We start from the raw sequence: 242,856 nt of genomic DNA, 5'->3' as shown, positions 1-242,856 counted from the left end.
CCTCCCAAAGTGCTGGTATTACAGACATGAGCCACCGTGCCTAGCCAAATTATTTCTATGTTTGTAACCAAAATGTCTCTAAACCTTGACAACTGTGACTTCTTAGGCTAGAATTCTAATCAAACCATACAGAGAAGAAAAATACCCACCATGAAGTCTATAGTTGAAAGTATAGGTAGCTAAATCCACTGATAGTCTACTTTTTTTGGTAATTTGCTCTTGATGTTTGAGCAGGAAAATTCTTTGCAAGAAACAAGAGTTTGATAAGGTGAAATTCAGAGCATACTCTGCGTTGTTAGGTACAATTTTCTGAAGTGGAAACGTCTCAACATGAAAACACTTTACGCTAAGAAAAAAAAAAAAAACACTGCATAACTTTAGATTGCCCATTGAAAAAAGTTATTTGCAAGGGCTTTTTGAAAAGAAAAATCCATGTCCCAATATGTAAAAATTTCCTCTCTACATAGCATTACCAGATGTAAATTCCTGACACACAGTTTTTATCTTGTCCTTCTGCTCAAAAGCTTTGAATGGTGTCCTACTACCTAACGATTAAAGTCTAGTCCCTTCCGATGGCATTCAAGGGCCTTCATATTTTGTGTGAACATGTCACAATTTATTCACGCATTTTGTTATCAATAGATAGACATTTGGGTCACCTCCAGTCTTAGGCGATCATAATGCTAGTGTGTAACATCTTCTGGTACACATATGCATGCATTTGTCTTAAGTATTTATCTAGAAATTGAATTGTTTGGCAAATAATACCAAATGGTTTTCTGAAGTGACTTTACCAGTTTACCCTCCTTCCAATAGTGTGTGAGAAAGTTCCCGTGCTACTCTTCCTGATCGATATATGATATTAGGCTGGGCACGATGGCTCATGCCTGTAATCCCAAAACTTTGCGGGGGACTGAGGTGGGATAGTCGCTGTAGGCCAGGAGTTTGAGACCAGGCTAGGAAATATTGTAAGACTCTGATCCCCACTGTCACCTCTACAGATAAAAAACAAAAAATTAGCCTGGCATGGTGGTGCACACCTATAGTCCCAGTTACTCAGGAGACTGAGGCAAAAGAATCACTTGAGCCCAGGAGTTTGAGTCTGCCGTGAGGTATGATCGATGCCACCGTACTCCAGCCTGGGCAACAGAGTGAAACCCTGTCTCAAAAAATATATATATGTATATATTTTATATTTTCAGTTTATAACAATTTTAGCTATCTTAATGGTATGTAGTGACATCTTACTATGAGTATAACTTGCATTTTCTGATAGTAATCGTGCTGAACACCTTATCATATACTTAATAGCATTCGAGTTTTCTCTTTTATAAAGTGTTTATATAAACTTTTTACTTGCTTTTTATTGAGTTGTACATTATGTTCCATTGACTTGTAGTTCTTTCTATTTTCTGGATATAAATCTTTCATTGGATACACAGTCATGCATCACGTAACAAGGGGCATGTTCTGAGAAATATGTTAAGTGATTTCATTATTGTGTGAACATCACAGACTGTACTTATACAAACCTAGATAGTATAGCCCACTTCATACCTGGGCTATATGGTATAGCCTATTACTCCCAGGCTACAAAACTGTACAGCATATTTCCATATTGAATACTGTAGGCAGCTGCAACACAATGGTATTTATATATCTAAACAGAGAAAATGTACAGCAAAAATGTGGTACTAGAATTGTCTATTCATGTCCTTTGCCCACTTTTTGATGAGATGATTTGTTTTTTCTTGCTGATTTGTTTGAGTTCTTTGTAGATTCTGGATATTAATCCTTTGTCAGATGCATGGTTTGCAAATATTTTCTCCCATTCTGTGGGTTGTCTGTTTACTTAAAAGATGCTATACAAACAGTCAACAAACATGAAAAAATGCTCAACATCACTAATTATCAGGGAAATGCAAATTAAACCACAATGAGATACCACCTTACTCCTACAAGAATGGCGCTAATTTAAAAATCAAAGAATAATAGATGTTGGTGTGAATGTGATGAAAAGGGAAGTCTTTTACATGCTGGTGGGAATATAAACTAGTACAACCACTTTCAAAAACAGTATGGAGATTCCTTAAAGAATTAAAAGTGGAAATAGCATTCAATCCAGCAATCCCACCACTGGGTATCTACCCAAAGGAAAAGAAGTCATTATATGAAAAAGACACCTGCATGCATATGTTTATAGCAGCACAATTCACAATTGCAAAAATATGGAACCAACCTAAATGCTCATCAACCAACAAGTGGATAAAGAAAATGTAGCATATATATACCATCGAATACTACTCAGCCATAAAATGGAATGAAATAATGGCATTTGCAGCAACCTGAGTGGATCTGGAGGCCATTATTCTAAGTGAATTAACTCAGGAATGGAAAACAAAACATCCTATGTTCTCACTTATAAGTGGGAGCTAAGCTATGAGCATGCAAAGGCATGAGAATGACGTAATGGACTTCGGGGACTCGGGGAAAGGGTAGGAAGGAGTGAGGATAAAGGGCTATATTGGGTACAGTGACACTGCTCCAGTGACAAGTGCATCAAAAATCTCAGAAATCACCACTAAATAACTTATTCACGTAACCAAAAAGCACCTGTTCCCCAAAAACTATTGAAATAAAATAAAATAAAATTTTAAAAGTAACGATAAAACTAATGATAAAATAATTATAATACTTCTCCAAAAGTAACATTTAATACTTGCAGAATAATTCTCACTTATTAAGGAAATAATTTTCTTGCTTGTATTCAATAAATTAAAGATGATAAGAAAATGTGGGTTGGAAATGAAAAAAAAATAGTACTAGAATCTTATGGCACCACCATTATAAGTGGTCTATCATTCGTTGAAACTTTGTTATGTAGTACATGACTGCATATATTGCAGTCTTTCACACTCCATGGCTTCAATTTTTACTCTTTTGAAGTTTGATTTGGATGAATGAAAGTTCTGGATTTTAATATAGTCTAATTTTCAATGATAGTGGTTTTTATGCCCTATTTAAGGACATTTTCGCCTACTACAAAGTAAAGAAGATATTCTCCTATGTTTGCTTCTAGAAGCTGTTACCTTTCACAATCTACAATCCATATGAAAATTGTTGCTAAATTAGGCACAATGTCCTCTGTAGTTTTCACATGGACATTCAATTGACCCAATACCTTTTCTTGAAAAGACTACTTTTCTCAAGTTCATTGTCATGTACCTGTGCCAGAATTCAGGCACCCCAATGTGTATTCGTCTGTTTCTAACTGTTGAATTTATTCCATTGATCTGTCCACTCTGTTTTAGATACTGTGCATTTACAATGAGTCTTGATTATCTAGCGGCGTAAGTCCTCCAAGAGCTTCATTCTCAAGACTGACTGCTATTCTTGACCCTTTACATTTCTATATAAATTTTAGAACTAGCTTGTTCATTTCCACCGAAAAGGACAAAGGGATTTTGATAAAAATAAACTGTTGTCTGCTGGAAATGGCCTATGGTTTGGTAGACTGGGACATAGGGTTTGAAAACTGACCAATGGAAGAAGCTTTAAGTTTGACTGAAAGCTTATTTTTAAAAAACTTTGGCTGTCATTTAAGGAGTATGCATTTTATTCACTGTACAGTGGGGAACCATCGATCTTTAAGCACAGAAGTCAGATGATTAGATTTGTGTTTCTGAAAGATCACTAAGAGGTAACATCCATGCCTAATTCCTGTCACCTAAATTCCCAGATATCTACTCTAAATATAGACTTATATTCATACCCAGGCGCTGGGAGATGAGTTATTCCTTCTGAAACCCCAAAGCAGAGAAGTTGTTTCGTGCCTAGCTTTGCGGGAGAGAGACCTCACCATGGGATAGCGTAAACATAGCCAACCAGATACTTCTTTCTGATGCATCAACATTCAATCCAAGCTTTGGTTTGAGAGGCAGGAGAGTGCCCTCTCTGAAGTGGTTTATGTCTGCAAAGAAGACTTGTGATGTGCAAGAAGAGACCAGCAGATACAATGGCCCTGGTTGTTAAGCTGTGCCTGAATCACCCACTCTACACCTCACATCACCCCTTGCCCCCACTCTGATCCCCAGGCTGAAGCAGGGAACCCACTTAGCACTGACAGTGCTAGAAATATAATATATCCAGAAGTCATACTGAGGACCGTAAAACACAACAAAACAGCTTGTTAAAAGATATTCCACCAGGACTCAGACTCCTCACCCTCAAACTTCTGACCCAGATAGAAGGAGGGATCAGGCCAACGTGCAAATTGCAGATAATTCTCTTCCAGAAACTGGCTAGCTGAGCAGCTAATTTAAAATTTCATATGCATTTTTTTTTTTAGAACAAGAGTCAAAGAAAACTACTATTTGAGAAGGGAAAATTAGAATAGTAGTTAACCCAGTTGTCAAAAATAGCTGACAGAAACTATCTATTTAAATTAGATTTCATTTTGGGAGAAGAAGATCTCAGAGCCCTCCTTTCATTCCCACCCATCATCTATGGGTTCCCCAGAGGTGGTCTGGTGGCCAAGCAAGACTTGGACCATTTCACTAAGTCAAATCTATAGCCCACATTCTAACAATGCTTTTTTTATTTCTTTTTTGCTGTATGTACTATGGAATTCATTAGAGGTGTCAGAATATGAGAACACATATCTTCCCTTATTAAGTCTATACACCCATACTAAAGAATATTGATATTTGGCCAGGTGTGGTGGCTCACGCCTATAATCCCAGCACTTTGGGAGGCCGAGGCGGGTGAATCACCTGAGGTTAGGAGTTCAAGATCATCCTGGCCAACATGGCAACACCCCGTCTCTACTAAAAATATAAAAATTAGCCGGGCATGGTGGCAGGTGCCTGTAATCCCAGCTACCCAGGAGACTGAAGCAGGGAAAATCGCTTGAAACTGAGAGGTGGAGGTTGCAGTGAGCCAAGTTCATGCCTCTGCACTCCAGCCTGGATGACAGAGTAAGACTCCATTTCAAAAAAAAAAAAAAAAAAAAGATTGATATTCTGTCAACCATACCATAGCTTAATGTTGGTCCAGATCTAGGGGGAAACTTGGTTTTTTAACTCAATCTTCTTCCAGTGGCAGGCTCCCTGGCCAACTTGAAAAGGCCATGGTCAAGCCATGGTGTCCAACTTCTCAGAGGTACCTAGGCCTCATATCCAGGCATATAGAACCTCTTGGCCTTGGCCAAGTCTCCCTTCTTCTCTCAACTCGTCAAAGTCATTCTCCATCCAACTTTGTTCCATTGCTGGTGATGAGCTGCGTTCTTTTGGAGGGGGAGATGCGTTCTGATTTTTTGAATTTCCAGCTTTTCTGCACTGCTTTTTCTCCATCTTTGTGGTTTTATCTGCCTTTGGTCTTTGATGATGGCGACATACTGATGGGGTTTTGGTGTGGGTGTCCTTTCTGTTTGTTAGTTTTCCTTCTAACAGTCAGGATCCTCAGCTGCAGGTCTGTTGGAGTTTGCTTGAGGACCACTCCAGACTCTGTTTGCCTGGGTATCAGCAGCGGAGGCTGCAGAAGATAGAATATTGCTGAACAGCGAGTGTTGCTGTCTGATTCTTGCTCTGGAAGCTTCATCTCAGGGTGTACCCAGCTGTGTGAGGTGTGATGTGTCAGTCTGCACCTAGTGGGGGATGTCTCCCAGTTAGGCTACTCAGGGGTCAGAGACCCACTTGAGCAGGCAGTCTGTCCGTTCTCAGATCTCAACTTCCATGCTGGGAGAACCACTGCTCTCTTCAAAGCTATCGGACAGGGACTTTTTCATCTGCAGAGGTTTCTGCTGCTTTTTGTTTAGCTATGCCCTGTCCCCAGAGTCTACAGAGGCAGGCAGACCTCCTTGAGCTGCAGTGGGCTCCACCCATTTCAAGCTTCCTGGCAGCTTTGTTTATCTACTTAAGCCTCAGCAATGGCGGGCGCCCCTCCCCCAGCCTCACTGCTGCCTTGCAGTTAGATCTCAGACTGTTGTGCTAGCAATGAGGGAGGCTCCATGGGCATGGGACCCTCCAGACCAGGTGTGGGATATAATCTCCTGGTGTGCCGTTTGCTAAGACCCTTGGTAAAGCTCAGTATTAGGATGGGGGTTACCTGATTTTCCAGGTGTTGTGTGTCTCAATTTCCCTTGGCTAGGGAAAGGATTCCCTTCCCCCTTGCGCTTCCCAGGTGAGGCAATGCCTCACCCTGCTTCAGCTCTCGCTGGTTGGGCTGCACCCGTGGACCAGCATCAACTGTCTGACACACCCCAGTGAGATGAACCCGGTACCTCAGTTGAAAATGCAGAAATCACCCATCTTCTGTGTTGCTCACACTGGGAACTGGAGGCTGGAGCTGTTCCTATTTGGCCATCTTGGGCACCACCCCCTATTGTATCTAAATTATTAAATTTATTTAACAGAATAAAGTTAACAGATAAACAGAAATCAATTCATAAGTACTCTATACCAGGGGCCACATTGGGTATTTTAAGAAATTCAGAAGAGAAGATTCTGGTGATATTTACAATCTTATTCCAATTATCTTACAGATCAAAATCAAAGTATACAGCCTTTCCACATACAAAAGAATGGTACAGATTCAGTTCTAAGTCAAATAATACATATATACCATGGGAGTTCAGGAAGAAACACCATTTCAGACATAATTAGCCTGGAAAACTTCACAGGTAAAATAGAAGTTAAGTATGAAATCGAAATCAATGGATAGAATAAGAAGGACGTTGGGAGAAGAAAAATTTGCATGAGCCAGACACAGAAGAATAAATAACATTGAAGACCCAGAACTCAGGGCTGAGACTCATCTCTCTGTTAAAGAACCCTCACGTTCTTAAAGAATATTCAGTATTCATTTGTTTCCAACTAACATGGGACATAATGCTGAGCATTGGAAATAGAGATATAAAAAGACATAGTCTTCCCCTTCAAGGAGTTCTGAGCCCAGTAAAAAGCTAAGAAAATCAAGCTAGCATCTACAATAGTAATTAAAATTCTGAGCTTTCAAGTCACACTGATTACGTGTAACCCCTCACCCCTTCTACTTACTAGCATATTCTTAACCTCTCTGAGCCTGTTTCTGCCACTGCAAAATCTCTGATAATTAATGTGAGAATTAAATTAGACAGTATGCAGAAATCTTTCAGAAAAAAAAAAGTCATGCAGTTTTTTAACAGTTAAATATTTTAATGCTAATATTTTAGAATGCCTTCATACAGAGGTTACTCACTCCAGCTATTCAATTGAATCACCTGATTGCTTTAAAATAAAAAAAAATACCAATGTCTGGAACCTTCTGCAGATGAATTATATCAGGCAAGTGTCTGGACTTTGCTCCAAGTTCTCCCGGTGAGGCTTATGTGCCTGCTTTCTGGGTTGAGCATATAAAAGGAATAAGCAGCTCTGCCCGTTTGTTTGACAGGAGGGAGCGTGTCAAGGTGAAACCGCCTTTGCAAGATTATAACAGAGACAGAGAAAGAGGTCCAACTTAAATGATTCCATCTTGCCTCTAATCTCCAAGCTGTCCTGTTCATTCCTGGGTGTAAGCTGAACCAACTTTGGGAGGAACTTAGTTTAGAGTTTAGAGTTTAAAACAAAGATGATAACAGATCTTTCCCAAAACAAACCTCCTTCTTGCCTGGGGACCAGACTACTAACTTTAGCCACAAGATTAGAAATTATAGTTTTGGAGTCACGTAACTGGTGGCTAAAAGTTTCTGACCCTCCCTAAACTGCTCCTAAGATCAATGCTTAAGATGTTTTGCAGACTCTACACTTGATGGATCAACCGGCACTACCCAGATGGAGAAACCAGCCCATCTGATCTTGTACCCCACCCAGGAACTGACTCAGCGCAGGAAGACTGGGACAGCCCAGGATTTCACCTTCAACCCAACCAATCAGCACTCCTGACTCACTGTCCCTCCACTCCCACCAAAGTGTCTTTAAAAACTTTGATCCCCAGATGTTCCAGGAGACCGATTTGTGTAATAATAAAACTCTGATCTCCTACTTGGCCGACTCTGCTTAAATGACTCTTTCCCTATTGTGATTCCCCAGTCTTGAGAAATCAGCTCTGTCTGGGCAGCAGGTAAGGTGAACCCATTGATAGGTTACAAAGGGAGGCCTCCTGGAGTGGATGATTCCTGTCTTGTGTCACTGGTATCAGAGTCTGACAGACAAGAAAGGAAGAGGATAAGATGTGTACCAAACATTGGAGAGGTCAAGACGAGGGTTATAGTCAAATATAACTTTTATATATAGTCAAATACAGTCAAACAAATATATAGTCAAAATATAGTCTTTCGAGGGTCTTAAAAACGGTTTCCCTTTTGAAAACTCTTGGAGTTCTCACCTTAAAATCTGTTGTCTTTAAAATTTCTTTCAACCCGGAGCACATTATAAACCAGAAAATAGGAAAACCAGAATAAGCTGAAGAGAAACAGCTACCATGCTGTTTCAACAAAATTTCAACATGCTGTTTCAATTTTGTTGATTCAGCGATCAACAAAAATAGTGCTTTGAGGATCTCATGTCTCTAGCGTCTCAGAAAAAGCCCCCCAACCTGTGGGGCCCGGGGACACCTTCTTACTTTGTAGCTATCCTTAAAACGAGAAAGGGCATCCCTACGGCTGGAGCTGGGCCTAACACACAGCCATCAATCAATGGTCGGCTAATATAATTTCACGGGAGCAATCAGAGTGAAAGACACTTAAGTGTGAGCAGCCACTTAAATCAGCCTCTAACATCTAGCTTGCTAGAAATTCAATCCAATGCTTTTTATCTTCTTCACTGTGTATGAAATGGAAGACATGATCCGCAGACCAAGATGACCAGGAAAAACAAGCATTCATTCCCCTGGCCCACAGTTTAAATTCCCCGGTGATGTTCTCTCTTGGAGGGAAAAAAAAAAAAAATCACACTTGAATCAGTCTAGGCCAAATGCCATTGAGGAAGCAATCATGCCATCTCCAGTTCCCCGCCCTCTTGAGAAAACCAGCACAGAGGGCTTGAAACATTGATATGCAAGTCGCTCTCAAGCTCTGAGTCAGTTTTCTTCTCAAAGCAATTAGCAATTACCAGCATTTATTCAGCGAATGGGAGTCAGGCAAATAGACAGACACTGACAGTCTGTCATTATCGCAACAAAAGAACCACAGCTTTTATCCTCCGCAGAGGAAGTAAGACTTTAGAACTCTTCAACTTTCAAGCTTACACACTTCCCAGACCTATGATTTATTTCATGAACCTTAAAAATAATAGAAAGTTTAGCCATTTATGTTATTTTATTTTATTTTTTTGAGACAGAGTCTCACTCTGTCACCCAGGCTGGAGTGCAGTGGTGCGATCTCAGCTGACTGCAACCTCCATCTCCCAGGTTCAAGCGATTTGCCTGCCTCAGCCTCCTGAGTAGGGGGGATTACAGGCATGTGCCACCACACCAGCTAATTTTTGTATTTTTAGTAGAGACAGGGTTTCGTCATGTTGGCCAGGCTGATCTCGAATCCCTGACTTCAGGTGATCCGCCCACTGCAACCTCCCAAAGTGCTGGGATTACAGGTGTGAAGAGCCCCACCCAGCCGTATTTTTGAGGCACTACTTGGAGATGGACCTCCCAAGAATCATATGCGAAAGGAGGCCATTATTAATCATAGATGTACAGGTCAACCTACAGAGGGCACCCTGCCTACACTCCCTACCCTACTGATGGCCTGGCGGGAGAAGACGCCCTTTCTGCAAACTTCCTGCAGACTGCATCCTATTGGCCACTTCCTAACTACTCAGATGCTGTTTTTAATGTGGTCAAGTCCATTCAAGAGTTGCTTGTCACATGTCCATTTGAGGCCACTACTAGATACTATAGAAGCCAGACTGAACAAATGACTCATGTTTGGCCCAGCTCTTCAGTACTAGACTTACAGTTTGATCAGAGCCTCAGTTATGGAGCCAAGGCAAAACCGGAATTTTCACTCCCTGGTGGTTTCATGGTGAAGATTTGTCACTCTCAAAATGAATCAGATCCACCCCTAACTGTTATTGGATGCAATGCATTTAACTACTCTGAGCCTAGGTTTCGTTTTCTCATTCATCAGAAAGATAAAACCTACCTCACATGAAAGAGATAATGGGCACAGAGCACCTGAGCATCAGGCAGCGTGTGTTAGTTACAAATCACCCGCTTACCCCAGGCTTTACTGGCTGATGAGTGTAAATATTCTAATGGTTAGCTTACCCCGAAGTCTCAGTGCTCTATCCCCTAGATCCGCTGTGTCCAAACTCCAATCCTTTGCATTAATTTCCTCCCAAATTATTTCCTCTTGGAGGCCTTGATGGACGTAGGGCTGGTGGTATTCGCAGCAGCCCTGTGGTCCGAAGCTGGTCTGAAGTCAGCAGAGTTCTGTGTGAAGCCCGTAAATTTGAGACAGGTCTCAGTTAATGTATCAAGCTTATTTTGCAGAGGTTGAGTATGCGCACCCATAACACAGCCACAGGAGGTGCTGATGACGTGTGCCCAAGGTGATCAGAGCACAGCTTGGTTTTATACATATTAGGGAGACATGAGACATCAGTCAACATATGTAAAATGAACATTGGTTCAGCCCAGAAAGGCAGGACAGCTGTAAGTGGGGAAAGGGCTTCTAGGCCACAGCTAGGTGAGAGACAAGCTGTCGCATTCTTTTGAGCTTCCAATTGGTCTTTGCAAAGGAGGCCATCAGATATGCATTTATCTCAGTGAGTAAGAGGACGGCTGAGTACACTGGGAGGCGGATTTGCCCTAAGCAGTTCCCAGCTTGAATTTTCCTTTTAGCTTAGTGATTTTGGGGCCCAATATATTTTCCTTTCACATCTTCCAATCCACAAGGCTCAGTTCCCGCCTTGCCTTGTGCCTTTCATAACCAAGTTTTACACCAGCGGTTGCTAGTAGACCTGTAGTACTGGTATCATCATTGATGTCTCCTCTCCAGAGTGCTAAAGCATTTGAAAGTTGGAAAAGATGCAAATAGCCCAACTTTCATCTCTGGACCTGTAATCTGTCCCCTCCAACCTCTGACCGTCTCTGTCTCTGCCAGGCTTGTGTTACAGTAGGTAGCTCATCAGGCATGAGTGGGGCAGGAGAGGGCTCCCCCACACTCCACCAGGAAAGGCAGGTGATGGTCAAGCAGTTGTCACAATGTCCCTCTAAAATAACAATAAGTCGCAGCCAGTGCCAGGGAGAGGCAGTTTCCCCATAGATAACAACATATGAAATTGGTCATCAGCAGCTTCCAATATGATCTCAGGAACTGGGTGAGCGGGCTCTAGTATGTACATTAAGAGACAAAATAGGCAGTATGACCTTCCCGGGACATTCCACCAGAAAAGGGGAGAACACCTCAGGCAAGCATGCATACAGCTCCAGTAAACACACTGTGTACACTTGTCGCCCTGGGACTAGTAGGCCACTGCGCATGCAAGTGGCTGTCCCTGAAGGAAGAATCCAAGGAAAGGGGTGCTAGACTCCAGTAGGTGACCAGCATATAAAATCCTAGGTCCAAGTTCAAACGGGGCACTCGTCCTTCAAGTCTCCCACTTGGGCTTCTTCCAAGTGTACTTTCCTTTCTTTCATTTCTGCTCTAAAGCTTTTTAAGAAACCCTTACTGCTGCTCTGAAACTTGCCTCGGTCTCTTTTTCTGACTCCTCTGTCTCAGTCGAATTCTTTCTACTGAGAAGGCAAGAATGGAGGTAGACTTGCACGGATTCCTCTCCAGTAGCTCGGATACCTTCCACTGCTCACACTTGGCTTTCTAGCCTTGCAGTCCATGGTCTCGGCCACTCCTCTCATTCTGTAATGCAACCTCATCCAAGGTTCCCACAATTCCATCAAACAGCTGAGATCTATCTGAACCCCAAGGGAGGACCAGTTCTTTCTTACAATGCTTCCAGGTTCCGTACCAATCAGAGAGTATTTTGAACTCCCTGAACATTCTCTGCCTGGAGTAGAGGAACTCCAGCCAGACTAAAAGTGTCTCATTTCTAAGATATATATAAATATATATATATATAGTCACTAATATAGACATATATGCACATAAATGCACAGATAAATGTGTTTAATACAAGGTAGTTTAATATTATTTTGATTGCCTTTCTACAGTAAGCCAAATTGCTTATGTGTCTATTAATATACCTGGTATTTTTCTGAGTTCACTCCTCTGTCCCACTGGATCTAAGACTGGCATACCTAGTCCTTCTCTCATCACTCTTGCTCCATCTATACTAATACCTCAAAATGCAGCTCAAACTTCACCTCCTCCATGAAGCCCTCCTTGACCACTACAGCACACAGTCCTCTCTTCTTCATTTACATTTATTAAAATTATTGTTCATGATGTAATTTGACAATGAGTTTATTCTTCAGGACAAGAAAGATAGACAGGAAGCAAAGAGTAACAAGACCACAGAGCGAAGTGTAAGAATATAAATTGCCTTCTCTTGCATAAACTACTGGGAAAGGAGTTTGGAGATAGATAGATGCTATGGTTTGAATGTTTGTCCCCTCCAAAAATCCCCATGTTAAAAATGTAGTTGCCTTGGTTACAGTGTTGAGAGGTAGGACCTTTAAGAGGTGATTGGGCTATGAGGGCTTCACCCTAATGAGTGGGATTAATCTCACTTTAAAAGGGCAAGTTTGGTCCTAAAACAAGACTCAGGAATTTCCACTTCTGGAAAAATGGAGTAGATATATTTTTCCTTACTTCTACTACAAAATACCACACACACACACACACACGCACACACACACACACACACACACACAAATTGAAAACAGAAAAACAATACAGAAAATCACTAAACTAAAGAGGCAAAAGGCAATATAATCTGACAAAAGCAATATAATCGACAACCCTCTAGCAAGACTGACCAAAAGAGAGAAAGAGACAGAGAAAGGACACAAATTACCAATATCATAAATGAAACAGGGTTTTCAGTACAGACCTACAGATAGCAAAAGGATAATAAAGAAATACTATAGATAATTTAACAAAAATAAATTTGACAGCTTACATAAAATGAGCCAGTTCCTCAAAAATCATAAACTACCACAAGACACTCAATATGAAATAGATAATTTGAATACCCTATAAGTATTAATGAAATAGAATTTGTGATTTTAAAATTCTCAAAAAAGATGTCTCCAAGCCCAGATGATTTCACTGAAGGCTTCTACCAAACATTTAAAGAGTTTACATCAATTCTACACAACCTCTTTGAGAAAATAGAAGAGAACACTTCCCAATTTACTTTCAAAGCTACTGTTATATTGATACCAAACCAGATAAAGATAGCACCAAAAAAATTTACAGACCAATATTCATCCTGAATAAAGAAGTGAAACTTTTAACCAAAGTATTAGCAAATAAAGTTCAGCAACATTTAATAAGAATTATACAACAGGAGCCAGGCGCAGTGGCTCACGCCTGTAATCCCAACACTTTGGGAGGCCGAGGCAGGTGGAACATCTGATGTCAGGAGTTCGAGACCAGCCTGGCCAACATTGTGAAACCCCATCTCTACTAAAAGTACAAAAAATTAGCTGGGTGTGGTGGTGGGCACCTGTAATCCCAGCTACTGGGGAGGCTGTAGCAGGAGAATCACTTGAACTCAGAAGGCGGAGGTTTCAGTAAGCCAAGATCACACCATTGCACTCCAGCCTGAGCAGCAAGAGCGAGACTCTGTCTTAAAAAAATAAATAAAAATAAAAGAATTATACACCATGACCAAGTGGAATTTATTCCTAGGAAGCAAGGCTGGTTTGATATTCAAAATAAATCAAGAAACTCACCATATCAATAGTAAAAGAAGAAAACTCATGATTATAGCAATTGATACATAAAATTCATTTGACAAACCTTAACATCTATCCATGATGAAAACTCTCAGAAAAATAAGAACAGGTGGCAAAAGGTACTCCATCAACTAGATTAAAAAAAATCTACCAAAGAACTGCAGCTACAATTATATTTAATGGTGAAAGACTGGATGTTTTCTCCCTAAACACTGGAAACAAAGAAAGGATGTCCACTCTCACTACTCTTACTCAACAAAATGCCAGGCGTTCTAGCCAGTGCAATAAGACAAGAGAAGGAAATAAAAGTCATACAGTTCAGAAGGAAACAAACAAACAAACTTCTGTTGGCAGATGACATGACTGTGATTGTCTGTGTAGAAAATCCTCAGAAATCTTAAAAGAGAAAACCAAAAAACCCTCCTAGAACTCATAAGGGAGTTCATCAAAATCACAGAATTCAAGATGAACGGACACAAAAATCAATTGTATTTCTATAGACTTTCAACGGGCACATGTGCAGCCAAATTAAAAATAAAATACCACTTACGATCACTCAAAAAATGAAATAGGTGTTCATCTAATACAAACATACAGGACTCACATGCTAAAAACTATAAAACACTGATGACAGAAATCAAAGACATTTATGTAAATGGAGAGACATACATTGTTCATAGGTTGAAAGACTCAATGTAATAAAGATGTCAGTTCTTTCCAAATTGATATACAGGTTTTTCCCAGCAGTGGGTTTTATAGATGTAGACAAGATTATTCTAAAATTTACATGAAAGGGTAAGGAACTAAAATAGCTAAAACATTTTGAAAAAGAAGAATAAATTGGGAGGAAGCAGCAGTCTGCCCTATTTCGATACTTATGTAGCTACAGGAATCAAAGATGTGCAGTATCGACAGAGGGATAGAGACGTGGATCAAATGAACAGAGATAGAAAACCCAGAAATAGACCCACGTAAATACGACAGACTTATTTTTGACAAAGGTGTGAAAGCAATTCCATGAAGAAAAAAGTGTTTTCAACAAATGGTGCTGGAGCAATTGGACATCCATAGGCAAAAAAAAGGAAAATAAACCTTGATTCATAAGGTTTATAACCCTCACACTGTATTTAAAAAGTATCACACTGTCCTGGATGAAATAGCGCAACAAGAAGGCAATATTTGCACGGGGCATCTGAGCAAGTCAGTGGTTTTACAAAGAGACTTTTGGTTAACTTAGATATTTAAGTAAAGAAAGTGGGTCAGGTGCGACGGCTCACAACTATAATCCCAACACTTTGGGAGGCCGAGACAGGCAGGTCTCTTGAGGTCAGGAGTTCAAGACCAGCCTGGCCAACATGATGAAACCCCATCTCTACTAAATATACAAAAATTAACTGAGTGTGGTGGCGGGTGCCTGTAATCTCAGCTACTCGGGAGGCTGAGGCACAAGAATCACTTGAACCCGGGAGCCGGGAGGCAGAGGTTGCAGTGAGCTGAGATCACGCCACGGCACTCTAGCCTGAGCAACAGAACGAGACTCTCTCTCAAAAAAAGAAAAGAAAGAAAGTGGAAGAGGAAATCTACAACCTACTCTGATCAATAATTTCTAATGGTGGGTAACACTTAAATTTCAGTCAAAATTTTTAAGGTGTGTAACGGAGTACTTTGTGCATAACATGTAAAATCGGTATTTAAAATATGTTGTGTGATTGCTGGTGAATGATTCTGATATTCACTCATATTGGATGATACATTAAGGTGACAGGTTAAGGTAAAGAGCGTTTGCATTCTAGTTTCATTCTCAGGGCTGACAAACTATGGTGCAAGGAGAAATACAATATCATCCTTAATATGCTGTGCTTCCCCTGCGTACCCTTATGAGCATGGAACTGAAAGGGCTTTCCACATGGAAGAGCCATGCTGAGGGGTGGGTAACTGTCCTAGGTCAGGTTCCAGAGAAGAGATGGGGCCAGATATGGGGATTTTTGTTAAAGTGATGCATTGAGGAGGGATCTCAGAAGAAGGGGCATTGGGGAAGGAGGGTGGGGCATGGGAAGTAAGCTAATTAACAAAAGAGTCTGGATAGAAACTAGCTTCCATCTAGTCTTGAGGGCAGCTCTGGAGTCCACTTTGCACCACGGAGCTGGTTCTATGTTAAGATAAGGGAAATGGACTTTTGTACTCTGCATAAATTGGTTATTGGTGACTGGCTGCTGAGAGAGAGGTGGGGAAGGGGAGCAGAAGAACAATCGCTCCAGGGAGGCAGCTGCTATTCAACTAGAGGCAAAGTTCTGGAGGAGGAAGCAATGGGGAGTGGTTAGCAGCCACCATTCGCTGTAATTTGGGTCCCTCTGCCTGGATAAGGGGATCTAAACAGATTGCTGTCAACACCCAGTGGAGTCCATCTCTTGTCTTGCTCATGTTCTCTTGCTTTTCACATTGTTTGGAACTATCATGATTTCTGGGGAAAATTCCAAAAGGCAAGTTAGGGTGATGAACAACAGCTGTGTGGGACAATTGGTCCTAAAGCCTTCAGTGATACATTATCTCCCTCCTACACAACACGTTGTAGATTTCCCTTCACTTGCATTTCTGCTGTTTGGTGTCCCAGGCCCTCATCCCTGAGCTGTTTGAGCCCCTGCTCACCATATGCTTATCAGGCCAGTTGCTTCACTGGGCAAGTTATAACTGAGTGTGGGCATAGACATACCAAGAGATACCTTAATAGATCGTGTGAGTGCCAACCATACTCTTCCCTCTTCTATTAAGAAACAGCAAATCCTACCTCCTCATGATTATCAATAATCCTTTCCAGGTGGTAAATCCTTTTAGTGCCACCGATCTCCTAGCATCAGGAACCCAAAGGAACTAAGTGGCAGGCATAGGTTTACTGGAATTCTTACAGCATCCTCTAGTGGGAGCAGGACCTCTGTATCCAGAGAGCCTAAAGTTGTAGGGATGGGAAACACAAATCCCAGGTTGATCACTTGTAGCGATGAAGAAATAGTCCAGTCCTATTTTCACCCCTCGGTTCCTTGACCTATATAATTCAGCCAATTGGGGTCAGAGTACCATATAATGGCCAGTTTTTGTAAAGTATACTATATTCTGAAGGCTGATGCTCCATTCTCACAAGGTGTCTTCCACCGGCAGGTGCCTCACCTGCACCTTCAAGAGACTTTTTCAAGGCTCTTTCAGGCCAGCAGCTTCTGAATGGAACAGCATGTGATAGAACCACATGATCCCATGATTATGTGCCCACTGCCTCACTTCCTTGGCCATACAGTGGGATCCCATGCATAGATCAAACATTCTGTGAGCCCTGGAATATTAGTGTTGACTGAGACACTGTATCAAGGAAAGGCCAATCCAGGTGAAATCCTTGTCTTTCGTAGTCAGATTGAAACACTGCCTTTTCCCAGATTGAAGGGGTCCAAGCTAATCAACTTGCCAACAAGTGTCTGGTTGATGTCCCCAAAACATGATGCCATATTGGGGCTCTGCATTGACTTTTATTATTAGCAAGCAAGTCATCCAGTAGCAGCAGTAGCTTGCAGCCTTGGTGAGTGTGTGCACGTCTGGGGGCCATGGTGCCCCTCCATCTCTGCCACCACGTCTTCTCTGTTCATGAGTTCATGCACATGTCAACAGAGAAACTAGCAGACATCGCTGACTGACTCATCCGGCCTGTGTGCTTCTTCTGAAAGGGATGTTCTCTGGTAGGTATTTTCATTCAACATAAAGATCAGATCATCAACATTATGCCCACTCCCACAGGTACCTCCACAAGCCTCTCCCCAAGACCTCCTTGTCCACTATGTTCCTTGGGCCACTTCTCTCTCCACACAACATGGATGGCAAGATGTGTTACATGAAGCTTTGCCCCGTGGAACACTTTCCATTCACCACCGGCTTTCAGAGTCACCCATAAGAGAGGCTGTAGGGCAGTCGTAGCCCATTTTTGGCTTGAACTCACCTATCAAGCTGACCCATTGGTGAACTAAGTTCAGGCATTTTTTCCTCTGTTTGATGATGAGAACTTTCCCACAAGGTCAAATGTGTTGCAAGATGAGAGGTGACTATGTAATAGTGGCAACTAATATAGGTGTCTGGGTCACCAGTTTATGTGAATTTCTTGTGCCCTCTGCAGCTGCTTGAGCCCAATCCTGGATGCACCACTTCCATTTTATAATGAAGTGCTTCCAGGCTAACCTAGTCTAACAGTACCCAGCTCTTGACGGTTAGTCCTAGCTGCAATGTTAGCTGATAGCCCCTGGTTAGACACTCTATCATGGTTAGTGCCTACCAGGGCTACATAGCATGTCAGGATATATTTTCTAGTGGTGGCCCTTTCTCTGTTGCAGATGGCATGGACTTGCTCCAGAACCCTAGGGATCTGTCCTATGACTCCCTATTGGAGATTGCCAGGGACTCACGTTTCTTCTGTACTGTATCTACCTCTACTACCATGGGATCTGCTAAGCCATGTGGCCCTCAAATAGGACTACTTATACCACAACCTGTTCCCACTGTACAGCCCATTCTTGTTCCACCCAAAACAAGAAGCTTCCCATATCACCCAATGAATGAAGTCAGAACAATCTTCCTAAGTATAGACTATGTTGCCTAGAAAACTTGAACAGCCCCACCAAGTATAGTGCTTCTTTCTTACTGGTAGAAGTGCAAGGTGCAATAAATTGTTCTTTACTTTGGATGAGATGCCCTGGCTTGCCTTAGTCCATTGGACCTCTAACTACTTCACGTATCTGGCAGGCCCCTGAATCTTTATAGAGTTTCTCGCTCACTCTGGAGTTATTGTGTCTAACCATCGTCTTCAGAGTACATGCCACTTCTTACTCATCAAACTCTTAGTGTTTATTACATGATAACATCAATAGAGTGAACCAATGTAATGGTCTGTGGAATGTCCAAATGGTTTAGATACCTTTTGACTATATTGTGACACATAGCAGGAGAATTAATATAGCTCTGAGGTAAGACCATAAATGCATATTGTCACCCCTTCCATATAAATGTGAAATGTCTCTGATCCTCCTTCATGATGGTTATTTAAAAGAATGCACTTGGCCGGGTGCGGTGGCTCAAGCCTGTAATCCCAGCACTTTGGCAGGCCGAGATGGGTGGATCACGAGGTCAGGAGATCGAGACCATCCTGGCTAACACGGTGAAACCCTGTCTCTACTAAAAAATACAAAAAACAAGCCGGGTGAGTTGCCGGGTGACTGTAGTCCCAGCTACTTGGGAGGCTGAGGCAGGAGAATGGCGTAAACCCGGGAGGTGGAGGTTGCAGTGAGCTGAGATCCGGCCACTGCACTCCAGCCTGGGCGACAGAGCGAGACTCTGTCTCAAAAAAAAAAAAAAAGAATGCACTCACCTAGCCAAAGTCTATGCACTTGAGTCTGTAATCTGCTCTAGGAAAATCCCACATCTAGCACAGTAACTACAAGTGGAGCTATAACTTGGTTGAGTTTGCAGGAACCTACTGTAATTTGCCACATCCATCTGGGTTTTTCAGAGACCAAAGTGGTGAATTGAATAGGTATAAGTGGGGACCATTACACTTGTATTCTTAAAGTCATTAGGAGTGGCATTAATCTCTGCCAATTCCCTTAGATGTAATATGGATTATTATTTACTATCTTTCCTGAGAGAGGTAGCTTCAAAAACTTCTATTTGGCCTATGACTGCTATTATTGGTCAAAGAACCAACACGAGAATTCTTCCAACTGCTAGGTCTGGCTATTCCAATGATACATTTAGAAACCATTGAGAACAAAGGTCATTTATTACTTGACCTCTGTATACCCCTACCTTTAACACAGAGGCCATGTTATTTTTTTTTTTAGTGGTTCCTGGGAATTAGAAACAATGTGAGCCCTGTATACAACTTCTCTTGAAAGATTTATGTATGCCCCTTCCCCCACTGTACAGTTGCCCAAGTAAATGGTTATAGGTTCCTTTTGGAAGGACTAGGGGAATTACCTGTATCTTATCTCAGGGTGTATTAGTTCATTTCCACACTGCTGTGAAGACATACCCGAGACTGGGTAATTTATAAAGAAAAGAGATTGATTGACTCACAGTTCCACATGGCTGGGGAGGCCTCAGGAAACTTACAATCATGGCAGAAGCGGAAGCAAACACATCTTTCTTCATGGCAGCAGAAGAGAGAAGTGCAGTGCAAAGGAGAGCGGGAAAGTCTCTTATAAAACCATCAGATCTTATGAGAACTCACTATCACAAGAACAGCATGGGGGTAACTGTCCCCATGATTCAATTACCTTCCCCCATCCCTCCCATGACATGTGGGATTATGGGAACTACAATTCAAGATGAGATCTGGGTGGGGGCTCAAATCCTACCCATATCACATAGTGTTGTTAAAATCATCTTCCTCATGAGAAACAGCCTCCTCTTGAGGGTTAGGTCTCAAAACTGAACAAGGGATTGTGACTTTCTTTTGAGGCAGCTGGCTTCAACCTTCTGCATATCCACTCTGGATTGTGTGTGTGTGTGTGTGTGTGTGGAGAGAGAGAGAGAGAGAAACTTCCCATATATCTTGTCTTTAGAAATGCCACAATCTACTGTTCTATTAGCAATCTCCCAAGATCTTCCAAGACCCATATGGTTGGTCCCATATGGTCAAGACCCCAGGTTGCCATTCCAGCCTTGTGCCTGCTACAGGAGTTCTGAATACCTTGCTTATGACTATAAAGTGCTACCATCTGGCCTCTACTATTCCAGAATTCTGTCATCCCCATTGCTTCTAGATAGTTATTTTCCCTCACAGCATCTCCTGACAGCTCCCACCTCCACAGGACAGCCACCATACGCTTTTTAACGATGCTAATAGCCCCCTCACCATCAATTGCTTTGGCAAATGACGTCCCACCAAGGCACATTATCTGCTAGTGGGTTTCCTGGTTTAGTAATTCAATTTTTTTTTTTTTAGTTTTTCCCCTACTTCTCTGGGCACTTGCATCCCTTCCTCCACAATCTGCCTGGCAGTTCTGGCATCTCATCTTCATTAAATTTGGGACACCATTTTCCAGGCTTTCAAGGAGAGTCATTTCAGCAGCCTATTAGTCTCCCAGGACTTTTTCCCAGCATGAATTCTTGTGGCAGACAACACGGATGGTATATTAAGCCTATATTAATAACCTCTCCCTTGTCTTGCTTGATATTTTGTTCTTGCTTCCCTTGATCCAACCTTCAGGATCTACTCCCAGGCGTTGTGTCCTGGTTCCTGCCAGTGAGTCAGAAGGTTCTGCAGTTACCTGATGTATAAGTGCCTTCCTCCTTTAGTCGGACTAGCCCTTCCCCCATTGGCTAATGCTATTTGGTCCTACTGACAAATAGGCAGCCAAGATGGGGAAATTGGGAGACAGCTTAGCAAGGCCAGGCATTGTCTTATGAGGTCCCTGCCTCATGGGAACCCTCTGGGTAGTTTTCAAGCCTGGGGCCTTGGAGTCCTATGTCCCAACAAGGAGGAGTCCACTTCTGTTGCAGGCTCAGATATTTCAGGTGAACCTGGGGATTCACATTTCTCAAGCTTCTTTACCTGTGCATCCCCATTCCAAGTCTCAGGGCCTTGTTCCTTCTCCGTCAAGATCCTGACTTTGACATTGAAGACTGGCCCAGGCCAAGGGTTTAATCTTCTTTGAAATTCTGTCACTCTTGTACCTGATTTTCAGCTCTTTCTGCCTTCGGACTACAGAAGATTAGTATTAATCATTAGTATCTCTCTGAATGTTGCCCAAAGAGCCACTCTCCAATGCTTTGCTTCAAATTGTGAATAGACCTGAGCCTGTTATTCGAGCCTGTTCCTCTTGTCGATGCACCAATGGCACTCAGCGACTGTTTTCCCCCATACCTGTCAAACACCAGAGACATGGCCCTGGCTGGTCCACCCTCTTCCTCCCATGTTTTGTCTCTGGTCACCACAGGTAAAAGTCTCAGCAACCACAGACCACAGGAGGTGTTGTCCCAATTGGCATGCAGCTGGCTTTGCAACCAAATAGCGCCCATCTCTCTTATTCCATCCTTACAGTCTGTATCCTGCGTCCTTTCCAGTACTAACTGCCTTAGGCTGGAAGCAAAGCCTGAGAAATGGAGTCTTAGGACTGTGATTTATTGAAAGAATGCTTTCAGAAGGGAGTGAAGGAAGCAAGATAGGACAAGGGGGTGGGAGAAGCTAACCAAGGCTGTGACCTCAGTTGTGGACCAGATTCAGTCTGGTCCCTGGGGGAAGCCCTGGAGCACGCATCCTACCGCAGAATTGCTTCCATTATGAGACAAGGGCAAGAGGGGGGCAGGGCCTTTTACACCACATCTGTCAGTCATTGGTTGTGGCCGCCATGGTTGGGGATGGGGAGCATAACCTCCTAACCTGAGTGGTTTCCATGTAGCTGAGGGACATTTTCTGAAGAAGGAACATGCTATAAGCTGCAAAAACTCACAGCCACTGGGGAATGAAAGCTCTGGCCAGGTAAAGGGATCTGGGCAGGGCATCAACAGCAACCACAGCAAGAACCTTTGGCATGGGGACAATAACGTGCTAAATCTCCAGGCACCCTGTTTGCCTGGGAATTTTGTTCCTTCCCCACACCTCCTACCTCCTAGAAATGCCAAGATATGCTCAGAAGAGACTCCAGGGTTGATGTTGTGTTTATGCCTTCCTAGAATACGTGACTGGAGAAACAAGCAGACTGGCATCAAGGAATTAGCTATAGATCCAGGTTGGTTCATTTGTTTGAAGAGAAACAGCAAACAGAGGGCTGGGCGCGGTGGCTCACGCCTGTAAGTCTCAGCACTTTGGGAGGCTGAGGTGGGTGGATCACTTGAGGCCAGAAGTTTAAGACTAGCCTGGGCAACATGGTGAAACCCTGTCTCTACTAAAAATACAGAAAAGTTAGCCGGGTATGGTGGTGCAGGCCTGTAATCCCAGCTACTCACGAAGCTGAAGCACAAGAATTGCTTGACCCTGGGAGGCAGAGGTTGCAGTGAGCCAAGATCACGCCACTGCACTCCAGCCGACAGAGTGAGACTGTGGAAAAAAAAAAAGAAAAGAAAAGAAAAGAAAGAGGGAGAGAGAGAAAGAAAGGAAGAAATAAAGAAGAAAAAGAAAGAAACAGAAAGGAAGAAAGAAAGAAAAAAGAAAGAAAGAAAAGAAAGAAAGAGAAAGAAAGAAAGAGAAAGAAAAGAAAGAAAGGAAGGAAAGAAGGAAGGAAGGGAAAGCAAGAAAGAAGAAAGAGAGGAGAAGAAAGAAAGAAAGAAAGAAAGAAAGAAAGAAAGAAAGAAAGAAGAAAGAAAGAAAGAAAGAAAGAAAGAAGAAAGAAAGAAGGAAGGAAGGAAGGAAGGAAGGAAGGAAGGAAGGAAGGAAGGAAGGAAAGAAAAGAAAAGAAAAGAAAGGAAGGAAGGAAGGGAAAGGAAGGGAAGGAAGAAGGAAGGAAGGAAGGAAGGAAGGAAGGAAGGAAGGAAGGAAGGAAGGAAGGAAGGAAGGAAGGAAGGAAGGAAGGAAGGAAGGGAGGGAGGGAGGGAGGGAATAATGTTCAGGTTGTGGTTACACAGGTCAGCACCAATGAAATTCTGTATTATCCATGCATTTCAACATCAACATCCACTCAGAAAAGCCCCCTCACACTGTCGTGGGAGAAGAGCTACAGATTAGGTCAAATCCATTAGTCTGACATGGCACCAAGCAGATCATAAACCTAAGCTGTTAAGACCTACATTATCCTTTGCTTGGTGATACTTGATTCTCAAAAGTGATTTTGTAATGCTTTGTCTTTAAATGCAGGTATTGTAAAAATCTGATTTGTTAATTAAAATACTGTCCCCATTGCACCTGTGCACACATAATTTTTATTTTTGTTTTTATTTATTTTATTTTATTTTTTGAGACCAGGTCTTGCTCTGTCACCCAGGCTGCAGTGCAGTAGCATGATTATAGCTCACTGTAGCCCTGAAATCCTGGGCTCAAGGGATACTCCTGCCTTAGCCTCTCAAGCAGCTGGGACCTGGGACTACAGGCAAGTTCCACCACACCCAGCTTTTTTTTTTTTTTTAAGAGACAGGGTCTCATTATGTCAACCAGTCTGGTCTCAAACGCTTGGCTTCAGGCGATCTTCCCGCCTCAGCCTCCTAAAGTGCTGAGATTGCAAACATGAGCCACGGCTCCCAGCACTTGATTTCTTAAAAGCCAGAAATTTCTTGCTTTTCCCCTCATAAAGATGAATGATCTTTCCTATGGTGAACGTATCTTGAAGTCAAATTCAAGTTACATGGTCTGAAAAACGACTTTCATGCTTGTAGCTAAAACGTGGAATTCCTGGGATTTCTGGGAGGTGCTGCTGGTCCACCAGGGCTCAACAGGATATCTGAAATGGAGATTTGAGGTAAGCAGGACAGCGTCCAGGCCAGTGTCACTGGAACCTGTGTAGACATAACAAAGGGGAATTTAGGCTGCAAATTGACCGAGCTTAAAATAGATTCACCTGGATTATCCAGGTGAGCCCGCTGTAATCACAAGGGTCCTTAAAAGAGTCAGCCCCGGCCAGGACCAGAGGCTCATGCCTGTAATCCCAGCACTTTGGGAGGTCGAAGCGGGCAGATCCCCTGAGGTCAGGAGTTCAAGACCAGCCTGCCCAACATGACGAAGTCCCATCTCCACTAAAAACACAAAAAATTAGCCAGGCGTGGTGGCAGGTCCCTGTAATCCCAGTTACTACTCAGGAGGCTGAGGCAGGACAATCACCTGAACCCAGGAGGCGGAGGTTGCAGTGAGCCAAGATCACGCCACTGCACTCCAGCCTGGGTGACAAAGTGAAACCCTGTCAAAAAAAAAAAAGAAAAGAAAAGAAAAAGGAAAAAAAAAAGCCCCAGGAGGAGGCAAGGAGAGAAGGAAGGAAGGCACGAGGTGCAAGTTGCTGACACTGAAGCTGGAGGAAGAAGCTCAGAGACAAGCAAAGTGGGGCACCTGTAGCCCAGGGAGTGGGCAAAGAAATGGATCCTCTGCCAGAGCCTCCACAAGGAGTGCAACCTTCCTCAAACTGTGAGGACACAGATTTGTTGAAGCCGCTCTATTTGTGGTAATTTGTTATAGCAGCAATAGGAAATAGTATGAGATTGTTCCAGAAATCAGGAAACACATAGTACCTATGCCTTTTACTAATCACTTTGGTCTAAAATAATTTTTACTGCTTCCATCTAGGAGCCTAGAAATACTTGGTGGTGGCAGGACAAAGAAACAGAAGGCGAGCTTGGCTTGTGAGGTGAGAACTGGGAGAGAACGAGGAACAAAATGAAAACTCCGTGTATGTAGACAGCAGTCAAGGAGCATGAATGAGTTCAAATGCAGCCTGATTCCCTCTAATCAGTGGATCCAAAAGAAAGGCAATATATTAGGCTATTTCATTATTTTCTTTGTTCATTTTCAAATAAATATCTCACATGTTTTAAGGAGCTTGTGTATCACAGTTTGTAACTTTTATAATATGCAACTTTTTAAAATTTTTTGAACAAAATGTGGGTGCCTAGAAATAATAATAAGCAATATAATATGCAAGTCAAATTTAGTGGTCCAATGGCAATTTTTGAAAAATCTAAATATCATTGTATTAATAAACCTGGAACTTGAGAACCACTGGAAAAGATCACATCGGTTATTGTTTAAATAGATTTCCAAAATAATTAGATCTGTTATTTAAAAATAAAAACAAGTCCAGAGTCTAGAAGCTATTTTGATGACTGCCACCAGAGGGCACTGTAGCCTTTGTAGACGATCAAAACGCAGCCATTAAACACTTCCCAGCCACATGTTTATTTCTTGGAGAAGGCAACACTACAGGACAGAAAATGAACACCAGTAGTATATTTCAACATTTTTTTTTTCATGTCATTTTACTAGATATATATTGTTTTTCTTATTTTTATTTTTATCTTACAAGTCAACCTCAAAAACATAAAGCAGGAGAGAAATGAGCCATGCCTCTTTTTTCAGTTTAGAGGGGTAGCTGACACAGCATGAGAGCACAGAAAAACTTAAGCTAAGATTTCCACGTTAATATCTTGCCCCCAAACACCATGCAGTGCTAAACATCACATTCCCATCATGCAAGCACATTAAAATATATGGCGATTAAAACTCCTGGTTTTTATTTTACGGCATTTGCTGTTTCCATGGGGCACACTTCCTTTTTGGGCTAAAGGTAAAAAAAAAAAAAAAAAGAAAGAAAATCAAATACAGAGCAGTTAAGTATCCTTACAGCAAGAGAAATATAAAGCTTCTTTCAATGAAGAATCCATTTCAGTGTTTTCTAAGTGGTTCTGGGGTCATGTGGGGAAGAACTGAGATGTGCTGAAGAGGCAAGGGAATGTTTCCTGGCTCCACGACACAGAGAAACGTATGTCTGCTCAGTGTCTCATTCAAGGAGACGAGTGGCTTTCAGTGAGGAGAGAAATTACCCCCCTTCCACAGGCCATTTTATACAGGCTGCAAACATTTAGTTTCAGGGGCTTTTATTTTCAACTATGTATTACAAAACCCTGGGCAGGGCAGTCATCTCCCAGTTCTAGGACTCAGTTTCTCCTGTGAGGTATACAAAAAAAAAAACTGGAAGAGAAATAAATTGGAAATCCACAATCGGGTATCATATTCTTGTTAGACTGAAGAACAAATGCCCCTAAAACTTTATGTGGATACGGCAGCTTTTCTGTACTTAACATTACTCATTAAATCATGTATGTGGTTCTATCAAAATACTGTCTTTCAGCCGAGGGTGGTGGCTCACGCCTGTAATCTTAGCACTTTGGGAGGCAGAGGCAGGCGGATCACCTGAAGTCAGGAGTTTGAAACCAGCCAGGGCAACATGGTAAACCCCGGTCTCTACTAAAAATATAAAAATTAGCTGGGCGTAGTCCCAGCTACTCGGGAGGCTGAGGCAAGAGAATCACTTGAACCCGGGAGGCAGAGGTTGCAGTAAGCTGAGATTGCGCCACTGCACTCCAGCCTGGGCAATAGAGTGAGACTCCGTCTAAAAACAAAAGTCTTTCTTACTAAGAGATAATGTACCTACAAATTTAAACATGGCGTAAATTTGAATAGCACTTCTTTTCAAGACTTAAAAACATTTTTTCTTTGAATCTGTTTCTGTGACATTGTTTGTGACTGGAGTGCTACCTGAGTAAATTATCATGATTACATGAAAAGCAATTAAGAGAAGAAGGTCAAAGGACCAACCTCTAATCACTAACTTGGGTCTCTGACATCTGACAGCACATGCCTCAAAAAGCAAACAAAATAAACACTCTCCATTTCTTTAAATACATGTTTTTCATCCAAGGATCTCACAGCACTTCCCAAGTAGTCTCACGTACAGAAAGAAAGGAAAGGAAACACAGCATGATTAGGTGAAAACTCAATCCACAGACAGCCCGCCAGCAGGTTGAGGCAGGGCCATTAGGAGGAGACTGTGCTCAAGCACAGAGGGCCCCTTAGGTTTCAAACGGAGAATGTAGCCTAACAGCCACCAGGGCCGGCCCTATGCTGAACCCAGTGCAGTGAAACACACACTCCAAGTCAAACTTCTTGGTCTCCTAGTGGGCTGTGTGCCAACAGCAACTTAACAAGGTAACAGGTGAAGCAAGGTGGGGGGCGGAGAGAAGGGAAGGGGCACAGAGCCGCTGGGAGTCCTGAGACTCAAGTTCCCGCTTTACCACTTGGGGCTCTGGGCCAGGCACTTCACTGTAATAATCCACAATTATCTCACGTAGAGCGTGGGGCAGCGGGAGGGGGCTGAAAACACACCCATTTGCAAACTACAAAGTGCTGTGTAAATATAAGGCATGGGTTTCACATTGAAATCTGACTCCAGACACAATCTCTTTCTTAGGCTACCTGGAGTCTTTGTAATCCTATACTTTAGGAGTCTTTCTAGGCCTTTGATCCTATTCTGAGATTTCAGCTCTTGGGGCAAAGCTAAGAATTCTTTAAAGCAACAGAGGCCCTTCCAAAGCAGGGCCTAGCATGTCTATTTGCAATATATTAACCAGTGAGGGCATCCCATCAGGCTCCGTTCTGGATCTACACGCTAACAATAGAGGGAAAAGGTCCTCTTCACAACCCCAAAGAGGAGTCCTCTCCAAATCCTAATCTTTGGCAGGTGCCACAGATTTGGATCTACGTGTGCTGAGAGGTTCTCCACTTCCTTCCTGAACAGCCACAGTTTTCTCTCTCATTCCACAGCTCACAGACTGTAGAACTGGGTATAGGAGTTGGCCCTTGGACTCTATGAAACTACGCCATGCATTTCAGAGATGACCTAGTCTCAAGAAATATGCTGAAAGTAATCCAGTTTTCCCAATATTCTTTGGACCAGAAGAGTGGCATGAGGCCGAGAGAGAAGCCCAAGTCTTCCTACATTGAGTGTCATGGAAAGTGTCCCCTACTCTCCCTCTCACTCCTGTCTATCTCCCCACCCACGTCTTAGTGTCCACATCCTAGGCTGAGAACTCACAGAAGCAGTCCTACTTTGTAGCACAACCTGTTCAAAAGCAAAAGAATTTACAGGGGGAAAAACACGAATGAGCAGGCAATGGGGCTCCAGAAAGCCAGGTGCAAAATTGTGAAGTTCAGTTTTGCTTTCACTTTGGGACGCTCTGCAGTCAGCTTTAACTAGCAAAGCGAAAACTTCTAGGCTAACGTTCTTGACGTATCTTTGAAAAATAACTTTAAGCCTTGGCTAAGTAATCCCAGGGATCTTTTTTGCCTTTAAGTTTGAATGGTACTAAAGGAGTTTACATTGAAAGGCGGGGGAAATAGGTCTTCAAGAGAAGCCAAAGGAAAGCATTCGAAGGTGTTCACAAACCCTGCTCAAAAGTGTCTGGAGCTCTTCAATTTAAGAAAAACTGGAAGTCTACAGGTTGGTGTTGCAAACCACAGAAAAATAGATGGAAGGGTACTTTGTGTCACACTGTTATTTCTGCTATTGTTATTTGCCGTTCCTTCAATACTCTTTACATTGCCAATCCTAAATAATTTCCCTTCTAGTATCTGCTAATCACAGAAAGAATCAGTAGTTTTCAGGGCCAAAAGGTTACAGCACTGCTCTCCCAGACCAGGGCATCAGGGTGCAATCTGAGGATCCGAATGTTCCCTCCGTCAGGTCACCACAGGTCAAACTCATCTTCACTAGCTTCCCTAGGTGGAGAAGTACCCACATGTTTGCTGGCCAAACTGATTGGCCTGGCCTCTTATCTTAGAGAAGCTTCTAGTAGCTTCTTGTTTTTTATTTTTATTTCGTAATGCTAAGGTTGTTTTTTGTTTCTTTGTTTGTTTGTTTGTTTACAGAGTATGAAGGCTTCTTAGTAAAGCTTGGGGAAATAACAACTATTTCCATTTTGTTTGCAGATATAATTCGAGTGGTTTCTTCTGTTTGAATGTCAAGCTACACTTTGAAGCTATAAAACAAAATAGGTTATGTCAACAATTTGTTAAGGGTAGGCAGGGCCAACATGGGTACTCGGTGGGTTGTGGTTATTCCTATGATGAGAAATATTCATGGTGATTAGTAAGGGAAGACTTTCATATTGTTTCTCTATGAGTTCTCTTTACCACAATGATTTCCAAATTTCTATTAGTCTTTAATGAAAAGATGACATTAGTTGTGTTGCCTTTGATCTAAGGTTTGCAGGCATAAATGGCGCAAAGCTTAAAGTTTATTTAATAGAAAGGATAATCTAAGATGAAAATCCTTTTCTGGTTAAAAGAGTGACTGACAAGAGATAGAAATCTAAATGTAAGAGCTCATGGGGTTTGGGGTGGGAAAGAAAAAGAAAAATTATGAATGCATGCCCCATTTTTTTCCCACAAGATTTCCTGAGCATTCCTCAGACATTATAGTGCAACATCGTAACACCAGTGAATCAATAGTATTTCTATTTTTCTCAAGCAAAAACGTCTAGACTCATCAAATATATACTAAGCACAATATATAATAGTATATCATCTTTTAAAACACTAGTAATTTGAACTTCTATAAATATATTTAAATAACAAACATAGATAGCTATTCACATAGCACACAAGTGACATATAAACATACAAAAATAAAACCATCATGTTTAACTCTTTTGTTGTTTCCGTGGGTTGTTGTTTTGTTTTTGGTTTTTGTTTTTTGTGTGTGGTTTTTTTTTTTTTTGAGTAAAGATATTAAAACAATTCAGATGCCAAAGTCATCTTGTCAATACTGATCCTGGGAAATCTGGATATAAATTCACACTATGTATAGGGATCACAGCCAAGGACAAGAGCAGTAGACATTTTTTGCTGGACATATTACTATCTCCTACCGTTGAGTAGGAAAGTTCGAAGAGAGTAGAGGTCGCCAATTGTGATGAGATGTTTTCTCTAGCTGTTGTAAGGAAAGGAAATATTAATCAGATCCCCTAACCTGCACAAAGTGTGGAAACACTAAGCTGTCCTTTGAGTGAGTGGAATATGGAACACGCCTCCCCCTTCAGCTCTCCCACACGCCATTGTCTATTAAGTATTTCTCAACACGTGGAAAAGGCACCACCATTCTATACCAAAGGCAAGGAATTTTTGCTCTGCAACACCACGTTTGTCCTTGCAGTCACTGCTATAGAAAACATTCCTCCACTCAAAAAGTGATTTGGGCCACACAGCTTCCCAGCCAAGTGGCATATGTACATTCTTCTTTTGAAAAACAGAATGTTTCCATGGACAATTATTCCTGGTAAAATTTGATGTTTGTCCATAGCATTCTCTGGAGAGCAAGGAACAGAAGAGACATTTCTCACATCCCTCCTAGAGCTCTACATCACCGTGAGCTCCCAGTAGGAACACAAAAAACGCCTTTCAACTGAACTCAATCATTCCAGTCTCAATGGATGCGTTACAAATGGAATGAGGAGCCCTGCTGTATTTGGTGATTATCTTCATGTAAGGTGCATCTTTAGATGGGAAGCTGATGCTTGAAGGACTGGGATTCAGTTTTCCTTTTAAGGAAAAATGTAAGCTTTTACAATATCTTGAAGAGTTGCTCGTGATAAAATAGAAGAGGAAAAAACCCTGACTTTGTGTCTCAAATGGAATTTTCAACACAGGGAGAAGAAGGTGATTTCTTGAGTTCCTGGGGGGTGTCATCAGTGTCATCAGGGGAAGGCGAAGCCCGCTGCTGCTGATAGATGTCCTGGATCAGCAGGGTGTTCGTGACTTTCCACTCTCTGTATTTCCTGGCTGTCAGCTTCGGGTCATCCAGCAACTGGTTAATCATGGCCAGATCATGTTCTTTACACTGTGCGAGTAGAACAAAAGGGGAAGGGGGGATGTTGAGAGTGTCTTCATTTACATAAACCATCTTTACCAACTCTTTTACAAGTACACATGTACATTCACATAAAATTACCAAAGCATTTTTGCACGTTCATATTCTAATTCCCACATCAAGCCTAACAAATATGACATTTGTTTGCATATGCTAGCCGCAAAGAAGTGAAGTATCCTACTCAAGAGTTGGTGGAAGAGCTAGACATATAGCAAAGGTCTTCTATGGTGCCTTTCCCTGATCAATCCATTATTCCACACCGCAGTAACAATTCTACCTTGGTGTGGGACTCATGCCTCCTAAAATTATCACTGGAGGTGTTAGCATTTCATTGACTATTCAAACTTCGCTAAGTAAAATTGGAGCGTAACACTTTACCTAGGCCCTAAGGCAACATAAAATACATCTTTTAAGATTTTATTAAATTATCTTTATTTTCATAAATCCCATTAATTTAATTAATATACACAGACTAAATACACAGGTTATCTTTCTAGTCAAAGAAGAGGCTACTAACCTTCCATCAAAACAGTAGGTATTCCAGTAATATTAATAAACAACCTATTGGTGCTATTCCACTCTGCCTCCTCTGTAACCAATGACACACACTTCTGAAATGTCTAGCTCAGCTTAGAGTTTTCTATAGACAAGGAATGGAGTAAACATAAGATGTTCATCCTCCATCTTAAAAACAAATATTCAGCCCTGACAATTGTATCTCAAATCTATGCCTGTTTTCTCTATCCCTGACCATAGTCCTAAGAGTGGATATCCAGTTCAGTGTATCACACCTGATCTGCTGGCACAGCCTCCTGAGCAAGACCACTGCCTCCAGTGCCCACATCAACTCCACCTCCACTTAGCAGAGCAGGGAGGCATCGAGATGCCGAGTCCCCCTCATGGATCCCCTTACACCAAAGGCTCCTCACCTGCACTGGCACCATTTGTTGATACTCTGCTTCCTTCTGACTTTCCAGTCTAATGTACTGGCGTGCATTTTCTCACCCACACAACACTAGCTCACACCTCCGTGTCGTTGTGCCACATGGAGAATCTTCCTTGCCTTTCTTCACCTGATAAACTCTAATTTCTAGAGTTTCTTTTACAGAGAACACTTTCCAATTTTTCTTTACCCAATTCTTTTCTTTTTTTTTTTTTTTTTTTTTTTTTTTTGAGACAGTCTCACTCTGTTGCCCAGGCTGGAGAGCAGTGGCCTGATCTCAGCTCACTGCCACCTCCGCCTCCCAGGTTCAAGCAATTCTCCTGCCTCAACCTCCTGAGTAGCTGGGATTACAGGCATGCGCCACCACACCCAGCTAATTTTTCTATTTTTAGTAGAGACAGGGTTTTGCCGTGTTGGCCAGGCTGGTCTCAAAATCCTGACCTCAAGTGATACACCCGTCTCAACCTCCCAAAGTGCTGGGATTACAGGCGTGAGCCACTGCGCCTGGCCCACCCAATTTTTCATAACCCGTAAATCTTACTCACTTGAGGCATCACATTATAAAGGAAACCTCCCCCGCACCCCCAAAATTGGACTGATAAGCTTTTAAGTTTTTATGTTCTTGTGCCTTCCAGTGAAGCCCTCTGAGAACTTACCAATGTACGTTTAGGTATTTATGGATAAGTCATGGCCCCTCTTATAAAGCTTAAAGAAGATGACAAGAAACATTTCCTTCATCCCTGTATTCCCTGCACCTAACACAATGCCAAGCGCCATGTGGACATTCAATTAATGCATGTGATTGAACCATCCTTTTTGACTATCCCCAGGAAAGCATGTGTGACGCTAAAACTTCACAACCACTGCCAGCAAGTGGATTTTCACTACTCTCCAGTCATCACACTTTCACATCCCTTTTCTGGCAGTCTCCCAAATAACTATTTCAAAACCTCTTCTCATCTCAAACCCCTTCTCTCATCCTCACTCACAGCTGATGGCCTTGCTGTCTCTTTTTTGAGGAAACGGAAGCCATCAGAAGAGCACTTCTCCCAAGTTTCTATTGCCCATGAACTACATGGATGCAAATCTATGCTGCCTTCTGCCCTGTTCACAAAGACGGAGCATCTGTGCTCCTAGCAAAGCCCAGTCCCTCCACCTGGGTACAATGGCCCCCACTCTCCTACTCGAGAAATTCATCCCAGCAATTCTCTTCTCTCCTGTGACTCACCAACTTCCCAGATCCCCCCCAGCAGTTTCACTGGTATACATGTTCACTGTTATTTCTTCCATCTTGAAATTCCTCTCTGCCCCCAAATCCCTGTCCAGCTAATGCTCCACTTTCTCCCTGTCTCCAATGGCCCATTCTTCATAGATTCAGTCACACCAGGCTTTGGCCCCCACTGTTCACCAAAACTGCTCTTGTGAAGACCATCAGTGACCTCCATGTTGTTAAATCCATAATCCATTAAATCAATGTTAAACCAATGATCCATCTTCAACTTATTTATCAGCAGCACCTAAACCTATTGACTACTCCTCTTTCTTGAACACTTTCGTCATTGTGCTCCTGTGACACATTCTCCTGATTTTTCTTGTCCCACAATTGCTACTTACTCTCACCTTGGTTTTTGGTTCCTCCTCATCATGCCACCTCTTCTCACTGGAGTGTTCTAGAGCACCAGCTTGTATGCTCTTCTCTGCTCTATCTATGTTCATGCTCTTAGTAATCACATGTAATCTCTCCCACTCTCCTATGTGCTGAGGGTCCCAAATTTATATCTCTCCTTACTTCTCCCCTGGACTCCACCATCATTTGTCTAAACTTCCTCTTCAGCAGTTCCACATCAACCCCTAAAAGGCATCTCAAAAATAACATATCTAAAGCTAGGTTCCTCTTACTCTCTTCATCCCCACCCAACCCACTAACTTCCAATACACACCAAACCCTATTCCTAATGTAGTCTTCCACAAAGCACTTAATGTTTGCCCAGTTGCTCAGGGCAAACACTGTAGTCATTCTTGACTCCTTCTGTCACACCCAATCCACCAGCAAAGCCTGATGATTCTACATTCAAACATGACACAAAGCATGCCATCCCTCTGTTCAGAACCTTCCAGAGGGTCACTGTCTTACTCCAAGTAGAAGCTGGTGTTTGCAATGGCAATGAGGTCCTCAGTGGCTCAAATCCCCGTGTCCCTGGCACACTGTTACTCTCCCCATGCTCCATCCCCACTACATCACAGCTACCCTGACCTCCCTGCTCTTCCTTAAATGCCCTAGGCACACTCCTGCCCCAAGGTGTTTGCATTTTTGGCCTCAGAAAACCTCAAGCCTCATTCCCTTTCCTTTTTCAGATTTTATACCAATTATGTCTTTCAAGGAGGCCTTTCACGTCTTTCCTATTTAAATATCAATGCCTCAATATTTTATATCCCCTCTCTTTTCTATTCTTTATCAAATCTATCATCACTTATTATATTATAAAACTTAATAGTCAATTATGCTTGTTTATTCTCCTACTAAAACATAAGCTTCCTGAAGGCAGGCCTTTTGTCTGATATGCCCACTGCTATATAGCCCCAAGTGCCTGAAAGAATGACTGACACATGTAGACATCCGTGGAATACTTGTTGAAAAAATGAATATATAAAATAAGAAATAAATGAATAAATGAATTACCCATTTGCTTTTTATTCTCTTTTGCATTCTGGACCCTATTTGGAGTCTGAGGAAATCCTTTCCATTAAACAAATAAAGTAGATATAGATAGATTTATAGATCAATAGCTGAATAGATAGATAGGTAGGCCGTCAGATAGATAGGTAGGTAGGTAGATAGGTAGGTAGATAGATAGATAGATAGATAGATAGATAGATAGATAGATAGAGATAGACAGAAGATAGACATATAGATGGATAAAGATACGAAGCCTTCCTTCCAAAATGGAGAAAAAATGGTGCAGTAGGAAAGCAGAGGGATTGTTTAAAGAAAGTTAGACAGGGCCAAAAGAGCATATTTCTTCTCTCTGAGTTTTCAATATCTACGCTTCCAAAACAACTTTTCCAAAAAAAAAAAAAGCTTTCTTCCTCTGCTATCACCATAGTGCTATTAATGTAAAGTTATTTAAAGAGTTTTATTTTGTTCTAAAGAAATGTAGACATCTGCTTCAGAGGAAGATCCTAATTTTTTATATTAAAAAACTAAATAAGATCTTTGAAGGTTAATAAAAATCAGGGAAATTGACTTTGAAAAAGTAAACATGAATTAACCCTTCTTTTATATCTAATAAAATTTTTAGAAAAGGGTCTCTTCAATTTTGGGCATTAAGCTGACACTTCTCATGTGCTTTTGGCTCTAAGCAGTTCAAATTTTTTACCATTTGGCTCAAATCTGTGTTAGTTCTTTCACGGATGAAAGAAAAAAAATGTAGACAATAATACAGAAGAAGGAAATTAATGAAACAACAGAACCTTCCCCGCTCCTTCCGACACCGGGCACCCTGGGGCTGGGCCTCGTCCAGCAGCCCAGCTTCTCCTGGATGGCGCAGGAGGCTTTGGGAGGGCTTTGAACTGCTTTCACAACATCCGCTCTGCTTTCTGGCAGGCAAGCAAGGTTTGGCAGGGATTCCAAAAATATCATGAAAGAGAGAATGCTGTACTTTCAGTTTTTACTCCAAATAGTCAGTGCATGGCTTGACTCAAGACCTAAGCTTTGGAAATGTGTTCTATCAGAGCAGCTATGGGAAGAGGAGGTTCACCGCTCTTGTGACATAGGTCAGAGTAACTCAGAGAGAGTTTCAGTTGGACCCATTAATCATTCCATTAATAATTTATTTTAAAATAAAAACAGGCTTAGCCAAAAGTCAGTGAACGGTGAGCTGTTAGAAATTCCTAAATATCTGTATTTAGTGTACAACATAATACGATCAGCTTTTGCTCAAGGTCAACTTGGAAGTTTGCTCAACTTCCTAGAAGAATTTCCCTGAAGTGCGTTCATTCCAGCACCATTCCAGTGCAGGGATTTTTCTTATTTACGGAATGCGCCTATGGCAAATATAAACATTATTGTTAAAACAGTTTCCTTGTTTCTGCATGAAACTCTGTTGTCTTTGCTTGTCCACACTCCTACTTTGAAGCTTTTAAAAAATAAACATTTCCTCTGTGTATGATATATTCTCTGCGCAATATATAATACTCAGAGAGAAGTGCACAAATAGAAAAATTGTGCTTAAAGAATTATCACAAAATAAACACTTCCATACAACTACTACCGAGGTCACAGAAGGACCCGCAGCCAACACTCAGAAGCTCCATTCACAGCCCCTCTCAGTCCCATCCTCTCCTCTTCCTCAAAGGCAACCACTCTCTTGACTGCTTTGAATTTTAAAAACAATTAGAAATAATTATTATACCCTTCCAATACGAACATGCACACAGGTACCAAGTTCTCTCTCTCCTTTGAATAGGTTGACGTGCTTTGCTTTTGTTTGGCTTCTTCAGCAAGACCAATTTCCACATCAGCATATCCTCTTACTTCCTGAGGTTAATCGGACTGCATGACATGGGTCGTGTTGTATTTCATCAGCCCCCAGCACTACACTTTGGGGAAGCCTAAGGGATCTATGGAAAGAGCTGCTTCCCACAAATGTCCAGAGAGAGCAGTTCCCCGGCTGGGTGGGGCAGGCAGCCCTGAGCGGGCCCCTAATCTTCTCTGCTTCCTGGTATTCAAGGCCTTGTGTCATCTCCTCCCTGAAGACAAGATGACCTAATGACTTGCTTCTACTGAATAGAATGCTGCAAAAGTAATGTGATGTCATTACTGCCACTAGTTTATAACTCATCTCACTCACTCTCACTGTGTTGCTTGCTCTGAAAGAAGCCAGTTTCCAAGTTGTGGCCTGCCCTATGGAGAAGCCCATGTGGCAAGGAACTGAGGGTAGCCTCTGGCCAACAGCCAGAGAGCAACTGAGACCCTCAGTCCAACAACCTGAAAGGAGCTGAATCCTGCCAATGACTACATGCAAGGGTTTAGAAACTGATCCCTCTCCATGGAGGAATGAATGCAGCCCCACCTGACACCCTGATCACAGCCTTGTGAGAGACCTGGGGGCAGAGGCATTTCACCAAGCCACACCCAGATTCCTGGCCACAGACACTTTGAAATAATAAATGCTGATTGTTGGAAGTTGCTAAGCTTTGGGCTAATTTGTTACCTAGCACTGGATAACTGATACACTGACAGAAAAGCAAAAGCTGCTGAATTCACCAGTGACATGGTCATACTGCATGGAGAGCACAAGGTCACAGAGACCCACAGTGAATGGTAACACTAACTCTTTTCACAAACTTGGCCCCGCAGTGGCCAGGTGAGGGCATGGTGCCTGTAAAGATCTAAAATCCTGAGTCTGCTGCCCTATGGAAGGCCTGAGGCCACAGCCTTTTTCCTTCTACTAATGACTCAAACTGCACATGCTCTCCTTGGCCTCTACTTCCTGCTTCTCCCAACATGGATGACAGCTTATTATCCGTTGGCAGACGTTACACTTCCTTGAATATCCTTCTCTTGCTATTCATTTCTTCCTGACTCATGGACTTCGTGACAGTGTTTCTAATGCCCCCAGTAAGTCACTTTCCCCCTCAGGCCACCAAAGCACCCTGAGCACATCTCAATCGTAGTATTTTTGCACTTCATTTCAATCATGTATTTGTTTTCCTCTGTTTCTACACCCAGTAGAGTCCATTCAGTGGTCCCAGTCACCTAGAATAGTGGCTGGTACATAGTAACAGTCAGGAAACACTTGCTCAGTAAAAACCTTACTCACTCATATCAGCTATCACAGACAAAGAAGACAGTAAAATGTCAATACACGATGACATATTACATTGAATAATCAAACATATTCATCAGCTTTGTACATACTGTGAAATGGCGGCCAGTGATATCTTTTATCATCAATTAAAATGTTAATATTAAATAAGAGTGAATTTCTCTGCATTTGTATTCTCTTCATATAATTAAAATTCATTTTTCTTTTTCCATTCCAGCCTCATTTTTGCAGCCTTTTAGGGTGTTCAGATGTTCTACTGACTAACTGGGACGCCTGACTAAGAGCCACTCAGCCTGCCTTTGTAGCCTTGTCCTTTCAATTGCTGACATTTCTTCCTGGAAAATGACTCAAGTTCTTAATGCCAAAGGCCATAGACAAAACAAAATTCACTTACAGAGTTTATCAAAGCTTTTCAGATAAATCGTCTGCTAAATCAGGACTATTGGACAAAGTATCCTGGCCTCCACCTGTTCATGCTATAATCTAAATGTGAAAGCAGGACACTTTTGTTATGAAGAACCATTTCAGCTCAGGGAGGCCCTGAAAATAGCTTCAGTACTTCCTGTACACTGTCCCTTATTCCCATTGTGAAAACATCTGCTGGTCTATTACCACAGAGTGTGCACTTCCCACTGTCGGGCTCTCACAGTGCTCCTTGGCTGCAATGCCCACAGCTGACAATCACTACATCTTTGATGCAGCTGAAGTCAAGACATTTTCTTCCGGATGTAGTCCTGAAAAATGGCACCTTGCATGAATCAGATGAAAACTCGAGATCTTATTATACGACTGTTTAGTCTCACCAGTTGATGGTCTCTGTCTCTCATCAACATTTATTGAACCAGGTACTGTGCTAGGTATAAGGGTTACCAAAAAAATTATGCATGGTCCTTGTTGTCTAGAAGCTTAAAATTTGAAATTTTATATCAGAGTGAATGCAAAAATCAAGGCCTATTGTGAAAAACTGCCTTGGGCGCTACCGTGTGAATGTCCTAGTGTTTTAAGAATGTCAAGGTCATCTTACCCTATAAAGATTATATTTACTTTTACGGCCCTTCCCTGCACCCACACAAACACGCTGTGATGAGCAAGAATCTCTTTGCAGAACCAGCCATTCCTTGCCCCACATCCATAGAGTTCATCCACAATTTGAAATTTTGTTACCTTTAATGTGCTATTCAATGTTCGGATTTTGTGGAGTTTCTCGTTTATAGATGGATTTTTACACCGCTTAACAAAGGATTTTCTCAGCTCCTTTTTAGTCGAAGGCCGCCGGTCCCCAAGAGGAGATAGACTAGCTTGCTCTAACGATTTGTACAGCTTCTCCATTTCGTCATCTTCGGACACTTTTATCTCTTCTATTTGAAAAAAAAAAGAAAGAAAGAAAGAAAGAAAGCAATAACAATTAACCCAGTAAAAAAAAAATCAGAGAGAGAACATTCAATACTGTGGTCCTAAGGCATGGCCCTGCTGGCACCCTCATCTCAGACTTCTCTCCAGAACTGAAAGACAATAAATGTTTGCTGTCTAAGCCACCCAGTTTGTGACACTTTATTACTGCAGAGTCATGTTCCCTGTGAAGGCACCAGGGAAGGAGTTATTCCAAGCCTCTCTCCTGTCTTCAAATGGTTCAGATCACCTGAACTCAGGAGTTTGAGACCACCCTTGGCAACACGGTAAAACCCGTGTCTACTAAAATACAAAAAAGTAGCTGGGCGTGGTGGTGTGTGCCTGTCGTCCCAGCTACTTGGGAGACGGAGACATGAGAATCACTTGAGCCCAGGAGGTGCAGGTTGCAGTGAGCCGAGATCACACCACTGCACTCTAGCTTGGGCTACAGAGTGAGACTCTGTCACAAAATAAATAAATAAATAAAAATCAAAAAAGTGGAAAAAAAAAATATATATATATATATATAAAATCTAAACCAGGTACTGGTGAAACTCAGTGGGGGAGTGATTCATCCTGAGGCAAAATTCATCTCCATCTTTAAACCCATGCAAGTAGAAAAATATCTGCTTCTGAAATACAGAGCGTGGGACAAATAAGCCCTAGCAAATGATACCCATGCTAAAGTTTGAGAACTACTGCCCTAGATGATTGCTTAATGTCCTTCCCAGAACTGCCATTGGAGAGAAGAAACCTGTCTGTGGTCTGTGGTTTTGAGTAGAAAGTGATCATTCCTCATCTTGCCACACAGACTCCGTCTCCCTTCCTAACCACACTTTGCCAGCCTCGGCCCACATGACTGCAGTGAAGCCACTCCACCATAGGAACTACTGGGGACCATGTGGACTAGATGAGGCCAATGGCAGTTCCACCATTCTGGCCACAGTCACTGATTCAGAGATAAACATGTGTCTCTGGTCAGGCCATTTGGGGCCAAGGAGACTCAGTTCCAAGACTTTGGAGTATCAGATAAGTAATCTCTCTTTTTTCTTAAGCTGAATGTTGTGATAGTGTGAGCTGGAAGCTTCCAGGAAGCATCCCAAGAATAATGACATGGGAGCCAAAATTCTGAGACACAGATTGGATGATACCATTGGAGCCCTCTCAGCCTATGGGAGCTAATATGTTACCCATGTTAAGCTACCCCGGGTTTGCTTTTCAATCATATGCACCTGGATGGGCCTCAAATGATACAGAGGTTATTCAAAGAAAGTCTTCATCTTTTGATGTTGCTGTAATTTCTCACTAAAAATGTTAGTCTGTTATTCCTTTATTCCCGGAAAATAAGCTTGGGAAAGAAATACAATGAGATTTCTTTTTCCACCACATATTCCTTAATGTTTATATGTTTCACTTCCTGTCCAAAGAACCAGCCTGAAAGAGGACTCTATAGAAAGTATGGCATTAGAGGAAATGGAAAAACAGCCTCTCCACTGGGTAGAGAAAAGCATATAATGGTAACCTAGGAGCATCAAAACCAAGCAAACTTCACATACCTTAGAGTTTACTCCTCTATGATTAGAAATCTTTACACAAGAATTAGTTGCCCCCCATCCATCCCAGAAAGTCACCAATACACTTTCATAAAACAGAAAGCAAAGATGATGCACTCACTTCATAGTTGAGTTAAAGTGTTCGTCAGCACAGTCTCTTTTTTCTCTACCAAATCATCTCACAAAAGGGAAGAAAATACTCAAAACTACATTGGAAGACAACAAGATTTTTGGCTCAGGCCATGTGCAGACATCAAAAGCGGGTCTTTGTCAATAAGCACATGAAGAGATGCTCAATATCATCAGTCATGAGGGAAATGCAAACCAAAACCACCATGAGATGTCCCTTCAACCCCAGGGTGGCTACAATTAAAAAGACAAACAGTAAGTGTGGGTGAGGATGTGGATAAATTGGAATCCTCATACATTGCTAGTGGGAATGTAAAACAGAGCTGCTACTTTTATTTTATTTTATTTTATTTTATTTTATTTTATTTTATTTTATTTTATTGTTTAGTTTTTAAAGACAGGGTCTTGGTGTGTCACCTGGGCTGGAGAGCAGTGGCATAAGCATAGCTCATTGCAGGCTTGAACCCTTGGACTCACTAGATTCTCCTGCCTCAGCCTCCCAAGTAGCTGGGACTACAGGTGCATGCCACCATGCTCAGCTAATTGAGTTACCACTTTAGAAAATAGTTTGTCCATTTCTCAAAGTGCTAAACATGGAGTTTAGCATGTGCCCCAGCAATTCCACTCCAACATAAATACCCAAGAGAATTGAAAACATATATTCACACAAAAATTGTACATTGTTCACAACAGTATTATTCATAACAGACTAAACGTGGGAAGAGCTTAAATGTTCATCAGCTGATGAAAGGATAAATAAAATGTGGCATCTGCACGTGACAGAATAGTATTCAATAATTTAAAAAAATAAAGTACTCAATTGTCCACAATACTTCAACATGGGTGAACGCTGAAAACATTTTGCTAAGTAAAAGAAGCCAGTCACAAACAACCACATATTGTGTGATTCCATTTATATGAAATGTCCAGATTAGATGAACTCACAGAGACAGAAACTAGAATAATAATTGCCTGGGGTCTGGGAGGGGACAAGCAGGAATGGGGAATGGCAGTTAATGTGCAGGAATTTCTTTTCGTGAGGCTGAAATGTTCCAAAATTAGATTGTGATGACAGTTGCACAACTCCAAATATACTAAAAATCAATGACCTGTACACTTTCACGTGTGAATGTTATGATATGTGAGATATATCTCAATAAAGCTATAAAAAAAGTAGTCATTTATGAGATTGTCATGAGAGCTGATGCTACAAAGCAGAAATACTAAGTGTGGCCACAGTTCTGGGGTCAAACTGGAGACACTGGAAAGTCTTAAGGAAGTTAAGTGAAAAGAAATCTGACTCCTAAAGGGGGGTATTAGGATTGAGGACTTGGAGTTTTCAGTTTTAAGACACATAGTTATTTTACATGTCCTTTAAAAAAAAAAATACAGCTAACAAGGTAGCATTCTACTTAGATTAAAGCAAAAACACATAGTTTTCAATACTACAGTATTTTTGAGTTAAGGAATATATGTTGGCTGGGCATGGTGGCTCACACCTGTAATCCTAGCACTTCGGGAGGCCAAGGTGGGTGGATCACTTGAGGTCAGGAGTTCGAGACCAGCCTGGCCAACATGGCGAAACCCTGTCTCTACTTAAAAAGAAAAAATTAGCTGGGCATGGTGGTAGATGCCTGTAATCCCAGCTACTCCGGAGGCTGAGGCAGGAGACTTGCTTGAACCCCAGAAGTGAGGTTGCAGTGAGCCGAGATTGCACCACTGCACTCCAGCCTTGGGCGACAGAGTGAAACTCTGTCTCGAAAAAAACCAAACCAAACCAAAACAAAACAAAACAAAACAAAAACATCAACAAGCAAACCGAACAAGAGTATGACAAAGATAAATAGAATGGTTTCTTTACATTTCTCTGTGTTCACCAAGTAGCTACATTGTGCTACTAAAGACTGTGATAGAAAACAACTTACCAATTGAGCCACTAAAAGAAAAAAATATATTTTTGACTAAAACAATTTGTTTGTAATTATGTCACAGTAACAATGATTATCATTGCTTCCAAGATGGCTGAATAGGAACCACTCCGGTCTATAGCTCCCAGTAAAATCAATGCAGAAGACAGGTGATTTCTGCATTTCCAACTGAGGTACCTGGTTCACCTCATTGGGACTGGTTGGACAGTGGGTGCAGCCCATGGAAGGCGAGCTGAAGCAGGGTGGGGCGTCACCTCACCCGGGAAGTGCAAGGGGTTGGGGGATTTCCCTTTCCTAGCCAAGGGAAGCCATGAGTAACTGTACCTGGAGAAACGGTACACTTCTACCCAAATACTGCGCTTTTCCCATGGTCTTCACAACCAGCAGACCAGGAGATACCCTCCCATGCCTGGCTCAGCGGGTCCCACACCCATGGAGCCTTGCTCACTGCTAGCACAGCAATCTGATATCATCCTGGGATGCTGGAGCTTGGCAGGGGTAGGGGCGTTCACCATTGCTGAGGCTTGAGTAGGTGGTTCTATGCTCACATGGTAAACAAAGCAGCAGGGAAGCTTGAACTCGGTGGAGCCCACTGCAACTCAGCAAGGCCTACTGCCTCTCTAGATTCCACCTCTGGGGGCAGGCCAAATCTGAACAAAAGGCAGCAGACAACTTCTGCAGACTTAAACGTCCTTGCCTGACAGCTCTGAAGAGAGCAGTGGTTCTCCCAGCACGGCGTTTGAGCTCTGATAACGGACAGACCACCTCCTCAAGTGGGTCCCTGACCCCCATGTAGCCTGACTGGAGCCTCGCCTCCCAGAAGGGGCTGACAGACACCTCATACAAGTGGGTGCCCCTCAGGGATGAAGCTTCCAGAGGAAGGATCAGGCAGCAATACTTGCTGTTTTGCAGCCTCCGCTGGTGATACCCAGGCAAACAGGGTCTGGAGTGCACCCAAGGGCAAACTCCAACAGACCTGCAGCTAAGGGACCTATCTGTTATAAGGAAAACTAACAAACAGAAAAGAATAACATCAACATCATCAGAAAGGACAACCACACCAAAACCCCATCCATATGTCACGAACATCAAAGATCAAAGGTAGATAAAACCACAAAGATGGGGAGAAACCAGAGTGGAAAGGCTGAAAATTCCAAAAACCAGAGCGCCTCTTCTCCTCCAAAGGAACACAACTCCTCACCAGCAAGGGAACAAAACTGGGTGGAGAATGAGTTTGATGAGTTGACAGAAGTAGGCTTCAGAAAGTCGATAATAACAAACTTCTCTGAGCTAAAGGAGCATGTTATAACCCATCGCAAGGAAGCTAAAATACTTGGAAAAAGATTAGATGAATGGGTAACTAGAATAATCACTGTAGAGAAGAGTTCAATGACCTGATGGTGCTGAAAACCACAGTACAAGAACTTGGTGAAGCATACACAAGCTTCAACAGCCAATTCAATCAAGTGGAAGAAAGGATATCAGTGATTGAAGATCAAATTAATGAAATAAAGTGAGAAGACAAAATTAGAGAAAAAGAATAGAAAGAAACGAACGAAGCCTCCAAGAAATATGGGACTATGTGAAAAGACCAAATCTACATTTCATTGGTGTACCTGAAAGTGACGGGGAGAATGGAACCAAATTGGAAAACACTCTTCAGGATATTATCCAGGAGAACTTCCCCAACCTAGCAAGGCAAGTCAACATTCAAATTCAGGAAATACAGAGAACACCACAAAGATACTTCTTGAGAAGAGCAACCCTGAGACACATAACTGTGAGAGTCATCAAGGTTGAAATTAAGGAAAAAAATGTTAAGGGCAGCCAGAGAGAAAGGTTGGGTTACCCACAAAGGGAAGCCCATCAGACAAACAGTGGATCTCTCTCGGCAGAAACCCTACAAGCCAGAAGAGAGTGGAGGCCAATATTCAACATTCTTGAAGAAAAGAATTTCCAACCCAGAATTTCATGTCCAGCCAAACTAAGCTTCATAAGTGAAGGAGAAATAAAATCCTTTACAGACAAGCAAATGCTGAGAGATTTTGTCACCACCAGTCCTGCCTTATAAGAGCTCCTAAAGGAAGCACTAAACGTGGAAAGACACAACCGGTACCAGCCACTGCAAAAACATGCCAAATTGTAAAGACCATCAATGCTAGGAAGAAACTGCATCAATTAACGGGTGAAAAAAACAACTAGCATCATAATGACAGGATCAAATTCACACATAACAATACTAACCTTAAATGTAAATGGGCTAAACGTCCCAATTAAAAGACACAGACTGGAAAATTGGATAAAGAGTCAAGACCCACCAGTGTGCTGTATTCAGAGACCCACCTCACATGCAAAGACACACATAGGCTCAGAATAAAGGGATGGAGGAAGATCTACCAAGCAAATGCAAAGCAAATAAAGCAGGGGTTGCAATCCTGGTCTCTGATAAAACAGACTTTAAACCAACAAAGATCAAAAGAAACAAAGAAGGCCATTACATATGGTAAAGGGATCAATTCAACAAGAAGAGCTAAGTATCCTAAATATATAGGCATCCAAGACAGGAGCACCCAGATTCATAAAGCAAGGCCTTAGAGACCTACAAAGAGACTTAGACTCTCACACAATAATAATGGGAGACTTTACCACCCTGCAGTCAATGTTAGACAGATCAACAAGACAGAAAATTAACAAGGATATCCAGGACTTGAACTCAGCTCTGGACCAAGTAGACCTAACAGACATCTACATAACTCTCCACCCCAAATCAACAGAACATACATTCTTCTCAGCACCACATCACACTTATTCTAAAGTTGACCAAATAATTGGAAGTAAAACACTCCTCAGCAAATGTAAAAAAATAGAAATCACGACAAACTGTCTCTCAGACCCCAGTGCAATCAAATTACAATTCAGGGTTAAGAAACTCACTCAAAACTGCACAACTACACAGAAACTGAACAACCTGCTCCTGAATGACTACTGGGTACATAACGAAATGAAGGCAGAAATAAAGATGTTCTTTGAAACCAATGAGAACGAAAACACAACATACCAGAATCTCTGGGACACATTTGAAGCAGTGTTTATAGGGAAATTTACAGCACTAAATGCCCACAAGAGAAAGCAAGGAAGATCTAAAATTGACACCCTAACATCACAATTAAAAGAACCAGAGAAGTAAGAACAAACAAATTCAAAAGCTAGCAGAAGGCAGGAAATAACTAAGATCAGAGCAGAACCAGAACTGAAGGAGATAGAGACACAAAAAACCCTTCAAAAAATCAGCGAATCCAGGAGCTGTTTTTCTTGAAAAGATCAACAAAATAGATAGAATGGTAGCAACACTAATAAAGAAGAAAAGAAAGAAGAATCAAATAGACACAATAAAAAATGATAAAGGGGATATCACCACTGATCCCACAGAAATACAAACTACCATCAGAGAATACTATAAACACCTATACACAAATAAACTAGAAAGTCTAGAAGAAGTTGAGAAATTCCTGGACACATACACCCTCCCAAGCCTAAACCAGGAAGAAGTTGAATCTCTGAATAAACTAATAATAGCTTCTGAAAATTGAGGCAATAATTAATAGCCTACCAACCAAAAAAAGTCCAAGACCAGACAGATTCACAGCCGAATTCTACCAGAGGTACAAAGAGGAGTTGGTACCATTCCTTCTGAAACTATTCCAATCAACAGAAAAAGAGGGAATCCTCCCAAACTCATTTTATGAGGCCAGCATCATCATGATACCAAAGCCTGGCAAAGACACAACAAAAAAAGAGAATTTTAGGCCAATATCCCCAAAGAACATTGATGTGAAAATTCTCAATAAAATACTGACAAACCGAATCCAGCAGCACATCAAAAAGCTTATCCACCATGATCAAATGGGCTTCATCCCTGGGATGCAAGGCTGCTTCAATGTATGCAAATCAGTAGACATAATCCATCACATAAACAGAACCAATGACAAAAACTACATGATTATCTCAATAGATGCAGAAAAGTCCTTCGACAAAAATCAACAGCCTGTCATGCTACAAACTCTCAATAAACTAGGTATTGATAGAATGTATCTGAAAATAATAAGAGCTATTTATGACAAACCCACAGCCAATATCATACTGAATGGGCAAAAATTGGAAGCATTCCCTTAGAAAACTGGCATAAGACAAGGATGCCCTCTCTCACCACTCCTATTCAACATAGTAATGGAAGTTCTGGCCTGGACAATCAGGCAAGAGAAAGAAATAAGGTGTATTCAATTATGAAAAGAGGAGGTCAAATTGTCTGTTTGCAGATGACATGATTGTATATTTAGAAAACCCCATTATCTCAGCCCAAAGTCTCCTTAAGCTGATAAGCAACTTCAGCAAAGTCTCAGGATACAAAATCAATGTGCAAAAATCACAAGCATTCCTATACACCAATAACAGACAGAGAGCAAAATCATGAGTGAACTCCCATTCACAATTGCTACAAAGAGAATAAATACCTAGGAATCCAACTTACAAGGGACGTGAAGGACCTCTTCAAGGAGAACTACAAACCACTACTCAGTGAAATAAAAGAAGACACAAACAAACAGAAGAACATTCCATGCTCATGGATAGGAAGAATCAATATCATGAAAATGGTCATACTGCCCAAGGTAATTTATAGATTCAATGCTATCCCCATCCCCATCAAGCTACCACTGAGCTTCTTCACAGAATTGGAAAAAACTACTTTAAATTTCATATGGAACCAAAAAGGATCCTGCATAACCAAGACAATCCTAAACAAAAAGAACAAAGCTGGAGGCATCACACTACCTGACTTCAAACTATACTACAAGGCCACAATAACCAAAACAGCATGGTACTGGTACCAAAACAGACATATAGACCAATGGAACAGAACAGAGGACTCAGAAATAACACCACACACCCACAACCATCTGATCTTTGAGAAACCTGACAAAAACAAACAACGGGGAAAGGATTCCCTATTTAATAAATGGTGCTGGGAAAACTGGCTAGCCATATGCACAAAGCTGAAACTGGATTGCTTCCTTACACCTTATACAAAAATTAACGCAAGATGGATTAAAGACTTAAACATAAGACCTAAAATCATAAAAACCCTAGAAGAAAACCTAGGCAATACCATTCAGGACATAGACATGGGCAAAGACTTCATAACTAAACATCGAAAGCAATGGCAACAAAAACCAAAACTGACAAATGGGATCTAATTAAACTAAAGAGCTTCTGCACAGCCAAAGAAACTATCATCGAAGTGAATGGGCAACCTACAGAATGAGAGAAAATCTTTGCAATCTATCCATCTGGCAAAGGGCTAATATCCAGAATCTACAAAGAATTTAAACAAATTTACAAGAGAAAAACAACCCCATCAAAAAGTGGGCAAAGGATATGAACAGACTCTTCTCAAAAGAAGACATTTATGCAGCCAACAGACATAGAAAAATGCTCCTTATCACTCGTCATCAGAGAAATGCAAATCAAAACCACAATGAGATACCATCTCACGCCAGTTAGAATGGTGATCATTAAAAAGTCAGGAAACAACAGATGCTGGAGAGGATGTGCAGAAATAGGAACACTTTTACACTGTTGGTGGGAGTGTAAATTAGTTCAACCATTGTGGAAGACAGTGTGGCAACTCCTCAAGGATCTAGAACTAGAAATACCATTCAAGCCAGCAATCCCATTACTGGGTATATACCCAAAGGATTATAAATCATGCCACTATAAAGACACATGCACACATATGTTTATTGTGGCATTATTCACAATAGCAAAGACTTGTAACCAACCCAAATGTCCATCAATAATAGACTGGATAAAGAAAATGTGGCACATATTCACCATGGAATACTATGTAGCCATAAAAAAGGATGAGTTCATATCCTTTACAGGGACATAGATAAAGCTGGAAACCATCATTCTCAGCAAAATATCACAAGGACAGAAAACCAAATACTGCATGTTCTCACTCATAAATGGGAGTTGAACAATGAGGACACATGGACACAGGAAGAGGAACATCACACACCGGGGCCTGTTGGTAGGTGGGGGACTGGGGGAGGGGTGGCATTAGGAGAAATACCTAATGTAAACGACAAGTTGATGGGTGCAGCAAACTAACATGGCACATGTATACCTATGTAACAAACCTGCATGTCATGCACATGTACCCTAGAACTTAAAGTGTAATAATAAAAAAATTATTACATTAAAATCACATATCTGATTCAATACCTATTAAATCAGTAAAGATGAAAATAACTTTAGAATCTTGGGATAGCATGGCATATAATATATTCCCTATGTGAAAAATAAATGGAACTTCCTTTTGGATAGTTTTATCATTATTTAATGTATTTACATGAAGATATATGATCTTTATGTTAAAAATATCAAAGGGTATCTTCCTCCCCCTCTTCCATTTCTTTTTCTAACTTAAACTTTGGGTTGGGCAGCTATGTACATATAAATATAACTTGATCTTCTAATAAATAACTAAACTTTAAAATTAACAAACAGATAAAGTGAACCTGTTGCGGTAACCAGACATGAAAACAGAATTCATCCAAAATTTCATATATTATGTTCGAAAAAACGAACATCTTCTATTTAAATTCATCCAAAAATGAGATGATGGCAAGAAGTATGTATGTTCAGATAGGATTAAAGCTGTTCAAGAAATGAGGAAAAAATGAAAGGCAAATTATCACTCAGCTTCCTGCCTCTCAGCCATCCCTCTCTCCTCAGAGAAAGCCTGGAACTGAAAGACTGGGTGTCTGACCCCTAATAACCTGATTCCAGAATCACCCACAAGCATAAAACAGTAAAAATAATAAATGCTGGTGTTAGGAGTCAAGAAAATACCCTTATTGGCTGTTTTGTGTGTCACAATCTAAGAGGTCTACAACATATCACTAAGTACTTAGGGGATGCACCTGTGCCCCAGGTCCACGACTCAGTCAGGGACATTATATTGTTTTAATTGTTGCTAATGGCTGGTGCTTAGATCTTCACAGGGCCATAAAATGAACATCCAATTATAATGGAAGCAGGTGATAAGTAGGATCATAGGACAAAAACAGACCCAAAAGGTACAAGTGCAAAACAAAACACAGCTTGTACCTGACCCCAAAGCAAATGTGAGAATCCTTCTCAATTGCTATACTGAGACTACAGCAGGCTTGTCAAACCTTTCTGGCTTCCCTTGTACCTCCTAAGAGGCTTCTCAGTAAAGCAGTATTTTTAAAATTTCCCTTTTGTTTTTTATATATTTTTCTAAATTAGAATTTCATAGTAGAAAACACTACATTATTTCTCTGATCTTACAAGGTCATAAAGAGCGAAGAAAACAGATCGGCAGAAAAGATCACTTGTCTCTCTCCCATTGGAGACAGGAGCCAAATTAATTATTTCCACTCCCCTTATCTTCTGAAGCAAAATAAATGAATTTTGTCTGACAGTCAAGTGTTTCCAATGCAATTTTTATCCTTCCTTTCTAGTGTATATTTTAGTCTTCCTACATAAAACAGTAGGACTTTGATTCTGCCACAGAAGACACTTTAAATCCATCTTACCTCACCTCACACATGTTTTGTCAAGGAAGATGAAAACTATTTTTATTTTATGGATAAGAAAAATAAAGACTCCAGAAAAACAGTAAGTGATCTTTTCAAAATGCAAATTAGTGATGGAGTTAAGAATAAATGTTCACTTTCACACCGTGCAGAACTATGCCCTTCTAGAGCAGTCCTCTCAAACTTTAACAGGCACTCACCTAGGAATCTTGTTAAAATGTAGATTCCATTTGAGTTCATCTGGGATGGTGCCGAGATTGTAAATTTTTAACAAGCTCCTAAGTGATGCTGGAATTGCTGGTCCATGAACCATACTTGAGTAGCAAGGCCAGTCTGTTAGCAATTTTTTATGCAACGCTAGCCTCAGGTCATTGGAAGAGAAAGCGACTAGAGTTACAACTAGCATACTGAGATTTGTCCATAAAGCAGCACTCTGTACTATATCTTAATTAAAAAACCAGAACACAGAATGAAAGAAAATTTGGCTTTGCTCAAAGGAATATGTCCAAAATCCCTGCTTAAAAGTGTCAGTGCCTCATATGTTGAGTTGGTAGGAATGTGGGTTAATGTCAGCGACCCTTCACATTTGTTACACTAACTTAGAATGTCTCAAGGGGTCAGACTCCTAAACTTTCTTTAAACATAGGTCAGCTATCTAACTAGTTAGACTCAAGAAAGGAGATATATATATATACACACATATATACACACACACAATATATATATACATATATATATACTGAGCTAGTTTAACAACAAAACAACAACAAAACAAAACAACAACAACATATATATATATATTATATATATATAAATATAAATATATATATATATATATATATTTTAAACAAGATCCTTCTTGGTGACATTAGCAAATGAGACAAAACAACATTTTTAACCAACAGTTAGAAGTTCACTTCTTTCCAAGATCGTGCCAAATGAATGTGCCGCTCCCTTCTCCTCCTCCTCCATACCCCAGTCTATTGTCTGCTCTGACAGCACAGGCATGCCCCAGTAGGCCCGGAATTTGGCTGTCAAGAACACTGTATGCAGATTATCTCTTTAAATGCTATATTTTCAACTTTGCCTCCCCCACTATATTATTTTTGGTCTTTCCTTGTGCTTTCTAGAATGTGGCTGTTTATTTTCTACTCAGAACCTAAACGCTGGATTCAGAAGACAGGAGGGGAATTCATATGCCATATTTCCTATCAGAAATTTGAAAGGAAATTTGTTTCAGATTAGGAAAGTCTAAATGATGTTCCAGGGAAGATAATTTTAGTTCCCCAACATGCAACACTTGGAAAAGTTTAGGTAGAAAACAGCATTTCCTGTTCATATGCAATGTTCTAAGTGCCTGAGAAAGAAAAGACCGTGGAAGGCACTTGTCACTAAGAGCAGAAAAAACTATATAGTCATTTGGGTATTTTGCATACACTTTAAGGCTTTACAAATGTTATTTAATATAGCACCTAATGCCAAAAGATCAGAAGAATTGTATAGGCTTCCTCCAATTAGTAAATTTGACAACTCTACAACATAGCAAAAGATTTGAAATCATAATGATAGATTTAAATTATTTAATTAAGAAAAAAAATCTAGATAACTCATTTTAGTAGTGAGGACACTACTGACCAACAACATTGGCATAGTACAATTTGAGAGAGAAATCTATTTTTGCTGCTGTTGGGTAGAGATAACGATCATACATTGAGTTTTTACTATGTGACATGCACTGTGTTAATTCTTAGACCAACATTATTTCATTATCTTTTAACACTTCTATGAGAAAAGTATTAACCCTGATATAAAAGGCAGGATATCAAGACATAGAAAGATTAAAACTCTTTCACCAAATTCACAAAGAAACAAACCTAGGTTCTGACTCCAAAGCTCGTTTTCTTAAATACTATGCTATAAATTTACAAAGCTATACTATGGCTATGAATATATATTTGATGCATTCTTTTGAATAAAACTCAATGAAGACTATATATTTCCAATCAGGCAATATATAGTCCCTGAGATGGTAGTTGACTGAACTGGACAGACCAAGGCTCAGATCCCTGCTTGAACTACTGCATCTTCAAAGGAGGCAATCCCCACCCAGAGCCTCTGCTGCTGAGGTGCCCAGGTTTTGTACCTCAAATTCTGTCTCCACAAGGCCACAGGGCACGAGACCTGAGAGCAGAAAATTGATAAGCCAGCCAGCAATCTAGGACACAAACCACAAAATCAGATTACCTTCTTGGGGCCTTGAACTGGACACTTGGGGATCATGAACCAGTTGAATCAAAAGCAGAAGGTAATAATCATAAATGCATGTGTACAAGACTGCAACCATGTATTAAACAGAGCTATGAGTGCTCAGAAGAAGAGAATGTCAAGTTGGGAGAACACTCTAGTTGGGAAAGGTGAGGTGATTTTAAAAGATGGCAAGTTTGTAACAAACCTGCACATCCTGTGCATGTATCCCAGAACTTAAATTAAATTAAATTTTTTTAAAAAGATGGCAGATAAAATAAATTCCATGAGAAACTAAACATATTAAGAGAGAGAGAGAGAAAAAACACCCAGGTATAAAGCTAATGTTTTTACTTGTGCTCTCATGAATCTGAGACAATAGTAGTTTCACTTTGATTTCCCTCATTTTCCTCTATTTGTTTTACCTTCTCTGCCAGAGTCATATACGTATCTTCTCTCATGTGTTCGATGTTTCTATTAAGACAGCTCAAGACTCTTTTACTGTATTATTGCTTTTATTGATAAGAACAAACCTAGTCTATTGGGTGATCTTTAATGGTTGTTTTGTTGTTGTTATTACTGAATCTCGAGGCAATCGTTTCCTGAAATAATCTTAAGTTGACTCCATTGCTCAACTATCTGATTAAGTAGCTTTATATTCTTAAAACAAATATTTCATTTGTTTTTAAATTTTACTCTTCCAAATATATGAGCACCCAGGATAAGGCAAGATATTTAAAGTAGACATAAAATTACTACATTTGCTCATATGCTAAGAAAGCAGAAAACGTTGGTGTGCATACAAAAAAGATACTTGATCTTTTTTTCTCTTTTTAAAATACGTTAATGAGGTAGAGGCTGAATGAGAACAAAATGGTAGCAGTGGGTGGGAAGCTGGAAAATCACCTAAATTCTAGGATACGAATCCAATGCATTGTAGATAAACATGTCAGCTGTGGCCCCCAAACCCACTGGATCCATCAACCATGTGGATCCATGATGGGGACAAGTGAATAAAAGGGCAAAAATGAAAATTTTAGAAAAAGGAAAGGGATGAGGCTGGGGACACTTCAGGCCAAGAACTGAGAGGAAAGAGAAAGGAAGAAGTTAGCTTATCTCAGTTTCACTGGGCAGAATATGAAGGTTGGAACAGATAAATGCCATTATCTTTTTTTTTCTTTCTTTTTTTTTTTTTTTTTTTTGAGACGGAGTCTCGCTCTGTCGCCCAGGCTGGAGTGCAGTGGCCGGATCTCAGCTCACTGCAAGCTCCGCCTCCCGGGTTTACGCCATTCTCCTGCCTCAGCCTCCCGAGTAGCTGGGACTACAGACGCTCGCCACCTCGCCCGGCTATTTTTTTGTATTTTTTACTAGAGACGGGGTTTCACCGGGTTAGCCAGGATGGTCTTGATCTCCTGACCTCGTGATCCGCCCGTCTCGGCCTCCCAAAGCGCTGGGATTACAGGCTTGAGCCACCGCGCCCGGCCTCTTTCTTTTTTTTGAGACAGAGTCTCGCTCTGTTGCCCAGGTTGGAGTACAGAGGTGTGATCTCAGTTCACTGCAACCACTGCCTGCTTGATTCAAGTTACTATCCTGCCTCAGCTTCCCGAGTAGCTGGGACTACAGGTGCCTGCCACCACACCCAGCTAATTTTTTGTATTTTTAGTAGAGATGGGGTTTCACCATGTTAGCCAGGATGGTCTCGATCTCCTGACCTCATGATCCGCCCACCTCAGCCTCCCAAAGTGCTGGGATTACAGGCATGAGCCACCGCGCCCAGCTGCCCTTATCTTTTCAAGATGGCACTCTCATTCCCTTACTGCTATGACTATTATCTACTGCAATCTATGCACTTGCATAACATGACCTAACTAGTTAGATATACCATATTCATGGATGACTTAATGCTTTAAAGGTAGTACTTCTTGCCAAATTAATCTAAACATTTGAGAAATTTTTGACCAAAATCCAAAAATTATATTCTAAATGCAACCTGAAAATTAAATTCACAAGATTACCTGAATGATCATGCCAAGGAGAGGTACACTCTACAGAATACCAAAGAATGCTATAAAGTTAGATTCTAACTACCATACTGACAAAGTGATAAAAGGAAAGATTGGGCCGGGTGATGGCTTACACTTGTAATCCCAGCATTTTTGAGGCTGAGGCAGTCAGATCAGTTGAGGTCAGCAGTTTGAGACCAGCCTGGCCAACATGGTGAAACCCCATCTCTACCAAAAATACAAAAATTAGCCAGGTGTCGTGGCACGCCTCTAGCTACTTAGGAGGCTGAGGTGGGAGAATCACTTGAACCCGGGAGGCAGAGGTTACAGTGAAAAGAGGTCATGCCACTGCACTCCAGCCTGGCTAACAAAATGAGACCCTGTCTCAAAAAAAAAAAAAAAACAGGAAAAGAAAAAAATTGTTTTGAGCTCAGAACATTTAAGCAAATTTCAAGTATACAATGTAGTATTGCTGACTCTCTAGTGATTATGCTGTATATTCAATCCCCTGAGTATATTCATTTTATAGCTGAAAGCTGATACAGCTGCTGTTGTCGCTTTTTTTAAGGGAAAGTTTTCAGTGTATCTCAACATTTGAAGAATTGCTTGGTCCAAGGGCAAGTACACTTCAAATGTTGAAGTACACTGAAAACTTTCTCTTAAAAAAAAAAATAGCTGTATCAGCTATCTCCAAAAATAATAGCACTGGTATATAAACTGATACATATTAGAATGTTTACTGTAACACTCTGTAATAATAAAAAATTGGGAATCACCTAAATTTCCATCTTTTGGAGAATTAATAATACTACTATACTAGCAGTAGTATAATATTCACACCACAGAAAATGATGTAGTTATCAAAAATAACAAGGTAGAGCTGCATGTACTAATGTGGAAGGTTTATGTGGAAAAGCAAACAGGCTACAGATGGATATTTATCACATAATTCTATTTACATTTTTTAAAAAAGACCAATGGTATGTGTGTGTGTGCATGTGTGTGTATCTGCATTGGTACATAGAAAAAATACACTCCAAATGTTAACCAGAATGCAAGATCCAGGACACAAAAATTGTAGGCATAGTGCCTAGAACAGTTATTACCAAATAATAAAAGTACAATATTTTTTTGAATGAATGAATAGTAATTTTACTGATAAAGATATGGTAGCATTGGGAAAATGGTGGTAAAGGAAATCTTTATTTGTTCTTGGTATCTTTCTAGATTGTTTGAGATTTTATCAAGTATGTTATAATACTTTTGTGATTAAAACTTAAATACAGATAAAAATAAACTCTTGCCTACCCCCTTCAGATAATGTTATGATGTGTCACAAGAAACAAACACAGTTCTTGGTAATAAAACAAAATTATTTGTAAAGTACTACCAGGGCCAGACTGCCTGCATATAGCCCTTTTTCCTAAAAAGTAAAAAATCATCCTAAAGATTGCAGATTTCTGATCCTGCTACATGGCATGACTAGCTAGTCCTTCAGGTTAAAAAATATATTCATTGGTGATAAAGAGACATACTGAATATTATTGTCCCCTGAGCCTCTTATCATGATATACTCAGCTGTATTTGAAAGCATTTTGAGAAAACAGAGCCTAGCAAGGGGTCTCATGCCAATGGGTCCTGCCAAGGAGGAGGGTCTTCTGTATTTCCAGGGAGCAGCTATAGACATGGAGCTTAATGACTGCCTAGGTATTCAAACTTCCAAGGCACACTTCATTGCAAATAGGAGGACATTCACAATGTACTTTTCAAATATTTAGAAAATATTTCTAACAGGTACTTTGTAATTTTTAATGGCAAAAAGTTAGAGTTTAGATTGTGACTGTTCATAACTGCCACGTCTTGCCCTCAAACTTTACAAATCAGTTCAGTGTTACTTTACATAGTTAAAGGTCTAGTTTGTATGGCTGATATAATACATGATAAGTAAGTAAATATGGTCGTAAAATTGCTATAGATTTGGCTTTGATTTTAACACAAAATATGCCATAGGCTTATTACACATATTTGGTGTCAAGTTCTGTATTGTGATTACTTCAATTCCTCAACAGTCAACTTTTAATCCAGGGGTGTCCAATCTTTCGGCCTCCCTCGGCCACATTAGAAGAAGAAGAATTGTCTTGGGCTACACATAAAATACACTAACAATAGCTGATCGGCTAAAAAGAAAGAAAATCACAAAAAATTCTCATAATGTTTTAAGAAAGTTGATGAATTTGTGTTGGGCCACATTCAAAGGTGTCCTGAGCCGCAAGTTGGATAAACTTGTTTAATCTTGGCTTTTTGCTAAAAGCTAAAAGCATTTGGCTAACTGATACCTTTCCTGACTTAGCCCCCAGAATAACTACCCTTTTGGTTCCCCTTCTCCCTTAACAGGGGTGAAGTTTTGCTTGTATTCTTTGCAGTCTATCAATGTTGGAGCACCCCAGAGCTCAGATCTGATTTTTGTTGTTGTTGTTGTTGTTGTTGTTGTTTTGAGACAGAGTCTTGCTCTGTTGCCCAAGCTGGAGTGCAGTGGTGCGATCTCAACTCACTGCAAGCTCTGCCTCCCGGGTTCACGCCATTCTCCTGCCTCAGCCTCCCGAGTAGCTGGGACTACAGGCGCCCGCCACCTCGCCCGGCTAATCTTTTGTATTTTTAGTAGAGACGGGATTTCACCGTGTTAGCCAGGATGGTCTCGATCTCCTGACCTCGTGATCCACCCGCCTCAGCCTCCCAAAGTGCTGGGATTACAGGCGTGAGCCACTGCGCCCGGCCAGAACTGACTTCTTCCTTCTCTGTACTCTCTCTCCCCAGGTGATCTCAATTAGTACCAATTCTTCAAATACAACTATATGCTGAAGATCACCCATTTTTAAATCTTCAAGCCCTCCACTGAAGTCCAGACTCACATATCCACACAGACTTGACTTCTCTGCCTGGATTTCAAATTCAACTTCAAATTTTTGATTTATATCTCCAAATGGTAGGTCTTTTCCATCTCATGATATGACAACTCTATTCTTTTATTCATTCATGCTGAAAGTCTTGAAATCATCTTTGACTTGTCTTTTTCTTTCAAACCTCATGTCAGCAAATTCCATTGTCCCACTATAAAATATACACAGCGTCTGACCGCTTTCCATCTCAACCTAGTGTTTTCTTCCTAGCAACTCCCATCACCTCCACCTGAACACAGGCAGCAGTCACCTCGTCTAGCATCCTGCTTTCACAGATGCTCCCTCATGTCTGTGCATGGAGGCAGAGCAGCTCTTTCCAAACTTCAGTGAGATGGCATTGCTCCTCCCTGCAGCCTCCCTGCAGAGGGAACCCTGCAGCCGCTTCCCCTCCCACTTTGAGCAGAACCCAGAGTGCTCACCTGCCTACATGGCCCTATGTGATGGGATCACTGCCCACCTCTTGCACCTCTGCTCCTGGCCACACGCCCTCCACTCTATGCACTCCACACTGCGTCTTCCTGCTGCTAGTCTTCAATCACCTCCAGCACTGTCGGACTGCCCTTGGTGTGCTTTTTGCCTGGAAAACTCTTCCCCGAATATTAATTTAGTTCGCCCTCTCCCCTCCATAGTTTTCTGGTCAAATATCGACTTATGAGAGAGACTTTCCAGGACCACCAATGTAACATCACACACCCCACCCCATACCCCACCTCTGTCCAGTCTCTCTCTAACCCCCTTGCCCTGCCTCTTGTAAAAAAAAAAAAAAAAAAAAAAAAAAGCATGGCTTTTAACAACCACTGAATCTATCACACGTGCTGTTTCCTACTGTTTCCCTACCAGTCTCTCCCCTCAGTGTTAGCTCTATGGGACTGTTTATTTTGGCTTTTGCTTGCTTTTTGCCCAGCTCATGGCATGGTGCTTGGCATATAAAAAGCACTTGACAAATATTGTTGAATGAATGGAGTTCCCACATCCAGTGACATCATAATAGTATTTACATGCTTCTATTTCTAGCGTTAGGTGGGTGACCTGTACTACTCCACCAGTAGTTATTGAAAAACATGTAACATTATGATTGTCGAAGGAGAGAAATGATCTTAGTTATATGTGGCTTGGCTCACATCATGTCTAACTCAACCCTGTGTCTTGCTGATTACTCAGAATTATTCTTAGGTATTAAGTTGATTAGAATCTCAGGCTGTGGAGTCAAACAGAACTGCGTTTCAGATACAACTTTCACACTTACTAGTAACATGACTGTTTTAAGCAATTTACTTAATCAGTTTAAGCCCCAGTAAAATAGAGATATTTTTCTTCTTCCATAAAATAGAGGTGATGAAAAAGTACCTACTTCTAACTTGGTGGTAGAAGTGATGAAAAAGTACCTACTTCCGACATGGTGGTAGACTAGGAACACAGAAACCTTTCTGTCTGAGATCAAGCAACCACAAAAATGCCCATAATCGCTATTTCTATCAGCATTGTACTTTGGATCTACCCAAAACAAGAAAAATAAGTTAAAGATATAGTGTTTGGAAAGGAAAAAAGCAAAACCATTATCATTTGTAGAAATATGATCATATACACAAAAAAATTAGGATAATTACTAGAATTAAAATGAGAATTTAGAAAGCTTGATTCTTAAAAACGCATTTTAAAACCTAATTGCATTCACCAGCAATAGTTATAAAATGAAAAAGAGAAAAATTGATTTTAAAAATAGCATTTAAAAATATGATATATATAGCACTAAATCTAACAAATATTTTCAAGACTTTTAATAGAAAATATAAATTGTGAAATTTTATTATAAGATGCAAGAAAGACAAGTAAATGGAGAGAGTTAAAGAGACCAATTTCATGTACTGGAAAATTTTAGACTATAACAATTTCTGTTTCCCCCAGATTGAATCTAAAAATGTAACCGAATTCACGCCAAAGTCCCACAGACTGTGTGTCTGCATGCATGTGTATGTGTGTGTATATGTGGGTAATTTCACAGGCGATTCTAAAAGGTATATGGAGGTTAAAATGGTCAAGAGTATCCTAAACACCCTTTAAAAAAAGAACAAAGCAGGAAAACACGTGTTGCCAGATTTTAAAACTTATTTTGTAAAAAGAATGGTATGAGCCAGGGTAGAAAAAATAGCCCACTGGAGACTTACGTGGATGTTTGGGAGAAAAATGGCATGTACAGAAATGATACTAGGAAAATTATATGTGCATATGGAGTAAGATGATTTTGTATCTCATTCATGGAACACATCAAAATAATTCCAAGTGGACTAAAGTTTATAAAATATGGAAGAATATCTTTAAGATACCAGTGTAGGGAGAAATTTCTTAATCAATACCATAAAAAGCATTTAACCATAAAGGAAAGGATAGATAATTTTAATCACCTTAAAACTGAGTTCTACTTATTAAAAGATACTACTTTACAAGAAAAGTGAAGTAAAAAAGTAGAAAATATATTTGCAATATGTTAAACTGACAATGAAGGAGTATCCAGAATGTATACATTCCTAGAAATCCATTGGAAAAACAAAAATACACCTATGGGTAAAAAAGTGAAATAAACACTCCTAGATGTGCTAATCTATAATCAAGATTACCACCTGCCAAGTTTGCAAAGATTTAGAAACTCAACTTTACCAGTGAGGATGTGGGGCTTTGAGAGCGCGCACCTATGCTGAAGAGATGTATTTTGGTGGAACCAATTTATACAGCAATTTCATCTAGTAAAGTTGAAGACAGGCATACATCATGGCCATCAATTCCATTTCCAGGTATATACCCGTAGAGAAATGCAGGCATATGTGGACCAAAATAGATATGTAAGAATTTTCATTAAGAACATTTAAAGACAAGCCAGAGACTGAAAGAAAATATTTCCAAAACACACAAACAAAAGACTTTATAATAGAGAGACGATAGCAAATAACAATGTAGTATATAGTTCAAGATAGCTAGAAGAGAAGATTTTGAATGCGGTTACCACAAATAAATAATAAATGCTTACAGTGATGGATATGGTATTACCCAGATTTGATAATTATACTAGTATAATGAATATATTCATGCATTGAAACATCACACTGGGCCGGGTATGATGGCTGACGCCTGTAATCCCAGCATTTTGGGAGGCCGAGGTGAGTGGATCACCTGAGGTCAGGAGTTTGAGTCCAGTATGGCCAACATGGTGAAACCCTGTCTCTACTAAAAATACAAAAATTAGCTGGGCATGGTGGCTGTAATAGGGAGGCTGAGGCAGGAGAATCACTGGAACCTGGGAGGCGGAGGTTATAGTGAGCCAAGATTGCACCACTGCACTCCAGCCTGGGTGACAGAGTAAGACTTAGTCTCAAATAAAATTACAAAAAAGAAACATCACACTGTATCACACTAATATGTACAATTGTTTCAGGTCAATTACAGGTAAGAAATTAAATAAAAATAAAAAACAAACTATAAACTATCTTGTAGATAATAATGTATCATCAAACTGAATATTCTGCTCTCATGTATTTCCTATACTTATATTGACCCAGTTTGAATCTGGTCCCAAAAACTCACAAAATATACAACTGTCACCAACATCACATAAGCAAAAATCATTAACTTGTACATGTAGAATGATAAAATGACATTTCACGTTAAAAATATTATTCATATACACACATATACAAAGACTCAAAAGAAAACAAAAAGCTAATGAAAAAAATAGGCAAAAGATCTCAACAGATACCACGCCAAAGAAAGTATATACGAAAATTAATAAATTCTGAGCAGCCACCTTATATTAAAGAAAAGAAGGCATATAAATAGCAAAAAAGCATCTGAAAAGATGCTCAACATCATGAGTCATTAGGGAATTCTAAATTAAAACAATGAAATGTTACTACCCACCTACTGGCATGGCGAAAATCCAAAACACAGACAACACCAACTGTTGGCAAGGATGTGAAGCAACAGGAACTCTCATTCATTGATGGTGGGAATGCAAAATGGTACAGCCACTTTGCAAGACAGTTTGGCATCTCTTATAAACCTAAACATATTCTTACCATACAATCCAGCAATTGTACTCATTGGTATTTACCCCAAAGAGTTGAAACTTGCATCCATGCAATAATCTGCACCCACATGTTTCTAGCAGGGTTATTCATAATTTTAAAAACTTGGAAGCTACAAAGATGTCTTTCAATAGGTGAATGAGTAACAAACTGTGATGTATCCATACAATGGAATATTATTCAATGATTAAAAAGTAACCTATCAAGCCACAAAAGACTTAGAAGAAGCTTAAATTTATATTACCAAATGAAAGAAGCCAATCTGAAAAGGGTACATACCATATGATTGCAACTATGTGACATTCTGGAAAAGGTAAAATTAAAGAGGTAGTAAAAAAGATGAGTGGTTGTCAGGTTCTTGGAGGAAGGGTAGAAGGATGAATAGATGGAGCACAGGGGATTTTTTTACAGCTGTGAAACTAGTCTGTATGATACTGTAATAGTAGATACATGACGTTATACATTTGTCAAAACCCATAGAACTGTACAACATAAAGAGTGAACCCCATGCCAGGCGCAGTGGCTCACGCCTGTAATCCCAACACTTTGGGAGGCCGAGGAGGGTGGATCACCTGAGTTCAGGGGTTTGAGACCAACCTGGTCAACACAGTGAAACCCCATCTCTACTGAAAATACAAAAAGTATCTGGGCATGGTGGTGAGCGCCTGTAATCCTAGCTATTTGGGAGGCTGAGGCAGGAGAATCACTTGAACCCAGTAGACAGAGGTTTCAGTGAGCCAAGATCATGCCACTCCACTCCAGCCAGGGCGACAGAGTGAGACTTTGCCTCAAAAAAAAAAAAAAAAAGAAAAGAAAAGAAAAAAAGAAAAAAACCCTAATGTAAACCATAGACTTTAGTTAATAAAAAAGTATGAATATTTATTGCCAGTTGTAACAAATGAACCAAACTAATGCAAGGTGTTGATAATAGAGGACACTGTGTATGGAATGGAGGGGTACATGTAAACTCTGCACTTTCTGCTAAATTTTTTTAAAAATCGAAAACTGCTCTACAAAGTTAAGCCTATTAATTTAAAAAGAAGAATGTCCACAGCAGCATTTAACATAAGAGCCCACAACTGAATAAAAAAGTGCTCACCAATAGTAGATACATTTATTGTTGTATAGTAAAACAATGGAGTACTATAAAACAATGAAAGTGAATGAATTCCAGCTAGATAAAGAGGATATTACAAGGGGTTTCTGCCATTATGCCTGCATTTCTCTAGGGGTATACACCTGGAAATGGAATTGCTGGCCATGATGTATGCCTATCTTCAACTTTACTGGATGATGACAAATTGCTTTCTAAATTGTTTCCACCAAAATCTCTCTCTTCAGCATGGGTGGGCACTCTCAATACCCCACACCCTCACAAGTAATTTGCTGGTTAATTTATGTTTCATGGCCCAAATGGTGGCCACATGGTTATTGTTTGTGTGTGCATGCATGTGTGTGTATTTACGGGGCACTTTAGATAGAGAGAGAACACTCTTCTATGCATATGATACTTTTCAGTATAATTAACAATTTCCATGAAACAGAAGAAATGATGAAGCATATAAATATCAAGAGTCATGAAAAGAACTAGAAAACCAAGCATTTGAACTTAATTCAACCAAAAAGCTTCTGCACAGCAAAAGAAACAATCAGCAGAGTAAACAGGCAACCTACAGAGTGGGAGAAAATCTTCACAATCTGTACATCTGACAAAGGACCAATATCCAGAATCTACAAAGAACACAAACAAATTAGCAGGAAAAACAAACAATCCTATCAAAAAGTGGGCTAAGGACATGACCAGACAGTTCTCAAAAGAAGATATACAAATGGCCAACAAACAAGAAATGCTCAGTTAGTGATGGAAACCACTAATTGTCAGGGAAATGCAAATCAAAACCACAATGTGACACCACCTTATTCCTGCAAGAATGTCCATAATCAAAAAATAATAGATGTTGGCATGGACGTGGTGAGCAGGGATCACTTCTACACTGCTGGTGGGAATGTAAACTAGTACAACCACTATGGAAAACAGTGTGGAGATTCCTTAAAGAACTAAAAGCAGAACTACAATTTGATCCAGCAAATCCCACTACTGGATATCTACTCAGAGGAAAGGAAGTCATTATACGAAAAAAGATACTTGCATGCATGTTTACAGCAGCACAATTCACAATTGCTAAAATATGGAACGAGCCCAAATGCCCGTCAATCAATGAGTGGATAAAGAAATTGTGGTACATATATACCATAGAATACTACTCAGCCATAAAAAGAAACCAAATAACGGCATTCACAGCAATCTTGGATGGAACTGGAGGCCATTATTCTAAGTGAAGTAACTCAGGAATGGAAAACCAAAATTGTATGTTCTCATTCATAAGTGGGAGCTAAGCTATGAGGATGCAAAGGCATGATAAAATGGACTTTGGGGACTCAGGGGAAAGGATAAGAGGGAGGTGAGGAATAAAAGACTACAAGTTGGGTTCAATGTATGCTGCTGAGGTGATGGGTGCACCAAAATCTCAGAAATCACCACTGAAGAACTCATTGATGTAACCAAACATCACTACCTGTTCCCCAAAAACCCATGGAAATAAAAAATTAAAAATAAATAAAAATACACATCTATCTGCATATACTTTTACTCTCCTGCTAAGGAGTAAATAATAATGACACCAATAATATCAAAAAAGAAAGAAAACCAAGGATTTAATCAACAACAAGAAGTTATAAGAAAGAGAAGAAAAATTGAAGACCCCTCTAATAACTTTCCAACCCTCTACGCCACTAGATCACATGATAAGCAAAATAAACACTTCTGCTTTGGTACCAGACTGACAAGGAGGAGATGCCTGTGACAGGTCACTTTGGCTCAAAGCCACATCAATTTAGAAATGATCCCAGCATCAAACATGACAATACTCCCGATTTTTTTCTTCCAGTGCGGTTTTCCATACTCTATACAGACAAAAAGTGCTCAAAATATTGTTAACACACTATTCTAGTAGCATAGTATTAAAAGGGATGTCCAACATGACAAAACTTCAAAGAAGTATTTCTGTCATGACAGACGCAGTTTTCATCTGTAATAAATGTGGTATTCTGGGCAAGAATTTGTGCATGAGCAGTGGTACACCTAGCATACTTAACACCCAGGGCAGATCACTGTTAATACCCACTCTTCAATGTTTCAAACTGTTTTACATCTAAAATCATGGTGGCTCATATCTGTAATTCCAGCACTTTCGGAGGCCAAGGCGGGTGGATTACCTGAGGTCAGGAGTTCGAGACCAGCCTGACCAACATGGAGAAACCCCATCTCTACTAAAAATACAAAATTAGCCAGGCGTGGTGGCACATGCCTGTAATCCCAGCTACTCGGGAGGCTGAGGCAGGAGAATAACTTGAACCCAGGAGGCAGAGGTTGCAGGAACCAGGAGCTGAGATCGCGCCATGGCACTCCAGCCTGGGCAACAAGAGTGAAACTCCATCTAAAATATAAAATAAAATAAAATCCTCACCTCTAAATTTACTCATTTCTGAGTGGAAGATTCCTCTTACCTTATTCACATTCTATCTCCTCTGAATCTACTACCTTCCTTTCTCAATTATGACCTCCAACTCCTCAACCCCTCCTACTTCTTTCAAACTGTCATCGCCACTCTAAGCTTTATACCTCCAAATTCTAGACTACATTTGTCACCATCTCCCATACCTTTGCCCCAGTGACTTCCCACCACCTACCACTCATAACTCCTAGCTTCAGGAAAAATTGTAGGAAGTAGGATGAAAAACAAAGATGATGTAAAATCTGAGTACTATGAATGGCCTAGTTAAATCACACAAATTTGCAGGTAATTTAATCAGCACAACTTCATGACAAGTCATAGAGATCTTTAACCACATGACATAGGATCAGAGAAAGCAGGTGGTGAGTCACCCATGCCTGAGATCAATGCCATTGATGCCAATGATCATATATTAAAGGTTTTCCCAATATCAAATGATACTTCACAAAACAAGATTACTAGGAAATGTTCTAGGAACAAAATTAAGTGCTAAGGATACAAAAACCAAGATCAGTCTTCACCCTGATAGGCATGCTGCAGAACCTCTCATCTCCCCTTTCCTTCCTCTCTCCACTGCCACCTCAGCTGCTACGCAGGCTCCCTAAACCTTCTCATGTCGTGTCTACCCTTATTCTATTCTTCCCTGCACTCTACAGCTCAATAATTTTTCTAAAGCATACTTCCAACTCACCCTGATTAGAAATGGTCATCCATTAGCTATTGAAATTAAGGAACACCTATCCCAGTATCCAACCTCAACCAAATGTCCTTTCCATCCCCTTTTCCAGTGCCTACCTTCTCGATGTATAGATCTTGCCACTTAGATGAGATCTTGTCTTGGGTCCCTGCTCTCTTTTAAACCTCTGGAGTGCTTTGTATCTCTTCTGTGGCACCTGTTTTACTCTGCTTTCTTTTGTTAAATGTGTCTAGTTCCTCCCACTCAGCCCATCGGTGTTAACATTTTTGAGACCAGAATAGTACCTTGTTTACAATTTTTTTTTTTTTTTTTTTTTGAGATGGAGTCTTGGTCTGTCATCCAGGCTGGGGTACAGTGGCATGATCTCGGCTTACTGCAACTTCTGCCTCACAAGTTCAAGCAATTCTCCTGCCTCAGCCTCCAGAGTAGCTGGAATTACAGGTGTGTGCCACCACATCTGGTTAATTTTTGTATTTTTAGTACAGACAGGGTTTCACCATGTTGGCCAGGCTGGTCTCGAACTCCTGACCTCGTGATCTGTCTGCCTCAGCCTCACAAAGTGCTGGGATTACAGGCATGAGCCACCGTGCCCAGCCCCTCTTGTTCACATTTTATTCACTTCAGCACAAAGTACATCAGTACATGTATGTTAGGTACTCAAAAAAAATGATAGATGCACAATATAACAATGCAAAATTAAATGGAGTCTAGTTTTGGACTTATTTTTTATTACATAACTCACTTCCTGAGGAGGCATACTACATGATTCCAACAGCAACACTCAAAGTAGCTTGCTCAAGTACGGTTCACACTCAGATTGTGTATAATTTTGTTAATATTTTTTAAATACTAAAATCTGGCTCATTCATGTCACTTTCCTGAAATGTCCTGCATGCTCTAGAATGCTTGTCTCTTCTTTAACAATTTTTTAAAAAATTAAGCTTGTTATCTACATGACTCCCAGATCAATTCTGGCTGTGCTTGTACCTGATAGTTTGTTTGCATAAATTGGGTATTAGTTTTATTCGCTTATTAAATTGGGTATTAGTCTTATTCGCTGACATACAGCTTTTCAGCACCCAGAGTAAGGTTTCTCCGTTCATTAAGTAGAAGTGACATTGTCTCCGCATTGTCAGCAGGTAGTGTGTGTTGTACATATGTCTGGAGAGACACACTGTGTGACTTACTATCACACAGGCATAAGTCATGGCTCAAAAAATTTCTAACAAAAGAAATGAGGAGCACAGGGTAAAATTGAGATGAAATGAACATGTCATTAACCCTCTCACCTCTTTTCCCATTATGCTTTGTGAAATTCATCAGTGAATAATTCCTAGAGCTCTGGAATCTGGAACTCTCAGTGAAGAAAGGCAATAGGACACAATTAACACCCTGATTTTATTTTTTTAATAGCTTACACTACAGGAGGAAATGTCTAACAGAGTATTTAAATTCAGCATAAAATCCTAGCAACCACAATTTTAATTGCATACTGACTGCAAAAATATTTCTTTCATTGTCTAAATAAAAGGAAGGCTATAATACGTACTGTCTGCTTGTTTCAGGACTCAGCTATTCATCTTTAAGAATCTTTGCTAGGATGAAAGCCTTTTTCTCCAGCAAATGCATCTTGAGACCAGGACTTAATCTTTTAAAATCCTAACTCTTGTTTTGACCTATGTTAAGACTTCTATCCCTGATATAAAAGCACCTTGAACAATTTCAGACACAAGAATTTTAGGAATTTTTTATTAGTAACTCAGAAATACTACCTTTTAAAAGTCACAAAAACGAAAAGCTACCTTTGTCTGCAACACATAAACACACATGTAAAAAAAAATGCACAATATGAAATTTGATTACTCAACAGCAAGTCATCACAAATGCAAGCAAAGATTGGGTTGCTGTTTCCATAGAGATGACTTTAAGTGGTTCAGTCCTTCTGGGAATTTAACCAAATCCCCAGCAGCAGAAGAAAATCATCAGCGAAAATTCTGTAACATATGGCAACTGCCAACAAATCAATGAGAAACAAACAAAAAAAAAACTTTCATTTTCTTTTCCTTTTTAATAAGGGGAATACCATCACATTGAGCTGTTTGAAGGAGTATACAGATTTTGCTGGGCACTCTGTGTGTAACTCAAAACTAAATAATACCAGGTTGCTTCATTCTTACATTAAAAGGGCTGTTGGTATCCAGCCAGGCTCTACAGCACATGCAATCCTGGAATGACATTTAGCCAGGAACAAGGACTGTTGCATCTTCCCATGACTCTCTGGCTATGGTCCTAAAAGAAAACTCTCAACCTCCAGGGTTATCTCTTGGGAAAGAATGCAAATGGGATTTTATTCTCTAGTATGTTTTTAAAGCTATGCTCATCTTGGCGGGGGCAGGGGGTGTGTGTGTGTGTGAAATCTTTTTTAGTTCTACTTATGACCCAATGATTAAAGTAAGTGTTTGTAGGAGAAAAATAATAGATGTAGTACTTTTTATTATTTTCTTTAGTTCCACTAGTCCTATATCTTCTAAGTATCAAGGTAGAGGTCATCTAGTTCAAGATACTTAAACTATCTCTTCAGTATATCTTTTCAAGAACAAGAGTTGTGATCAATACACAATAGGCAATCAATATTCAATGAAAATGTTTGTCTCAGAATGAGTAAACAACTCCAGTGATAAGAAATGCATTACTTTCCAAGGAACCCATTCTATTTCGAACAGCTCACATCAAAAAAAAGTTATTATGCTGAGCTTCAATCTATCTCCTTTTGACTTGCACCATTGAACTCAATTTTGTGCTTCCAAGGAGATATAATTAAGCTCAATACTTTGTCCAAATGACAGCACCTCACAAACCTGAGGGCGGGTTCAGACTACTCTTCCTCACAGTCTAATCTTTAGTCCTCTCCATTCCTCAGTGACAAAGTTTCTTTTCTCCTCCCTATGCTACTCATTCACCTCTAGAAATAGGTTGGTTTGCCAATGACTTTATTCACTCCAGTTCTTCTAATGTAAAATAGACAGTTGGCCTAAGAGGGGAGGGGTATAAGAAAAATGCCATCAGAGGCCAGGCATGTCTGTGTAAAGCATCTTTAGGTAAGGCTTCAGAGAGTGGTGACAACTCTCGTAACCTGGAGAATTAGTTACCAGGCTGAGTATTCAAATTTACATACTTTTAAAATACTATACACACACACTCTCACACACACACACACACAACTTGGTCTGCAGTTGTGATCCTTGGCCAAATTACTCTGGTACCAAATATTAAATTAGCAGGGTACCCATCTGAAATTTGAGAACTTAAAGAAACATTCCCTGACTAGGCTAGAGGAGAGGGGAGAACAGTCATCTGTGTCATTAGACACGCTGGCAAGTGATTATGGGAATTTAGCAAGTCAACTTTCTCTCAATGGCACACCAAAAATATACAAACCAAACTCATCGTTCTTTAACTGCTCATTATCTTCCATCAGGTAACTATGTTTTACAGCAGAATGAATAGTGCACAATCAGAAAAGACGCGTCATGATTGAACAGTAATAAAAACAAGCTAGTCCTGAATAAACGATAAGGACCAGTTATCAGAGTATTTTTTAAACCTCATATTATCAACTTCATCACACAATTAATTATTTCCTTTGTTAAGACGTAAAATGTTTTTTGAACGCATAAGTTGTGCTCTCCTTTATATATAAAGGTTCTAATGCTGCAAAAAGTGCATGCAAATTGTCTGTCTTCCCATTAGCCACACAAGAACATTCAGAAGACGACGGGCTAAGAATTCGGTACTGTCTGGGGCACAGCCCAGGGAAAGTGGCTGCTCTAAGCTCATTTTGAACTATCCAGGTGATGTTATGAACACAAGACTACAAAATCCCGACTTAACCACCACAAGCTCCAGTGCATGGGACATGGGACCAAAAACAAAGAGGCAAGTTTTTTCTCCGATTGGTGGAAAAGTATCATTATTTTATGATCACGTCTTAGAGTTCTGAAGCAGTTGGTTAGTGACACTTATAGCAAGTAATTAGTGACCTAGTAGCTGGAGTTGTCCACATGCAAACTCCTCTACAAAGCAATCTCTGGGCATAGCCTCACTTGACTAATTATTGAATCATCGTGCATGAGTTTAACCATTCTTGTTACAAATTAATATCAGAGTTCCATACACACACAAATATTCACTCTCTAACGAAGAAAAAAGAATTTCTTGGTTTACCTTTGTCCATGATCTTTGATCCAGCAGGCTTATCCGGGACAGTAAGATGGTCATGATTGCTACTCAATGAAGAAGTATCATCACTAGATAAAGAGTTCAAAAATCCACTTTCTGATGTGACAAAGCTGTTTTCTGGGGCCTTGTGGCTGCCTGCCTCTGAGGGTGCAGGTGAATGAACTTGTACAGCAAACGTTATTGGTTGTCCCTCATCTTCAGCAGCAGACAAACTGTTAACTGTGTCGGGCAAGGACTGTCTCTCTTTAGATAAGGAGGAAGGAAAACTGCTGGGTGTCTTCATTGTATTTTCCAGGGAAGAGAAAGAACACAATGTTCCACTCAGGCTGGGTGAGGATGAAGATGCCTGCTGTGCAGCCTATTTTTTCCACAAATAAAACCAAAAAAAAAAAGAATAAAAGACATTATGATTAAACCATCATTCTCCACCTTTCATTTTCAATCACAGTGTCCCCGTGTTATTTCAAAAAGTGACCAATAATAAAACAGTCAAAAGGTAAAGGCATGATATTTATTTCTGTTTGACACACACTAGGATTTCATTCTCCAAAACTGATTTATATAACTTTACATTCACTGTTCTAGGATCTGAAAAAAATCTCCTTATCATGATTTGTCCTATTCTTCAACACTCCCAAGAAACTTAAAAGGCCTCTTTTGGAAATCCTTCAGAATACTGCATTACACTTTGAACAAAATATAATTTGCAATCTATCACTTAATTCACACTGATGGAACCAGAAAGGTAATTATGAAAAAGGAGAAGCTGGGTGCGATGGCTCACGCCTATAATCCCAGCACTTTAGAAGGCTGAGAGGGGCAGATCACCTGAGGCCGGGAGTTCGAGACCAGCCCAGCCAACATGTTGAAACCCCATCTCTACTAAAAATACAAAAATTAGCCTGGCATGGTGGCACGTGCCTGTAGTCCCAGCTATTCAGGAGGCTGAGGCAGGAGAATCACTTGAACCTGGGAGGCAGAGATTGCAGCAAGCTAAGATCATGCCACTGCACTCCAGTCTGGGCGACAGAGCGAGACGCTGCCTCCAAAAAAGAAAAAGAGAACAAAAGCTGGATCCATTCCAGAAACAAAATACAAACTTAAACCCTTGAACATCACTCACATATTCCTTAGTGCATTAAAAGCCTTGGCGACATTTTCATCATTACAGAGAGAAAACATCAAAGCAACATCACCAATGATATGGTTGGCTCTGTGTCCCTACCCAAATCTCACCTCAAATTGTAATCCCCACATGTTGAGGGAGGGACCTGATGGGAGGTGACTGGATCATGGGGGTGCTTTCCCGCATGCTGTTCTCATGATAGTGAGTGAGTTCTCATGAGATCTGATGGTTTAAAAGTATTTGGTAGTTCCCACCTCACTCACTCTTTCTCCTGCCACCATGTAAGATGTGCCTTGTTTCCCCTTCGCCTTCCTCCCTGATTGTAAGTTTCCTGAGGCCTCCTCAGCCATGTGGAACTGTGAGTCAATTAAAATCTCTTTTCTTTATAAATTACCCAGTCTCGGGTAGTTCTTTATAGCAGTGTGAAAATTGGCTAATATAACCAACAAGGATAGTCTTGGAAAGAACTTGATTTCTTCTGAGATTTTTGTCTTTGCTACATTTTGATGCTGAAATACATGCCTTCTTTTAAAAAAAGTGGTGACAGTACGTAAAAGCCTTTGTCTCTTTGGAGTTTTCTTTTTTTAACATCCTATGTGGCAAAATAAACATTCAGCAACTCTATCTTGTTCCTCCATTTTTAATTTTATTGACCAATAAAATCCAAAAATCTAGATTCCAGTGCTCTGTGGATCACCCTATATCTCCAACAGCAGATAAGACAGAGAAGGCATTTTATGGTTCAGTTGCATTACATCATCCTATGGGACATGCCTCTCATCATCAAGCATTCAAAACTCCAAGGAAGGCCAGGCGCAGTGGCTCATGCCTGTAATCCCAGCACTTTGGGAGGCCGAGACGGGCAGATCTCTTGAGGCCAGGAGTTCAAGACCAGCCTGGCCAACATGGTGAAACCCCATCTCTACTAAAATTACAATAATTAGCCAGGCGTGGTGGCTCATGCCTGTAATCTCAGCTACTTGGGAGGCTGAGGCAGGAGAATCACTTGAACTCAGGAAGTGGAAGTTGCAGTAAGCCAAAATCACGTGATTGTACTCCAGCCTGGGCAACAAAGTGAGACTCCATCTCAAAAAAACAAAAAAAAACAAACTCCAAGGAAGTGTCAGGAAGGTTGATAGAGAGAGGAAGCCAAAGAGCAAACTAGGATCCTCCTCAAAAACCTCAGAATCATTGCAACTAATTCAGAAGAGTTGACTTTCTTCCAAATCAATACGGCCCCCAGGCAATTTGTAGATTCTGAGCTCTGAGTTTTGATGGGGGAAGCCAATATTTACCCAATGTGTGCCCAATTAGCTCCATGCTAGACATGGATTGTCGGATAATCAAGAAATACACTTTTAAGTAGCATGACATCAAAATCTCTAGTTAAGATACTAACTAATCACACATATCTTCTCAATAATCATATAGTGGCATAGACATAAAAAAAATCCATTCAGGAATATGTCAATTATCTTGTAAACTGGTTACCTTATATCACTTAGATCTTTAATAACTAAGAGATCAAAGATCTGTAATTTCAATAAAACCCTAGTTATCTAGAGGAGGGAATGCACTACCCCCAAATTGTCCAAATAAATAGCAAGAACAGTTTACTCATTAGCAGGATCTACAAAATAAATATTAACAAAAATATCCATTCTGGCCCAGTCCCGACACCTTCCCCTATTGTGAGCTATTTTAGTAAAACTCAGCTTCTATGTGATCAACTTCCTTTTTTGAAACAACACCAAACATGAGCTTTTCCTGTTACTCCTGCTGACTCTACTTTAAATTAGATTGTAGCAAACTGGGCTGTTTGAACAAGAGACCATGTACACAGGTGCTACAGCACTGTCTGTAAGGTTTTTTGAACCTCAAAACTCTGCAAAGTATCAAGATCTGTTAAATGAGCATCAGAAAGATCTGTGAAGTGTCATCCTGTTTGTGGTGCTACTCAAACACAGTGCAAATGCTCTCTCAATCCATTTTCTCTAGGCACCAGGCACCACTTATAAATTTCACTTTTAAATGGAGAAAAGATGAATGAGGGGGGAAAAAAAAAGAAAGAGAGAGAAAGAAGAAATAAGAAGACTTGGAGAAGAGGAAAAGGCAAATGAGAAAGCGACTATATGTTCAGGTCGGGGGAGTTTTCATTGGAAAAGAGATTGACAAAATACAAATCAAAGTGAACCTGGAGTTTCATTTCCAAGGATTCAGTATGAAAACACACTTTATAGACCGTGTAGTGCTAAGGCATGGCTCATTATTTCTAACATTATGGAGAAACCAATAGCCAACATCAAGCATAGAACTCTTAGCTCAGTGTCTTCTGTGAACTATCTGTGCAATATACTCATAAAGCTCCCCAATGAAGATCACATGAAAGAAGAAGGCAGTACTAGTCTCTCCTCTCCGCCCCACCTCTATTGGTAAATATGAGCCCATCCTTCGTGTTGGTGTTGTTCAAACACCAACTCCTCCAGGAAGCCTTCTCTGATAGTCTCAGGTAGGTGCTTTGCCTGGTGCTTCTGGGCTTATTTCTATCATAATAGGTGGAATGTCATTTTGTGTATCAACTTACACAGTTGTCCCTTGAACAGTAGGGTTTCAAACTGCACAGGTTCACTTAAGCACAGATATTTTTCCAATAAATACAGTCGGCCCTCTGTGTCCATGGATTCCAAATCCACAACCAAATGGGGATGAAGACAGCATTTGCGGGATGCGGGATGAGCAACTCGAGGATACAGAGAGTCGACTTTTCGTGTAGGTGGGTTCTGCAGGATCCACTGTGGGACTTGAGTACGCACAGACTTTGGTCTCCATGGGGTTCCTGAAACTAAACCCCCACAGATACCAAGGGATGACTGGATTGCAACTACTGATTGACTGTTCATCTTTTTGATGAGCTACCTGAGAACAGGCTGGTTTTAATCATTTTTGCACCTCCATTTTTTGCCTCTTGTTTGACACATAATTGGTAACAAATTAATGACAAAGAATTGGCCAGAATCAGCTTTGTGAATTAAAGCACCCCAGAGTTATTCAGCTTCAGGGGGAGAGGCTCCCTGAAATCCTCCATAAAGTTGCTGAGTGATTTATCCAAATCCCAGGATCAAGGGGTTATCGGTGCCAATTACAATGCAAATAGCCTGACAAAATATTCTCATAAGCTCAAATGAAAGTATTATTTTATTTAGTTAGTGATTAATAATTGTATGTGGTTTCATCTCTTTCAGAACACTTAGGTATTAAGTATTTTACATTTAAATGAGGAAATTAAAGACATTTCAAAAATCTTAGTTCTAGTTAAGAGACTATGATATGATTACATTAAAAATTAATATTGATTTTCCCTATTTTCTGTATAGGATAGTTTTAATTCTTGAAGAAGCTTCATTCAAATGTTAGCCCTAAAATCTTTTTCTTGGAATTGTTTTTCAAACACAAGTTCGACATGGTAAAAAAAATAGTTTAAAATGGCCACCCAAAGCCCGTAATTAGGCAGAAGTGAGTAAGCATAGAAATCTTAAGGAGTCAAAGTACATGGAAACAAAAAAGTCCAAACAAAACAAAACAAAACCAAAATGAGAAGAAAGGAAGAAAAGTACACAGCTTCCCTTTCCTTATATTGGCCATATTAGCAAAAACAAAAAATAAACCAGTCAATTGTTGTCGAGCCCCAGAAGTATCATGTTTGCATTCCTCCTATATGCCAGGAGAAGCATTACCCTAAATACCAAAAGACCTTGTAATAGTATACCCCTTCTCTGCCACTGACCTTCTGCATGACCGAAGATCTACTCATCACTGTGATCCTTAGTATCCAAGTAACCTTGAAGAAGTCATTTTACCTCCAAGTACCATTCTACTGGCTTCCTGCCTTATCACTACTCCCCACCCCACCCCAGTCCATCCTCCAAACCACAGAGTATTTCTAACACATACAAAAAGTTCACAATATTCCTCTGCAGAAAACCCTCTCGTAACTGCCCATTTTAATTAGAATAATATCCATAGTCTTCATTAGAGCTTAGAAGGTCCACATGAACCCCTAAGGACTCCTCCCCCTGCGTCTCCTCCCTCCTTCTCCACTCCTTCCTAGCCACACTGGCCTTCTTTCTGTCCCATCAGCACATCTCTGGTCCCTTTTGCCAGAAAGGCTTCCCTGTGGATGTTGGGTGGACTGCCTCCTTCCCATTGCTTGGACCTCCACGGAAATATCACTTCTTCAGCAGGCTCTTCTGTGACAGAGCAGACAGAGCAGTATCCTCTCCACCCTCAACCCCTGGCCACTCTCCAGCCCATTGCCCTACTTCATCTTCTTCATAACATTTGTCAGTCCTTGAAGTAATTTGTTTGAATTATTACTGCATTGTCCCTCTTCCTCAACACAGAACTCAAGATGCTCAAGGGAGAAGACACCATCTAGTTTAATTCAGCATCCCTGTATTTTTTTTTTTTTTTTTAAATAAAAACAGCTTTACTAAAACACTGGCTAGGTGTGGTGGCTCATGCCTGTAATCCCAGCACTTCGGGAGGCCGAGGCGGGTGGATCACCTGAGGTCAGGAGTTCAAGATCAGCCTGGCCAACATGGTGAAACCCCGTTTCTACTAAAAATACAAAAATTAGCGGGCATGGTGGTCCATGCCTGTAATCCCAGCTACTTCGGAGGCTGAGGCAGAAGAATCACTGGAACCCAGGAGGCGGAGGTTGCAGTGAACCGAGATCACACCACTGCACTCTAGCCTGGGCAACAAGAGCAATACTCTGTTTCAAAATAAAAACATACACACACAAAGAAACACATTAATTTATTATGTATTATGATTTAATTAGTTAGCTAACTAGTTAGTGTATATGCTGCTGAATATGAGTGGCTGTGTATTGCAGAAATATTTTAGAGGACAATGAATAAACTGCAATTAGGACAAGGTGCACATTTTCCATTTTTGTTTACCCCAGGCTGCCACTTAAAATCAAATGCTATCGTATTTGATGATTCCTTCCTTTCTAACACATCATAAAGTTTTGTATCTCTATGCTTTTTCTTGTGTTCCTCCAACTAGGATTATAATAGCAGATACTTTAGGAACTTACCCAGATCCCCTTTACCTGGCTATGCTGCAGCCATCCCCAGCTGCTGCTAGGCCTGAAACTAATGGTTTACATCTGAGGCTTTCACCAGAGGATTACTTTGGCTATTAAGAGATGTCAGGAGACTTTCTTCTCAAAAGCTCTTCATGGCACCCCCATATTGGTAACAGTCCCTGAAACATGGTCAATCCCCAAAAATATTTATCAGCTGCCTAACTCAAATGTACCAAGAGGGGTAAATGATATCCCATAAAGAATATTCTTCATGAAACATAAGCAGCTTGCAAATGCTACCTATGATAGCTATGTTTATTGCTCTGGAACCTGACTTCCTCATTTGTAAAACTCATACAAGATTTCTGTGAGAGTCAAATGAAATCATTCTTCTCAAAGCCATGCAAAAGCACCAGACAAGTGGAAAATAGTGTATTTCTCATTCACATGAGAAAATATTTATGGAGCAAGAAATTTGTGGGGGTTGTGGATGAAGTCTCAGTAATGACTCGCTCACCCATCCATCTGTCCATTAAATGTTTATTTAGTTTCAAATGTGTGCTAGGCACAGTCATAAATGATGTGGGTAAACGAGAAGATATCGGGCACTGGCTCTGACTTTAAGAATGTAATAATTAGAGAAATAAACCAGATATACAAAATCTGTAATCAAAAGCAGATTATGATAACAACATGAAAAAACTGTCAAAAAAAAAAAAAAAAAAAAAAAAAAGAAACACTACAGGAATACAGAGAGTTCAGAAGAGGGAAGAATCACCCTGACCTAGAGGACTAGAGATGCTCCCATGAAGGAAGCTACATCCGAAGCTACCATTCTGAAAGACATTTAGAAAGTGGGATTGGGGTGGGAGTCGGGGGCAAGTGATCCTGCAAGTGGAGAAACTTTATACCTACAGGTGCAATGGCAGGAAAGTCTGGAACGCTTTTGGGAAACAGCAGGCCATTTGTTGGGCTGATGACAAAGGCAAAATCAGCAGCAAGACCGTAAAGGCAGTCTGAAGATAGCCCAAGGGCCTTGAATACCAAGCCAAAGACTCGGGAGGTAATTTAAGAAGCAATGAGAATTCACTGGAAGCTTTTGTGCAGGTGAATCAATGTGATCAGAACTGCATCTTAGGAAGACTAATTGGGAGGTGGTTTTTAGGAGGAGAGAGAGAGAGAGGGACTAGAGACAGGGAAAGAAAAATAGCCTGTTATTTCAATAACTCAGGCCAGGGCTGATGAGGGCCTCAACTAGGCAGTGGGAGCAGAAGGCAGGAGAGAGGCTGGGGGACAGCCACCAGGCTGTGTGACTGACTGCCAGGAGAGCAGGCCGTGAAGATGAGCTGTTAAAGTCAGAGGCAAAAATATAAAGACAAATTTTAGCCAAGTTTCAAAATCAGTTAGATATTCAACCATATGGCTTACAATCATTTTTTGAATCTTGAGGAGAAAGGGTGAATTTTTCTGTCTACCTTTTTCACCCAACTACCCACTTGCATTTCTGTTCTTTCATTTAGTACAGATAGTGAATAATCAAATGACTTTGGTAGACAACTGTTCAAGATGTCTTGTTAAGATTAAATGTGAATTTCCAAAATTAATTTCACCTCTTTCTGTGTTTAAACTTTTGTTTTGTTTTGTTTTGTTTTGTTTTTTTCTGTAAAGATGGGGTTTCACCACGTGGCCCAGGCTGGTCTTGAACTCTGGGGCTCAAGCCATACACCCACCTCGGGCTGGTGAAAACTTTTACTTCCTCCTCTGTCGCTGCCCAAGGGCCACAGTTTGCAGGATTTATTTTTCCTTATTGCTTCTTTTGTTTATTTTAACTGATTTTTCCCTTCATTTCAGTATTTAAAAAACTACTTCTGAAAAACATCAAAATGTGAGGATTGTTATGTTGCAATAATCTGCATAAGCTGCTAGAAGCTGGGATTATAAATATTTATCTCCTCTGTTTGTCTCATATTTGATCTGCCTATTTGAAGGTCTACCTTCCAAATTGATTCAAAATCTAACCATTCCATTTCTCTGCCACCCCACTGCTATCCCCTGATGGAATCGCCGCCATTTTTCGCAATCGCTTACTGTATACTCTCTCTTAGTTTTCTGATTCTATGCCAGCCTCCCAGAGTCTTTTGCACAGAGCAGATTGAGGGCTGCATTTGAAATGCAAGTTGATTGCATCCCTCCTCTGCTCAAACCTTTCAAATCTGCCTAAACAACTCAGGTGTCAGAAGTCCTTAACTGGTCCATAGGCCCTCCACGACATGGCTACCACTATGCTTTGGCTTCATTTCCTACTACTCTCATCTTGGTTCACCCCGCTTCAGCCACAGAGGGCTCCCTGCAGTACTACACATCAAGGAGACCTTGACTCTCACTGTTCCCTTTGTTTGGAAAACTTTTCCCCAAAATATCCACTTGACTGACTCTCACACCACCTTTCAAGGTTTTGCTCAGATCTTAGCTCTCAGTCGGGCCTGTCCTGGCTCCTCTATTCTTTGCCACAACCCAATATCTACCCCAGCACATCCTGGCTCATTGGAGTCCACTTCTCACGTAGCATATATTTTCCTTATTACATGGATTGTTTATTAACAGTCTCCCTCAACTAGAAGTTTGGCTCCATGATGAACATGAATCACAGTCCACTTTATTCACTGATGTGTCCCAAGTATTTAGAACTCTGACTCTCAATAAATACTTGCTGAATGAATGAATATGCCCAGAAGCATAGACCAGGTTATCTCATGATGCTTTTTTAAAATTAAACTTGAAGGAAAAATACCTGGAGTAGATTTTTAGTGACTTTTATAGCTCTTAACTCACTTTGTAGCTTATCAAATTACCAGATTTGAAATGGAAAGTTGGTTCCTTTTTTGCTCTTTTGTGAAACTAAAGGAATCACAGATAATGATTTCTACAGATTGTCTTTCAGAGTGAAGGTAAAAGTCTCGCATCTACTTGGAGCCCTTTCAGTAAGCCCGTTAAAAGCTGCCCACTTGCAACTTCTTCGAGAATAAATGGATGTTCTTTCCACTATCACCCCTCTGAAGCCTTCAGAAGAAGAAGGAACATAACATAAAAGCCTCTTCTTCACTCAGGGAAGATTTCCTGATATGTTATTATCTTGTGAAATGTCGTTCAGCCCATTAGAAGCAGAAATCCAAACTGGTTTCATTGTTTATCTTGACTCTATAGCAATTAGAATGATTGGACCCTGAATTAAATATTTTCAAGATTTTTAATTTTTTTGAGATAATTTTCCAAAATAGTATTATTTTATACTGTTGAGTTCATTATCACGAAATGAAAGTTCATCACCCAAAATAATTTTTTAACCAAAAACTTGGGAAAAAAATATTTTTGCCCCTAGGCTTGTATACCTGAGTCATCGCTAGCCTATACTGTATTGGGCCAAACACTAGCTCAATTCACTTCCTGGATAAAAGTTATGACTGAGTGCAGTGTCTCACACGTGTAATCCTAGTACTTTGGGAGGCCAAGGTGAGTGGATCGCTTGAATTCAGGAGCCACAGACCAACCTAGGGAACATGGCAAAACTCCATCTCCACAAAAATTTAACCAGGTATGGTGGTGCACACCTGTAGTCCCAGCTACTCGGAAGGCCAAGGTGGGAGGATGACCTGAGCCAGGGGTGAGGCTGCAGTGAGTTGCAATCATGCCACTGCACTCCAGCCTGTGTGACAGACTGAGATTGTGTCTCAAAAATAAAAAAAAGTTACTATATATATTTTTTTAATTTCATCTGCTTAAATAAAAAGCCTAAATGTTAGTTTAACCAAGTGCCTTGCATGTCTGTTTTTCAGAAACAAGAGAAAACAAAAACAAAATCTGCCTGGGAAATATGTGAGCAGGAGGAACACATTCTGTTGCTAAGGGGAAAAAAAATCTAACTGTTCAACATTTATCTGACTATTTCCAATATATTTCTTTAGAAAACGTTAGCATTAATGGCTGCCAAAAAATGCTCAACTTAGAACTTCTAAAAAATAACACTTGATTGATGATTCAGAAAACTGAAAGATCCTTCTGAGTTCAGTGACCTAACTTACTGGCCTCATAAGTATCCCTTCATTTATTTGTTTTAAATCAAGTATTCCCTGAACTTCTATTGTGCATCAGGTTAGACTGTCATTATATAATGCAATTGAGCCATGATCCATCATCTAAGAAGGCAATTTGGTTGCCTGTATTTCACCAGGGAGAGTTCTAGAAGGCCCTCCATGATATGGCTACTCAGTTGCTTTTATTTCACCAGGGTGGGTTCCAGATGCCTGACAATGCTCGTAGCAAAGTAACCTGGGATACTAGTTTGCCATTATAAAACTGAAAGTGTCAGTATTTTACAACTAAACAATCATAAAAGAGGTATATTGGTGGGCACAGTGTGAGGGAGAATGAACTTGAGGAAAAAATGGAGGGAGAACAACTAAACATTTGCATGTCACAGGTTAAAATAGGAGAGTGACACAAAGGCAGACATAGAGACAAAGACAGAGACAGAGAGAAACTTAGCAAAAAGACATAATCCACTCTTAAATCAACAACAAGGAACATTTTTTGAAGACCTATTCAATACAAAGTTGACAATGTCTTTAGAAGCATTAAAGGGTAATCTAACCAGAAAGTTGTCAAAAGCTGGGAAACATCGTAAAGTCTGACAATATCATTAAGTTTGAATGATATAAAGAAAATAAAAGCTTTTTCTAAAATCCAAAATTGATTTTTAAAAAGAAGAAGGATTACACTAGGGAGAAGCTATGAATATATTGAGAAAGAATAATATTATAAATGTAGTTCAAAAATTGTTCTAAATTTTACCATATTCAAAGTTTAATTGTATTTGTATCTTGCTTAATTTTGGCTAATCATATTTATCAGATATTTTAATAAACATTTATTCAACAAATATTTATGTCTTTTCTTGGCTGCTAGCCAAATAAATTAGAAAACTGACCACAATTCTCCACTGACAGTGTGAAAAAAACAGTAGAGGTCATTATTTAAACAATCAAAATAATACCTTAAATCCAGGAACTTGCAAAACACAATAAAGATAAAAACTATCACACTGCACAGAAATTCTGGCAGAAAAGGTCTGGTAAGTGAATGAGCTACTGTAAACTGTCAGAACCTGTCATTATTTGGGTCTATGATGGACAGATGTCATGGTTCAGTAGAAACAGCAGGTCCTATAAAGCTAAACAGACTGGGATTCCCATCTCAGGCACTCACTGGACATCTGAACATGCCATTCAACATCTCTGAACCTCAGTCTGAACCTCAGTTTCCTTAACCATGCAATGAAGACAGGAATATCTACTTTCTCATGACCAAGGACAGGAAACAATTTTTGAAACCAGGGGGAAAAAAAGGCACTCACCACAATGAAAGTGATGGATAAATCTGACATATTAAAATCAAGAACATGTGTTTACAAAGAGAAATTGTGGAACAGTTTTAAAAAGATTAAAAGTGAGATTTGCTCACTTTTATTAAGTTGGTGCAAAATTAATTGTGTGTTTTGCATTATTTTTCACGGCAAAGACCAGAATTCCTTTTGCACCAATCTATAGCTGACCAAGGACTAATATACAGAAAAATAAATTAAGAAATCCTATCATTCATAAAGAAACAGGAAGAGGAGGAAGCAGCTAAAAATGTAGGAAAGACTTAGACACTTCACGAAAGAGAAAGTTCTCATGGCTAACAAACATGAGAAGGTACTTGGCCTCATTAAATGCAATGCATTAAATAAAATGCAAATTAAATCATACTACTCAGGGTTGCTTGGGGAATTAAGTTTATACATTGAAAGCACCTATATACGTCCTAATATATGGTAGGTGTAAAAATCATAAACCAACTTCCCCAGTGATCATTGTGTGACCCTTTCTCGGGGCCATTACCGTAATGCTAAGAGCACCCAAATAGGAAGCAACTCGCCATAGACTTCACATTAATTAATAATGTGAACTTATTTTTGGTGCTTCCAAAGCTTAGAATCAAATTTGAATTCCTCTCTAGTGAATACACAAATCACTCCGTGTGCACTTTTAATGCACTAACCCCACTCCCGACTTCCTGCTCTCTTTCTGGCTCTCCTTTTTCCTTTCTGCTGTTTTTTCATCCTAAGTTCGTTTTGCATTGCTATAGTACATGCACATAGGCAAGGCATTTAAATTCTTCCCGAGGAAAAGTAGGACATAAATAAACACTGTCAAACAAGTCTTTGCAAGCACCGGCCTATCACCTAGAAGCCCTTTGCGTCCTCATGAATCCTCTGAGTACGGTACATCTTTGGGTCACACACAAATAAACCAAGTTTATCATAACAGTGGGTTGCTATGGAGAAGGCTCAAAATCAGCACCCTGAAAATTGCACTTGCTCGTCGGCAGGTATCTTAATTTAGCCTATTCTAAAAATTTATTGGTCAAGCTACTTCCTACCCAATTGGAAGAAATGACATCCACGCATCTGATCGATGACCAACAGACTACTTATGTCGGTACATACCGAAGACTGAGTCTGGGAAGCGTGAGGGGGTGGTGTCTCTGCAGCTATTTCAGGATCTTCCTGTTCACTTTCACTGTAACATTCTATAACAAAAATGAAAATGCTTAATGCTTTAACGCTGTCGTCGCTTATTCCACAATGCAAGCAGAGGTTTATCTCCATCTGGCTATTGCAATTTTAATCCAATTCAGAAAGTTCATATCTAATGATATCCACCTGGTAACTACCTGGTGCAAAGGAATTACATAAGAGGTAGAAACAAATGGCCAGTTCGGGGCTCCTGAGCTCAAAGAGCATCCAATAGGCAGGAAGAAGACAAACAGTAGCTTGGGGAAAGTAAAATAATTCCTCAAAAGAGGTGTGAGTCATAATACCAACAGAGCACAAAATCAGTGGTAATTTTGATCACTGGTATCATAGTGAATTGAAACAGGCAGGATCACTAAACCATCAATGGTGCACAAATTGTGAAGGGAAGTCCCAGGCTGAGGGAGCAGGCTGGGCCAAGTATGTGGAGAACCCTACGGGATATGGCAGAAAACGAAGCTAGAAGGTGGTAGAGGCCATGTCATAGAAGGCCTTACACACCAGGACAAGGAGAAGTTTTGTGTGTAGTTTTGTACTAACTCACAATCTATAAATAGACAATGGGTGCTTATTTTATGGAAAAGAGGACCAAGAAAATGGTTAGGACACAACTGATTTCATGGGTATTGCATTGTACCCCTTTATTGTTTCAAATGAAGTTGCCACTTTCCCATTTCTAACTCACTCTAAGATTTTATGATTTTGTATCAGAAGATATAACTCCCTACTTCCAATTCCCAAGCCCTTTTGGGGTCTGGGCATTTCAAAAAGACTATGAGTTTGATGTCCCTGGCAGCTAAATCCTCCCTCTTCTCAACACCAAGGTGCAATTACATCATTAAGAATTAGACTCCTGTAGCTTTTGAACCCTGAAAGCTACCAACTGAGCTAAAAATATGGCCTGTGTCCCAATATGACCTTCAGGTTCCTAGTACAATCTTAGGGTAATTAGTCTCAGCACACATCTGATGGAAATATTAAAATATCAGGGAGGAAATAGTGGGATGAAAGTTATCTGACCAGATCATGACGAGATCATGTCTATGAGTAAGAATTCCACAAGTGGAGCAATTAAACATTTGCATCAGCGACTGTTTGAGATGTCATGAAGCCCACAGCTGCCGGAGTGTGGGTGAAGTGTGAAAAGCATTCATAGCCAGCATGGGAAGCTCTATTCCATGTTGGTGAGTCTGTGTGAATATGTCTGTCTCCACATATTTTCAGATCATTTTAAATGCCAAAGCATGTTTCCTCAGGATCAGACTATACATAGAACTTGACATTGTTTTTTCACCCTGTTTCAACCTATTCTAATATTCTTGCTAAATTTTCAGAAATTTAAAATAGAACATACCTTCATCCTTTGTAGTGGATTCCTGATGGATTACAGCCAATCCAAGTTTATTTAACCACCTAAAATTAAATAGAGAGCAAATGTTGACCAAAGAGATTAGCCCCCACCCATTGACCTTCCCCCAGACTTCGTTATAAACTTAGGTAATGATTCTACCATCAGTCTGCCCATTTCCAGAAACAGCATAAGTTCGTGCCATCGAAACCTAAGGCCTCTAGTTTCACAATACTTTCCATACTTAAGGTATCTTTTGTAAGGTAAGATGTGAGGTGGCCCATTACTCAGTTGGTTAATGATGGCAGCTAAATTAGGTATTCCAAATACATGAACAAATACATCTTCTGTAATTGTGCATTTGAAATTTTTAGCAAGCATCAAATCCTTTATCACTGGATTTAGTAACTTGGCTATTAAAGTTACTGGGTGCTACTCTTAATAATGTCTTAATAATGTCAGTTTATTTTAGAAAAAATTTAGAAAAAGATCATCCACGTTTAATCCAGGAATATTTTTATGTCAATCAGTAAAAAAAATCTGGCTAGAATTTGACAGATATTTTTAAACTAGAAAAAATGTTAATTCCTTGAAGAATTTTATGTAACATAAAAATTGAAAATGTCCTATTTACCATTTTACTGGCAATGAATTCCAATTAAACATCAATAACAAAAACAGAATGAGACAGAAACTCAAACTTGGCTTATCACTGCAGCCACTGTAGTTCCTTCTCAAGGGTTTACTTAGGAAGATATCTTGAAACACAAATTTTTAAAAGATGGGACACAAAGTGTATCTACAACACGTACTCCTAACTCTATAATCTTCCACTTACTGGGAAGATCTTGCTTATTTCTGGACTTGTTTTGAGACAGTGAAAATCCGTGCTACGCATTTATTAATTCATCTATGCTTTTGATGTCTTCTAGTCTCGCACTGGGCCATGAAGAAGCCATGAACAATTCAGCATGCTACACTTGCACTAAGTCACAAATATTGCACCTTCCCACCTGTGTAACTGTCAGATAGTTAAGAATCCTTATGCAACCCTCAACCTGCCATGGTCTTGTTGTACCTGTTATTTTTTAACAGAAAATACAATAAATTCAATGCCAGGCGCAGTGGCTCATGCCTCCCAGCACTTCAGGAGGCCAAGGCAGGCGGATCACCTGAGGTCAGAAGTTCAAGACCAGCCTGACCAACATGGAGAAACCCCGTCGCTACTTAAAAAAAATACAAAATTAGGTGGGTGTGGTGGCAGGTGCCTGTCATCTCAGCTGCTCAGCAGTCTGAGGCAGGAGAATCGCTTGTACCCAGGAGGTGGAGGTTGCAATGAGCCAAGATCACACCACTGCACTCCAGCCTGGGCAACAAGAGCGAAACTCCATCTCAATGAATGAATGAATGAATGAATGAATGAATGAATAAATAAATAAATAAATAAATAAATAAATAAACAAACAAAATAGGAGTTTCTAAAGAACAAAGATGAGCTCCAGCCTTTGTTAAGAAATCACCTTCAGCACCATAATAATCACAAACTCCTTAGTAGCCACTTAAAATTGGACCAGTAAAGAGCCCAGATATGCAATAGGAACCCAAAAATGTGTATCAAGTCTCAATAGGATAATAGGCAAAATAAGGGAACAGAAATTTACAGGAAAAATCAAATAGCTAGACAACATGTGAAAAAAAGTTTTCTCAGCCTCAATAGTATTTTGAGAACACATACTCAAACACAGGAAAATATTTTCAGCACTAGATTGGAAAAAAACTAAAAATATTATTGATTTCAAGTATTTAGCAGGAAATAGAAAAAGAAGCATTGTCACCTTTTATTGAATTAAACATGAAAACTCATATAGTCAATTCTGAGCAGGCAATTCAATGGTAATATTAAAAATTTAAATATCCATCCCCTTCACCCAACAATTCCAATCATAAATATCAATCCTACAAAAACACACTTTCATACACACAAACGAATGTGGCAGAATGTTCACTGCCAACAAGGCTTGCAATGGCAAAAAGAAAAAACATTAATAAGAAAATGGATAAATTATTCTATCAACACTGATTCTATCAATTTCCTGTTATAATGAAGCTAATGAGAGGACTAAGATAGGGGTAGGGGGTGTTGGTAACGACCTGGAAAATATATGAACAAATATATGTACAAATTCATCTTCTGTAATTGTGCCTTTGAAATTACAAATTTCCAAATTTGTAATGGAAATGTGTATAAAATGGAAAGCCCTAATATGCTCTTAATTGAGAAGATCAAGCATAGAACAGTATGTTTAGCCTGATCCACTATACTTCAAAAACGATATATTTTTGTATGTGCATGAATTGGTATGCATAGAAAAGGGTCAGGAAGAATATAATCTTACTGTTAAAAGTGGATGGTTGGATGCAGTGGCTCACACCTGTAATCCCAGCACTTTGGGAGGCTGAGGCAGGTGGATCATGAGGTCAGGACTTAGAGACCAGCCTGACCAACATGTTGAAGCCCTGTCTCTACTAAAAATACAAAAAAATAGCCAGGCGTGATGGCACGCACCTATAATCCCAGCTACTCGGGAGGCTGAGGCAGGAGAATCGCTTGAACCCAGGAGGCAGAGGTTGCAGTGAGCTGAGATTGCACCACCGCATTCCAGCCTGGGCAGCAGAGCGAAACTCCATCTCAAAAAAAAAAAAAAAAAAAAAAAAAAAAGTGGATAACCATCTTCTTCCCCTAACTGGCCTGAGGTGATCTGTGAAAATGGTTTGCTATCCACTTGACCCAGAAAACCCCATAAAACCATGCAAATCAAGAGGTTCAAATTTTTGTGTTCACTTTAAGAACACCTGTGAAATTCCCTAGGCTATCAAAGGTATGCATATATGAAAAGCCACCAAGTTATCTGAAAGATGTCACTTTACAGAAACAATGTGTACCATTCCAACCTTCCAAGGGTGGAGTTGGTAGGTGTGCACAGGCCGAACAACAGGGCTGGACACAGGGCTGGTGGCCCAACAAGAATGCTCAATTTTTCCTGCACATGTTTACAAGTGCAGGGAGTAATGCTGAATTCAAGGGTTTAGATGTAGATTCTCTGGTTGTTAACATCCAGGTGAATGAAACACCCAAGATGGGCCACTGTACTTTCAGAGCTCATGGTCGGATGAATTTATATGTGAGCTCCCTCTGCCACATGGAGATGATCCTCGCTGGAAAGGAAGAAATTGTTCCTAAACCACAAGAGATGGCTGCATGGAAAAAAAAAAAAAAAAAAAAAAGTGTCCCATAAGAAACTGAAGAAACAAAAACTCATGGTACGAGCATCGATTCTGCATAAAATGCAAATGAAAGCAAAAAGAAAAAAAGTGGTTATCCCTAAGGAGAGTAGTTGAATTAAAAAGTGAGATGAGGATATAGGAAATCTTTTGCTTTGTCTAACAAGAATACATTTTATGTATTATTAACTAAAATAAGCATTTAAAAGTTCATTTTTTAAAACTGACCAGGCAAAACACAACACATTTCATGGTTCACTTTTAAAAACACCATAATAACAATTTTTAGCTTATACGTTAGTTCATAATTGTGTAAGTTGATTCTCCCCCACCCCCAAAAAGCATCTAAAAGTGAAATGGGCAAAATATTCTTTAAAGAGACCAAAAAAAACAGTTTTCACTTGAGTGTCTGAAATAAGAAAAGGCATTTCCAAGCTCCTTTCTCAAACATGGAAATAGAGCAAAATAGAAGACTGTTGACAATAAAGAAAATATTTTTCTCTGCCCTTACGCAAAACTTATACCCTTTTCATTACAACCATTAGTTACTTGCTGTGAAAAACTGGTGATGGGTTAGAATCTTGTTTGACTGTTTTCTTTCTAGGATCCACTGGCTTAGAGTACCTTCTTTGCTAAGAATTTTTTTTTTAAAACATCATGGCAGCAGGAAAATGTCTATCTGTGGCTAAGTAGATGGATGCACAAAAGGACTTATATTTACATAAAAGAAAATGACAGATGTTTCCTGGGAGTCTGTTGTATATTAATTTGACGTGAATGTGTGTGTTGGAGGAGAACAAGTGTTAAGAAATTGATGTACAAAACCAGAGCATTCTTCCCACAGTGTCTGAGAAAGGCAGCTCTCGTCTTTGCTGAGAAACCAACTCTTTCATTACCCTTAATTACTTACCCCTATACTTTTAAATTGAGACTCACTACAGAACATGCGGAGCTTCTACTAAACTTAATTACATTTCCCTTCATCGTCCCTGAGAGAAATGTCACCATCCAGAAATGCTGTTGCCCAGGGAGAGGAACTTCTAAAACAAGGACTCATCACTCCAAACGCTACCCACTCCCTCCCCCACACCTCTCCTCTTACCAAGTAATACCCAGATACATTATTTCCTGGCTTAAACCGGCTGCATCAGTAAGAAGGGACATTCTTCATGTGTTATTGCAAAGTAAATCTCTGCCATCTGCATAATCTTGTGGGAGAAGGGAGAAGTTGCATTGTTGGCTACTAGAAAAGTCATTTTTGGAATAATGAAACCCTATAATGATATTATAAACATGAGAAATTATTATACATTTCAGGCCCAGACAAAATGGACCGTTTAGCCGGATGGACAATTATCAAGTCTAAAGGTCACTAAGAGGTTCGAAAACGTGGAGTCCAGACACCTTAAGTTCAAATTTCAATTTGCATCTTGTTTGTCAGCTGGAGAGATAACCCCTAAAAGAATTTCAAGTAAAATGAACAGATCTTCATAGCATAGACTGGCGATAAGATCTTGACAATGATAACTGTGAAAGACTGATTTCACAGCCAACAGGAGGAAGTATATCTATCATATCTACCCATGCAACTCTCCTTACCATTAGGTAGGTTTCTGCAAAGGGAGAACATACAATTGGAAGATAAATAAACTGGAAATGTAAATAAACACTGGGGTAGTGAGGAGGGGGATGTGGGATTTACAGAGCACACCTGCAGGAAATACAACCGATTCAGATACACATGGAAGGATCTCACACTTTCATTGGTTTAAAAATGCATCTTACAGTGGAGGAGGAGAAATTCACTAGGTAACAAACAAAGCACTTAGAATCCATGGTTTCTCTGCTACTCTGTCTCACTCACCTCTTGCTGGAGAGAGGAGAACTACTTGCAAGGAATCAGCCACAGAATGAGTGGGAAGGATGGGCCAGGGATGGAAGCTGGAGCTGCAAGGCGCTTTTAAAGAAGAGCCAGGACAGCAGGAGGTATTGGGCAGGGGAGAGGCGGGCAGCACTGTTTCACTGCCATTCAAGACCAGAAAGGACCATTTGGGATGAACTGAGGCTCAGCGGCGGACTGACCTATCACAGGGCTCCAACTGCTACTGGGCAAGACCTGGTACCTTCCACATCCCACTTACACAGCAAGGGCTTTGCTAACCAATAAGATTTAGCAACTGATGCAAATAAAAAAAAAAATAAGTAAAGAGCTTTGATGTGGAGTTTTTAACATCCTCTCCGTTCATGTATCTGTTCTTATTTTTCTCAGATGCTTAAGAAAACCAAGGGGAGAAAAGAGCTAAAACTAGAAAAAGGGTAGAAACAACTTCTCTCTTTGTCCAAGTAAATCAAAGCTTTGTTTGGAAGACTCAACTGTCAGTTCCTTGCCTTGTTATTTCTAACACAGGGCTTCCCAACTTTCCACAGTACAAAATCATTCTGTCCTCACCTGGAGGGTGATGCTGGGGAGGTGAAGATAGGGGACAGATGAGAATCCTTCTAGCTGGACAAAGCTACTGAAGGAGAGTGTGCGTGCGTGTGTGTGTGTGTGTGTGCGCGCGCGCGTGCCCATGCACATGTTTGGTGAAAGACAGTTGCTCTTTTCCTTCATGTTTCTAGAGCAAGAGAGCAAAGAGAACTACATAGGGCAGATAGGTAAGGAAATCATTACAGGTAAAACAGATTAAGCGTGAGCTCTATGAATGGAGGAATTATGTGTGGTTTTTTCATTGCCATTGCCCACCATCTGCTGCAATGGGGCACGTGGTAGGTGTTCCATAAACATATTTTCAATTGGTTATTTGAAATAATAAGAGACACTAAGAATTCTGAAAATATGGCTAAATTAAATAGAATGCCTTCTGATACCTCCAGTCAGCACCTCAAATACAGCCTGATTCAAATAGCCATTGTTGACCAGGTGAGGTGGCTTATGCCTGTAGCAGTTTGGGAGGCTGAGGTGGGTGGATCACTTGAGGTCACGAGTTCGAGACCAGCCTGGCCAACATGGTGAAACCCTGTCTCCACCAAAAACACAAAAAATTAGCCAGGCATGGTGATGCGTGCCTGTAACTCGGGAGGCTGATGCAGGAGAATCATTTAGACTCAGGATGCAGAGGTTGCAGTGAGCCGAGATCGCACCACTGCACTCCAGCCTGGGCAACAGAACAAGACTCTGTCTCAAAAGTAAATAAATGAATGAATGAATAACAGCTATGGTGATCACACCTGACTGTGTGTAGAGCAGGTTGTACTCTGCACACAACCCACTTATTTTCACAGACCACCTGGCAAATGGAGCTAGGGATCTACAAGTTTAAGTTCAATGTACTCTGAGCAAAGACATTTTGCAAAATGTTCGGGACAATACATGGAGAAGTGATAAATACATGAATCATCACGATAATCACACAGCATATATTAAATGCTATAGAGATATTTTGCATGTAGAATTCTGAAAGTTGCAAGATCAGTTACATAATACTTTCAAGCCTCTCTCCTTGTGATGCTGATTCTCCTTTTAACATGTTCTTTTAATGACTTTTGTCCCCTCCTTTCTCTACTTAGTGGTTCCCTGAGAGGAACTGTACAACCTCTTCCTAAAATAGCCACTTGGATACGTGTAATTCTCCAAACTGTTTCCAAATACTAGAGAAGAACGAAGGAATTGTAAGTGCTAAATAAATTAATCCTTAAAGTAACAGAAATAAATAAAACAATAATTGATATGAACATATGATTAAAATTCCCACGCCTAACCAAAGTTAAGTATACTCCCATTAAGGATTGGGTTTACCAGTTTCCTCTACTTACACATTCATTTCCTGCACATTCTCAGCTGCAAAATAAAAGGTCTTGATCTGTGGATGGCTGATCTTAAAAGCACTTGAAGGAGGAAAAGCACAAACACATAAAAAATTAGTGTTTATAGTCAACAATGGGTCTGAAAGTAAATCAGTAAAATACAAGCTTCGTAAACTTGTCTGCTTTCTTCATAAATTTACAAAAAATAATTTGGTAATATTAAATACCTATTGTCTAGTCTCTAGTTCGTATAGGGAACTGAGAGTCAATTTTTTATGTCAGAATATCCAGAACAGGGCTGAGTCTTAGCTGGTCAGTAGTTTCCATTTAAAATATATAGGCATATCCTTTTCCTCTCACTTGCTAACTGCTTTGCTATAAAGATACAATAAATTCAATTTTAAAGTGATAGAAATGTCACTTCAAAATATTCAGAACAACTACTTTAAGCAAGGTATTTCTTCACTTTCAATCAAATATACAGAAGAATTTTTATAGGAAAATAATCAGGTATGGAACATCCACTCTGCAGCAACACATCAGAAATCTTACCCAAGGAACCCTTTGTTAGTAAAGGAGAAATATGAAATAGGTTTTAGTATAAAAGAAAAGCAGAAAACATTGAAGATAACAAACGAGAAGTGCTTCCACTTTAACCTTTAGGCAGGAAGTCCTGCAGCACAGCACAGGCCACGGTTTTTGTAAATAGCCAGTCCTTTTCAAACCACAAGAATCAACACTGGACATGTGCAACCACAACACAGAGGCAAAGACTTAAAGTTAACACCAGTTTACTAATCTTGTTAAAAGTACTCAATCGCTGCAACGAGTAACATAGGACAGAAAGGAAGGCCTCCTTCTGATAAGACTGGAAAAGATGTCAAAGGTAGAAGAAATAATAAGAAAAAGGTGAAAATGGACACATATGCAAAATATAGCAGACTGCTATCATGGGAGGAGCACTTGAATGAGAGTCTAGATACCTGGGTTTACAGCCAGCCCTCTCATGAGATCTAAGCAGGTCACAGACTCTTTGGGCTGTTTCCTTCTCAGGAAAACCAGGACCATGAGCTGGTGATTTTTTTTGGTCCCTGTCAGTTCTCAAATCTTTTGGATTTAAATTAGATCAGAGTGTCATCTCTAAGCTTAAGACATCTCAGAAAATTCAATTCCCAGGGTGCATCTGATTAACTCCATAAACTAAGAAAGAGAAACTGGTCTTGCTGGCATATCTGCAACTCGGGTGAGTCCTATTTAACTGCTTGTTCTTTTCTTTACTAGAACTGAAGCTTGACATCTGACCTCCCTGCCAGTCCTGGAGGGGTTTTATTCCATCACAGACACAGTCATCAGCAACAGTCCATGCCAAGGCTTCATGGGGGTTTTAAAATCCATCTGCTCCACAAAACAAAAATTCCAGAAAATGAGAGGTTAAATGCTTCTATTTCTATGTAGGGTGCCAACCCATAACGCTCCAAAATCTCAGTCATTCCAACGTTACCTTCACTCACTTCTAAATCACCATATCACTTGGTGAACATCATGAAGAGATAGTATCCTGGCTCAGAGTTTTGTGGAAGATGAGAGACAACTTACTGCTTTTTCTTGCATTCGGATGCTCTTTCCACAGTGAAATCAGGCAGGTTGACAAATCCATCAGCTTTCTCTGCCTGAAACAAACACATACCACAAATAGGAATGAATGCATCAATCCTGGGGATTAGTGTATTGAGATCATATACATGGAATAGGGATGGTATAAATGAAATGAGGGAGAATCAAGAGATACCACCCTGAATCACGATGGAGGTGTCCCAGATACACAGTTCATGAGAAAAATTAATGTTCTCCTGATAAGCCACCCAGAATCTTTCCATGAGAAGTGACATGACATGACACAGCTTAGGGATGGTCACCATATGGCAGGCATAGGACCTGCCTCCATCCGCCTCCTGTCTCTGTGGAAAACATAGCTAACCAAACAGAGTCTTATGTCTGCTGAGCCCGTCAGCATCCACAGCATCTTCTATTCCTACTACTCTAGTCAGCTAGCACATAGGAAGAAACCTAACTAGCATTCTTGATATATATGGTGCCCAGAGCCCTGACTTTGGAGTTAGCAAATCTGCATTCCTATCATGGATCGACCATTTACTGGTTGTTATGACTTAAATGAGCTCAGATAAACAAAACAGCTAAGAGTCACTCAACACACATTATTTCCCCTCCCAAGTCTGTAGGCAGGGCCTTGGGGATTAAATCACAGAGCTACATCTTTCAGAACCTCAGTCCCATCGTTGATTCCTGAGGATTGTTTCTACAAAGAAAAGACTGTGGAAGAAAATCACATTCATGAGGACGTAGCATACATGTCACTTTACATCAGCAAAAACATGTATAGGAAATACAATCACTGTCCCACCTCTCTAAGAATTTGTTAATCTGTGTTTTACAAATAAAGTTTAACTGAGCCACGACGAAGCTGGATTGTTTGTCACCCATAGAATTCACATCTTCTTGCATCAACACTGATGTCTCCGAGTAGAGAAATAGAATCCACAAGATTAAACATAAATGAGTCTGTGGTTACTGGGAGATGAGAAAAAATGGATTTTGAAAATACAATCTTAATTTTACAAGTCGGCTAGCTATTAAGTTAGTGTCATGGGTGCTTTTAGTTTACTTGATCATTCTGCTCTTTCCTTTATTGTCAACTAGAGTGCAATTTGCATTCTTTTCTTTGGAAAAATTAAACGGTGAAGCATCCAACCCTTTGCCCATCTTCTCTCTCTTATGTGACTCAACTCATCTAAATTCTTCACCTGAAATGCCTTCTTCTTATAAGTTTCAAAACTCAAGGCTGGGTGCAGTGGCTCATGCCTGTAATTCCAGCACTTTAGGAGGCTGAGATGGGTGGATCACTAGAGGTAAGGTGTTCAAGATCAGCCCAGTCAACATGGTGAAACCCTGTCTCTACTAAAAATACAAAAAAAAAAAAAATTTAGCTGGTCATGGTGGTGGGCACCTGTAATTTCAGCTACTTGGGAAGCTGAGGCAGGAGGTTAGCTTGAACCTGGGAGGTAGAGGTTGCAGTGAGCCGAGATCGCGCCACTGCACTCCAGTCTGGACAACAGAGTGGCACTCTGTCTTTAAAAAAAAAAAATTCAAAACTTAATTCTAATGGGTACTCTCTTCTTTAAATAGTATTTATGCATATGTGCGTATACAGAATGAATATGTATTCATTCATATGTATATTATATATATGCAGCTTCTCTCCTGACAGGCTGCATAATTACTGGATGCTGATTCTCAAAGAGAATAGAAGGTATTCAGAGAATACAGACTAAGTCAACTTTCTGTACAATGCACAGTGCTTCCTGTGGATTCTCAATCAAACTTGCAAAAAAGTATAGTTTTGAAAAACTATGTTAGGTCCCATCAATTCCACTTTTAGATCTACAAACTGAGTATTCCTTATTTGAAATGCTTGGGACTGTAAGTGTTTTATATTTCAGAATTTTTCTGATTTAAGGATATTTGCATGTACAAACAAGTCAAGCATCCCAAATCTGAAAATCTAACACCCAATGAATACTCCCTTTGAGCATCATGTTGGTGCTCAAAAACTTTCAGATTTTGGAACATTTTGGATTGGATTTTTGGATTACGGATGCTCAACTCTATGCCCAAAGGAATTGAAAAAGGATACTCAAATACATGTGCAGCCCTGTTCACAAAGCACTCACAACACCCAAAAGGTAGAAACAGCCCAAATGCCCATTAACAGATAAATAGATAAATTAATTGTGCTGTATGTATACAATGGAATATTATTCAGCCTTAAAAAAGGATAAAGTACTAATACATGCTATGTGGATGAATCTCGAAAACCTTGTGTTAAGTGAAAGAAACGAGACACAAAAGCTCATCTCTCATATGATTCAATTTATAGGAAATATCCAGAAGTGGAAATCCAGAGAGACAGAACATAGCTACCCAGGGCCTAGGCAGTAGGAAATAGGGAGCAACTGCTCAGTGGGTAAGGGGTTTCCTTTTGGGGTGATGAAAATGTTTGGAATCTAGATAGATGAGGAGGTTGCACAATGTTGTGAATGTATTAAATGCCACTGAATTGCTCACTTTAAAGTCGTTAATGTTAGGTTGTATGACTTTCATCTCAATTTTAAGAATCTATGTTAGGGTAAGGCGTTTTTATGTAAATTTCTATAATTAATTTAGAAAGAAAAAAATCACTTAGACTCAGCATTTGTTTCTATTTCCTCCTCCCATTCATTTCCATATGTTCCAGAGAAACCGTAGAGACCAAAACTCCGCCCATGTTGCTAAATCCCCTCTACTGTTTTCAGTCCTCACTTAATTGAACTCTAAGTGGCGCTGTAGCTGCTTTCTCCCTCTGGAGCCACCCTCCTGTTGTGGCCTTTTTGACAACACATTACTGCTGCTCCCCTTTTTTCTCTAACTATGCCTTCTTCTCTTTCAGGGCTCTTGTTCTCCTGTCTATTTCTTAAATGTCAGAGTTCCCTAGAGTTCTGTCCACAGACTTATTCTCTTTTTGTTCCAAAACTCTCTATGGATTCATCTGTCATCATTGTACACACATACCCAAAACCCATACCTTGTATCACCACTGTCTACATATATCCAAAATCCATATCTCAAACTGGGATTCAATCCGGGAACTCCTGTCCCAGATTTCCAGCTGCCTAGTAAGCCTATTCCCATGGGCCCCGCAAGAGTAACAAATCCAAAATCAAACTCATTATCTTACTCTGTAAAATGCCTATTCCTTTCTCCTGTGTTCTCTACTTCAGTGAACAATATCACTTTCTAGCCAGTTGCCGAAACAGGACATCTGAGAGATATCCCCAACTCTTCCATTCCCTTCTCGGTGCCCGTGCACGTAAACTCAAAGTTGTATTGTTGCTGCATCTGCTCACGGGTCTTCAATCCATCCATTACCTACTGCCTCCTTCAACTTACCCTTAATGTTTTGTTGAATGACTACAAAAGTCTCCTAAACTATTCTCCTTCTCTGTAATTCTGCCCTTTCATCAAATTTAGTGTCCAAATCACAGTCACAGTCACAGCAAATCTTTACATCATGAGCATTCTTCATGGCACTGTTCTGATTAAATACCCTGCATGGTGTCCAGTTGCCCTCGCGTCAACTCTAAATGCCTCAGCAGAGGATTTAGACCCTTTATAATCAAGCCCTGATTAGTTCCACAATTTCATCTCTCCCCCTCCCCCATTTAGCCAAAGACAAACAGAAAAATCAAAAACAAAGGAAAAACAATACTTCTGGCCAGGCGCAGTGGCTCACGCCTGTAATCCCAGCACTTTAGGAGACCAAGGGGGGCAGATCACCTGAGGTTAGGAGTTTGAGACTCACTTGGCCAACATGGTGAAACTCCATCTCTACTAAAAATTGCAAAAAGTAGCCAGGCATGGTGGCGGACGCCTGTAATCCCGGCTACTTAGGAGGCTGAAGCTGAGGCAGGAGAATTGCTTGAACCGGGAAGCGGAAGTTGCAGTGAGCCGAGATCACACCACTGCACTCCAGCCTGGGCAACAGAGCGAAACTCTGTCTCGAAACAAAAAAAAAAACAATTAAAAAATAAAATAATAAAAAAAGAAAAAACAATAGTTCCATGGAGCTGAATTAGAATCAGTACCCAATTTATGGCATGATTAGTTTCTAGAAAACTCATTTTCAGTACAATAAATCTATCTCAAATGATATAATACACAAATCAATCAACAAAAATGTAACACACCCACATACACTTTTAGTAGTATTTTTATTCATCTAAAAATAAAATTGGCCAGGCTCAGTGGCTCACGCCTGTAAGGAGGCCAAGGTGGAAGGATCACTTGAGCCCAAGAGTTCAAGACCAGCCTGGGCAACATGGTGAAATCCCATCTCTGCAAAGGTATAAAAATTAGCCGAGCATGGTGGCACACGCCTGTATTCCCAGCTACTTGAGAGGCTGAGGTGGGAGAATCACCTGAGCCCAGAGGTCGAGGCTGTCATGGGTTGTGATCACACCACTGCACTCCAGCCTGGGTGACAGAGTTAGAATGTGTCTAAAAAAAAAAATTAATTAACTAATTAAATTTAATCAATGTAAATTAATTAAATTTAATTAATGTAAAAAATAAACGGTAAATCTTCATTTGAGTGGATTCCTTTTCTGCATAAGTGAAACAGCTGAGATTCCCTTAAATAGGAGCCTAAATAAGTTTGGGTGAAAACATCTTAGTGTTTCCCCAGGAAATTATCACTTTAAAAGCAGAAGCTTTTTTTTGTATTCTGAAGACAGTTGAGTTATATTCAAAATCACGGATAATTTGTGTCAAAAATGGTCCCTGCTTATTTGACTTGCAAAAAAAATGCCTCAAAAATGACAATCACAGAGGGCAAATCCTGAGAGAATGACAGTTTTCTTCTCTTCCTCCTCCTTTTCCTCCTCCTACGCTTCTCCAGATCCCTTGTTGCCTATTATATTAACTAAAATGAGTTTGTTGAATGAGATCCTTCTTCTTCAATTCCTAACTTTCTAAAAAGTTTCCTGCAGGTGGCCAAATGGGGTGGCTCACGCCTGTAATCTCAGCACTTTCGGAGGCCGAGGCAGAAGGATCACTTGAGCTCAGGAGTTCAAGACCAGCCCAGGCAACATAGGGAGACCTTGTCTCTATTAAAAAAAAAAAAAGGTTTCCTCCAGGTTCTATATGGGTACCTGCAAGTTTCCCTCGAAATCCTGATGTAATAAAAAACTTGTTCTCCTGCCAGAGGTATCAAACCCATCCTTTGGCCATTGTGCAAACTTCTCTTTCCAAATCTAGTCTTAAATTCAGAAGAAACACATTCCTTTTACTGTGCTTAGTTATCTGGTCGTTTGTCTGCTTCGCCAATGGATTGTGAGTACCTTGAAGGTAATAACTGTGTTGTTCATGCATATTATTTATAAGGTATGGAATAAGTACATGTAAAATAAATAAATACATTTTATGAATGAATGAACGAACTATAATCTTTTTCCTCTGACAATAAAGTGTTAAAATGAGATGCAGAAGGTAGTGTGAAAAAGTTTGACAGTTTTTTGTTTTTTTTTTCAGATGGAGTATCTCTCTGTGTTGCCCAGGCTTGAGTGCAGTGGCGCGATCTTGGCTCACTGCAAGCTCCGCCTCCTGGGTTCACGCCATTCTCCTGCCTCAGTCTCCCTAGTAGCTGGGACTACAGGCGCCCACCACTATACCTGGCTAATTTTTTGTATTTTTTTTAGTAGAGACGGGGTTTCACTGTGTTAACCAGGATAGTCTCGATTTCCTGACCTCGTGATCCGCCTGCCTCAGCCTCCCAAAGTGCTGGGATTACAGGCGTGAGCCACCACACCCAGCAGTTCAGCAGTTTCTAAAAAACGTAAGCATAAATTACCTTACAACTGAACAATTCTACCCCTAGGTATCTACCCAAGAGGAACGGATACAAATGCCCATGCAAAGGTTTATGTGCAAATCATTATAGCAGCGTTATTCGTAATAACCCAGAACTGGAAACAGCCTAAATGCCCATCAACTACTAAATAGAGTAGGACACAGCCATATGATGAAATGCTATGTAATCACGAAAAGGAGCAAACCACTGACACTCGCTGCAACATGGATGAACCCCGAAAACATTCTGTTAAGTGAAAGTGAAACACAAGCCATCACTTATGACTGTGTGATTCCATTTCCATGAAATGTCCAGAAAGGGCAAATCTACAGAGACAGAAAGCAGGACAGTGGTTGCCTGGGGTTAGGGGTGGGAATTAACTGTAAATAGGGATGGAGGATCTTATTGATACAATAAAAATTATTTAAAACTCTTTTATTATGATGGTTGCACCACTCGGTAAATCTACCAAAAATGAATGAACTGCAAATTTGAATAGTGTGAACTTTATGATACATAAAATGTACCTTAATACAGCTGTTTTTAAAAACATGAGGTGCAGAAGAAGTTTGGAGAATAATATGTAAATTAAATCTCTCCTAGTTGGCCATCAGTGAGACTTGGAAGCAGGTGAAATAGGAGGCTTCTGACAATCCCACTGACGATTCAGTATGATGGTTCAAACTTCAGATACCAAATTAGGTTTCTATTTCCAATACTCCATGGTTTAATCTTAACTATAGTTTCAAGCTTGGACTATAGGAATTTTGGAGACACAAATACTTCATGCAATGTTTGCCAGACTTCAGACATTTTTAAAAATTAACTAAAATAGAACATTAAATTTTAATATTTAAATGGCAGAGCATAGAGGCTTTTTAGGACAGTGAAAATACACTGTATTTTTTTAAAGCTGAATATATGTCATTATACATTTGTCCAAACCCATAGAATGTACAACACCAAGAGTGAACCCAGGATGAACTATGGAGTCTGGGTGACAATGATGTGCCAATGTCAGCTCATCAATTATATCAAATCTCCCACACAGATGGGGATATTGATGATGGGGAGGTTGTGCCTGAGTATGGGCAGGGAGTATATGGGCAATAGCTGTACCTTCCTCTTAATTTTGCTGTGAGCCTAAAACTGCTCTAAAAAGATAGTCTTTTAGAAATTAACTAAAATAGGACATCAGATTTTAGAATTTAAATGCAAAAATAAGTGTTCATTGCCATGATAACATTTGGCCTTTTTGTATCACAGGTATTTTGGAAAACATACAAAATTACTTCTTAGGTACCTACACATGTCAGAAAAGCAGAAGAGGCTGACCAGGAGAAATGAGAGTGACGTGTATTCCCGAGTCTAAGTAGGTCAAAGAAGACCAAGCCAGAAGCAGATGAATGGTAATATAGGAAACGGTCATGTAGTTCCTGGTTAAAAAATGAAAAGTAATATTCTCTCTCTATTTTAAATGAAACCATAGTTCCTTAATTCTAAAACCCTGATTTCTTTACACTTCAATAATTCTGAAATCAGAAGGCACCTTAGAATCTATGTATATTTTCATTGCAACGTTTTCTCCCCTAAAACCTGTTATTAAATAAATTATAGGTCTTAAATAGAATCTTGAATTCAAGAAATAAAATTAGCTAAAAAAATTTCTTTGTAATATACTTTTGTGTTTTTAAGGGAATGTAGAATTGAAATTCTTGAAATTACCTTAAGCAAATTTAATGAGGTTACCCAATGACGATCTGAATCAGGAGAAGCTGCGCAAGTCTCCATTTCTCCACGTAAATCTATTGTTTTCTCAGTTATTCCCCAAAACCCCCAGGGCACTGGAAACAGATGAGGTCTAAACTGAGCTGAGCTGCCCATTCTCATGCCACCTTAAAACAGTTGTCACTAGATTCTCACACTACACACACACTCAAGACCACTAGAGAAATCTGAATTATATTCTTTAAAATAGAAAGTAAAAGTAAATGGAGATCGAAGAAAAGATAGTTTAAAATTCACTGTAAAAGTTCTAATTCTACGGAGAAACAGTCATTCTCACACATTGCTGGTGGTAATGCAAAATGGAACTCAACAGAAGGAAACTGGATAATAATCAGCAAAAATACACTTGCTCATTGACCCAGAAATTCCATTTCTGGGATCTGTCCTAAATATACCTTGGAGAATATACGGAATGACATGTGCATTGCAGCGTTGTTTGTATTTACAAAGGATTGCAAAGAATGCAAATGTCTATCATCAGGGGACAGTTGAATACACCATGGTATCCACACACAGTGAATAACTATGAAAAATGCCATACGGCACATACAGCAATCTCTAGGACACAGTGAGAGAAAAAGTAAGGTTCAGTACTATATATGTAATATGATAATTTTGTGTAAGAAAGGAGGCTGGGATTGGCTCAATATACACACTTGCTGTATTTGCGAAAAGAAACACGGAAAAATAAACCAAAAACAAATAGAAAAGGAGGAAGAAAGAGGATAGAGAACAGAGATGCAAAGGAGACTAACTTGGTTGTAACTTGTTACAGTTTTGACTTTGGAATCGGGTACATGATTGATTTTTTAAATCAAAAACAAACATGAAAAAGAAAAGCAATTCTCGAAATTAAAAACAAATAGAAACAAACCTAACTGAATGTAAACATGGTGACACAGTACTACACAAATAATCATTGCTCTGAGACGCCTCAGAACTTTGACTATACATACTTCATGGCATACAGGCTAAGTAAGTACTCTTCGCAATGACATGTTATTATCATCTTTACATAGTCTTGGTAGGTTTTTCCTTTCTTCCCCTCTAAAATTGCACAGAATCTAAAGCTTCCCTCCTTCTCTCCATACAATAGCATCCATGGCATTGCAACTCATCTGCCCCTTCCTTTCAGAAAAGGAAAAATGAAGATTAGCACACCAACACAATCTACATTCTGCAACTATCACAGAGAGCTGCACGTATTCGCATCAGGCTGTGACAAGCACTGTACCAAAAGAAAGAAAAAATGCCTGTATTTTATTGTCTTGTAGATATCAGAAGCAGACACGGTAGGGAGTGTGCTTGGAATCCTTTTAAGAAATAATAATCTTGAGTAACATATAATGAGACCTAACATTTATTGAGTGCTAAGCATATGCCAATGAGGCAGTACTATGATCACAACCTTAAGAGGAAAATTAATCCCATGCCAAGTGCCAGAAGCTAGAACACCAAGCTAGCCTGGCATTATACCATGGGAACCCCCATGTGGTACTATTAAAGTGACAAGACTCAGACCAGGACCCAGCAAATAGTCGAATAATTCTAGACAAGACTGAAGAAATTCTTCAGAGCTAAAATAGGCTCAGGAACTGAAATGGGAGGAGGAGAGAATCTGCAGTCGACACATGGCACAGAAATAAACAACCTTGGATTTGGAATTAATGTCTCGATGCAAGCCACATACTCTGACATCCCAGGCAGAGTACTTAACTTCTGTGAGTCACTGTCCTCACAGCGAATAAGCAGCTATAACCAGCTTCTCCAGACTAAATAGAAATTAACACAGATGTGTGTAATAATGTAAAATTTGTTAAAGCTATAAAAAATCCAAGAATTTATTATTATTAGTTCCTAGAAAAGCAGGAAAATGGGTGAAAAGAAAACAAAAGAGAAGGACTGATCCTGAAATTAATGTAAAATAAGGTGTTTTTTGTTTTGTTTTGTTTTGTTTTTTTGAGATGGAGTCTTACTCTTGTCCCCCAGGCTGGAGCGCAGCGGTGCGATCTCATCTCACTGTAACCTCCGCCTCCCAGGTTCAAGTGATTCTTCTGCCTTAGCCTCCCAAGTAGCTGGGGTTACAGGCACCTGCTGCCAGGCCCAGCTAATTTTTGTACTTTTAATAGAGACAGGTTTTCGCCATATTGACCAGACTGGTCTCAAACTCCTGGCCTCAAGTGATCTGCCCACCTCAGCCTCCGAAAGTGCAAAATAAGTTTTTTGACTGAGTGCACTGTAAGCGGAGCCCTCCGACTAGCTGTTTCTGTGTCTCAGCTCTCCTCTCTTTTCTTTACATCAGATTAATGGTTGAAAAAAACATTTTAGATTATTTGGAGAATAATAATGCTAGTAAACTTACTATATTCTTCATGTATTATTTGGGGTGTATTTTTACTAAAACATTGTTGCATTTGGGTTTAGCGAACATTACCCTATGAATATAATTAGATTTAGATCCAGAGCGAGACTTTTTTCTTACAAACACCTAGAAATAGATATTCTACATAGACAACAGTTGGTAAATGTTTTTGGCTAGAAAAAAGGCCCAATTTCCTACAGAACCCAATTTCCTACAGAGAATCTTGGCATTGATTATAAAAACAGACGGAAAGAATTGATTACGCTAATGAGGATGGTTCTGGGGATACTGAGGCTCCAATAGGGGGAAGAGGGGAAGGGTTCTGCAGTAAGGAGATCACTTACTCTCAGTGACCCTGACACATGCCCTGTCCTTACCACCCAGGGCACACTGGCAAGACTTCCTGCACCAGCACCTGCATCTCATTGTGGGAAACCTTCTCTGGCTGCCCTATTCCACTCGTTCACCTGTACAGAAGTCCTCAGAGATCACTGCCCTGTGGGACGAGCTCTCAACCAGCAACGAATGGGACTTGGGGCAGAAATGCCCCCAGCTGGGTCAGACGCCATGGCTCACACCTGTAATCCCAGCACTTTGAGAGGCCAAGGCAGAAGGATCTCTTGAGGCAAGGAGTTCAAGACCAGCCGGGGCAACATAGTGAGACAACTCTTTGAAAAACATACAAAAATTAGCGAAGCACAACTATGTGCACCTGTCAGGAAGATTGCTTGAGCCCAGGAGTTGGAGGTTGCGATGAGCTATGATCACACCACTGCATTTGAGCCTGGATGACAGTGAGACCCCATCTCTAAAAAAAGAAAACTACATAAGTAAACAAATCAATATCCCAGTTCCTTTTCCCTTAGTGTGAAAACTCTGGGGTACATGTTTTTCACAGGCTTCCAGGGTTCCCCAGAAAGATGAAGCTTTGGTTACCCACAGTCACACCCTGCTTGCTAAGGAGAACTTTATTAACTAACTTTTCTACCCTCTCTCACTTCCCTATTCCCTTTCCGAGTATCTCCTGGGTCACTTCTCAAGTAAACTGCTAGCACCCAAATCCTCTTCTTGAGTCTGCTTCTGGGAAACCTAAACCAGGATGCTATTCCCCTTGCAGAAAACATTCCCTCCCAAGAACAGCCCAACTGCTCAGCACAACAAACCCTCCTTACTATTCCCTCCTAAAAGTCAACCGAGGATATGGCTATCTCACTATCACATTATGTCATATTTAGATTGGTGACCAAGAAGTGGCTGGCACCTGTTCTATGCTTTGTAAGTCACCTCTCCTAGCTAGCCACTACAAGCTTTCATTCTCTCCTTATGGAGAAAGAGGGAAAGGGCTCTGAAGTAAGGAGACCTCTCAGAGCAAAATCATATTTTAAGTGAAATTAAGTTACTAGTGAACTTTCAGGTAGTCTGACATACAAAGATAGGAATTACCTTCTGAAATGTAATTTTCAAAAACGATTAAGATGCAAACCTCAAAATTTAACAGAGTGTTGTGTAATTGTTCTCTGCCGTGTAAAAACCTTAGCTTTGGCTCAGTCTCATCTCTGCCCTATTCTTTTGGAAGTTTTAAAACCCCAAATGTGCTATTGTTTTCACATATATGGGCTGGTCTCTGCAACAGCGTAGCCAAGAAAATGAAAGAAAACAACACATATGAAGGAAAGGTTTTAAATGAATCGTAAGAAATTTGAAAATCTCACCATTACAGACTAAATTTTATCTCTTGCTATCTAATTCATCTACCATCCATGGTTGCATGAGTTGGGAGAAGAATAGATAAAGGAGTACCATTTAAGAAAATTTAAAATCAGACGCATTCTCTTTGAATGTTAGAGATTTAGAAGTAATAGGTCGGGCATGGTGGCTCACTCCTGTAATCCCAGCACTTTGGGAGGGCAAGGTGGGCAGATCACCTGAGGTCAGGAGTTTGAGACCAGCCTGGCCAATATGGCGAAAACCTGTCTCTACTAAAAATACAAAAAATTAGCCAGCCATGGTGGCGGCTGCCTGTAATCCAAGCTACTCGGGAGGCTGAGGCAGGAGAATCACTTGAACCCGGGAGGCAGAGGTCGCAGTCAGCTGAGATCGTACCATTGTACTCCAGCCTGGGCGACAAGAGCAAAACTCTGTCTCAAAAAAACAAACAAACAAAAAAAGACAAGGTTAATTCTTTCAAAATCCCAGTCAGCACACCACATAATCTTGCCTTCATGCAATGTGAAGTTATCAAATACTTCAGGAACTTTCAAATATCTTCAAACTGTTTTCATGAGTTTCATGTGTACTATTAAAATATATCACCACCACCACCACGAAGAAAATCCAGTTCAAAAATGGCAAAAGACATTTCTCCCAAGAAGATATGGAAATGGCCAATAAGCACATGTGAAAGTTGCTCAAGGACAATAGTCATTAGGAAAAGGCAAATCAAAGCCACTGTGTGATGGTACCTCACACCCATTAGGATGGTTACTGTAAATAATTAATTAATTAAGTAACAAGCGCTGGTAAGGATGTAGAGAAACTGGAACCCTTGTGTACTACGGTTGGGAATGTAAAATAGTGTAGCTACTATGCAAAATAGCATGGTAGTTCCTCAAAAAAAAATAAATAAATAAGATAGAACTACCATATGATCCCGCAATTCCACCTCTAGGTATAAAGCAAAGAGAATTGAAAGCAGGGTCTCAAAGAGATATTTGTATGGCCATGTTCACAGCAGCGTTATTCACAGTAACCCAAAGGTAGCAACCTAAGTGTCTGTCAACAAATATGAATGAATGAACAAAATGTGGCACACACATCAATGGGATAGGATTCCGCTTAAAAAGGAAGACAATTCTGAGACCTGCTTCAACATGGATGAACCTTGAAGTCATTGTGCTAAGTAAAATAGGTCAGTCATAAAAGAATAAATACTGTATGATTCCACTTATAGGAGGGAACTACAGTAGTCAAATTCATAGAGACAGAGAGTAGAATGGTGGTTGCCAGGGACTGGGAGAGAAGGAACGGAGAGTTATTATTTCATAGGTACAGAGTCTCAGTTTTGCAAGATGAAAAGAGTTCTGGAGGTGGGTGATGCTGACGGTTGCACAGTAAGTGGAACTTATTTAATGCCACTCAATTGTACCCTTCAAAATGGCTGAGATGGTAAACTTCATTAAAGAAATTAATTTTAAAGCTACTACTCTGAAATCGTTGTCAGTAAAAAATGAAAATGCATTTGCCACGGTAAGTTTTACAAGATTCAAGGTGTGAAAATATCAGTGGCTGACGGGCTGTTAATGAGCACCATCTCTTCCACAGGTAACAGACATCTATCCATGCTTCTGTTGAACAGACACAGAAGCGAGGCCCAGAGATGGTAGCTGGTTTGCCCAGGCTGTCAAGGAGCCTCAGCATCAGGGCAGAATCAGGGTAGAATTAAAATTGGGTGAATTCTCTTTCAAGGGAATGTAGAGATACTACACTGTGAGCCCGGGGATATCTTCCCCTGCAGCGTGCCTTTTCCTTGCATCTTTTTTAAAGACATTGTTTCAAACATGCTTCGCTAAATGCTGACTCCTTACAGAAATATTCAATATTTTTTAAACTTTCCACTGCATAGTTTCCTTTTGAAATCTTCTTGAAACATGCTCCGTGGAAGATTAAACACAGCAGCACGGTGACAGATGAGTCTAGCTTGTCTGTAGAAGAGGCAGCTGGAACCTGACCCTTAAAAGAGCTTGCCCCAGACAGATGGTAAATCTTCCAATAAAGACTTCTCAGGAAAATCCTCAAACCTAATGAAAAGTTCAGCTCATCCCATGGGCCACTTCGCATTCTGTTGCTTAGGAAATGTGCCCACACTCTCACCATTAACTCATGTGTTACCTGAACTCTTCCTCCAGGGTGGAAAACTCTGTATTGACAAGTACATAATGTCTTCTAGGCCATTCCCCTGTCTTATAGCTTAAAATCATCCTTTACATGGGGTCAGTAGGTATATTTTTAGACTTTCCTACACAGGACAGGTCATAGTCACTGAGAGAAACCATTCCTAGTGTCTGAAAATTCCTAGCACAATTCTTCTGCATCCTAAAATCTCAATATTTCAGCAAACACATTGCTTTTCTTTGTATACATTCCTTTGATTTTTTAAATATTGCTTTTAGATGCATTCGATCTTCTCAAAGTAGCTTTGAATAATATAGAGATGGTGTTCTTGGTCAACATTTACTTGCAAGAAAATAGATGCATAGAGATTTGCATCACTGACTTAGAGCTACAAGACCTCATAATAAAGTACAGGACTAGAATCCAGGTGCCATATGTCCCTTATACCATGCTGCCGGCTTGCTTCAAGAATGATCAAATTATATACACACACATATACATATATTTATGCACATGCATATCTAGATATACGTTAATATTTATATACATACATATATGTGCCAATACTTACACATTTATGCACTACAAACATCAATTCAATATATATTAATTTATATTTAAGTTAGTGTGTGTGCACTTATGTACTCTGTTAACTATTTTTCCTGTTAACTATTTTAAACGATTTTAGGATAAAAGGCATTTTTGATTTTACATTCTACGCATTGGCAAATCAACTATCATATATTCATATATAATTCTTACAGCCATCAGAAATGATATTGTGGATATATATGTATCAACATGGAAATATGTTTCTATATATTACTTAGTGAGAAAATCAAGTGACAACAGCATCATGCATAATATTATTTTATGTTTGTAAAACATAGAAACGAATGCTTGGAAACACATACATCAAAATGTCTAAACTCATGCCATGGTGGTAGGAAGCTGTATGATTTTTTTTTTTTTTAGATGGAGTTTCACTCTTGTTGCCCAAGCTGGAGTGCAATGGCGCTATCTCGGCTCACTGCAACCTCCACCTCCCAGATACAAGCGATTTTCCTGCCTCACTCTCCTGAGTAGCTGGAATTACAGGCATGCACCACCATACCGGGCTAATTTTGTTTTTGTTTTTGTTGTTGTTGTTTTAATACAGACGGGGTTTCACCATGTTGGTCAGGCTGGTCTCAAACTCCCGACCTCAGGTGATCCGCCTGCCTTGGCCTCCCAAAGTGCTGGGATCACAGATGTGAGCCACCACACCCGGCCGACCCTGTATGATCTTAAATCATTTATTTATCTCTGTTTGCTTCCATGTCCGTCTCCTTTTTTTTATTTCACTTACTTCTATTTTCAAATTTTTCCTATGAGCACATACTACTGTATAACCTTTTTTACAATTTTTATTTTAATTTTTAGCTGTTTTTTAAGAGATACGGTCTCACCATGTTGACCAAACTGGTCTGAAACTCCTGGCCTCAAGTGATCCTCCCATCTCAGCTTCCTAAAGTGCTGGGATTACAGGCATGAGCCACCATGGCTGACCCTATTGTATAATCTTTTAAAGCATTTTTCAGTCACTTTAAATTTCCAAAAGGCAAGAAGTTGGATTCTATATTGTGGTTTTTTAAAAAAAAAATGGAAACACCAACAAAAGTACTATGCACTGTCCACCAGAGAAAAGAGGGAGGCTGTGTCCCCTGAGTGGGCACCTCACTGCTGTGAGCTAAGAAGACTGTCCTCTAAAATACCCCAACCATGGCATTCACTCTGGCAATGCCCAAGCATATCACTGCCTTCTGAGAACAAGACAAAAGAAACCAACATTTCCTGGCTCTCGGTGTTTCACAATTAATATTGAAAAGTTTGGAAAGAATTTAAAGGAAAATAATATTGGCAACATGAGCAATTGTTCCCACATGACATGGACTTAGCAACAAGAAGTTATTGAGAACTGCCTATCCCAACTACAGATAGTGTGGGCATAAAGCTATGACAGGGGAACTATTATTTTAGAAATACATTCAAGGATCTGCAAAGGAAAATAATTGTTAGAACACAATGATACATTATAGACAATAAATAAACCAAATACTCATTTAAAAATTGATTTCCACGCATGTGAAATTACAATGTCAGAAGTAACAGAATTCAAGAAACTCCTCAATCATTCTAACATTTAGGTTTCCAAATGTTAACTAAGCAAGTATTTTTACCCCTTTGATCTATGAGTCATTGTCTTATGGTAAACCGGTCACCTACAGCTGCAGAAATGTCACGTTTTGCCCTGTCTAGACATGTCAACATTCCACCTTCTCATCCTCCTTTGTAATACAAATTCTAGGAACATATGTTGGCCAAAAGTTCATCAATTTCACATGGTTAGTTTGAATTGTCTTCACTGAAGAAACTTTTCTTTCTTTTTTTTTTTTTTTTTTTTTTTTGAGACGCAGTCTCGCTCTGTCACCTAGGCTGGAGTGCAATGGTGTGATCTCGGCTCACTGCAACCTCCACCTTCCATGTTCAAGCAATTCTCTTACCTCAGTCTCCCAAGTAGGTGGGACTACAGGCATAGCCACCATGCCTGGCTAATTTTTATATTTTTAGTAGAGAAGTGGTTTCATCATGTTGACCAGGCTGATCTTGAACTCCTGACCTTCAGTAATCCGCCCACCTCAGCTACCCAAAGTGCTGGGACTACAGGCGTGAGCCACCGCGCCCAACCTTGAAGAAACATTTCAAAACGTTGGAATTTTGTTTGGGATACGCTCAGAGGCTGGTTCTTGGCTAAGACAATAAATAAAGAGTTCAAATAAATTAAAAGCCCATAATTCTCATTTTGGTAGAAGGCTGGGAACACGTCAGTGTTCAACAATAATGCTCAATGTAATTAGTTGATTCATACAACTAATTGATAATTAAGTAATGTAATAATTAAGCAGTTCCTTCAAAAAATACTGGTACATGCTCTGTGCCTGCCAACTTCTAGGATATAGAGACACAGTTTAAATCAGACAAGTAAAGAATACATCCTCTGCTGCTTATGTTGGAGCTAGAGGAGAAAGAATATAATAAGCTATGACTAATGTATTCATAAATTCCTATAAAATTTTTTTGAATCTATTGTAAACTCACTCAGACATTTTCCAAAATGTATGCTAATCTACGGCTACCGATGAAAGGTTCAGAAGACTTAATGTCACTTTCCCAGGGAAAATTAATCCCATCTTTATTTTTCTTGAGCTGAAAAAAAAAAAAAAAAAAGGTAATCTATATTTACTGAAACTTTCAGAATAGTTGTCTCATGAAAAGAGAAAAGTTTGACTTTCAAGTAACATTTTCTACAAGGGTAAATTCTGCCCAATGTAAAAAGTGATTAGATCTTCACTACAGAGATTCTCATAAAACCGATTTCAAGAAATATGCCTTCCAAAGATAAGATCCTCTGAAATTCACATGAAGTGCACATGCAGCTAGAGATGGAACACGTCTCATGCAGACAGTTACTTCAATCCCCTAACATGCAAAACTTCCACCATTCAGAAAGTAAAGAAGAAACACAATCACAATTACACAGACACATTGGATTCTCAAAAAACTTTAAAGTCTCTGTAATATATACTAAACCAGATATTAACCTACAAACCTCTTCAGTTTGTCTAAAGTTTTTATGAAATAGATAGTTGGGGCCGGGTGCAGTGACTCATGCCCGTAATCCCAGCACTTTGGGAGGCTGAGGCACGCAGATTATGAGGTCAAGAGATCGAGACCATCCTGGCCAACACGGTGAAACCCTGTCTCTACTAAAAATACAAAACTTAGCTGGGCATGATGGCGCACGCCTGTAATCCCAGCTACTCAGGAGGCTGAGGCAGGAGAATCGCTTGAACCCGGGAGGTGGAGATTGCAGTGAGCAAAGATGGCAACACTGCACTTCAGCCTAGCAACAACGTAAGACTCCGTCTCAAAAAAAGAGAGAGAGAGAGAGAGAGAGAAACAGATAGTTGGATGATTCACTTTTTCTAGTTGAGGCCCAGGGGCCTCAAGGCTTCCTTGAACTGGTGATGCAATGGCACAAATGGTGTCAATAAATGAAAACTAAAAAACACAAGTATCTAGTAATTTCATACAAAGAAACAACATACAAAACTAAAATAAACCAAAAAAAGTAAGCGATGATGAATCTAAATGAAATTCCACCCTTCTTAGTCACAAACTCTTTGTCCCTCAATTTTCATATTATTTTCCCAGTCTCCCCAGGCTCTAAAACTTGCAATCATGCTTATCTCAGCCTCAAATTTTTTGTGTCTTATATCCAAGCACTCTTCAAACCTTGCCCCTTTTTATTTGCATAGTGTGTCCCAAATTCTCACTGGTGGCCGCACTGTAGTCCCGGAGCTCATGTCTAAACGCCTGCATTTTCTCACCATCTCCTAACTGGCCTTCTGGTAGCTCCCTCACTCTCCAAAATATCCAGTTATTGCTGCTAGGTTCATATTTTTCGCATGCCAATTTCACGTGCTCACCTTCCGGCTCAAGAATAGGCAGTAGCTCCCTACTGCCTGCTGGATCAAACCTACATTCCTACACTATCACTACGTGTCTCAGTCCCCCACTCACTGGCCCTAAGTCACCTCTAAATGGAGAAGTCGTGCAGCCTGGGAAAAGAGCCTGGCTTTGTTGTTGGGAAACCTTTGTTTCAAATCCCAGCTCTGCTATTTACTCCTTATGAGACTTTGAGCAAGTTACTTAAATTCCCTGAGCTTCAGTAAACTCCCTTGAAAAATGGGAATAATAAAATCTGTCTTGCTCGGCTATTATGAGAATTCAATATAATCACTAACACAGTGGGTTGGCACAGCTCATATATATTTTCGTTCCTTTGTTCACATTAGTCCCCAGAATGCGCATCTCCCACCTCTACTCCTCAAAGATCCTAATAATGTGTTAGCAAAATGGGAACGGCTGTGCAGGACCTAATCCGAACCTTGGGGCCTCTCTAGCAAATTCAGATTGCTCGTTTTCCCGTATCTGTTTTTAAAAACAGAGGTGGAAATCCTTTCCTGGAAAATTATTTTCTGTCAAAATCAGTCCCCACACATGACTCCATTTCTCGAAATTCCCATGGGCAATGTAAATGCTAGAGATTCTTAATTCTTATTATTTATATATGAAATCAAGAACTATTAATTGAGAGCCTATTAACTGTCAGACACGAAGTTGCTGAAGATATACCCATGATCTTGTCCTACAGAAATGATCACTTATGGAAAACAGCAAGTCTGACAAGCAAGTATCCAAAAATGAGGACAAGTATGATAGTATGAAAAGTATAGGCCAGGCGAGGTGGCTCACACCTGTAATCCCAGCATTTTGGGAGGCCAAGGCAGGTGAATCACTTCAGGTCAGGAGTTCAAGACCAGCCTGGCCAACATGGTGAAACCTTGTCTCTACTAAAAATACAAAAATTAGCCGGACATGGTGGCCCATGCCTGTAATCCCAGCTACTCAAGGAGGCTGAGGCATGAGAATCGCTTGAAACTGGGAGGCAGAGGTTGCAGTGAGCTGAGATAACACCATTGTACTCCAGCCCGGGCAACAAAGCAAGACTCTGTCTCAAAAAAAAAAAAAAAAACAAAAAGGAAAGAAAAGAAAAGTATAGGTCACTCAGGGAGCAGAGAGAGGAAGTCAAATTTAGGTCAGGGGAGAAGGTACGTGCCTCTAGAAGAAGACTATTTAAGCTAAAATTTGACCTAGAAGGAGGGATAAGCTTGATGGAATTGGGTAGGAGAAAGACTTCAGGGCATGGAGACAGAGTTTTCTGAGCAGAGAAACAGCATATGCGAAGGCTTAGAGAAAGCCAGCCCACGTGCTAACAGGAATTGAAAGAAGTGCCATCTTTAAATGAGTTGGGCTGACAAGTGTGAGGAAGTAGGAAAGGTTACCAGTTAAGGTGATTCCCACAAGCCAGAAAGTGAGTTTGTGCTTTCTCGTAAGCGCATGGGAAAACAAAACCATGGATTTTAAATCCAAGATTTTACCAGCCTGGATTTCTATGGCTGTTAAACTTGCATATGGTTTTGTAGGACTTGGCGAGTAATCTTGTGTGCTGCGTCACACTCTAAAAACATAGCACGTGGTGTGAAAAATGGCAGATGAGCCTCTGGACTTGACCTTTCTCAATGAATTCTGGGTAGTACAGTTTGAAGCAGCAACGTCTGGTGAAAGCAAAAGGTAGACCATGCATCAGGTGACTGGATAACAACAGCACAAAACAGAAGAGAGGCGAGGCTGGTGTTCCCAGGCAGTGTCAGGGAATGATAGAGGAGACAAGCAAAGAGAGTCAATGACAATGAGATCACATGTAGTTTCAAAGGAGAATTTCCCTAAATTTCATTTCTACAGCTGTTCTCTCAGAACCCCGTTGAAGGCAGAAAACAGGGTGGTCTTAATTGTGTCATGGATCCTGGTGCCAGAGGGAGTCGGGTTGGTATGCTGTAAGTCATGGGCCTAAGAGTCCAAGGGACCTAAACGTGAATCTGTTTTTTTCCCTTTACTCCTGTGTGACTTGGGACAGTTGACGCAATCTCTCTGCATTTCAGTCTATCCCACTCTCAAAACGTGGAGACAATTACTACCTCTCAGGGTGATTCTGAGGAGTAAATGAGAGCATATCTGCAAGGTACCTTGAATCATCTATCCCTTGGCCTAGGGTAGACACTAAGTAACAGGTGGCTCTTCCTAAGATGCTATGGACTCTGCTACCTCTCAGCATTAGGTTATACAAGAACGTGTAGGGACGGGGCTGGTCGTAACCCAAGGTTAAGGAACATGGAAGGTAGAATGAGAATTCTGCTCTTAGGTGCTTAGGCTTAGGTGCTTTGAGAGCGACTTTGTTGAATCTGAATTCTTTTAAGCAGCAGAAAGTAAATAAAGCTTCTTGGCTTATTTCATAGTTGATATCCACACAGACAAGAGGAATATGACTGCTAATTAAGTATTCATTGAGTAGCCTTTTTTCCCCCACAATAAACATATAATTAAGATTCTGTGTGTGTGTGTGTGTGTGTGTGTGTGTGTGTGTGTGTGTGGTGGAGGAAGAGAGAAGGAGAATTCCTCTACATGCCATTAGTTTTATAACCATTAGTTTGCATACCATTAGTTTAATCCTATAGTTCCCTAGCCAGATAATGGCAAGCTTATTCTCCATTCAATGCTGCTAACCTAACTGTATTCAAGTACATGCTTTGCAACCTGAATATTTCTTTCTGTGTTGCCATGAAAGCAAGCCAGGGCAGGAATGCGTGAGTGTATCTAAGGCTCTATCCCTTTCCTCTTTCTAGCCTAGTCTGTCAACACTGCTGCTCCTTGTGGAAGCATGAAGTTCCTAACGCCTAAAATAGGCTCCTCTAAGAGAATCATAAGCTGAATGAGCTGATGAGGCCAAGCCAACCCAATCTGGAAGCCTGTGTGGTTCAGAAGGACTTCCTTTAAATTCTGTGAAGACAGGGACAGCAGACAGAACATATTTGCTGAATAATTTGATTCCCTGAGAAGATGAACGTCTTGCTTCTATCCAAGCTTTATTACTTCCCACAGACATGCCAAGCTCCATCAGCACCCAATCTTTCCAACAAGCTCTGGAAATGCCCTGACCACTATTAAAAGGTAAATCAGTAGGTTCTCTCATGTTATAAAAGATGAAGAGGACAATCGCTTGCCACAACTACCCCAAAACAGGGGCCTGAAATAATATGAAACAAGAAAGAGACACTTATATTAACCTTAGTTCCTCTTAAGAAGGAAGCTGTATTTGTTTAGGAAAACTCTCTTACAATAGAAGGCAAGACCGCAGACCCAGGTTGCCTTAATTTGGGAAAAACCATTCATGCTAGACAAGACGAAGAATGTATTCAGGAGGGGAGAAGAAAAGAGAGAAAAAGGATGCCAGTGGAAAACCGCACACTCTGCCAGTGACTTTTTGTGAATCCCTTACAACTTTGATAAAGTTGTTATAACTCACCAAATGCTTGAAAAAAAAAAATGTATTTTTACGGAACCCAAAGAGGAGCTTTGTGCCACATTTTTCATGAGCTGAAGCTGGGGCAATAAGTTTGGGGGCAGAGGAGCAGAGGAGTGTGCTTATTCCCAGCACTGGACTTGGATTTGGGTCCGGTTTAACCAAATCTTTAATGAACAGGTGCCCAGGGGTATGTGAGTAACAAAAATTGATTAGTGGCTAGTGAATGTAAATGCATCAACTAAAAATTTGGCCCACAAACCATATGCAGTACTTATTTTGCATGTATAAAGTTAAATGATGTACAGCTCTGTTGCTTGAATGACAGGCATGCCCATGTCATTTCACAAGAAGAATGTCACATAAAAAGAACTTTCCTGGCTTATAAGCAACTCCTAAGTACTTTTCCCTTCATTGATTAAAGGCCATCCAATGCTGATTTCCACAGTGCCACAAAGAGACTCTCACTGTCCTGAGAGCAGCAATGAAACCTCACCAGGGCTTGTGGAGAGCATTCCTCCTCGGAAACGCCTCCTCATTCAACGTTCAACAACAACGTCATTTTCAACAGGATTCAGGTCATGAAAGATCAGCACGCTTTCTAACAATCACTTTATTTCCAGCCATTTTCAACAGAAAACTAGCCTGGGAAGCAGATCACAACAGTATACTGACTTTTTAAGGAATAAACTAGGCAATTATCTTTTCAAATGTTGTCTAAGCACGACTAGTTTAATGCCATTACAGAGCACACCAGGGGACAAGAGGTGACTGTCGCCAATGCAAAGCTGGCATAGGGGTTAGTGATTCCAAAGCAACCCATCTGATAAAGCAGGTCAGGGGGAAAGAAGGGGAAGAAGAAAGTAAAGGAGGAGAAATTGAAAAAGCTTCTCTGAACTGAATCAATTGATACCCTTGTAGGTCGTGAAGCTGAGTCTCCTTTTAGTAGAGAGACCTTAACTATGTAAAGGTGCCATGTTACGTGATGCCCACATATATCCTGAAACTATTACAATCCCTCGTGGAATCGTAACATTATACCAGAACTTAAAAGTCTCCTTTAGCAAGGATGTAAACGTCGACACTCCCTTCCTCCCCAACCAGAGTAGTCACACAGGATGGGTTTCTTCTCCATAAAACACAATAGCATAACCTACATATCTACTGGACCAGAAATGGCTTCTATAACTTATTTGTTTATTTACTCCGCTCCAATTCCCAGAAATCAAAATTAACTTTCCCATAGGGATCACCTGATCCCTTTAACGTGCCCCTCATTAAAACGGCTGGGAAGAGGAGGAAGAAAACAGACTCACCATTTGATTGCTATACCAGTACAGTGACGACCCCTTCAGTATCACCCAGAACTTTTTCCATTTGTTGCTTAGGAAACTTCCCTTTTCCTTTTTCTTATACAGCCACCCTTGGCAGTCAGCATGGCCCAGATCTTTACACGATATCCTCCTCCGACTCATCGTGAGAAAACCTGCAATGATTACATGAAGAGGTAAAGTATTACCCTGATTTGGTAGGTAAGGTATTATCCTGATTTATGTGACAGAGTGAAAGGCAACTTTTCATTGTTAACCCCACAGGGAGCTGGATTTTTCACCAAGATTTATGCAAAGCCTATGCAAAACCAATGCAAAGAAAAAAAAAAAAAAAGCCATGTGTCTGTTTTATTTTTAAACATTCGTTTGATGCTTAGAAGGTATAAGATACAGCCAAAGAAACAGCGCAGCGGGGCTGATATGCAAGTATTAGTCTAAGAATAGTATTCACCAAGAATAAGTTGAAAATAATTAAAATCGTAAGGCTGGCAGGCATATCAGTGCAGTAACATCGTTCCTCTCAACAATAACAGCCATAGTTATGCAATAGATGTTGAAGGGTTAATGCCCACCTCAAAACACAGCTACTTCCCGACTCACTGCCAGTTTTTCTAAGCTCTTTCGACATACCACGAGGGATTAATCCAAATGAACAGCATTTCGTCATTTCTTAAAATCAATTCAACAATAACCAAACAATCTGCCGTCCACCTCCTCATATTAGCATTAAGAGACAAAAATCTGATCCCAAGGAAGGCATCCCGGAGGAAAGCCACACTCAACGCACATAAAAAGGAGATAAAGAAACAAAAGAGATCTAATTACCTTGAGTTTTCCTCCTCGGCTTCTGACGCAAGGGAACCTGCTGAAAATGCAGGAAGGAAAGAAAAGAGGAAATTTCTGATTGTGTTGTAACATTTGTAAAGAGAGAAGGAGGGAGGAGGTGGCAGTGTTTATGAGCAGGATGGAATCTAAAAAAAAAAAAAAAACCTCTCCAGGCAGAGCTAACGGGGAGCTACTAGCTGAGGCACAAAATGTGCTAATTAGAATCAATATACATTGAGCTGAACCTGAAAAAAAAAAAATGTCACAGAGCATTTATCACTAATGTTTCCTGTTCCCACCCACTAGGCTGCTCTCTCGCTACTACTTTAGTTATGATAGCACAGTGTTCACGGAAGTTTTAAAAATCAAAAAATATTTCCCCTCTTGTGTTTTTGTGAGAGAAGGAAAAATAGATCTGCTTCTTTTGCAATTTCTAAATAACAATGATTATTCAGATCAACCTGGAGGATAATTGCTACAATCTCAAAATATTAGAGTCACTTGACTATTCCGTTCATAGTCCTGCTCCCACATAGGGTTACACCTAAACCACATGAATTAAATATCCCAGAAAATGAAATTCCACAGCCTCTTTTGAGAGTTCAGTAGCAATCAACCCTCCTTATCAGGAAATTCTTATTTACAGAATTGTATTGAAATATCTCTGAATATTCCTCACGTTTTATGGAAGATAAATTAGCAACCACCTACTATTCTGTACTAGCTCTTCAAATCAGACATAAGACAATATATATGAAATATACATGTTTTCCACAATACATTTTAAACAAACATACAATCAGACTACCAGCAAAAATAAAAAATATTTTTAAGTATTTTCAAATATGTGTATGTCTGTGTGTGTGTATGTGTGTAGAGGGAGAAAAACAATTTTGCTTAAAGAAGTTTTGTTTTTTCTTTACAAATATCTAAGCTGAATTGATTTAAATTTGAAAGATAACCTTTTCTGTTAACAGGTAGAGAACTCAGGGGGAAAAAAGCATAAAAATGAAAAGCAGTTCTAAATTTGGTATGCAATTTTAGTACAGCACTTTATAATGTTTTCTAGAGATGCCTGGCTTATATTCTATATATCTAACTATTGATCTCATAGCTATTGTATATGGTTCTACTGTATGTTTGAAGAAGGGATATGACAGTGAAAAGAGGAGAGGGTCTTTAAATCCAGAGGCCTGGAACCAATTCCTGGCTATTATAATTAGTAGCTGTGCCACCCAAGAAAATAGTACCCTCTGAATCTGCTTCCTCATTTATAAAATGAAGACACTGATAATAATTCTAATCCTATAGGTCTTATAAAGATTTGACAAGATTTATTTGTGAAAATCCTCGGAGAACTAAACAACATTCCTTTATGTGAGTATATGTAATATAATATTATATCGTTGACATAAACAAATACTTTAATAAACAGAAAAAAATCATGATTTTTATAAGTATGATTTATGTTTCCTTCAGCAATTATAATGAAGCTAAAGTGTCTAAATTATATTTCCTGGGAAATATAGATCCCAAGAAATACTGCACTGACATTTCATCTGACGAATGTTACAGTAAAATTTATCCCCCCCAAAATTAATCATCCATAAAGATGGCAATAATTGCCTTAAATTTTAAGCAAAGATAGATATGTTATAATCATGGCATGTTACTAAAATCCAGGCAAGTTATCATGAAAAGGACCTAGTCTCAGCCTCACTTCACAAATATCTCCCACACTGACCTGTCTTGTGTTCTAAAGTTCCCGTCATTCCCTCAAATCGTCTCCTGGGACCTTTTTTTGATATGCCAATTCTCTGAGATCAGTAAAACCCAACTAGTACCTATTGGCAAAATAGTTTTGCCCAAATATGTATATTATTTGAGTGGCTAAATTTTAGCTGAGAGCCAGGACTAAGGACAAAGAAGAGAATACGTGAATTTAGATGCTGGGTAAGATTTGGGAAATCTGGGGTCCAGGAGTTCCTAGGGGGCACTTAAGACAAACCAAGAACCAATTGTCAACAGTCATTCCTAGAGTGCTCAGGCCCCCAATGAACAAGATGAAATTACATTAGTTCAAACAAGAACAGCAGCCTTCAGATGAACAAATGAACAAATGAGAGAAAAGCCCCTGGAGGGCAGCAATGGGATCAGCCAAGGCAGAGAGGAAGTGATGCTCCTTCCATCACTCCCAGCTGGGTACCAGTGAGTATTCTCTACCCATTCGTTGTGAGCACCCAGTGGGACTGGAGACTTCCGGCTCCACCTTCAAACCTTAGGGCTACTTCCAGGGAAAGCCCCAAAATGTGAGCTTTGTCTTAATTCTGCCCAAGACCAACCCTTGATCTACACCATGTTCTTGTGCCTAGGATGGGATGAGAACAATACCTCAAGCAGAGCGGGCACCCAACTCAAAGAAAGTCTTTTTTTTTTTTTTTTTTTTTTTTTTTTGTAGAGAGGGGAGCTTAGTTATTGAGTCATTGAGTCACCCCTGTTCTGACAGTAATACTCTTAAAGCAAATTATTAACTGTTAAAACTGTTTTCCCTGACCAGAAACAGACTGCATTATAGAAATAACAAATTCGGGGAGTTTCGTTTTCACTTAATATACATGAATTTGAAACCTAAATTGGTTTACGTGAGACAATGAAAACAATCTTTGAGAACTTTATTGCATCTAAGGTAGATTTTACTCCTCACAACAGGAAGTGGAACCCGCGAACTAGTCAGTTTCAAAAAGATCTTCATGTGGTTTTTCACTAGGTAAGTAAAAAAAAAAAAAGCAAGCAACCAGTTGAGCATTTTATGAGATAGTTTTTCAATAGGGGAAATTATAACTTGTTATCATCATAAATATTCAGAGCCTAGTAAGATATTTTCTCATTCTATTTTCTTCCAGTTTGAATGCTATAGGTAAAACTAAAAAATTATTCTTAAAATCTGATTTTGCCCTAACTTGGTTCTAAAATTGAGGGGAAAATTTTCTTTGAAAATATGTATTTCTTTTTTATTGAAGAAGTGTATTTTTCTTTAACTTTTTAAAAGATGGTTCAAAAACTTCATTTGGCCACAAATCACTCAAAAACACATAGAACAGCAGAAAATACACAAAGGAAACTCCTTTGATATTGAATGATGAGACTAATGCCCAAGTTACAGGTAACTATTAAATTGACTTATAATCCATATAGTAGTTGTTAAACCTTGCAGGCAAAATTTACCCCAAGATGTATTAAACTTCACAGTAAGATGCTCTGTCATTACATCAGACTTCACAGTGATCCTAATCTTTAGCAAAAACTATACAATGATATGCTGGTAAAATGGGCTCTCTGGTTGCAAGAGCCCTAACTTGTGGATTTTGTCAATTTCCATGGTACAAACCCTCACATCATTGACAATTTCAAGCTACCAGTATTTTAACAACCAAGCACAAAAATTCCTGACTATTTTAGAGCCGTACCAAATCGGCACAGCACTGAGAGAGCTGTTAGGGATGTTTCTCCAGAAACGCCTGACATCACAAGCGTTTTTTATCCTTTCCGGAAAACTAGACTCAACTTTTTAAAGGAGATTCTCAAGCATCCAATTAATACACCTTTACCTGTGAAAATATGAAAAGTTTGCTTAATTTTTTCAGAAGACTAACCACCTTAAATAATACTTAATACATTAATTGAAATAATGTCTCACAGTAGTGAATAATGGAGACAGACAACAGACATTCTAATAATAATAATAACAGAAGCAGAACTAAAAACAGTGACAGAGGTCGGGTGTGATGTGATGACTCACACCTATAATGCCAGTGATTTGGGAGGCTGGGGCAGGAGGATCTCTTGAGCCCAGGAGTTCAAAACTGGCCTGGACAACATAGCAAGACCCCATCTCTTATTTTTAAAAACCACAATGACAGCTAAGAAATATGAATAAAGCTTGCTGGGCGCGGTGGCTCACGCCTGTAATCCCAGCACTTTGGGAGGCCGAGGCGGGTGGATCACAAGGTCAGGAGATTGAGACCATTCTGGCTAACACGGTGAAACCCCGTCTGTACTGAAAATACAAAAAATTAGCCAGGTGTGGTGGCAGGCGCCTGTAGGCCCAGCTACTTGGGAGGCTGAGGCAGGAGAATGGTGTGAACCCGGGAGGTGGAGCTTGCAGTGAGCCGAGATCGCGCCACTGCACTCCAGCCTGGGCAACAGAGTGAGACTCCGCGCCACAAAAAAAAAAAAAGAAGAAGAAGAAGTAGGGCAGGTAAGCAAGGACTAGAGATTGTGGGGAAGACGAATGCCACGGCACTTTCTACCTAGAAGAGGAAAAGAAGAAATGAAAGGAAGACTGGGAAGAAGGGAAGGAAGGAAGGGAGAGGAGATAAGAAGCCACAAGAAGGGCACAAGAGAAGAGGGAAGAAGAAAGAAGACAAGGTAGAAAGTGGGGAAGAACAAAGTTCCAGGAAAAATCGTGGAGATTCTAGCTTCAACAATTACAATGAATGACTTAGCACCACAGAGAACACAGTTAGAAATATATATATAGTTTCAGTAGTAAAGATATTGAGTTTGATAAACATGTGAGACATCTAAGTGGAAATACTTGGTATACAGTAGTATTTAAGGGGTTAGAGATTGGGAGGAAAATCTGGAATAAAGGTATAAAATTGTAACTTATCACTGTATAAAGAGTAGAAGTCTCATGTTTCAGTCAGATCACCCAGAGAGTGTACAGAATGACAAACGCTCAACATCAGAATCCAAAGGGAAACCAACATGCCCCAGAAAAGCAATAGAAGCCAAGCGAGGGGACTGTGCAGTTCACAGCCAAAGAAAAAGTAAGCAGATGCAGGAGAGAAGGTGGTCGTGGAGTAGAGGGAGGAATACAAGAGAAAGGTAGGTCCAAACCTTCCAATACGGTCAGTGTGAAAAAACAAAGGACAAGCCCCTCTTGGCCAGGCACGGTGGCTCTCACCTGTAATTCCAGCACTTTGGGAGGCCGGGGCGGGCAGATCATGAGGTCAGGGGTTCAAGACAAGCCTGGCCAACACGGTGAAAACCCATCTCTACTAAAAATACAAAAATCAGCCGAGTGTGGTGGTGGGCGCCTGTAAGCCCAGCTACTCGGGAGACTGAGGCAGGAGAATTGCTTGAACCTGGGAGACAGAGGTTGCAGTAAGCCGAGATCATGCCACCGCACTCTAGCCTGGGTGACAGAGCAAGACTCCATCTCAAAAAAAAAAGAAAAGAAAAGAAAAAACAAAGGACCGATTCACTAGAGATTTGGCAAAAACAGTTTAACTATTGTGTGGGGCTACAAGACCAGTCCGAGTGGGTTGAGAGGCGAGTGGGAATTGAAGAAATAAAGACAGCGTTGCAGACTACTCTTTCAAGAATCTTCACTGAAAAGAGGCGTCATGATAGTAACAGGAAGGCACACTGCCAAAGGACAGAGATTGCCACAGACCTCCCTCAAAACCAAGCTTCTGTGCTTAAACCCTTCTCTTGCAGTAAGATACAGATACACACTTAGAAAGCACTTCAACAATACCGTATCAAAGGCTTCAATTATATTCACATTCTAACTCATTGATCATCCATTTCTTTCTGCTTTTTTTCTTTTTGAGATGATTTTTAAGGGAATTAAGTATACTGTTATCTCTCTGTGTACTCCTTTCCTTTTACATTTCTCTCTCATTCTCCTCACATTACACTAACTGAATGTGATGTTGATCATCTCCTTGCTTTTTTTTTTTTTTTTTTTTTTCCTCGCTCTGTTTCCCAGGCTGGTCTCAAAATCATAGGCTCAAGAGATTTATCCTCCTCAGCCTCCCAAAGTGCTGAGATTACAGGCGCGAGCCATCACACCCGGCCTCCCTTGCACGTTTACTATCTATATATAATATTTTAACAAAACTATAAGTAATAACATTAATACAGACATTTAATTTTCACTATTATGTTTCTGTAATGTTTTCACATTGATACATGTATCTCTAGTTCATTTTCAATGCTGCATAGTGCTGCAGTGAAGAAAAATGCCACAATTTATCTCTACCTATTGATATTGATATTGATGAATTTATCTCTACCAATAAATATTGATGCACATTTAAATTATCTACAGTGTTATGCTATCACAAAAATGTCACAATTAACAATTTTGTATTCATTGTGCATATATGCAGGTGTCTTTCTGGGCTATGTGTCTGGAAGTGGAATTGCATGATCATAGGATATGTGCGTCTTTAACTTTTTAGATATTCCCACATTTCTTCCAAAGTGTCCTACTTACAGACCCTCCTGCAATATATAAAATTTAGCTCTCTACAACCAGGAATATGTTTTAGTCTTCTATCTCAGAATTTCATAAATCTTTCCTACGTCTCCTTCTACTGTTTCTTTGTTTTTTTCTCTTTCATTAATGTCTTCTCTTATTACCCTTATTTCTTTAAATTTTTTAAAAGTTTACTCTGTTATTCTTTTTCCAGCTCCTAGAGGTCGATGTTTATCTTATTTATATTCTTTGCTTTTATTATAGTAAAACAGTCAGAGCTATACATTTACTGTGAATTTTGCTTTACTTGTATCTCCTTGTTTTTCCATCCTAAATCATTTCTTTAGAATGAGACATTGGAATGTGTATTTATAGGTTTCTTAGCATATGGGAAATTTTTACCACTTTTTTAAATTTCTAAATTCATTGCATTTTGTTCAGAACATATGATCTTTATGATATCAATTTCTTGAAATTTTTAGCATTTATTTGTGACTTATTACATAATCAAATTTTGTAAACATTCTGCATTAGTCCATTCTCAGACTGCTATAAACATACTACCTGAGACTGGGTAATTTACAAACAAAAGAGGTTTAATTGACTCGCAGTTCTGCATGGCTGAGGGAGCCTCAGAAAAGTTACAATCATGGTAGAAGGCGAAGGGGAAGAGAGACACGTCTTACATGGTGACAGGAGAGAGAGAGAGAGAGAAGCAGGAAGCACCAGATACTAATCAAACAATTAGATCTCATGAGAACTCACTCAATATCACGAGAACAGCATGGGGGAAACTGCTCCCATAATCCAATCACCTCCCACCAAGTCCCTCCCTCAACATGCAGGGATTACACTGTGGATTACAATTCCAGATGAAGTGGGCAGGGATTACACTGTGGATTCCAATTCCAGATGAAGTGGGCAGGGATTACACTGTGGATTACAATTCCAGATGAAGTGGGCAGGGATTACAATGTGGATTACAATTCCAGATGAAGTGGGCAGGGATTACACTGTGGATTACAATTCCAGATGAAGTGGGCAGGGATTACACTGTGGATTACAATTCCAGATGAAGTGGGCAGGGATTACAATGTGGATTACAATTCCAGATGAAGTGGGCAGGGATTACACTGTGGATTACAATTCCAGATGAAGTGGGCAGGGATTACACTGTGGATTACAATTCCAGATGAAGTGGGCAGGGATTACAATGTGGATTACAATTCCAGATGAAGTGGGCAGGGATTACACTGTGGATTACAATTCCAGATGAAGTGGGCAGGGATTACACTGTGGATTACAATTCCAGATGAAGTGGGCAGGGATTACAATGTGGATTACAATTCCAGATGAAGTGGGGACACAGTCAAATCACACTCTATGTAAACCTAAATCAAAACTGCTCATTTTGTTTTCCAAAGCTTTTATATCTCTCTGTAAGTTTTGTTGCTGGAGTTACAACTTTGTTAGTATTTCCGTCCTTTTATTTTCAAACTTCCATGTGATTGTTGGCTGGTTTTTGCCATTTCTTTTATAAGGACCATACGACTACATTTTGATGTTTTTAATATAACAAGATTATCTGTGCCTTTTCATAGGTAAATTTAATCTACTTACATTTAACAGCATTTTTATTTCGCAGTTTTGGTTTCATTCATTTATTTTTATTTTTCCCTTTTTTCTTTCTCACATGCGATTCCTCTGATGTTTACTTTAGTATTTCTAAATTTACCATAAATATAACATAACTTAGCATATTGTAACCCCTGTTTGAATGACTACTCTCTTGTTATTGCAGTCTACATATTTATTTTTCCATTAAAAATGTTAAGCGTATTATTATTCTTAATCATACATTTATTATGATTAAGTTATTATTTCTCAATCAGAAATCACAAGTTTTCCTATTTCTGGGATCTTCTTTGTTTCATTTATCATATAGCTTCCCATTGGATCCACTTTTCTGTTTAAGAGGGTGCCTCTTTGAATAGTCCCTTTTAATGACGATCCATAGGTAGTAAATTCTCAGTCTCCGTGTATATTGTAATGTCTTTATTTTCAACTCAAAATTGAACGATAATTGAGGTGGGTATAAAAGTATTTTTGCCCCTGGCACTTTGACTATTTTGATCATTGGTCTTCTAACAACTATCACATTGATCAGATTTCTGCTATCAGTCTATCATTCATTGTACTTGACTTTTCTTTTCACTCTCTTAAGGCACTCTCATCATCCTTGAGATACTGTAACTTTACTGCAATGTTTCTAGTTATGGACTTATCTTTATTTATACTGCTCAATCCTCTAATTGATGCTTGCATCTTTTTTCAAGCATGGAAAATTTTAAAGGTCTTCAAATAGTGTTTTTCTGCCATTTTCCTCATTCTCTTCTTTTGGGACTACTGTTAGATTTATGTTAGAGATGAGTGATTTTTCTTTCATATCTTAGCTCTTTTTTAATCTCTTTATCTCTCTATGCTACTTATGTCTTCTATCAATTTTTCAAATCTAATTCCAAGTTACTAATACTCTTTTTTGAAAGTATCCAATGTTTATGCCATCTATTGAGCTATTGCAAGGAAGGTATTTTCTGATATTTCTAAATTTTTTCAAAACCAACTGATAGTTTATTATTGGTGCCTGATTTTTCTTCAAAAATTTTAAAAGTTTCTTTGAACCTCGTACTTAAACATTTTGTCGAGCTTTTAACTTTTTATTTAATTTAAAATGAAGCTATTTTCTAATTTTTTATTCTATATTCTATCTTTCTTAGCATTATTATTTGTAAATGTGTTCTGGGATTTGTCTTAGTCAGTTTGGACTGCTGTAACAGAGTACCACAGATTGAGTGGCTTAAACAACAAATATTTATCTCACAGTTCTGGAAGCTGGGAAGTCCAACATCAAGATGTGGGCAGAGCTGGTGTCTGGTGAGAGCCCTCTTACTGGTTTGCACATGGCCATTTTCTCATTATATCCTCACGTGGCCAGGGAGAAAAGTCATCTCTCTCTGTTTTTTTTTTTTTTTTTTTTTTGAGATGGAATCTCACTCTGTCACCCAGGCTGGAGTACAGTGGTGTGATCTCGGCTCACTGCAAGCTCCACCTCCTGGGTTCACACCATTCTCCTGCCTCAGCCTCCCGAGTAGCTGGGACTACAGGCGCCCGCCACCTCGCCCAGCTAATTTTTGTATTTTTAGTAGAGACGGGGTTTCACCGAGTTAGCCAGGATAGTCTCCATCTCCTGACCTTGTGATCCGCCCGCTTCGGCCTCCCAAAGTGCTGGGATTACAGGCGTGAGCCACTGTGCCCGGCCTCTGGTCTCTTCTTATAAGGGCACAAATCTCATTCATTGGGGTGAAGCCCTCATGACCTAATTAACTCTCAAAGGTTCCACCTCCTAAAATCATTACAATGGGGATTAGGGGTTCCATGTATAAATTTGTGAGGACTGAATAGGAGGGACACAAATATCCAGGCTATGACAGAATTTAAATTTGCAGAATTGCAAGTAAAAAAGTATTATATCTTCTCTTTCTCTGCCTTACTGTTTGTCTATATGGCATTCTCTCTCTCTCTCTCTCTCTCTCTCTCTCTCTCTCTCTCTCTCTGTGTGTGTGTGTGTGTGTGTGTGTGTGTCTGTGTCTCTCTCTCTCTCTCTGTCTATCTCTCTCTCTCTGTCTCTCTCTCACACACACACACACACACTCTCACTTTCTCTCTCTCTTCCAATCTGTGCTTATGGCTCTCTCTTTTGTGGTTTAGAAGTTACCTCCATTTACTGCAAAACTAGTTATATAATAATATCCTAGTTTAATCACAGAGAATCTTGCACAGATGGTCCCCAACTTATGATAGATAGTTTGACTTACAATGACTTTATGATAGTACAAAAGAAAAAGCAATATGCATTCAGTAGAAGTCGCACCTCAAATTTTGAATTTTGATATTTTCCTGGGCTAGCAATACCTGGTATGATACCTTCACATGGGATTTTCAACACTTTATTATAAAATAGGCTTTGTGTTAGAAGATTTTGCCCAATCATGGGCTCATTTAAGTGTTCTGAACATGTTTAAGGCAAGCTATGCTAAGCTATGACATTCAGTGGATTAGGTGTATTAAGTGCATTTTCAACTTAAGATATTTTCAATTCATTACAGATTTATTAGGACATAACCCCATGGTAAGTCAAGAAACATCTGTATATTCTGTCACTGATCCAGTTGGTGACTAAATTTAGCTCCCGGTTTGGCGCCTGTGTCTGTATCTCCTTCCTCCCAAGGCCCACAACTAGCAAAATGTGTCATCTCAGGCAGTGATTTGGCAACTGTTTCCTCCATTTATCTTTAGCTCCTTTCACAAGTGGGGAAGCTCCATTATCATTATGGAGTGAACCTAGCTCTCCCCACATTTAGTGGAACATTTTTTACACCCCCATCCCTTAACCTGCAGGCGGAGGCAAACTACTTCCTGCTTCCAGACCAGGTGCCCATCCAGCTCATGGCTTCAGTCACGCTGCATTTTTCATTTCTGATCCATAGAGATGCTTACCATGTTTCTGAGCCTAACTATCCATTTTTGTCTTTCTATGTTTTTCTTTGTCTATCATTGCTATATGTTGGAAGATGAATGGAATGTCAAAATGTGTACCATCTTTGAATGGAAGTCAGTTATTTCATTTATAAGATTCCATCTTAAAACCACAAATGACAAACCAGTCTCTTCCCATAGTGGCCTCAATATACCACCAAAACTTTTTGCTTTTTTGTTTTGGTTTGGTTTGGTTTTTGTTGGTGTTGTTTGTTTGTTTGTTTGTTTTTGCTTGTTTGTTTTTTGAGACAGGGTCCTGCTTTTTCACCCAGGCTGGAGTACAGTGACACGATCATGGTTCACTGCAGCCTCAAGCTCCTAGGCTCAAGCAATCCTCCCACCACAGCCTCCCAAGTAGCAATTGGGACTACAGGCACACACCAGGACACTTGGCTAATTTTTTATTTTTTGGTAGAGATGGAGTCTTGCTATGTGGCCCAGGCTAGTCTCAAACTCCTGACCTCAAGTGATCCTCTCGCCTAGGTCTTCCAAAGTGCTGGGATTATAGGTGTGAGCCACCATACCCAGATAACTTTTTTCTATTCTGCAGAAATATCAGGCACTTTAACAGTTCCTTGCTTTTGACTACTGTATTTCCCTCCCCATTCTTCTCCTCGTTAATGCTTACTCATCTTCTGAGATCCAGGTCAAATGGCACCTCCATATGAAGCCCTCTCTGACATTAGAAGGCAGTTAGTTCTAATACTAATCTCATATTCACCCAGTGTTATTTATTTGTAGCCCCTGTAATAAGCTATTTATGTTATCTCCGAAGATCTTCATGGTAGGTACTATTTTTGTCCTCGTGTTCACAGATGAGGAACTTCAGCTTGGTGTGGTTAAGAAACTTCTCTACAGATCACGCACAGCTAGTAGCAAAGCCAAGAATGGGACCCAGCCAGTCAGACTCCTAAGCCTATTGTTTAATTATATATTCTCCTTCTGTTCTGTCTTCTATGTTCTCACCACGTTTGCTATGCCTCTGCAATTGATATTACAATCTGTTTATTTATCTGTGTGGGACACCATGGTACACACACTGTGGTAACATTGCCTACCCAATGGTCCAACCCAGAGCCTGTGAGTAATCTCAGGTTTGCCCTTTCCCCTCTCCAACACATTTGCTCATGCACCACCCCTGTCCAGGTTTCTTCCTAATATTTATCAAATCTCTCTTCCCTCTCTGTCTCCACTATTGCTGCCTTAGTCAGATTCATATCAGTTTTATCTTAAACAAAGACCAACCATCTCATTCCTGGACTCCCCATCTGCAGTCTAGATCCTCAAAACCCATTCAACATACCACTGAACAACTACAACTCTGCTTAAAATGCATCAATGACTGGCCAAGAATTCAAGACAGAATTGATGTTCTTGAACATGCCATGTGCTCAAAATCTAGTACCTAGCCCAGTGACTGACACTAAGTAGGCACTCAAAAAAAATTTAACAAAAAGATTTATGGTCTTATATCAATTTTTCCTTCCTATGATGCCTTTAGTAAGCATGATGACTTCCTAGGTGCGTGGCGGATAGTGGAACTTTGACAGATGTCTGCAAAGCCATCTACTGCTCGATTAATCAGAGTTGCAAAATACCTTGGCTAGTAAATAATATCAGCAAAGCTAAGCAACACAAAAGTTTCTCCAAATACCTTTCTCACTCCCAAAGAGGCACATCCATAGAGAAAACCACATAGGATTGATTGACATTAAACTTGAATTCACAGGAAGAGTTGACTCTTGGTATTTTCTTGAAGGTAAAATGGACTTTTGCTGAACAAATCTCTAGTTCTACTAAAAGATTATTTCTTTAAAATGCACGATACCTTTCTCCCTCATCTTCTTTCAACAAACCCTCCAAATACTGAGAATCTGGAACCAAAGAAATATAGACTGCAGGCCAGACGTGGTGGCTTACACCTGTAATCCCAGCACCTTGGGAAGCCAAGGTGAGCGGATCACCTGAGGTCAGGAGTTTGAGACCAGCCTGACCAACACGGAGAAACCCTGTCCCTACTAAAAATACAAAATTAGCCAGGCGTGGTGGTGCGTGCCTGTAATCCCAGCTACTAGGGAGGTTGAGGCAGGAAAATTGCTTGAACCCTAAAGGTTATGGTGAACCGAGATCGCCCCATTGCACACTCCAGTCTGGGCAATAAGAGCCAAACTCCATCTAAAAAAAAAAAAAAAAAAAAAAAGAAAAGAAAAAAGAAATATAGAACGCATGGGACAGGGGTGGCATGTGAGGACAGAAGTTTTCTAGTTAATGAGCCCCTCCCACCCCTACCAATAATCTATTCCCCAAAGAGCTCTCATGCCCTTCCCACCTAAGTCCTTGTGACAGGAAATATGTTCAAGTCTCCTGTGTTTGACCCATGTGAAGAGCAGCTTTGGCCCCTTATTTCAACATAGGGTTATGTTGATGTAGCCTGAAAGCAAACTGCAAAGTTTCAGCTTTTTTTAATTGACCAGAAACGTGAAGAATAAACTCCTCGCTTCTTCTCCCTGAAGTTCACACGACGAGCACGGAGATGGAGTGAGCGGTGAGACATGCATGCTTCGTGCAGGCAGAAATCGTGTCCGGGCTGTTGACTACACATAGTCACATAAAGACCGACGCTTTGTGAGTGACAAATGCAGAGCTGTCTTGTGAAGCAAGCACAGCAAGTACCAGTTTGCTGTTAGACAGATCATCCCACAGGTGAGAGTCCAGGCAAGAGTAAATAACCACAGTAGCAGACATAAACATGCATTCACATCCACTGACCGTTTCCTTGTCAGCAAGAAAACTGAGTGAAATATCCATGATTTATACATATAATTTTTTGTTTCAGGGAAATCTTTTTGGGAGCTTTGGGTACAGGAACTACGTATAGCAGTAAAAGAGATTATCTGCCTCATTCCCTGTGAGCCCTGTGATCCTTAAACTAAGACTGTTTTCCTTCTTTAGTTGAACAGTGTTGCTAAAATCTATCTAAGACCGGAGAACTTTTTTTTTTTTTTGAGACGGAGTCTCGCTCTATCGCCCAGGCTAGAGTGCAGTGACGCCATCTCAGCTCACTGCAACCTCCACCTCCTGAGTTCAAGCGATTCTCCTGCCTCAGCCTCCTGAGGAGCTCGGATCACAGGCACCCGCCACCACAACTGGCTAATTTTTATATTTTTAGTAGAGATGGGGTTTCACCATGTTGACCAGGACGGTCTCAATCTCCTGACCTCGTGATCCGCCTGTCTCGGCCTCCCAAAGTGCTGGGATTACAGGCGTGAGCCACCGCACCTGGCTGACAAGAGAACTTTATAATCAAGCCTTGAAGATTCATATATGCCAGTATTATTTATTCATTTATTTATTTATTTTAATGAGAAACTGATCTTAAAAGAAAACTAAGCAATCATGATTTCGGGCATAACAGTTGGTTATCACCATAGTGTGATTCAAGGAAACTTTATCAATATCAAGGACTACATAAACCAGTTCTTAGAGAAGTTCGGGGTAGTACCAAATCTGGTAACTATATTGAAGATTCCCAACACACAATGAGCCAGAATCTAAAGGCATGTGTGTGTGTGTGTGTGTGTGTGTGTGTGTGTGTGTGTGTGTTGAGACAGGGTCTTGCTCTGTAGCCAAGACTGGAGTGCAGTGAATCACTGCAGCCTCGATCTCCTGGGCCCAAACAATCCACCCACCTCAGCCTCCCAAGTAACTGGGACTACAGACATGAGGCAATACACTTGGCTATTTTTTTTTTGTAAGATGCGGTCTCCCTATGTTGCCCAGGGCTGGTCTCGAACTCCTGGCCTCAGTGATCTTCCCACCTCAGCCTCCCAAAGTGCTGGGATTACAGGCATGAGCCACCTCTCCCGGCCTTAAAGTATGAAGTTTATCCAAAGGACAATGGGACATTGAACCAATGTAAGCAGGCAAGTGGCATAATCAGACTTCCATCTAAGAAAAATTCACTCTGGTTGTCGTATGGCAAGTGGATTGGAGGGCCACAGGGCCACAGGCAAAAGCCCAGGGGAAGACGGCAACAGCTGTGGCTGTGAAGATGGAGAAATATTTAAGAAATTGAACCAATAGAAATTGGCGGATTGATACTTTTGGATCTACATGAAACTTTAGCTTTGAAAACCCCATTGTTCCATTTAGAAGAGAGAAAAGAATACTATCAGGTAACAACTCAGCTTAGCAAAATGGCACAATGCTATTTGGCATACACATGATAAAATTTCAAATAGCACTTCAAATTTAGTCGTGAATTCTGAGCAGTTTTCTTAGCACCATGTACCGTACCAGCCTCAGTGAAAACTAGCAGGCTAGGATCAACGAACAGACCTTGAAGGCATATTCCTTCCCCCTACCCCCAACAAGATGGTATGCTCCTCACCTTTATACCCCAGCACCAAGCAGTTTGCTCGACCCATATAACTCGATAAGTGTTAGTTTAGTGGAAATGAAGTGTAATTCAAGATGTGATTAGGTCAAAGGTGTCAAACCTACTGAAACTACCTAGCATAAAAATAGGTCTCCTGTGCTACATTTTATTTAGAAAAAAAATGACAGCAGAAAATTGAACTAATTTTCTGAACGGAAAGATAAAGTAGGGTAACCACTGAAAAGCTGCTGGAAGAAATGCTTAAAAGAAATGTTCAGCAGTGCCACCCAGACACTGACGACTGTGAGATAAAAATAACGGAAAAATAGACACACGAGGAGAGCTGGCTGATTGACTCTAGGAGTGGAGATGGCTCATGAAATGAGAAAGATCCATAAATAGCCAGAGTTCCCACTAATAAGAATAGAATTCATTCGTACACAAGACCAAGGGAAACAGGTTATCTATTATAGTGGTAATGGCTCTAGGTCGGAAATTACATGGATGATATGTTAGTCCTTTGGTAATCACAACTGTGATCTTATTCCAGTACCCAGGGTTATACTTGATGTAGAGACTTTAACTTGTCCAAAGCCAATTAAATCTCCCGTTCCTACTCTTCCTGGCATAGTGCCTGATGCATGATAGAATCAGGATAGGTAAGGGTAAGTAATATTAAGTGAATGTTCCAATGAACGAATAAATTTTTTAAAGCATTCAAATGCTCTCTTACTACCTTGATTTCTAGTTCTTCTTAAACATATAAGATGAACTTCCTCCAGTTGGAAGATTACATCCTTCCAGTGGAAAAGGAGGAGCAATATAAGAATTAAACATTGCATTACCTTTCCCAAGGGTACAAGAATCCTAATCCTTTCTTTTTTATGTCTTTGTTCCAAATAGTACATACACACATGTTTATAATCTTTTATTTATTTATTTATTTGTTTTATTTTATTTTATTTTATTTATTTTTTTTATTTATTTTTTTTTTTTTGAGACAGAGTCTTGCTCTGTCACCAGGCTGGAGTGCAGTGGTGTGATCTCAGCTCACTGCAACCTCCAGTTCCCAGGTTCAAGCAATTCCCCACAGGTATGGGCCACCATGCCCAGCTAATTTTTGTATTTTAGTAGAGACAGTGTTTCACCATGTTGGCCAAGATGGTCTGCATATCCTGACCTCGTGATCCACCTGCCTCAGCCTCCCAAAGTGCTGGGGTTACAGGCATGAGCCACCATGCCCGGCTTATAATCTTAAAATGGATTTTTTTCCTATTTAAAAATTTTCATTTTTGTTACTCTGAACTTCAACTTCCTTACTCTATTTTTATAGATCTGCGATATCCATTTGCATTAAATCTTGACCACAGGACTCCCTTTCAGCATCCTGTAAACAAGTCTTTATATCAACTCCTAGCCATAGCCTCCTACCGCAGCCACATTGATTCTCTTATTTGTTCCTCTTATTTATGTTCCTTGTAATTATTCACATTTCTATTATCAAAAACACCCATCCATCCATGCCTATTGGATCACATCTTCCTTTTCTCCAAGTTTTAGATGGCAAATATCCTACAATGCATGACTTCTTTTTTATTTATTTATTTATTTTTTGAGACGGAATCTCGCTCTGTTGCCCAGGCTGGTGTGCAGTGGCACCATCTCGGCTCATTGCAAGCTCCACCTCCCGGGTTCACGCCATTCTCCTGCCTCAGCCTCCCGAGTAGCTGGGACTACAGGCACCCGCCACCACACCCGGCTTATTTTTTGTATTTTTAGTAGAGAAAGGGTTTCATCATGTTAGCCAGGATGGTCTTGATCTCCTGACCTCGTGACCCGCCCGCCTTGGCCTCCCAAAGTGCTGGGATTACAGGCGTGAGCCACCGCGCCCAGCCAACTTCTTTTTTTTAAAGAAACACCTTATCCCTTATTGGCCACTCCCCATTCATGACTCAGGCCTGCCTGTGTGCCGGTGAGGCCATCCTCCCAGTTGAGTTAATTTTTATATCTGGTGTGCGGTAAAGGCCCAGCAGCATTATTTTATTTTATTTTTTTAATTGAGATGGAGTCACCCCTTGTTTCCAAGGCTGGAGTGCGTGGCGGATCTCAGCTCACTGAAGCCTCTGCCTCCCAGATTCAAGTGATCCTTTCGCCTCAGCCTCCCAGGAAGCTGGGACTGCAAATGTGCACCACCATGCTCAGCTAATTTTTGTATTTTTAGTAGGGACGGGGTTTCACCATGTTGGCCAAGCTGGACTCAAACTCCTGACCTCAAGTGATCCACCCACCTCAGCCTCCCAAAGTGCTGGGATTACAGGCATGAACTACCGCACCCGGCCAATACATAACTTCTTATAATTTGTGTTTTCATTTTTAATTTCTGCAGTCTGGTATTTCAAAGTTTGCTGCATTTTTTTCATATCTAACAAGTTTTCTCCTTAATTAGAATTACCACCAGAATTAAAGTGTTTTCATTGCTTTTTCAATTTCTGGGATATGACATTGTTAGCAAGTCAAGCAAAGGATGTATCAGCCGCCCTGCATTTTACTAAGGTGTCCCTTTCAGGAACCATCTAGTTAACTCAGTTTCTTCATCCGTGTTACCACAAACTCCCTTAACATCCATTTTCTAATTTGCATCAAGAAGCCACAGTCCACATTCCAGATCTGGCAGAAAGTCTATACTTTATCCTCCCAACATGCCACTTCTGATTCTGCTTTCAGCTCTGCTCCTAAAACTCTGTCCCATACATCCATCATGAGGTCATCAGATTTGCCAAAAGAAGAACACCATACAATCCCACACCACTCCCCACAGTCCCTTCTATTAGAAATGCCATGTTACTGACATCAACTTCCCAATTTTTCCCTGCGTAAGTTTCCCTGTCTAATAGAATTATATATTTGCTCAATTCCCTGACCTATCTTAGGCAAACATATGACTATAAAATTGTTTTAAAAGATACCCATGATTTCAGTGAAATTATTTTTATTTTTTTGAGGGAGAGTCTTGCTCTGTCGCCCAGGCTGGAGTGCAGTGGCGCAATCTCGTTTCATTGCAACCTCCACTTCCCAGGTTCAAGTGATTCTCCTGCCTCAGCCTCCTCAGTAGCTGGGATTACAGGCGCATGCATGCCACCACACCCAGCTAATTTTTGTATTTTTAGTAGAGGCAGGGTTTCACCATGTTGGCCAGGCCGGTCTCAGACTCCTGACCTTGTGATCTGCCCGCCTTGGCCTCCCAAAGTGCTGAGATTACAGGCTTGAGCCACCATGCCCAGCCCAATTTCAGTGAAATTATTAACAGAATTTTTCCTATAGAGTTTGCATGAGAGGTTCCACCAGTACCATAGCTAGCATCTTCTTAAAATATAATTTATGTACAGTATATTAAAACCATGGTATGCAGCTTACACTTTAAAAGTAAAAATCTAGAGGTCTTAAATGCTTGGTGACCATAAGACCCTTTAAACCTAGCAACAGGGTCTTTGGTTCTACCGTGGCTAATGAAATTGAGGACAATAAATTGCTGGCCAAACTTGAAATCAACCTATTATTTTATTCATTCATCAAACTGACAATATCTAAAGCCTGGGGTATTCCAAAGGATACTTACAAGAGCACTGCCATCAATAGCCAGGTATGATGTCATCTTAGTAGAAACAAAAGCTAGAAGAGAAAAAATACTTTCAGTTAAATGTGAGATTAAAGTGTTCATAAAAACATATCTCTTTGAGTGGGGAGAGAAAATAATTCTATTGTGATTAATCAATTTTACAATAAAAGTAATTCATTAAATAGCCTTTTGGCCAGGCATGGTGACTCATGCCTCTAGTTCCAGAGCTTTGGGAGGCCAAGGCAGGGTGATTGCTTGAGGTCAGTAGTTCAAGACCAGCCTGAACAACATAGGGTGACCCTGTCCCTAAAAGAAAAAAAAAAAAAACATAGCCAGTTATAGCGGCACACACCTGTAGTCCCAGCTGCTCAGGAGGCTGATGTGGGAGGATTGCTTGAACCCGGGGGTTCAAGGTTACAGTGAGCTATAATGGCAGCACTGCACTCCAGCCTAAGTGACAGAACAAGATCCTGTCTCTTAAACAAATTTTTAATGAATAAATAAATAAATAGCTTTTTATTTCAGAACTCAATAAGCCAACTGTTTAAAGTTGAGTTCATAAGATAAGCCAGAATTTCATTTATACATTTGTCAATATTCTTTTCAAGTGTTCAACAAGACATGTACATGATTTAAACACTTAATATTGCTTGCTCTCTCTAATATATACACACACACACACACACACACACACATTTTGAGAAGTGGAAATCTTTTCCTCTTCGTGACAAACAATGCAACTAAGATGTGAAATAGTGGCCCATCACTATTATCCAACTTTGAAAACACAGCTAACTCCCATGCCTCTGAAGTCCCAAACTGTAATACCAAGATGGGCTCCTTTTGATGTTTGCACTTTGTAGTGGGTTGCCTGAAAAACAAGACACTCTGTGGTTTCAAGAAAAGCAAATGAAATCCTCATGTTTTCAACTTTGACAAGCAAGAAACGTGTTAAAGATCCACAAGCCACTGAAACTCTCCCCAAAGCAGACAGCTTTTCAACTTCTTCCCAGTGACACGACAAGTACACATTCATGACCTGTTTGTTTCTTAAACCAGTGGAGGTTCCCAAATTCTGAGTAATGGAAACTCCTTTTTCATATCAAAAATGCTATGCTTATATTATGTAGATATTAATAAGACATTTATTGGTAAAATGTGAAAGAGAGAAACCACAATAAAAAGACTGATAAATTTAATTACTTAATTTTAACTTATTTCTTAAAAAAAACTAAAACCTAAATTTAAAAAATCAAGCCACAAGCTGATAAAAATATCTGAAATATGCATTTAATAATACATAAGAACCATAAAATAGAATTCCTACATGCCACAAAGAAGATAATAAGCAAACTAATAGAAGAACAAATAAAGGAAAATTGAAAAAATAAAATACAAACAACTAATGTTTCATCTCATTAGTAATAAAATAAATGCAAAATAAAATATCATAATTCAATTTTTAATCTTCAAGATTGGAAAAAATTAAGTGATGGAAGCCAATTTGGCTGGAGGTGGAGGTGGGTTGAAAAGAATACTCTCACACATTGGGATATCAAAATGTTACAGGATCTTTGGGTTGTTGCTCTTCTGGCCAGAAACTTCTGTGGCCGGTGGCACCTTTGCCCAAGTTCTTGTCCCGCATCCAGGAATAATGAGGTACACAGACAAGTAGAAGGGAGCAAGACAAAGAGGAGCTTTATTGAGTGTTAGAACAGCTCAGAGAAGACCCATAGTGGGTAGTTCCTCTCCACAGGCAGGTCGTCCCATGGAGTGTTCAGCTTTCAGCAGAGAGGAGGCCCTGGAGTGGGTCGCTCCTCTCTGTAGCTGGTAGTCCCAATGTCTCTGCAGGTCCTGAAGCTCTCAGCAGAGGGTAGCTCCTCCCTGCAACTGGTTGTCGGGATGTCTGCTCAGCTCTGGCTCATCTTGGGGCTTTTTACGGCCTCAGAGGTGAGGAAATGCACACAGATTGGTCCATGGGTGGCCATGAGAGGGCCCAGAAAAGGCACCACAAGTTCCCACTCCAGTTGGTGAGACTGGCAGCCCGGCCCCCAGTCTTCAGGCCCTCCCCAGCCTGAAGGTGGGCCTCACCAGGGACCTGCCCCTTCCGCCCTGGAATCTGTCTGCCTCCTGCTGCTGTCCATGCTGCCTGGGCTTGTGGGGACTTTGCTCCCATCAGAGCAGGCACTGACGGCAGGGAGAAGCCAGGCAGCAAGAGCAGGCACCCCTGAGCCTGCAAGGACAGCAGGGGCCTTCTCAGGCCCCCAAGAGTGCAGTGATGCCTGAGTCTGGGGTGGGTAGGTCCTGTCTACTCTTTGGAGTGGGAGGCCTGGGTCTGCAGCTACAGTTTGGGTGGCTGTAGCTGCACCCGGGAGGGCAGGGCTCCTGCCTGCTCCTGGCCCCCCAAGAGCACAGGGAGACTCAGATCTGTAGGTACAGCTTGGGTGGCTGCAGCCCTGCTCAGGAGGGCAGGGGTTCTGCCTGCTCCACTGTGGTTTGGGTGGCTGCAGCAGCACCCAGGGAGCTCCATCTCAACTCAGAGTCTTTCTTTTGTATGCACTTTACCTGCTTAATTCCTAACTATCCCTTAAGTCCTCTCTGTCCACACCTATTGCCGTCATCCTAGTCCAAGCCATCAGCACCTCCCTCTGGGACCACTGCAAGAACATCCTAACTGATGTCCCAGCCTTCTCTCAGGCCCAGTGATGTTTTTTCAGTGCACATCTGACTATTTACCTCTTTCCTTAAATCCCTACAATGGTCATGTGTCGTTAAATGAAGATCAAAATTGTGAAAACCTCCTACAAGTGAGGCTTTGCACCATCTGACCACTACCTCATCTCCAGCCCTTCCTTGGGGTGTTTCCATACCTGTTTCTCTCCATCTCCCTTACTCAATGTCTTTTTTTTTTAAGCCCTCAAACACATTTATTTCCATTTCAGAGGCTTGGTGTATGCTTTTTCTCAACAGTCCCCACCTAGGATGGCTTATACCATCTAATTTTTCAACTCTCTGACAGAAGGTCACTCCATCAAGAAAACCTTCCCTGATCCTTAGGAGAGATCAATCACCTTTTATAGCCTCTCATATTACCTTGTTTTTTATTCATAGAAGTTTTCGTCATTGTAGTGAATGATTAATTTTGCAATTGGTTCTTTAACATCTGACTCTCCATTATAATATATCCTACCTGAAGGCAGCCACTATGTCTGGCCTTGTTCACTTATTTGCTGTTGTGTCCCCAGTCTCTGTATACAGGGGACTGTGTATGTCATGCTCTGTATACGTAGTTCAATATATATTTGTTGAGTAAATGAATTAAATATACAAGCAATAAAACCACTCACTATAGATGAGTTTCCATAAAGGAAATTTGTGAATTCCAAATTTTTGTTTTGTAAAATATTGGCATCATGAATATCCCATTAGAAGGCTCCTCCCCAATCTGCAGGATATGGAAATGAGATGGTGTTGATATCATACCTCCTTTGGTCAAAGAGCAAAAGGGCAGAAATAATACGCAGTCACTGGCATGGGTGGTGGAGGTGGGATGGGAGACAGCTAGGGCTGGATGTCCCTTTGTGGAGTCGGTGTATGAGTGTTTCATTCATAATCTTGAAGTTTCAGTACTTTGTTTCTTTTTTTATGTCTTTATTTTATTTTATTATTATTTTTTTAAATTTTAAATTAAAAAAAATAGAGACAGGGTCTTGCTTTGTCGCCCAGGCTGGTCTCCAACTCCTGGTTTTAAACAATACTCTTGCCTTGGCATCCTAAAGCATTGCGATTACATGAGTGAGCAACCATGCCTGACCAGTACTTTGTTTCTTGAAGTAGTTGAAACATATGAAATCTAAATTCCACTAAAATGATTCAGAAATAATTTTGGGCAGAAGAACCACCAAAATAAGCTAAGTTCAACTCTTGGTTCTCCTCTTCCAGACAAAGCCCATGGCCATAACCAAGAAGAATTACGAAAAGAAATGAGGGCTATGGAGACTTGTGTACCTACTTTTGATTATTTGGACAATGAGAACTGGTTCAGCTATTAACCAGGACACATGGTGTCCATATGTTGATAAGCTAAATAGGTAGCTCCAAGGTTTTGATGAAAATATGTATATAAAGCACACAATAAAAGCAGATTGTGAAAAAAAATAATCCCGGCAAAGGTGTTTTGAAAGTAATAATTTTTCAGTATTCACAGTCCTTTCTGAGAATATCAATTTAAGCAAAGCGCCTATAAATAAGAATTGAAGGAAGAAATAATGACTATTTGATATGTCTTTATAATAAATTTCTGAATTACCACAAATTTAAAAATAGGTAAGAACCTAATGACAGGGTAACAAAACACTTTTGTATATCAAGAGGTTTCCAGTTCTTTGCTTTCAACAAAATTAAGGAAAAACCTATTTGAATTGTCTATGGATTATGAAAGTAATTGTTCTGATAAATCACCGTGTGATATTTGGCATATCCTTGGAAGGAGTTCAAAAAGTGCTCGATTCCTACATATTTACTTATGTGAAAAATATTTCTAAGTGCTTACATACATAAAAACCAATAATAGGATTAAAATTAGTTCTCAACTCTCTCATTGTAGTAATAAATAATGTTCATTCATGTGTCTGTGACATAATTAAGGGGGAATGTCTCATCTGTCTCATTAAGTACTGCATATTCAATAAAAATATTCATCTGTTTTATTCAATCATTATCAGTCAAAATGGGTAGCATATCATATTAATGTTTGTTAAATTATGTACCAATGATAATTGTAATAATAACTCTGAATAAAATTTTTTGGCTTCAAGAATTATGTCACCGAAAAAGTTTTAAATTAATTTCAATTTAATTATATATTCTTGGCCAGGTACGGTGGCTCATGACTCTAATCCCAGCACTTTGGGAGGCCAAGGTGAGCAGATAGCTTGAGATCACGAGTTCAAGACCAGCCTTGGCAACATGGTGAAACCCCATCTCTGCAAAAAATACAAAAATTAGCTGGGTGTGGTGGTGCACACTTGTGGTCCCAGCTACCAGGGAGGTTCAGGTGGGAGGATGGCTTGAGCCCAGGAGGCTGAGGTTGCAGTGAGTCACTGAGGCTGAGGTTGCAGTGAGTCACTGCAACTCCAGCCTAGGTGACAGAGCCAGACCTTGTTCCCCCACCACACACACACACAAAAACTATTCTTTTAGCTTAAATGTATGATAGAATTATCAATAAAATATTTTCAGGCATAAAAATATAGACTAGGACTTGGCACAATAGCTCACACTTGTAATCCCAGCACTTTGGGATGCTGAGGTAGGAGGATCACTTGAGGTCAGGAGTTCAAGAGCAGTCTGGGCAACATAGCAAGACCCTATCTCTACAAAAAAAAAAAAAAAAAAAAAAAGAAAAATCAGCCAGATATAGTGGCAGGCATATGTAGTTGGGAGATTGAGGCAGGAGTATCTCTCCCACCCAGGAGGTCAAGGTTGCTATGATTGTGCCACTGCACTCCAGCCTGGGTGACCGAGTGGGATCCTGTCTCTTAAAGAAAAAAAAAAAAAATCACATAATAGGATACAAATCCATATGATAGGGGAATGAAAATATGAGTTTCAGGAGAAAAGAAAACAATGTAAAATTTACAAGTCCTAAAGATTACTTTAAAAAAAATTATGGGACATACCAACTCTTTATGATATCTATATTGCATAGGTTACTTTTATACAGAAGTGTAACCTTTTTTATCATCGATATTTACAATATGCCAGAAAACACATCTTTTCAACTACATGTATGACAAAAACTTTAGGTGACAATTTGAAGTATAAGGGGCTACATGAGGCTCCCAATTTCTTTTATGGGTACACAACCAGAAATACATGCTTAAAACTAGGCCGGGTTCAGTGGCTTACATCTGTAATCCCAGCAGTTTGGAAGACTAAGATGGAAGGATAACTTAAGACCAAAAATATGAGACAAGCCTGGGCAACATAGCAAAACCCTCATTTTTACAAAAAAGTTAAAAAATTAGCAGGGTACGGTGATGTGCACCTGTAGTCCCAGCTACTCAGGAGGCTAAGGTGGGAGGATTGCTTGAGCCCAGGAGTTCAAGTCTGCAATGAGCTTTGATTATGCTATTGCACTCCATCCTGAACAACAGAGTGAGACTCTGTCTCTAAAAGAAAACTACTGCACTAAAGTACGTAGATTAGAGTCAAGCAGCTTTATGTTCAAATCCCAACTCTGCCACTTGTTAAATGTGAAAACTTATGGAAATTGCTTAATGCTCTAACAAATGCCTCCTCTTTGAATAATAATAACCAACTCATAAGGTGTTTGTGAGAATTAAACAAGATATCATATGGGAAGCACACAGGGCACAGTGCATGCTTAGTAAGTGGTAGCAATTACCTAGAATGGGAGCCATTACCTAGAAGTAGCTTCATTATACAAAACTATTCTTCCTGATGGACTTAGTATACAACTAAAGGGATTGAACAAGTGTGATAACAGGTTTCATCAAATAAAATAGCTTTCACACTTCAAGGTTGGTTAAACTCCTTAGCCAACTCACCAATGACATTTCTGGTGCTTTGTTTCAGAGTTTAAGGGAATGGTTATCTCAATCATATTTAAAACAGTTATCTTCTTTAAAGAACAATTTTTCAACATACTACTACATGAAACATAGCCAAACCAATGAAATCATTAATTGTTTAAGTTGGTTAAATGAAATACAATGCATTCCTGATAAACTCTGCAACTGAAAACTGGAAAGTATGTTTTGTTAGCAAATGAGTAATAAAGTCAATTTCAAAGAAGACATTTTCCTTCACATATATTAATAAAGAATCATTCCATTTTGTTTTAATCACAAATTGCATGGTTCTTAAACCAAGTGTGTTCTAGCAATTTTAGAAATTGTGTAGTAAGTTATTTAAGATAGAAATATGGACTCTCATCCTATGTTATTTTAAACCCAGAAAATAAACCAAGAATATCAATCTGCAACAAATGAACTATTTATAAAGAAGGCTAGCATAATTAGTATTTTCTTAAGAATCAAGAAAAAAATTCCACTAAGAGAATTTATTGATTCAACTGACGCAAAAGTAACTGTCTTGGTTATTCCCTAGACTGTTATCATCTATACATTATCATCTTTGGAATCATGCAGCAAAATAAGTACCATGCCTAATGTTTTACATGTTTTTAAAAAGAAGATAATTTATTGTGATTTAGGGACGATTTTCTAGTTGAAATAACATAGGAGCTAAGTTGATTCTCTTTCTCACCGAGCCTTAAGTGAAAACAAAACAGGTCTGAACTAAAATGTTTAAAACCCACAGATTAATTTATCCTTTAAAATTATAATGCTAGCATTTGCAAGACATCACAGCAGCAAATGCATTTATACGAAGTTCACAAACACAGGCAAACAATGTGCATTATTCTTAATCCAGAAGCCAGAGCTAAGAGGAAACAAAAAATGCTTGTTATCGTCGTGGCGGAAGTCTTGATCACGGACAAGCAGGTAATCCATGTGGCAGCCAACGTCCACACTCTACTGGAGACAAGCGCTGTTTGTAAGCGAGCATGTTCTGTTAAATGATAGTCCATCACAGCAATGCCATGGAAAACAGAAGAGGACATTCATCTTTGCTCACATATAAAAGCAAAGGACATGAGATAATCCATTCGTTTTGCCAATTAGTAGGAGACTTCACTTGTCAAGGCAAAGCAGGAGAGAAAGAAGCAAACGCAAGATGGCTTCCCTACCAGCCTGTGTACAGTGACATATGGGGCAGGGGCAGTTTGGGGTTGTGACTTTGTTCAGGAACTTTATGAAGGAGAAAATAGCTTCATCCAAATTATTTTAAGCTTTTTACTTTCCTTTTTTTTTTTTTTTTTTTTTTTTTTTTTAATGAGATGGAGTCTTGTTCTGTCGCCCAGGCTGGAATGTAATGGCGCAATCTCGGCTCACTGCAAGCTCCGCCTCCCGGGTTCACGCCATTCTCCTGCCTCAGCCTCCCGAGCAGCTGGGACTACAGGCACCCGCCACCACGCCCCGTGAATTTTTTGTATTTTTAGTACAGACGGGGTTTCACCATGTTAGCCAGGATGGTCTCGATTTCCTGACCTGGTGATCCGACCGCCTCAACCTCCCAAAGTGCTGGGATTACAGGCATGAGCCACCACGCCCGGCTGCTTTTTTCTTTTTAACTTAAGCTCAAAGTGTCATTCTGATTCCAATCTGTTTTCTACTTGCTATAGAATATTCTCATTCTTTCTCTTTCATGTATCTTCCCTTTTTTTGTTGTTGTCTTTTCTGCTCATTTCATTGCATTTCTTTTCTGCCTTCTCTCCACTTTGATGATGAATTGACAGATGGTTTTAAGAACCACAGCTTTTTTCAAACAGAAAAAAATATGATGCTTAAAATTACTTTATTTTTGACACCATAAAAATACTGCAATCCATCATCTGCCGAGACTGGCAGGCCTCTTCCCTGCTTTCGCTTCACAAATTCCCACATAAGCTGTCAGCCCTGACAATCAAGGCTCAGACACACAAAATCCACAAAGCTAAGGGAGATAAAAGACTTTCTTTCAGCCAATAATGTCAATCTGCCCTCTCAGTGGACCATTTTACCATAATAACAAACAGGTGGGAAACTGCAAGAGCTCTCAAACGATTTACTTCTTTTACATCCTGGAAGGGCCTACCAAATGCCAATGGCTATTGGCCGTGCCCCTCTTGGAGGTACAAAGCTCCCCTGAGTTGCTGAACTACAGGGGTCTCTTGTCCTTCTGTGGGCCTCCTGAACCTGAAACTTCTAAAATGTGGTCTGCACTTGCAGGGGCCATTAGGCTGGGGCAAGCAGAGACCTGCCGTGGGCTACACCCTGGCTGATCTTCTTCAGAACACCCAGAGCCCAGCCCTGGCCCACATGCACCCTGTGTTGGCTACACCCAATCAAGATTCCCTTCACCAGACCATGGGGTAGACCAGAGGCCCTGAAAAGCACTGGCACTCGTTTCTACAGAGTTGGGTTTGTTCTGTGGTTGTCTTAAGTTCCACGACACCTGCCTGGAGAGCAGTTGCTGTCGCTGGTTCTCCAAAACAGGGATAGATGTTCAACGATTCCAATTATTTATATAGGCAGGGGTACCACAACGCATATTTGAACCTACCCCTCAAAGACACACAAACATACACACCCTAGCGGCAGCTCTTGTTCAGTTTTATCAGTGCAGATAAAACACACCATCACACCTGCTTCTCCTACGCCAGCTCCAGATCCAAGGAACCTCTAGGAGCCAGTCACTCTAGGATCCAAGCTAGCTGTGTGCTGAGGTGTGATTCTCAGGGATTGTGACTGAAACTCCAGGAGCCACCTCAAAAGTCTGTACTGTCCTCAAGTTGCTACATCATAGGAGAAAAGGGGCACCAGCTCCCTAATAAGGACACAGGAAGCATTGGTAGCTCCTAGATAAGGTATCAATTATGAGGCCCACTGCAATCTACCATAGTCTGTTCCATGAGCACAGCCTGGTTCCTTCCAGGTCCCTACTAGGGCACCCCCCAAATAATATCCCCAATCCCTAGTTTGCTTCACTCCAGCCTGTGAGGCAAGAGCTGACATTCTAGGCTGAGCCAGCTAGGAATAGCAAGTGATGGCCCTTACCTTTCTGCAATTTGCGTCTCTCCATTTCTCCACGTGAATACTAGTTACATTTTCTGTCTGCAGAAGATGAAATGTTTTTCTACTTGGTGAAATTCAGACAGTGTACATGGCTCTGAGGCAGCCAGTCACTTTATTTCTGCTTTGCCAAACATTATTCCATTCAACGCCCTTTACACCAAAGTGAGCAGCTATACCCCATACAGCAGGGAACTCTGCAACTGAACATTCACTGGCTAGGAGGCAGCCAAGAAAAAAAAAAAAATGATTATAAAAGCTGTCAGCCACTTGCACCCATTGCTCTAGAGTTGGAGCCAAATCGTCTTCTGTCTGGCTAGATCTTTCCTTAAGAAATATCACTTTAGGGGTTGGACGCGGTGACTCACACCTGTAATCCTAGCGCTTTGGGAGGCCAAGGCGGATGGATCACTTGAGGTCAGGAGTTTGAAACCAGCCTGACCAACATGGTGAAACCCCGTCTCTACTAAAAATACCAAAAAATTTAGCTGGGTGTGGTGGCAGGTGTCTGTAATCCCAGCTACCCAGGAGGCTGAGGCAGGAGAATCACTTGAACCTGGGAGTCGGAGGTTGCAGTGAGCCAAGATTGTGCTACTGCACTCCAGCCTGGGCAACAGAGACTCCATCTCAGAAGAAAAGAAAGAAAGAGAGAAAGAGAGAGAGAGAGAAAAAGAAAGAAAGAAAGAAAGAAAGAAAGAAAGAAAGAAAGAAAGAAAGAAAGAAAGAAAGAAAGAAAGAGAGAGAGAGAGAGAGAGAGAGAGAGAGAGAGAGAGAGGGAGGGAGGGAGGGAGGGAGGGAGGGAGGGAGGGAGAGAAAGAAAAGAAAAGAAAAGAAAAGAAGAAAAGAAAAGAAAAGAAGGAAAGAAAGAAAGGGGGGGAGGGAGGGAGGGAGGGAAGGAAGGAAGGAGAGAGAGAGAGAGAAAGAAAGAAAGAAAGACAGAAAGGGGGGGAGGGAGGGAAGGAAGGAAGGAAGGAGAGAGAGAGAGAGAAAGAAAAAGAAAGAAAGAAAAAGAAAGAAAGAGAAAGAGAGAGAAAGAGAAAGAAAGAAAGAAAGAAAGAAAGAAAGAAAGAAAGAAAGAAAGAAAGAAAGAAAGAAAGAAAGAGAAAGAAAGAAAGAAAGAGAAAGGAAGGAAGGAAGGAAGGAAGGAGAAAAGGAGCAGGGGAGAGAGGAAGGAAGGAAGGGAAAAGAAAAAAGAAGAAAAGAAAAAAAGGGAGGGAGGGAAAGAGGGAGGGAAGGAGGGAAGGAGGGAGGGAGGAAAGGAGGGAGAGAGGAAGGAAGGAAGGAAAAGAAGGAGGGAGGGAAGAAAAGAAGAGAAAAGATCATTTTTAGGGGCCTTGTAATTTTGCAAAGGTTGTGCCCAAGGGTTACCAGACAAGAGAGACCATAAGGAGTTAAAATACTATATATATCATAGTAAGGGCTGCTTTACCCAGAATAGGGTGACTTTTCTTGGAGGCTCTTATAATGATATTTGGCAGAACTATTGCAAACTGTTTTCAGTCTTCACAGCAACGCTGTAAAGTAACTTACACTTTTACACATGAAGAAACTAATATACAGAGTGGGTAGACTAACTACACAACTAGCAAGTTAAAGCCAAATTTAAATTCAGATTTTCAAACTCCAGGTCCAGGGCCCTGTGGTCATCAGCAGTGCTGTCTCAGAATAATCTTTGCCTTTTCAAATTCTCCTTAGAAGCAGGCTTTTTTTTTTTTTTTTTTTCTCAACAGTAGATCTCATTACATTCTTAGAGAATGAATCTAATAATTCTTACAGACATTGAAGGCAAGACACACAGTGGGCACCTAATAAATATCTGTTTACTTACATTGGCCCTCCCTCAACTTTAGGACAAGTTAGAATGAGTAAGCTATTTACCAAATTTAGACAATTCAGGGGGACCTAAGGTGGCTAGCAGTGATAATGTGGCTGCCCAAAGGGCTACTCGTGGGATCACAGATCAGCTGCCGCTGTGTGCTCTGGAAGGGTCTGATCAGCAGGCAATACAGCTCTCAGAAAGAGACACTGACGAGCTGCACGCAGCTCGTTTGGGAATTATGCATCCTAGGTGAGGCTTCATTCAGAAATTATGAAGGGCTCACATCCTGGTCAGAATCCCACATAGGCAGGCTATGAATTGAAGGCTTAAACCATATCATGCTGGTAACCACACAGGCACAAGGACCTCAATTTTGCATCTGCTGAAAAATCTGGGTTAGCGTCTCCAAAACATCTAAAGCAAGAACGAGAGAAGTCACTAAAACACACCTATTTATTCTTTAGGAAGGACTGAAATTAAAGTCATTCTTAAATACCCGCCAAACCAAATTGAGATATTTGTTGACACAATCCACATAAGTGAATGCCTTCAGGAATAGATTCGCTTTCTCTGAAATCATAACATGTATGCAAAGAGACACCTAGTGGAAAAATACCTAAGTACAATATTTACCTTAAGACAAAAGATTAAATTGTCTCGACTCCCTAATTTGACATTCTTTCTATTTAAATAGCGCATTTTTTAAAATCACTAGAATCATAAACTCAGAAATCTAAGTTTTCAAAAAGAAAATTTTCTATTTGTTTCTCCAGGAAGCACTGGCTCTTTTATTGGTGGTTGTTGTTGTTAATTAGACTATCTTACTGTATAAAGTACTGCGAAGTAATACAAAAATTACAGAGCAGACTGTAACTAGCCAGTCACTTCACCTTTCTCTGAACACATGTGGGCTTATTTTTTGTTTCCATCCCTTTATAGACTTTGCCTGTGAGATTTTCCGCTTGTCTTCGGGTTGCTTTTTTCTTGCTTTTAATTAAGTAAAGTCAAAGACTTTTTTTTCCAGCCAGCTTCCTGTGGTCCGCCCAGCTTCCTGTGGTCCACCCACTCTCGTCTCTACATGCTCACTTTCTCACTCACACCTCACCTACACGCTGTACTGCGCCCACCTCCTCACCTTCCATGCACAGATGCACCTTCCTCTCTCCTTCCTGCCCTAAATACCTTCATTTAACCTCAAAAGTAAAAGTCTGTCATCACAAAATAGAAGGAATCACCTATTTTTTTCCTTTACTCCATAGTACTAAAATTCAGCTATGACAATTGTTTAGATTACTATTTTTAAACTCCTGTGTAGAAAAAAAAAAGTTTAGATTGGAAATTGATTTTTAATTTAACAGATATGTTTAATTGCAATTTCTATGACCTCGCGGGCTCAACTTCACGGGATTTTACATCTGAAAGAGGAACATGTGCTCTAGCAGAAGCCAGATTGACATTCACCAGGTCCAGGTTCCCTGATGCTCCTGTGCTGCAAAGAGCCAAGCCGTGTGGACAGGCCCAGGAGAACGGGATGCCAAGTAGAGAATGGGAATCCAGGAGACGCCAAGGCTCCAGACGTATGGATGCAAAAGTGATCTTGAAAGTAGGGATCCTCCAATCCTAGTCACCCCAGCTAAAGTCACATGGGTCAAAGATGAACTGCCAAGTCAAGCCAAACCCTCTCCAAATTCCTGTCATGGTCAAAACAAAAAGGTCCTTACTCCACTGTTTTCAATAAGTAAGAAGGTCCTTATTCCTACATCACATATTTGATGGTGACATGTTGAAATCTTTTCCTTTGATATTAGCAATAAACCAAAGATTCTCATTATCACTTAACAACATTGTCTCAAAGGTACTGGAAAACAATGGTAAAAATAATTATGATTAAAAGGTAAAAAAATCAAGATTGTCAGTATTTTCAGATGATACAGTTTTACATGCAGAAAGAATCTACACATTAACAATTACAATTAAAAAGTGGGCCAGGTGTGGTGGCTCATGCCTGTAATCCCAGCACTTTGGGAGGCTATGATGTGTGGATCGCTGGAGCTCAGGAGTTTGAGACCAGCCTGGGCAACATGGAGAAACCCTGTCTCTACCAAAAATACAAAAAAAAAAAAAAAGCTGGTCATGGTGGTGTGCACCTGAGGTTCCAGCTACTTCAGGGGCTGGGGTGAGGAGATCCCTTGAACCTGGGGGATGGAGGTTGCAGTGAGCTGAGATCATGCCACCACTCTCCAGCCTGGGTGACAGAGCCAGACCCTGTCTCAAAATTTTAAAAAAGTGGACATAAGAAGGTTGCTAGCTACAAAGCCAATATGTTAAAATCAATAACATTTCTACCAGCCACCAACAGTTTGAAAGTAAAATTTCTAAGAAAGTAGCAGTATCATAAAAATTCAAATATGTTAGAATGAATCTAATAAAAAAAGATGTATAAGACTTCAATGAAGAAATCAATTTTTGAAAGAAACTTTAAAACGGTATAAATAAATGGAAAGGTGTTGCGTTCATTCATTGGAAGAGTCAATATTGTGAAGATGACTCTGGCTAGTGCTTTTCCTTTGCCGTTATCTTCATTATTCTGTGGTCATAAGGATATTGTCCTACTTTTCCTTCTACAAATTTTATTGCCTTGTCTTCCTTATTAGATCTACAATATACTTGGAATTGATTCTCTATTATGGTTTCAAATAGGGGTCAAGTTTCATCTTTTAAATTAATAGCCAATTATGTCAGTATCATCTATTGAAAATACTGTCATTTCCCCCACTGGTTCTAACCATAAAGGAAAAGCTGTAAGTTGAAACATATTAGAATTAAGAATTCCCATTCATCAAAAGACAACCTTAGGGACCGAGAAAACAAGCAAATGAATGAGAAGAAATATGTGCCATACATATAACTTGCATGAGGCCATGCATCCAGAATCTATAAAGAACTCCCATGAATCAATAAGGAGCAGGCAGAAAACCTAAGACAAAAATGAGAAAAGACTTACTGGCCTTTGACCAAGGAGGAACATCAATTAGCCAGTATATATAGGAGAGACACTAAACCTCATTAACGATCAGGGAAATGCAAGGCAGAACAGCAATGAAACATAATTAAACAGCCACCAAAACAGTGTAATTTTAAAAGACTGACAGTGCCAAGCATTGGCAACATTGCAGAGCCAGTGAAAACTCAAAAGATTGCCAGTGGAAAATTATTTTGGAAAAGTATTTGGTAACACTGGCTAAGGTTAATTATATGCATAGTCTATGCCCACAACCACATGCCTCAGATATGTGTGCAAATGTATGCTGAAAATGTGTAACAATGATTCTATCCAGTTCGTTAATAACAACCAGAACAAAAAAACAGGGCTGGGCATGGTGGCTCAGGCCTATAATCCCAGTGCTTTGAGAGGCCAACATGGGAGGATCACTGGAGGCCAGAAGTTCAAGACCAGCCTGGGAAACAAAGTGAAACTCTATGTCTACAAAGAAGTAAATCATTAAAAAAATTGTTTAAAAAAAAAAAAACAAAAGAACAAAACAAATGTGCATCAATGGGAAAATGAATAAATGGTGATATAGTCATTACACTGAACTACATAGCAATCAAAAAGAAAAAGACTACTTCTACCCACAGTGACATAACATTGAGAGAAAGAAGCTAGACACAAAAGAATATAAATGATATGATTCCATTTATATAAAAGAATACAGCAGCCAACACTAGATCATAGTGTTTAGGGAAGTGTACTCGGCTCATAAAATGATAACAAAATGCAACCACAATGACCACAAATGGCAGGAGAGTGATAACCTTTGAAGAGGAGTCAGGAATTATTTATTGGAAGGGGTACAAGAGGGGATTCGGGATCCCAGTGGTATTCTGTCTCTTGACTCAAGTGGCAGTTGCAAGAATTAACACTTTATGATAAATCATCTAGCTATTCCATTTGTTTCATGTTTTCCACTGTATGTATGTTATATTTCAAAATAAAAGTCATTTTGAAAAGTGAGAACCAGGCCAGATGCTATGGCTTATACCTGTAATCCCAACACTTTGGGAGGCCAGGGTGGAAAGATTGTTTGAGGCCAGGAGTCTGAGACCAGCTTGGGCAACATAGTGAGAATCCCCATCTCAACAGATCAATTTAAAAATTAAGTCCAGGTGCAGTGGCTCACGCCTGCAATCCCAGCACTTAGGGAGGCCGAGGCGGGCAGATCACTTGAGGTCAGGAGTTCAAGACCAACCTGGCCAAGATGGTGAAACCCCGTGCCTACTAAAACACACACACACACACACACACACACAAAAAAAAATTGCCAGGTGTGGTGGTGTACATCTGTAATCCCAGCTACTTGGGAGGCTGAGGCAGGAGAATTGCCTGAACCTGGGAGGTGGAGGTTGCAGTGAGCTGAGATCACAACACTGCACTCCAGCCTGCGTAACACAGCAAGACCCCATCTCTAAAAAAAAAAAAAAAAAAAAAAAAAAATTCAAAAAGTAGCCTTGTGTGGTATTGCATGCCTATAATCCTAGCTACTTAGGAGGCTGAGATGGGAGGATCACTTGAGCCCAGGAGTTTGAGGTTGCAGTGAGCCATACTGCATTCTAGCCTGGATAGCAATGTGAAAGGTTGTCTCTAAATAAATAAATAAACTCTTGTTGAAGACTTTAGTTTTCCTTGAAGCGAAATGGGCAAGCTTGGCCAGGCATGGTGGTTCAAGTCCGTAATCCCAGCATTTTCAGAGGCCGAGGAGGGTGGATCACGTGAGGTTAGGAGTTCGAGACCAGCCTGGCCAACATGATGAAACCCCATCTCTACTAAAAATACAAAAAATTAGCCAGACGTGGTGGCTCACAACCTGTAATCCCAGCTACTCGGGAGGCTGAGGCAGGAGAATAACCTGAACCCAGAAGTGGAGGTTGCAATGAGCCGAGATGGCACCATTGCTCTCCAGCCTGGGCAACAAGAGTGAAACTCCATCTCAACAACAACAACACAAAAAAATAGCCTGGCATGCTGGCACTTGTCTGTAATCCTATACTTGGGAGGCTGAGGCAGGAGAATAACTTGAACCTGGGAAGCAGAGGTGGCAGTGAGCTGAGATTGTGCCGTTGCACACCAACCTGAGTGACAGAGCAAGACTCTGTCTCAAAATAAAATAAATAAATAAATAAAATGAATGGCTTTGTAGGGTTCTGATCCGACAAACACATTAACAGCTCTGGTTCCAGCACTGAGAACAGACTGAAAGAGAGAAAAGACATAAACAGAGAAACCAATTAAGAGGCTACTGGAATGATCCAGGGAAGAGATTACAATGTCATCTCTTTTGCTGGACCAGAGTGGTAGCAGTAGAAGTGGTAAGAAGTAGACAGATCAAAGTACTTACTCCTCTTTGTCACAGTGACCAATCCAGAAAGGAGTACGTGCATCAAGTCAAGATAATCAGGAAATCCTGTCCGAAATATTGGGAAAGAGATTTGTCCCTTTTTTCTGGGGTGTCAGCCATGAATGCCCTGCAAACCTGGAGTTAGCAGTGGTCACCTTTGTGAAATGGTGGAGAAAAGAGATTGAAAATGAAGCCACAACAGCAGGAAGCAGAACCCAGGGAGAGAGTGGAAAAAATCTTCTATGCTACAAAATAGTCAATCCCACAAATTTTCAAGGATGTACATTTGAGGGCAGGGCGCGGTACCTCATTCCTGTAATCCCAGCACTTTGGGAGGCCGAGGTGGGTGGATCACCTGAGGTCAGGAGTTCGGAACCAGCCTGGTCAACATGGTGAAACCCCGTCTCTACTAAAAATACAAAAAAAAAAAATTAGCCAGGCGTGCTGGTGCACGCCTGTAATCCCAGCTACTCAGGAAGCTGAGGCAGGAGAATCACTTGAACCTGGGAGGCGGAGGTTGAAATGAGCCGCATTGCACTCCAGCCTGGGGCACAAGAGCAAAACTCCATCTCAAAAACGAAAAACAAAAACAAACAAAAACAAAAGGCCAGGCATGGGAGCTCACACCTATAATCCCAGCACTTTGGGAGGCCGAGGCGGGTGGATCACGAGGTCAGGAGATGGAGACCATCTTGGCTAACTCAGTGAAACCCTGTCTCTACTAAAAATACAAAAGTTAGCCAGGCACGGTGGTGGGCACCTGTAATCCCAGCTACTCGGGAGGCTGAGGCAGGAGAATGGTGTGAACCCGGGAGGTGGAGCTTGCAGTGAGCCGACATTGCGCCACTGCACTCCAGCCTGGGCAACAGAGCAAGACTCCGTCTCAAAAAATACAAACAAATACAATACAATACAATACAATACGATGTAAGTTTGAATATATCTTGTGAAATTTCAGAATTTCAAAGTATACAGAGAATTCTAAAAGTTTACAGACAGAACAAAAATGTTCTATCTCTAAAACAAGAACAGCATTAGATTTCTCATGCAAGATGAGCTGCTGAAGGACATGGGGACAATACCTTTGAAGTTCTGAGTGAAAATAAATTTGTACATAAAGTTCTATATCTAACCAAACACACAATCAAGTGTGAGTGCAAAATAAGCATATTTTAGACATGTTTGTTTATTCCTTATGTGCCCTATGTAAAAACATTGCTTGGTAAAATACTTTAATAAACTGACAAAGACATTTAAAAAGAAAAACGTGAGATAGAAGGAGAAGAACATGAGATTAAGATTCAGGGAAAGATGAGCATATAATTAAAAAAAGATGTACACATAAAATACAATCTACTGAAACTACGCAAGTATAGTTTCATATTTCCAGCTTGATATCCTTTAAATTGATTTTGCAATCAATCCTCACACATTTGCAGTTACATTTAATTTCAAGTAATGATTTTGTTGGGAAAAAAGAAAGTACCATTAATAACACCAATGAAGTCTATAAACAGATGAAGGCTAAAATGTAACTAGACATTTTTCTGCTGTTGATGGTATCTATGCCTTCACTAATTCCTTCTTCATAATCCTTGTTTCACTTGTTCTCACCTAAACTCAGAAAGTAAAAAATGTGAAGTTAATTTTAAAATAGTAAAATAACTCAATTACCTGACAGAACAGAAGGAATCGTAAGTGTGACTGATTTAGAAAGGAAGGGTGTTGTATAGAGACACTGGATGTGATAACTTTGCAGCACATAAAATCAGATAAGAAATTGCTACTGTGCTCTATGTCTAGTTCTCCTCTTCTCCCTCAGCCCCCAGGAAGACCTCCCAGGCCCATGCAGTTAGGAGAGGCCATGTGAGTTGTTCTGACCAATGGGGACTGGGTAGAGGTGATGTCATCACTTTGTGTCTGGAGAAGAGTATGAGTGCCCCACACCCTCCTGTGTCATGGCCAACTCTGAAGCCACCTATTGACATGGTGGTGTTACAGGATGGTGGAGCTTTCATCAGCCTGAATCCCTGAGTGATTATGTGGAGTAGAGGAGCCCTCCCCTCCTGACTGAACATAGAGTTTGGGTAAGAAATCAGAGTTACAGCTAGGCACAGTGGCTCACGCCTATAATCTCAGCACTTTGGGAGGCCGAGGCAGGTGGACCACAAGGTCAGGAGATCGAGACCATCTTGGCCAACATGGTGAAACCCCGTCTCTACTAAAAATTAGCCAGGCATGGTGGTGTGAGCCTGTAGTCCCAGCTACTCGGGAGACTGAGGCAAAAGAATCACTTGAACCCGGGAGGCAGAGGTTGCAGTGAGCCGAGATCATGCCACTGCACTCCACCCTGGGTAACAGAGTGAGACTCCGACTCAAAAAAAAAAAAAAGAAATCAGAGTTACTCGAGAGTTAATTTCAGCATAACACAGTCTAGTCTAATAAGAGCTCCTGTGCCTCATTAATTATTAACACAAGTCTTTTCTATATTTCTTCAAGCTCTATTTAAATTTTTTCTGTGTAAACTGACATACACCCAAGGTAGGTAGTTGCCTTTTTTAACAGTTTGGCTGGAAGGTGATTTTATTAGGAAAGATATTGATGTCTCTACTGAGGATAATAAACTCAGGGAAAATGAAAATGGTAACAAGAAACCTTTCGCTTGCTGAGAAAACTCGATCTTTTCTATTCCCTTTTCCTCACTGTCTACCTATAATAAATGCAGAAAATTTTCTGAGGAAATGCCCTATTAATGTGTGGAAATAATCTCAAAAGATTTAGAGATTTTCAGTTAGTACCTCATCATTCTTGAAATTGGATTCTATTTTTTAGAAAGCTATACCCATATTTTTGAGCTAAAATTTTAAAAAAGCAAAAATATTATTAACCAGGAAAACAATAGCTCCAATGTTAACCTGCCCTCTCAATAATCTGAAAAGCTTACAGATACTGTTTTCAAGAAATAATGTCCATATAACTATTCTTTTGCCAGTTCTTTTTTTGTAATCTAGTTGCCCACATTCTTGTTCATATTGTTATATTTTGCACACATATGCACAAAAATTATGAGCCTTCAAGAAGAAAATACATGTGGTCATCTATTTCTTCACTGCCAGCACACAAGTTTTTAACACAGAGTTTATTTTAAAATAAGGCAAGAAACCCTTGGAGTCTGAGTTGTTTCTTTATTAGAGGTGTGAGACCTGGCCCCACACGTTTCTGTTCTGGAAAAAGTCCATTGACACCTTGAATCACTTGGTAACATAAATCAAAATTAAGCCGTCCTTAGAACATAAGTTTCATAGGCCATAAGCAAGTAAAAAATAGTAAGAAAAATAAAACCTGATGTTCAAATGCATTCATATAAAACTTCACAATATTTACTGCCCAGCAGGAATATGTCAAAATAATTAGACAAGCATTCTGTACTTAAGAAATCTGTGGAGAACTCAAAATAATTATGGGGCCAAAAATGTAGGCACATGTGAACGAAAACTAAATATGAATTGTTTGCTCCTATACACACCCTTGAACTAAGAACTATGTCTATTACACACCAGGGCCTGTCGAGGTTGGGGGGCAAGAGGAGGGAGAGCATTAGGACAAATAACTAATGCATGTGGGGCTTAAAACCTAGATGACAGGTTGATAGATGCAGCAAACCACCGTGGAACATGTATACCCATGTAACAAACCTGCACGTTCTGCACATGTATCCCAGAACTTAAAATAAAATAAAATATTTTTTAAAAGAACTATGTTGATAATATATTAGAATGACTAGATAAACAAGATTCCTTTAGTATTGCTTAATGACAGGATTAAAAGATGAAAATTGTTAACATGCTTTTGCATCAAGTTGGAGGACATTTTATTACCCTAGTAACTGGTTCAAGACTTTCTCTTATGTAAACATTTGACTTTGCTAGAAAAATATCATAAGGAGCCCCTTGGTCATAAAATCTGAAATCCAGCGGTGTTTGGATGTACGTGGAAAGACCTGCAATGAGGCAGGGAGGGGAAGAGGAGAGGTGGAGCCTGGAAAATGGGGAGAGCAGTGTGATGGAAGAAAGGACACCACAATGTCAGTTTCAGTAGAAAGCAGTGAAGAGTCTGAGCTTTGCCTTGACGTTTGCATCAGGTGGAACCAAGGCAGTATATAAGGACACCTGAAGAAGTAAGTTGCTGGGAATAAAGGCCATGGCTGATGACAAGATCATTCATCACCATCTGATATGGTTTGACCCTGTGTCCCTACCCAAATCTCATGTTGAATTATGATCTTCAGTGTTGAAAGAGGGGCCTGGTGGGAGGTGACTGGATCATGGGGGTGGATTTTCTCTTGTTGTTCTCGTGACAATGAGTGAGTTCTCATGAGATCTGGTTGTTTAAAAGTATATAACAGATCGCTTGAGCTCAGGAGTCTGAGGTCAGTCTGGGCAACATAGCAAAGCCCCCTTCCTGTTTTTTTAAATTAAAAAATAAAAATAAATAAAATATAAAAAGTGTGTAGCATTTTCCCCTTCTCTCTCTCTCTCTCTCTCTCTCTCGTTCTGCTATGTGAAGACTGTGCCTACTTCCCCTTTGCCTTCCGCCATGATTGTAAGTTTCCTGACACCTCCCCAGCCATGCTTCCTGTACAGCCTGCAGAACAGTGAGCCAATTAAACCTTCTTTCTTTATAAATGTCCCAGTCTCAGGTAGTTCTTTATAGCAGTGTGGGAATGGACTAATATATCATCATAACTAATATTTATTAAGTGCTTAATTATGCACCAGATATTGTTCTAAGAGCTGTATTCATATTAACTCATTAAATCCTTGCATCAGCTATGGGTACTAATACTGTCTCCATTTAACAGATAAGGAAAGTGAAGTGCATACAAGTTAAGCAACTTGCCCAAGGTCATACAGATTGGTGTGTATTTGTGTCACAGATAAGATTCAAACCCCAGAACTCTGAGCTCAGAGCCTCCCCTTTGTATCATTGTGCTATCTCTTGTTTTATTCCAAGAGACTATAAAGTTCATCGAATTCGGTCTTCCAACAAACGCGGTTTCTTATAACAAGCCATGTTCTTACTAGATGGCCACTGTGATGGGAGGTCCCTAATCTGACAGGCAGAAGTGTTATACTGGAAAACATACTTGACAAGTTTTGAAGACAGTAAAATCACCCACTTTTGTCAATACCTTAGGGTAATCAGTTTTTTATATTATCAATGAAAAGTATGAGTATAAAAAGCATCACTTAACATTCCTCAACAAAACATCAAATTTTATGGTAAATAAAGCATTCTTTACTGCAGAAGACAGTGCAGACATCTTACTGACTGACTCATGAGTAAATGCGTATCTTTCACATACATGTTGAAACAACAGAATTTATGTCTTAGAAGACGTCTGAACCACTAAGGTATGCACCAAAGCTAATTTGCATGTCCATGAGTTGGACAACCAGGACAACGGGTTTTAATAACTACAGAATAAGAAAAAGAAGGGCAATGGTCACCAAAAAGCACAATGGTGACTAATGAGTTATGACTAACAATGTTTCAAAGACAGTTGCAACATTATTGGAAACGGTAGAAATTACATACTGGGGACAATAGTGATTATTTTCTGGGTCATAGGAACTAATAGCATTTAAGTTATTGCTTAATGACTTAAGCACTTCTGGTAAATTTACCAGAATTTCAATTATATCTATAGAGTCACAAAAAGATGTGTCCTTAATAGATGACTGTGGGCGGCCAGGCACAGTGGCTCACGCCTGTAATCCCAGCACTTTGGGAGGCCGAGGCGGGTGAATCATGAGGTCAGGAGATCGAGACCATCCTGGCCAACATGGTGAAACCCCGTCTCTACTAAAAATACAAAAAACTAGCCGGGTGTGGTGGCGGGCGTCTGTAGTCTGAGCTACCAGAGAGCCTGGGGCAGGAGAATGGCATTAACCCGGAAGGTGGAGGTCGCAGTGAGCCGAGATCACGCCACTGCACTCCAGCCTGGAGACACAGCAAGACTCCATCTCAAAAAAAATAAGATAACTGGCAAAGAATACTTCCTTTGAATTCCCCAGCAAGTTTAAATTGTGTTTCATCTTTGGAAAAAAATGAATTAAGGCTTAGTGCAATGGCTCACGCCTATAATCCTAGCTCTTTGGGAGGCTGAGGCAAGAAGATCACTGGAGACCAGGAGTTAGAGATAGCTTGGGCAACATAATGAGACCCCGTCTTTACAAAAAATTTTAAAAATTAGCTGGGCATGGTAGCATACTTGGGAGGCTGAGATGAGAGAATCACCTGAACCTGGGAGATCAAGGCTGCGGTGAGCCACGATCATTCCACTATACTCCAGTCGGGGGGACAAAGTGAGACATTGTCTCAAAAACAAACAAACAAGAGTTAAACCAAATAAAAGATGGATACCTCAGTGAGAAGCTAAGACATATAATTCTTTTAAAATCATTTTATAATAGAAAATCACAGTAATAATGAGAAGAATATACAGGTATTCAACTCCAGTCTTTCCTAGATCATTAGGAATAAACTTATAAACTTTAGAGGTGGGGACATCTTCAGATTGTTTTACTGTTCTACTATAATTATTAAATATAAATATTTAATTGTAATTATTAGTAAATTTGAATCAGTAAGTACTCCATTTCGAGAGCATTCAGTTTACACTTGGGCATCTAAACACGCAATTGCTTGTAAAATAGACTCTTCACATAATTATAGTTTTAAAGTACTTTGATAGTCATGGTATATTCCTTACTCTGAGAGAGGCAAAAAAAAAAAAAAAAAAAAAAAAAAAGAATCAACCCATAAATAACTAAATAAATTACTTAATTCTCCCACTGAAAAGTAATCTTCAGAGGACCAGAGATAATAATACTATGAACTTCCCTCTGCATAAATCCTAGACTAGGGATAAACATATCCAGGCTACACTAATTTGATTCACAAAGTAGAACAACAAAGTGAAACTCAGGCCTTTCAAGTCATAAATATCACTAAAGAGAAAGAATTTGTTGCAAAGAGTTTTCAATTACATACCAAAAAGTTATGAACTTTCTTGGTCCAGTTCTGTTGTCTTTGACCTTTATGGAAAAAAAAAAGAGAGAGAGAGAGAAAAAGTGAGTCATGAGATTTCTGCCTGGACTCACTCACCTGGGAGAAAATCAGAATCCCACCACATCAACTCTGAGAATAAGCAACAGAATAGTAAGTCAATCATCATGATAATGTTAGGGTAGATAGCTAAGCCAACACAAACAGGTCAGGCAATGTTAAACCTTCAGGTGATGGTCAGGTAGTTGTTAAACTGGCTCTCTCAAATAATAATTGGTGGCAGCTGGTGCCAGGGACAGGCAGTCTCCCAATAGGTAGGAAACATTTGAAGTTGGTGATCAGCAGCTTCCTGGTAAGATCTCAGGAGTTGGCAAGTGGGCCCAAGTATGTGTACTAAGGGGCAAAATGGCAGAGTTTAACTAGTATATGACCTCCCTCTAGGAACACTCGACTGGTAAGGGAAAAAGGCCTCAAGTGAGCATGCACACAACTTCAGTAAATACACTGAGCATGCTCCCCTCCCAAGCGCTGGCAGGCCACTGCGCATGCGGAAAGCTCGCCCCAAGGGAAGAATCGGGGAGGAGAGACAGAAACCCGTGTACCATGCCGATGTATAAAACCCCAAGTCAAAGATCAAACAGGGTACTTGGATCTCTCAAGTTGTTTGCTTGGCACTTTTCCAAATGTCCTTTACTTCTTTGGTTGGTGCTCTAAAACTTTTTAATAAGCTCTCACTCCTCAAAAACTTGCCTCAGTCTCTCACTCTAAGTCATGCCCCTCAATCGAATTCTTTCCTTCGAAGAGAGAAGAATCAAGTTGGTGCAGACCTGCACAGATTCACCTCTGCTAACAATAACTTCCCAATGTCTCTCTCAAAAAATGAAAATAAAAGTTTTTATCTCATAGGAAAGAAGATCTGGGTAGCAAATTATCACAAAATCATTAAACTGAGATCCTCAAACTTGAATTTTTTCTAAAGAGGACAGTAAAAATAATGTTCTGTCCTTTCAAACACACCCCGATACATTTTTACTTCACTTTTAAATACCACAAAAGATGTGCATATGGATTGAGAACTACCTATTTTCCTGAAATTTTTCCAGTGGGAATATATTTCTTTTTTTTTTTTTTTTTTTTTTTTTTTTTTTTTTGAGACAGAGTCTCACTCTGTGGCCCAAGCTGGAATGCAGTGGCACACAATCTCAGCTCACTGCAACCTCCACCTCCCGGGTTCAAGTGATTCTCCTGCCCCAGCCTCCTGAGTAGCTGGGATTACAGGTAAGTGCCACCATGCCCAGCTAATTTTTGTATTTTTAGTAGAGACAGGGTTTCGCCATTTTGGTCAGGCTGGTCTTGAACTCCTGACATTGTGATCCGCCCACCCCCGGCCTCCCAAAGTGCTGGGATTACAGGCATGAGCCACTGCGCCCAGCCAGTGGGAATATGTTTCAAATTAGTAACAATAATCCTGTTCATTGCCTAAAAGCATACATTTATAAAAACACAGATTTTTCTTTTTTAAAATCTATATATCGGCATCTCACAGAAAAATAAAATTGCAGGAAGACACGCTCTGTAATGGACATTTTTCAAGATCTGTATTTTAATAACTCAATCTACTTGAGTACTTGGATTTTTTCTTTTTAAATTTTTTTTCCAAAATTGTATTTTGAAAATGTTTAAAACTGTAGAAAGGTTGTAGGAATAGGTAGCAATGAACAACTAGATGGCCTTCACCTTGATTCCCAAATTATGACACTTTTCCACATTTGCTTTATCTCTCTGCATATCTAAATATTTTGCTGAACCATTTGAGTCACTTGTAGACATAAAGATGGTTCAACCCCTATATACTTCAGCATATACCTCCTAAGAGCAATGATCCCACCATAGTTACATAATAATGGTCACACTCAGGAAATTTTTTTTTTTTTTGAGATGGAGTCTTGCTCTGTGGCCCAGGCTGGAGTACAGTGGTATGATCTCGGCTCACTGCAAGCTCCGCCTCCCGGGTTCACACCATTCTCCTGCCTCAGCCTCCTGAGTAGCTAGGACCACAGGTGCCCACCACCACGCCTGGCTAAATTTTTTTTGTACTTTAATAGAGATGGGGTTTCACCATGTTAGCAAGGATGGTCTTGATCTCCTGACCTCGTGATCCACCCGCCTCGGCCTCCCAAAGTGCTGGGATTACAGGCTTGAGCCACCATGCCCAGCCACACTCAGAAAATTTTAAATTGACACAATGCAATCAATATACAGTCCAAATGGTCAATTATATCACTGATGTCTGTTTCAGTGTGGAAGATTTGTTATATTTTATTTTAAATCCTGAATTTAATCAGGGATCACCAAGGCATGTCTACAGTCTCCTTTTACCTTTCATGACACGTTTTTGTAGAGTCCAGGCCAGTTGCTTTGCCTAACATTCCTCAATTTGGATTTGACTGACTGTTCCTTCACAACTAAGTTAAACATTTCTGGCAGAGGTACTCACAGGTTGGAATGCTTTCCTTGTTTTTATACATTCGGAAAACCACATAACAGGTTGGATTAGTATTTCCTTTCAATCACTTAATAACACTTAGTGATTGTCTCGTATAAAGTAAATTTAGTGTCACAGTTTGCAGTTTACAAAATGCTTTCATATGGATTAATTTATGCAATTTGCACTACAATCCCATGAGGTAGGTTTTTTATTTTGGTCATCTTTTCTCTTCTGAATGAAATTTTATCCAAGTTCATACAATCAGCAAGTCTAGTTCAGTGCCCAAAATTTAAATATAGAATTCCTGTAAAAATCACCCTGGAGTAAGAAACCCTCTATTTTCATGTCAAATAAATCCAGATCCCTTTTTCTGTTTTGTAACCTGTACTCCCTGTTGTCCAAACCCTTTGCCTTACAGTTCTTATTTTGTGGTGTTAAATTACAAGGTAGTGAGGCGTCATGATTTATCTAAACATTTCCAACCATGATTATTTCAAATTATAACAGTTAAACCAGAAACAATGGGAAAAATGGGTATTAACTTAAAAGTGGCGATATGTTAAAATAAATGAGTGTTAGCTGTATCGAGTAAGCTAACACTCAAAGTCACTGGCTTTTCTTCATGTTTTTGCCTCTGCTTTGGTGCAACTAATACTGTGCTAGCTCTTTCTTTCTCCCAGAACAAGATCTTATGTCACTTCCTCCTACCTTCTAAAGCAATGAAAACAGTATTTCCTGATGTAGTCATCTGTATGTTTACAAAAACTCTCTAGCATATTAAATTAGGTAGCTTTTCTTATTTACTTTTTGCCTTGGGGGCCTCACAACTGCAGTGTTGTTTAGCCTAGAATCAAGTCAAGAAAAGTTTGGGAATCGGTGTATGTAACTTGAGTCACAACCTATAACATGAATCTCTAAAAGACATTCCAGCCAGAAAGAGAAACAAACAGGTTTCCCAACCTACAGCTCAAGGGTACTGACACGGGCAAAAGCCAGACAAGGTTTAGAATGATACTGAAATCTAAAAAGCAGTACCACCCAAGTCCAGGTCAGCGCAACTGCAGATGCTTATCTGGGTGGCATTAGACTCAGATGTACCATCTAAACCATTTTCAGTATAGAAAGATATTCAAGAAAATAGGGTGCAATGGTCCACTGACAAAAACCACTTTACCAAACCTCAAGCTGAGATAACAGATCAAGATCCGTTCACTGCTTCATCAGTGCACCATTTCTCTAACACTCAGTGATCTGAATATCTCACTTCAAAGTAAAAGAGCAATTAGAGCAATTTAAAATGTCTGAATAACGAGTGTGATATTGTTATTGTCCAGTGTTCAATTTCATAAAGAAGCAGGAACAGACTCCTGAAAAATATCCAGAGAAAAAAATGAACTATCTTTTCCACTTCCACAGAGCTCTTCAAGCATTACATAACTTTCTTTTGAATTGGCATATTATGCATCCCCTAAAAGAAAACTCTGTACTGGAATCCCAAGGAAAGCATTATTCTTATTCTTCATTTGAATTACTTTTTAGGCCAAATACAGTAAAGGAAGTTGCATTGATGATTGTGCTTAAATACACAAATTGTGGCAAGACAGGGAGCAGTAAGAAATGTTTCAACTGTGAAGTCTTTAATAGAACATGTATCATTCATTTTTCCCCACTAATCCTCAACAGACTCCTATTATCTTCAAATAATAATAAGAGAGGCTGCCTGCCATTAATTTAATCACTGTAATTTCCTAAGAAATAAAGACTGATGTCTATTCAAAATTATTCCAATTATGTCTTTGAACATGAGTTCAAAACTGGTAAAATTACCACTTTCAACAATATATTAACCTCCTAATTGTTATTAGTAATTCTCACAATCCTCTCAGAGCAAAGAATGACACTGGGGCCCAATTTTTTTATTCAACTTTGAGACACAATTATTTTTAAAACTTTGCTCAAGTTCAACCCACTTCAGGTGTAATCTAACTCTTTATAATACATCCTAAGAAGCAATTTCTCTGCTTAAAAACAAAAACTGGGCCGAATCTTTTTTATTGTATCATGTAAAATCAAACTATGTAACCACTTGAAAATAAATAGAAGTAGATAAAAGTAAAGAAATCTCACAAAAACACCAATGATAAAAGTACTGGAGGCTGGATGCAGTAGGTTACGCCTGTAATCCCAGCACTTTGGGAGGTCAAGGCTGGGGGATTGTTTGACCTCAATGAGACAGCCAAGTATAAAGGGGTTCCCCGAGAACCTTCGACTGGCCTTTGCACAGGGAGGCGTGGGCACTGGGATGGAGCCACAGAATTTCACACCATTTGCAGAGGGGAGGATTCCGGGGAGGTAAGTGGGAATTCAACCTGTGAGGCAGGAAGCCTACCAGCAGAACTCTTGCTTTGCTGAGAGTCCCTGTTTCCCTTTTTATTTCCTTTTTGCCCAATAAACCCTGCCCTTCTCACCCTTCAAAGTGCCTGCGAGCCTAATCTTTCATGGTTGTGTGACAAGAACTCGGCTCTTAGCTGAACTAAAGAGAAAGTCCTTCACCACCAGGAGTTCAAGATAACCCTGGGCAACAGAGTAAGACCCCACCTCTTTTAAAAAATAAAATATAAAAATTATTTTTTAAAGAAAGTACTTGGCTGGGCATGATGACTCACGCCTGTAATCCCAGCACTTTGGGAAGCCGAGGCAGGCAGATCATGAGGTCAGGAGATCGAGACCTGCCTGGCTAACATGGTGAAACCCTGTCTCTAGTAAAAATACAAAAAATTGGCCAGGTGTGGTGGTGGGCACCTGTAGTTCCAGCTACTCGGGAGGCTGAGGCAGGAGAATGGTGTGAACTTGGGAGGTGGAGATTGCAGTGAGCTGAGATTGCACCACTGCACTCCAGCCTGGGAGACAGAGCGAGACTCCACCTCAAAAAAAAAAAAAAGTACTAATAGCCAACATTTGTTAAGCTCTGATTATTTAATTTGTACAGTCATGTGCTAGATGCTGCTCATGCATTAAATATTTCATTTTCACAGTAACCCTGTGAAGGTGGTGCTGTTTTTACAAATGAAGACCACTGCCCTGGCATCTGCCACTCTGGCTGCTGTTGACTGCTCTGTTGGCAGCTGCCACTCCATTGCTCATGGGTGGCTGCTGTGCTGCCCCCAACCTCTTCTGGACACCCCCATCTCACCACAGCCACCCACCAACACACACACACCTCTTTCTGCTCATTATTTTGACGAGGACTTTCCATAGTGGCACACACTTTGCTGTGGGCATTGTTGGCACACACTTTGCTGTGGGCATTGCTCGGGGAACAGAGAGCACAGGGGGTCTAGGTCAGCAACGCCTGCACAAGGATCTGCTGCCTCTTCCCACACTGCTAGACTTCTTGGCTTATCTTGGTTTTTGCAGCCCCATGGCTCTCCCTCCAGTCCAGCCTTTTGTGAGTCTCAGTCCATTGGCTAAGTCTGTACATGTCTAAACCAAAACGGCAGAGAAGTTGAGCCTCTCTTCCCCAGAGCTTTGGGACTCTTGCAATACTCCTGGTCATGCCTGTGTCCTGAACTGTCTGGAGCTCTCTGACAGCCAGGAGGTGGCTGCCTGTCACACACATGTGCACACACACACACACACACATACTCTTAGCAGTTGGTTGGTCGCCACCTAATGTAGCAGGTCATGTTAGCACACTGTCTTCCCTGACTATCGGGGGAACCCATCCCCAATATTTCAACATAGGTTCTTTCTATTTTGGGAGTAGGTCACCACATGCTTCAAGGGGCAAATGGCAGAGCAAAGATCACATGCTTCTGCGGAAACAGGGCAAGGGCAAAATCAGAAACTCCTGATAAGGGTCTGTGTTCAGCAGTGCATGTATTGTCTTGATAAACATCTTAACAGAAAACAGGGTTCAAGAGCAGAGAACCAGTCTGACCAAAAATTTACCAGGCTGGAGTTTCCCAATCCTAGTAAGCCTGAGGGTACAGCAGGAGATCAGGGCATATCTCAGTGCTTATCTCAACCACATAGGACAGACATCCCCAGAGCAGCCATTTATAGACCTCCCCCAGGAATGCAATTCTCTTCCCAGAGTATTAATATCAATATTCCTTGCTAGGAAAAGAAATTAGCAATATCTTCCCTACTTGCACATCCGTTTATAGGCTCTCTGCAAGAAGAAAACTATGGCTCTTTTTGCCTGACCCTACAGGCAGTCAGACCTTATGGTTGTCTTCCCTTGTTCTCTAAAATCACTGTTTTTCTGTTCTTTTTCAAGGTGCACTGATTTCATATTGTTCAAACACACATTTTACAATCAATTTGTACAGTTAACACAATCATTACAGTGATCCTAAGGTGACGTACATCCTCAGCTTACAAAGATAACAGGATTAAGAGATTAAAATAAAGACAGGTGTAAGAAATTATGAAACTATTATTTGGGAACTGATAAATGTCCGTGAAATCTTCACAATTTATGTTCCTCTGCCGCGGCTCCAGCCGGTCCCTCCGTTCGGGGGTCCCTGACTTCCCACAACACCTGACACTGTTCAAAATATTAGTCCCAAATTATTAGCTATATGAAGGACCTGACAGCTACTACTCTCAAACATCTCAGTGTTCTGAGTCTAAATATGCTGTGGACTCTGCGCATACATTTCATGAGGATAAAGGAAGCACAGGGAGATAGGGAAGAAAGGGAACAAGACAGAAATGAAGGAAAAGGAGCCCTTTGGGGCAAGCAGGTTCCAAGGTGTGCTCTTGTCAGGTTTTGACCACCCAGAGGGCACCAAGAGGACAGAAACACCACAGGCAGGGGAAGAGCTGCTATAAGAAGAGGGTGTAAAGACGACAAGGGAGTGTGAAACACAAAAGTCACTTCTCGGATCCACCGTTGCCTTCTCTGCTTCTCCCAGAGGCCAGCACCACATCTTTTCACCTGTTTATCCCACCCTCAACTCCACTGCACACCCTAGAAACTACCGGGCTAGAGATTCATTTGTGGCAACTACCAACACCCAGGCAAAACTCTGTCTGTGTCTCTCTTTGACCAAAATGTATGTACCACCTAAAATGTTGTTAAAATGAATTATCAGCCAGGCGTGGTGGTTCGTGCCTGTAATCTCAGTGCTTTGGGAGGCCAAGGCAGGCAGATTGTGAGGTCAGGAGATTGAGACCATCCTGGCTAACATGGTGAAACCCCATCTCTACTAAAAATACAAAAAATTAGCCAGGCGTGGTGGTGGGCACCTGTAGTCCCAGCTACTCGGGAGGCTGAGGCATGAGAATGGCGTGAATCCAGGAGGCGGAGCTTGCAATGAGCAGAGATCGTGCTACTGCACTCCAGCCTGGGCGACAGAGAGAGACTCCATCTCAAAAAAAAAAAAGAAAGAAAGAAAAGAATATCATCCCCAATGGCTTTGGATAAAAACAGCGAAAGAACATTAAAGTGAGAAAGGCTGACAGGGCCCCAGCCACAGTGGAAGTCAGGAGGATTGGATGCAGAAAGGTTGGATGCAGATCCTGAATGTGTGATATACAATGACACTGATCTCTCTGCTTCCCTACTGGTCCAAAGTCATTACATTTCTTTTTTTCTTTTCTTTTCTCTCTCTCTCTCTTTTTTTTGTTTTGTTTTGTTTTGTTTTGTTTTGTTTTTGTTTTTATGAGACAGAGTCTAGCTCTTTCACCCAGGCTGGAGTGCAGTGGCTGGATCTCGGCTCACTGCAAGCTCCGCCTCCTGGGTTTACGTGATTCTCTTGCCTCAGCCTCCCGAGTAGCTGGGACTACAGGCGCCCGCCACCTCACCCAGCTAGTTTTTTGTATTTTTTAGTAGAGACGGGGTTTCACCGTGTTAGCCAGGATGGTCTCGATCTCCTGACCTCGTGATCCACCCGTCTCGGCCTCCAAAAGTTCTGGGATTTCAGGCTTGAGCCACCGCGCCTGGCCTCTTTTTTTTTTTTTAATAGGGTCTCACTCTGTCACCCAGCCTGGCATGATCATGGCTCGCTACAGTCGCAACCTTCCTGGGCTCAGGAGATCCTCCTGCCTCAGCCTCCTGAGTAGCTGGGACTACAGACACACACCACCCCACCTAGCTAATGTTTGTATCTTTTGTAGAGATGGGGTTTCACCATGTTGCCTAGACTGGTCTTGCACTCCTGGGCTCATGCAGTTCACCCACCTCAGCCTCCCAAAGTGCTGGGATTACAGATGTGAGCCACCGTGCCCAGCCGAAAGTCATTACCGTTCTAGGTATTTGGTCCTTCTGGCGTGTAAGCAGGTTCCTGACTCAGCAGCCCTACTGTGAGCATATTTTAAATCCCAGGTTGACGTGCAGGTCTGGCAATGCTATTGGGCAGCTTACATTCAGGGCTCACGGTCACCATGTCCTCACTCTGATTTTGGCTCTGCCAATAACTACAGCATCTATTCCACTTTTTAGAAAACTATGTTGTTTTGACATTTACAAATACATATTTGCATTGTTGTAGGCTTAAAAATGCAAACGAAGAAGTTAATAGAGGAAAACAAAAATCACCATCATCCCCAGGTCCACAGGTACCCACTGTGAACTCATTGTGTATTTCCTGTCCACTTTCTTCTTTTCAATTTGAAAATTTGTAACATAACAAGGGTCATTCTGTACATACAGTTTTGTGTCTGCAAGGCCTAGTCTTAGAACTCTGCATGGACGGGGATAACAGCTAATATTTTGGCTGCTTGAGAAGTCACATTTAGATCCTTTCATCACAGTAGAGGCCCTGACATTCCACTAACTTTATCAGGCATGGATGAGATTTTGGACAGCACTCTAATGAGCCGCAGTGCTCTGAAGAGCCTTCTTTTCTTATCTCAGCTGTTGAGCGTGAGGTGCTGGGGTGCAGAATAACGTGAGAGTCCACATGAACATTTTCAGTGTTTGAAAACCAGCATATAATGCACAGAAGCGCTTCTAAGAACAAGGCCAGGAACACTTTTGAGGCTCAATGGGTAGGGTTATCCAAAATATTTTATTTCATCGTTTAGCATTTCTACGTTCTTTTAAATAAAAGCTACATAAATGGCAGAATGCAAAGATTGTTTCGACTAAAAATTCACTGTTAGTTATTTAAAAAAATGTCAGATTCAGGATCTTCTGGCTCGATTTCAGAGAACTATAAAAACTTTTTCTAAGAAAACCTTTTGAGAACACGTTACAAAATATATTGTAATAAGCTTTCAAATACACACCACTTTGATTTAACAATTTCCCAAGTGGTCTCCAAAATATCTTTGCAGAGTTGGTTCCTAGAAAACCTCTTAATCATAATTTAAACTAAATTTAAGTCAGCAGTTTCACTTTGACTTTGCAAACATTTCATGAGTTATTATAGTCAATTATATAATCTCGAATCAAGAGGGCATTGTTATTTGTTCACTGAAAAAACAGACTGTGCCCTGCTAATTCAACTGAAAAATGACTCAAACCCAAAGAAAGCAAAGAGAATGGAGAGCAATCCTCCTTTAAAGAGAGAAGAATGGTTAAGAGTCTCTTCTTTCAACAGAGAATGAGTAACTCTTATACAGGTCACCAACATTATGGGCTGGGTGCAGTGGCTCACGCCTGTCATCCTAGCACTTTGGGAGGCTGAGGCGGATGGAACAACTGAGGTCAGGAATTTGAGACCAGCCTGATCAACACGGTGAAACCCTGTCTCTACTAAAATACAAAATTAACCAGGCATGGTGGCACATGCCTGTAATCCCAACTACTTGGGAAGCTGAGGCAGAAGAATTGCTTGAACCCAGGAGGCAGAGGTTGCAGTGAGCTGAGATAGCCCCGTTGCACTCCAGCCTGGGCAACAAGAGTGAAACTCCATGGCAAAAAAAAATAAAATAAAGATTACCAATATTAGCATTGTGCACATGCATACAAACATAATCTAAGGAAGAAGGATGTCAATGTTCCTCTTTATCCCAGGATGTCAACCCAAAGAGTTTAGGAAATACTGCTATTTCTTTCACAAATCAGTTGTGAATCATTCATGCCTTAAAATCCTGTTGTCAGTGGTTAGCATCCTAAAGCCCCTCTCAGTCTTCCCATGAGTGCTTTATTTATTTATTTATTTACTTACTTATTTATTTTTGAGATGGAGTCTCGCTCTGTCGTCCAGGCTGGAGTACAGTGGCGCGATCGCGGCTCACTGCAAGCTCCGCCTCCTGGTTTCACACCATTCTCCTGCCTCAGCCTCCCTAGTAGCTGGGACTACAGGCACCTGCCACCACACCCAGCTAATTTTTTGTATTTTTAGTAGAGACAGGGTTTCACCGTGTTAGCCAAGATGGTCTTGATCTCCTGACCTCGTGATCCGCCCGCCTCGGCCTCCCAAAGTGCTGGGATTACAGGCGTGAGCCACCGCACCTGGCCCCATGAGTGCTTTATTAAGCTGGAAAAAAGCTACTCCATGCCCAGTAATAAGCAAGGCTCTGTGCAGGTGGGAGAAGAGACCAGGGGACAATTGCTGAGAGCCTAGGGGAAGTGGGCGGGTCCACACTTAGCAGTTTCACTTGGGCTGCAGGGCATACTTTCATTCAAAGAAAGGGGTCTATCATGGAATCAATCCAAATGCCCACCAATAACAGACTGGATAAAGGAAATGTGGCACAGATATATCATGGAACACTACGCAGTCATAAAAAAGGAATGAGATCATCTCTGCAGAGACATGGATGAAGCTGGAAACCACTATCCTCAGCAAACACTGTATGCTCTCACTTATAAGTGGGAGCTGAATGATGAGAACACATGGACACATGAAGACGCACAACACACACTGACTGGGGCTTCTAGGGAAGATGGGAGTAGTGAAAACATCGGGAAAAACAGCTAATGCGTGCTGGGCTTAATACCTAGCTGATGGGCTGATAGGTGCAGCAAACCACCATGGCACACGTTTACCTATGTAACAAACCTGCACATCCTGCACATGTATCCTGGAACTTAAAATGACATAAAATAAAAACTTAAGATGGATTGATGGATGGACAGAGCGATGGATAAAAGGACGGATAAGCAATAAAGCAAATACCTTAAAATGTTTTAAAAAGAAAATAAAAAAGAAAGTAGTCTATGACTTTAAAAAAATACTTGGAAAACTGGGAATTTATCCTCTTCAATTTTGCAAAAATTTAGCAATTCCGTGCCCAAATTATGTATAAAATTCATCAGCTGGCATATTACTTTAAAAATGAAACCCCAAAGTGAATGAAGACTTCACCTCCCCACTCGTTTTCCAAGCCCCAGGCATGGAGGAAGCATTTCTCCCATGACTGGGAACGGTGTTTTGTCTTCCCTCCCAAAAGGAAAGAAAAATTACTTTATATCTTCAATAAATCTGAAATGCAGGCAGACCTCTTTGTGGGTAAAGTCCAAAGTAGATGCAATTTTAGGTTAAACATAGAGTGTTATTACTTATTCTGATTCTTCAACTGAGCCTCTGAAAATATTTGTTTTCTATTTGTTTAAATGTAGGTATTGAGAGACGTGGCTTCTTTTTTTCTTTCTTTCTTAAACAAATGATCAGATGCGGTGGCTCATGCCTGTAATCCCAACATTACGGGAAGCCGAGGCAGAAGGATCACTTCAGGCCAGGAGTTCCAGAACTGCCTGGGCAACATATGAAGACGCACATCTCTAAAGAAAAATGAAGAATTAGCCGGGCATGGTAGCATGCACTGTAGTACTTAGCTACTTGACAGGCTGAGGTGGGAGGATCCCTTGAGTATGGGAGTTTAAGGATGCACTGAACTATGGTGACAACAGTGCACTCCAGCCTGGGTGACACAGTAAGACTCTGTGTCTAAAAACAAACAAACAAAAAAACACTAACAACATCAATAACAAAAAAAAAAAGCAAAGTAGATTATTCCTCCTCACCCCAAAAAAAATACAAAGTCCAACACATAAACATCATATTCCCTATGGGCTTTGAAGAAGCAGACATTTTATGCCCCTTAGCAAATTACTCTTGGATAAAATTGACAGCACTCTACTGCCTTAGGTAAGTAAATAAAGATTCTTATATTTGAAAACAATAGTTCTTATGGTTATGAACTAGGAGTGGCTTTAATGGAAAAGTTGCCCTGTTACTTGATCACTGAGAAAGAAAAGCTACAGCAGACCAGCTCTTCTAAACCCAAGGTAATTACTTTTGTTACACTTAGCTCCACATTTAAGTGGCTTATAATCAATAAATCTATAAAACAAGTTAACTCGGCCACTTACTAAAGCATATTTTGCAGTCAATTATGTTGGCACATACACCAAAAAGTTATATTAATTACACTTAAAATATTACATATAGGCTGTATTTAAATTTTAGAGTTGAAATTAACATGTAGATATACCTGTTTAGATTTTCCAGGTTAAAATCATTGTTGTCATAGTCTCTGGTCTTCATGTGTGTCCCTGATCCCTCACATTATAGTTTGGACTCAGCTGGGATACGAGGAAGGAATGATGAGGGAAGGGACCAGCATTCTTATGTGGGTCTTCATCTCCTGGGGCCATGGTAGGATCTAGAGATTTGTGATGTTCCCAAACGGGCATGAGACTCTTGGGCACAAGGGTTGAGGCTATCTGGTCCAGGCACCCCTTAAACCTTGAAATATTAGCATGGTGTTTTGTTAAATGTGTCTGTGGGTGTACCGTTCTCCAAGCTACGAAAGTACTTGTTTAATCTACAGCATACAACAGGCTGCATTCCTATTTAATGCTGGGAACACTTAAATCCAACTGGCTGACTCTCAATCCATGTCAAAGGCTCAGTTACAATAGACAGCATTTATATAATATTCTTAAAGGCACATCTGTTACTCTGTATCCCAGAGTTATTTATTGAGTCCTGGGACTTCGGGAGACCATGATTGCTGAAATTGTGGGCGTAACTTAATGTGATATGTGCATTTACAGCTTTCATCATAGTCTCAAATTGGACCAGGACATATAAAAAGTAAGAATCACGAATCTACATTTTAAGATGAAGTATCTCAAAGGAGGTAGTACTAACAAGTACAAATAAATAATACCTCATACTCTCAAAAGGTTAAAAAATATATATTAAGTATTTTTAAATCTACTCCTATATTAAGCTGGGCCAGCACAAATGTGTGTCATTGATTTCCACTGAGAAATTATAAGAGATAGTTCAATGAAACAGAAAGTTGTTTTGTTTTGTTTTGCTTTGAGAGGGAGTCTCGGTCTGTCACCCAGACTGCAGTAACTGCAACCTCCCCCTACCCACCCCTATTCAAGTGATTCTCGTGTCTCAGCCTCCCAAGTACCTGGCATTACAGGCGCGTGCCACCACACCTGGGTAATTTTGGTATGTTTAGTAGAGATGGGGTTTTGCCGTGTTGGCCAGGCTGGTTTCAAACTCCTGACCTCAAGTGAACCGCCCACCTCGACTTCCCAAAGTGTTAGGATTACAGGTGTGAGCCACTGCGCCCGGCCAAAACTTCTATTTCTTAAGTTTGCATTTGCAACATCTGAAAAGGCATTCAACAGCTTTATGAAACTTTGGGTCAACATTTTTATCACTGAGAGAGAAAAAACAGATTATTCAGCATATAAAATGTCTATTAAGAAGCAGTGCATCTGATTCAATCATTTGAAGATTCATTTTATACAATGCAAATTATCCAAGTCCCTTCCTTTTATTTATTCTTCCTTGTATGTCAGGCTTCTTTTGTATTTTTATCGGACACTTTGACACTTCTAACACAATTGGAATAGGACAAAAATAAGGAAGTAAAACAAAAGGCTGTCAACACAATTACTTAGTACACATTTAAATATCCTTTTTAGTTACAGTTATGAGAGGGCCTGGTACAAGGAATGTGTGTGTTTGTGTGGATGTTTTGGGGGCGAGGGAGATAGTGTACATGTGGTGAAACCACCCCAAGAAGGACATGGGGTAAAGGCCTTTGTCCCTAGTTTCCAAGATTGGATGGCCTAAGATGAGGAGAGGGAGTATGAACCCACTGGGGGCCGGGCGAGGTGCCTCACACCTGTAATCCCAGCATTTTGGGAGGCCGAGATAGGAGGATCACTTGATGCCAGGAGTTTGAGACCAGCCTGGGCAACATAGTGAGACCCTCATCTCTACAAAAATAAAAAATTAGCCAGACATGGCAGCATATGCCTGCAGTCCTAGTTACTCGGGAGGCTAAGGTGGGAAGATTGCTTGAGCCCAGGAGTTCAAGCCTGCACTGAGCTACAATCAAACCACCACACTCCAGCCAGGGTGACAGTGCAAGCTTCTGTCTCAAAAACAAAACAAAACGAAACAAAAAACCCAATTGGAAGATTTCCTCTAACTACCACTACTCCCCACTGCAGTGACATTGGGAGTGAGGAGTGAGGACATTAACTGGGTAAATTCACAGGAATTATGTCATTTAATCCTCACAAAAACCCTGGGTCCTAAACTGTACAATATTCACTTTACAGATGAAAAAGCTGAGACTTGGAGCGAATGTTAGTTTCCTCAATGTCCCACAGCTATTAGGAGGCACGGTTGATTCCTGGCATGGTGAAGTTTTCCTCTCTCTTCCTCAGACCAACAGGGGTATCTTATCCCTGGGTCATCTGCCCCAATTCCAGTGAAAGCTATGATTGGAAATTAAAGTTCATAGTTGAATGATACTATACCAGATTATCTAAGATCCTCTGAGTATGCATCGCTTTGCATAACTAAAAATTTTCCGAGATGGCCGAGTTCCTATTCATTTAGGCAATGACACATTTTCATGTTACTTATTTTGAATAAGTGAATGTCCTACAAATGTACTAGATATCTCCTGCCTACCCAGAAAAGTAGCCTGAAATTAGTTTAATTTTATACTGATGACTCTGGGTCGATGGTAAAAACCCCCACTTTCTTCCATGGATGTCTTACAAGGGCAATCCCACCCACTGAGGGTCTCTCACCATAATCTGAATTAACACTAAGATCTTTGCATTCTTCCAACTGCTTTTCCAGTTTTTTTGTTTTTTCTTTTGTCTTAATTATTTCCTGTCAGACATCACTTCTATTTTCAGTAATACTGATGGAGAGTTTCTTTTATCCTCCTCTAGATTAGAAAATCGAAGAAGAATTAATAAATAGATTCTAACTGAGGGCTTGAAGGCATTTGGAATGGAATAAACAGCATGGTGCCTGAGACTCACCGTTTGTTGGTTTTGACATCTACTTGAGCACTCATGGAGTTTTGCTGATTTGCTGATTCCTTGTGGTGTGCTGGATGTGTGAGCTTATAGATAGACAACTTCCAAATAAATGAGATTCAACTACACTTCATTTTCTGTGGAAATCATCCAGAGAGTTCTCAATGCTCACATTTGTAGATCTATATACCAATGCAAAGAAATGTTTATTCCAGTCTTTATCTGACAGCTACCTTCTGTTATTGACTTAAATCTCCTGAATCCAGTAACAGAAACATTTATAGACCTTGACTCCACAAACCACTAGGTTCTGCTGTCAGAAATCTCTGAGTCATGCTCACTTTCAGAGGCAGCAAAACCAAATTTGCCCACTTCCTCTTTCTTGTGTGCTTTATTTGTCTCATTTAGTTGTAACCACATGATATGATGGGAGGAGTCTGGACACGTATGGAAATCCTGCTTCTGTCTTCCCACTAGCTGTAGGACTTTGGATAAACTATTATTCTTTCCAAGTCCCAGCTTTTTCTTTTCTTTTTTTTAGTCGGCGGGGAGGGGGTCTTGCTGTGTCTCCCAGGATGGAGTGCAGTGGCATGAGCTCAGCTCACTTTAGCCTCAACATCCCAGGCTCGACTGATCCTCTCGCCTCAGCCTCCCGAGTAGCTGAGACTATAGGCATATGCCACCACGCCTGGCTAATTTTTATTTTTTTTTGTGGAGACAGGATTTCACCATGTTGTCCAGGCTGGTCTTGAACTCCTGAGCTTGAGCGATCCACCAGCCTCGGCCTCCCAAAGTGCTGGGATTATAGGCGTGGGCCACCGTGCCCAGCCCAAGTCTCAGATTTTTCATCTGAAAAGTGACTATAACTTAGGACCCAGGGTGCTTGTATGGATTAAGTGACATAATTTTCATGAATTTACCCAGTTGTCATCAGGCACTTAAGTAGATGCTTAATAATTACTTATTTCCTATCCTTTCCCACCTTCCTTTATTTTGTTTGACTCTGCAACACCCACATACATGGATCACAATAACTAGTTACCATCTTTAGTGAGGCAATGTTGACCAGCAATTCAACAGCTTTAGTAAATCTTCCTAAGTTCCCATCAAATTTTGAAATGCAACTATACGATAGCACTTTCCTTTCTTTCTTTTTTTTTTTTTTTTTTTTTTTTTTTTGACAGAGTGTCGCTCTGTCACCCAGGCTGGAGTGCAATAGCACGATCTCAGCTCACTGCAACCTCCACCTCCCGGATTCAAGCTATTCTCTTGCCTCAGCTTCCTGAATAGCGGGGATTACAGGTGTGTACCACCACGTCCGGCTAATTTTTATATTTTTAGAAGAGACAGGGTTTCACTATGTTGGCCAGGCTGGTCTCAAACTCCAGCCTGACCTTGTGATCCGCCTACCTCGGCCTCCCAAAGTGCTGGGATTACAGGCGTGAGCCACTGTGCCCGGCCTATGATAGCACTTTTCGCTTTGTCGTTTGATTACTAGTGTACATAGCCGTCAGCTCTCAGAACACGAGGGAGTTGTTTTCTGCAAAACCTCTCCAATTTTAATGACATAATATAGGAAGTGGAGAGACAAGAATGACTCATTCGCCCTTCTTCTTTTCTATCATTTGTTTTGAAGAGAACTAAACACAAAAAGAACATGATTCTCATACATTCTTCTGTAGCAACTATTGCCCTACTCTAAAATGTACTCCTGGCCAGGCACAGTGGTTCATGCCTCTAATTCCAGCACTTTGAGAGGCCAGGGCAGGAGGATCGCTTGAGCCCAGAAGTTTGAGACTAGCCTGGGAAACAAAGTGAGACCCCTCTCTGCAAAAAATTTAAAAATTAACGGGGCATGTTGGTGTACCTGTGGCCCTAATTACATGTGAGGCTGAGTCAGGATGATTGCTTGAGCCCAGGAGGTCAGGGCTTCAGTGAGCCATGATTGTGCCACTGCACTCCAGCCTGAGCAACAGAGCAAGATGTTGTCTCAAATAAAAAAGTAAAATAAAATGCACTCCTTAACCAGGCAAGGTGTAATGTATCTGTGGTCCCAGCTACTCAGGAGGCTGAGGCAGGAGGATCTGGGCCCAGGAGTTCAAGAGGAGCCCGGTGCAACATAAGGAGATCCCACTTTTGTAAAAAAAATTAAAATTTAGCCTGGTGTCGTGGGGCACACCTGTAGTCCCAGCTACTTGGAAGACCGAGGTGGAAGGATCACTTAAGCCCATAAGTTTGAGGCTGCAGTGAGCCACGATTTTGCCACTGCACTCCATTCTGGGTGACAGAGCAAGACCCTGTCCCAAAAAAACATTTTTTAATTAAAAATAATAAACAAATAAAATACACTTAAAATACATCAATAAGCAGCTTTAGAACAAGGTAGAACAAAAGTCTGCTCTTCCTAAAAGAGTATCGTGTTCGTGCCAATTTTTTCAGACTTTACTTATGTTGAGAATACTTCCTGAAATCACTCTCGTTCTCAATTTCGTGTGATGCACTTTAATAGACAGATAAGCTTAGCATGAATTATTACAGGAGGGGTTGGCATCTCATTCATCTCTGTGTTCCCAACTCATAGCCCATTACCTAGGACACTAGTAAACATTTAATAAATGAATAAAAGAAGAAATCACCATTTATATATTCTGAATGAAAGTTTGCTTGTATTAGTCGGTTCTGGATCTGATATAGTAAGTACTTGGATCAGAAGCAAGATCCTCTTGCTTTTTATGACCAATATGACCAAATCCATAGACAGTCAGTTACCTATTGAAGGCTCTCTGCTGACCTAATAACACCACACTCGGCTCACACTTGGGAAATTTCCTGCCTGTATCTCCAGTTTGGAAAAAGAAAAAAAAAAAATCGTCATCTGCATTTCTAGATCAAGTCAACCTGATTTTAAAGCACAAGAAAAGGCTGGGCACGGTGGCACACGCCTGTAATCCCAACACTTTGGGAGACCAAGGTGGGTGGATCACCTGAGGTCAGAAGTTTGAGACCACCCTGACCAACATGGAGAAACCCTGTCTCTACTAATATGAAAATTAGCTGGGTGTGGTGGTGGGCGCCTGTAATCCCAGCTACTCGAGAGGCTGAGGCAGGAGAATCGCTTGAACCCAGGAGGCAGAGGTTACAGTGAGCTGAGATTGCGCCATTGCACTCCAGCCTGGGCGATAAGAGCAAAACTCCATCTCAAAAAAAAAAAAGAAAGAAAAAGAAAGAAAGAAAGAAAAGAAAATAGAATACGTGAGAAGGCTCGTGCCTCCTTGCTGTTACTCGGCCCCCTCCATCTCAGAGTTTACCTAGTCAGGTGTCTGTCTTTGGACAAAAAAACAGCAGGAGGTCAATAGGTTGGTGCATGTCACCTCCTTTTCAGTGATTTGAACTCCCTTTCTCCTTCCCCTGCTGTTCCCACCCCATCAGTAATTCTATATGCATTCCTCTCTGTGCATTTGTCCATTTCCACAGCAATCTTTCAGGCCCTCCTATGTTCATACTTCTGCCTGTATCTCTGTCTTCTGCCGCCTGCTGTACCTATCTATCCCACATACACAATCATACACTACCAGAACAATCTTTCACAAAAATCACATCTCACTGGTTTAAAAACAAAAATCACTAATAGTTCTCCATCCTGGGCTTTCCTTTTCAACCACTGAAACTAACCCCAGTGTGATGGTTAATATTAAGTGTCAACTGGATTGGATTGAAGGATGCAAAGTATTGTTCTTGGGTGTGACTGTGAGGGAGATTAACTTTGAGTCAGTGGACTGGGAGAGGCAAACCCACCTTCAATACAGGTGGGCACCATCCAATCAGCTGCCAGTGCAGCTGGAATAAAGCAGGCAGAAGAAGGTGGGAGAAACTGACTTGCTGAGGTTTCTGGCCTCCATCTTTCTCCCATGCTGGATGCTTCCAGCCCTCAAACATCAGCCTCCAAGTTCTTCAGCTTTTGGACCTTTGGACTTACACCAGTGGTTTATCAAGGGCTCCTGAGCCTTTGGCCACCGTCTAAAGGCTGCATTGTCGGTTTCCCTACTTTTGAGGTTTGGGGACTCTGACTGGCTTCCTTGCTCCTCAACTTGTAGATGGCCTATTGTGGGACTTCACCTTGTGATCGTGTGAGTCAATTCTCCTTAAAAAACTCCCTTTCATGTAGACATATATCCTATTAGCTCTGTCTTCTAGAGAACCCTAATACACCCAGCTTCCTTCTCCCTGCCTGCCCACCCCTGCCATCTAACTCTGGAAGTCACCCCACATCACTTACATTAACCTCACTAGTGCTTTGCTTCTCATAATTTACTAGCATTTCAGCAGAGCTATCAAGAACCCTCTACCTTGTCTTCTCACTCAAGCTTGCTGCCTTTAATTCTTTAAAAATATAAACTTTCAGAGACAGAATGACCTTGAGTTAAAGAGTCTAACAGTGCAGCACAATCTTTTCATTTTTTTTTTTTAGTTTGAATTTTTTGCTGTATTTTGTTTTAACTTATTTTTATTGATTTATTTATTTTGTAGAGACAGGGTCTCTCTATGTTGCCCAGCTGGTCTCCAACTCCTGGGTCCAAGGCATCCTCCTGCCTCAGTCTCCCAAAGGGTTGAGATTACAGGCATGAGCCACTGTGCCTGGCCCATTAATAGTCAAGAAACTAAGACTCAGAGATGGCTCATGACACCACGCTGTCAGAAAGCTCTCAGGGTCAATGAACCCTAACTCTATGGGCCCCCTAGGAAAGAGCACACACAGCCAGGGCAGAGGACAGGGAGGATGGATACTGTGCAGTGCCTACCAGCAGCCAGGCTCTGTCCCAGTGCCTTCGCAGGTTTTTTGTGGTTCTCATGAGCCCAGTTTATGACTCCGAAACTCAAAAAGTTTAAGGAACTTGCTCAAAGTCAGACATCTAGTCAATGCCCAGACTCAGTTCTCAGACTGAATCTCACTTTTTTTGTATATCTTACTTCCCTCAACCTGCAGCTGCTATACCATTCACATTTGTATTCATGCCCCTCTGTGCAGGTTGCTGGGTGTGAGTGGTTATACTAGTTTGCTAGGAAGCCATCACAAAATACCACAGACTGGGTGGCTTCCACAACAGACATTCATCCGCTCACAGTTCTGAGGCCAGAGTCAGATCAAGGCGCCTGCAGGTTTGGTTTTAGGGCCCGTACTAATGACCTCATTTTAACTTAATTACTTTTCTAAAGGCTCTGTCTATCTCCAAATACAGTCGGATATGGTTTGACTCTGTGTCCTCACCCAAATCTCATCTTGTCGCCCCTATAATTCCCATATGTTGTGGGAGGGACCCAGTGGGAGATGACTGAATCATGGAGACAGGTCTTTCCTGTACTGTTCTCGTGATAGTGAACGCGTCTCATGAGATCTGGTGATTTTAAAAATGGGGGTTTCTCTGCACAAGCTCTCTCTTTGCCTGCCGCCATCCATGTAAGACATGACTTGCTCCTCCTTGCCTTCTGCCATGGTCGTGAGGCTTCCCCAGCCATGTGGAACTGTGAGTTCTCCATTAAACCTCTTTCTTTTGTAAATTGCCCAGTCTCAGGTATGTTTTTATCAGCAGTATGAAAACGGACTAATACACAGTCACATTCTAATGTACTGGGGTTAGGACTCTAGCATATGAATGGCGGTGGGGGGTATGGAGAGATACAGTTTAAGCTTATAATGGTGGTCCAGAACTGTCTTCTACTTCTGTTCTCCTGAATCCCATACCCACCAAGTAGTCTCTTTCACCAAATTATAATGAAATTGCACAAATACTAGACAATTTATTTACATTCAGGCTTTTTTGCAAATCTGCATTTAATGTGAGAGAATCTAGATGTACATTCACCATCTTTATTGCTAACTATACCCTACTCTTTGCTTCAAACACTCATCAAAAACAAAGTGAGTAAAAATGAATGTGTACTCACAGCACTGAGTGCCTCCTCTGTGAGCTGGCACTTTCCATCTCTGCATCCTCACACCCGCCCACTGACAAATAGTCACAACCAGCAAGCAAACAGAAAACTTCCTAGGAGGCTCTCACCACTGAAAAGAAGAAAGGTAAGGGGTGTCTTGAATGTTGCCCCTTTAAATAAAAATGGTTCTCCAGCTGTCTCAGGAATTTTTAGGGGGAGAGGGATATAAACAGACAGTAGTAAATAGTGGAAAAAAACTAGAACAGGGTGAAAAGGGGCCAAAAGACATGATTAATTTACTTATGTCCTTTCTGTGATCTAAGCTGGAGTGCAGTGGCGCAATTATGGCTCACTGTAGCCTCAACCTCCTTCGCTCAAGCGATCCTCACACCCCAGCTTTCCAGGTAGCTGGGATTATAGGTGCATACCACCAAGCCCTACTAATTTTTGTGTTTTTTTGTAGAGATGTTTTGTATTTTTTCGCCATGTTGACCAGGTTAGTCTCCAACTCCTGAGCTCAGGTGATCTACCTGTCTCAGCCTCCCAAACTACTGTGATTACAGGCATGAGCCACCACACCTGGCCCTTTCTGAAATATTTTAATGAGGGCTCCACATTTAAAATTATACCATCTAATTTGTCTTTTTACAAAACTTACCCAGAAGCCAACCTTCTTTCCCAAAGCAATAGAGGTTTAACAGAGAACATAGTTTCTTTACATTAATATCAGACATCTTGAGAATTGACATCGTTCCTTCAGCAAAGCCTGTCTTTGCTGTTTCATTGAAATCAATGATATTGACTAATAAAACTAGCCATTACTTTGTGTGGCTTTTAGGGGAGTTTAACCTGAAACTGGGATAAAATTAATCAATTTGTGTTGAAGGACTGTAAAAGAATGACGAACACACAACCACTATTACAGTACAATAGGAGGTAACATGCATTTGTAATTTCTAGATTCTTCATAAAATAATACTTTAGAATGTTCTCTGTTGTCAAATTTTACAGGATGAGACTATTTTTCAATTTAAATTAGATATGATAAGGTGTGACATCTGCAACTTAGGAACATCTGCTAAAAATGGGTTGCAGTTCTCATTTTAAAAGTGTAAACATCTACATTTGCTTTTTGGTTCTTTTTAAAGGAACTTCTTGCAAATATGTTAAGTCACCTTAGATGAGGACAGTTTTGTAAAGAGACATGGGGAAGGTCAATGTTTGCTAAAATAAGTTGTCTCTTTTAAATAATGTGATTTCTAAAAAAGAAGAGAAACTCACTTTTACTAAGTATCATGTACTCACTCTCTCTAGCTCTCACAGATAACTTTCCCTGAGCTGTCTGAGTCAAACTACCCATTATATGGTCTCAGAACGCCAATAACCGCTCATTCGCAGCCTTTATCGGTATCACAAATTTGGATATATTTGTATGATTAAGATTAATATCTGTCCCCCCACTCCATGGTGGCAGGGCTCACCATCTAATCCCAGCACACTACCTGAAACGTAACAGGAGCTCACAACTTATGTTGAATGACACAACTTGTGTTGAATTGTATCTTTGGACAATTCCTCTCTACTTTCCTCTTCGATCCACAATCTTTGTGAAATCCTACCCACCTTAAAATAATATTCTTTCCACTAAAGCAATTTAGTCACCGTGCTTTTGTTGTTGTTGTTGTGTGTGTGTGTGTTTTTGTTTTGTTTTGTTTTTTGTGAGATGGAGTCTTGCTGTGTCACCTAGGCTGGAGTGCAATGGTGAGATCTTGGCTCACTGCAACCTTCACCTCCCTGGTTCAAGCAATTCTCCTGGATCAGTCTCCCAAGTTGCTGGGATTACAGGTGCCTGCCACCATGCCTGGCTAATTTTTGTATTTTTAGTAGACATGGGGTTTCACCATGTTGGCCAGGATAGTCTCAAACTCCTGAACTCAAGTGATCCGCCCACCTCAGCCTCCCAAAGTGCTAGGATCACAGGCGTGAGCCACCGTGCCCAGCCATCACTGTGCATTTTTAAACTTTCTCTTTAGTCAACCTTTGTAAAAAAAAGTCAGCTCCTACTGCTCCAATTTTTACCACACACTCAGCTCTTCAAGGCCTAATAATACAAGTGGAGCTCAACCTCAACTGAATCAAGATGCCTACCTCAAAACTGCCAGGCATTTCTCAGAAGCGGACGTATGATTGGCCAATAGATGTATTAAAAAATGCTGAACATCACTAACCACCAGGGAAATGCAAATTAAAACCCCAATGATATCACCTCATACCTGTTAGAATGGCTATTTTCTTTCTTTCTATTTTTTTGAAAACTAGAGGAAGGGGAGGAGGTCTAGGATGTTGGCAAGGAAGCAGAGAAAAGAGAATCCTTGCACACTGTTGGTGGGAATGTAAATTAGTACAGCTATTTTGGAAAATAGTATGGAGGTTCCACAAAAACTAAAAATAAAATTACCATATGATCTAGCAATCCCTATTCTGAGTATATAGCCAAAGAAATTGAAATTAGTATGTCAAAGAGATATCTGTACTCCCATGTTTATTTCAGCATTATTCACAATAGTTAAGATACAGAATCAGCCTGTGTGTTCAACAGATAAATGGATAAAGAAAATGTGGTATGTATATATATAATGGAATACTATACAGCCTTAAAAAAGAAGAAGAGTCTGTAATTTGCCACATGGATGGAATTGAAGGACATTATGCTAAATGAAATAAGCCAGGCACATAAATGCAAATACTATATGATCTCACTTATATGTGGAATCTAAAAAGTTAATCTCATAGAAAGAGAGAGTAGAAAGGGAGTTACTAGGGGTTGAGGATGGTGGGGGAAGGGATGGGGAAAGGGGAGATGGAGATCAAAGGGTACAGAGCTTTAGTTAGACTGGAGGAATAAGTGTTGGTGTTGTATTGCACTGCATGGTGAACACAGTTAATAATAATGTATTGTATATTTCAAAATTGATAAAAGAATTTATTTTTAAAGCCCTCACCCCAAACAAATGATGTTGGAAGGGAACAAATACACTAATTATCTTGATTGAATCTTTCTACAGTGTATACATAAATCAAAACAACACATTGTAACCCATAAATATGCACAATTACTATTTGTCAATTAAAAATAAATTAATAAAAAATAAGAAAGAAAAACTGCCAGGCATTTTCTTCTTACTGAGTTCAAGGAGCGCTTTTCAATCTCTCTCTTACTAACCTCCCTGCAGCACAGGATCCCATCCTAATACTCTTTTCCCTTGGCTTTCAATACTCCACTTCCTGCCAGTCTTCTTTCATCTCTTCTCAGGTTCCTTGCAAACCCTTGCCTCTTTTAATCCCTTAAATATCAGTGTTCCTTAGGATCTTATTCATGTTCTTTTTACATTCTCTTACTACCTTTTATTGAGTTATCACCAATGCTAATGGCAACCAAATCCATATTTCAAGCTAGACCTCTTGAGTTCCAGAGCTATACTTCCAATTGACCACTGGCCATCCCCCTCTCCATGAACCACAATTTCCTAAATATGTTTAAAAAAAAAAAGTGCTCATTATGTTTCCTCAAACACTTATTTTTAAATAACCTAATTGTTTTAATGGGCAAAGAATCAGAATAGACAGTTCCTAAAAGAAGAGAGACAAATGGCCAACAAGTGTATAAAAAATTTTTCAACATCGCTAATCATTACAAAAATACAAATTAAAACCGTAGTGAGGTATCACCTCACACCTGTTGTTAGAATGACTCTTTTCAAAAAAAAGATGAGTGATAACAAGTGTTGGTGAAGATGTGTAGAAAAGGGAATTCTTGTGTGTAGTCAGTCAATGAGAAGGAAAATTAGTACAGCCAATATGGAAAACAGTATGGAAGTTTCTCAGAAAATTAAAAATAGAACTACTATATAGGCAGCAATCTCTTTATCTTTTGGATAAATCCTGGATATCTATCCAAAAGAAATGAAATCAGTATATTAAAGAAATGTCTGTGCCCCACATTCATAGCAGCACTATTCACAATAGCCAAGATACAGAATCAGTCTTTGTCCATCAACAGATGAACAAATAAAAAAAATGTGATCTATATGCACAATAGAATACACTTAAAAATACTTTTAAAAGAAGACAATCCTGTTATTTGCAATAACACAGATGAACCTGGAGGACATTTTGTTACATGAAATAAGCCAGTCACTAAAAGATAACTACTGTATGATCTCATTTATATGTGGAACCTAAGAAAGTCAAACCGAGAGAAAGAGAGTATAATGGTGGTTGTCAGGGGCTGGTGTAGAGGGAAGGATTGGAGAGATGTTGGTCAAAGAATCAAAACTTTTTTTTTTTTTTTTGAGACCAAGTCTTGCTCTGTCGCCAGGCTGGAGTGCAGTGTCATGCTCTTGGCTCACTGTAACCTCAACCTCCCAGGTTCAAGTGATTCTTCTGCCTCAGCCTCCTGAGTAGCTGGAACTACAGGCGTGCACCACCACACCTGGCTAATTTTTCGTATTTTTAGTAGAGACGGGGTTTCACCATGTTGGCCAGGCTGGTCTCGAACTCCTGACCTCGTGATCCGCCCTTCTCAGCCTCCCAAAGTGCTGGGATTACAGGCGTGAGCCACCGCATCCAGCCAGAGTCAAAACTTTTATTTGGACAGGAGGAATAAGTTCAAGAGAGCTATCGTACAACACGGTGACCATAGTTAATAACAATGAAGTGTATACTTGAAAATTTCCAAGAGAGATTTTGAGTGTTCTCATGACCAAAAAAAAGTGTGTGAGGTAACACATATGTTAATGGGCTTGATTTCGCTATGCCACAATGTACACATATTTCAAAACACCATGTTGTAAACCATAAATATGTACAATTTGCATTTGTCAATTTAAGATGAATAAATAGGCCAGGCGCGGTGACTCAAGCCTGTAATCCCAGCACTTTGGGAGGCCGAGACGGTCGGATCACGAGGTCAGGAGATCGAGACCATCCTGGCTAACACGGTGAAACCCCGTCTCTACTAAAAAAATACAAAAAACTAGCCGGGCGAGGTGGCGGGCGCCTGTAGTCCCAGCTACTCGGGAGGCTGAGGCAGGAGAATGGCGTGAACCCGGGAGGCGGAGCTTGCAGTGAGCCGAGATCCGGCCACTGCACTCCAGCCTGGGCGACAGAGCGAGACTCCGTCTCAAAAAAAAAAAAAAAAAAAAAAAAAAAAAAAAAAAAAGATGAATAAATAAAAAAATTTTAGAACGTATTCTTGGGCAGGGCACAGTGGCTCACACCCAACGCTTTCGGAGGGTGAGATGGGAAGATCGCTTGAGCCCAGGAAGGGAAGGTTGCAGTGAGCCGAAATCACGCCACTGCACTCCTGGCTGGGTGACAGAGTGAGGCCGTGTCTCAAAAAAATAAAAAATCATGGCCAGGGCACAGTGGCTCATGCCTGTAATTCCAGAATTTTGGGAGACTGTGGTGGGCAGATCACCTGAGGTCAGGAGTTTGAGACCAGCCTGGCCAACATGGTGAAACCCTATCTCTACTAAAAATACCAAAATTATCCAAGCGTGGTGGTGGGTGCCTGTAATCTTAGCTACTCAGGAGGCTGAGGCAGGAGAATCACTTGAACTCGGGAAGCAGAGGTTGCAGTGAGCCGAAATCATGCCACTCCACTCCATCTTGGGTGAGAGAGCAAGACTCTGTCTCAAAAAAAAAAGAAAAAAAAAATTAATGTCATACAGATCTCTTAGAGAGTTTAAACGATAGATGGTATTTCAATTTAACACTGTAACAGAATGTTTAAAGAGACTACAAAAGTCTATCCTATTGGATATTGGAAACATTTTTCTTTACTATTTGTCTATACTAATGACTTCATTAAAGAATGATGTTTCAGTTAAGCCTAATCTCTTCAACTCAATCACTGTTCTAGTTATTATGGCTTTACTGTATTGTTATATATAGGCAGGTGAATTCCAAAATGGTGTAGAATTGTATGTATGCTTTTATATAAAAGAGACGTAAAACACAAGGTAGCCAAAAATTCATCTTCTGGTTTTTTTGTTTTTTTGGGTGTTTTTTTGGTCTGTTTTTTTGAGACAAGGTCTTGCTCTGTCACCCAGGCTGGAGTGCAGTGGCGTGATCGTCATTCACTGCAGCCTCAAACTCCAGGACTCAAGCAATCCTCCCTTCTCAGCCTCCCAAGTAGCTGAGACTACAGGTGTGTGCCACCACACCCAGCTAAGTTTTTTTAATTTCTTGTAGAGATGGGGTCCCGCTGTGTTGGCAGGGCTCGTCTCAAACTCCTGGTCTCAAGCAATCTTCCCACCTTGGTCCCTCAAAGTGCTGGGATTACAGGTGTGAGCCACCATGCCCAGACATCTTCTGGTTCTGTTTTTGCCTCCGCCATTTACCTTGGTGCTTTCTCTGGCATCAAAAAGGGAGTTAACCCAGGTCCTTGGCTAATAATCATAGTACTTACATTTTTGTACTTTTTATAGAGTGCTTTTAATCTGATTTCATTTTGATTACAAAAAACAAGTCTTTGGAGGATTATCAGTTCATCTTAGATAAGAAACTGAGAACAGGGTCAGGGGAAATGCCCAATATAAATGCCAATAGGAGAATCAAATTGGCCACTATGGCTCTGTGCCTAGTAATTCTTGCAAAAGAGGGCCAAGCATATTGGAAAGATTAATGACATAATCATTTGTATATAAGTTTGAGCCCATAACTAAAAATACAAAAAAATGCAAATATACCTATGTTTATATTACCAACAAAGATACTAAGAAAAAACTAGTGAAAATCAGATCTATCTACCTAGAAAACTTTGCTTTCTTCTTACTTTTTAAAACTTGCCCTTCCTCTTGTATTTCTCTTTCTACTTTAGTATCCCAAGAATTCATTTGCCTCATCTAACATTAAAGAAAAACTCAGAAAAGTATTAATTACTGTTTCTAATTGAATTCTCATATCTATTGATCATTTCCCCAGTTGATCTCAAGTTTTCACATGAAAAACACAACAGTCTAAATAGCTCTTAGTTTTGTAAAAGACAAAATTGAGATAAGATCAAAACCACAAAAGAACAAGTTTTTGAAAATTTTTTTTATCCCTAAAAATCTCAGAGATAAGTACGCATAGAAAAGGGTAAGACCTTTCCCTTCAGGGAGAGCCCCATCTACTTTGTAATGATGCCTTCACTAGTGTGATTACTTTTTTTTTTTTTTTTTGGAGACAGTGTCTTACTCTGTCGCCCCGGCTGGAGTGCAGTGGCACAATCTCAGCTCACCGCAACCTCCACCTCCCAGGTTCAAGGGAGTCTCCTGCCTCAGCCTCCCGAGTAGCTGAGATTACAGGCATGTGCTACCACGACCAGCTAATTTTTTTGTATTTTTAGTAGAGACAGGGTTTCACCATGTTGGCCGGGCTAATCTTGAACTCCTGACCTCAAATGATCCACCCGCCTTGGCGTCCCAAAGTGCTGGGATTAGAGGCATGAGCCACCACGCCTAGCCCACTAGTGTGATTACTTGATTAACATCTGTCTCTCCGTTAGACTAAAAGTCCTTGGAGAACATAGACAGTGAATATTTTTGCTCACCCTTGTACCCTAAGCACTTACTCATCTTGGTGCTCAGTAAATATTCGTAGGGCCAGAGCATTTCTATGAACATGACAGTTCTACAGGGAAAAACAGGGTCCATGAAAGTAAAGAGTGGGAGCCCTCAGAAACTGAACAGCTTTCTCTAATAACATCTGTTTTATTGACGTGAATAAACTGAGTTACAAGTAGCCCAGATCCCCAGTATGGAGTTCAGTGTTAAGATCCTTATTTTGAACACAGTTACAAGGCATAAGGCAAGAACTAGAGTCAGAGGCTCTAAGTCAATTTCCTTTGTGGCAAGGATCACAGATGGGAACGGGCCAGTATCCACCATTAATGACAACTAAGTCCCGGATTTTATCTTAGTCCTGTGGATCTACACCACGCTCGGGAGCTGATAATCCAGACACACTAGCACCCCTGTTTTTGGCCCTGAGATATCAATCTCCCATCTGTCTTCGAATAGGGAAAACAGAGTCAAATTTGAAGTTTTAAATATAAACATTAATGGGAAATTGATGAAAACCTAAGTACAGAAATTTAGAATCAAAATTAAAATGTGCAATTTTTTTTTTTGAGACAGTCTCACTCTGTCTTTCAGGCTGGAGTACAGTGGCCCAATCTTGGCTCACTGCCATCTCCACCTCCCAAGTTCAAGTTATTCTTGTGCCTCAGCCTCCCAAGTAGCTACGAGTACAGGCATGAACCACCATGCCCAGCTAATTTTTGTATTGTCAGTAGAGACAGGGTTTCACCACATTGGCCAGGCTAGTCTTCGACTCCTGGCCTCAAGCAATCTGCCTGCCTCGGCCTCCCAAAGTGCTGGCATTATAGGCAAGAGCCACTGCTCCCAGCCAACATGTGCAAATTCTTAACCCTCACTTTAGGTAGCACTCTGTAAAACCCTGGTTGGGTTGCCATTATTGGCCCTCTCCTTCACTCATAGGGAAGCATATTTTTTTAGACATATGCTATTGTACACTTAATAAACTATAGCACAGCATAACTTTTATATGCACTGGGAAACCAAAAACCTTAATGTAACTCACTTTATTGTGATACTTTATTGCTGTGGTCTGGAACCAAACCTGCAGTATCTCCAAGTTATGCCTGGATATACAAGGTATACTATTCTGCCTTAAAAAAAGAAGGAAATCCTGTTATTCACAATATGAATAAACCTGGAGAACATTATGTTAATATTATGCAATAAGCCAGACACAGAAAAAGCAATACTGTACACTGTCACTTACATGTGGATTCTAAAGAGGTTGAACTCATAGATGCAACGAATAGGATGGTGGTTAGTTACCAAGAGATAGGGGAGGAGGAGATGTTGGTCAAACTACACAAAAGTTCAATGAGACAAGAGGAATAAATTCAAGAGAGTGATTGTACAACAAGGTGAGTACAGTTAATAACAGTATGTTGTATTCCCGAAAATCACTAAAAGAGTAAATTTTAAGAGTCCTCACAACAAAAAATGAGTGTGTAAAGTTAGACAATGTTATTTAGTTCAATTTAGCCATTCCACAATATATACATATTTTAAAACAACATGTACCTAGTAAGTAGATACAATTTTGTCAATTAAAATTAATTAGTTAATTGGAATAATAATAATACTGATGGAAAAACTGGATAGTCATATGAAAAAAAATTAACTTCAATGCCTACCTCACAGACCTAAACTTGACAGCCAAAACTATAAAGCTTCCAGAAGAAAATATAAAGTAATATTTTTGTGATCTTGGGGATTTCTTACTCAGGATACAGAGAGCACTAAACATAAAAGAAAAAAATTCTAATCACAAGTGACGTTAATAAAATAAGCAGGCCACAAGTTGGGAGAAAATAGTCACCAAACATATATATGTCAAATAATCTGTACCTAGAATACATAAAGAATTCCTCCAACTCAATAATAAAATGACAAGTAGACCAATTAAAAATGAGCAAATGGGCCAGGCATGGTGGCTCACGCTTGTAATCCCAGCACTTTCGGAGGCTGAGGTGGGTAGATCATGAGGTCAGGAGTTCAAGACCAGCCTGGCCAACACAGTGAAACCCCATCTCTACTAAAAATACAAAAAATTAGCTGGGCATGGTGGCAGGCTTCTGTGTTCCCAGCTACTCAGGATTCTAAGGCAGGAGAATCACTTGAACCTGCAAGGCGGAGGTGGCAGTGAGGCAAGATTGCGCCACTGCACTCCAGCCTGGGCAACAGAGCTAGACTCCAACTCAAAAATAAAAAAAAAAAAAAAGAAGAAGAGAAAAAGAGCAAATGACATGAACACTTAACAAAAAAATGTAAAAATGGCCAATAAACACATAAAACAGTGCTCAACATAGTAAATCATCAGGAAAATGCAATAAAACCACAATGAGATACCACTGCACACCCACTATAATGGCAAAAGTCAGAAAGATGTTGGTCAGATCTGAAGCAAAAAGAACTCTCATACAAAGGTGAGAATGTAAAAAGTTTAAATGTTTGGTGCTTTCTGATAAAGTTAAACATAACATGTTCTGTGACCCCCAGTTCTGCCCTTTAGTATTTACTCAAAAGAAAGAAAAACACGTATCCATGCAAAGATTTGTCTGTGAATATTCATAGTTAGTTTGCTTATAATTCAGGTTGGAAACAACCCAACTGTCCATCATTAGGAACAGATAAATTGTAATATGTTCATAAGACAGAATATACAGTAATAAACAGAAACAAAATACTACTGATAATTTACCCAAGAGCATAGATTAATCTCGCACACATCATGCTGAACAAAAGAAGTCAGATATGTAAAAGTGCAAGCCACATGATGCCTTTGCTGTGAAGTTCTGGAACAGGCAAGACTAACCTTTAGAGAAAGAAATCTGAACAGCGGTTGTCCCCAATGAGAGTAGAGGCTGGTGGGATTGACCTCAGTGGAGCAAGACGGGAAATATTCTGTTTTTTGGTAATAGTTTGAGTTCCATGAACATACGCATTTGTCAAAACTCATGGAACTGCAACACTTATGACCTGTGCCTTTCACTACATGAAGGCCATGCCCCAATAAAATAATTTAAGTCACAGAAGGTAATTAGAGAATATTATTTCCATGAAATTAAAATTTAACTTGAAAACAAATAAAGGAATAATGTAGGACAGGATTCACTCCACTCTTCCACTTCAGAAGGATAAGCCCCAGATTGGGACCGAGATGGAAAGCACAAATCTGCTTTCATTTCCACCTTACTAGAATCATGATGTGCTTCTGGCCGGGTATGGTGGCTCACGCCTGTAGTCTCAGCACTTTGGGAGGCCAAGGTGGGTAGATTGCTTGAGCCCAGGATGGGAAGGTTGCAGTGAGCCAAGATCGCACCACTGCGCTCCAGCCTGGGTGACAGAGAGAGACTCTGTCTCAAAAAAAAAAAAAAGAAGAAGAAAACAATACATATTTTCTATACAACATGCACCTGATGTCAATAATTATTTTTTTTCCCTCATTCCATCCGTAAACAAAAGCCAGTTTCATCTTCTGGAACCTTCAGAAGATATGATCTGTTTTGGCACTGGCCACGTTAGCAGACTTAGGTGTGTCTGTCTCAAACATGATGTCAACAAGGGCAACTTTCAAGGATAAATGTGAATGTTTGTAATTTTTGCTTTATGTGCTGACTTTAGAACCTAATTGAAGATAAGCTATGATTCCATAGTAATTTTGTCTATGCAGCAGGGTGATAACTAATATCTTAGATTTAAATGCATAACTAAATTACTGTCATATTATTCTTAGTACTCTGGTTATAATTGAACATACCCATTGTGCGTGAATGAAGTATATTAAAATTCATTCTGCTTTTCCCTTCCCTCCCCTTACCCAAAAACATGAACTATTTATAAAATTTTCAGTCTTTTCATTTGGTTTTACTTATCTGGACTCATAAGCCATGCGTGGTAAACTTCAGACCTATGATTTGTGGCTTCCTGCTTCCAAGATCACTCCAGAATAGTTCTCATGTGACTGTTTTTCTAGTTAAATATTTACACATATACATGGGGTACACGGGCAGTTCATATTTGACATGATTTAACAGCATCTACATCTGTTTCTCACTATAACATGGCAGAAAAATGTGCCTACTAAACATTTTTAAAATATATTTGTTCAAAACATTGTTTCTACTCCTAAGATGTTTTCCAAGTTAAGAAAACAGAAGATAGTCCCCCCTAGCCAGGTCCTTTTTAATTCCCTTTCTCTGGTTCAGGGTTCTCTCTTGCTATCAATCATTGCTTTCCAAGCCTAACCAAAGCATGTGTCATGTCTTATTTTTATCAGTGTGTGAGAAGCACAGAATTAAATTGAGACACGAAGGGGGGGAAACATCTTATTTAAATTTAAAAAGCCTTCAAAAGCAGCAACTAGCTCCGGGTGTGATACTTCAAGATTAGCAAGATCGTGTTTGAATGCACTCCCTGCCTATATAAACAAGCCTGAAGTCTGTTCCACGCTCCCAATACACGGCTCAGGCATGGACCTTTTTATGGAAAAAGAGAAAATTCTTGGCTTTCAAGAGTTCTCTTAATCATTGCTATGTCCCCAACATTTCAAATCACAACATAAATATCTGTTCTAACTCTCCCCTGTCTATTTAAGGAGGCCAATATTTTAGACTCGAGCATTTTTTTCCAAAAATATAACACGTAAATTATGAGAATATTCCCTTCCGAGCACTAATTTAGAATAAATTGCTCTTATCTCGCTTTTATTCTGTTGTTTTCAGTTTCAATCTGCAAAACCGTTTCCTCATTTTTATTCATATGTTGTTATCTAAGTAATAAAAAAGGGGAAAAGAATGAAAACAAAACCCCAAAACTCCTGAATGATAAATCCTAGAAGCTGACCATATAGTTCATAAGTATCAAATAAGCAAAAATAAAAGGAATAATCATTTTCAACTATTTCAAGACTTATTTTTCCAATTTGTATCTAATTCAAAACCTCGCCTTTTTCTTTTCTCTTTCCTGTTCATCTTTTGGCCACTTCACAGCTCATTTCACTCTAGAGAAAAAGAGTTTGGGGAAAATAAAAAGAGATGAGATTCAATGAGTGCAACTGGCTCAACTGCCCTGAGGAAAAGCTTTGTTTTCAAGAAGCCTAGAAAAACTGGCTCAAATAACGACTTTGGTGCATCTGAGAATTTAAATAAACCTTAATATTCTTAATTCCTGTCACTGATTAAAAAGGGTAGTAGTCAATTTTTAGACATCTTGGTTTATGGAATAATAATAAAAGTTGTTTAAAGCTGACTGTCACACTGTGTATCCAGAGAACCCCTTCCTACGATAGGAAGGACTGAACGTACCAATTGTGCATAAATGAAGTATATTAAATTTCCCATACAAAACTATACGTACATGGCCGGGCACTGTGGGATGAGCCTGTGATTCCAGCCACTTGGGAGACTAATGTGGGAGGATTGCTTGAGCCCATGGGCTCTAGATCAGCCTGGGCAACATAGCAAGACCCCATGTTTAAAAAATTATATATATAATTTTATCTATAGACATATATATAGACACTCACACATATACGTGTGTATATATGTATATGTGTATACATGAATTCTTTTTTGTTGTTGTTGTTGAGACAGAATCTTGCTCTGTTGCTCAGGCTGGAGCACAGTGGTACAATCACAGCTCACTAGCCTTGACCTCCTGGGCTCAAGCAATCCTCCCACCTTAGCCTCCTGACTAGCTGGGACTTCAGGCGCACACCACCACACCAGGCTAGTTTTTGTATTTTTTGTAGAGACAGGGTTTCTCCATGTTGCCCAGGCTAGTTTCGAACTCCTGGGCTCACGCAATCCTCCCATCTCAACCTCCCAAAGTGCTGGGATTACAGGGGTGAGCCACCATGCCCAGCCTACATGTATATACACGAATAAATGTTACATTTGAACAACGTTACCTTTGAATAGTAATTCTGAAGCTTCAAATATCTATGCTAATTTTAGAAGGTAAGTAATTATAATATGTGTATAAATAAAACCTACAGATGATTCAAAATAGTTTTTACTCATAAACTTACATACTAGATAAACATTTCAGGAAAGAGGGCAATATGTATATTTATAAATTTCCTTCTCAACCTTTGGAGAAGTAAAATATAAAAAGCATCCAAAAGACCCAGGTCAGGCATGGTGGCTCACGTCTGTAATCCCAGCACTTTGGCAGTCAGAGGCAGGCAGATTACCTGAGGTCAGCAGTTCAAGACTAGCCTGGCCAAAATGGTAAAACCCCATCTCTACTAAAAATACAAAAATGTTAGCCAGGCATGGTGGCACGAGCCTATAGTCCCAGCTACTTGGGAAGCTGAGGCAGGAGAATTGCTTGAACCTGGGAGGCAGACACTGCAGTGAGCCAAGATCACACCACTGCATTTCAGCCAGGGTGACAGAGAGAGACTCTTCCTAAGAAAAAAAAAAACAAAACAAAACAAAACCCCAAGGAACCGTACAAAACCTTTTAGAAGGTAGAAGGTAGAGGAGGAAATAATTCTCAAGTCTTTTCATGAGGACAATGGAATCCTGATACCAAAACCTAACCTGAACATTTTAAGAAAAGAAAATTGTAGACCAGTATTTCTCATGAACATGGAAGCAAAAGCTCTTACCAAAATATTTGCAAATTGAACTCAACAAAAAATAAAAAGGATATTATACAACGACTGTGTGGTTACCCAAGCTTAACATTTGAAATTCAATCAATATATATCATCATATTAAAACAATAAAGGGGAAAACCACATGATTACCTCAACAGGTGCCAAAAGTGCATTCACCAAACTTCAAAAACACTTATGATTAAAAACTAAACAAAAAACCTTCAGGCATGCAAGAAATAGAAGGGAACTTCATCTCATGAAAAGGTCACCTACAGGCTGGGCAAGGTGTCTCACACCTGTAATCCCAGCATTTTGGGAGGCTGAGGCAGGAGAATCACTTCAGGCCAGGAGCTGAAGACCAGCCTGGGCAAAATGGTGAGGCCCTGCCTCTACAAAAAGTTTTAAAATTTTCAACACACACACACACACACACACACACGCACGCACCCACCCCTACGGTTGGGAAAAATGCAAATGATGTGCTATCGCATACTTCTGCTATCATCGTACCGGCAGTATTAACCAATGTAATAAAATAAGAAAAAATAAAAGACTTAAAGACTTGGAAAAGAAGAGGTAAAACTGCCTCCTAAAGAAAATGTTGGCCAGGCATGTTGACTCACACCCGTAATCTCAGCACTTTGGGAGGCTGAGGGAGGCAGATCAATGAGGTCAGGAGTTCAAGACCAGTCTGGTCAACATGGTGAAACCCCCTCTCTACTAAAAATACAAAAATTAGCTGGGCATGGTGGTGCATGTCTGTAATTCCAGTTATTCAGGAGGCCGAGGCATGAGAATCGCTTGAGCCAGGGAGGTGGGGGTTCCAGTGAGCTGAGATTACACTATTGCACTCTAGCCTGGATGACAGAATGAAACTTTGTCTCAAAAAAAAAAAAAATTATCTCAAAAGAAATGAGCAGCCTATACATTAAACGCAATTTTTAAATGTAGAAATTGTAATATATAAACTATACTTGAAATCTAATTCAAACAAACAACAAAAACAAAACAAGTGTATGAAATAATTAGAGGAATTCGAACATCATTTAATATTATTGGAGAACATTATTAATCTTTTTAGATGTGACAAGTGCTTTTTAACAAGAGATTCTAGCAGGTGTTGTCAGCTCTGCATCCCATGCCCTTGGTTCTGAACCATTGCCTTAGATACCCTGCCCAGTTTCCAACTCCCAGCATCTGGGTCCCTTTGCCTGAGGCCTTTACTAGCCCCAGATCCATGTGCACGAGGGACTAGAAGTGCTGAGGAATCCACATAGCGGTCCTCTCCATATTCGCCCCTAGCGCCCCTCAACCAATGACTGTTGGGGGTTGATGAATACATATTCCAGTTCTCTTGTTCCTTGGGGACAGGGAACATGTATTCTCCACAGCCCCCAGGAATTCTGCAGCAGGAAGAAGCCATAGTTGGTAGTGACAAGCTTTTTGATGCTCGCCCTATTGATCTGTTTCCCTTCCCTCCCTCATTCTACCAAACATTTATTTGGCATTTACAAATAAACGTTTATTTGGTATTTACACATAACTACTTGCATTACCATCTTTGTCTCAGGATCTGCTTCTGGAGTAACCCAAACTAAAACAGATACATGCAGAAATATCTCAAAATGACATGATGTCTGATTCCTTCAAAACAATATGCAGACCCCGGTGCAGTGGCTCATACCTGTAATCCCAACACTTTCGGAAGCCGAGATGGGCAGATCACCTGAGGTCAGGAGTTCAAGACCAGCCTGGCCAACATGGAGAAACCCTGTCTCTACTAAAAATACAAAAATTAGCAGGGCGTGGTGGCAGACGCCTGTAATCCCAACTGTTTGGGGGGCTGAGGACGGAGAATCGTTTGAACCCGGGAGATGGAGGTTGCAGTGAGCTAGGATGGTGCCATTGCACTCCAGCCTGGATGACAAAAGCGAAACTCCATCTTAAAAAAAAAAAAAAAAAATACGTGTGTGTGTGTGTGTGTGTGTGTGTGTGTGTATGTACACACAGAGGGAAGATACAGATGAAACAAGACTGATCACATTGAAAGTTTTGAAGCTAAGTGATGGGTACAATGGGACTTCATTTTATTATTTTGTCTACTTTGATAAGTTTGAAATTTTTCATAACAAAGTTAATTTTTTTAAATGAATGCATAAATACATTGAAAGTCAGAATGTGAAACAGATAACATTTCAAACTAGCAGAGACATGTAGCTTATCCAACTGGCTAGCCATCTGGAACACATCTAATAAAGTTACCTTTTATCAAAATAAATTGCAGGTGAATCAAATATTTGGATATATAAAATAAAATCATGGTCAGTTACAGTGGTTCATGCCTGTAATCCTAGCACTTTGGGTGCCCAAGGTGGAAGGAATACTTGAGCTCAGGAGTTTGAGACCAGCCTGGGCAAGATGGCAAGACCCCATCTCTATTTGAAAAAAAATAATAAAATGAATAAATAAATAATAAAAAGAAAATCATAAAACTATTCCAGGTAAATGTGGGATAATTTATTTCTTTTTGGATCTGAGAAGGCTTTTCTACACAATGTATAAGACCGGGTGCAGTGGCTCACACTTGCAATCCCAACATTTTGGGAGGCCAAGGCAGGCGGATCACCTGAGGTCAGGAGTTCGAGACTAGTCTGGCTAACATGGTGAAACCCTGTCTTTACTAAAAATACAAAACTCAGCTGGTCATGGTGGCAGGTGTCTGTAATCCCAACTACTCAGGAGACTGAGGCAGGAGAATTGCTTGAACCCAGGAAGCGGAGGTTGCAGTGAGCTGAGATCGTGCCACTGCACTCCAGCCTGGGTGACAGCAAGATTCTGTCTTGAAACAAACAAAAAAATATACAAAACCCAAATTCCAAAAAGATTAGCAAATGTGACTACATAAAATACATTTGAGGGTTTTTTCCAGCATGGGAAAAAAAATACCATACAGTGTCAAAAGACAAATGATCAACTGGGAAAAATATTTCAACGCATATGACAATGAGTTCATGTCTTTCATGAATAAAGACCTCTTACAAATCAATTATAAAAGACCAGTAAACCAATAGAAAAACAGGCACAAAGCTTAAAGAGGCAGTTCATAGAAAGGAAACACAAATGGCTTATGAACACAGGGAAAGATAGTCCACCTCAATCATTTTTACAAAGTAAAATATCAATGAGATAAAATGTTTCATTTATTAGATGGAAATTCTCAAAATATATTCATAAGATGGCTACTAAGTGACAAAATATCAAAACATAGAACAGTCTATAAACTATGCCTCCACCAGTGTATAAAAACTATATATTAATATATATGCATATCTATAGATATACATAGATAAGTATATGTACATATGTGTATATATGCTTAAATATGCATAGGACATTCTAGAACTACATTGTATAAACTGATTAGTGATTGCTTCTGGGGAAGAGAACTAGGAGTGGGAGCCCAAAGTCTTAAGTGAGAGTAAACATCACTTCCCACCATGTAATTTTTAATGTTTAAATGTGTATCTGCATAGTCTTTCCAATTCAAAAATAACTGGCTAATAAAATAATCTGAATTACTTTATTCCACAAATATTTACTGACTGAGCATCTACTTTCTGACAATCCCTACTTAAGGGTTGAGAATAGAAGTGGGGATGACCAGCGTGAAACTCTGTCCTCACAGCTCTAACATGCTTCTGGGAGGAGAATAATAAAAATCTTCAATTAATCCTGGTCAATCTAGTAATTTTGACTGCAACTTAATTAACGTTTTCTTTGAGTGTGCTTTTTTGGGGTGTGCTGTTTTACAGTGACTATATTTAGTTTTATATAAAATCACTACTCCAGAAACACATTCTTTAGAACAGACACAATAATTACCATCATAATTTGAACAGGCCTTGACAAGTGAGAAGAAATGAGAAGAGGTTTGTTGTTCAAGCCTCCGTGCATAGCCACATTATTTAAGAATTTCATTCTTGGCTGGGCACAGTGGCTCACGCTTGTAATCCCAGCGTGATTTTGGGAAGCCGAGGCAGGTGGATCCCTTGAGCTCTGGAATTCAAGACCAGCCTGGACAACATGGCGGAACCCCATCTCTACAAAAAATACAAAAATTAGCCAGGTATGGTGGTGTGCACCTGTGGTCCCAGCTACTCGGGAGGCTGAGGTGGGAGGCTTGAGCCCAGGAGGCAGAGACTGCAGTGAGCCAAGACTGCACCACTGCACTCTAGCCTGAGTGATAGAGCCAGACCTTGTCTCAAAGAAAAAAGAAAAAAGCTGTTAACATTGTTTCACATAGAAAAAATGCAATTTTGGCAGATGACATAATTCTATATCTAGAAAACCCCATCACCTCAGCCCAAAACCTTCTTAAGCTGATAAGCAACTTCAGCAAAGTCACAGGAAACAAAATCAATGTGCAAAAATCACTAGTATTCCTATACACCAACAACAGGCAAATAGCCAAATCATGAATGAATTCCCATTCACAATTGCTACAAAAAGAATAAAATACCTAGGAATACAGCTAAGGATAGAAGAAAAGGACCTCTTCAAGGAGGCCTAAAACCACTGCTCAAAGAAACCAGAGAGGACACAAACAAATGGAAAAACATTCCATGCTCTTGGATAGAAAGAATTAATATCATGAGAATGGCCATACTGCTCAAAGTAATATATAGATTCAATGCTATTCTCATTAAACTACCATTGACATTCTTCACAGAATTAGAAAAAAAACTATTTGAAAATTTGTATGGAACCAAAAAAGAGCCCAAATAGCCAAGACAATCCTAAGTAAAAAGAACAAACCTGGAGACATTATGTTACCCAACTTCAAACTACAATACAAGGCTACAGTAACCAAAACGGCATGGTACTGGTACAAGAACAAACACATAGACCAATGGAAAAGAAAAGACATCTCAGAAATAAGACCACACACCTACAACCATCTGATCTTCGACAGACCTGACAAAAACAAGCAATGGGGAAAGAATTCCCTATTCAATAAATGGTACTGGAATAACTGGCTAGCCATATACAGAAAACTGAAACTGGACCTCTTCCTTATACCTTATAGAAAAATTAAGATAGATTGAAGACTTAAATGTAAAACCCAAAACCATAAAAACCCTAGAAGAAAATCTGGGCAATACCATTCAGGATATAGGCACAGGCAGAGATTTCATGACAGAAACGCCAAAAGCAATTGCAACAAAAGCAAAAATTGACAAGTGGGATCTGATTAAACTAAAGAGCTTCTGCACAACAAAAGAAACTATCATCAGAGTGAATAGAAAATTTGCAGAATGGGAGAAAATTTCTGCAATCTATCCATCTGACAAAGGTCTAATATCCAAAGTCTACAAGGGACTTAAACAAAGTTACAAGAAAAAAACAAACCCATTAAAAAGTAGGCAAAGAACATGAACAGACACTTCTCAAAAGAAGATGTGGCCAGGCGCGTTGGCTCACGCCTGTAATCCCAGCACTTTGGGAGGCCTAGGCGGGCAGATCACGAGGTCAGGAGATTGAGACTATCCGGGCTAATACAGTGAAACCCTGTCTCTACTAAATAGACAAAAAATTAGTCGGGCGGGCGCCTGTAGTCCCAGCTACTGGGGAGGCTGAGGCAGGAGAATGGCGTGAACCAGGGAGGCGGAGCTTGCAGTGAGCCGAGATGGCGCCACTGCACTCCAGCCTGGGCGACAGAGCAAGACTCCATAAAAAAAAAAAAAAAAAAAAAAAGAAGATGTACATGTGGCCAACAAACATATGGGGGGAAAAAAGCTCAATATAACTGATTATTAGAGATATGCAAATCAAAACCACAATGAGGTACCATCTCACGCCAGTCAGAATGGCTAAATGGCTAAAAAAGCAAAAAACAACAGATGTTGGCAAAGTTGCTGAGAAAAAGGAACACTTTTACACTGTTGGTGGGAGTGTAAATTAGTTCAACCATTGTGGAAAACAGTGTAGTGATTCCTCAAAGAACTAGAGGCAGAAATACCATTTGACCCAGCAATCCCTTTACTATACCCAAAGGAATAGAAATCATTCTATTATAAAGATATACGCATGCGTATGTTCATTGCAGCACTATTCTTGGTAGCAAATATATGGAATCAACCTAAATGTCCATCAGTGATAGACTGGATAAAGAAAATGTGGTCCATATACACCATGGAATACTATGCAGCCATAGGAAGCAAGATCACGTCCTTTGTAGGGATATGGATGGAGATGGAAGCTGTTATCCTCAGCAAACTGACGCAGAAAGAGACAACCAAATACCACATGTTCTCAGTGAGAGCCGAATGATGAGAACACATGGACACATGCGGGCTAACAGCACACACTGGGGCCTGTCAGAGGAGGGTGGTTGGGGGAGGAGGAGCATCAGGAAGACTAGCTAGTGGATGCTGGACTGAATACCTATGTGATGGGTTGATCTGTGCAGCTAACCACCATGGTACACATTTACCTATGTAACTAACCTGCACATCCTGTACATGTGTCCCTGAACTTAAAATAAAAGTTGAAAAAAAATACACATTTTGGTTAAAGAACAGGTCAGACTAAAGAAGAACAAATTCTAAAGTGTGGCTGATGAACACTAGGCTTGCCCAGTGCTCTTTCAAAAAAGGGAAACCTGGCCAATCAGCTGGGAAACACTGCTTGTTAAATTTCTCCAAAATAAAAAATTCTCCCCACCTTGGAGATTTACAATGCTTGTTAACACATTAGCAGCTCTAAGAAGTTCCTTCAATGGAGGCCAGGCATAGTGGCTCACACCTGTAATCCCAGCAGTTTGGGAGGCTGAGACAGGCAGATCACTTCAGCCCAGGAGTTCAAGACCAGCCTGGGCAACATAGCAAGACCCCAAATCTATTTTCTAAAAAGAAAATTTAAAAAAAAATTTTTTTTTAAAGAAATCATTCGATGGAGAACTTTTTTTTTGGCTTAACTTTTTAATCTTTCTCTCTCTTCTCTTTTTCTCCTCTCTCTGATTCAAGTGCATCCTTTAACTTCATTTAAGACTCTCTTCAGGCTAGTGTACTCATTTCTAAAATGTAAGAGCTCAGACCAGATGAAGTCAATGGTTCCCATTCTAGTTTATCATTCCAGGTTCCCAGTCTTACTTTAGAAAAATTAAGCAATTGAAGCATTTGATGTTATTGCTTTGAAACCCAGCCAAATAAATAATTATCAGCTATTACTGAACTTCAAAGTATTCTGTATGATTGATTAATGTGATATGAAGTGATACTGAAATCACTAGTGCATTTATGAATACCAAGAAAAAAATTTATAACTTTTTTCAAAGCGACTTGGCATAAATCTTAAAAGATGGCGGAAAAAAATAATCCCAGACACTAGACTGAACAAAAAGGTGTTAGTTCAGACTCTAGTGTTTCCAGGAAACAGGAAAAGAAGTTTTTAAATTACATTTTAAAAATCTGCCAGGTGCAGTGGCTCATGTCTGTAATCCCAGCCCTTTGGGGGGGTCAACGGGGGAGAATCACCTGAGGCCAGGAGTTTGAAACCTGCCTGAGCAACATGGCAAGACCCTGTCTCTAAGAATTTATTGTTTTTAATCAACTGAGAGTAATATTTCTAAGTAACCATTCACAAGAACAACTATGTCAGCCAGGCACAACGGCTCACACTTGTAATATCAACACTTTGGGAGGTTGAGGCAGGAAGATCACTTGAGCTCAGGAGTTTGAGACCAGCTTGGACAACAGAGTGACACTCTGCCTCTACAAAAAATAAAAAAATTAGCCAGATGTGGTGGCACATGCCTGTAGTCCCAGCTACTGAGGAGGCTGAGGTGGGAGGATCACTCGAGCCCAGGAGGCTACAGCGGGCCATGACCGTGCCACTGCACTCCAGTCCGAGTGACAGAGCCAGATCCTGTTGCCAAAAAAAAACAAGAAAGAAAAGAAAAGAAAAAAAGAAAGAAAGGAGGGAGGGATGGAGGAAGGAAGGAATCTAAAAACTAAAAAAAAGAACAATTTTTTTAATGAATTCTTAGATTCGTCATGCAAAAAAGAAAGTGGAATTTTTTTTTCATGAATTCTGTACTCATTTTCCCCCCAAACAGCTCAGCACTAGCTTAGTGGCAAATTCACATGCTTCCAAAAAGTGCGGGAGCAAATTAGAAAAGACTGGATCACCTGATATCAGGAAATGCTCATCTGAGCTCAAATCAGGAGAGTCTTTGGTCTGAATCTTTGCTTTCCTTCAGCAAACTCCAAAGTACTTCCCAGCCCCACTCTGGCCTCCGTGCTGTCAAAACTTCTTACTAGTTTGTAGCTAACCTGAAGCTGCCATCTGTGAAAACAGAGCACAACCTACCTCCGTCCCAAGCAGCATTCTCTCAGTCCCATGGCAAGAAGAAAGTGAGAAGACTACGTGTGGGCTCAGAACAACTGAAATTCACTATTACCCACCAGATTACTTCCTTATAAGGACAATCTTCTCGGATAGAGCACAGCAATGACCAACAATAACAAATGCAAAATCCAGTTTAAAAAAACAACACATATGAGACAAAAGAGATCCAATTCAAGACACTCCCTCAAAAGAAAATGGGGAGGGAAACAACTTTCCTTTTAACAGAATACCAGCAGGACCAACAGGACTTCTATAATTACAGGCTCTTTATTTATTTATTTTGGTTTTTTTTTTTTTTTGAGACAGGATCTCTCTCTATCACCCAGGCTGGAGTGCAGTGGCAAAATCACGGCTCACTATATCGCCTCAACCTCCTGGACTCAAGCAATTCTCCCACCTCAGCCTCCCGAGCAGCTGAGAACACAGACATGCACCATCACGCCCAGCTCATTTTTTTTATGATCGGTAGAGATAAGGTCTTGCTATGTTGCCCAGGCTGGTCTAACTCCTGGGTTCAAGCAATCCACCCGCCTCACCCCCCAAAGTGCTGGGATTACAGCCATGACCCCCACGTCTGGCCAGCCTCTCTTTCAACTAACACTCTGCCTAAGGAAGTTGTCTTATATGCAACTTTAAACCCAATCCAAGCGTTTTTTCTTACAGCACTCCTCACAAGTATGTTCAGCTGTGGGCCTTCCTAAGTTCTGATTCTCTCTTGAATAATCAGGGCACCTCACTTCCAATCTTTCGAGAAGCAAAATAGTCTGGCTTAGTGGTCGACACAGCATTTTCTACAGCCTACTGTCAAAGGCAAAACCTTAGCAAAGGAATTATTTCCTTCCATATTGAAAAATGTTGGAGGAGGTAGCTAGGCAGACATGAGCAGGGCAGGAGAGGGCTCCTTCCTACCCCAGGGATGTCAGGCAACTGTCAAGTGATGGTCAGGCAGTTGTTAAACTGTCTCTCTAAAATAATAATTCAGGAGGTCAAGGTGGGTGGATCACTTGAGATCAGGAGTTTGAGACCAGGTTGGTCAACATGGCGAAACCCCGTCTCTACTAAAAACACAAAAATTAACCAGGTGTGGTGGCATATGCCTGTAGTCCCAGCTACTCAGGAGGCTGAGGCAGGAGAATTCCTTGAACCCAGGAAGTGGAGGCTGCAGTGAGCTGAGATCATACCACTGCACTCCAGCCGGGGTGATAGAGTGAGACTCTAAAAATAAATAAATAAATAAATACATAATTAAGAATTTAGGAAAGAAGAAAGAAAAGAAAGAAAGAAAAGAGAAAGAAAGAAAGAAAGAAAGAAAGAAAGAAAGAAAGAAAGAAAGAAAGAAAGAAAGAAAGAAAGAAAGAAAGAAAAGAAGAAAGAAAGAAAGAAAGAAAGAAAGAAAGAAAGAAAGAAAGAAAGAAAGAAAGAAAGAAAGAAAGAAAGAAAGAAAGAAAGAAAAGAAAGAAAGAAAGAGGGAGGGAGGGAGGGAAGGAAGGAAGGAAGGAAGGAAGGAAGGAAGGAAGGAAGGAAGGAAGGAAGGAAGGAAAGAAGTTTTGTGACTTCAATAAATAAAAGAAATAATAATATAGTAATTTGTTGCAGTCAGTACCAAGGAAAGGCAGTATCCCGATAGACAGAAAACACCTGAAGTTGGTGGTCAGCAGCTTCCCAGTAAGATCCCAGGCATGGGAGAGTGGGCTCAAGCATGTGCACTAAGAGGCAAAATGGCAGAGTCTAGCTGGTATATGACCTTCCTTGAGGAACATTCGACTCCACAAAAATCCTCAAACGAGCATTCATACAACTCTACTAAACACATATGCATGTAACCCCTCCCAAGTGCTGAAAGGCCACTGTGGGCGAGGACAGCCCACCCCAAGGAAAAATCAAGGGAGGAGAGACACAAACCCCAGAACCATGCCAGTGCACAAGACCCCAAGTCGAAGGTCTGATAGGACACTTGGTTTTCTCAAGTTGCTCCCTTGGCCCTCTTCCAAGTTCACTTCCTTTCATTACTGCTCTGAAACTTTTTAATAAACTTTCACTCCTGTTCTAAAACTTGCCTCAGTCTCTCACTGTCACTCTCCCTTATGCTGCTCAGCCAAATTCTTTTCCCTAAGGAGGCAAGAATCGGGTTGCTACAGACCTCTTAGGATTTGCCGCTACTAACAAAAAGTGCAATTCTCACCAGTGAAACTCTGCCATCATTTTCATTAAGTCACATGCAGAACAAATGCAACTGAAATATCAGGGATCATGATATTTTTATACTTCTCTCCTTGCACAGCATCTGACCTGTTGATAACTGTTCTTTGTTTTTTGGGGGGTTTTTTGTTTGTTTTACTGTGTTTTTAGAGCTAGGGTCATGCTATGTTGCCCAGGCTGGTCTCAAAGTCTGCTAGCATTACAGGCATAAACCACTGTACCCAGCCCATGTTGATAACTTTTTATGAGACAAACTCATCTTCTGGTGAAAGCCAGTGAATGACAAATACTTACCTGGCAGTTTAAGTTTATATGTGAAGATGCCATGTTTCCAGAATCAAGTTTTATGTGATTTTTGTGTTTAAAAGTTTTCAATTAAAAAATCTTGAAAACTGAAGAGATTCTCTCCTTCAGCACATAAAACTGGGGTTTCCAGCATTTTATACAGGTTCTGCTTGAATTCCTACATCTCCTATGCTAATTAAGAGTGCTCTCCCTGTCCCATCTGCAGACTTCTAAATCACTAGAGAGATCACCAGGTAGAATGTCAGCACAGCTATCCTCCAAGCCTAAGATTGGTTGTCACTTACTGAATGAGGCTCCAGAGAGCAACAGAGACTGAGTAAGGCACTCTGTTGTAAAATAGGCACATTACAAGGTCAGAGAAAGCTGTCAGTAAAAATATGTGTGATCGGAAGGGCCTCAAAGTGTCTTACAACAACTGGATGCTCATCTGAGCTTGAAGCAGGCGTGATGGAAACGCTAAGGGGATCTTGGTTAGACAAACCTGCACGTTATGCACATGTACCCTAGAACTTAAAGTATAATAATAATTTTAAAAATAAATAAATAAATAAATAAATATAAAAATTTAAAAAAAAGAGAAAAAGTTGGAAAAAAAATTGATCTAATGGAAAACCCAGCATTTTTTACCCCCAATTCACTCCTGCCTTCTGGAAACTTTAGAAGCTTAGGCTCGTCTCTCATCTTAGGCTCCCAGCGCTAGATTAACTTCATTTCCTGATGGTCTTCAGGGTGTTACTGGAACTGAAGTCATGAGTTGGATCTTCAAACAACCAATTCATTTAGATGTTTTTTGTGATGGTTAATACTGAGTGTCAACTTGATTGGATTGAAGGATGCAAAGTATTGATCCTGGGTGTGTCTGTGAGGGTGTTGCCAGAGGAGATTAACATTTAAGTCAGTGAGTTGGGGAAGGCAGATCCACTCTTAATCTGCGTGGGCACAATCTAACCAGCTGCCAACAAATATAAGGAGGCAGACAAACATGAAAAGGTGAGACTGGCTTAGCCTCTCAGCCTACATCTTTCTCCTATGCTGGATGCTTCCTGCCCTTGAACATCAGACTCCATGTTCTTCAGTTTTGGGACTCAAACTGGCTCTCCTTGCTCCTCAGCTTGCAGATGGCCTATTGTGGGACCTTGTGGTCGTGTGAGTTAATACTTAGTAAACTCCCCTTTATATATACATGTATATATACACACACACACGCGTATATATATGGATATGTGTGTGTGTGTGTGTGTATATATATATATATCTTATTCGTTCTGTCCCTCTAGAGAACCATGACTAATACATTTCTTTAGTCACAGACTGCCCCTCCACCCTAATATCTCATACAACATGCAAGGGCTTAACAGAAATGAGTATTAGGAGAGAGAAATAAATAAATAAATGAGTATTAGGAGAGAGAAATAAATAAAGTATACTCACCATCTTCACATACAATGGATAGCACTTCATTGTAGAGAAAGACACAGAAATGAGAAAAGCTGAAAGAATCTTCAAAAACACATGGTGTAGTCTTCATTATTGGGCAGCCAACATTTAGAGGTCCAGATCAGGCATTTATCAGCCCACAGTTACGGGGTAGATGGGTCAGATAGTTTGGCGATCCCAATTCACCCTTAGTTGGAAGGATTTGACTCTCTAACTCATACATCAATGTTAGTAACTCGTAACAATTTAAAGCCCTTCTCTTTTCAAACATGTGCTCATTTTAACCCAGATATAGCAGCATAAAGAGTCTAGCAGTAAAAAGTCTAGGCTGTGAGCAGCTATCACTAACAAGATGGATACATTTGGAAAATCACCGAAACTCTTTGGATCTCAGTTCCCTATCCATAAAGTGGCAGGGTTAGAGTACATGAAGTCAGAATTTCTTCTAGCTAAAGTATGTTTGGTATCTACGACTCTATAACGAAAGCCTTGGTATAAGGCATCAAAGGCAAGTGAGTAGGGTTCTCCCAACCCACCCAAGTGCAAGGCTAGGAGTACATGCCCCATGGCATGACCAGGCTGGGAGGCACGAAGGAGCAGAAGATCAATAGACTTGAATTCAGACTTTACCTAGATGATAAATCAACAGAGACAACTTATTGATGAAGGTCAGGCAATAGAATGTTCTAGAGTTGGGAAACCTTACATAAGAGACCTAAAGTTCAAGCCTCAACTTAGCCATTCACTAGTAGGGTGGCCTTGGACAGGTCACTTAACTCTTCTGAGCCACAGTTTCCCCCACGGGTGTATTACTATCTGCTCCACATATAGACAACTCAGTATTTGTACTGTTGGAGCTCAGAAACTGATGCCTCAAAATATGGTGCTTTCATATACTGAACTAAAGAGGCCTCAAGGTCTCTCTGATTTTTCCCCACCTCCCAACCTCACTGTCTCACCCAAAGCATAAGATGAAGCTAAAGTTCCTTTATCTGCCTAAGATCCAGACCCACCAAGAAGAATGATTGTTTTTTTTCTTCCCCTCCCTGTGAGACCAAGAATATAACCACACCTGAACAGACCCTGTCACAAGATAATGTCACAGTACTTTGGGAGGCCAGGAGGGGAGGCTCACTTTAGCCCAGGAGTTTGACCCAGCCTGGGCAACATAATCAGACTCTGTCTCTACAAAAATAAAATAAAATAAAATAAAAATATAATATCTATCTGTCAGATCATTCCAATTCCAAAGATAACTATTTACAAATTGATCTCTCTTCCCAGATACATTTATTCTCCCTAGTAATCCCCTCAACAGAACTCCTCTTCTCTGTGCCCCACCTTGCCACATAATATGTTTTGCCAGGATGATACATGAGCTTCTGAACCCCAATGGGGAATGGGTAATCACTTTCCTCATGTACATGTTAATAAATCCGTATGCCTTTTCTCCAGTTAATCTGCCTTTTGTCAGTTGATTTTCCGGTGAACCTTCCAAGGGGAAGTTCCCCTTGGTCCCTACAGTATCAAATAAGAAAATGTGCACACAGCAAAGAAAACAATCAACAAAGTGAAGATACAATCTGTTCAAGGCCGGGCACGGTGGCTCATGCCTATAATCCCAGCATTTGGGGAGGCTAAGGTGAGAGGATTGCTTGAGCCCAGGAGTTCAAGACCAGCCTGGGCAACATAGCAAGACCCTCATCTCAAAAAAATAAATAAATAAAAGAAAAAAGAGAAGATACGACTTGTTGAATGGGAGAAAATATCAGCAAACTATTTATCCAGCAATGGACTAATATTCAGAATAACAAGGAACTCACTCAAACAACTTAACAGTAAAAAATCAAATAATCTCATTCAAAATGAGCAAAGGACATGAATAGACATGCTCAAAAGACATACAAATGACCAATAGGTATATTAAAAAATACACAGCATCACTAACTTGCATTGGGGAAATACAAATCAAAACACAATGAAAGTGAAGAAAAAAACTGCAATGAAATATCATCTGGTGCCAGTTAGAATGGCTATTATCTAAAAAACAAAAATAACAGATGCTGGTGAGGAGGTGGAGAAAAGGGAACACATACACTGTTGGTGGAAATGTAAATTAGTATGACCACTGTGAAAAACAGTACGAAGATTTCTTTAAAAACTAGAAATAGAACTACCATATGCTCCCACATTCTCACTATTAGGTACTTACTCGAAGGAAAAGAAATCAGTATATATAAAGAATACCCGTACTTGCATGTTTACTGTAGCACTATCCACAATAGCAAAGACATGGAATCAACCTAAGTGTCCATCAATGGACAAATGGATGAAGAAAATGTGGTATATGTACACAATGGAATACCATTTGGCCATAAAAAAGGATGAAGTCATGTCATTTGCAGCAATATGGATGGAACTGAAGGTAATTATGTTAAGTGAAATAAGCCAGGCACAGAAAGACAAATATCACAAGTTCTCACTCATATGTGGAAGCTAAAAAAGTTGATCTCATGGAGGTAGAGAGTAGAATGATAGATACCAGTGGCTGGGAAGGGTGTATGTGTTGGGAGGATGAAGAAAGATTGGTCAATAGATACAAACATACAAACATACAGTTCGATAGGAGGAAAAGTTCTCTTTTTTTTCTTTTTTTTTTTTGTTGAGACCAAGGTCTCACTCTGTTACTCAGGTTGAAGTGCAGTTGCATAATCACGGCTCACTGCAGCCTCGACTTCCCAGTCTCAAGCTATCCTCCTGCCTCAGCCTCCCAGATAGCTGTGACTACAAGCATGTGTCACCATGCCCAGCTAAGTTTTTAAAAATTTTTTGTTGCGACGAGGTCCCACTATGTTGAGGCTGGTCTTGACCTCCTGGGCTCAAGTGATTCCCCACCTCAGTCTCCCAAAATGCTGAGATTACAAGCGTGAGCCACCACGCATGGCCTAGAAAAAATAGATCTTATATTCAATAGCAGAGTACAGTGACTACAGTTAATAACATTGTATTATATATTTCAAAATAGCTATAAGAGAGGACTTGAAATGTTCCCACCACATAGAAATGATAAATACTGGAAGTGATGGACCTAAGTAACCCTGACTTGATCCTCACACATTCTATGCATGTAACAAAATATCATATGTAATCCATAAATATGTACCAATATTATACATCAGTAAAAAAGAAAAAAAGTGCACAAGCACACTCAATAACTTATAAAACAGCCAGAGCTCAGAAGTTCCATGCGAACAGGCATTTATGATTTAGAAGGATATTTTCCTTCTCAAAATAGAGCAAAAAAGGAAAGAAAAAGGCTAGGAAAAGACTTTTGAGAAAACAGCGTCCTACTTTGCCCATTCTTTAGCCATAGACGCTGAGTGTGAATGTAAGTAACTTCTCTAGTCTTTCCAAGACAAAGAGGGACTGTCTTTCCAAGAGAAAGAAGGACTGCCTTTCCATGGAAATGTCTGAATAATAAAAAGATTGCTAAACCTGAATCTTTGTCACACTTACTCAAAGCCCAAGACTATGCAATGACATTCAGATAAGCAAAAGAATCTCTGAGTCTCTCTTTTATACCAGGAGACAAGACACAAGCTACAGGGCAGGCAAAGAGGCCAGGTCTCAGCAGCTGAATTAGCCAAGGTATGTGAGTTATTGTGAAAAAAGAGGCACAGCAACGAGGGAAGAGATTTGGCCAGTCAAATTTCCGTTATTTACTGGGGAGAAGGGGAAGCGGGGAGGAACCAGGTTGGCTAGGAAGAAAAGTGGTAAGACACAAAGCTATTTTCACCTAAGGACAAATGTGTGAGCTCAGTGCTATACAATGTGAGAAGAAAACTAGCTCTGAGCAGTCTAAGCTTTGTGCCGCATACAAAAGTGATCAGGCCCAGAAAGACATGAGTAGAGGTCTTCAGTGACATACCATACCACCTTTGCCCTGGGGGCACTTGTTTAAAGTCACTTTGGACCATGGTTCCTGCCTGTAATCCCAGATAGTAATACACCCATTGGGGAAACTGTGGCTCAGAAGAGTTAAGTGGCCTGTCCAAGGCCACCCTACTAGTGAATGGCTAAGTTGAGGCTTGAACTTTAGGTCTCTTATGTAAGGTTCCCCCACTCTAGAACATTCTATTGCCTGACCTTCATCAATAAGTTGTCTCTGTTGATTTATCATCTAGGTACAGTTTGAATTCAAGTCTATTGATCTTCTGCTCCTTCGTGCCTCCCAGCCTGGGTCATGCCATGGGGCATGTATTCCTAGCCTTGCAGTTGGGTGGGTTGGGAGAACCCTACTCACTTGCCTTCGATGCCTTATACCAAGGCTTTCGTTATAGAGTCGTAGATACCAAACATACTTTAGCTAGAAGAAATTCTGACTTCATGTACTCTAACCCTGCCACTTTATGGATAGGGAATTGAGATCCAAAGAGTTTCAGTGACTTTTCAAATGTGTCCATCTTGTTAGTGATAGCTGCTCACAGCCTAGACTTTTTACTGCTAGACTCTTTATGCTGCTATATCTGGGTTAAAATGAGCACGTTTGAAAAGAGAAGGGCTTTAAATTGTTATGAGTTACTAACACTGATGTATGACTTAGACAGTCAGATCCTTCCAACTAAGGGTGAATTGGGATTGCCAAACTATCTGATCCGTCTACCCCGTAACTGTGGGCTGGTAAATGCCTGATTTAGACCTCTAAATGTTAACTACCCAATAACGAAAATCCCAGTATTTTCAGAGGCCAAAGTGGAAGATCACTAGAACCCAGGAGTTTGAGACTGGCCTGGGCAACATGATGAAAACTTGTTTCCAAAAGATATACAAAAAATTCCGGGCATGGTGAAGCACACCTGTGGTCCCAGCTACTCAGGAGGCTGAGACAGGAGGATCGCTTGAGCCCGGGAGGTGGAGGTTGCAATGAGCTGACACTGCAACACTGCACTCCAGCCTGAGCGACAGAGCGAGACCCTGCTTCTAAAAAAATAAGAAAAACTAAATCACTTTGTTCCTGCCTAGCTGCCTCACCCATTATCTTCATGCACAAAAAAACAATGTACATCGCTGCCAATGAATAGCTTATTATTTCAATGTAAATTATTGATAAACAATTTAGGAACTTTTTTTTTTCTTTAAAACCTCTTCTTTTTTCCTTTAAAATCCCACCTGTAACTGCTGCTAATCAGCAGGGCAACTTGAATCTGTGCTCCTGGGTGGCCATTCTCAAGATTTAGGTTAAAATAAACTCTATACTTGATCATATTTTCTGAATCTCATTATTTAATTTTGACCAATATAATTGGATAAAGGTATGTTAACCTCTAAATGAGAGAGAAGAGCCTAATCATTTTTTAAAAAATAAATTCAACCAAGTTCGTTTGGTTCAATCAACTGTCCATAAATTCTCAAAATAGCGTAAGAACAGCAAGAGTACACTGAGTAATAATTTATTTTATTTACTTACTTTTATTATTTTTTTAATCTTTAATTTTTTTAAAAAAATTTAGAGGGCCGGGCGCGGTGGCTCAAGCCTGTAATCCCAGCACTTTGGGAGGCCGAGATGGGCGGATCACGAGGTCAGGAGATCGAGACCATCCTGGCTAACACGGTGAAACCCCATCTCTACTAAAAAATACAAAAAACTAGCCGGGCGAGGTGGCGGGCGCCTGTAGTCCCAGCTACTCGGGAGGCTGAGGCAGGAGAATGGCGGGAACCCGGGAGGCGGAGCTTGCAGTGAGCCGAGATCTGGCCACTGCACCCCAGCCTGGGCGACAGAGCGAGACTCCGCCTCAAAAAAAAAAAAAAAAAATTTAGAGACTGGGTCTTGCTATATTGCCCAAGCTGGTCTCAAACTCCAGGCTTCAAGCATTGCTCTCATCCAAAGTGGTGAGTGGTTAGGGTTAGGTTTATAGGCATGAGCCATTATGCCTGGCCTTTTTTTTTTTTTTTTTTTTGAGAGGTTCTCGTTCTGTTACCCAGACTGGAGTGCAGTGGTGCAATCGTAGCTCACTTCAGTCTCAAACTCCTGGGATCAAGTGATTCTTCCACACAGCCTCCCGAGTAGCTGGGACTACAAGCACACACCACCACCACATCCAGCTAATTTTAAAAACTATTTTTGTAGAGATGGGGTCTCGCTATGTAACCCAGGCTGGTCTGGAACACTTGGGCTCAAACGAACCACCCACTTAACCTCCCAAAGTGCTGGGATTACAGGCGTGAGCCGCCGCACCTGGCCAAGTGATAATTTAATTTCAAGCATGTTCAAGTTGTAAATAATGTCAGTAATGTGAGTGGGGGAAACCTGCTAGCAAGAGGAAACTGAGTGGGGATCTAGAGTTAGATCAAGGCTGGAAGGATGGGTCCTCAACATATTGCAGAGTAGCAGTTGAAGATATTTGAGGCTAGGGAACTTCCTGAGAGAGTCTCTAGAGTGAACCCCAAAAATTTGAGACAGGTCTCAGTTTATTTTGCCAAGGTTGAGGATGCGTGCCCGTGACATAGCCTCAGGAAGTCTTGACGACATCTGCCCAACGTGGTCAGGGCACAGCTTGGTTTTATAGATTTTATTTTTTAATTTATTATTATTATTATTACTGAGATGGAGTCACGCTCTGTCGCCCAGGCTGGAGTGCAGTGGTGTGATCTCGGCTCCCTGCAACCTCTGCCTCCCGGGTTCAAGCAATTCTCCTGCCCCAATCTCCCTAGTAGCTGGGATTACAGGCACGTGCCAGCAACACCCAGTTAATTTTTTTATTTTTAGTACAGATGGGTTTCACCATGTTGGCCAGGCTAGTCTCAAACTCCTAACCTCAGGTGATCTGCCCACCTCAGCCTCCCAAAGTGCTAGGATTACAGGCTTGAGCCACTGCGCCCAGCCAGTTTTATACATTTTAGGGAGACATGAGGTATCAATTAAAATATGTGAGAAGAGCCAGGCGCAGTGGCTAATGCCTGTAATCCTAGCACTCTGGGAGGCCGAGGTGGGTGGATTACCTGCCGTTGGGAGTTCGAGATCAGCCTGACCAACATGGAGAAACCCCGTCTCAACTAAAAATACAAAATTAGCCAGGCGTGGTGGCACATGCCCGTAATCCCAGCTACTCAAGAGGCTGAAGCAGGAGAATCGCTTGAATCTGGGAAGTGGAGGTTGCAGTGAGCCGAGATCATGTTATTGCACTCAGCCCGAGCAACAAGAGCAAAACTCCATCTCAAAAAAAAAAAAAGAAAGAAATACATATATATGTAGATATATGTGTGTGTGTATACATATTATATTTATATATTTTATATATATATATAATGTATAAATATGTAAGAAGTACATTGGTTAGGTCCGAAAGGCGGAACAACTTGAAGCAAAGGCAGGAAGGCTCAAACTGGGGAGGGCGCTTCCAGATCACAGATAGGTGGGAGACAAGCTGTTGCATTGTTCTGAGTCGCTGATCAGTCTTTCCAAAGGAGGCCATCAGATATGCATTTATCACAGTGAGCAGAGGAATAACTTTGAATAGACTGGGAGGCAGGTTTGCCCTGAGCAGTTTCCAGTTTGAGTTTTCCTCTTAGCTTAGTGATTTTGGGGGCCCAAGATATTTTCCTTTCACACTAGGGACAGCAACACAGGGTGCCAAGAACTAAATCAAACAAGAGCCCATAGTTAAAAGAAAAAGTCTGAGAGAGATGGAGTACAAGTCACCAGGGTGGAAGAGGCTGAAAGCCCTGGGGCTTGAAGCCTACAGAAGGGACCATTTGGGGATGGAGGTTATGATTGATATTGAAAGGAACGCTGAATCCAGAAAGATTAGCATGAGAAAGATCCTAGATTGGGCCAAAATGGAGCCTTTGAGAGCAGTTTGAACAGAGTGCAATGAACAAAACAGGCAGGAAGTTTGCCAGGCTAAATCAGTTCCGGATCCTTTAATAGAGTGTGTGAATTTCCCAAGCTGCCTCCTTTTTCATCTTTCTTCCTCCTTTTGGCTTTTCTTCCTGTGTCCACTGGAAGGTTCAATGCATAAGGGAAGACAAAACTAATTGCAAAATCTATTAAATGATTAGGGAAGAAATTACTCAAACACTAAAGTTGGAATGAACCTTTATAGATTGTGTGGATGTGTTCTTCATTCCTGCTTTATCATTGCCACCACTCATTCTGAGTTGATTGTATTAAACCTTAATAATTTGTAATGTCTGTATGCCTTCACCTAAAAAGAAGAGTGTGATATGTAAGCCTCGAACTGCTGCCTGAGCTCCAACTACTACCCAATTGTACTGATAACGTAAAGGAAAATTTAAATATCTCAGGACTCCCAAATCCCTTATGTCAAAGAGGTTAAGCATAGAGGTTGAGTCATGCAACGTCCTTTTTCAAACGAATAGCTGTTACTGGCATGCATTACCCAGACCCCCACAGAAAGGCAAAAGGCCTCAGGCATCTTTCAAGACTGCTCCCACAGATCATTTGAAGCAAATTCTTTGCTGGCCTCCCATAAGCATGGACATGCCAATTATACTTTAGGTCTGCAGTCTAAGTCTAGCTCCTAAACCTGAAGTCTGTTTGATTCCACACCAATAACGTCATTACAAGCTTTTTTTTCCCAGGTACAGAACAAAGACAAGATCAATCATACCTCCACTTACCCAAAGACCTCTGCATAACTGAGTCTTCCTTTACTCCCTTTTTTTTTTTTAATTCTATTATTCACCTTGTCTTATGCAAAATGTAGATTTCTGGGCATTGACTAAAGTCTCACAAGAATGTAACCATTCCTCTTACTACCTACCCGCCCCTCTCCCTACATGCCTTCCCCTTTTCAGGCTGGAGAGGAGTGGCATGATCATAGCTCACTACAGCCTTAACTTCTGCGACTCAGGTGATCCTCCCACCTCAGCCTCCCAAGTAGCTGGCATCACAGGCACGCACCACCACACCTGGCAATTTTTTTCATTTTTTGGAGAAACGGTGGCAGGGTAGGGGGCTGAGGAAGGGGAGGCAGGCAAGGCTGAATTTTGCTGTGTTACTCAGGCTGGTCTCAAACTCCTGGTCTCAAGTGATCCTCCTGCCTCAGTCTCCAAAAGAACTAGGATTACAGGCATGAGCCACTGCATCTAGTCTCCTTCCCTCTTTAAGCAAATGTGTAAATACTAAACCTCCTAAATATCTCTTCAGAAAAACAGCCACAAGGCTGAGTATGGTGGTTCACACCTGTAATGCCAGCACTTTGGGAGGCTAAGGCCAGTGGATCACTTGAGTCCAGGAGTTTAAGACCACCCTGGGCATATGGCAAGACCCTGTCTCTACAAAAAATAACACAAGAAAACTAGTCAGGCTTGGTCGCATGTGCCTGTAGTCCCAGCTACTCAGGAGGCTGAGGCGGGAGGATCACTTGAGCCCAGGAGCTGAAGGCTACAGTGAACTGGGATCCCACCACTGCAATTCCAGCCTTGGCGGAAGAGCCAGATGCTTTAAAAAAAAAAAAGAAGAAGAAGAAGAAGAAAGAAAGAAAAGAAAGAAGAAAGAGAGGGAGGGAGGGAGGGAGGGAGGGAGGGAGGGAGGAAGGAAGGAAGGAAGGAAGGAAGGAAGGAAGGAAGGAAGGAAGGAAGGAAGGAAGGAAGGAAGGAAGGAAGGAAAAACAGCCACATACATGTTTATAGCTCAAGTTTTTCCCAGAAACGCCCTAAAGCTGGCCTAATAAACCTCGATTCATTGAGCCCCTTGCCTCGGTCACTCATTTCAGTTATCATAATATTTTCTCAAAGCCACTGCATCTTTTTGCTTTTTGTCAAGCATTATGTCATGTGATTCTAGGGATACAAAAAGGAAATAAGTGAAATAAGAAGAAAAAGAATAAATTTCCTTTTCCTCCTATTCCATTAGTGGAAAGAAGATGTTAAAAGATTTAACCTCATGCTTTGCCCACAAAACTCAGGAAAGTGTCATTTTATGAGGTGAAATACAAATGTATGAAAACTCTCCCATCAGCAGACTTCCAAAATGCTCCATTTCCCTGGGAAAGCTTTTCCTCCCCAAGTCACCTCACTTCCCACCATTTCTCCATGTTGATCAGAGAAGTCTCAGGGGCCTCAACCTATCAACCAGCCTTCTTTCCTCTGCCAATCTGACCCAATTATGCACTCACTCTGTCTCTAAAATTACTCACATTGACCCGGGTGTGCTGTGACTGCTGTAGGAGTTATTAAGAAATTATCTTAGGCAGATAGAGAGGAAAAGGGGTCCTTGGAACGTTTTCGTCCCGTATAAAGCAGCTCCAGAAACGTTTCTTGTCTAGTAGGAAAGCCTTGGCTCTTAGAACTGGGCTGGCAACCTTTGATATGCAAATGCAGGCCATTAGAAACTGGGTCCACCCAACCTGGAAATTCCCACTATTGTCCTCTTGTCCTTGCCCACATGTGTGCCTGGCAGCATGGGCACCCCCACATATCGCCACGTGTGCAGAACATCATGGCGCCCTGTATTTGCATATTAAAAGACTAAGGTGGGAGGGCCAGTTTTTTTTTGCAGGCTTCATGAATGACACGTCTAGTCAAACCAATCCCCTGAGCCCTATGCAAATCAGACACCGCCCCCTCCAGCCTCCTCATAAAACTGGCTGTTACCCACCACACTGGAGTCTCCTCTCCGCTTTGGAGCCCTCCTCCCTCTGTGTCTGCACACGGGAGATTCTTCTTTCTTTCTTCTCTCTTATCTCTTGCCTATTAAATTCTCTGCTTCTTAAAACCACTCCACCTGTGTCCATGTCATTTTATCTAATTCACATAAGTCAAGATCCCTGGTGTTCCTCCCCTCAGCGGAGCCATATCATGACGACGTCACTGTCCTTTCATGTCCTAGTTTTGTGCTTTTCTTCCGTCTGTATATCCAGTAAATCATTATCACCAAAGATACTTACATCCCATTTTTCAACTGAAAAATCTCATTCAAACACATTATCTCATAGAGGCCCCAATGACTTTGGGGCATGTAAAGATAGGAGGCTCTCCGTTTCACAAATGGAGAAACTAAGACATGAAGAAAACAACCCCATGTTCACGGGTTTAGCAAGTGGCAGCATAAAGATCTTCCCTCCAGGGTCCAGGATTCTTCCCGGTATAGGAGTGACCAATATGCTGGAGCACGAATCCCAAGTACCATTAAGATGGCGACCGGGGAGAGCTCCGAGCCTACATTTTCCTACTGACTTTCATGGTCATCTCTCTTCTCCCCACACCTGAAACTTTCCCCTTTTTTCTGAACAGAACAGAAGTTGTTACTCAACTTTTTTCTCCACCGTTACAGGCTCCTGGATTACACTCTTTCTAACTTTTAGCATACTTATTCTCTACACTGTTCACCATGACAATCACATGTCACTTTGGGTCTTTTTGTTGTTGTTGTTCTTTTTTGAGACAGGGTTTCACTCTGTCACCCAGGCTAGCATGCAGTGGCGCAATCTCCTCTTCCTGGCTTCAAGCGATCCTCCTGCACGCCATCACACCCAGCTAATTTTAATACTTTTTGTACAGACAGGGTTTCACGGTGTTGCCCAGGCTGGTCTCAAACTCCTGACCTCAGGTGATCCACCCGCCTTGGCCTCCCAAAGTGCTGGGATAACAGGCGTGAGCCACCACACCTGGTCGGTTCTTTTATTTACTGTTTTGTGTGTGTGTTTTGTTGTCACTGTAAATTAGTAAGATATTTGCAGTAACTATTATTTTCTAATATTTATTTTATATTCTTCACAATGCCTAATACAGAGGAAATTTTATGCAAATATTTGCTGAACCGGGATGAATGTCTCAGGGGACTGAACAGAAATTCTAGGCTTAAGACATTATCTTTCTTACAGTCAGATAACTCAAAAATGTTGCATGTGTGATGATACTGACAAGCTTAAAATCACGTGGGGATAAGTGCCCTACTAGTCTCCAGGACCACGAAACACCAAAATAAAATTGCAAAAAAAAAATGCAAGCCAATTGAGAATAATCCACTTTCCAAAAGAGAGCTGCTGCCACCTGCTATGACACCTCCCAAAACATGCCTCAACCACTTTTTGTTCTTTCATTAACTTCTGCTTTCTTTTGTTTTACATGACTGCTCACCATTTTTTGGTTGAAAACGTGTTAGATTTGTCAATTCTTCAGTATTTACTAATTCTGAATATCTGAGCTTTCCTATGGGCAGTTATCATGAAGAAAGAAATCTCTTCATCTATCCATTCAAAAACTTTGGCTACTGTACCCCATATGGTAAATCTTTACATCTAAAATATACAATGTGTTAGGAATATGATTTTAATATACTAAAATACACTTTTATCTCTTTTTTTGTAAATACACACTTCTTTTGTGAGATGGGGTCTCACTCTGTCACCCAGGTTGGAGGGTAGTGGTGCCAAGCCATCCTCCCGCTTCAGCCTCCCAAGTAGCTGAAACCACAGGCACATGCCACCATGCCTGGCTAATTTTTTGTATACTTTTTGGTAAAGACAGGGTTCCACCATGTTTCCCAGGCTGGTTTCAAACTCCTGAGCTCATGCCCTCTGCCCACCTCAGTGTCCCAAAGTGCTGGGATTACAGGTGTGAGCCACTGCACCTGGCCTCACATGTACATTTTTAAAAAGCAAAAACATGGAAAATTTTACACCAAAATGTTAACTATAATTATTTCAAGGTTATTGGATCATGAAAAGTATTTATCTTCTCCTTGCTTATCTGTGTCATTGGCAATAAAATGCATTCTATGTGTACTAAGGAAAAATAATTATTTTTAAAAATTTAAGCTCTAGATATCAAGAAAGTTGATAACACATTTTACTATGAGGTTGAATTCAAAGTGTTTGCCTAAAGAGATTATTTCTTCCCTCCTTTTTTCTAATTTAGCATATGCTAATCTTTTCCTTTATTCAAGAACTTTTTCTAGTTGTATAATAATTAGAAAGAATGGATGGACTATCTGTATTAGTCCATTCTCATCCTGCTCTGAAGAAATACCTGAGACTCGATAATTTATAAGGGAAAGATGTTTAATTGACTCACAGTTTCGCATGGCCAGGGAGGCCTCAAGGAACTTACAATCATGGTGGAAGGGGAAGCAAACATGTCCTTCTTCACGTGGCGGCATGAGAGAGAGGTGCAGAGCAAAGCAGGGGAAATCCTCTTATAAAACCATCAGATCTCATGAGAACTCACTATCATGAGAACGACATGAGGAACTGCCCCCATGGTCTAATCACCTCCCACAAGTTCCCTCCCCCAACACATGGGGATTACAATTCGGATTACAGTTTAAGATAAGATTTGGGTGGTCAGACTGTATCCCTATCCAAGCACATCCTCTCAAAACTCTGCCTTCCTATGTTTTAATCTCTGTTTTCCTCCCCTTTTCAATCTAAATTATTAGAAAAAATGCTCCATCACCCTCAACCCCAACTCTCCTCAGCTTTGATCTGGAAGTGTCTTTGGGAATGAGATTTTCCTCAAGGTTCAGGCAAATCTGGGCTGAGTACTCCTAAAATCATTATTCACCCAAACAAGCTTGCTCTGATCTCACTGGGGTTGGATTACACACATTCTCAGCTCCAGGAATGGAGACAAAGGTGGACAAGCACAAAACAACCTTATCCAAAAATAAGAAATTATGTAGCATCCTTTTCCTTATATTATAGTACATTCCCTCAGGGCGGCTATATACTGGACTCTCAGGTCAAACACGCCTAGGCTCAAATTCTGACCCCAGAGTCAAACTATTGGGGTTGGAACCCTGACTGTACTATTTCTGGGTGACCTCGAGCCAGGTTTGAAGTTCTCTGAACCTGTGTTTTCTCATCAGAAAAAGGGAACTAGTTAATAATAACAGCACTTCCTAGAACTATTTGATTTTAAAAATTAGATAATGAATGTAAAGCCTTTAACACGGTCCCTTGCAGACAGCAAAAGGACAGTATATGTTACCTCCATGTGCCACACAGCCAGTGAGGCTGGGGAAGGCCTGTATGGCCTGTTGAAGGAGCTGCAATTATTAGGTTGGTGCAAAAGTAGTTGCAGGTTTTGCCATTAAAAACTACTTTTCACCAACCTATGGAAAGAAGGAGTCCTCTTGGACTCTATTTTCTGCCTTCCTCTAAGGCTCACATCAGTGACTTCTACTGCCCAGAAAGTTCCAGGCATTGCCTAGAATGTTTCATGGGCCAGAAGCATCTATCCATTGGCAAAAGGCCACCTCCACAATGATAAGAAACGTGAGCTTGTGGGGAGTAGACAGTGGTTTGGTGCTCAATGCCTGAAGTCCATTGAGATTGATGGAAGGATCGCTTGCTAACTTGCTCCCAATTCACGGAACACAAAGAGGATGCAATGCAAGGTGGAAATTACTACACCTCATGTCTAGGACCCTGTGACTACAGCTAATGCCAACTTGAAAGCAGAGTCGCTTCAAGGCAATCTGGAGTCGCTGAGCCTTCATTACTCAGCTCACTTACTGTGTTTTGGTGACTTGGTGTCTCTCTCCCCGTGCTGGCTCCTCAGCTCGGAATATCTGGGACTCCAGCGTTCCTCTCAAGGCAACTAATTTGTACATAACTTTGGAATGTTTGTGAGTGTTCACAAAATAAAACTAAATAGTACTCAAGTGCCTGGCTCAAACCCTGTTTGACAGTCCCTCCCTCAAGTCCCCATTACCTACGCAAAAGCTGCTCTAGTTGATTAATCAAGTTGAAAATCCAAGTGCAGAAAATGCTGGTAACTGTGTTCCAGAGTAAAATCCAGCTCTAGCTGGAAAACTGTGACCGTATTTGACCAAGAGAGTTCAAGTTCAGACACTTCTCTTTGATAGACTGGCTATAACTGAGTCTAACCAAGAGACAATACTAATTCACGCGATTCCAGGGGAATTTCAAAGGTGATCTTGTCTGTTTAATTGTAATGAAATACCTGGCACATTATGTGGAAAATCTTAGGTACTCAATAAGTATTTGGTGAATGTTGAATATTCATAAGTGGGTCCTTATCATATTATATGGTTAGCATTCACAACCACTAGTAAGAACAACTCTTTGACTATTTTTTATCAGGATGGAAAAAGAGGTTGGGATTTGTGACTTAACAAGGAACCAGAAAATAAGGTCTTTAACATCATTTGCTTCAGGCTTTTAATTGGTGGAAAGAACAAAATTGTTACAAATGACTTGCACTTCCAGTGAATAAATGCAATGCTCCTGCTGCAATCATTTAATCTGCTAGAATAGCAGCATCTTCAAACATGTTCAATAAATTGTTGAGATTATATATATTCTCATCAGTCCATAAAACTATTACAGATTTACCCAATAGTGTGCTGTAGTCTGAGCTATTCAAACAGAATCATCATAAACAAGTAGCCTAAAACATATGGTTTTCATGTTTATAGCTGTTTGCTCAGTTTTTCAAATAATTAAAGATTTTCTCCTTAAAACATAACTTTGTGTAAGTACAGCTTATCTTTGGATAAACTGTGACACTTTACACAGAATTATATTCTATAGGAGTGAATAATGTTAAATTAAGGTTCCTGGAAAGTGTTTTGGTTGGTTTCATCTTTTTTCCTTTCTCAGAGGTTTGTATTATTCTATCTTATTATTATTATTATTGAGACAGGGTCATTGTCTCAATGCAGTGGTACGGTCATCGCTCACTGCAACCTCAGTATCCCGGGCTCAAGTGATCCTCCTGCCTCCATCTCCTGAGTAGCTGAGACTACAGGCATGCTCTCCCACACTTAGCTAATTTTTGTTTTGTTTTGTTTTCTTTTTAGTATAGACGAGGTCTTGCTATATGTTGCTTGGGCTGATCTCAAACTCCTGAGCTCAAGTGATCTTTCCACCTCAGCCTCCAAAAGTGGTGGATCGAATTCCTGATTTCAAGTGGTTCTCACACCTCAGCCTCCCAAAGTGCTGGGATAACAGGCGTGAGCCACTGTGCCTGGCCTATTTTCCTGTTTTAGACTAAGGTTCAGTCTCTTTTAATATATGTACATTTGCTTATAAGTAGTTATATGTTCTGTTCCTCTCTGGAGTTAGAGATCAGTGCATAAAACTCCTAGGAATGCAGTGTCCTTCACAATCGTCAGGAAAAAAAGAACTTCTACCCTGTCCAAATTTGAAAAAAGTCTATCTAGTCACAGGTTTCTATTGCATGTTTAGAAAAAGATTATATAAAATTAACAAGTATAAAAAAACTAAATATGGATCAATTAAGAGGAAGAGAAAAAATATATTTTCAGTTTTGCACAGGTTAAATGAATTAGCTTCCTATAATGATATTTACCTGTTAAAAGAATGTTGTTCTGCTAGAGATAGTCATGTAATAGGAATCAGGGCAATTCAAATTCTGCTGAAAAGGGGATTTAAGAGATTCTTATGTCACAGAGAAACTCAAGAACATGCTGGAAATCCTGGCTATTTATGCTGTCATTAAAGTACTTATGCAGGTACCAGCCTAAGTTTATGGATCAAAGTGATCAACAATTACAGATGAGCCACTAAAATGATATAACATCCATTTATTGAGAAGTTTCCACTTGCTATACACTTAGATTGCAGCCTTAGATTTTACATTTGGATCAAAGTTCCATCACGTTGCATCATTTTCAGAATATTTGAACTTTTCTTTCAATAGAAACTGAGGTAAGTAAATATCCCCCCAAACAGACACTAATGTTCCATATCTAACAAGTAACCAAATTGTCATGATAATCTGGGATCACTATCTAGATTCCATTTATGAAAGGAAGTCATTTTATAAATTTCACAATAGCCTGATTTTCATTTTGTAAATGTGTCTCATTGTTGAGTGTCTTTATTTACTCCCATTCAATGATGAAGTGACTCTACTGTTTGAGGCCCAATGCCACAAGTTAACTTCATAGAAATGAGTCATGTTCAATTTGGCCCCTAGAAGTGCTTGCCAGCAATACAGATGGGTTTATTACTAGCACTTAAAATTACTTTCATTGTTTACCTCCTGTATTAGCTTCCAAGAAGGGCTCCATTGGTTTATAACATTTTTGTTTTCTTCTAAGTATATATATTTACTTTCATTTGGCCCATACATCAAAGCAATCGGTTAGTTTTTTTTATTTTTTCAGAGACAAAGTCTCACTCTGTTGCCCAGGCTGTACAGCTGTGGCATGATCATAGCTCACTGCAGCTTCAAACTCCTCTGCTCAAGGGATCCTTCTGCCTCAGCCTCCTGAGCAGGTGGGATAACAGGCCCACACATCATCACACCTGGCCACATTTCTTATTTTTGTAGAGATGGGATCTTGCTTTATTGCCCAGTCTGGTCTTCAGCTCCTAGCCTCAAGCGATCCTCCCACCTTGGCTTCCCGAAGTGCTAGGATTACAGGCATCAACCACCACACCTGGCCTGGTTTGGTATTTTTATCTCAGCTTTTATAGATGAGAAAACTCAAGCGTGGAGAAGTTAAATGCTTGCTTATAGCACAAAACTATTCTATACTACAGGCAGGACACTCAAGTCTCCTAACCTTTTGATCTGGGGTGTTCCCACTAAAAAAATTGAGCCTAATAGAAGGCCCCATCAATATGGGTCCAACAATACTCAAAATAGAAACTGGATATTTTTAAATTAGATTGGGTACGGTTATGGAAGAGCAGCGTGAGGGATCCTTGTGGTGATGGAACAGTCACTTATCTTGACTGTGGCTGTGAACTACCGAGAAATGGTTCTGAGGTCCCCGCAGTCCCCTTTTGTTCCCTGCTGGCTGGAAGCATTTCCTACATGGTACCACCTGGCTGCCTAAGAAGACAATCACGGATGTGCAGTCATGCCAAGGCATAGACAGTTTCCTGGAAAAAAGAACAACTCCTTTCCACTACTTCCTCCCTAAGAAAGTAGAAAAGAATTTCACTTGGACGGTTTTAAAGGAGAGAGCAAATCTGCTCTGCTCAGACTCGCCCTTGGTGTCAAATCATTATTTATGTAACAAAAACTTTAACATAAATGAAAACAATGTAATGTGTAGAATGGTAGTTAGGCCACAGGCTCAGAGACACAAAGATCTGGGTTTGAATCCCTCTCTCCTGCCTATTGTGGTGGTTTGAGGCAGAGGACTTTACCTCTCTAAGCTTCAATTTCATGGAGATAACAACAGTACTATTTCCCAGAACTGTTTTAAGAAGTGGCTGAAATAGCATAAAAAGGAACGAGATCATGTCCTTTGCGGGGACACGGATGGAGGTTGAAGCCATTATCCTCAGCAAACTAACGCAGGAACAGGAAACCAGACACCGCAGTTCTCGCTTACAAGTGGGAGCTGAACAATGAGAACACATGGACACAGGGAGGGGAACAGCACACACTGAGGCCTGTGGGGGTGGGGGGAGAGGGAGAGCATCGGGAATAGCTGATGGATACTGGGCTTAATACCTAGATGTTGGGTTGATTTATGGAGCAAATCACCATGGCACACATTTACCTATGTAACAAGCCTGCATATCCTGCACATGTACACTGGAACTTAAAATAACAGTTGAAGAAAGAAAAAGAAATTGTAAATGTAAATGTAAACTAAAAGGTAAAAATAAAAGTGCAGATCACAGTGTCTAGAACCTACCAAGTGCTCAGTAATATCATTGGTTTTTATTGAGCACTCCACATATGAAATATTCAGAAAGTGCTGTAGACTCTGTTGGGAATCCTATCATGCTGCCATTTCTATTTCGATGCCTAGTGCATGCTGGGTTTTTGTTTCTTTGATTAATTCTTTCATTTCTAACTTGACTTAGTTTTCCTTGACGATCTGGTCATTCTTCATGCAGACTTCTTTTGAAAGACTCATCCACATTCTAGTAACTTTGGGCTGAGTTTAAGCTGGCTCGCTTTTCACCTTTCAGTCCTTCTGTGTCAATCCCTGCGTCAGTCTAGGAGGCCTGTCTTTGCTCACATTTGTTCAGCCCTTTGCCTTTTTGTCTGCCAACTGTCTCTGCTTTCTAAGGCAAAGATTGATTCTAAGACAGAGACAGAAGATTCTTTCCAATGCCTACAAGCCAAAATATTTTATTTTGCTTACGTCCCTGATAAGGGACTCCATGGTGACCTGCTGGCCCTGTGAGATGGCAGGGCCAAGATTCTAACAACAGGAATAATAACTCTTGACTCTACAAAATAACCCGTGACTCTACAAAAATGTTTTCGTGACCTCTCCCTACGCGCACCAAGATGATAAAGATATGGCAACATTCCCTAAAAAATGAATTGCAATTATACTGGGAGATTTAAATTGAACTTAGAATTAGTAACTGACGAATCGACTATTGAATTTTTTAGGAAATCATCAAACTCAGGTTTAGACGCAGTTATAAATCATTCAGAGAAAATAACCCATTTTCAGGTCATTCTAGGAATTAATCAGAGCAGCCAGCCCCAGTGGGACCACGTTTCCTTTTTCTCACTTCAGAGTTGACACACGATTCTGCACCAGGCTTACTGTCAAAGGGGATTCCCCTAAAAAGACTAAATAACATAAATTTTAAGTGTCATTTCTTAGACTGCAATGAACCATGAACTTTAGCACACTATCACTAAAACATTGCTTTTGTTGTCCTGTTGGTGGAAGATTTAAGGAGGGTTAAATTTTTGTCCATTTCTTTTTTTTTTTTTTTTTTTTTTTTTTGAGATGAAGTCTCCCTCATTGACCAAGCTGGAGTGCAGCTGCGTGATCTCGGCTCACTGCACCTCCCGGATTCAAGCGAGTCTCATGCCTAACTTCTTGAGTAGCTGGGATTACAGGTGCCCACCACCACGTCCAGCTAATTTTTGTATTTTTAGTAGAAACAGGGTTTAGCCATGTTGGCCAGACTGGTTTTGAACTCCTGACCTCAGGTGATCTGCCTGCCTTGGCCTCCCAAAGTCCTGGGATGACAGGCGTGAGCTACCTCACCGGGCTTATTTATTTTCTTTCAACATTTGTTTTATTTTCATATTACTAAAATAGTTCAGGTATGTTCCACTAATGAAAAATCTGGGGAAAAAATAGAGTACAAAGTACAAAGAAAGAAAAATCATGAGCTATAAGTCCACTGTTCATATATTAACATTTTAACACATTTCACCCAAATCTTGCTTCTCTGTAGTATTTTTACATAGTTGAAAAAGTTATGTTCCTCCTTTTTTGACTTAGCATTACATCATGAGAATATTTCCATAAATATCATTTTATTAATGACATTTCTTTATATACCACCATGTGTTCAACCATTCTGATAACTAGGCTTATAACATTTATTTTAAATTAATGATTCTTTTAAAAACTCACTTTCACTTTATAAAATTCAGAAAACACAAAGCATAAAGAAGAAAAGACAAATTAGTGATTAAATTTTTAAGCGTGGCTGTGGCAACTTGAAAACTGATATTGATAACTGCCATTTAATGCAATCATATTTTTAACCCTCATACAACAACCTAATAAGTCAGTATGTTATAGTCACCACTTAATAGGTTCAGAGATCATAGAGCTGGTGGGTTCAGAGATACAGATTTTGAACAGATATATCTGACCCCCAAACTGTGTTTTCTCTTGGCTAAATTATACTGACCTTCCAATAATTACCTCCACCATCACCTCTACCACCATCATCTCCAACCACCATCTCCACCACCTGTACTGTCACTTCTACCATCACTTTCTCAACTACCTCCACCATATCTACCATCACTTCTACCATCTATCACCTCCACCATCACCTCTAACCACCATCTCCACCACCACCTCAACCACCACCTCCACCATCTCCTCCACAACCACCTCCACCATCTCTACCATCACTTCTACCATCTATCACCTCCACCATCACCTCTAACCACCATCTCCACCACCACCTCAACCACCACCTCCACCACCTCCTCCACAACCACCTCCACCATCTCTACCATCACTTCTACCATCTACCACCTCCACCATCACCTCTAACCACCATCTCCACCACCACCTCAACCACCACCTCCACCATCTCCTCCACAACCACCTCCACCATCTCTACCATCACTTCTACCATCTATCACCTCCACCATCACATCTAACCACCATCTCCACCACCACCTCAACCACCACCTCCACCATCTCCTCCACAACCACCTCCACCATCTCTACCATCACTTCTACCATCTATCACCTCCACCATCACCTCTAACCACCATCTCCACCACCACCTCAACCACCACCTCCACCATCTCCTCCACAACCACCTCCACCATCTCTACCATCACCTCCACCATCACCTCTACCACTCCAACCACCATTTCTACCATCTCCATTACCACCTCCACCATCGCCTTCACAACCGCCTCTACCATCTCCACCGTCACTTCCACCATCACCTCCCCTACCACCACCAATTCCACCACCACGCCCTTTATCTCCACCTCCACCTCTACCACCATGTATTGCCACCCCTGTCACTTTACTGACCTAGGGATTTTTCTGATTCCTGTTCTACACACCCTTTCTTTATACCTTCATATTCTCCTCTCCTGCTTCACTCTGACCTTTTCTAACCTTCACTTTTTAAAGTGCCTGAGTAACAGAGATAAAGCAATGGCTTTCCTACCACATTCATTTTATGAATTATCCCAGTTATTCATTCATTCAACAAATATTTACTGAGAGCAGGCACTGTTCTGAGCACTTGGGAGCACAAGTAACTCCTCCATTTGCAGGATTCTTTTTAAGGCTGAAAAGCTTATTTTTTAGGATTTTTCTTCACACACACACACACACACACACACACACACACCATTTGCCACATTAGACCTACTTGCAAATTGTTAACCTGTACTTCATTTATCAGCTCACACTGCAGAGCCTCCAAGCTGGATGGAAAGCAGAAGTGAGCTGTTGATTCAAAAGGATACACGAGTCAAAAGGAAAGTCTCAGGCAATAGTCATGAAGTAATTTCTTATCTCTTATTGCCACAGCAAACTACCGCAGGAAAGAACTTCCTATTTCCATACTCTGATGATGTATATTTGCTTAACACAGCTTGCCTGAAATAGTTCTTACATGGACCTACTCCAGAAAAGACACTTGATTTATAAAAAGAGGAATGGAAGAAAATTAAAAGGTAAATTAAAGAATGAGTTCATCAACACATACACAAACTTACACCCTTTTCCTCCTTGCTTGCATGATGTGAGCAGAAAGAAATGCGCGTTCTTTCTTTTTGTGTTTTCTTCTTTATTTTATTTTATTTTGAGATGGAGTCTTGCTCTGTCGCCCAGGTTGGAGTGCAGTGGCGCAATCTAGGCTCACTCTAACCTCCGCTTCCCAGGTTCAAGCAATGCTCCTGCCTCAGCCTCCCAAGTAGCTGGGATTACAGGTGCATGCTCCCATGACCAGCTGATTTTTGTATTTTTAGTAGAGACGGGGTTTCACCATGTTGGCCAGGCTGGTCTCGAACTCCTGATCTCAGGTGATCAACCTGCCTTGGGCTCCCAAAGTACTGGGACTACAAGTGTGAGCCACCACACCTGGCCTTCTATTTCTATTTTCTTTTATTTTCCTTTTTTCCCCCCGCCGCCCTCCTGTAGAGATGAGGTCTCATTACGTTGCCCCCAGGCTGGTCTCAAACTCCTGACCTCAAGTGATCCTCTCGCCATGGTCACCCAAAGTACTAGGATTACAGGCATGAGTCATCATGCCCAGCCCTCCGTTTCTATTTTCTACATAAAATAAATAACTGGATAGAAATCAGACTATCAAGGACAGCACTAGGAACACATAGGCCACTCAAGACTAATAAAGTCCACTGTCGTAGTCAAAGATGCTTCCGTGGGTTATAATTCTGCCTCCTATAATTAAATTCTTTCACATACACCCCAGCAAAGAAAAATCAAGTGCCCCAGACACCCTTACTAAAAGCCTCTGAACCAACAACACCTAGCTGTCATTTTCATACCAGAGATATTGTGTCAAGCCCAAGACCTTTATGAAAGAGTAAAATGCCCCCCAGCTGCCTCCACGCAAAGGAAGCTCCCCCACAAAGAACACACTTTCTCGAAAGAGGGCGGCCCCACAGCGCTTCCCCAGTGAACTCCTCAGGATCCAAACACATGCTGAATAGTGCTTTTCTAAATCAAACCTGTGGTCTGCAGTCTAAACACCTCTCAAGACAACACCCATTTAAGAAACACAAAAGCAGAGTGAGTATACAACTCTCTCCTCTTTCAAAGCTTTCACAGAATTAGAGAATCTTTAGCACCTGGCTTCACAGATTACAGAGAGCTTAGTGAATATCATATCCCCAAAGCCACATTTCCTACCTCACTACTCTAAGGAGAGTTCTAGGTATCCATTGCTTTGCCATCTTGATCTGTCAAGCAATTACCTCTCACACATCAGCCAAGGAGTGACGTTACTTACATGCAATACAAAGAGAGTAAATCCAAGAGTAGTCTCTTTATTTCTGGATTCTGAAGCCTCATAGTACTCTGACGCCAAGCTTGAGGATTCTACTCAAAGCAGCCTTAGCTCTGGAGGCTCAGTCAACCCAGAACTAACATTCAAAGCTGATCAGAGAGTAAAGTTCTTTCGAAAGAAGAGGAAGTGTCATCTCCACTTCCTCAATCCTATTGCTCTTCCTTCTCATTGTTATCAAACTCTTCCTTGATGCCCATATCCAGGACAAAGTACATGTAAGGCAAGCACACCCCATCCACCTGACTTCATTGATCACTAAGCACTGCCCCCAGTGTATTCATTTGCTGAGCACATTGGTGAAACAGTTCATGGTTCTGCTTTCCTGTTTTGGAGGCAAGAATGTTCATTTACAGGGCATGGAGGGTGAGATGATCTGCAGAGTCATTCTCAGCATTTTTGGGTGAAATGCCACTTCAACCCCTTAGGTTCAATCTTCTTTCAGATTTCCCTCTTTCCTCCTTTCCTAATCATTCCTAATGCTCTCATAAACAAAGGGTACACACACATTTGTAAAAAGTATTTTAGGAGAAAAATAAGTCTTAGCCTGCCATCTTTTGCAGTACACATAGTAGAGTCTCTAACTTCAAAACTTTTCTTTCCCACACTGGAAAAGGAAAATGGCAGGCTGAAAGTCAGAGATATTCCATCTTATTACAAATAAATTCCTGCCCTCCCAATCTCCCTTTCAACACCAGCTTCTTGGTTCTCCATACCTTCTTGGGAAATGAATACAGTCTCACTCTATTTATATTCTGCTCTCAAATAAATCATTAAAAATGGGCTCATGACCAGTACAATCTTCCAAATGTGGTACCTAAATTTTAGCATGTGTATTGGGTACTTTTCACTGCTTAGCAAATTATGCCAAAATTTAGTGGCTTAAAACAACAAACATCTATTATCCCATGGTATCTGTGGGTAAGGAATCCAGGCCCAGGTTAGCCGGTGGTCCAGCTAAAGATCCCCCTACAAGGCTGCAATCAAAGTGTGGGCTGGAACTGCAGTCATCTCAAGAACTCAATGAGGGAAAGAAGCTTTTCTAAGATCGCTCATTTGGTTGTTGGTAGGATTCAGTTTCTTGGGGATGATTGGACTGGGGGTCTCAGTTCAATGCCACCTATTGCCTGGAGGCCATGCTAAGTCCCTTGCCACATGGACTTCTACTTAGGGCAGCTTCATATCATGGCAGCTAGCTTCATTAGCAAAAGCAAGCAAGAGTGAAAGAGAATGAGAGAGAGTTGAGTGAGAGCAAGATGGAAGTCACTTCTGTAACCTAATCTCAGAAGGGACAGTCTATCACTTTTGCCATACCCGATTTGTTAAAAGCAAGTTACTTGGTCCAATCTCCACTCAAGAGGAGGGGATTACACAAGATGTAAATTCTGGGAGGCAGGGATCAAAGGGATCTTAGAAAGCTGCCTACTAGAGCATGTAAAACGTTTATCCAAACTCAAGTTGCATCTGTCAAACCAAATGTTAACAAAAGGGAAGAATCATTTAAAGATAAAGTCATAAAATACAGTGATAATATTGAAAGAGTATCTGAAATATTAATATAATACTATAGCCCAATACTAGCCCACACTAGTCAATACCAAGATCACACTGCTCAGACCTGGGAAACTAATGACTCTTGTTCTTCCATCTCCAAGAAACAGACAAATAGCATACAAGCAAAAACCTAAACTAAACTATACAAGAGCTGGGCAGGGTGGCTTATGTCTGGAATCCCAGCACTTTGGAGGCTGGGGGAGGGGGATCTGTTAACTTCGGGAATTTGAGACCACCCTGGGCAACATAGCAAGACCCTGCCTCAAAAAAATAAATAAATTTAAATGTTTAAAAAACAACAACTCCAAAACTAGCCTAGAATCTGGATGGTAGCTGATACAATTTCAATAAAAAGAATAACTTTTCACCTAATTACAAGACTGAGAAGGCCTCAAAGGACACATAGCATCAAACTTTTCTGATTGGGTATATAGTCACCTTAAGCAGTCATCCCATTAGGATCAGAATTCCCGGACACATGGTCTTCCTCCTCCTGCACTCAATGCATGTGCCCCTTCCTAAGGATGGCCCGTCCCAAGAATGACTACATTGCCTGCAGTCCCCACCAATCCCACATGTTACAAACAGAGACCACCTCTTCCATCATCCTTTGTAAGCATGATTTGCTTAGACCAGGCCTAACAGAAGGTCTGTTTCATGGCCTGCAGACAACTGGGGGCAAAGAGAAGAGGGCCATTCTGGGTGGAAAAGTAAATAATTCGGTTGACCTTAGATCTTCCTAATTTCAAGACGTGTGCTAATGTCCCACACAGGCACTGCTGTCACATGATCCCAAAGGATAAAGGCAACACATTTCTTTTCTTTCTTTCTTTTTTTATTTTTATTTATTTTTTTTTTTTTTGAGACAAGAGTCTCACTCTGTGGCCCTGGCTGGAGTTCAGTAGCACAATCTTGGCTCACTGCAACCTTTGCTTCCTGGGTTCAAGCGATTCTCCTACCTCAACCTCCCTAGTAGCTGGGACTACAGGCATGCACTATCACACCCGGCTAATTTTGGTATTTTTAGTAGAGATGGAGTTTCACCATGTTGGCCTGGCTGGTCTCAAACTCCTGACCTCAAGTGATCCACCCAAGGCACAACTTTTGAAAGCAAAATAGAGATCTTCTGTATGGCATGTTTTGTATGTCCACTTTTTCAGAAGATTTCAAAGTTACAGATTAAACATGGCCTGTACCCCAATATACTCTATGCCTCAATTCAAATGCCGATAAAAATTTAGGAAATTTTTCTTAAAATATGTTAAAAGTAAATAATGTTGTTGGAAGAGCAGAGAAAGAGAACATGTAACTAAGTTATTAATGCTATTTGGTAAAAGCTATTGCCCTTGAGGAATAAATAATAGTTTGAAATACTTCAGTTTCTGGTTTCAAACTTTTTCACATTTTCTTTATAGTCCTGTCTTTCCTTCCTTCCTTGCTTCCTTTCCTTTTCTTTTTTTCTTTTTTTTGTTTTGTTTTGTTTTGTTTTGTTTTGAGACAGGGTCTTGCTCTATTGCGCCAGGAGGCTGGAGAGCAGTGGTGCGATCATGGCTAATTGCAGCTTTGACCTCCCAGGCTCCAGAGATCCTCCCATCTCAGCCCCCTAAGTGGCTGGGACTACAGGCATGAGCCACCACACCTGGCTAATTTTTGTATTTTTTGTAGAGACAGGGTTTTGCTATGTTGCCTAGGCTGGTCTCGAACTCCTAGACTCAAACAATCTGCCTGCCTTGGCATAAGCCATCACGTCTGGCCTTCTTCACATTCATTTCACAGGATGATTGCTATAGACTAAATGCTTATGTCACCTAAATATATATGTTGAGGCCAGGCGTGGTGGCTCACGCCTGTAATCCCAGCACTTTGGGAGGCCAAGGAGGGCAGATCATGAGGTCAGGAGTTCGAGACCAGCATGACCAACATGGTGAAACCCCGTCTCCACTAAAAATACAAAAATTAGCTGGGCGTGGTGGCAGGCACCTGTAATACCAACTACTTGGGAGGCTGAGGCAGGAGACTTGCTTGAACCCGGGAGGCAGAGGTTGCAGTGAGCCAAGACCGCACCACTGCACTCCAGCCTGGGCGATAGAACAGGACTCCATCTCCAAAAAATATATATATATTTTTTATATATAACATATTCTATATTATACATATTATCGACCTTTGGGGAGTGATTAGGTCATGAGGACAGTGCCCTCATGAATGGGATTAATTTCCTTATTAAAGAGAACCTGGAGATCTGCCCACCCCTCCACCATGTGAGGACACGGCCAGAAGACAGCCACCTATGAACCAGGAAGCAGGTCCTCACCAGACACTGAACCTACTGGTGCCTTGGTCTTGGATGTCCAGCCTCCAGAACTGTGAGAAATAAATGTCTGTTGTTTGTAAGCCACCCAGGCTATGGTGTTTTGATATAATGGCTTGAACGACTAAGACGAAGATAAAATGTAAATTGAATTTGCAGAGGAGTGAAAAAATAAAAGAAGATGCTGTATATTTTGAGCAGGAACAAAATGAAGGTTCTCTCCGTGGCTTCTTGTTTGTGTACACTTCTATTTCTGGAAGTGTTGCTTCATCTTCTCCCTAAATTGACTTGTCTTCTAGTTCCCTGCTTTACGTAGAAAAAAAAAAAATGGTACTAGGTGTAATTAAAGGAGTTTAGTGGCATCAATAGCATGGCCTGGCTTCTCACCAGACATTTAGATGCCATCATCAAAGACATCCTCAAAAGACATGTTATTTACATTTATGGGGCCAGATTAGAGCCACTTAAATTATTTGAGTAAAAATCACCTGATTTGTAGAATTAGAATAATCCTCAAAGCGGCGGGACTGTCAGTTCAAGATGGTGGGCTGACCACAGATTTGCTCCCTCCCCAAAGACTCCGTTAATATGATGAGAAAAGTATAAAAAATATATATATAGGGCCGGGCGCGGTGGCTCACGCCTGTAATCCCAACTTTTTGGGAGCCCCAGGCGGACAGATCACGAGGTCAGGAGATCGAGACCATCCTGGCTAACATGGTGAAACCCCGTCCCTACTAAAAATACAAAAAATTAGCTGGACGTGGTAGCACGAGCCTGTCACCGCAGCTTCTCGGGAGGCTGAGGCAGGAGAATCGTTTGAACCCGGGAGGCAGAGGTTGCAGTGAGCAAAGATCGCGTCACTGCACTCCAGCCTGGGTGACAGAGCGAGATTCCGTCTCAAAAGGAAAAAAAAAAAGATATAAAGCCACAATAACCCAAAAAAAGGAGGAAAAGCATCAGAACTTGAGAGAGCACAACAGATTTCTGGCAGCCTGAAAGCCGATGGAGGCGCAATAACAGATGGAGGCAGGCAGGGGAACCACAATATCCCATTAGTTAGGAGAACACGGCATTGGAGGAAATTGCCCGTGTGTGGTGCTGAATCCCTGAGAGGACCGGAACTCAAGCCAGGAGAAGCTAAGAGAGCTAAATGAGTGATAGAGGGACAGGACTGAAAACAGGAAGAGTAATTAAAAGTCTGTAAAAACTCAGCCCCTCCCATGCTCCTCTTTCAAATCTCTCTGTCCACCCAGCCTCTGCACAGCAAACACACACAATTCCAACCCCGGGCAGCATACCGAAGATTTGTCTCTACACACAGTGAAATCATGCAGAGAATAGAGGCATTGTATGTGGATATGGGCACTCCAGAGTCAGAATTCCACATTCTGGCATAAGAGTCTCATCTAGCATATGCTAGATGATGTGCTTTTTTTTTTTTTTTTTTTTTTTTTTTTTTTTTTTTTTTGAGACAGAGTCTTGCTCTGGCCCCCAGGCTGGAGTGCAGTGGCGGGATCTCGGCTCACTGTAAGCTCCGCCTCCCGGGTTGAAGCGATTCTCCTGCCTCAGCCTCCCGAGTAGCCGGGATTACAGGCGTGTGCCACCACACCCAGCTATGTTTTGTATTTTTAGTAGAGACAGGGTTTCACCATGTTGGTCAGGCTGGTCTCAAACTCCTGACCTCAGGTGATCTGTGCACCTTGGCCTCCCAAAGTGATGGGATTATAAATATGAGTCACCATGCCTGTCCTAGATATGCTTCTAATCAGTATCCTTAGAGACAGTCCTGAAGATACTGTATCCATTAAAAAGAACAGGATGCTAAGAAAGGTAAATAATCTGAAAACAAGAAAGAGCCCTTGGATATTGCAAATATAATTGTCAAATAAAGATTTGGATGGACAGGTTGAATGACAAATTCAAGTGAAATTTTCAGAAAATATTATTCAATGACAAAGTCAAAGAAATAACATTAAAGATCCCCCTGAAGTCCAAAAATATTTAGATTTAAAAGCCTCATTGAGTGCCTAAGATGAATTTCAAGTCACTGCAAAATTTCCAAGCTCCAGAAATAAAGAGAAAATCTTAAAATCTCCCAAGCACAGAAAATAAGTCACTTTCACAGAAACAAGGCATTAAAGGGCTCCAGATTTCACAGAAGTAGCATTAAGGGTTAGAGGGTCAGCGAGCAAAGCCTTCAAAGTTCTGAAGGATTTATATTTCTTTTTTTTTTTTTAATTTTTTAATTTTTTTTTGAGACAGAGTCTCGCTCTGTCACCCAGGCTGGAGTGCAGTGGCCGGATCTCTGCTCACTGCAAGCTCCGCCTCCCGGGTTTACACCATTCTCCTGCCTCAGCCTCCCAAGTAGCTGGGACTACAGGCGCCCACCACCTCGCCGGGCTAGTTTTTTGTATTTTTTAGTAGAGACGGGGTTTCACCGTGTTAGCCAGGATGGTCTCGATCTCCTGACCTCATGATCCGCCCATCTCGGCCTCCCAAAGTGCTGGGATTACAGGCGTGAGCCACCGCGCCCGGCCAGGATTTATATTTCACCCTAGAATTTTATGTTCATTCATCCAGTGTATTAGTACATTTTCACACTGCTAGAAAGAACTGCCAGAGACTGGGTAATTTATAAAGGCAAGAGGTTTAATTGACTCACAGTTCAGCACAGCCAAGGTGAAGGGGAAGTAAGGCACCTTCTTCACAAGGTGGCAGGAAGGAGAAGTGCTGAGTGATGGGGTAAGAGCCCCTTATAAAACCATCAGATCTCATGACAACTCGCTCTCACGAGAACAGCATGGGGGAAACCACCTCCACGATTCAATTACCTCTACCTGGTGTCTCCCTTGACAGGTGGTGATTATGGGGATTACAATTGGGTGGGGACACAAAGCCTAACCATATCATTCAGCAAATATTTTTGAGCACCGGTCTAGGCAGTGGGAAGGCAGCAGTGAACCAAAGTCAGTCCTGCCCTCAGGGAACTTCTTTTCTCATGCTCAGATCAGGATGGTGTGCTCTCTACACAAACTTAGAAAGTAAAATATAAAGTGTTAGGTAGAAATAAGTGCTAAGGAGGAAAATTAAATCAGAAGAGGAAATACATAGAGTCTAAGGAGAGGCTAAAAATTAGATGGGGAGGCCAGCGAAGGACTCACAAAGGTGACCTCTGAGTGACAGCCTGGAGGAAGTGAAGGCGTGAGCTGTGTAGACAGCTAAGGGAAGAGAGATCAGTCAGACAGAGCCCCAAATGCAAACATCCTGCCACCCCCAGAGCCTCTTGGTGCCACAGGAACATCATGGGGGCAGGTGTGGCTGGAACAGAGCAGAACAGGTCAGAGATGGAGAGGGGAGCCAGGGAATCCATGGTTATGGTTAGGTCCTATGGGGATCATTGTGAGAACTTGGGTTTTTGACTCTGACCAACTAAAGCAGGAGCTGACAAACTATTTCTGGAACAGGCCAGATAGTAAATATTTTAGATTTTGTAGGCCAGTCTCTGTTCAGTTACACAACCCTGCCATTGTGGTATCAAAGCAGCCATAGATAACATGTAAAAGAACAGCTGTGCTCTAATAAAACTTTATTTAGGGCCACTAAAATTTGAACTGCCTATAATTTTCACGCATCACAAAATCATCTTCTTTTGAATTTTTTTAAGCATCTAAAAATGTCAAAAACTGTCATAACTTACCAGCTGTACAAAAGTAGGCAGCAAGTCAAAAGTGGCCCATGGAGAGTAGGTTGCTGATCCCTGAATGAAAGCATCAGTTAGGTGTGAAGGTAGAACATGTTCGTTTGCAGATGCATCAGAGCTGACTCAGAAGGATGACTGCCCACATACCCTTTCTTTTATTTTTATTTTTATGTTTTGAGACAGAGTCCTGCTCTCTTGCTCAGGCTGGAGTGCAGTGGCACGATCTCAGCTCACTGCAACCTCTGCCCTCCAGGTTCAGCGATTCTCCTGCTTCAGCCTCCGAAGTAGCTGAGATTACAGGCATGTGCCACCACGCCTGGCTAATTTTTGTATTTTTAGCAGAGACAGGGTATCACCATGCTAGCCAGGCTGGTCTCACACTCCCTACCTTTAGTGATCCTCCCATCTCGGCCTCCCAAAGTGCTGGTTTTACAGGCAAGAGCCACTGTGCCCAGCCTCCACATACCTTCTTAGGAAGTTACTTGATGATGGACCCCAGCAAAGTAAGGGAGTAAACTAAAAAATGGAAGTGGTGGAATCCAGGAAAGAGAAGACTCAACCTGGGAGTGTTGCAAAGGGAAGTCCTTGGATGGGAATCAGGCAGCTGAATCAGAGAGCAAACATCAGCATGGAGCTCGGTGAGAGAGGAAAAGGTTCCAAAAGCAAAGTATTCAAGGGAAAATGGAGTCACAGAGCGTGATACCACCCCTGAAATTATGGAGTAACCAATATGGGCAGCGCAGCCAAAGAAAGAAAAATAGAAAAACAATTAGAAAACATCAAGAAATAACAATAAAAGCAGTAAAGGAACAGAATGTGGAATTACTCTATACTGTTCGGCTTGTGCAGTTAATCATAATTTTTATAGTCATAATAATGCAATACTCACAAATGATTTTCAACTTTGAGGATCAAGGTCTGGAGAAAACATGTAAGACAAGAAGACACTGTAAGTGGCAGAGTGTGGTGGCTCGCACCCATAATCCGAACTTTGGGAGGCTGAGGCAAGAGGACTGCTTTAGCCCAGGAGTTCAAGCCAAGAATGGGCAACGTAGGGAGACACTGTCTCTATGTATATTTTAAAGAAAAAAAAAAAGAGAGAAAAGATTAAGACAATATAAACATTAAAGTATGCTGGACTCTGATGGCAGCCACTAGCTACTGAAAATTAAGCTTCAGTTAATTAAAATTTAGTGAAATAAAAATTCAGTGCCGGGCCGGGCGCGGTGGCTCAAGCCTGTAATCCCAGCACTTTGGGAGGCCGAGACGGGTGGATCACGAGGTCAGGAGATCGAGACCATCCTGGCTAACACGGTGAAAGCCCGTCTCTACTAAAAATACAAAAAACTAGCCGGGCGAGGTGGCGGGCGCCTGTAGTCCCAGCTACTCGGGAGGCTGAGGCCGGAGAATGGCGTAAACCCGGGAGGCGGAGCTTGCAGTGAGCTGAGATCCGGCCACTGCACTCCAGCCTGGGCTACAGAGCGAGACTCTGTCTCAAAAAAAAAAAAAAAAAATTCAATGCCTTGGTGGCACCAGCCACAGTTCGAGTGCTCAGTGACCGCCGGTGTCCAGGATCTCCCATCTTGCACAGCACAGACGTGGAGCATTTCTCTTCCACTGGAAAGTTCCTTTGGAGAGCCCTGGGGGACTTGAGAGGTGGCAAGAGAGGTTTGAGAGCCAACTTACAATTTGCGGATTTTAAGTTGGCCCTCAAACTTACAGGAGATTCTCTGCAAGCAAGACACAAGTGGGAGCATATTATTTTAAAAGTTACCCAAGTAACTGACGAACACTAACCGGGAAGTTAATTATAACACACAAAATCTGTGTGATCAGCTTGGCGTGGAGAGAGCTGCAGCAGGAGAAGGCGGCTTTCCTCTTTGTTTCCCCTCCCTGGAGCCCCCGGGGATCTCCAATTGTCCCTGTTTAGCAAAAGTTGGTCCACCCTACAAGGTTTAGCCCTGATGTTCGGATGTTACTTCCTCAGTGAAGCGTTCCCCATCCCTCACATTTAGCCCCTCCTCCTTGTTCTCCCAGCATCCCATGCATGTCCCCAGTGCACATTGTCCTGTGTTATTATAACCATGTAGAAGCAGGGCATGCAACATGCATTCTCAAGGTCCCGGTCCTTAGAAGGGCCCTGTGCTTAGTTTAATGCTCTGCAGTCACTCTTCAAATGTTGAATAATTTATGAATAAGAGGTTCCCTATTTTCATTTTGAACTGGACCCCACGAATTATGGAACCCTCCTGGTTTTAAGTTTGCCTCTAGCTGGACTGTCAGCTCTCTGAGAGCAAGGATGCATCATTTTTGAGTTTGTATCTTCATGATCTAGCACAGGGCCCTCAGTAAAATGACCATTTTCCCTAACTGATACTTAGCTATATTTTTCTTGTGAGGGCTGTAATTTTTTGTACTCCAAGATCCAAGGACATAATCCATCTCTCAGAAAAGCTATGGTTTTTCTCAGAGGCTATTGGGAGCCTCTCTCACACCATCCATAAACCATTACTGACTTTCTCTGATGCCTGAAATGCCATAATTACAGTTTTATTCTTTCTTTTTTAAGGCATTTCCTTCTCTTGCACCACCAGTCTCTCTGGGAGAGGTGGCCTTTAAGCTTCGCTATTGAACTTCAGCGAATATGAATTTGTCAGATCCCTTTAGTTTAGACAGAAACAACCCCATCCCCAAAGCAGACGAATCATTTTAAGTTCACACTTTGAACACATAACACACAGCTGTTACTGATTTGGGATGACGCTGGTAAGACACGTAGACAAATAACTCAAACAGCTTTCAAGCCTCAGCCACTACAAATCAGCAAAGTGAAAATTTTAATGTTATACATGAAAATATATCAATATTCAAGATTTTCTTGAAGAATTTATAGTCTCCAACACATGTAATATCATCTTGAATTTATGTCTGAAACATTTTCTCATCTTTCCCACTAATCAGGTATAAAAACCTTCCCTGCTTTATTCACTCTTGGATGTATCTGTGGAATGTGTGCTAAAATCTGGGGGCTTTGCATCTAGGAAAGAAGGAGAGTGAGGACAACCAAGCAGATGAGGAGGGGCAGTGTGTGACAAATGCTGTGTGACTGATGCTGCGTAGAAGGATCCTGAGAGAGGCCAAGGTGGGCGGATCACGAGGTCAGGAGTTCAAGACCAGCCTGGCCAAGATGGTGAAACCCAGTCTCTACTAAAAATACAAAAATTACCCAGGCATGGTGGCAGGTGCCTGTAATCCCAGCTACTTGGGAGGCTGAGGCAAATAATTGCTTGAACCTGGGAGGCGGAGGTTGCAGTGAGCCGAGATCGTGCCACTGTACTCTAGCCTGGGCGACAAAGTGAGACTCTGTCTCAAAAAAA

At 40.6% G+C, this 242,856-nt stretch overlaps 1 protein-coding gene across 2 annotated transcripts; it reads right to left on the bottom strand.

Annotated features, from left to right (window-relative positions):
* Nucleotides 1–25,653: 25,653 nt before the first annotated feature.
* On the bottom strand, nucleotides 25,654–231,972 carry IPCEF1 (interaction protein for cytohesin exchange factors 1). 2 transcript variants are annotated; one of them, XM_008007648.3, is made up of 12 exons: nucleotides 231,858–231,972; nucleotides 160,187–160,230; nucleotides 136,215–136,267; nucleotides 117,354–117,393; nucleotides 116,514–116,683; nucleotides 93,268–93,341; nucleotides 91,681–91,752; nucleotides 84,592–84,650; nucleotides 83,151–83,233; nucleotides 70,371–70,743; nucleotides 39,138–39,331; nucleotides 25,654–31,172 (listed from the first exon to the last, which is right to left on the bottom strand). In XM_008007648.3, exons 3-12 carry the CDS (start codon nucleotides 136,248–136,250, stop codon nucleotides 30,960–30,962), a joined length of 1,314 nt encoding a protein of 437 aa, XP_008005839.1. In that variant the 5' UTR covers nucleotides 136,251–136,267; nucleotides 160,187–160,230; nucleotides 231,858–231,972; the 3' UTR covers nucleotides 25,654–30,959. The 2 variants fall into 2 exon arrangements, with proteins under 2 accessions (XP_008005839.1, XP_072878421.1); XM_073022320.1 differs by lacking the exon at nucleotides 117,354–117,393.
* Between the last annotated feature and the right edge of the window lie 10,884 nt (nucleotides 231,973–242,856).

This window comes from Chlorocebus sabaeus, chromosome 13 (genome assembly GCF_047675955.1).
Source record: "Chlorocebus sabaeus isolate Y175 chromosome 13, mChlSab1.0.hap1, whole genome shotgun sequence".
NCBI classification, from domain to species: Eukaryota; Metazoa; Chordata; class Mammalia; order Primates; family Cercopithecidae; genus Chlorocebus; species Chlorocebus sabaeus.
This window is presented reverse-complemented; position numbering and strand designations above follow the sequence as displayed.

What these genes read in the sequence shown, in the direction of transcription:
- IPCEF1 (XM_008007648.3), bottom strand. Translation starts at nt 136,250, where the DNA reads ATGACATCATACCTGGCTATTGATGGCAGTGCTCTT. An exon ending in CTATTGATGGCAGTGCTCTT is followed by an intron (nt 117,394 to 136,214) that starts GTAAGTATCCTT and finishes CTGCATTTTCAG; the next exon opens with CAGGTTCCCTTGCGTCAGAA. An exon ending in TCCGAATGCAAGAAAAAGCA is followed by an intron (nt 91,753 to 93,267) that starts GTAAGTTGTCTC and finishes TCCTCCTTCAAG; the next exon opens with TGCTTTTAAGATCAGCCATC.